General features: G+C 40.8%; 4 protein-coding genes across 5 annotated transcripts; 2 read left to right on the top strand and 2 right to left on the bottom strand.

Annotated features, from left to right (window-relative positions):
• Positions 1–59,129: 59,129 nt before the first annotated feature.
• Positions 59,130–67,193, top strand: BET1 (Bet1 golgi vesicular membrane trafficking protein). Its single transcript, XM_059818946.1, has 4 exons — positions 59,130–59,191; positions 62,382–62,497; positions 65,360–65,416; positions 65,950–67,193. The coding sequence occupies exons 1-4, from the start codon at positions 59,173–59,175 to the stop codon at positions 66,103–66,105; spliced, it is 348 nt and encodes a 115-aa protein (XP_059674929.1). The 5' UTR covers positions 59,130–59,172; the 3' UTR covers positions 66,106–67,193.
• A 1,735-nt stretch (positions 67,194–68,928) lies between these two features.
• On the bottom strand, positions 68,929–160,023 carry LOC104254824 (probable acyl-CoA dehydrogenase 6). 2 transcript variants are annotated; one of them, XR_009484038.1, is made up of 10 exons: positions 159,871–160,023; positions 143,296–143,416; positions 101,730–101,859; positions 97,247–97,353; positions 90,782–90,949; positions 84,312–84,485; positions 77,904–78,065; positions 77,597–77,747; positions 70,074–70,227; positions 68,929–69,708 (listed from the first exon to the last, which is right to left on the bottom strand). XR_009484038.1 is itself a non-coding variant. In XM_059818920.1 (9 exons), the coding sequence occupies exons 1-9, from the start codon at positions 160,021–160,023 to the stop codon at positions 70,137–70,139; spliced, it is 1,257 nt and encodes a 418-aa protein (XP_059674903.1). In that variant the 3' UTR covers positions 68,929–70,136. The 2 variants fall into 2 exon arrangements, 1 of the variants encoding a protein (XP_059674903.1); XM_059818920.1 differs by having other exon boundaries at positions 68,929–70,227.
• A 245-nt stretch (positions 160,024–160,268) lies between these two features.
• LOC104250643 (guanine nucleotide-binding protein G(I)/G(S)/G(O) subunit gamma-11) lies at positions 160,269–164,033 on the bottom strand. Its single transcript, XM_059818984.1, has 3 exons — positions 163,980–164,033; positions 163,724–163,838; positions 160,269–160,635 (listed from the first exon to the last, which is right to left on the bottom strand). The coding sequence occupies exons 2-3, from the start codon at positions 163,817–163,819 to the stop codon at positions 160,510–160,512; spliced, it is 222 nt and encodes a 73-aa protein (XP_059674967.1). The 5' UTR covers positions 163,820–163,838; positions 163,980–164,033; the 3' UTR covers positions 160,269–160,509.
• Positions 164,034–167,584: 3,551 nt separating this feature from the next.
• Positions 167,585–173,448, top strand: TFPI2 (tissue factor pathway inhibitor 2). Its single transcript, XM_059818921.1, has 5 exons — positions 167,585–167,666; positions 167,770–167,949; positions 168,428–168,607; positions 169,860–170,033; positions 172,362–173,448. Exons 1-5 carry the CDS (start codon positions 167,585–167,587, stop codon positions 172,463–172,465), a joined length of 720 nt encoding a protein of 239 aa, XP_059674904.1. The 3' UTR covers positions 172,466–173,448.
• The last annotated feature ends 114,910 nt before the right edge of the window (positions 173,449–288,358 follow it).

The raw sequence follows: 288,358 nt of genomic DNA, 5'->3' as shown, positions 1-288,358 counted from the left end.
AGATATCCCAGGTCTGCCTGGGTAGGATTCATCTCCACGCAGCCTCAAGTATCTACATCTGAACTACCCACCTTGGAATCCCTGTAAAGCCAACACAGACCAAACTGGTCTCATTGGAATCAAGTGTACAATGCTCCTCATCCTAGACTGCATATCCAAATTAGGTCAGATGAATCAAATTCTCATCTCTTTTCTAGTTCAGCCAGAAGTACCCACATGGTAAGCCCCTAAAGAAGGTGAGATTAATTCAGGCTCTGAAACTTTCCACTCTACTTATACGTGGTTGAGCTTGTGTAATCCTAATGCTCCCAGTAGGTACTGTGCCTATGGAAATGCTTGGCACTTGGGAAACACTTCTGTTGATATATAAGAAGTAACAAGTTCTGCTCATTCACCATTGTAAGAAGTGACTAAGAAGGAAGTAACTTTGAACTTACTAATGATCAAATCCGTTGAGTAACAAATTTTGGCATCTACATAATCACTTTTCATGAGACCTTGAACTGAAGGAACAGCAATAGAAAAAATCACTGGAAAAAGGATTGTGAATAATTTTTTTTTTAAATTCTTGTCCTTCTTTTTTTTTTTTCTTTGCAGCAATTATCAGGCTGATAAAGTGAATAAGAATTGCCATTCCAACAACTATAGCAAAAAGAAATTAGCACCAGATGAGACGTTTGACTTAGATTCTCCACAGATTCTGTCAAAACTGAACTAACAAAATATTGGAAGGATATCTAAACACAGGCTATGACCTCATTCTTCACAGAGATCGAGTGTTTTACTATTGCTTCCTTCATCTGGAGGTATACCAAATGCTGTACACACATGTGTGTCCAATAATTCAAGCATCAGCTTCTTTTAACACTGGCCAGCACTTAGCCAATCTGTGTAGCCAGCTGAGCAGGTTACTAGTGCAGAATTTTCCTGATTTCAGAGGACCAGCACAGATCCATGTGTCTGGTTCTAACATTTGCTGCTTTTCATTAGCATTTTGTTTCTCAGTGCAGTACTTTACATATATCTTTATTGAATTTCATCTAGCTGCTTTTGAGCCATGTTTTATCATGTGAATTTTAGGCCTGTTCTCCAAGCCTTTCTCAGGGCTTAGCGTCAGCTAAAATCTTTGTAAATCATACTCTGCATTCCATTATTCAAGTTGCTGATGAAAAGTTGTGACTTCAGTTTAGACCTTTGTAGAGCCTCTCATGAGACAGTCTTCCAGTTTCACATCAAATTCAGCTACAAACTGTTCTCTGTGCATCTGTTTTAAAACTGTTCAATTCAGACCCCTTTACTGCATCACCAGCACCTCTTCTTTGGTCCAAATGTATAATGTCTGTTACTGCCACCTTTCTGGCTAAGCTTTCTTTACCCTGTAAAGAAAGAAACTGGTTTGACAGTGTTTGTTTTTGACAAACACAATTAAGCTCTTGATTTACCATCTTATTATCCTCTAAGTGCTCGTAACTTCATTGTTTACCAATTCCATTTAATCAGATGACTAGCTGGCAGAGAATATTTTGCTCTCACAGGTTTTCAAGGTGGCATCTAATTATGCCAGAAAAATGCCATCATAAGTACATCACTGTCTGCATGGGTTGAAACACAAGGGCCCCCCAGGTCATGCTGGAACTAGACCAACTACTACTGAATAAGCTGCTCTGAAGTGGCCCCAATACAGAGCCACACAGTAACACGGCAGTTCTGACCTCACAGCAGCTGCTGATGCAGATATACCCCTTTTCTGGTAGCTAGTTCAGGGATCTCCAACATGGTTGTCATGTACCAGAGAATCTGCCACCCTGAGTCCAGCAAGAGCACTGGCCCACAGCCCTGACCAGGCAAGGAGGCCATGTCAAGAAGCACACACAAATCAGAAAATGAAAAAGACAATAGAATGATGTAGTGACAGGAGCTGACCAATGCAAGACCATTTGAATAAAAAGTACATGGTTGCATATGTTTTAGAGGAGAAACACATTTCAAAGATATCTGTAGAATCCATAAAGTATTGATTGTTTTGTATTGCAGACCTGCATGCAACTATTACGGTCTTGAGAATGGATCTCATGTGAACCTCTCTGTGTCATTAGGTGGCACTGTAGAGCAATGCTGAGAGTTTCAAGATTCCCTACAGCTCAAAAGAGACCTTTTTTATTATCTTATCTGACTTCCTGCATGCTGTAGGCTATAGAAATCCAACAAGGAGTTCATGCCTCACTCCAAAACTGTGCTTCAACAAAAGCATATTTTTAGATATAGGTTTTGGCCTCAAGGAAAATGAAAACAAACATATAATACTGCAAGTCCCTAATTTCCTTTTCTGATAACATAAAATAGTTTGCGTCCCAGATCTTAATATCTCTGTTAAATAATTTGGACCATTTAAACATAACTAAGATAAAATACCTGTTTAAATTCAGGGTAAGCAAAAGGTTGCATGTTCCTAGCAAGGCAGTAAAATGGACCAGCACTGAATTCAGCGTGACAGTGAATTCTCATTAAGTGTCTCCTTATGGCAGCACCAGACCCAGAAAGAAGTGTCTGCCTTTTATGAATGCTGGTACTCTGATGCCCTTACACTTCAATTCCATTTAAACTACTTTTACTTTTGACTGACTTTATCATCTCCAGCCTGTCCATTCTGCTAACAGCCTATTTTCTACTGGCTGCATAGAAGGTTGTGGCATGTCAATTTTTTAATTTAATTCCTCCAAGTGTGACTGTACACAATTTCCACTGTTCACAGTGGCATCAGGCAGTGACTTTGTGCTTTCCACTGAGAGCTCTGAAGCTTCATACTAAAGAGCAGATGAAGTTGTGTATATACTTTTATCAATTGCTGTTTAGTAACAGGGCCTGGACTGCATTACAAGAAGGAAAGGTGCATGCTAAACCCTCTTCAGTTTTGTCATAAATTCAGACCTTTCTGACTTTACTGCCACTCTCCAGCAAACACTTCTTGTGAAACCAGGTTAGGAGTGCTTATGGATACAATTATAGTAGGAGATCTGAAGAGCTGGTTCCTTGGGTACCAGACGACAAGCCAGTGGGAGACCACAGGCTCCAAAGCTCAGTAGCAGCCAGAACCACCTCCAGCCCCAGCCTCAGGTGACTGCCTGAGCCAGCCTTGGTGTCCAGACCTCAGAAATGCTTCAGAGAATGGCTTTTGGGTGGAATGGTGACCAAAAGGCATTTGCTGGGGTGAGCAGAAAAAAAGACTCTACTTTTACCAGTTCCTCCTGTACACAAGAAACAGAGATTTGGTATATATCTATAGATAAACAAGATCAGTTAGTGAAATCTGACTCTGTCATAAATCACTTCTTCCTAAATTGAGATAAGCTGTAAAACCGGTCAAAAGGAGTAGTAAATATTTTACAATATACATGTTTTAAAAAAAAAATTTAAAGCTGTTTCAAAGTGGAAAGATTAAGATGTTCCATTCTGGAATGGTAAACCCCAGAACATTTCAAGAGTATTTTTTTCTTTTTTCAACAAGAAATTAATTTTGTCAAAACTGACATGTTTCAAAACATTATTCTATTTTCCATTTTGAAGTGCTTTGTTAAGTTTCCCACCCAGTCTTATTTTTTTTCCTGAATATTTTAGAGCTTTCAGGCTGGGTTAACCAGCTTTTATGACCTTCTCACATACAAAGTGAAGAATTGTCTTTGATTCTTTATCCAGAAGAGATGAGAGGGGTTCCTCCCCCTGGAGATTAGCAAGTGAAATCAAAACACCTTGAGTTAGACTTTTCATATCTTCCTGTGCAATTTCCAGAGCCACAGTCTATTTTTGTATGAAGTCCCTGTGGGTATCTATGAGCTAAGCAAATACACATTCAGAGCTTGCTTATTGTCAGTAATGAAGTAAAGGTCAATCTTTGTATGAAGCCAGTGCTTGTGACTGTCAGAAAGAAAAAATGCTCGTATCATTTAGCATCAAAAGTAAGGGATGGCAAATAACGAGGTATGTTAGGAACAAACACACTTTCTTTCACTTGAATTAAAAGTGCAGAACTTGTGAGAGCCAAATCAGACTCTCAGTTTTGTTTCTGTGATATCTAGTTCTGGTAAAGCACCCTGACCAAGACTCTGGTACCTTCTGGCCAGTTCTGCTCACAAAAAGAAAATGCAGCTGGTGGACTGGAGGAAGTAGCTGTCAGCATTTCTCAAGGAATTAAGTCTAACAGCATACCAGGAGAGAGCATACATACGTAGGAGTTTCCTGCTGCAAGAACTAGATGACCCAGAGGGCAAAAATAATAGAAATTAAATGAAATTTAACAATGCTACATGCAATGCTATGCGTTTAAGAATAAACATGTTTTCTGTAAGTGGGAGAAGCTCGTTAGTTGGAAACAGCAAACAGAAAAAGATCAAGATACATGAGTTTATCACAAGATAATCAATGGTCATAAATGTGATGTGGTATGAAAAAAGCAAACATGATATTAGGATGTATCAAGAAAGGGCTTTCTAGTAGAGCCAGAGAAGTGATGGCATGTACAATTTCAAAAGCAGAGGACTGGATGGGAAAAAAGGCAGAGAAAATGTGAATATTGAAAATTGTAAGCTCACAATAAAGAAAACAGGTCTGCAAGGAATATAGAGTCAAAACTCACTGATGTAGATGGGACTCATTTTATTGAACTCCGTGGAGGATGAGTGGATCTCCAGACTCATGGATGTGGCCTGGAAGGAAAAAAACTCCATCTCATGTGTTTTAACCAAAACCACCTCTTTGTGTTATTTTAATCCAAAGGCCACTTAAGTCACAGTATTCCAATAGGACATATAGGCTGTTTGCTTAGTCTTTCTATTAATCTGACTCAAAAAGTTTATGAAAATTATGTCCTGGAATGCACCATAATATTTATAATGGCTCCTGTTGTTTGTTTTAGCACCTGTAATTCGTCAAGCAATAGAAAAGTGTAGAACGAAATATCACTGAAACTTCCCCAGCATATTGACTGACATTTATGCCTACTTTTGCTATTTATATTGGCAGTGAAATATGCAGAACAAAAGTAGGCAGGAAAACTTCTGATTTTTAGGAAAACCCTTTTAAAAATTGTGATTCTCTTGAAGTCACCTCTTCCCTTAGTTCTTCAACTTAAGATTTACCTGGCAATTTTCCATTTGTAAATATAGAAGTTGTTTGTTGGGTGGGTGGGTTTTATTTTGCTACATATTGCTGTATTGGTCAGGTAAACAGTTGCTAGGATAAAACAGAAAACCATTGGCAGTCTTACATTCCTGGGCCAGAACAGAGCACAGTACGTTCTTTTCAAGCAAAGAGTAATGGAGTAATCTATAAAAGTGTAAAGAAATTCATAATCATTATTCCATATTGCTATGCTCTACTTGCCCTCTACAGAGATATAAAGCAGAAAGTAAAAATCAGAAAAATCAGAAAGTCAGAAAGTTCATTATTCCACTCATGCTAATTAATAGTTGCTAGTACCACTAAACCTTTTAATTAATTTCTAGGTGACTGAGGCCATCATGACTTTTATCTAAATACCCTGTGTTTCAGTGCAAGTTTCAGCCAGTGATGCTAAGTAGCAACCGTGACTTCGTTAAAGAGAAATATCAGAGTGAGCATCACTATAAGTTTCATTTCCCCTTTTTGCTGTTTTAATATGCATCCCATCATTTTTAAGCTGTTGGTGTTTGCTTTTGAAAAAGGAGTTAGGTGGTATATATCTTTTCATATTTCCAGCTTCTTCCACAGCAGATCAGGCTCTTCATTGCAGTGAGCAATCTGAGCACTGCAGTTGGGAAACGGAGCCCTCTTAATTACTATTGCACTTCATGACTTCGGCTATATAGACAGTAAGGGAAAAGAAGTGCCCCCAGAGTGTGGAGACTCTAATTATGAGGTGAGTGTCAAAGGCAGACAGAAAAGCAAGTAAGCAGGGCAAAGGCTGACTGAATTACTTTGAGGAACATCTAGGTCAATAGGGAGTAATCTGATAGGCTATAAGGATGGATGATGAGGACAGAAAGAACAAAAGGAAATGACATCTCTTCATATCTAGCTTTAAGAAATGTCTTAGTCCTCTCTTGAAGTTATCTAGCCTTATGTAGAACTACTATAGATTTAACAGGGGTGGATAAAGAAAAGACTCCTACCTAGTCACATGGGAGAGGATGTTATACATAGAAGAGTCAGTTTTAGGCTGTAGCCTATGTGATGTACAAACTGAGAAACTCTGAAGTAAAACTTATTGCACTTTCAGCAAGCCAGTCTGTTCTTATTCCTACAGGGTGTTAACAGTTAGCCTTGAAATGTGTCTGAGTGGCTCATAGCTTAATTGCTCTAATTTGCACATTTAATTCTGAAAGAATTATTAATTGCAAATCTCTCTCTCTCTCTAGGGCTGTCAGTCCTGTTCTTCCATTTAATGAAGATACAATATTAATATTAGCTGCAACTTTCTCTGCTCTCACGAGATCTCAATAGATTATGTATTTTCATGTGAATTTCCTTTTATAAGCAGTTCCAAACCACTGTTTAGATCTGGGTGAATAATACCCAAGAAGTCATTTATTGTAGAATTTAATCTCCTTCTATACAAATAGGTAGTAGGCTGCAATTTTCTCAAGCATTCACTTTCAAAAACAGTCATGCAGTAGTTGATATGAATGTATACATTCTGGGCCTCTATCAGAAAGCCACAATGCTGGTTTGTGTCTAAGATACAAGCCATTCAAGCTTCTATTTTGTTCTGGATGTATGTCAAGTTTACAGTATGAATGTTTATAGGTTTGAAGCTCATTTTTCTTGTATACGCTCCAGACAGACCTTGTCAGTCGAATCCCTAAGAAATATTGCGGACAGGAGGTTATACTGGTAAGCGTGTTCAGAGAGAGTGCATAAAAGTAGTCAGAGCACAACAGAAAGCGCAGTCACTAGCCCACCCACCCGCACTCTCTCAGCTCCTCCTTTTACCTGTGTTGCTTTGATCAATAGCCAAACCATACACTGTGCAAAAGTTTAGAGGCTTAAGGTTTTCATTTTTTTCTTTCCTGAATTCTTCTCTAATTTACAGCACTGGAAGTCCAAAAGAATTTCAAAAGTTTCGGCACAGTTTTTTCATACCCACATCTGTGTAATACAGAAAAGCCAGAGATTCTTGTCTCTATGTGATAAAAGTTATGAGCTCGCATATAATGAAGGGAACCCCAAAAGCTATTGTAACCATTAATGAATATGACCTTGCTTAAAAATAACTTATTCTTTAAAATGTCAATGCACATTGTCACTAAAGCTGAATATGGAGAAAGGATTTTTTTTAAAAACAGCATACACTTCATAATGAATGTATTATTCAAGTTTTTTCTACATGTTGATTTGTCTGTTAGGATGCGTGTACTAAGACCACCATCTCTTAGAAATTTACAGTATACTGATTTTTTATGAGACAGCCTATGAAGGAGCTGAAGAGCCTCATTCAGATGCTGACTGTCTGATTCCAGGACTGGATCCTGCCTGTGTTTTAGCAGTCTTTTAAACATTATTTGTCACTTTGAAACAGGCTCTTTCCATCTTGTGTCTATAGACCTAGGCAGCTAGTGAAAAACTCAATGCATGTGGAAAAGTACTTAGAATAAGCCAGGTTTAAAACTATACACATTGTATTGTCATGATGTTCATTGTGTTCCCAGGTCCTTTGTTAATAGAAATATTTTTTAATAACTACATGAATACGTAAAATCTGGCAATTTTGTTACCTAAATGAAAAAACAGTGCTGAAGTCTCTTTTCAGTTGTTCTTGAGATGAAACACTTAAAATTTAACCAGCATTGTTGCCATCTTGTGGAAGGTTTCCATTCTTGCTCCAAGATCCCAGGTGGAAATGTAGAAAACCCAGCCCTGATGCTCTGTATCTGTCTAATTCCCTGTATCTTGTCATGTCATTGTTTAAGTGCCTGGACATTTCCTGGCTGGCTTAGCATGGTGTTTACAAGGCAGCTGCATATAACAGCAGCCCTCTCTTGGGGCTACATCTAAGCTGCCACAGAGATCCATTTTCATTATACTATTAAAAAAGTGCTTTGCCTACTTTGATGGCAAGGAATTTCGCAAGCTATCATCTCCTTTGCAATGTTTTTGTTCAAATTTTTGTGCTGCTGTTCTGAAACTTAGTATCATTCATGTTAGGCATGTTAGAGAATTTATTTTATTCTTTTTCTTTGTTTAAAATGATCTTTTTCTGGAACTCTGATGTCAAAATATATCAGTATAGCTAAAAATCGGTACTTTAAATGTAGAGGGAAGGCAGAGGTGTTCTCAGGTTAAGTGACTGCTGCAATTTCTTACACTGAGTCTTCAGTCATCTTGTTTCAATGCAGATACACCACAAAAATGCTTTATAAATTGAGTCTTCTGTATTCTTCCAAAAACATTATTTTGCTACAGCAGACCCAATAATATCTGCCAGAGGATATGGTGTGATTCATGTTGGCTGAACTGAATACAGAGGAGGTGGATTTTTAGTGATAAATGAGAATGAAATAGAGGCAGCATATAAACACATTCACAGGTGATATTGTAAGGACCAAATGAGATGAACTGGATTAGCAGAGATAGTAAAGGACAACAAACTTATCAAAATGTGAAAGGAGGCATAAATTAGTGTTCTCTAACAAATCTGTTCTATAGCATCCAACTACAGTACCAGAGAAACGTTTCAGCAGTAGGTTGGGCTGGCTCTCTGGGTTTGGGCCCAGCTCCCATGCTCCCTTACAGATCACCTTGTGGGGTCCTTCGGCTTCGGGACTCTACCAAGGGCACTTCTCACCTCTTTAGCCTCCTCCATGCCCAAAGCTAGAGACTGGCACGTGGCCTTTCTCTAGGGATACCTTGGCTCATGTTTGCTCCCCTTTCTATCTCTTCCTGTTCACTCCTAATATCTAGAAGCTACCAGTGAGACTGTAAGTGTTTAGCCAGCACTCAAATTCTTCCAGCGCACTCCATTTTCTGCCTAGCTAAACCCCCTGGAGCTAGCAGTGGTTATCTCAGTGCGCCCGTGGAATGGATGCATACACCGGGGACGTGTATGCAAAGCCATGGTCTGAACTGAAGCCAGTTAAGGAAGATGACGGAAGCAGGGATAAAGCTAGGAGAGCACATGGAATATCTTGGGACAAAAGTATCTCCAGTAAGGCAAAACTACACAGCAAAGCTGAAGAAAGTGACATCTACCATTGCTGTAGTGGGACAGCGGGTGAGGATGGGGCAGATGAGCATAACAGGGAGGATTTCTGGTTCGGATTATTCAGCTGCAGGCACACAGCTAATGCCACTTTATGTCCTCATCTCCTCGCAAGTGCCATCCAAAGTCTGGAACGTGAGTGAAGGAAGACTAACGTGAACGAGAATGAGTTGCATTTTTAAACTTGAACTGATGACTGAGGAAAAGAAGAAAGAGTCAGTAGGATTATAGCTTAGCAAACAAGCATGCATGTCTTGGAAAATGCTGTGCTTTGCAGCTGTTGCACTGAAGGGCAGTAAGGAAGGGTACAAATATTTGCATTTTGGCATTTTCCCCAGAAGCTTCTCCAAAAAATCTTGGAGCTGAATGAAAGGAAAGACTGCCAGAAGGATGGTGATATTCAGCATCTTGACAGCACATTCTTGGCACTAAGGTGCAGGTTGCAGGTGGCACTCTTTGCTGTGGGAAAGCTCGGTTTCCCTGAAGCCTCATTTGCTGAGGATCTTTTAACTGTTCCTGCTGGGGCTTCAACAACCAACATGCTGGTTAGGTTCCTGGGAAGAGCTATCTCCCCCCCCGCAGCTCACAGCCAGGCATTACAGCAGCCAACCTGCTCCCTGCAGATCTATATTTTGATTGTTTTAAGGTGTACTGAACCCCAAAGCATTTATTTGTTTGTTTATTTATTTTAAACAAGCTAAATGAGAGATCCCTCCTGTGCTGGATGGCTGTCACAAGTGAGCTAATACTAGTAGCTTCTCCCCAGGCAACTGGTCAGAAATGAAACTTAACTATACCAAATGTCACCTGGTGACCTGGTTATGACAGGAAGATGTGGAATGGAAAGTTGTTTTTTTCTTCACACAAACTATAATATGCTTTTTCTTTCTCTGAGCAGTTCTTTTGCTGGACTTAGATCTTAAAGGGTTGTGACCCAGCAAGGGGGCTATGAGAAAAGGAAAAGTTCAAGAAGGAATTGTTTGAAGTTCACTCACTTTAGCTTTAGATTTAGAAGCTAAAGGTACTAGAAAAAATAGGAGAAATGGAATAGGGAGAAAGCTATCAAAAACAAAGGAATTGTAATTCCACAAATGAAAAACTAAATTATAAGTCTCCATTTCTACTCCAAATTGAATCCATATGGTGACAAAGCTTGTTCTTAATAGTAAAAATAATCTGATATGACAAGAAGAGGAATTCTCCACTGCTGAATAAAGCATCCTGTTTATCAGTTGTCATCACAGCCTCCTGAACAAAACACTAAGAAAACATTTGCATTTGAGACCTGATGTTTAAAAGCTACATTATTGTGCTATTGGTATCAATGAACGAAAAGAAATGTGTATTTATTATTTTTGTCACTTTCTTCTCCCCAGTCACCCTGTGCACAATTGCAATGCACCCCTCCAAAATTCAGGTCCCTCTGAAGCAACCGGGGGTTGTCTGCCCCATTTCTTGTTCAGCTGCTGTTGACAGGTATGAGTGCCATTCATAATCTGCTGGCAAAGCGTATATGAATGAAGAGTATGAAACTTTTGTCGGATGCTGCATTTCCAGATGAGCTGAGTATTCCAGTATTTCACTAAGACCAACTTGTCTGCATAGCATCATCCATAGAAAAGAAAGTCTGGGCACATTCCAAGACTCAGCTCTGCAATGTGTTGAGGCTTGAAAAGTTAAGTTCTAAAAGGCAAAACCAGTAAGTGCCATGGTGCAGAGTCTGGACAGAAGAGGCAAGGACCAAGCTGTAGGCACAGCAGTGCACCAAGAGGCTGCCTCCTGTGCTGCAAGGAGCCAGCTGAGCGGAGACAGAGGTGGCAGCAGCTTTGCCATCTCTTGGGTTTGCTTCTATGCTAGGGGTGGCAGAAGCCATGGGGGGAAGGAGCTGGGTACACCTGGGACAGAAGTTCCTTGTGGGTTCAGGACGGCATATGGCTTCATCACGTGCTCTTGGCTCCAGGCCTGCACTTGGCAAAGTCTGTAGCAGGCAGAGCCGCAACCACCACTGATTCATTCACCAGATTTATACTACAGACATGACATCTGCCATCCTGGGCACCTTTTAATTGTTGGAGATCATATCAGAGTTTTTAAAACAGTTTCCCTAAAGAGTTTTCCAACTGTTTATACAGTGCCTGCTAAAAAGAACTGTGGGTACAACATCTTTCATATGTTGCTGATTTTTGTTGAATGTTCATTTTCTGTTTGCAGCAAAGGTATGCCTACCTGTTGTGCTGAACTGCATGGCATCCCCTAAATGAGCTGTCAGCTTGAGTACTACAACCATTGAAGTCAACTCAGCTATGTATGTTATCAAAATATTGAGCGCAGCACCATACTCCTTGTAGTACTTAAGATGTCTCACTTAAAAGCAGATTAGGCACCTCTATGCTGTTATGCCACATAGACAATATGTCAGTGTTAATGAAGTTTTGGAAAGTCTCAAATAATTTTATCTATGAAATACAGGCACTTCTTATATTTGTCTCTCTTTAGGGGTGACAAGGGCCCACAGCTAATGCTGTGCCATTAAATACAGAGATAGGAAGGTAGTTATTTTGTCATTCAGAATAATAATTATGTTACTCACTGCTGCTCCATAGAAGCCCGGCTGGCTGTGTACTCACTGCACTGGGATGATAGCTGGCTGCATGTGGTAGGCCAGAACAATGAAAGCTGTAAGGCAGAAATACTAATTGATAATATAAGTGGGAACTGCCCTCAGCTCTTCTGAAAATGAAATTAATTAGACCTGTGAGAATTTTGGCAGAAGATGACAATTGTTTGTAACCAAATTTTTTGTTATATAACTAGATTTAGTTCGCTAACATTTACCTTACAAAGTTTTCTCAGTTCTAGGATAAGGTTTGTGGTATAAGCCAGATACATGCACCTAAATATAGGCAGGATGTTGAGGCTGCTCTGCCCACAACACACACTCTGGCCCAAATGAGCAATTTGAAATGGGGTCTCTTCCAAATGAGCACACCGACCTTTGCTGATTTGGATAGGCTTGCTTCAATTCTTGCAGTTTCTAAAAGCTCTGACTTGAAATCTAATGTGAAGAGAGTACGGTTTTGTGTGTTTTAAATCTTGACATTTTTCATTAAAAGGAATTTCTTATCCAGACAATGTATATGAAATTTGATATTAAATATTTTTAAAGATTCTGTGAGGTTTTCCTGCCATCAAAGGTTCAGAAGTGTGCATGATTGTGTAATATCATCACAAAATCCTTTCAGGATCTCGGGTTCATTTCAGGAGATTAAATCACGTCCCTAGGTCTTAACTTTTGTATGAGACTATATTTATTTACAACAAAAGCATTCCCAGGAACTGTTTTATCACAACAGCTTTTTTTTCCCTGCACTTTCATTGCTTCTGGTATCTGACCTTGTGCAGCCTATTTCCAAAAAACCAAAACTCAGATTGACTGTTAAGCTCTAGTAATCAGAGATGGCAGATGACAAATTTAATTGTGTTGCAGTATTACTAGCATGGTTTTCTGTGTGAGAGATCGTACATACTGTAGCATACAAAGGAAGAAGGACGCTAAGCAAAATGAGGCGAAGTATTTTATTGTTCAGCACAGGTAAGAACTAATCTTGCCCCATGGAAATTAATAGAATTGTTGTTACAGACTAACAGATGTGAAGAGTCTGTCCTGATCTAAATAAAATGAAGTAAAATCATCTTTCCTAAGAGCGCTTGAGACTCTCATAAAAATTTTTCCATCCATGCTGGTGGTCATATGGACCCTCTCTTAATCCACTGACATACTGTGTTTTTTTCTTTTTAGTCTAAAAGAGATTAAGAGAGGCATAAACACTTGCATTAAAAGAAAAAAAGCAAAACCAAGTGGTAGCAGAACAATAGGAGTCGGAAGACAGCTAGCTCTACAGGCATATCAGTGTGTTGAAAGAGCCTGGTCATCATGGTCACAGTGACTTCTCTTGGCAAAAGCTTTACTTTGGACTTTTTTAGACTGGATATTAGGAAAAATTTCTTTACTGAGAGAGTGGTGAGACACTGGAATAAACTGCCCAGGGAAGTGGTAGAGTCACCATCACTGGAGGTGTTCAAGGAACGTGTGGACGAGGCATTGCGGGACATGGTTTAATGGGCATGGTGGTGTTGGTTGATGGTTGGACTTGATCATCTTACAGGTCTTTTCCAACCATAATGATTCTGTGATTCTGTGATTTTACTTTCTGCTGCATCTTGTCTCTTGTCCTTCTCATTCAATTACACATTAAAGAAAATCCAGCATTTTTAATACTGTTTGTTGATGTTATTCATACCTGAAGTCTTTGCTGTTCCCAGTCCTTGTACGGAAGGATGGGTGTTCCCTTTCTGTCCTTGCAGTACAGCCACAGGTTTAATCAGCAGCAGAGCTCCCAATTCAAATGTGTCTCTCACTGCTGGAGAGCCAGTCAGTCCCACTGATGTCTGCCAGACTGTCCACTTTGCTGTGCTGACAACAGGCCTACAACCATATAGTCCACTGTCCCCAGCAGACAGGGCAAGTCATATGTGCAAATGGTATTTATTTTCACCTCAGATCTGAATATATGTTATCTCCAGGAGCAACCTGTGATGCAGAAAGAAAAAGAAGTGCGGTTTTACATTCAAGGTGGTGTGCAAAATGAATTTTAAGGGAGCACTGCATCCTAGCTCCTGGAGAGATAGATACATGCCTATATTGATTAATATATCGCTACCTATCTATCCAAAACCCAGCATTTATCTAGTCATTCAGCAAATAACTCCTATCATAGGAGGCTATTGCTCCTGGTAGCTCTCAGGATCATATCAGCACTTCTATAATCATATTTGCACTCATTGTTATGGAAGAAATGAACTATTTATTCTGAAAAGGAGAAATATGTTTGGGCATGTCCAGTGAAAATTGAAGTTACATAACCTGTTACAATGCAGAAGCGAGACTTCCTTCAGGCACCAGTGAAACATGACCGGCAAATATGCAGCGAACATGCTGATAAGACTATCTATCATTATCAGGTATGCAGAAGCTGAAGAGAGAGTACAGACCATATTTAGTTCTGGTTTATTTTACTGTAGCTGTGTAAAAGCCAGAATCTTAATATTCTCCAGCATCTTTTAAAAAAGTAGATAAATATTTCATTGAGCTTGCTGGCCAGTTTTAATCAGAAGGGTAGAGATCTCAACAATAATTAAGTGCCTACAAAGATTATAAAGGGAGCAGAGGAAAGGTCATTGTGTGAACATTTGCAGATTCCACCACCACCTTTTAGGTATTAATACTGTTATTCTGCCGGCCAGTCTCTAGTGACTGCAGCAGCCTGTGCTCTGGGTGAAGATGCCACAGGAATACAGGGCTCAACAGAGAGCCTCTGACCAATGTTCCCACTGGATTTTACATCAAGGGACAAGCCATAGCCAGGCTCCACCAGGCTTCTGGTGCTTATGGAGCTAGTCGTTTCCAGACACATTTCTTCTTACTTCAGAGGTCTCGGAGCAAGTCAGGGCTGTAAGTGAACTTTGACAAAAAGGTCCTGCTATGGGATAAAGGGTCCACATAGCTGCTGGCTATTGCCTTGCCCTCACTGTCCCACAGAGATCCTTTGGACTACCTCAAAGTGTATTTTATCTGACATGACTATCCTATTTACCCCCGAAGTGCCTTTTCCTAATGACTACTTTCCATGTGTCTATAGATCATTATTTCCTACATTGGTAGTATGGTCCTCTTATTAACCAGGTTTTAGTGCTTTGCATGGACTTGAAACTTTTGGTAAACCAATCTTGCAAATAATGGGCCACTGTACAGTTACTAAAGGTCTTCTATTAAAAATACTTAAATAACCAGGAAGAGCAAAAAAGATATTTGTAAATGTTCACCATCTTCAAGTGAAAATAAAATGTATTTCTTATTATTGCATCTATGAAAAGACAGCTCTTCCTAGAAGCAGCACTGTGCTGGATTTGGCTGGGACAGAGTTAATTTTCTTCACAGTACCTAGTATGGGGCTGTGTTTTGTATTTGTGATGGAAACAGTGTTGATAATACAGAAATGTTTTAGTTACTACTAAGCAGCACTTACACCGAGTCAAGGCCTTTTCTGCTTCTCACACCACCCCACCAGCGAGTAGGCTGGGGGTGCACAAGAACCTGGGAGGGGACACAGCCGGGACAGCTGACCCCAACTGACCAAAGGGATATTCCATACCATATGATGTCATGCTCAGCATATAAAGCTGGGGGAAGAAGAAAGAAGCGGGGGACATTCAGTGTGATGGCGTTGGTCTTCCCAAGTAACCGTTATGTGTGATGGAGCCCTGCTTTCCTGGGGATGGCGGAACACCTGCCTGCCGATGGGAAGTGGCGAATGAATTCCTTGTTTTGCTTTGCTTGCATGCTTGGCTTTTGCTTTACCTATTAAACTGTGTTTATCTCAACCCACGAGTTTTCTCACTTTTACTCTTCCAATTCTCTCCTCCATCCTACCTGGGGGGAGTGAGTGAGCAGCTGTGTGGTGCTTAGTTGCTGGCTGGGGTTAAACCATGACAAGGACAAACTCCTTGACTAGTTTATAGTGAGAGACCACTGTGTCAATTTTTAACATAAATACACATTTTGAATTATTATCCTTGCCTATTCTTTTCTCTGGGCTTAATTTTACTCCTCCTCTTGCCACCCCCCATTTTTTTAATTCCTTAATTATTTGGATATTTCTATCATTGAGTGAATAAGAAAGTGCAGCTTGCTAAGATAAACTGGTACTTGCTTGGAATCATAGATGCAAAAGAAATTACGTTTTTTTGCATTTAATAGAACTTCAATATTTCCAGAACACCTGAGGTTTTAGTGTCCTCCTCAAAATTTACTGAGTTCATGGAGATAGTTGTGATCTCTTCAGACAATTTCTGCAACAGATATAAAAGTTGAATGATGTTCATAAAACTGCATAAAGAACAAGGAAGAAAAATCTGATGACTACAAAAAAATTCTTTTTTTTTTTTTAAAGGGTTTCAGTTGGTCCTAGAATTACCCTGTCATAGTTTTTCTTCTTTTTTTTTTAAGGGAAAAAACCCATTGATTTATTAAAGAATGAAGTCTTTCCATGGAAAGATAGATATCAATTTTGACTATTGAAATATTCAGAATATTCATGTTTGCATGACTAACACAAGAGATTATAAGAAACTGAGTGGAGAGTCAATCTACTTCTCCCTCACACCCTAGTTTTAGGAGGAGGGAGAAAAGCTTTTCTAGGGACACTGATTTAGCTTAGTGGTACAGTGGAATACTGTTCATTTAAGGGTAAAAATGAAAACAACATCATAGCAGGATCAAGAGGTTCTATAATGTATGGTTATCAATTGTGATGTCTGAGCAAAATAAAAACCACAGAAAATAAGAGCTTGACAAAACACTTAAAAATTTTGAATATTAACAAATTTGTCATAATTTATTTTGGTTAGAAATCTCTTGTATTTAAGAGTGACCAATTAACCATATTGCCCTTGCACCATGATTAATACTCTTTAGTGTTATCTCACTAGGAGAAATGATTGATGGGCTTTTTGATGTCTCGCTATACAGTTACAGCTTAATTGTTCTGTCTCACCTATTGAAACGTTTTTGGGTCTATTTCCTTCTGCCAGTCTGAGCACCTTAGAGGAAGCTGAGGAGAAAGGGATTGCTGGGAAGAGAAGAAAAATCCTCAGTAACAGGAATTCCCTACAAGAACTCGCAGCAGCCCTGCCACTTGCCTCACAAACAGCTTGACAGCCATAAAAATTATAAAACTTATTTGAAGGATGGCTGTAGTCAGCCACCCACAGATAAAACAGAGTAAAAAAACCAGCCGAAAACAACAAGCCCAAAACTGTGTATGTAGGTAGATCCTTGACGTGGCATCTTAATACATTATGTGTTTTTGCATGAAAAATAGACTTGCTTCTTGCATTTCAACTAAGAACCAAGTAAAGTATCATTTTTACTCAAGTTATTAAGAGTCGGGTCTAATTAATTATTAGCTATGGATATTTTATACGCTGATTTTTGGTCCTTTTCCCATTGATGGATAGATCCAGATTTTTCCCAACCTGTCACAGGTCTCTGAATGGTACATGCAGGCAATTTAAACCACTGGGTGGCTCTTGAACCTCAGCCACCTATTATTTCTATGAGCATGGCATAGTTTTTCCCCTGACAGAGCTATAAACGTTAATAAGCTGGAGGATAGCTATTGCCTAAATGGGAATATAAAGGATTTTCTACAGTCTGTTTATGACTTATCATCAGATGAAAATCCAAAGTTCATCAAATTTCTAGGATAGTTTTTTTTTTTTTTTAAATCTGAATGTTCATGCACATTTATGCATAAATCATGTGTTTTTATGAATACTACAGAAGCAGACTGAGCTTAGGGCAAGACTATAATCAAATTTCTCTCTGTTCTGTCTAATCTGCTCTAAAGAACAGCAATAAAAAATCAGTGGGCTCAAGGAGAAAGAGAATGTAACATTTCTCCATGCTAAGGAACCCAAATGTTCTACATAGGTGATTTAAAGGACTTTCCTAAGGGTAAAAGAAGTCTTTACAAGATAATCTGAGAATTCTGTAAGGTACTTTATGAATGCTTTTTACCTGCTTTTTGGGAACCGTTGTATAATTAGCCTTTTTTTTTAATTCATCACTGAATTTTCACCCATGCCTAGAATTTATTTACTGACAAAAGACAAAAAAATACTAGACAATGAATCATCACACAGAGGCAAAGATTAGTGATGACAACTTGTGCAAATAGCGCTGTAAACCTTCTGTAATGAGAAGCTGCTGAATGATAACATCATAGAAAAAAAGAAAATGGTTGATTTATAGCTTACATTAAGGTAACACCTATGAGCTGTAAAATCATGGCCCCACTGTGTTCAGCAAGTAGTAAAGACTACCAATCCTGTCCTAGAGTGCTTTGTATTCGTGAGATCTTATAAGGGCTATGATGCTGTCAATAAATCTTGTTTGTGTGCCCCCAGGTGTGTTACTGGAAAGGACACCTGCTAAGGAGACCTTTCTCTCCTCCCAGGCTAGTACTACCGTGGGCAGTACTGTCCCCCAGTCAGAACAGCACTGCATCTGCCCATGGACTCATCTGCAGGGAAGGAAGCAGTATAACATGTACACAATGAGCAGCTATCTGCCGTACGTTGTTTACTTTAGGCTGGACAGAGACTTGTCAGATGCAGTGAAAAGAGGATGCCTTGTCGTACCTTGGACTTGACCCAGTGCAGTGATCAGGTACCATATGCGTGCTCTGTGCCACTGCACTGTGGGCCAAGGAAGCTTGTGAGCAGGGAAAGGGAAGGGGTCTAGTCCCACCGCCCATTCCCTTTCTACAGCCTCACAGACTGCCCTTTTTCTTTAGCAATCATGCTTAAAGGGTTCAGTAATAGGTATCAGGTATCAATAATGCTCTAGGTATTACCTATATTTATATTACCTACAATATATGTAAATTACCTGTAATAGGTATTATAGGTATGAATAACACCCTAAAGAACAGGCACGTGACATGCGTCCTCACTCCATCAGTAATTTGCCATTAAAAAGTCAAGATAATGGAATGCATAAAATATATGAACGTCCTCATGTATGTAATATCCCTTCTGGATTCTGCCACTGCAGGGAACTGTAGAGTCATGGACTAAGATGGGTATTTACAACTGAGCTCTGAAGAGACAGCAAAAGCCCATTAGCTCTGACCCTATGACACTCCACAGGAAAAAAAAAACCAAAACCAAACAGAGCACTGTGTTAATGAAGAGCGGCTCTCAAATTAAAAGGTTTTTAAAACTGATTCTCAAAATCTCACCTAAGAGGCTGTTTTAGCTTGCTCTGAACAGAGGCCTCTCAGCTCAAATGGAGACAAACAGGAAGAGAACTGGGAAATATAAAATTAACTGGCCTGAAGCAGGCACTAGGGACCAGCTGCTATTTATTATTTGAGGAACAATCTGACATTCAGGATTCTTGCAGTAAGAAGTAAAGTTACTGACCTGCAAGACTACTGTGCCTGAAACTATCCATGAAGAAGTGAGGGAATGAGAAGCAGACAGCTAGAGAGCTGCAGTCACAGCTAGAGCACAAAGCAGCATTCAGCTTAAAATCAGATGTCAGAAAAAATAAAGCAAGGAGTACAACTTCAGAATGGAAAGACTTCCTAGAAAAGCCGAAAGAGAAAATCCAGTCTGGCATTAAAAGCGTTACTGCAAAATTGCGGAAGTTGAGCTGTCTGCAAGAGACACTTCACACGTTCAAGTGATGCAGTGAATGTGAAATGTAATGTGTTATGTCACCATTTCTCACTTCTTGGGCTTCATCGTAAAGCTAGCAGCCTGATGGAGGAATCGCATCATTTTCAACATAAGGTTTAATTATTAAAGAAAGCGAAAGAAATTACCTAGAGGGATACTGATTTTTTTTTTTTTTTCCATAATAAAAAATGAACAGGTGGAGCAGCAGTCAGGAAAACACAAATCTGCTACAGCTGGGAAAATCCCCATTTAGAGTTCTTATATAGTATCAATTCTAGAAGATGAGACTATTTTCAAGACACTCAAGACACAAATCCAAATTTCAGGCAATCAAGAGAATACTAGTGATAAGCCATTTAAAAATTCCCAGCAGAAGACGAAAGCAGCAAGAAGGAAAATGCAAGGGAAAAGACTACTCAACACATTGGCAAGGGGACAATTGCAAAGACTAGCAATGAATGTGGGTTTATTTGAGAAAAGCGTACTATTCAAGGTGGAATACATAAGACGTCTTTTTTCTCCAGAGAAATAGAAGAATAATAAGCAGGAGACCAATGTCAGTGCTAACAGAGATGGAAATAAATGGAAGAGAAAACCATCAATTCTTCCCAAGGCATCCCCAGTTATCAGAACTGTCCATCAAGGGAAGAATTAGATCTCCAAGATGGAGAATATACTTGTCTTGGACTGCAATATAATTAGCCCAAGCACTGACAGTGACAAATGTATACAAAAAAAATGTGCTATGGGAATTTACAGTGAGAAATCAAACTACATTCAATTGTGAATATGACACAATAGGAACCAAAAGGTATTTGTCACTGCAGTCAGACAAACCTGCTTCCAGACTGCCAAGGCACTTCATGACTTCCAACTGTTTGATTAAACTGAAAAGTTATCATCTGTGACTTTTGCCTTCAAAGTAGAGTTTACAGAACTAAAGGTGTGGTTCTCTCCAGCAATCAGAGAGTGAATGGTTGGTAATCTGAGGACACATAGCACTTGCTTCCCTATTTACTTTGTCTTTTAATTCAAATCTTTGCAATAAGCCTGCCCACCATTTTCCTGAACAGAATTTTTTCTGCCCAGCAAGCACTGACACATACAATAGAAATTCTGGAAATATGTCCTGTTTTTGACAGAAGCATACCTTAAACTCACTGTTATCAATAACCCAGAAACTGTACTCTCTGAAGATGAGAAGTGAGTTAGGCTACTAATCTGATAAAGTATGGCAGGTACTTCTCTTAGCTTGTTCCTAAATGGAGCTTAAAAAGCCTCTTGAAACCATTTTTAAAAGCTGTCATCTTCGCATCCTTTAAGTTCTTTGACATAAGGTAACGAGAGTGGCATTGCCATCCTATCCTTCCTTAATCCTTACAGGGGTTTTCTCTTTCAAGTAACAAAATTTAGCCCCTGATAAACAAAAATATTACTTATTTTGCATTACATATAGTTTCTTATGCACTCACATCAATATGTCTTGACATCCTGCAGTACTTAAATTAGCCTATATCAGGTGTTTGCCTTTCCATTCTCTTCTCGAGGGACAAACATTCATTTTTCTTTTTTCTTCTCAACTAATTATTCATGTTTTTATTTTGATAGAGAATGGAAATAAAAGTCTGTAATGGTCCCCAGTTGCCTGGGAACATCATTCAATCTTAAACGAGATCAATTCTGTCAGATACTTGTCCAGCAGAGGTGCCAGTATAATAAGGAGTTAACACTGATCAGTCCTATGACTGACGTTACACAGAAGGTCGCAGTGTTCTGCTGTGATCTTATAATAAAGCAAAGCTTTAAAGTGACATACCAAGATTGCCAGACAAAATAAAGACCATTGTGCACCTCATCACGTTCTATTCCAAGTTTTCTTCATTGTCTCATCGAATGCCCAACACTTGTGTATTTAAAACGAGCAAAAACTGTCCTCCTAATGAAAAGTAGCTGAAGCAGAAGTTCTTATCAGATACAGGTGATGACAAAGGAACCACAACAATACACAAAGAACAGCTATGTAATAAACTAAGGCCTTAATAGGCAGCAAAGTAAAATAAAACTGAATTAAATAATAATCAACGTGTGTCAAAACTGCCTAAGATGTCTCAGGGAAGGTGGAAGACAGCGTTTCAGAGCTTAAACATTTCAGCCAAGGGCACAGAAGTACACTTATAGCATGCATTTGACTGTTGTTAGGGCCTTCATCCTTGGTCCAATGAACCTCCTGACATCCTGTTGATGTGCTCAGACTACGACCTGCATATACGTCTCAGAAAGCTGGCAGAGTGCTATTTGTGTGTAGCTCATCAGTCTCACGGCAAACACCAGGGAGATCCAGACTGTCCCTCTCCCTCATCACCCCTCTCGCAGCAGGGTAGGCTGTTTGCTGATATCCTGTCCTCAGGAGACCAAGATTTTCAGGCATAGTCTTACAGGACTACAGAGGGCACTGGCCTGAGACAGGAGAGTCAGCTATTTCAATGACTCACTAATTAGGGCTTTAACTTGGACATGGGGACAGGCCTAACTGTACTTGGTGGCACAACTGAGGGTGTGATTCATCAGACTAGATGCATCTGAGCCAAACAGCCAACAGACATCAGGAGGTGGAGTACAGAGTGCAACCTCCTCACTAGAGTGGAAGGCTCAACTTTTCTCATCTCACAGTAGGTGCCAAAAGATTTCAGCTGAAACATGGCCCAGTTGTGCCCAATTGTCTTCCTTGGCTATAAACTGAGCTTAGCACGACTAGCTTAGATGGCAAGTGCCGTATCTGAAGTTAAGCAAGACAAAAGCCACTGCTAGTTTCAGAGCTCAAGGAGCTTGGCGGCTGATCCTATGCTTAAGACAATACTGTTTGATTCAAGCTCATGTGCCTTCCTCTTCTCTACAGCTGTGCACAGTCACATTGTTTACTGAGAGGAGATCCTTAACTCTACCCGAGCATCCAAACTACTCTGGTTACCTTTCATAATAAAAAACAACCAAAGACAAGACAGGGTGAAAATTCTGATCTCAGTGGCTCAAGAAGCAGAAAAAAAACCTTGGATGGTTCTAACAGCTATTAGAAACGTTAAAAGCAAAATAGACGAGGAGGTGCTTTCAGTTGTAAGAACAAACCCACAACTTTGCAGCTCTACACGTTGCACAAACAAAAGAAAGTATCAAAGACCCTACAGCCTGATAAAGCGATGTCTTCCAAACATCTAAACTGAATAAACTATTACGCAAAAAAATTCCCTCCTGAAAGCTTCTCAGTGAATAAACTGCAATTTACCTTGTTGCATTTTATAAGTGTCTCTGCATAAGCTTCCATTTAAGATGACTGAGAATGTCATTCTGGTAATTTACTACTCCTTCCTCTTATGTATCTTGCTCTTTAGCAGCCAATCATATTTTTTTAAGTTCATTTCACCTTTAAATCATCAGTCTAATGCTAATATATTCCTGTAGCAATGCTGCAGTCATTACTGCAAAGTATATTTTAATAAGAAAACCTGTTCACAAAATGCATGATGATATACTCCAACACCTTTTTTAAATTATTTATGCTGCTAAGCATGCTTTCCTCTTATGATTTCTTTTATTCACCATGCTTTGCTTCCACTGCAACTTCTTGAGCAGTTTCCAGAGCTCTGTGGAAACCTGAAACAAATGGGTATTCCATATCCCTACTGGTGGAGGACTTCTAACATTTTGTGCCATGTAATACTTGAAGCAGAAAGTTCCACCAGTGTTTCCTTTTCCATGTCTGGTTTTTGGAGAATTGGACTATGACTTTCTCTTACAGTACAAACAGTATGAAGAAGTTCGGAATTCCTTTGTTCATTCCAAACTCACTCTATGCACCACTTTTCATCCTGATCCGATTAATCTAGCTGCTTAAAATTCAGCATATATTTAAGCATGATTGCTACACTGGGGTTACTTTGACTATTGCCTCTATACTTCTATATCATACTGCCCACACTTGTAAAGTCCTTTCAATTTTTTTGCAAATCTTTTCTCAGATACAAGACAGTAAAAGTTTTCTTATGATAGCATAAAAGTCTTTAAAGAAAAGACAATGAAAAAGAGAATTCAGTCACAAAAATTTTGGTTCCTAAGTTATAAAAGAATTAAAGAAAATATGTTGCCTGTTTTAAAGATTGTTCAGGCAACTTCTCTTTCCAAAAGCAGCATTTTTTAAAAAAATAATTATTTCCAAGTACTGACTTTAGGTCAGCCTTATAGCATGCAATACATTTATGAGTCTACCTTATCATTTCAGCAGTAGGTTATGCTTCCATAGCTAGTTTTAAAAGCAGCAGTTCTCAAAGTCAGAATTCTTTCTTATTCTCTATTTATTTTGAATTTATGTCTATAAATAGGACTTGCTGCTCTGGTTCTTTATAATTATTGGAGCTGCTCCCAAACACCTGAAAATAGTCAACTATAACTTTGGTTTGCTGTAGGTCTTAAATAAAAGTATGATTATTAGTATTATTAAACTGACACATTAGTGAGATGCTGATGTTGAAAAATATTAATACAGAACATAATTAAAGTATGTCCAAGCACAGTGGCTTTCAAATGCATGAATGTTCCTTGCTTCTAGTAGAAAATAATGAGTTTATGGGTCATAATTAGTACTAATGCTATTAGTTACAGCAGAGTAGTACAACATACCCTGAGAGTTGATGTAAGGTCATGAATGACCCTACTGAAGCTGAAGAAAGCAAGAATTTCATGATGTCTCTTTGAAGAAGGAGCATAGCATGATTCCATACACCCAGGCTCTGGAGTTCTAAAAAAACCACATTTTTAGTCACCTATTAGCAAATTAAAAGTCCCCATTTCTACAATAAAGCCCAGCAGGAAAGAGTAAGTGGTTTGCTAGTCCAAAGGCAATTCAGTTCAAGAATCATTACTGGCTAATCTTATCCATTTATTAAAAGAAGATTTCTAAGCACATCACAGAAGGGAGGTAGCCTTGAGAATGTCAGGGGTTGTATTCTTATCGTAACAAAAAGCAGTGATAGCAGCTGCTCTGGTCTTTATTACTAGCTACATCCTATGTTTCCCAGGAGATTTTGGAAAAGCTAAAGACATTGGTAATGCCTCCACTCCTCTGTGTATGAGGAGAGGAGAAGGGTAGGCTGGAATAAACAAGTCTGAAATTTCAGAAGAAGAAAAAAAGAAGAGTTGTTCTTCATCAGAAAGACTGTTGCAATCTGTCATCACAGAATGAGAATTGCAAAAGATTTATTTCAGCCTTTCAAAATGTCAGCAATCTCTTTTTCCTAGAGACTGCCTTCAGGTTTCCTTCCACGCAGCCAAGAACACTTTCAGCCTTGGCAGTCTTGTTCAAGTCTTCTTGAGCTGCCATTTAAGACTTTCTGCTTTGGAGAAGGGCTGTCTCAAATGCTTAAGGTTGGCTCCACACCATGTGGCGGCCTTCTCCCTCAATGCTCCCTGGGCTCCTGGGGCGAAATAAGAGGAAACATTTTAACGTTGCAGAGTGTACATAATCCAATAGAAAATAATTCCATTGGAATATTTTTAATCAGCTTTAATTACAATAACTCACTAGCGTACATCATAGCAAGACCATAGAGCTAATTTTATGACAACCTTTGGTATTTCTAGGTGAAATGTGCTATTACAGGGTTATTCTAATTGAAGCTTGGGCAAAAGATCCTGGTACCGCTAAAGAAACATCCAGAGGAACATGTAATTCTTCTGTATGAGAGAGGTTTTAACCAGGCTCTTACCTAATCCCTTGGTGGCTTTTATTACTGAACCAAACCCACTGCAAAAATAGAGGACAGTGACACGTGAGACATATTAGGAACCCAGGTTCTCCCCAAAGCAGAGGGAATTCAGCCCTCCTCAGAGCATCTGCCCCAGCAAGAACAGAAGATCTATATTCTCCCTTCACCTCCAGTAACATCCCCAGTTAGTCTTCACACCTTTCGTGCTTGTAGAGGTGAGGAAATGCTAATTTGTTCACTCTTAATAATTGCTTTGTTCCTGAGGAGTTTCATTCATAGTGATCCCCTTCTCCTGCAACATGCCCAGCAGTGAAACCTGAAGACATACTTTGCTATTCAGGACTCTCTTGTTGCAGGGGGGTGTGGGGAGGCAGTAAAAATAGGCAATAGGAGCTAGTGCTGCTCTAAAAAAGCAGATTTGGAAAGAGAGATGGGTGCAAATTTCCACGGTATCAGATTCTGTCAATTTTGTTCCTCGCACTGTTTTCCCTTGTCTTCAGCTCAAAAAAGTTGCTCTCTGCCCTTTGCACCCTACCTGTAGGCAATCAGCAACACTTCTTTTCCTGAAAGAGGCAACTCTGGGCTTCTGTGAAAAGTATCCTAGGAAACAGCAGGAGAGTCCCCAGGGCATGAAAACTACCTTTTCTTGCGTGGGAAATGGAGCCACAGCATGGTGGTAAACATAGGAACTCATTGGCAATGGCAGAATTCCACTTGTGCTGGAGAATGGAAAGAAAACTGACAAATTGGACACTTCTAGTAACTATTGTTAGGAAACTAACAATTACAGCACATAAATGTGGAAATGAGACTTAACTGAACACCCACATGCTCTGCGGAGGTGCTCAGTACCACGCATGTCTCCTGCAGATGTTTCAAATAAAACTGAAGTCTTCAGTTAAAATAATCATTTGAATGTAGAAAGACCAGGTAGGAAGAAATGGTGCAAAGGAAGGTAAACCAGCAAAATGAGGTACCAGACCAGGCTGTCAGCTGTACAGAGAGAAAGAACCATTTCTTCATATTAAACTGGGTTGGTTTCTGGCTGCTAGGTTAGGGGGTCATACAGTACTATGGAGAGATGGGGAACCAAACTGTAGATGCAATGCATGTTTTAAGCCTGGTTCTTCTAGACCTACCTGAAAACACAGGGTCTGAGAATAGCCCTCTGTATTGATTTTGAGTCTTTGGCAGCAAGCTTATTTAGCCTCTAGGGAAGCAAAGAGATTGCATTAAATATAATTAAATGAAGCATAGCAGAGAGAGTACTGCAGCAAGGTCCTGATCCAGAGATAATGATAAACTAATTAAATTAAACCAATTAAGGTTGGAAACAATACTCATAATCGGATTATTGCATTTTAAACCCGAAAGGCAAGACTGCATCATGGGGCAGGGAGTATAGCGCCAGTACTGAATGCAGTAAGATTCAAGGCAAAACCACCATCTAGCCATATTACATCCAAACCTACCACCTGAGAGGCAATGGTACCTGCTAAATCATTGTATCTTGGATAACTCCGTACACAACACCCATATTTTCAATACTACAACAAGGCAATATTTGACAATATAGGCCAAGATCCAAAGGGCAGTGTTTGCGGGCAGCCTGAACACATGGAGAAAGCATTTTACTAATAAGAGAAAGAAGAAAAAGAGCAGGGCGATCTCCTTGCATGGACTACTTCCTCTCTGGACTTGCTGGCATCTCAGCCTACAGCCTTGAGAATGACAAAGCTGGGATTTTTCCCCACCCCCAGTGCTTTGTTGGGGAGATTCTCTATTTAACCACTTCTAGCTGGAACAGGCATACACTGCTGATCAGCTGGGTACTGAATTGAGTTACTCCATGTTATTGACCTTGAATTTACTTTGCAGCTGGTTTACATCTGTTTTGTTTCAGTGTAGAAGGGGTGGTGCTGTTTGTGAGGGGAGCTGCTCTTCATGTGGCTGATTGGTCTGGGGTAGGAGCTTAATTCACCACTGATTGAGTTTCCGCAAGCATACCCCAGAAATTATTCTTAAAACATGCATTTATAAGCTATGTAAAGGACAAGCTGATTGATGTTGTATGACCAGATTCAAAGCTGACAGAATTAGGTCTAGCTATTTATCAATTTTGAGTCACAATCTCCCGGGTCAGCAGTTACAGTAAGAAGTTGCTTTCTCTCACTTAGACTGACAGTAGCAGGCAACTCTTTCTACCCTCAAGTGCCTGAGAGGAGATCAGAGAAAGCCAGGTTGATGGCAAGATGGTAACTCTCTTGCTGGGAAAACAGTAGCAAAACTTATATTCCTAGCTGGGTCCCAGCTGGTAAAAAAGTGGAGAGCTAGTTAATTGCTGTGTACAACATTGCATCACATCTAACAAGGTGTCACCACAGCATGTTGGCATGTAATAACAATTAGGTAATAGATTGCTGTTGTAGCAGCTAGTATTCCAATTCTCATTACAGAAAGATTTTTGCAATGTCATTTGCCTAGTTTAAGAAAGCTCTGAGGTTAAACAGATGACTCGAAGATGAAAGCATCTGCCAGCTACTGGAAAAGTCAAAACTTTGCTATATAAAGACTAAACTAACACAGTATGTGGTGCTATTAACAGAAAGGAAAAATCAGATGCTACCTTCAGTTTTCATTACGAAGTAGATCATTCTCCTCAGTTAAACTTTAAATAAAAGCTGATGTCATCAGTCACACTTTGCAAAGGCCTAAGTGGGAGGTTTTCCTTGCAGTCAAGGTTTTCAGTAGTAGAATCCTATTTCAAATGAAACCAAGTACTCAAACAAAACTGAGGAGTGGAGGAAAAAAGATAAAAAACAACCAGAAAAACAGCACAGTTATTTACTATACATTTTATTACATAGTGCAAGGTTCAATGGAATTTATTTGTTTTTCCTCAACATTATAGAAAAATTCCTAAATTCAACTGTGTCCAAATTATATCTGTAGCAGATGTATCCCTGGCCAAAATATTAGAAGACAGATTTCAGTGTGCCTCCTCCCTTTCTCCAGCTAATTCTTTCTTTAATAAAATGAAACAAGGAATGTAGCAAGGTAGAACGAAGTTATATTGGGGTGGGGAAGTTGGTACTGGCTTGTTTGTGATGGTTCAACTCAATGAACGTTCAAGGAAATTAATAAAGAGTCTACTATTCAAGATATATTTTACTATTGTTACAACAAACTTATTTTAACACAGTATTTGTAAGTATTTCTTAAACTATCAAATTTTTTTGAAATTTTGAATTTTTTTGAAAGGTGCTGATGCGGTATGTCAAAATGTTTTTTTTTGTGTTCTGTTGAAACAGTGGCAACAGTGGCTCATTTCAAGGCTTTCTCAGCCCACATAAAGCCCCTTTCTCCCCCCTATGCGGAAAGCACTATCATTTTTTTCTTTTGCTGCTTAGAGGTAAGGAATCAAGAAAATTAAATCAAGCACAGGAACAATTCATTTTACTAGGATGCAAAAAACGAAGTGCCTGTCTCCAGGACTGAAGTAGTACTAATGTGGTGCATTGAAGTTGAGTGTTTGAGAGAGAGAGGGATTCTAGTCTCCCATTAATTACTTCGTCTCAAGTGCTCATACATTTGCAAGCAGAAAATTCAGAGAGCAGGCCCCAGGTTTCTGGTGTGCCTAGATCGCACTGATACAAAGTGGGCTGCTGAGAAGCCAGCAACAGCCTCCTGGGTTGCTCTTCCACCTCCGTACATTTCAGCATATGGCAGTGATGCTCACATTCCAGCTGTGCACTGATTCTAGGCTTGCTGTAATGATTTAGGATTTGATCTTGAATTGTTATAAGCAAATGTTTTCCACTGGATGGCGGCTTTCATCTGGCAGCAATGAAACATTAACATAAAGATTAAAAACGATGCTTAGAATTTTTTGTGCTGTTAACTTCATTTAAGGCTGAATAAACTTCACTAGCAAATGCAAACATCACTTAGGAAACGTTTAAAATAAGTGACAGTAACAAATGAAGTGCAGTGTCTAAAATACGGACAAGTTTATCTCAGATATTTTTCTCCATTAAATCCATGTTATTTCATCTCCTCACTTTGTCACTTTTACATCTTGGCATTGTAGAAAGGCCAACATTTTTGTATTCCCTAGAGCTGCACAGAATGTGGCTGGGTAAAGCAGAAGCTATACAGTTCAAAATGACAAACTCAAGCTTCCTAAGATGAATAGTATGAGACCTCTGTGGGAACATAAGCATTCATTTCTCTGGGATTTATTGTAAGCTGTCAGAAATAGTATCTCAAAGGCAAAGAAAACTTTCACTTACCCCAAGTCTTTATGTAAATAACTGCTACCAGGATCTAGTAGTAGTTTTCTTATCATTGTGAATGGAAAAAAATTGCATTTCAGAGATCCCAGAATTTTGAAAACATTAGGTAAATTAGGCAAAAGAAGAATCTGTCCTGTGAAAGGCAGGTATGTGTCGGAAGTTATTCCACTTCAGAGCAAACAGGAGCTCCTTTCAGAGTGTTCCTCCTCTCCCCCATGCAAAGTGACATAAAATATTCCTCAGGCCCCCAAAACAACCTTTCCATGTACCTCCTAAATAGCCCAGAAATTGGGTCACTTACCTAGGACTGATTCAAGTCACCAAGGCCTTTCAGATACAGAATTAAACCTGGATCTCCTACATGCCTACAAATGCCAAGTTGTTGGCTGTTACAGGAAGTAGGTTTTCAATCGAGGCTGTAAGATGCTACCTAGCCTCTAACGTAAAGGGAAAAACCTGTAATTTAATGATTACTACACTCATTTTGAAACATGAAGTTAAGAGATGCCTAATTAAAATGTAGCTGGCAATTACATTTGTAGGCATTACATAATTAATCACTCAATGTAGCAGTTCTTTTGGATAAATACTCCTAAAAATATTCCTGAGAACATAAAGATGTAACTGCTCCAGTTAAACATGTACAACATGAATACCACCGTGAGGTTTCTCTGGATAGCTAAAATGATAGATGTTGTAAAGTATTCTTTATTCTGAGGCTGTCCACGCTGCTGGCTGTACTATGAAGCACGTGGGAAGATACATTGCATCAGAGCCAGGTGCGTGGCCTTGGTTACCCTTCTCTGCAGACGTCAGCTGGAAGGAAGTGGTCCCTGCAGTGGAAGCAGCTGTCCCTTACTTGGGGAAGCACATCCTGAAATGCTCTAACAGACCAGAGAAGCCAACCTCCAACATTTCTTCATACTAATTAGTTTCCTGCCACATTCAGTTTTCTTAGAACAATGCAGTGGGAGGAAGAAGCCAGAGCAATTTCATACAGCTAAGGCCGTATTTTATACTTCATTGCGTTGCAACACAGCTTAAGGTACTGGCACTAAGCCACAGTCAACATTCAAATTAAAGAGATAGAAGAATCCCTTTTATGCAGACTCATTTCCTTCAGTTCAACTTCTACAGAAGCATTGTGATTCAAGATGGATTTGGAAACATTAATACTCCAGTGTAATTTCTGAATAAAAGCTCTTGTATACATGCTTTATAATGCTGTCTTCCTAGAAGTTATGCTGAACCACGGGAAGTGTTGCGAGAACATAGCAATACATGACCAGAAGGCACACTGGGTTCAGAGCTTTTTTAGAAAGCTTATAAGCACAGGGTTTAACAAAGACTTCTAAAAATAACACATTAAGAATGGTGATAATATCACTAAGACAAGAGAGAGCTAGGGGAGGGAAAGAGGGAGAGAGAGATTACCTCTATAGAGGTAAAAAACCAAGATAGACTACTGAAGAGTCTCAGGACCTACCTGGCTTGTTTATGTCTAAAATTAGATCCTTCATTAATTTGTAATAGTTCAAGGTGAGATGCAGTTTTCAAACTACAGCAGACTTTCCCCTAAGGATGGAAGAGTCCATTACCTGTTACAGTACAACTACCTAAGAAGTCAGTTAATTCTACTCTTTGAATGAAGGTTATGGCTTTGTACCATTATGAAAGAAGAGGTTTAAAAGGGTGGAAATTAGCACCTACTGCTCACCATTAGATGTTCCTTTACTGAATGAACAGCAGTCACCACTATACCCGTCACTCCTCACTTTTCTCCTGCTCTGCATGTGTTACTACATATTTGAAGGCTTGTTACTGGACTTCATTTCATTTGAAACTATATGTGTTGAGAAACATTAAAATTAACATTATTAAAGGTTTTTTCTTCAAATGAGAAAAACCGCAGTACAGATCAACTTTTGATCTGTTTCATGGCTAACAGCATTTTATTGTGTGCAAGAAAGACACTGCATGGACTAGTATTTTCCAGAACAACTAGGCAGTCCATGTGTAATGTAATGCTAGAGCAAGAGCTCCTCAAGCAAAATATACATTGAAGTTCTCATTGCCCAGAAACAATAGGTAGGCTGGAGAAGGGTATTTAATAAAGCACTAATACAATGTAGATGCAGACCTGGGATGGTAATGCTGTTCTGAGTGGAGACAGTAGGTCCTTACAGAGAGACCTGACTCCTCAGTGCTTTGTAGGACCTGCACCTCTGATTCTTCCTTCTCTGTTTATTCTAGTTCCTAATAAAATGGGAAATTAGCCTCTTTAAAAAAACTGCTACAGAAAGTATTAAAAATGGGAACTTCAGAAAATGCTGTTGAAAATCTAGTTTTTCAAGAACAGGCGAATTGAATCAAAAGGGCAAAAGCTGCAGAGGGCACCGAGCATGCGATGACATGAGCTGAATTAGCCTTCTCCCATGAGCTGAGAGAAGACAGGGGAAAAAGGCCCTAGGCAGAGGTTACACAAATACGTTCCTACACAAAAAGCACTTACGCATGCAAGATACATGATTTGGTAGATAAGAATTATATATGGTAATGTCTTGTTATCACTTGTATGCTCAAGTGCCTATTTGTTTAGGCAATCATTACATGCATGGAAATCATTTGCTTACGTGCAGCCGAAATCCTGTAATCTCTGCTCTCATTTGTGGAGCATTTCAGTTATTTATTTGCTTAAATTTCTGTGAGGAATCTTTAAATAAACATTCATTATTTTGTAAGAAGTGGAAGATTAAAATACCAATTTGCTTTTGAATGGTTGATTTCCCTTAAGACACTGAATTTTCTTTTTTGGCTTATAATTTCTGAGATGCCTCAGTTGGTATATGTCAGAAAGCATCAAACAAGATCACAAAAATCCACTATCCTGCCACCTGTAGCACATAACTGAAGAGCTGAATGAGCAAGACTTTATGATTAACTTCTCAGTCAAGAAACAACTTCTCCAGAATTTAACTGAAAGAGTATACAGGATCTTGGACTACAGCTGTCTATTTAATGTGTTCTGTTGAATTTACAAATATGGTAGCGCTCCAGTATAAACAAACTACTTTAGTTAGTCTTTAAAGTTGGCATCACAACTATTTCGTTGTTTCACAGTGCAGCTAGAAGAAAACAGTTGTTCAAGTACAAGAACAAGTTGAACCAGTAAAGCAAGGTGGGACTTAGACGTGTTTTTTAGCTGCTAGCTGAATGACAATGGATATATTTCTAGTTCCTGATGAGGATGAAGGTCCCACCCACTCACAAGAGAACCCACTGCATTTGTATAAGGTCCACAGCTCATGCTGCTCTTCCTCACATGATGGTGGGAATTGGTGTGTATTTATGTTTATAGCAGCTACAGAAAAAGACCACTCTCGTTAAATGGCCTCTGCCAGCCTTGCTTACCTTGCTAACATCCATATAAAGCAATTGCAGAATTAGAAAGAAATACTGTAATGACTTTTGTGGGCAGTTAACACATACAGTTAAAGAATTTGGTGAGGAAACAGCACTGCTTTTGTACACACAGGTCTGCAGTATGAATCCTCTTTATGGGGTGTTTGTCTTCCTGCATGACTGCACTGATCTTCCCTGTTGCCCATCCCCTTTTCATCTTTTGATTGATTTACTAGACTTGGAGTTTTTTAATGTTTTTGAAGAATCAAGTTTTGTGACTACCAGGACCACCTCTTCAAGTCCCATACTTTGCAACCACAATAGAACATATTTACATTAGTTAATGTTTACTTCAAAAAGTCATTTCACTATAAAATGGTGTTTGGTGACTCAAAATAAGCCATTAATGATTCTGTACACTTTTGGTGGGCCTGGCTTGCCAAGATGCTGAGCACCCAGCTCTTTTAGTTACACTTTCAGTGCTTTGCATTTTAAAAAAAGATCAGCCCAGGTGTTTGTACTCTAACTCGACATTAACAGCTTTGTCAGCCAGCAAAGAATCTCAAGGGTGCTTTAACCTGATGTTATTGGATTTTCCTCAATTGGCAGTAAAGTTGAAGATTTTCTGGCTTCTGAAATAGAGACTTGGGCAATTGTTTTGAAAGCTCATTAAAACAGACTGCCACAAAGGACTGTTTCCCAGGGACATTCAAATTCCTTATCTCGTACAGTACAGAGGAAACTATTAACCTCAGTAGCTTTTTTACAGTGCTGGCCACAGTGTGATCATGAACTCTGCAAATAATCAGTTTTAATTGCTTTTCAAACATATGTTTTGACATTTGAACTACTTCATTGCTTGAACTTCTCTCTTCTTTATCTCACAGCTGCTAGAATCAACCTGAGAGCAATCTCTGGGAAAGTGCAGTTCAGATGAAACAGCTGCTGAGAGCACAATCAACCCAACGCTTTAGGTTGAATTACACAAAACACAGAATAGTAAGCACAATGAAAAATCTTTCCTTCAGGCAGGTTTCGAGCAAGGCATCTTCAGAAAGCTAGAAAACCCAGATGATGACTTACAGCAATCCATGCTTCAGAATAGAAGGGGAAAGGGTAGGAAAAAGGGTAGGAAAAAACAGATTAGATCACAACCCATGCTGATAACCAAGCAAGAAGTTTTTTGCCCAAATAGAGGGTTATCTCCACTAGAGGTAATAAAGAGTAGATAAGTACAAACCACTGAAGCTCTGTTCTCACATGAGCCCGTGGGAAGTCTTGAATTTGGATTTGTAGGTTGTTTTTTGATCTGTCCAACTTACATTCAGAAAAAAACCCGCTATCTTCGATGCCCAAAAAGCATGCCTTCTAGCAGCAAACTAGTGCTGAAACTTCCCCATTGTTTTGAGCTGGTACTGCATCTGAAAGAAGCCCTCCTGCCTGGTGCTGAACAATCATTTCTGGCCCAGCACAAGTTTTCAGTGTGAGGCACTTTTTAAGCAGGCTAGTTAAAACACAATAGCTAAAATCAGAAGGAAGACGGTTTTAACTTAGATCCATTTGCCTGCCAGGTTCATTGCACAGCCAACACAAAGTTATGTAGTATCACTAAGAAAGCAGTAACAGGCTGAGAGCTGGCATAACTAGTTTGAAACAGTGGGGAGGGGGAAGCAGTAATGATGGCTTAACAGTCATGAAGCTATGCTGTGAAGGTAATTTCATTTAAGCAAAGGTAACCTGGACAAATGTAGAAAAGTAGATGTATCTTTAAGAGATACAGATGTGCTCTAGAGACTGTACACCAAATCCAAACAAGATTAGACTGGAAATAATGCATGACTAGCAGTGCCAAAAATACACTGAAATTACTTACAGACATTAAATACAAATGGGTTCACTTTCTAGAAGATGGGCTCAGGTTAAAAAAAAAGAAGTTGTCACAGACTTAACACATGTATATACCTGAAGCATGTTCCACAAAGTCCACCAGCCCGAGCCACCAAACCAGTCCCAGGCAGGGTGGCCAAGTTAGAGCTTCGCTTCTGAAGAGACATCAGAGCTCACCCTGAAAGGGCCGTGCCTACACAGTTCACGCTGCAATTGTGCGTCACTTCCAGAGCTTCAGAGCAAAAAAGCCTTACCTTTGAAGATAAAGGCGTTTCTCTTCAGTTTGTTTCTAGTGCAAGGAAAACATTTCTTTATGCTGAGCAGTTTGTATTGCATTAATATAGCATTGAAATTGATATCTGAATATGTTATTATTTATCTGACAGTGGCTGGACTGAACTGTAAATTGCAGATATAACTGTCTTAATTGTAAAAGTCTTCATGGTGAGACTTTTCCATTTTTGACAGAACACCGAATATTATGAAAATTAATACCTTTTGCAATAGGAAGTCTTAAATTATCACTTTCAGTTGATGCTTGCTGAGAAGAAGTTACAACAGAAGAAACAACAAAATCTTTTGCATTTACAATTGAGATAAATACCACTAAAGACTGGCTATGGAGACACAGAAAATTGCTTCCTTTATATGAACACAGTAGGCTAGTACATACCATTCTTCAGTCAAATAAAAACATTCCAGGTACCAGCTCCGCAAAGCCATCGACAGGCCATGCAGTCCAATACTGGTACACAAACCAGCTTTATACCTTCAAAAAAATTATAGTGAGGATGCTAGAACACAGTTAATTTTCAGCAGAGTACATAAGTCAGCTGATCTAAATGCATGCTGGTTTCAAGTAGTGCGATTTGAACACTATCATCTGTATACATACTCTTGATTTAAATAACAGAACACAAATATGTTCCTTTTAACTCTATAGCAAAAAAAGGCACATGGTCCTTCACATGTGAAACACGCAAAGGACATACTTAGACATATTTTAAAAAACTCTATTTATTTCTAATTTAAAGTATTTTTATAGTGGAAAATTTATCCATCAAAGCTGATGCACTTTGCAGAAAGTATTTGATTCCAGTAAAATAACAAAAACATTGAAGAAAAGGTTTTGAGGCCATCAAACATATAATTTTTGACATTTCCAAACCTCAAAATTCAGCTCCTTTCTGTTTCAAAGAGTTCTTTGTTTATAAGTCAGACTATAATTACAACTTAATGGCTACTTAGAAACAAGGTAGAAAGGTCAAGCATTACATAAGGTAACAGTTGTTTATTCCCAATTCTTTTTTCCTGCTTCTCAGTTCTGGAAAGACTTATGCATCTCTGCCCCCAAAATGAGAAAAGGGATTAAAAACGTCCCTCTTGATGATGAGCTATGTTCTGCTTCCTTAAATGTCACGGTGGGAATGCTTACCCTATGCTGGTCTGTATTGAAGGACAGTTTAAGAACCATTTTCTGCCCCAAGCAGTGGTTCCGCTCTCCTAACCCATCCCTTCCTCCACCCAGGCTCCCAGTCAAAACAAGCTTCTACCACACCTGCTGGACTTCCCCTAGCCTTAAGTTACCTTTGATTTAGTTCCTTCTGCCTTGCCAAATTATCCAATGCATTATAACTGCTCTTGGCTTTAACAAGAGTCAGAGCCTATGCGTTTTCTAGCTCACGGCTGGCTGGCAGGGCAAGCACAGAGCAGGTGTTGAAGGAGAAGATGATAGAGGTCAGTGAAAAACCTGCAGTCTACCAGGGACACCAAATCAAAGTAAGACCACATTTATTGCTCTGTCTTGACTAATGACAGAGGAAATCACTTTCCCCTTGAGTTTTCCCCGGAATAATTCATCAGCTTCTTGCTTTGCTAAGATCTTCCATAGAACTGAGTCAGCCGCAGTCCCACTGATGATCTTGAGGATTACTCATGGTTTTTGAGATCAGCAACAGAAGCTTCTCTTACATATCACTAACTTTTCCTTAACACATTAAGCAATTAACAATCACCTAATTAGGCCCCAAACCACAGTGGATTCACAGCTATTGTTGGTCAGAGCAAATGAAATCAGATCTCTTCAAGGGTAACTCCTCACTTGCTGAAAGCATGTCTGACTGCAAGCATGCCTCTGCACTCTTGAAATTTCATGGGGTGTATATTTCTAAGCCACATTTTATTTTTTATCAACATCTAGTCAAGGATGTTAAAGGAAGACTCTCAGTTAAGTGGTGACAAGAACAGAGGAAGACTTTGGGAAAAGCCAGGTAATTAAGCTTCATTAGCAAGCTTTCAGTTGAACTGCTCACCCCATATTCAGTATTCACCTCCACTATTTTTACTGAAATCTTAAGGTATGAAGGCACACACATCTTTCATTTTAATTAATGACAGCACACATAATGCTCAAGTAATCCAGAAAAAACATGTCTGTTTTGAGGGTCCTCTTTCTTCCTTAATCACAGAGGATTTAATTTATTTGATAAAAGATGGGACTTAGTATTTCTGGAATTGATTCTATTTTTCTCTGTGATATTTTTAAATGGGCCTGAACAAGTAATTTGAAGATTATGTGCCTTAGAACATAACAGAACACATACCAGGTACTGCCAATAATAACCCACCAACACACTACTTGGACATACTGTAGACATTAATCAGGCTATGAAGCCATAAACCAACCCTTCAGTTCAGGCTACAACAGAACTTTGTGAGCACTAAAAACATGGGTCCAGATTTTGTATGACTTTTGTTTACAATGGCCTCTAAAGCCAAAACTGACCACAGCTAGTATTCAGCTGAATCTAGTCCAGACTGCAAGTTATGAAATTTAGCAATAACTCATTTGACCTACACTGTTTTCTGCTAGTACAGAGGGAAGCAGTTCTCCCAGGAGAAAAAAAAAAGGGGGGGCAGAAAGAAGGGGCGGAAAAAAAAAAGCTGTGTATGGCCTTCTCCTCAGCCCTGAAAACCCCTATCTACAACGAGCTGTATCAGTCCTAGACACTAGGAAATGGTCTGGAGACTAACCACTTACCTTCACACGTGTTCCTGTTGCAAAAGAAACACAATCATAGCGCCGTCACCAGATAACCACAACATAGCTACCTATGATACATCACTATTCAGGGCTGTTGAGGAAGCCAAACAGAAGTTTAGCAACATAGCAGACTTAGTACTTCCAGCATTACACAAAACTACTTCTTGTTAGTGCTTCTTCAAGCCTTGCACCTTTCCCCTGAAGAGCTATTATTCTAAGCAAATGAGGAACCATGGGGCTCTTTACATCTATTTAATTTACTTGCTGCTAGCTCATAATGACTTGCTAATAGCCCCCACCTTGGAAGTGATTAGCACATTGATTAGAAAGTAAATAAGCTCAGTAATCATAAACATGGACCATAATACTCAAAGGAAAAGCACAGGCTATTTTATAGATTCAAAAAACAGACACACACACAAATCCCAAATTCCCAACAGCTAGAATATATTTTAATGGTTTCTCATTTGAATTACATGAAAAAACATTTTTTCCTTTAAAGATAAAAATCAGCTCATTTTCCCACCTGGTATTTCTACAACATTTTAGATCTACAGGAGGATGTTTCCGTAATAGTATCATCCACTTAGAGTCAGTCATCTGTCAGAAAACAAAAGCACAAAAACTCTAAAAGGTTTTCCAATACCTTTTCTTCTCTGTTTCTGAAACTTAAAGACATCTGTTCTGAAAATGAAGGCTACCCATATGGTAGCCTAAAAAGCAGATATTTTTAACATATAGCTACTGTAAATAGCCATGAAGAATGATTTTTAGTAGCTATTTTCCCTATTTTTTCTTCACAAATGTCATACCTTCAGAAACTCTCTTACCCAGAGACACAAACATTTATCAGAGAGAAAAAACTTCTGAGTAAGACTTGACTTAAAATTTATTATCTGCCAACAGATTTTTGGAGGGTGTTCAAGATCATAATATAGAAAGCTGTCAAATTTGAAATTAATTATTTGGTTAGAAGGAAGTGGAAAGAACTGGAAAATGGACAGATTCAGCCAAATTAGTGAAACATTGCTCTTCTTTAGTGTCTGACAGAAATATATATTAATTTTGTGGGGTCTAATATTTCTGACTTTGTGAGAAGATATATAGTCCTTGATTCTAATTAGGAATTTCTTTTTTTCATTAAAACTTTGGGGTATCATTATGTATACACTTCATAGCATCTATTTTTTGAAAAAATGAGCTCTCAAGCCCTTAGACATTCAAGACAGAAAGCCCAATTTTTTATCACAGTGTATACCCCAAATTGGAATGAAGTCTATACATGAGAGGACTTCTACATCTAGGGGACTTCTTCAGTGTAACTAAGATTTCACCCTTCTAGCAACTCAGTTATTCATCACTGAAATCTGCTGTCTCCATAAAGATTGCACCTGATTTTTTTATCCAGCTCATTGAGAGTCAGATTACCAAAAATTATGCCTCTAGTCCATGAGCAAAAGCTTTGTACATATCAGCAAGAATTGCTTAAAACAAAGTGGGAGGAAGGAGTCTTTTCGCAAGCTCATATATTAGCTAAAATTTTCAAACTATTGAAGAAGCAATGATATTTTAGTAAAGAAATCACAGTTACTGGTAAACATCTCCAGAAATCACTCCAAGGCAAAAAACACACAAAGGAGGGAAAAAAGTCAGTAATTAAATCAGATTTGCTATAAAAGGTATGAGTGGCAATATGAGATTAAGTATTCCATACAGCAATCAACACAACTAGCCAGGTCGGGGTATTGGCTGCTAGTCATCAGCATAAATAGGAAAACAAGTATGAAACATTAAAAAAAAAAATCCCATTGTGCAACGACAGTTAACGGGAGTCTACCAAATAATTGAGCTCATTCCGCTGCTTCACTGAAGGAAGGAAGAACCAAATTAATTATTCAGTGTCCTTTCTGTCTTTCAAAAGTCAGGATTTTGCAGGCCTTAGTATGTATCAGCCATCAATGCACACACACGTGCTAACTCACGTTCAGCTCCTGCACACAAATCTCATGGCCCATAAATGGATGTGCTTTTTTGCTCCATTTTTTTCATGGTCATAGACCAATGGAGAATTAATGATAGTGAGGCACCAGAAGTTCAGTTTCGTTTGAGTTAACCTCCTGAAGCTTGAAAAAGTATCAGAAAACGTATGCTTAAAACTTATGCTGGCCACAGCAGTGCTGATTTGTCCAAAGTGGATATGGAAAGAAGAGTCCAGAACTGCAAAGCCAGGCCAGTGAAATTTATACCAGCCGTATTATCCCAGTGTGGAATTATTGCTGGAGGTGACTTAGAAATTAAATCTATATTCACATTTTTAGGAAAGGTACAGCACTGAAGAAACTTTCAGGGTGGAGTATGGCGGTCATGCAAGGGTTCCATCCCACAGAAGTTCCCTAGGCAACTTTAGATGTTGGCAATGCCAGGGGAGCTTGGTGTGCTGACTCTAAGAGAAACTGTACGGAGGGTGGAGCGGAGTGGAGACACTGTGGCCAGGCTCTGTGATGAGACGGGAACTGGAAGGTACTATGGAACAATGAGATGGAGACTCACCCTGATAATTAGGATACATACCTGTTCAAAGACAACACTACTGTACAAAGATACAATAACCTATTCAGTGCGTGTTACAGTGTGTAGTGGAGTACCTGGGAATGGGCCCACAGTCTGTCACCTTTTGACAAAATACTCATTATAATCTCATTATAATACTAAAAAACACACCTCCATCCCAAAGCTACCCACCTCCAAGGTGTGACCACCCCTCACTGAGCCTGCACCCTGTATTTTTCTTGGTCTATACCTTTAAAAACAAAGCTTTATACCAATTACAACAAAGAAATATGTGACTAGAGTCACTCAAGCTCCACCTGTAAAGTAAAAATAGTATAAAAAGGCTTAAGAGAGGAGGGATGTTAGGGAAGATACCATTGCAGACCTGCTCTGACACCTGGGATCAGTCGACAGGCTGAACCTCTCTTCCCCCCCAGTAGGGACACCTTTGGGTAAGATTCGAACACTTGGTTATACCAAGTGTTCCCCCGGGAGATTTAGAAACCTCTATAGAGTTGCTTTCTGATTTAACGCATTTGTAGCCAAGCTATATTACTCATATTCTTGGTATTTGCACATGCTTTGTGGGCAGTAGTTCTATCACCGGCAATCCACAAGAACTTGTGCATCTGTTGCTTTAATAAACTACACTATTCATTAATCTAGCCATGAGAGTTCTCATTGAATGCGACCAAATCCCTTAAGGGTGGCCGTGCTAGTTCATGCAACGTGGCTAGACTGAAAGTGTATGGAGTTACAAGTGCACCCATAATTGTTGGGATTGAGTATATACATATGTATGTGTATATTTATGTATATCTTGAACATGATCGGACTTATAGACAGAAAATTGAGCATCACTCAGAATCTAAGCCTAGCCGCCCCCAGCCTCTCTGATATCTGAGGACAAGCTGGAATGCAAGGGGGTTTATTTTCTGTCAAATTGCTCAGCCCTTTAACGCGACACCCAGCCACATTTTTCTCTGGTTTTATTTGATAAGAGTTGGATCTTATTAAAAAAAAACCCAAACCAAACCACTTACTTATAAGAAAGAAGCACTGCTTCTGCGCTGGTCTACAGTCTTTGTGCACAGCCTAGGCAGGGCTGTATATCTGCATGCACCAAAAGTCTTACGTATCTGATCTTTAAATTGAAAGATGCTGAGCTGGTCAGCCTTGTCCAAGCAGAAATGCTTCTCGGTATGTGTAGGAGGACTGAAGAGTCTGGAGGACTGAGGGGCTTATGAGTGTAGGTGTGCGCATTATGGGATGGCAGCTGTGGAGAGATTCTTGGGATTACAGTTTGGGACTTGGAGGCTAAATATTGCCTAAAGCCCTCTTTCAGAGATACACATACCTTTTTTTTTAAATGCCCCTAATGAAACTTTAAGTTTTTTATTTTCCACCCACAAAGCAGAGATACCAGTGTTTCTTGCATCACTCAGACACTGTGAATGAAAAGGTTAAGGACTGCAAGATGATCCAGACACAGCTGCAACCTGGCCTACGCAAGTACTAAAGATAAACCGATTCACCCCATAGCAGCTCCAGCCTTCCAAGCATCTGAAGACTTGGACACTCACTTAATGCGTGATAATATATAAGCAATCCTGTGTGGAATAAACTTGATGATCACTCTGAACAGATATTTAACACTTTATAAAATAGTTGAAAAAGGCCTCAAAAGTGGTGAACCCTAGAGAAATAAGATATAATTTACATTTTCTCTTGAGAAAAGCAGTGGTCTTTCTGACAAAATAATTCCTAAACACTTATTTAGATATCCAAATATATATGAAATACGTATTTTCTTCTAGATTGTCTCAGAACAGATTAATTGCCCTTGCATGTGGAAGACTGACACTAAGAAGCATAATGCAATGACTGTAAACTACAGGAGAGAGATTTGCAGCCTGGGCCTTAAGCAGAAACAAGTAATAAATCAGCTATGATTCCTGAATCTACTGGACAGACACTGAATGAACATTTAAAAGGCAGACAAGGGAAATGAACACAGAAAACCAATATTTAGCTAACTCTAATAACGCATCTATTCATATCTCTGATATGTACAAGAGTATGATATTAAACATTAACAGAGAAAATTATATCTTTGCTTTTTGATCAAGTAGCAGTAAAAAATATCTTTATTTTTTTATAGATGGAGAGATTAACTTTTTCTTTCCTCTGCCTAGGCTGCTTCTTCCATCTAAGTTTCTAATTACTTCTGTCTGTAGTTTTTTAGCACTCCGTAGTATTTTTGTAGTTCCACATCCTTTCAACTGTCCAGTTTGGATTTGTCTCCATAGGCAAACATAACTTCTTTGACTGGCTCAATTTCATAAATACAATTAATATTGCCTTGTTCTTACAGAATACTGCCCTCAAAAAGATTTTTCATAGTTTTTGTTAATTCTCTCTTAATCATTTATAAAACTACAGCAGAATATTGGTAATAGAATCTAATTACTAGTTATGCAACTACCAGTTTGGGTTTTTTTCCTTTCTTTAAATGTAATTGCAGAACTAAATTATATCCGTTAGCTCGTTGTGAGTGACCTGACAATAGCCTCAGAAATACTTTCAAATTGCTGGACATAAAGCCATGCATATGCTGGCTTGTATACTGCTGAATGTATAGGGCATAGGTATGGGAATATAAGCAGCCCTATTATTCTATGCACAGAAATTGCTCCCAGAGCCTCTTTTGCAGTAACTGTGAAGTTGTTGCATTCCCACTGCTGATGCTGGGTCCAGTATTACTATCTTCTACTTTCTGTAAGTCAGACTGCAGCACTCAGCTATCAATCTCTAATTGTGTGTGATAGTACAAGGGAACACAGCATTATACTTGTGCAAATTCAAAGACCTGCATACTCATAACTTACTGAGAATGTAGCCCTTACTGAATGTGATTAGATGGTCAGTGCCAACACAACCACTGGATACTCCACCTCATCCCTTGAACTTTGGTCTGGGGTAGTGCAGCAGTTTTGCCAGTTTATTTAATAGAAGGCACACAAAAAAATGTGATTGTTAGTTTTCAGCATGTTTTTCACTCCTAACACTTCCACTGACCACATGGATCTTTGCAGTTAGCAAATAGCAATTAAACAATCGTTTACGTGAGGTATAAAAAGACACACCCCTGCTAGGATCCTATAGATAGTATAAAAGGTCCAAATCTGTCAACTGAAAGAAAAGGTGCTCTAATTTTGTGCTGTATAACAAATGAACAGGCTAACAGTCTGATTTTCCCTATTAATGTGCCATTATTCAATGATAAACCAAACTGATATAGTTTAATAAAAGCATAAAATAGAATTAACTGTATACAATAGAATTGTATATTAAGGGTTATTTATTTATCCACTTCAAAGATATCCTCTTCCCTAAAATCAGTGTTATTTCTGGATGCTATAAGAAACCACTGCTAAATAAGTTTTTCATTTGCAGATTTGTCTGGTGTAATAGATGTGTGCAAGCTTTTTATTTGTCACCATATTGACTAATATACACTCAGTACTAAGAAAGCTGCTTGGTATCTCAGATTAAACTTTTTGTAAAAGGCAGGGAAAGCATCCAGCAGAAACCAAGTGATAAGTGGAGTGTTTGAAATGAAGCAGTGAATGGTGTCAGCAAACTGTTGTGTGTTTGATAAAGAGGCTGGACTGGAAATATAATTTGAAAGCTCATAAAAACCTATAACTAATGATGAAACTCCTCAGCAGATTTCTCCCAGTGACACAAATGAAACACGGCAGGAGGCAAATATTAAAATTAAGACATAACTGGACCATTCCCCTGTGTTCAGGAAATCACGAATCTCAACCCAGACCCTCAGGTAACCCCTCTGTATAGCGAGCGGTGTAATCATCGTGTATTTCACAGCTCTGAAGTAGTCAAAATTGTCTTGGGGGCTTTCTCAAAAGCGCTAAGCCTGCTTCAGAATATTTTTGAGAAACAATGAGAGACAGAAGGTAGTCAATTCACAATCTCTATCCTTGGAGATATTCAAAAGCCGTCTGGACACTGTCTGGGGCAGCCTGACGGTGCTCACTATCAGCTTGAGCAGGGGGCTGGACCAGTTGATCTCCAGAGGTCCCTCCCAACCTCAACCCTTCTGTGATTCTCTGAATAATTTTTATAATGAACTTAGAAGTTCAAGATGAACTGATGCACTTTTAACAGCTCTACAAAACAGTCTATTTTTTCAGATTCATAAAGGCAAGCACAAAGGGAATTAAATGGTCATTGCACCGAAGCTACAGTAGCTATTTCATTAAGGCCCTAACTTCGATTTAAACTGTCAGGTAAAGCCATCTAATTCTGACCTTCAAGTCTCAACAACTTAATCTGTGCTGCTCAGTAAGTTGTGGTATTGAATGTCCTTTCCCCTAACAGTTGTACCTCGTCTAGTTTACACGGGTATAGCTTCAGTTTCCAGTCTGCTATTTGCCACATCTGCTAAAGGCCTACCAATCTCTAAAATCTTTTCCCAGAAAGTAAATGTAGACCACAGTCTGAAACACAGCTGGCACATCCCTTACTACAGTGGAATGATTTCCCCGTAGTTAAAATCATTAGTTGTTTCTGGTCTCCAGCAATGTAGAACAGGATAGCCATTGCCATAAAGCATGAAACACAAATAGAAACGTTACATTTTCTGTTGTCTCAATTCTGCTCAGGATCATCCCCGGATATGGAAAACAGCTACCTCAGAAGCTTCTAGTGTGGTACTTGATGCAATATCTCACTTTATCTGCGAGCTTTCAAGGTTGAAGATAAAGAATGCATCAACATGATATATTTGTAACAACAAGCTGTCAATTTAATTAAATTGCAAAGAATAAAGTTAGAAAAGAAACATATTTGTACAAATAATAATAGCTTATTAAGTGGCACTGGCCTTACATTTTCTTGGGGAAGCCATTGTAATTGCCAACTTCTAAAATCACCATAGTTTGCTATTTTCATTTATCTTGACAGAAACAATAATTCATTTAACAAAAGGTTATCAGCATTTTTGAATCAATAAATTTAAAAGAATCAGTAAAACCCTCATGAAAGCATCTAGGACAGGGTCACTATTTTTTACAGAAGAAAAATATGGCTGTTAGAATTGAGGGAGGTGTATTTTTTAATCTATACTATTATATATGTACAAGCTAAAACCTAACACCTGAATCTGTTTCACGTCAGACAGCTTTCTGGTCCTCTTTCAGCTATTCATTCTGATATCAGGATTGAAATTCTGCCTTCTTTAAGGTCAATACTGACACTTCCCTTAATACCTCTTGGGTCAGAAATTCAACCTGAGTTGTATGAACACAGGCAAAATAAAGACTGTGCAAGGAGCAGCAATTGCAGATTTTACTGAGTTAAACCTACTAAAGACATTGAGTAATAATGTCTCACATGACAGTATGTGAGACATTAATAATCAATGACTAAAGCAAATTCAGAGCAGGAGCTCACGATGAGTCTTTAATATAATGGATAAAATACCTAATATTAGCAAATATTTGGGACTTGTGAAAGAAGGAAACTGATTTATATTTCTTTTTGTCAGGCTGCCAGCTCTCAAATAATTCAAAGTGAATTGTTCCAAGGATTCTTATAGTTCTTTCCAAGCCTTTTTAAGAGCCAGCTACCAGTAAGGAGGGTGAAACATTAATCTCTTAATTTTAAATCTATTTCCGTTTGTAGTAGGGTTTTTCCAGGTGGTCAGCGTGTGTTTAAAATTATGCTTCTTTTTACATGACAGGATACACTCTAAGAATGAAAAAATACTTTTACACTGGAAAGGGGTCAGCGGGAGAGATGCCTTCCACCTACCCTAGCACTTCTGAAAACGTTAGCTAGCTGTCCTTCCCCCTCTCTGGTGGAACTCAGCTGATTCTCCAAGTGATGCTTTTCCGTTCTGGTGGAGTCCAATGATGCTTCCCAACACCACTGAGTGAATTCCATCATTTCTTACACTTCTCATCTTGCACACTGTGGTTCAGGTTAATTTACATAAACCATTTGCATTTTCAGGACACATTCAGGACTCATTTACATAGCTGACAACTGCATTTCAGTGAAAGACTCATAGCATGGCTTCTGGTCTCCTGCTAATTGAGGTTAGAAAGGCATTACTGATGTAAAAATAACAATGATATCCTGCAACTCAGTACAAACCTACTAATAATTCAGCCCTGGAAAGAAAAAAATCTTTTCATATTATCTTCTTAAATGTTATTTAAAATCCTCATTAGTATTCCATGAAATAAAATCTTAAACGTCAGTGTGTTATGGTCTCCGAGTAAGAGTTTCAATTGTTTCGCTGATGATTCACAGTATATGTAAACAATTTTATTTGACTTTAAGTTTATATTCTCCAGGGTTTTAGGAAAAATAAGCTCTTAAAAGATTGAAGATGACCAGTTGGACTATTTTTTAAATCTTCACTAGAATTTATTGCTATCAAAGTTCACATGGGATATTCCTGAAAACCAGTTTTACACAATACAGTTCAATTAAGCTGTAACAACTCATCTAATTAACCTCTTAGCTAATAGGTGGCAAAAGTGAACCACAAAGGATCATATTCTCATTTTCAGGTGCCTATGATATTCACATCCCTTATGCCACATGTGAGTGTCCAGCAAGGATTCGATGTCTTCTGAGAACGCTGCCAGGTAGGGACGGTTGAATATCTCAGCTCCCTTAGGACACCTCCTACACGGCATAACCTCCCTGCTTTTGTGACTGTACTGACCATACACGAGGCTTTAAGTAATTTCTGCGTCCTCACATATTTTCTTCCAGCCTAAGCAGGTCTCTCTCCCTTTTTTCCCCTCACTTCCCCAGCAGAGGAGTCTTGCCCAGCTATTGGGAGGGCATCTGCCTCCCAGTCAGACTGCCTTCCGTCCCCTGAATCCATTTGAACACAAGCACTGGCTATTGAATTTGAGAGGGGTTATGGCCTTAAAGATGTTAAATTCCCAAAAGTGCCCTGAAAATACCTGACTAGTAAAAAAAACCCCTAATAACACGCCGGTGGAGGGAAAGCTGTTATGCAAGTTCTTAAGCTTTTTAGGCAACAGAGGAAAAACAGAGGAGAAAGGCTTCATTACCTTCATCGCTCACGGTAAAGCTCGGAGCTGACCACACGCCGGGCAGCTCTCCAGGTCCTTCCTTGCCCCTTCCTTCCCTCCCCGCTCCTGGTTTCTCCGGGCACCAGCACCACGGCTGCCCGCTGATCTGGCCAACAGGGGGCAGTGGGCGCGCAGGTGCCGGGCCCGGCGCTTTGCGCGGGGCACCCGAGGAGCGGCGGGCGGGAGCGGCCCAGGCTGGTGCGGGAGAAGGTCCGCCTGAGGCAGCGGCGAGACGTGCCGCTCCTCTGCCCTCAGCCCTCCACCCGTAGAAACCCCCCCACCAGCTGCCATTTCGGGGTGCAGGGATCCTTCTGAATGTCACCGGCTGCTTCATTCCCCGCTGAAAGCCCAGACACTCCGGGCTGTCGGGGAGAGAAGAATTTCCCCTTTCTGACAACCTCTGTGTTTGGGAGACGCCGGCAAGGTCAGGAGAACACTTTGATGAAATCGATTGGTAGGATACAATACAGCACATCTGCCTATTTTTAATCCAAACTGTCTTTGTCGGAATTTTAAAAAATTCTTATTACGAATCTGTTAAAGGGTGATAGGTATCGAGTATTTCTTGGTAATTCTTAAAATGGACTTTTGCTCCATAAATATGTGATTCCTAGAATAGATTCTCATTACCAGCAGTGTAAGTGTACACACAGAGCTTGTATTTAGTCCATAATAAATCATGACCTTGAACAGCCTCACATGAAAGCTCTTTATATATAGCTGTTTGGTGATATGAGTGAACATGATTTTGCAAACTTGTCTGCACATTCTGTATTTTTTTCAGAAAACTGGAAAATCCAGTGCGGCACCATCAAAAAATATAGCTTCCTTTACCAAAATGTACATTATTTCTAACAAAAAGGTTTTCCACTTTATTCTAAAAGATTAAATATGTTAATATATTTTATGTATTATATTAACATATTGTTATTAAGTTTGTGCTCCTATTTATTTTTCCTTCAAATGGCTTTTTCATCACTAAAATGTGACAGAAAATGTAACACTCTCAATAACGTAATAGATACTACAAGAGTCATAAGTGTTTTAAGGTATCTGGGAGAGGTGTCGTGCCTTTGTACATAACTTACAAGATGGACCGTATCATCTCATTCTATTGTAATGCAAAAAATTATCATCCCTCTCCCACTGACTCTGAGGGAGTAATCATGTCTTCACAGAATCACAGAACCACAGAATGATAAGGGTTGGAAGGGACTTCTGGAGATCATCTAGTCCAACCCCCCTCGCCAGAGCAGGTTCACCCAGAGCAGGTTGCACAGGAATGCGTCCAGGCGAGTTTTGAATATCTCCAGAGAAGGAGACTCCACAACCTCTCTGGGCAGCCTGTTCCAGTGCTCTGCCACCCTCAAAGGAAAGAAGTTCCTCCTCATGTTTAGATGGAACTTCCTATGACCAAGTTTGTGCCCGTTACCTCTCGTCCTGTCACTGGCCACCACTGAGAAAAGACTGGCCCCATTCTCCTGGCACCCACCCCTTAAGTATTTGTAAGCATTGATAAGATCCCCCCTCAGTCTGCTCTTCTCCAGACTAAAAAGACCCAAGTTCCTCAGCCTTTCCTCATAAGAAAGATTTTCCAGTCCCCTAATCATCTTTGTAGCCCTTGGCTGTACCCTCTCCAGCAGCTCCCTGTCCTTCTTGAACCGGGAAGCCTAGAACCGGACACACTACTCCAGATGCGGCCTCACCAGGGCAGAGTAGAGGGGGAGATAACCTCCCTCGACCTGCTAGCCACACTCTTCTTGATGGACCCCAGGATGCCATTGGCCTTCTTGGCCCCAAGGGCACATTGCTGGCTCATGGTCATCCTGTTGTCCACCAGGACTCCCAGGTCCCTTTCCACAGAGCTGCCCTCCAGCAGGTCAGCCCCTAACCTGTACTGATGCATGAGGTTATTCCACCCCAGGTGCAGTACCCTGCACTTGCCATTGTTGAATTTCATAAAGTTCCTCTCTGCCCAACTCTCCAGCCTGTCCAGGTCACGCTGAATGGCAGCGCAGCCTTCCGGTGTGTCAGCCACTCCTCCCAGTTTTGTGTCATCTGCAAACCTGCTGAGGGCACACTCCATCCCTTCATCCAGGTCATTGATTGAACTGGACTGGACCCAGTACTGACCCCTGGGCAACACCACTTGTTCCTATATAATTGACATGTGTCTTCCTATATAATCTACATGATGGATTGGGTCATTTGATTCTGCTGTAATGCAAATAGTGGACATTCTTCTTCCATTGACTTTAAATAATACTTTTCTTTCCTAAGCCACATTTCAAGGCGTTAGAGGATATTAGTAAAAATTATTAAATAAGCTTGTTAGCATCCTTGGCAAGAAATTAACGTTTTAGTGACAACGAAACAGAGGAACAGAGATGTTAAAGATTTGGTCCATCTCAGAATTTATTTTGCAAGTTTAGAATCCAATTAACCTCACTCTCCATCCTGTGTATCACTTTCTAGCCACACTTTCCGAGCCAGCACCTATACTGTGTGCTGCAGGAGATATGGGGAAACACTGCGCTTTCTTCAGGCAGCAGTGTGTGAGCCTACACTGAATCTCACCTCTCATGTGCCACCATGTTAGGAGGCACAAACCTAGAATTAGAGCTAGACCTGCTCTCCTGGCAGGTCACCAAGATTTTTCCCTGGGACTTGGCCCAGGATCTTTTATGTTTCCTGTGATTCATAAAGATCATGAGTCAGATCCAAGAGTGGTAGATCCAGTGTCATGTACACAAGCATGTTGAACTTGCACACACACGGCACATGCTGGATACTTTAGACCTACATCAGATCAACTGCACTCCAGCAGTGGCTCCAGGGCCTCTCCAGTCTGAGCTTTGGCACAGGACGAGCTGATCTGCATGTGCCAAGCAAATGCCAGGCACCAGAGTCAGGTGCCTGAGACCTACCTTGGTTGCTATCTGGTTTTGCTCTCCTTTCCAGACTTTTTTCTATTATTATTTTCTTAAGAACTAGAATATCTAGAAAAAGCCCAAAGCAATACGCAGTCAGTCACATTGTAGTTGCCATGATTTGTCCAAATACAGAAAACTGCATTTCCTAAAACAGAATCATGTGGCCAGAATCATCCCTATCTTTACTGCGGTCAATGCTGATCCATGAAGGAGGAATGCGGTCTAAAGTTTATATCGCTGACTCTACTGTTGGTCTACACTGTTCAGCAGAAAGCCATTCGAGGAACTCTTGAAACCAGATCCATGACCATGTATCTCATCAGGAAATAGGGATGCTGAGTGGGGCACTAGGAGAATACTTCATTTAGCAATTACTAAAGCGTAGCCTTTAAATATATATGGAACACACATTTAAAAGACAGTCTTATTGAATAACAGTTTTTATTTTTAATAAATGAGGTTATCCTAATAATCTCATTTAAAGAAAAAATATCTTTATAAATGAAGATTCATGAATATGAAATTCAGGTATGCTGTCTACATTTTATTTTACGTCAGTGGGGTATAGGGACACTCAGCATTGCTGTAGTAAACTAACATTTGTATTTTGAGTTTCCAACTGAAGTGTAATTAATTAGAATGATCATGTAGCATATGGATTCAACACAGGAGCACCACTCTGAGTAGTTTGCTTGTGTATAGTGTCCTTTCCATCCTTCCCAAACCCTTCTGGGGAAAGTTACTCTCTAGAAACCATCAACCTGACCCTTTCCCCTCATTCAGGATCTCAGAAAAGAGATTTGGATAAGAGGATTCAGTTGAATAATTGGATTTCCTGGGTAAAAGGATTCAAAAATACCAACCCATCTCTACTCGGCTATGTAGAACTAAAGATAGCAATTATTCAAGGAGATGGTGGTCATCTGAGCAGCAGGGACATAAAATGGTGTTTTCTAGATGGATAAGCTGAATAAGGCCTCCTTAGCAAAGCATAAAAGGGAAGGCAAATGTGTTGGGTAAGGTAGCTGCTTAATTTGTCACAAGTCAAACAGTGGGGGCCAAGGCCAGCACTTACAGATAACAGACAGAAGAGCAGTCTGGCAGACTTTGAACTGTAAGCCAGGATCCAAACCACAACAAAGCACTAGCTGGTAGACCTTGAACGAAGGAGCAACCCGCCACTGGACACAGGCTGGTGGACCTCAAGGCATCCACAACAGGATGCAGGTTTGGTGGACTTGAACTGGGGCTAAATGGGGTAGAAACCTTTTTTATCGTGTAGGCAGTTCTCTGGACCTTTTGCCTAACACGATCTCTAAAGGGACAGTTACTGTCCAATTATGGGTTTACTAGTATGGCTTGTATCCACATAGTAGGTGTTTGCATGTGGTGACATAAATGTGTAGACTGTCATTTAATTCTAACTGATATATCATGTCCTTTTTGACCATACACGTGACAATGACTTTTCGTGTTATTTTCAAGTGAAGATTACTTCTGTTGGTGAATGGGCTGTAGGAGATGAAATCTTTCTTCATGGTATACCATAGAACATAAACGTAAGTTAGCTTTATCTACGTTTACAAAAAACCATGAAAAGAACCTACAACTTTCAATTCTGAAATATAATGATCCTTTCTGCACTATAATTAATGATCGTTTCCACACTACAATTACTTCAGTCTTTGATCCCATGCCATAAAAATTGATGAAATTTTGTTACTGACTTCATTAAAGGCTATATAAGCTGCTCAGATTTTCAGTAAGTTATAAGAGCTTTTTCTCAAAAGTGCATTGATGCATCTTTTTGGAGAACAATGTTACACTTTCTTCCCAGTTGCTACACTGCATCTGGCAAATAATAAGAATACAGAAATTAAATATATATTCTTGTGGCATAATGTAGTGCTATATAGAAACAGACAAGTAAATTCTGAGTGAGCCGCCACAGTACAGGAAGCCATGTCATCCCATTAGCACCATGTGCCAGTACAGGTAATTAGCCCCGCTGCTGCAAGAGCTTTTGCAGATTTGTGTTCAGGCATTAGCTTCTCTAATTAGTCATCAAACAAATTGTTTTGTGCATGATTTGTTGACCTATGAGAAAACTAAAGAGAATTAAAGAAGCACATGATGGTTTTGGGGTTTTTTAAAGTAACTTTGCAGTGGCCAAGCACAAAGCTAGCATGAAGCTAGCTCCAGCATCCAGGAATCTTGATTGACATTCTCAGTTTTGCCTTGCTAGACAAGGAAACAAGGATGATGTCTGTCCCATTTGTCTTGAGAAATGCGCTGTAGGAAAACGCTCTGCCTAGATACAGGTCTGCAAAATAGCTCTCTCCTCACTGAAATTCATTGTGCTTAAAGTTTCTGTTTTTCTTGAACTCTCTATTTTGGCTGGTGCAAGCCTTTCCCACATGTCTGAAAGGTCAAAATAAACAGAACGTAAATCATCAAATTACTGTTTAATTGCATCTTATGAAGCATTGGAACTGTATGCTCCATTCATCCCACACATTCGTTTTACTAAAATGAAAAATTACTTTGACTTCCACTTTTTATTTTAAATGTATTAGTCCTCCTCTTTAGACATTACAGTTATTAATGCTCAGGCTGCTGCAATAGCTCTGAATTCTTATCACTCATTCAGCTGATATTATTACCCAGTCAAAGCTGACATCAGAAATGGTACCTTAATATTAGAGAAAGAAATCATGACTGGAATTATTCATAGATTACACAGCATACACTACTTGGAAGACAAAGAATCACCAGAGCTGGTTTTTTAATAAAAATTTATAGCCTGATCCAAAGTCAATACAAAAATTCTCCATGACTTCAGTAAATTTTTATTCTAGCCCTACGTAATGAAATTTAGGAGGGAGACCAGCAGTTTGTCCATAGCCTTCCTTCTCTATTTTGATGTAATTTAACAGCACTGACAAGAAATCTATAAAAATACAGCAGAGATTTCTGGGTGTGTTCCCTGCAGAATCAAACAAGAGATGGAGCAGCTTATGCTGCTAAAAAGTAACTAAAGGAAAGAATAAGCAGAACCACAGTATTTAGCAAAAACAATTAAGTAAATAATTATTATATTTAAAGTATATTATCCATGAGCTAATATAAAGCTCAATACTTCCGAAACATAGCTTATATCAAAGTGAAGAGAACGATGCCTTCACTGTTAATAAATTTAAAAAAGTGTTGTAAAGTTGAAAAAAACTGTACTTTCTTACTAGATACTTTCTGCTGTTGCAGCCATACTTATTGCTTCTCCTTCCCTCAGCTGGTCCTTCGCTGCTGACGTGCGTCTGACCAACCAAGCTTCCTGAGGCCTCCCTCAGGATAACATTCACTATGACTGGAAAAACTGAGATGATACTGAAATCAGGAACAAGAAAATAACACAGAATGCATTACAGCCACAACTTTACATAAATACACACTGTAGATTTTGTTTTAAGCATAGTTACTGAGTTGTAAAATCTTATTCTGAGTTTAGATGGTTTTTCAACATGTAATCATATACATATGCAAAGCTATCAGATAGGAAGTCTTCATAGGTACAAAGTGTTAATGATCCTTTGAACCTGTGTATGGGAAGGCCTAGGACGACTAGGCATGCATGAGTACAATTCCGTATGTCCAAGGAAGCTCCCCTGGTTTCCAGCAACATGGTTTGATCAAACATAACAGGAGTTCCCAGAATCTTGTCCAAGTATCTTCTTGGTTATCTTCTAAAACCAATAAAAAGCTATTTTGGCACATACTTGGTAAGGGTTTTATAAAAAGAACACCGTAAAAAAATTACATAGTTTGAAAACGTAATGAGATGAGGTGACTCCAAACCTTATCCCAGAAAGAAGTTGCCATCTATGATGGAAGTGCATTAAGACCAGAAACAGCCATGGTTCTCTTTGACAGTATTTAATAAAGTTTTGAATCATTGCGATGAGTGAAACGGGTAGGTTTGCCAGTACTTGCAGTGATTTACATATATTCACATCATTAAAGAACTTGAATAACGACTGCACATACTATTCTACTTGTGACTTGCATGATTAATTCTTTGGTTGACAATCTAGGTGGCAACGAGCAGCAGCTGTGATCAGCCCCTTTCAGCCATTTAAAGTCTTATGGAAGGTGTGGTTTTACGTGGCATCTTCTGTTTTTCATGATGGCACCATATGGAGAATACAACCAGGAAGAACAAGGCGGATGATATCCTAAGTCCAGTGTCAGTTTTGTCAGCTTTCAGAATATGGGAGGAAACACCTGAGTGATCTGCCTGAGTTTGTTTTAATAGAAGCATTTTGAGGGCTCTCATTTGCTAAAGAGCATTAGAACAAACCAGGATATTAAGTATACCGATGAAAGATGCTGACAGTACTCCTTTTTGAAGATAGCGAATCCTAATTAGAAATATTCTGTGATCTGGCTCTGCTTCTATGTGGTTAATGTATTAGTTTTATTTAGAAATGTCTTGTCAGCTGTTACTTAATTGCACAATGGATCAAGCTGTAACTAGCAAACATTTTGTTTTAGTAATTGAAGCTTACTGCTTAACAAAACAGTGATTGAAATATTTGATACTAACATAGTATCATGCAATATCAGCTTTTCAACTCTAATGATGCCTGTGACTTGTTAGGTTGTTTTCACAGACTATAATTGCTGAAAGTAGCAAGTTAATCATGACAATTGTGAAAACCTGTTTATCAAACATGTAAGAACACTGACATGCTGGTTACTTATTGAATAATTCAATGATAATCGTGTCATTATCATAAGATTCCTGGGATTTCAGTTGTGTATTGGAAGTTTGATTATACGGGATCTTTTCAGACAGCTTCCTTGTTCTATTTGTTTCTTTTTATGGCTTTTGTGATGGAGTCATGGAGAAATCTACTAATAAAATATACAGGCTGTTTGCTATGTAAATGTATTCATGTAGTTTAATTGGAGACAGTAAAAAGAACCAAAAAATGGTAGCAGTGGTAGGACAGTTGGTAGGACATGTGGAACACCCCTTTTATAAAAGATCTCTTTTTTTTTTTTTTTAAAGAAGGAGTAATTGTTCATTAATATTTTGGGAAAAGGAGACTGACGTACTTATTGCCTAAGAAAGGTGTCTGACAATGACACACCTGTGTAGGCTACTATTAAAAGATTATAAAAATACAGTGAAGATAGATAAGCATGCAGACTGCATACATAGGTTTTTTAAGTGCTTTTTCTTCCTATATGTTGTCACTGATAAATAAAACATTGATGAGTCAGTCACTTAAAACCACTTGCTGACTACTCACTCATTTAGGCTTCCTGGCAGGAAGAACTGCCGATGCTAAGGAACAGCTGCAGCCACACCTGCTAACCACGCACAGCTGGTTCACAAAGCCCGGGAGTCTATAAGGGCATGGCCTCTGTGTGGGAGAGCTGCTAGGGAACGGGCCAGAAAGCCAACAGGTCTACAACTAATCATGTCAACAGAAAAATTATATTTGTTTCACAGATTCATTCTGTGAAATGATTAATATGAATAAAAACAATCAATGGAAAAAGAAGATAAACATAGTGAATATTAATGATACCCAGTTGACCTCTATGTCCAGCCTCTGTTGTGAGATGGAAAAGTGATTTCATTATTGTAATGTCAGGAGAACTATAAAATTATCTTTTCAACGAGGCACTTCCCGTGTATGAAAAAAACATAAATTCAATATGATAAAAATGGATTTGAAACATTAATCATGTCAGTATCATTTCCATGCTTTGCTGTAAGGAGCGGTGAAGAATTAAATGCGCTGTTTATAAATTGCATATGGACTCAATATGTTATTTCAAAACATCATAAGCAGATTACAGATATAAACACTATGAGTTGTGAACGCCTTACATGTGGCTAATTGGGATTTTATTTTACAGAAAATTTAAGTAAAAATGAAAAATGAGCCCCTTAACAATGATTTATAACTACAATCCTAGTGGGGAGATGTAATTTTTTTTAACTAGTTATGTATAAATCAATATTTATTGAAAAATGGAAGAAGAGTCATGGTGAGGAAAAAAGAAAGGTGACATAGAATATGCAAATACTGTAAAGAAAAATCTTTTCATATAGCAATGCCACCAAATGTAATCATTTTCTTGGACGGCGTATGAAGAAAAAAATGTAAATAAAATTATACATAACAATGAGAGACTCGTCCCAGCTGTTATTAAAAGACATTTTCCTACTGCCTCCTGGAGCCTCAGTTTTACTCTCTGGGTATTTAGCTACTGCATAGACTGTCACCCTAACCCTTCTTCAAAAATGGTGTTTGATGACGACATTACTCCTAACAGAGCCCTAATTCAAATCCAAAGCACTCATGAAGTAGGTTTTTCGGAATCTCTTCATTTTCTGTAAATTTTACAACACCTAAATTTTGCCAATTTAAGTGTGTAATCCTTTGTCCTGGCAAGGTAAGAAATGGGCCCAGCTGTGAACTTCAGATGGTTTTAGCATGAACAGCATCTTTAATTTCATGATAGTACTTTTCCCTTCTTTGAAACAACTGATGTATTTCCCTGAACTGATGTAACCGTAGTGATTCTGTGAAATCAAGTCTCAAGTCATCAGTGATGGCAGCTTGCAAACTCCTGTAAGAACTGCTGAGTTCCAGACAAAATCCCATGGAGATTAGCTTTACGGTGTACAGTATGGATGACAGTTCTGCAGTTCATTTTTTCTCCTTGGCCTTCTGTTTTGTATGTGCAACAAACGCCTTAGTTGAAATTTTGGATAAATTGCTTAAATTATCAAATACCAAAAAACCTAAAGGGCCAGTTTCTACATATACTCATTTTACTCTTTATAATGCTGTTTGAGATGTGGGCACCCAGATGTGACTGAGAAGTAAATAAATGAACAGAAGCTTCTCAATGTCTGTTCTGAAGTTGGGCTGATACAAGACTAATGTCTCAATTGAACTTTAACAAGTGGAGAGAAAAGAAATGCTGCAATTTGTGTTTTTATGCACTGCAAAAAGATACATGGGGTGTCTTACAGCAATTACACAGGATGTCAGCAGGAGAACACAGGCCTTCTTACTGACAAGAGTTATTTTATTCTTCCTTCTACAACTTTACCTGCCTAGATGAAGACTCCTGTTATACAGCAAGCTCATTGAAGCAGGAGCTTTGGTCTGCATTTATACAGCTTGTACGATACAAGTAGGTCTTGGTCCAATACTGTGTGTCTTAGTTGCTACCAGAACACAAATACCAAAGCAATTAATGATATGGCAGCATGTTGTAATTGGAAAAGCCAATGCAGCTTCTTTAGTCCAGTGGATACCACACCTGAAATAGCGAACTCTGAATGGGCTCCATGATGTTGTTTGCTTTACGCTGGAGTACTGATAAATCATTCTGGTATCATCCTGGGAAATAAATTCAATCCACTGCTATACAGAGTGAGTCACATCTTTAATAAAAGCAGGTAAAACCCATTTCTGATAAATCATTGCAAGGAGTTAAAGAATGAAGGAGAAATTACCCTTGCAAATGAAAGAGCAGAGCTTAAGCTTCAGTAATAATGAAATGTGCAGGTTTCCAGTTCGAGTCACTGTATGCTGCAGTAGCGTCTGTTGCTTCCAAATAAACTGTGGGGGGGAAGATGGTAAAGCTCTACTCAGCACTGCATTTTAATGTTTTCACTCTCTGTTGCAGGACAACCACTGAGAACCCTCCCTTTCCAAACAATAAGATGATAATGTACTGATGGCCTCCTGAAACGAAGGTCGAGATTTATTTTTCCTTTCAGGATCAATTCTTAAAAGTATAATGCAAGCTGAAATAGGTAATGTATTCAGTAAATTAATGTCTGGTTGTATCTAATAGAATTTGCTCTTCTCCTGATGCTGCGGAGAGGTGGCCGCACACGGAGGCTCTGCTCCGCCAGCGTCCGCTCCAGCTGGTGGCCGGGCTCCGCAGCGATGCTACCCTGCCACCTTCTTCTGCCCCCTGAAACCACTGCCTCACTCTCAGCCCCCTGAAATGTACACTTCAGTAAATCACGCCATTTTCGGGGCCTGTTGGGCACACGGACAGTGCGTGGGCCGAGCGGTCTGCCACACTGTCCCCTGAGAAAGGCCACGCTGGCTCAATGCCCTGGGGTGCTGCAGCGGAGCCCTGCAGGCACCGTGCTCCGGCCGCGGGGCACCGTGCCCCCCGGGCTGGAGGAGAGCGGAGGCTCTGGGCGGGACCGCCTCTGGACGGAAACGCCTCTGTCAGGGACCCGTCCCCAGCCCGCCCGCCGCACAGAGGCGCCGGGCCGGGGCCGGGCCGGGCCCCGTCTCCGCAGCGGCAGCGCTGCCGCCGCCCCGCTGTTGGCGCGGAACTACAGCACCCATCAGCCCCCGCAGCCCGGCCCGGCCCGGCCCTGCCCTGCCCAAGGCCCGCTGTACCCAGCGGGCCGCGCGGCGCGGTGCGGAGCGCTGTCGTGGCGCTCGCCGGGTGAATGAGCCGGGCGGCCGAGCCGGAGCTGGGCCGCCGCCGCCCCGCCGAGCCCCGTTTCCCTCAGGCGCTGTGGGCGCGGGAGCCGCTCCCATCCTCCTCCTCCCTCGGCAGCTCCGGGCACCGCGATGAGGCGCGCGGGGCTGGGTAAGCGCGGCGGTCCTCGGCGCGGGGCCTGCAGCCCTCCTGCGGGCCGGGCCGCACCGCGACACCCGCCCGGCCTGGCGGGGCAGCGGCCGTGGGCAGCGGCTGCCTGGCGCACCCGCGGCTGGTGCTGGAGGGTTAAATGGAGAGGGGGTGAAAAGATCGGCCGGGCGGGCCGCGGCAGCCCGTGCTCTTGTGTGGGCCGCGCTGTGTCCGGGTCTGTGGGAGCCGCTGCAGGAGCCGGCAGGGCAGGGCCTGACCCGACCCGACCCGGCCCGACCCGGCCCCGGGTAGAGGCTTCGCGGGGGGGGGTTGTCTCTGCGTGAGAGGGGCTGTGCCGATGGGTGTAGGCTTGCAGCAGAGCTCGGGAGCTTCGGGTGGGAAAGAGCCGTTACGCGTGCTTCCGTCTCTCTTCTCTTTTTAGCTCAGCTGGACTGATGGAGAAGGACTGGGATTTGTATTTGTGTTCATGAATGGTTCTAACGCAGTGCTAGTTTGAGCCATGTTTCCATGGATGGCCAAATTTGTCACTCTTCAGTCAAGTGCTTTCCAAATTCTCACTTGTTTTTTAATTTTAGCACTTACATATATTTTCTTGCTATGTTTGGAGAAAAAAAACCCCAACTGTTGTCAATTCATTACAAATACAATCTGATGCCAAGGCAGAAATCTCTGCAGAATTCCTGCTGAGTGTTTTGAGAAGCTTAGGCCCTAGCAGCCACGTTGATGGCTGTAAAGAAACTTTGAACTCCCATGTCATGTTCTAGAACCACGTAGGTGCTGTGACCTCACTGTAAAGCTTAGGTAATGTTTATGCCTCAGAAGTTTGTGACTGAGTTCTGGTACTTCTTTCTAGTAAGTGAATATTTAGGGGCTGCTAAATGCCATATGGCTAAACCGGGTGTGTTTGTAACACCACCCTAGATTTATTTCTACACTTCCGATTTGTTTTATCTTGTGAAAATAACTGTTACACGACACAAGTCTTGGATACGCTTCTTACTAGATCAAGAGAGGTGATGGGATGTTTATCATAAAAAGGTGGGCACTTGATAATGCTTAGGTCTTCAATCCTTTTCTTTGTCAGACTAACAGCTTGCTTTTGGGTATGAACTGAGAGGGGTTAGGCTGAAGGCTGTCCAGCTCAGTATGCTGCTTCTGAAACAGTGAAGTGATGGATGTTTATGGAAGGAGCGCAGGGGAAAGAGCATGCCTTCTTTTAGCATGTCTCTGACAAACAATGCCTTAAGGAACATCCTGAAACTACTGAAAAAATCTGCTGGAAGGTCAAGCAGAAGACTTAAATGTCTATTATGACTGTTACCAGCTGCAGTAGAATTTGCCGTTTTCCCTTGACTTTTCAACTGTCAGTCTAGAATTCCTTTTTATTTAGTAGGCTGGAAATAGAAGCTGGGCACCAGTACTTCTGCTGTGGGCACCAGCTACCTGGTACCTCTTTTTTAACCTGCCGTTATGTTATGGTCATGTCCATCTTACATGTCCTGTCCATGAACAGTGTTGCAAGACAGCCCATAGAACTGCCATGCTGACGTTTCTATCCTTTCTGTAAGCAGTAGTAGCCAGGCTTCTACATAGGGCTTTCTATTACATATATAGAAGTGGCTGTGCCTGTTTAAAAGCTTTGGGACAGATGTTCACGTCTGTTATGACACAGTCTATGTAATAATCATAGTTATGGTACTTTGGCCTGAAGCTATATGGTATATTAACTTATAAACATATTCAAAATTGTGCGTCACTTGGTAGGAAGCGTACTTGTACTTAGATGCATTTGTAAAACAAGACAAAGGGAACAATGCTGACTCTCTAAATGATGTCATTTTAGTCATCTTTCTATACTTGGTACTTTTGATTGGGGAGAGGGGGAACTTCTTGACTCTCACTGTGATGAAATGGAAACGTACATTTTACCCAGTCTTGTTGAGAATTTGTCGTTAGCTTAATTTATAGAATAACATTAAAACAGTTTGCAAGTACAAACTAAAAATTTGTCATTACTTACACTTAAAGAACAGCTTTGTGGGTTAATAATATAAAATTATACCTATTATGAAAGTAGCATTATAATTCTCTCTTTTAAAATCTTAATATTATGTATGCCAAGCACACAGTGGAACTGTTTGAGACGGAGCTTTATCTGTGAATGTGGTTGGTGTCTCTCTTCTCTCGCTTTTTCCTCAAAAAGAAAAAAGGCACCCAAACACAAAAATCTTTAAATTGCATTGAAGAGGAATCAACCAAAGGCATTCAGACAATTTTAGTGTGGCATTCTGACTAGCCATATAAATATTGATTAATGTTATAGCTGGATTGCTATTTGAATTAATCTAGTAGGATATTTATGATAAAGCTTTATAATAGTTCCTTTCTGTTTGCCTTTCTCAGTCTTGGTCTCTCTTCTTTGGTTTCAAATCTTTGATTTGAGGCCTAAGACTGATGTGTCTAGACAGGACACGGCTTTAACTCTCCTGTGCCCATGCTGCTGTCCAGCTGTTGCCCGTAGGAGATCTTTATTAGAGGCTGGAGGAAGGGCATGTGTGGAGCTGAGGAGCTTTCATTCCCTTCTGCTCTGCTTACTTTGCTGAGTCTGTTGTCTGGATAACAGTCCTGAAGCTCTATCACCCAAAAAGCAAAGGCAGGAGTGGGAATAGGACTGCAGAACGGTGACAGAAATGGCAGTGTTCTGCTCAGAGGCCTGGTTTCTCATCTGAGGTCTTGTTTGTAGAGAAGTACATGTAAGAATCGGAGTAAGCTCTATCCTTTAAATGCGGGTCACATGGTATTTGTCTTTGTAAGAAAATGATCTCAACTTTCCTATTCTGAGTTAGGCTTAGTGCTCTGTGTAGTGGCCTCAATGCTCCCTTCACATCTCCATGTAATGCCTAGGTTGATTTCTATAGAAGTAATCTGAAAACACTATGTGGGGAAAAATTTTGTAGTATTAAACTACAACCATTCCTCAGTTTTCCATCTTTGATTTGCATCTTGAAAGATAACTTACACATTTGAAAAAGGTTGAGTATCTGTCTTAGAAAGATGCGGCACCTCTTCCTGATTGCCAAGGGTGACATGAAAGAAATGTATTTTTAGATGAAAAGAGTGCTTTTCCACATGTGAAGAGCACTTGCTCCAGTGGTATTTTCTGTCTAACTACTGACTCTTGTGTTTATAGGCGATGGAGCACCTGCTGGTAACTATGGCTATACCAATAGTGGATACAGTGTTTATGAAGAAGAAAATGAAAGGTTAACAGAAAGTCTACGTACAAAAGTCAGTGCCATTAAATCAGTAAGTATTTAATTCTAGTGGTATCATCACTTTTATTGAATTAAATTATATGGACCAGTGAAGCAATAGACTTAGTTTAAAACATGAATTTAATACAAGAAAGAATTATTGCCAACCAAAATGCACAATCATTTATTTGTATAACTGATTCTTCCTTTAGATTTTTAGCTAGAGGTGTCCTTTTTTGCTAATCTTGAGGACAGCAGTGGTGGTATTTACAGCTTACTGTCCTATAGAATGACTTACTGTCCCTGCAGAAACTAGAAAATTTGAGTTTAGGTCAGTAAACTGGCTCAGGTTCATTTAAGAAAATGGACTACTTGTTTTTGGTGTTATCATTGTGGCTCATCAGCTTCTGCTGTATCCGCTGATAAATCTGTAATGTAAAAACAGCTGTTAGAAATAGCATGCTAATATACTCTGACAGAGAAATTTGTTGTTTTAATGATTCTGATTCCTTCCAGAGATTGAGGACTTCTTTCAAGCAAGTCTAACTGAAAGACAGCTCTGTAATTAAAATTGTGGGGGGTTTTTCTTCTTAACAACTTAAGATTTTTTTAAAATACATTCTTAGCAATAGGTGCTGTTTCTATGTATGTAGTACAAGCCAATGAATTCCTAGGCCTAAACTCATTCAAATTCCTATTGCTAATAATACCCTGTTGCTTAAAAGTAATTTGTTTAGTCTCAAATAGAAAATAAAACCTTAGGTTTAAGTTAAGAAATTATCCACCTAAATAATTTACAAAAAGTTAAGGAGGTAAAAAGAAAAGCTTTGACCTTTGTTACAGAATTCCATTTCTTGTCTCCTTCTCTGGTATGTTGTATGTCAAATCAGCGTCCCAGGGTATGTCTACAGTGTGGTTGGTAGTGCCCTGTGGAGTAGCATGTGTGCTCTTTCTGCAGTTGCATCTTTTAGTGCAATGTAATGATCTTGGAGTATGGAATAATCTTCACATAATCTTCCTAGAAGCCTCATGTTTCACTCTTGACTTGATGATAGATTGTGGTGAAATGCAGCAGTAAGAAATAATGCGATGTAGGTTGTGTCACAAAAAATATATGGTTTTTGGCTAATCCAAAGCATCGGGGCCTGGAGCACATTTCCCTCCTGTCTAGGAGTTAGGCTGGTTGTTCAAGGCCAGTGTGCTGCTAAGAGCTATTATGGAGGAAGAGCTGCTAAGAAGCCTCATTGGGAGTTCTCCCCTATTTCACTTGGGAGCTGCTTTTAAGCCGAGATTCTCCTGGCTGGCCCCTGCCTTTGCTACATTGCAGTTGGGTGGGAGTGTTGATCTGCTTGAGGGTCGGAAGGCTCTGCAGAGGGATCTGGACAGGCTGGATCCATGGGCCGAGGCCAATTGTATGAGGTTCAACAAGGCCAAGTGCCGGCTCCTGCACTTTGGTCACAACAACCCCATGCAACGCTACAGGCTTGGGGAAGAGTGGCTGGAAAGCTGCCCCACAGAAAAGGACCTGGGGTGTTGATTGACAGCCGGCTGAATATGAGCCAGCAGTGTGCCCAGGTGGCCAAGAAGGCCAACGGCATCCTGGCCTGTATCAGAAATGGTGTGGCCAGCAGGAGTAGGGAGGTGATCGTGCCCCTGTACTCGGCTCTGGTAAGGCCGCACCTCAAATCCTGTGTTCAGTTTTGGGCCCCTCACTACAAGAAGGACATCGAGGTGCTGGAGCGTGTCCAGAGAAGGGTGACGAAGCTGGTGAGGGGTCTGGAGCACAAGTCTTATGAGGAGCGGCTGAGGGAACTGGGGTTGTTCAGTCTGGAGAAGAGGAGGCTGAGGGGAGACCTCATCGCTCTCTACAATTACCTGAAAGGAGGTTGCAGAGAGGTGGGTGTTGGCCTCTTCTCCCAAGTGATGAGTGACAGGACAAGAGGAAATGGCCTCAAGTTGTGCCAGGGGAGTTTTAGGCTGGATATTAGGAAAAACATCTTTACTGAGAGAGTGGTGAGACACTGGAATAAGCTGCCCAGGGAAGTGGTGGAGTCACCATCCCTGGAGGTGTTCAAGGAATGTGTGGACGAGGCATTGTGGGACATGGTTTAATGGGCATGGTGGTATTAGTTGATGGTTGGACTTGATGATCTTACAGGTCTTTTCCCACCTTAGTGATTCTGTGTTGCTGCTCTGTCTGTGCCTGGTCTCTTACCTCCCTGATTCCAACCCTAACCTGCAGACTTGACTTTCTGGCTTGACCTTGAAAGTCTCATAGCTGTGGATGCGCTGGGTGATCACCAGGCTGTTGCTGACCCTGGTTACTATCTCTGGACTGACTCTCACTTGCATACTCAACTTGCCTCCTTGCCCTGCTGCACCCTTGCTGTTTAATGACACAAAGCAGAGAAGGAATAGACAAGTTCACAAAAGAAATTCCCATTTATAGTATAGAAACAACTTGTCAAAAGAGATGCGCTAGCAGGTTGCAGGTGTCAACTCCAGCAACACTGAGTCAAAAAGAGGGCTCATGGTCGTCTGTGCTGTGTGCCAGTAGCTTTAACAGTTGTTCCAGGAAATGGATAATTGCTTTGTAGACTTGACTAGATCTTGAATTTTTGAAAGTCCATGCAATAATTCCAATAAGGAATTCTCTGTTGAAGGAGAAGAGGGGAGGAGGAGCATTGAGTACTTTCTGTGACTCTCTAGACTAATCTAGTCAAATGATAAATATTTACTTTCCTAAAGGTTATTGACAGAATACTGTGCATGTTACTTCGTTTTTTCAAAATACCAGGTACTGTTTTCACATTTTACCCAGGGAAATGCTAGTCATGTCACGTATTTTAGACTGGATATCTAATCTACGTATAACTGATTACTTATATTTAATATTTTTTGGTTTTTTTAATAGCTTTCCATTGAAATTGGAACAGAAGTTAAAAACCAAAATAAAATGTTATCAGAAATGGTAAGTGTTTAGTCACTAACTTTCTTTAAATATGGGGCAGGATTAGTAAGTTAGTAATGTAAAGCATTCCTTCTTTCAGTATGAACATTTCTATTAAAATGTTGACAGCTTATTGCTGACTGTAAAATGTGACTAATTAGCAGCAATATTTCTGTTCAAAAAGACAGATGTGCAAATGCATTACTTCCAAGGCACAACCAAGGTTTTTATACTTTGGTTATGACTATTTGTTTTCAATTAGCAAATGTATAGTATTATTAAAAAGACAGTTCTACATTTAAATGTATTTAAGAATAGAAGAGGGAAGCAAAAAATAAGGAAGTCAGAAATGCCTTTTTTGCTTGCATCCATCTGGATAAATGGGTGAAAGTTTTTCCTGGTTAATTTTCAGAAACTGCCTCTGAAGTAATTTTAGTTTTGGAAAATTTGAAAACACAGGAAAAACTACACTTAGCAAGCTTTAGGGATAATCTTTTTTCCTCAGAGTAACATCTTTTTTGTTGTTTTGTTTGTTTGTTTGTTTTTAAATGTAGGATAATGATTTTGACTCTGCGGGTGGACTTCTAGGTGCAACTATGGGCAGACTGAGAACACTCTCCAGAGGAAGCCAGACAAAGCTATTATGCTACATGATGCTCTTTGCATTGTTTGTTTTTTTTGTAATATACTGGATTATTAAACTGAGGTGATGCATGTTACCTTTGGTTTAAATTGTGTAATTTCAACTATAAAGCAGGCTTAATTAATGAAGACATTGATCTAAAGTGGCATATTCTGTCGATAAAACACAGTGAAATTGTTGTAAATTGCATTAACTATTAATGCAGTGTTATATATCGTTTTCTTAATGTATCAGAATTTATGCCATCATCCCCTGTTTTGGGGGGATTATTTGTAAATATGTAGAAACTGCTAGCATAATAGGTTGCTTTTTTAGGGGAGAATAGTTTCTAGAATTGATTTAAAAATACAGAAAACAACGCTTGTTCAGATATGAAGTAATTGCAGAATTACAAGGCTTTCTCTTTAATTCTGCTTTTCATTCTGGGCCATGCTCTAAATTAGAGCTCCAGTTTCAGGCATATAGTAATTTCTAGGTTGCAAAAGCACGAAGAATACTTGGATCTTCCTAAATTGGTTTTATCTGTGGATTTTTAAAAGGCTGGCCTGAAGCTAACAAATGTAATAGTGGTACCCCCCAAAATTATTTTTTTTTATAGTTCTGATAGTGTACGTGTTTAGCTTAAACTGTGTTTTGGGGAGAAGTTACTTAAAACTGGATTTTTTTTTTTTTTTTTAAAGTGACAAATCATGCTTGCACATCTACTCTTTTAAGCAAATGCCTTGGATCATTGGGATCAACCAATATGGACACAGTACAAATGTTTTCTTTATATTTAAAGTATCTAAAATGTAATGATTCCATTGAATCACTAGAACTTTTACCATTAGTATGTTTACTTTTCATTCTGTGATGATCCCTAAATCTACACTGCATGATGTCTGAAATATGAGGTCAGATATTTTGAATTTTATATTAAAGTATATTATGATGCACCTGTTGGAGGTGCTGTCATATTAAGGTTTTTTATGTCGAAGACTTAGCTTTGGCTCACCAAATAGTTTCTAATAGTTGAAGCTATTACTTTGCTAAGTTTAACGTTCAAAAAATGAAGTTTCCTAGATACTGAAATTGTATCTACAATTTTTGAAAAACTTTTCTAGAAATACTGTATAACATGTTAATTGCAAACTGGCAAATAAAGTGTCCTGTAGTATTCTAGCTAGTGTTGTTTATATACATTCTTTTCTACTGTAGAATACCAATGTATTTTTTGGAAATAGTGCTGCATTTAAGGGGCTATACTTGTGTGGGGAGCACTATTAAAATAAGAAATAGAGGCATATGCTACTTTTCTTTCATGTTAGATTTCATATATAACAGAAGTGTGACATGTAAATCACTTATCTAATATAAAACGCTTACACAGAATGTGTAAAAGTAATTAAAGCTCAAGTATTTCTAGCCAATTTAATCTTTGACTGTTAAAAGGTCTACAACACTTCAACAAATAACAGACATCTAAGTACTAACACCATGATAATGCATTGTTTTTATATGAGAATTGCTAGTCTTGTTAAACAAGTATGGCATTCCCAAAGCTAGTCAATAGGATATAGTTTGCCATCCAAAATTGATGCACTTGTATAATTGTAATGAAACAGTGGAGCGCAAGGTACCTAACAATTGAGATGATAATTACTGACATGTCTGTTTGACAACCACACTCCCCTGATAGTTGATAATTTTCTAGAAATATATTTCTGGCTCTTAAATATGGTGTCTGAAGAATTTCTAGACTTTTTTTTTTTTTAAGCAATCGATCTGCCATGCTAATAAATGGGAAAAGTTTTTAACTACCTAATAAAAAGTAGAAAAATGGGTGGATACAGCTAGTTATATGGCGGATACATTTCCTGTCTTTGTTCTTAAAAATATGCTAGGGTGTCCCTTAAGTCTTGACAGAGCACATATTGGTAAAAGATTTTTTTACCAGTCCTTCATATCATGTATAAAACCAACAGGTTTTTCTTTTTAAATGTCAAACCAGATTAAAAGGTAATTTAACGTAGAATAAGAACTAGGTCTTCTCCCCCCCCCGCCCCCCGCCTCATTTCGTGGTGCAGAGGAGTGAGGGGAAATGAATTGGGGTGGGGTGATATCTTAAGCCTATGTTCTTCCTTTTTGTGTTTCTTCATTTAAGGAGGGTTGATAATTTTTTTGTAGTTGTCTAGATAGGGTAGGAAATGGGGAGAAAGCTTAAGCACAAGGAATACATGAAGCCTTCAAACAACCTTCTACATATCTGTATTAGAAAATGCACAAAGGCTTTTTTACTTAAGTGCTAAAACACAACTTGGTTAGGCTCTTTTGACATGAACTTTCTGAACTGAAAGGTAACTGAAAGTTACATAGTCAAAACTGACCTATTTCTGTATGTTTTTTATGTTATTTTACTTTTGGAGCAAGTACAGGATGTAGCATGTCCCTTTCTTCACTTCCAGTAAAAGGTCAATTTTCAGTTTAAAATCTGAACTGAAATCCTGCAAGTTTGCTTAGAATAGTTACGGCAACTTATGTAAAGGTGAAACTGCTTTAAGAATATTTCACTCAGGAAGGGGAATGGCAATTGGTGGGAACCATACATTGCAGCCTTAGAATTTTCCTCAGCATCTGCACTTGCTTTACTGGTTATTTTCTGGTAGAAAAGTATCAGTCTGACAGTCCTTAAAATTCACAAATAGTTAGCAAGATTTCAGGATGCTATAGAATGATTTTGTAGAATAAAATACACTATACAGTGGATATGATAGAAAAATACTAGTAGCATTTAACTGTACTTTTACAAAGTTGCACTTCATAACAGCTGCATAGGAATACTGCAGTTATGTTTATTCTTGGTTTTGAAATCTTGTACATAATTTTTACACAATATTTATACATTATGTTTCTCAATGTAATGTAACTTAGACTCTATCTGGCAACCATACAGATTATTTCCAGGTGAAAGAAAATATACTCTTTTAACTATCAAACTTAACCTTACAGTATCATAGAGATTCCTTAGAAAATGCTTAACAAACACATCCATTTGGTTACAAGGAAAATTCCACTGAAGCCTTTTTTCGCAATAAAGCAGGTTGTCTCTTCTGACTTAAATGGCTGCTTTAGGAGGAGTTGCTGATACTGGTTTTGAAGGTATGGCTGATAATGCAAGTAAATGTAAAGAATAAGGTTTAAAGAAGGTCACATTAAGACTTTATGCTTATCATAGCAGATGTATATTTCAGTGAGACTTTTTGTGTAACAAAACAGTAATTTTGAAAATACTTAGTATACATTTCTGCTTTAAGGTGACTGTGGCATATAACACAAATTGTACCATCTCACGTAATAACACAATTTTTATATTAACATGCTTTTTAAAAATATTTTTCTTTATTAATATTACACACAAAACATGATACCTTACTGCTGAAGTTCAGGCCTCCAAAAGCTTCAGATACAATTAAACAGTTTGTACAACTCTACAAATAGAAGTGAACCCCCACTCCCACCACCAAACATCCATGACAGAGTATAGTACAAGTTGATGTGAACATGGCAAAGATGACAGAGCTCATTTTGATGATTACTTGCTGAAATTGAAAGATAGGGAAGATACTTGTAATTGATCACTGTTCCAGTATTTGAATATGACAGGGAATAACTTGTGCCATAATTACCGATCCTGAAACCAAAGTTACACTGACATTAGATCAGGCTACTAGTGAAATCATCCACATGAGAGTTATGTTTCTTAATTGGTGGCTTAGATGCTCTAAAATGTAGACATACCTTGATTAAAGAAGACATTTTTTCTGGGTGCTTAGCATAGATCACTAGACCCCCCCAAAAAAGTAACCCACCGAAAAAAAGGAAAAAAATTTGCAGGAGACCACATGCTTTCAGACTGCTTCATATTAACAGAAATTTGATATTGGAGAACACATAGAATGATAATGGTCAAAGACCCTGGTAAGCAGTTCATCATTGGCAACAATTACTGTTACGTTTTCTACTTGTTTTACTCTTGAAACATTTACTGGCTGTTACCTTCAGTGTGCAGTACAAGCCAGGCTCTTGCTTGCTTAATTTTCAAGGAAGAGTGCAGGTGCGTCACTTGCTTGGAAGTGTTTCCATGTATTTGCATATGATGGAAAGCATGGTTTCATCTGTACCACCTCCTATTGACATTAATCTCAAGTCTCTGTAGAAATGTAAAGAGTAGATTTAAGCATTTGCATGCTATACTGATGGAACAAGTACAGAACTGTACATACCCATTCTATGCATTTATTATGGAGCTGCTTTTATTACATTGAAACCCCTTGTCCACAGAAGTACATACTTGGTGTGGACAAATGTGTTGTCAGCACCATAAATACCGTTTTGTGTACAGGGATGTGGCTAATTCAAAATCAAAAGGCCTAAGATAGAATGTGGCACATCCAATTTTCAGATTCTTTCAAAAATAACCTTAACTTGGCATAACACTTTTCATCTTGAATTAAGTTAAAACCTCTCCTAGCATACAACTGCCCCTGCTTAAGTCCAGCCAGACCTCCTGCAGCTGAACTCCATCCAGACTTCTGTTTAGGTCTGGTCACTTTGGACTGGCACATGAAGCACCACAGGCTCTTCCCAGGGTTTTCTGCTGGACTGCCTGCTCAAATGACCTACACGTTACATACTAATGCCAGTTGTCTGCAGAACACCTCATTCACTGCCTCCTCCTGGTGAGATGGTCTGCAATAGTCCCCGCAACATTCCTGCTGTTCCTTTGCCAAAGCTGTAGGTGCCTAAGCCTGCAGCCGAATTTAAGGAGGGGAGGGAGCTTTTGGAGGGCCAACAGCAAAAAGTGTTGCAGCACTTGACTTCGCTTAACTGTGTGGTAAAAAGAGTATTAGTCAGTCAGTATATGAGGTATTGGAGAATTGTACGGAGAAGTTACAATTTTCATTCAAGTTTTTAAACCAACAAGCATCCCGGTCTCCCTAATGGCTATGTGAGATCTGGCATAATCCGTATTAGTATTATATAGTACTGTAGTATAGTATTATATAGTACTATACTATAATATTAATATTATATAGTATAGCATTAGTATTATATAGTATTATATCCTATATAAAGCTTCTCTGCATTAAAAATAAATGGCTGCTGCAAGCTTATTTAGAAATATCAAATCAAAAGTAATTGTACTCATGTAAAAACTGCCATTAATATCACTAAGTCATCCCTAAGAGTATTGCCTAAAAGTTCCCTGTGCTAGCCAGATTGCAAACTACTGCAACCTTAAGCAATTTTCTTCACAAATTTCTTTTCTCCTTTCGGGAGAAGAAAAAAACCCAAAACACTGAAACAGTTCTGCTAAACTACCTCTACTTAATTTAATGACCTGAAGATTCCCCACCTTCCTATGGGCCTTGTTGAAGGCAGCAGAGCTGGAACAATTGTAGGTTACTTGTTCTTCGTGCTGCGGTGCTGTCTGGTTTTTCAAGCTGCAGAAAGCCCCTGCCAATGCTTAGCATCTTGCATCTTTGCAGCAGTAAGTAATTAATCCTCAGAACTCCTTTGTGATGCTGATAAAAGCCCTCCAATTTGCAGCAGGAATCCTGGACACATGTGGCTTGTTTATATGAAGTTATAAATAGGCAGTGGTAAGATCTGGCTTTGGTGGTGTGTGACAGACATGTCTGGTTATTACATAGCCATTACATAAATATATCTTTAAAAAAACCAAAACACCTTTCACATATGTTTGTGTGTCTTCACAAAATTGCTGGTGATAATATTTTTGTCTCTAGGGTTGAGAGAAGGAATATTTCCTCCAGAAGCTACAGGCAGGCCACTAATGCCCATCTCTTCCCCACAGAGACAGAACAGAAGGTTTCACCTAGTTTAGGAGGATCGAGATGACAAAGGACTTAAATGATGTTAATCTAGCAGTTTTCTTCTGGGAAAGAGACTTGCTTTCAGCATAAGAAAACAAAACCAGGACCAACTATCCTGCCAGGAAATCTGTGAGGAAGCTGGGGAAGATGGCATAGTAAAGTATGCTTGTATATCAGCTATTTATGGTAAGTTTAAGGTTTGGTAGTTTATATTATATCAATAATGCATTATTAATATAGCATAGAAATACTTTATATAAATACTAGAATTTTATTGCTTTCTGTAGGCTACCCCTGGAATGCTTTTGTTCTGGTGCAGCGACACGTTGCTTTCCGATCCCTCAGTCACCTTGTCGCTGCCCCCGTGACAGAGCAGCACATCATGCACTACCCGCAGCCCAGCTGAGGTGAGCACCCACCTCTGGTGGCTTCACCCTGATCAAGGACAGTGAGGAACCAGCCTGCAATGCACCAAACAGTTACGTAAAGGTGTAATTTTGAGGGACTGAACCTCTAGCCACTTGTTGAATGCTGTTTTCCTTGGAGAGTGGGAGTTTGCCTGAGGAAAGAGATAAATCCTAACTGTTGTGTTCTGGCCCCCCAAAACACTCCCTGCAAAGAGCTTCCTCTTATTCAGGAAATTCCATGCACCTGAAACATCAATTGTAGATGGTAAGACTTACTCTGCTCAACCAAATCAAGAGACATAAATGTTAAAAAGCAATCCATTTTTTGATGGATAAAAAAAAATATTCATTTCTTGAATGCTGAGTTAAAAAACTGTATTTATGAGGGTTATCCAGATTATCAGTAGTTTCTAGTTAGGTAGCAAAAGGGACAAAAAGGACCCTCCACATCATCAAAGTTTCCCATCTCCTTAGGTACCATATCATATAACTTCCTTCAAAAATGTTAATGCTAAATGCTTTAGTGAGAAAAAACAAGCTCCCTTTAATCTTGGACTATCCTAATTTGAAGGCTGTCACGTAACAAAGTTGTTCTAATGATTAGGAACCCTCTAATTTACAGCCTGAATGTGTTCCTGAGTAGCATAATCCAGTATAGTCCCCCAGTTTAACGTTCCTCTTTTGGCTGGTGTTGACCCCTCTGCATCCAGAGCATCATTCAGCCCTTGTTTACACAAGCCGAGCCATGTCCATCACTCTGCCTGTAAACCTTTTGGTCCCAGTTATCCTGAAAATCTAGGCTGGTCCTTCCTTCAGTTTGAGCTCTCCCTTCTGTGCGATTTCACTAGCCATGAAGTAGGGACAGGTACCTATCTCATAGTGAGTGCATGTAAAGCTTTTGACCTTGCAATGTGCTATACAGGCACTAAGGCTGCAGCTAAGAGCATGCTACATCTGTCTCTAGCCTCAAGCTGATAAAACGTGATGGCATTTGTGCATCCCACTACCATTTACTACCTGCAGCCAAGAAGCCATGCCTGCTCAGGGAGCCGCTCTAGGCTACATTTTCCTCTTGAAAGCCATATGGTGCTGGGATCTAAAAAGCCCCTTCTGTTCACAAACACCCTGAGAGGAGCCTGCTGCACTATCTATCTTCAGTGTAGATGTCTTCAGATAACTTTAAAGTCCTGAGAAAATAAACTAAGTCATTTTCTTTCCCTTTTCTGGCAGCGATCGGTGCCGATCAGACGTGGGGAAGAAAGCGAGTTTTGGTGACTCCAGCTCTGGTCCTCCCTAGCGGTCTGGCTTCATGGCAGCAGTCCCTCAGAGATGCTGCTCCCTGCCTCCCTGGTTAGGAGGCCATCAGTAAATCCTTCCCAAGGTTTATGTGGCTCAGAGTATCACTGCTTCCCAGAAGGCCATTTACACGCTGCTTCCTTTCAGCACAAACTGCACTTGATTACAAAATGTTTACCCTTTTTTCTCACCATTATTATTTTAATGTTGTATTACTGGCAAGATTTTTCTCCACAAAATGTATTGATGTACCCTCAAGTTTAATATTTTGTGACTTCTTCCATCTTCAGGCTCAGCTAGATTGCTTAATAGGCTGTCCAAATCAAGCAGCACCGAAAGGAGACTTTGGTTCAGAGGGAGAAGTTTGAGCTGACGCCACCCAGCATGGCAGACCTCTGGCCAGGCGGGCACAGCCCAGCCACCAGCGGCCATGCCTGCCAGTTCGTGTGGCCCTGCCTGTTTCCCCTAAGGGGCATCTTGAAGGGACAGCTGAGCAGGAGTGGGCATCGCCTTGGCCTGCTCTGGAGCATAGCTCCGCTTTAAAGTCATCACCATACAGTTACCTACTTTGATTTGCCATACAGAGCTAGATACCATGTGCTTCATCTCCTAAATTCCCTCTCAAGGTACTCATAAAAGTCAACCAAAGTGGTAGAACGGCATCTGTCTCAAAATCTCTGCAGAAAAAGGTTGAAACTACGGATTTGTTTTCACAGATGACTGAAGAATCATTATTAAGTCTTGTCCCAACAGTTAGCTACTGACTTCAAAGCAAATTGTTTTTGTCAGCAGACATTGATACGTTTCATTTCGTTTGGTACAACCATAAATTGTGATAATGACAAAGACTAATTAAAAAAAAGCAATTGTCTAAACTCATTCTAGTTTAGACATGCTTTGTAAAGAATGAAAGAATATAAGAAATGAAATAAAGAATGAAACTGAATAAAAAGTTTCAACTGACTTTTTAAACGTGATGAATACAAAAAATAATTTAGAAGGAAATGCATTACTTATTCAAAAACAGTCCACTTAAAACTGTATAGAAGTTTGATTTTTAACTCCTGAATTGCTAATAAAACTTCATATTGCAATACCCAGGAGACAGTTGAGGGAAAAAAAGAAATCTGTTTTTCCTCTGCAGCTATGTGCATCTGCAATGCTATTTACACTTTATCTACTTCACATGAGTAGTCAATCAGTATTTTTCACTACTGCTTTCTTGAGTCTTTCACAATGCAGCAAGTAAAGAAATGATAGCATTCTCCCCATCACATCCCACAGGAGCAAAACTTGTAAGAACTGGCAGCAGTTAGACACAGTGTTTAGTACTTGGAAACGATCTTAATTTTAAAAAAAAAAAAAATGAACTTTTTTAAGAAGACCAGACAAGTTCTTCTTGTAACAATTGAAGTGTACATAATTACTATTAAAATATATTTCACTATCTGAAATTTTTTAAAACTCATGAAGTCTGAAAAATTGCAATGTACTTGCTACAAAAAGTTTCCCTCCCTCTGATGTCTCACAACCTGGCATTTTCATACAGATTGTGGGTTTGTTCAAGAATTGATTTTTCCTAAGTCATGATGTCTTTGAGGCACTTCATACAGGGGAGAGAAAAATAAACAAACACAACTCCAGTCTGGCGCTCTCCTTCTCCAGAATCCTGCTAGTAGGGTAGAGTCCAGAAAGTCCACTCTTACTTTTTTTTATATTGTCTTGTATATTTCATTTAAACCCTTTGATATTTGGGCTCAAAACTTTTTTTTTCAAACCCATCCTCCTTCCCAGAATCCCTACAACTGAAAATGAGACATTTATGTATATAAAATCTGCCCAGTATAGGCACGTACATGGTGAAACAGCTATCTTTACACCTTCTAGAGAATACTGCACTTTAGAAACGTCAGTTGGTCTACAAAGTTTAAAAGACTAATGATTAAAATGACAGATGTGAATAAAGTAATTTGGCAGACAGTTTTGTGCCGGGTCTGTTTATTATCTCCCCACCAACACTTACAACTAAAATTCAAAGACTTCATGCACTAACCATGCATTATGCTGTGTGCTCTTTGAGGAGTAACAGCCCAACATGTGTCAAAGACTAACATTTCCTTGGAAACTTGGTAAGGATTATGCTACAAAAATCTTTGTACATTATGACTAGATGTCATGCTGTGCAGTTACGCTGCTTGCTACTTGACAAATATCACAGTGACGTGAATGGTTACTCAGACTGCTGTACAAAAAAGAATGGCTTTAGGAAAGTTGCTGCTTTGCTTGTTACAAATTAACAAGATTCTGACTTGAACCTGTAATTGTTTATTTAGGTAATACTCGACTTCTCTCTTCCTGAAGCTTACGGTTACTCAATGATGGAATTTCACTGATTCACAGAAAATTTTAGAGTATAGATATCACACCACCTTTAGCCTCACTTATAACAGTGTTTGTTTTAGAGGCAGAAAGCTATGTTTCTTTAGCCAGCTGACACAGTTTATACCAATAGGAAACACTCTGGATTTCTTCTAGGAAAAATGTGACTGTGCTGCTGTACTCAGAAACCACTCTGGAATTCACACAGAAAACCCCTGCCCACAGTTAGCAATAATATACTGGGCTAGGAAATCGAAAGACAAACCAGACCTATATAAAAGCACATACACAGTAATCTGTACACATTACTACATTGACAGTAAGCACTTCAAGACAAGGATTCATTTTATTCAGAGTGCCCACTAGAGTAGCTTTTAACATCTGCATCACCAGGGACCATTAGATGCTACTAAAGAGGCATTAAAAAAAATAAATAAGAGAACCCATCGTATTGACACCTGGCTTAAAACTACCACCATACAGCAGTCTGTACCTTCACCAGAACATTTCAGGAATCCACAAGTCAAAACAGGTTGAGCATCTCTCTGACTTACCACAATGGCATTCTTGTTCATAAAATGCTATTAAAAATAGAAAAAGCAACTCAACCTACTAAAAAGAAAAAAAAATAAATCTGTAAAAAGCTTGTTTAAGTGTTCTGCTCTCACTTTACACAGATACATTTACCAAAACTTTCAACTAACTGAACCACTAACTAATTTTGCTAACCTTTGATTAGATATCATATATATAAGGGCTGAATTGAAATCTGTTACTGCAAGAAAATGCAAGTTCCATTTTGGTCCTTCTACAGCATATAAGACACCAGGGCCAAAATTTTCCTAACAGCTGCCAAGAAAACTGTTTGCTTAGAGAGAATTTTGCTTTAAGTAGGTATATGGTAAAATGTGAAGGGACTTTAATTAATTTGCAAAAATGCCTCTGTACCGTTTTAATGATCTAACAACTTGCTGGAAGCAGCTGTATCTCTCATATGTCTCACACAGTATCTGGTGTGACTAATCAGGTGGAGACCACTATCAGAAAAGACCGCTGCAGGAGCCTAATGGTGAACTCCAGTTTCACATATATATTTGAGGGAAAAAGATAAAGCTGATTTTCTTTGGTTTTGGAAAAAAACCTTCAGTTTTATTTTAGTTCTGTTCTTGTAATCAAGACTACAAGCAAACAAAGAGCAAAGAGCAAAAAAAAAAAAATCACTTGTTGGTAGGCTTCCCCTTTTTTTTCTTGTCCTACTGTCTGGCAGGTACTAGCAGACCATCAGGGAAAACATGGAGTTTTCTTCTTTCACCTGACATTCAAGCTAACATGTGGGTAGTTCAAACTACACAGTTGTAATGCAAAGCCAAGATTTGGCAAAGGAATAGTCAGCCTACATTCTGACACTCACACATCACCCCAAAGTCAATGGGACTGTGGATGCCCTCGCATCCACAACATACATCAGTGACATGCCATTCAGTGGAAAAATACCATTCACACCGTCTAGGAGCTGGTGCCCTTTTCAAGTGGGTGATCTTTTAGCGGGACATTTAAGACGCTAAATTTCAGTTCCTATTTTCACCACTCACTTGCTTACCTGTAAAACCTGCTCACCAGAACCTCACTGGTGAATCCCATTCCTCCCCAAAACTGGAGACAGGTATCAGTCACTTCACGGGCCAGACGACCTCCCTTTAGCTTAGCCATGGAAGCAAATTTTGTCACATCGTTGCCTTCCACATAGAGAGCTAAAAAAAAAAAAAAAAAAAAAAAGCACAGATACACACATACAGTCACTGATCACAGCCTGCCTCTCTGGTAATCACCTCCCCATGTTCCTTTAGCCTGACAACATTCTTTGCATGAAGAGAAGCACATCTGGAAAGGCAGATGTGGAAGCTCACCAACGGTGCGGTACAGCAGTGAGCGAAGGAGCTCCACTTCAGTTGCCAGCTCGGCCAGGCGGAAGTGCACGGCTTGGTTGTGCAGGACTGACTGGTCAAACACTTTCCGCTGGCGAGTATAGTCAATAGTTTCTTGTATTACAGTTTCCAGCGGTGTCAGGACTTGAAGAAGCAAAACACAGAACAAGACATCATTTTAGCCAGATCTGTTCACAGAATCACAGAATCATTAAGTCTGGAAAAGACCTATAAGATCATCAAGTCCAACCATCAATCCAACACCACCATGCCCACTAAACCATGTCCTGCAGTGCCACATCTACACTTTTTTGAACATCTGCAGTGATGGTGACTCCACCACCTCCCTGGGAAGCCTGTTCCAGTGCTTGTTTTTCTTCTTGTTGAAAAAGATTTTTTTTTTTCACATTGTACAAAAAATACATTCGGTTTTCTAAAGCAAATTATTCCATGTGCTCAGTTTGGGGTGCACTTTCAATTCCAAAAACAATTCAAAAAAAAGTCTAGTATTTCCTTGTACCTTGAAGACCTCTTTATTTATTTCACCTGAGCCCCAAACACCAAAAAACTGCCAAAACTCAGGGGAGAGTGAAGGGGTGGGGGGGTGGGGAGAAGGGAAGGAAAGTCATAGAGAGCAGTATGTAATGATGAGTATGTGAACTTTATCCTTAATGCCTCATTTGGGGCCCCAGCAAAAGCTTGTGGCAACTGCTGCTTTCCATGCTACCTGTGTCCTGAAGGTCTGTTACAATCCCAAAAGAAAACCTGAAGGCAGACAGTATGCTCCTGGGAGGAATGCTGTAGAAATGTAAATTCAAGGAAGCTTTCAGGGAGAAGGCAGAAACCTATTCAGAGATCAAGGAACAGGAACAGACTGCATTCTGCGATCAGATCCCAGTACAGAAAGGAAGGGAAAACCATGAAGCCACTTTTAGTAAAGTGCTTCTGATAGAAACAGAATCAAAACAGGATACTGCTGGAAGAGAGGCACGAGAGATGGCAGACACTGCTTTAAAGCAAGAGAACTAGTTCACTGTGACTTTTTGAGCAAACTTAGAGATACCCTGTTTTAAACAAGAAGAAAAGGGAAAAGTTTCTTTTCCAAGGCAAACCAGCCTTGACATGAAGGGCTAGGCTATCAGTCTCTTGTAGCTTAGCTAGGATAACAGCAAGTGCTGAGTGGAGAATTTTGTTTGGCAAATGTGAACCCATGTCACTATGGCAAGCAGTAGAAAGAGGGAGAGAGTTCACAAAGCCATCTGTATGCAAAGGGTCACGTTTTCTCTTTTCAAAATATGCATATCCACATCCATTCACATTTAGAATCTAAACCACAAAACTCTGAATCTGAAATGCAAAATACAACCAAGCCCTGGACTACTACAAAATCCATTTTCCCACCTGCCAGTTACTCCTATGACAGTTCCTTACAGGAGCCTGGTGTGCTTCCATATTCCTTATTGCATTGCTTTCAAGATCACCTCTATTTAAACTTCATCCCTATAGTGCTCTCATATGCAGATTCTGCATCCCACCAATTGCCCCCTGCCATGATCATTCACCAGCTCTCCCACAGAGCACTATTTTTCACACACTGTCCCCACATTCCGTAAAGTGATCAGCTTTTCTCATTCCTTAAATATTTTCTCCTCCTTTCTCAAACAGCTAGTCTCAATGCTTATTTTTCAAAAGAGCATATACAATAACATCCTCATTTCTTCTGTGTTAACACACTATGCTGCCACCCTAATGCTGGTTTTCTGGATGGGAAAATAAATTGCTGTTTTCAGGGACATCTCTTGTACAGAGGAACATCCCTGTTTTTCCAAAGGACCATGTAACACAACACTGTAGCATGTATAACATGAACAGCTTCTTCACTTGCATGTCTACAGTCTCCAGCTTGAGAGATGCTAAAGAAAGAGCAAGAAGTGTCTAGGCACCTCTTGTCCCTTGCCCCCAAACTGATACCTGGGAAGCATACAGCCAAGTCTGAGCTGCTGGGAGGGAAACTAAACAGTACATGCCAGTGCTAGGAGAGCAGAAGGGAGGTAGGAGGGATAAGGACAAGGGATTAGTCTTGTGTTGGTCTGTCAGAGCAAGGTGCTCCAGCATGGCTCATGTAGTTCCCAGCATCCTGCACCAGGGAAAGAAGAGTTGGGAAACAGCAAAGAGGAGGCAGGAGCAGGACCGGGTGGGAAGGAACAGAACAGCACCTATTTAGGTCCTGCTTGCAAAAGGGCTGAAGATCCTGAAGGGGTTTTGCTCAGGCTGTCACCATGCATCAGGGCTGGGAGTGGGGGGGCCTGAGAAAACTGCTCTCATGGTGTCCACGTCTCCACTTCACTGCCTCCTTCCTGGCCCAGCTGATCCATCCTCCTGTTTCATTAGCTGCCATCACCGCTCTTCTGCTTATTCCTCGAACTGCCATTTGCACACAGAAATAAACAGAGGAAATCTTCTAAGGACAGTCCTGGGCTGCATCAAAAGAAGCATGACCAGGGAGGTGATTCTCGCCCTTTACTCCACACTGCTGAGACCCCACCTGGAGTACTGCATCCAGCTCTGGAGCCCACAGTACAAAAAAGACATGGACCCGCTGGAGAGGCTCCAGAGGAGGGCCACAAAAATGGTCAGAGGGCTGGAACACCTCTCCTATGAAGACAGGCTGAGAGAGTTGGGGTTGTTCAGCCTGGAGAAGAGAAGGCTCCAGGGAGACCTTGTTGCATCCTTTCAACATATAAAGGGGACTTAGAAGAAAGATGGAGAAAGGCTTTTTACCAAAGCCTGTAGTGACAGGACAAGGGGCACTGGTTTTAAACTGAAAGAGGGCAGATTTAGACTGAACATAAGGAAGGATGTTTTGGGGTTGCAACTAGGGGTTGCAACTTTAAGGTTCTTTCCAAGCCAAACCATTCTATGATTCTAAGAAATTCTTCACCACGAGGGTGCTGAGATCCTGGAACAGGTTGCCCAGAGAAGTTGTGGATGCCCCATCACTGGAAGTGTTCAAGGTCAGGTTGGACGAGGCTTTGAGCAACCTGATCTAGTGAAAGATGTCCCTGCCCATGGCAGGTGGATTGGACACGATGATCTTTAAAGGTCCCTTCCAACCCAAACCATTCTGTGATGCTATGACTACAGGTATTTAGAGCTATGAGCATAGCTCTAACATGGCAAAGCTTAACTGTGCAGCAAACAGCAATGAAATGCAGCACGTCGTGAATACAATGACTGCCAACAGCCTTGTGCAATGTAACAGCACACAATACTTTGCTGGTCATATAAGTACAGAGAAATGCTATTCTTAACAGTGAAACTCATTTTCTCTCTGAACTTTTTTTTTTTCCTGTATATTTGTTTCCTCTTTTGTTATACAATGCTGTCCACATCCTCAGACAAACTTGGCCCCATGGGTTTCAACTGAGAGCACATGCAGGAAATGTCACTCTAGGGCAGCCTAAGGAACGCATGGTCTACCACACAGCCCAGAATTGTGAAAGCACTTGAAGTTGCCAGATGCAGAATAATCTTTTCCTCGTACTTCCATCCAACTTACATTTTTCCACTTGAAACTTCTGCTCACTGTAAACACACTTTCCCTTGCTACGTCTCCTCTCAAAACAGAAGGAAATTAATATATTTTTCTTAGGCTGTGGCTGATCACTCTCTAGTGAGATGTACAGTGAGCTCCAAGCTGAGCGATCTGTCTCTTAAGGACGTGCATTGCCCATGCAAAAGGATCTGTCATCCTGCTTACAGGCCATGACTCAATGGTGCTCATAGAACTGAGACTACAGGAGCAGAGAGAAGTCACTGGAAAAGTGCCATTCTGCTCTCTCACACACACAACTCCGTCTTTGCCTCCAAGTTAAGCAATTCATAAAAAAACTGTTTGCTTTCTTGCCATAGCAACATTCTTTTCCTGTGATCAGTGCAACAGGTCCACAAACGGACGGTATTTACCGAGTGTCACAACACGGGAGAGATACGTGGCAGCTCTTCTCTTTCAATGAAGCAAGAAACACAGTGACTTTTACCAGTGCCTTTGATAACGTGTCACTTGGAAGAAAAGACAACACCTGTGACCAAATTTTGCAATTTCAGGAAATTAGTTTTCCATTTAAGTTTTAAATCTGTTTGACCAAAAATTCATTTTAAAAGGAAACAAAAAAAAAAAAAGGTGAAGAAGGAAGGAAACTCCCAACATGTTCTGAAATCTGGCCACAAAGAAGATAATTAATAAACAAAGAGAAGGCTAGAACACACGATACTTGATACTAAAAATACATAAGAACAAAAAACAAAACAAAAACGCCCAAACACAACAAAACAAAGCAATACCCAAAAAAGGGAAGAAAGAAAAGTATGGCAGTCAACTGCCTCTTCCAAATTTTAGGAAGCAGTGAATGCAAGGATGCCAGGACTGGTCCCTAAAGTGTTTAAAAGCAGACTGATGATTTTCAATGTCACATGAATAGTCACGAACTGGGAAGGAACAGAAATGTCCTTCTGAGGGCCAGAAGTGAGGACTAGGATTACACATGCAGACCTAATCACAAAATTACTGAAGGCATGTACATAGTTTTGCACATCTGAGCGTTCAGCAAAACACTTGTGGTTGAACATGTGTAAAACCATTTGCAGGACTGGAAGTTAACAGCTGGATGTCATGGTGTAACAAACCGCATCCATCAAGCACCTGGCTCCCTTCTGAACATCAGTTACTCTTTTTTCCTGTTTACCACAGCTGGTTACCTCTGAAGTTTGCAATGCGGCCCAAACCATGGGTCTTGGCCCTACTCCCAGTGTTCTCATGCATTTTATATCAGGCAGTGGATAAAAGCAAAACCAGGGGTCCAGCAAGGTATAACACACTGGCCACCGTGCTGCAGGAGGCAGCTCCCTCTCCCTGGCTGAGCTCCAAGGCTCTTCCTCCCTGATGGCCCCTGCCTGGCCATGGTGGAGGGAGCCAAGATGCCCTTCCCAGACTGCTCATCCAGGGCAAGGGTTCGCCTGCTCCCGCTATGTTTTTCGGGGCAAAAAGAAGAATTGAAACCTGGTGTCCCACTTCCTGGCAGAGCATGGTGACGGCCGGGCAGTTGTGCAAGGCTGGACAGTACCAAGCTGCCAGTGGTTTTAACAGGAGTGATCTAACCTGCCAGGCTTTGTGATTTGATGCTGTCAGTGTGTGTCACTTTTGCCTGGGTCATGACTAATGCTGCGGGTTACTCTGCTGCCTGGGGAGTACCACTGCATCCCAGAGTTTCTGATCGTTTCATTTAACTTAGACTTCAAACTGAGCATAAAAATGCACAATGCGCATCCTTGCAGTCTGCGTATGCCTCAATTAAAGCAGGACCAGCAATAGGACCATGTCTCCTCCTTGCCCGAGTCTGCAGTGGCATCCCTTGCAAGTCTAACCTCCTGTTTTTTGCTAAAACTACTCTCACATTTACTATTTATCTCAGGCTGAACTAAGAATTTTGGCCCAAACCAAAGATTTTTTAAAGCATTTGAACTCTGAAATATTTGGTCTGGGATCAACCCACAACAGGGTCACTGAATCAGAAAATCGCTTCTTAAGAGTTCCCGATTCCCCAGCCACACACAGACAGTAACTGACAGGGTATGCACAGAAGCACGAGTATGGTGAGATTATTTATATAACCCTGAAATTTAAAGAGGCACAATCTTCTTACAGTGAACCACATTATATTTAAGTTGAAGAAGCAAACACTGTGGGACCAGGGGGTGGTTGGGAGGCTGAAAATGGACAATTCAGACTTGGATCTGGTTACCTGGAATATCCAGAATCTGTATAACTCAAATATGTGGATTTGAGTATGGCCTGAGTTCAGAGTAACAGGAACCCTGTGACAGCATAACTTCAGGGAAAGGAATTTGGTGCTGTACTACTTATGTCCCAAGTGTACAGAGGTAAAACAGATCTGCAAAACAAAGCTCTTGCAACCTCTAAGAGCCACTGCTTTACACAGCCACTAAGTCAATTTTCTAAAATCCAGGATAAATATCATAGCTTACTGTACTACAGGAAAAGTCACCATCCCTCTATTTCATTCCAGTATTTTGGTAGCCTTTGTACTATCTTTGTAGCAGACATAACATGATGCCCTATTTTCTTATCAGCTGAAGACCACCAAGAAAAAGAAACAAGGCAAAACCAGGCTCTGTGATGCCTCACAAAATACTTTCTATTTCAAGTTTTCCTACAGAAAGGGAAGGTTGTCTGTATCCAGGCTATGACAGATTTCAAAAACAGGTCATAAGAGATCATTGCAATCTGCAATAAAAGGAAAGTGCTCTTAGTCACGGGAAGGGTGACCCCTATGTCCCTGCCCGGCCCCAGAAGCACAAATGATGACTTACCAGTGGCTACTCCCCACAGCCGCTCTTCTTGGAATTGCAACATCTGATATGTAAAACCCTTTCCTTCCTCACCGATGAGGTTTTTGCTGGGGACCCTTACGTCTTCAAAAAAAATCTGAGCTGTGTCCGATGACCTCATGCCCAGTTTGTCTATCTTTTTAGCAACATGAATGCCTGAAGAAAAAGGGGTATTAGAAAGGCCACAAAAAATAGAAGCACTATGTACAAGTACAGCATTTTAAGAAAGCGAAGACTGCAGATATGAAGGTATGTGCCAAGACTACAGTGAAACCTACCTCTAGGAAAAACACAATGGTATTCTGGAAATTAAGAGTAAAATGTCCCACATCCTATTTTTAAGAGTTTTTTCCATTCTATTTAACTAGCAAATCAGAAACTGCAATTGTAAAAGTCCCACTTTTCATTATGTCTCCAAATAATAATTGTTTGCTAGTAGTAATAATCTTACTTCATGCACATCTTGAAACAATGCAATACTTATTTGCTTATGTCTGATTTTCAGTGCACTATAGTAAAATGCTGGAATTCAGTTTAGCAGTATTTGCTGAGCGCCTGCACTGCTGTGAAACAGTAAAGAAATATTTAATAATGACAAAAACAGAGCTATGTTTTAAGCTGCAACTAGAGAATTTCTCCTCCTGGAAATCCTCTTCCTTGTCTGTCTTCCACATTTATCCTCCCCTTTCTAGCCTATCCTGATTTTTTCTGGTACCTGTAGAAGAGCGAGTTTATAATCACACCACACCACTTTTTCCTGATAATAAAAAGTTGGACTCAAATTCAAAACTGCTACAAACATGAAAAAATCCTGTATCAACTCCAAATTTTGTTAAAACTATGTATTTTGTGATGGCCTACAAAATACTGTTTAGTTCATCTAAGTAGTCATAGAAGGGTTCATAATGATCACAATTCATTCCTCTGAGTTTTCATGTGGACATGCTTGTGAAGAGGGTTTGCTCCCCCACAGACCTCCCTACACAGCACTGACTCGGACTCCACATGCAATGGTCTGTTGGACACGAACGCGGTTCCTTCAGGTTTGGCCACGTAAGACTTCAGCTACTTAGTCACACCAGGTAGGACTCCTTCCTGTTGTTTGTTTTTGTCTAGCTACAAGTTCTTTCTTGCTATTGTTCAGATGCAAGCATGGCTTACCACTGTGTCATGAGAGTTTAACAGACATCTACTGATTTTTTGTGGCAAATCCCTTGTCTCCAGTTGCTCTGGGGCTAATGCAAATATTCGGGATGGAAGTCAAGAATATCTCAGAGATAAACTGAGGCCAACAACCTGGTAGGAGGATTTGTGCAAAACATGCTGATTACATCTGCCAAGTCAATATATGTAGAAAAACAGTCCTCCAAATCAGCATACATGTCTTTGCAGAAAACCAAACATTTTACTACTCACATACATGGTATTCTAACCAGTTTTCTGATGAGGAGGTATTCTGGTAATATTTTCCTTTTTTTTCTATTTCTTTTTTTTCAATCCTCTACTACTCTCTAACACGGCTTAGTAGGAGTTGGTCACCACACAGATTGTTGTGGTCCCTCTCTGTACTTGTTTGTACCTTGCTATCCTTCACAGCTTTCAGTGAACATCTCTTTCTTAACTAACATAGACATCTCAACTTCTACTGACAGGAAACCTTCAGCCATGTGAAAATTACTTTGGTTTTGCAGGCAGAAAAATTTGGCAGTCATTCCCTTCAAATTCACTCTCTCGGGCTGCACAGAATAAGGTTATGGAAGGTTTCATCTCTCCGCAGAGATGAAATGTTGACACTATTTCCAGCTCCCAAGACTGCTCTCAGAATAAGGTCCACATAGACTTTCATGCCTTCCACTCAAGATTTTTCTCCACCAGCCAATCTATAAACAGATTAAGTGTTAGGAATGCTTGCTTTGATATGTGTTCAACACAGGAAGAAAATCAGGACAGCTGTATAAAAATTTTTGACTCTTGGATTGAAATTTATCCAGCAATTTGCACCCAGTCATGCCAAGAAAGCATTTGTGGTTTGTTTCTGTATTAAAATCAGAGCTAAACAAACACACACTGAACCATTTACAGGCCCAAATGATTTCTGGAACATCTTACCCCATTGGAATATTACTGCTTGGCTTCTTTGAGAGTCTCAGAGATCATGTCTTCAGTCTACTTCCAGCTGCTTTTATGCAATCACTGCTCCTCACCCATATGAAGATGCACTTACTGCTCTTGTTAGTGGGTGGTTTACTAAGAACTCTGCTGGAAAAAGTACAACTGCTGCCAGTTCTTTATATTGCTAAATCAATCCTGTTGTGTATTTCCCCAGATCCACATAAAACAACAGTTGAAAGCTCTTACAGGTTTGGTTAGAGGAGCTAATGATTTCTATCCATACTTCTTCCAGATAGGGCTGGGTGTTCAAGTTTCCTAAATCCAGCAGCATTCCCCCTTTGTTGTGCCTTACCAGTTTCACTTGCTCTTAGATTAATTCATATTTCTCATTCAGAAGGAGGCCGAACTGCATCAGCTTCATGTAGTGCCCCCTTTGTTGCTAGCAAATGCTTTACATTTTCTCTTTTTTAAAGACAATGATACATAATCATCTCTTTGGCTACAATATGGGCATCAAAATCTTCCTTTACTTAGTTCAATTATAGTACCTCTTATGACGAGAATGAAGATATACTAAAAACTACCAGCAGCAGCAGAAGTCATCTGCCCAGACAACTCCTGGAGTTTGTCTGTATTAAATAAATCACAAGCCATCCAATAACACACAAATCTCAATTTAGCAACGCCAAGTGCCTGACTTACTAAAATCACTCTAACAACAGAGCCGTTTGTGCTACTTGCAGCAGTATCACTGAGATGGATTGCTATATCTCTTCCTGGGCAGTTCTTCCCAGGCATCTTTGATTTTTCATTTTCTCCCACTCCTCCAGCCTTCTGACAATCTCTTTTATTTCCTATATTCTATCTTGAGAGAAAGGCAGTCTCTCTCTCCTGACACTGTGTAGTGCCATTACAAATGGAAAGAGACACATTTTAAATAGCAACCTGAGAAACATGCTCTTTCCCTTTTCCTGGATGCTCTTCTCTTTATTATCTCCTACTTGCAATCTACCCTAGTGCTATCTGAGGACTCAGAGGACAAACCAGCGCACAAATAGTTACCAGATTAGGGCTGCAAGACATTTGTCTATGTATCTTACACACAGACATTTTACGACTTGTTAGATTCTCTTTCATCATATGAGAAATTCAGCTTTTTTTTTTTTTAAGACATCATTAGTATGAGGAGTATTCACCTAATTTGGATATCTACTGTGAATCCACACTGCCGTTATCCAAATTCCCTTTATGAGAAATGTATTCAGCAGCATCTGTCAAATCAAGACCATGATTTGCTTCACCCCACAATAGACACTGTACACACCTAAAATTAGAAGAAGCAAATCCTACTTCCTATCTCCAATAAACTACCAGTTGTTGAAGTTAATAATTTGCTTTCCGACTTGGAACTTTTTTTTTCTTTTTTTTTATCACCACATTATACAAGTATGAAACAATTAAGATTTTCATGAAAAATGCTGGACTAGTCTCCCATGTCCTTCCAGCTGCTAGCAAGGAATGAGTTACCACTGCACCACGGATCCCTTCCTTACCCAGCCGTATATGCTGGTGACTGCAGCAATTAGTCAGACATAACACATGCATTCTCCATTGCACTCATTCTTGAGCTTTGACACACATACATCTACAGATGCTTGATAGTGCATCACTCGGTGGTGTCCTCCAGACACTTCCCGTACAGTCTTGGTCTGCTGCCCTCCAAGGAGCACAGTCTTTGGCAGAGAGAAATCCTTAGGATGTATCAAAACTGCTGGAGCTTCCTCCTCACATCTGTGTCAAACGGCAGCCTTTTTCATACTTCTCCTCTTTGTCTTCCTGAAAAATCTCACTTCTGATATGACCCACCCACAGAGCACAATCAATCGTCTTAATACTTCATTTCAAAAGGTCACCAATCTTGGTACAGTGACCCTTTTGGAGGTCAGTATCTGTATCACACAGAAGAATGAAAGCATATACACTTTGAGGAGCACAATTCTTGTTTCTAGGAAGACTTCTACACTTCTGTAGATCAGCTTCAAGCAACTCAGGCAATTTTTCTACTCAAAAATCTATTTAATGCAGGTAAAGAAGGTCTGTGTATAGGCTGTGTGACCTAACACCTTCCGCCCCCAAAGGTACAATGACTCACATGCCTTTTTGGAATAAGCAAAGTAACTGAAAACCTCCAAGTCAATTTCTGTATGTTTGATCTGCCTCTAACAGTGCGTTGGCTGCTTTGTTGTTTTTGGAAAACTGATCTCAGAGAAATAGTATTGCATTTGCACTCTGACCGTTTCATGAAAAATCTCAAGGAGGACTTCATGCAGATGGCTGGTAAGTGAGTTTACCTAGAAATTCAGGGAGATTCTGGCTCTGAGTTACATGTTTGGTCATCACTTACCAATAAGTACAAAGTCAACAACTAGTGAAGCAGCTCAGGTCCGTCTTCTGTGAGCTCCCATTCAAAGCCTGTCTTGCATGAGCAGAGGTTGTAGAAACTCACAACTCACTCAGAACTTGCTTAATTCCCAAGGCAACTCACTTACTTGCTTGACTTACTCCATACTGAAATACACTTACAAGACATTCTTTTAAGTAGCTCTCATCACCCTCTTTTGCAACATTGGAGACCTGGGTTTTGTTCTCAGTCTGATCCATTAAGTGAACATATGTACCTTCACTTCACTGCCATGGTGGTGTTCCTACATGTGAAATGCTGATCATGATATATATTTTGTACGTAAAATACTCTGAATTGAATGAACAAAAATGCCATAGATTTTAATATTTTATAGTAACATGTAAATACATTAATATACATTATTATGTATTAAATAGATATTATCTATTTAAAATATGTGTTAAACTATATTATATATATCATATATTATATAAATTAATGTTACATAATTTTTAAATATTAAAATGAGTGAAAGCCAGAAAGGTTTAAAAACTTTTGAACAGGTGTTAAAACTACAAAAGGTCCCACCAACATAACCTTAACTGTATCCTCTCTGAATGATGCCCTTTACACATATAGCGCATTATTGCTGTAAGGTCTGCAGACTACTCAGGAACAGACACCATGTGGATTGTACCACTGAAACTTGTACCCTTAGATCAGAATGTATTTCTTCAGTGTCTTCACCCAAATTACCAGTCTGTTAGTCTTCTCCAAAAACAAAACCCTGCTTCCAGGATCTTTGAAGCTTTCACTCCAGCCCACATTTAACTCACAGACTATTTTTGTAATTTAAACTGATAATGATAGTAGCACCCTGGCAAAAAGATCCCTTCACAGAGCACAGCCATGAAGCACCCTGGGTATGCCTGCACTTCTCTTCAGCAAGCCCACCAGGTTAGGTGGTGAAGGACGGTTATCAGAGGAAGATCAGGACCATCCACACAATACAATCACAGCACAGTATTGCATCCTTCTACTATTCAATACAGCTGGTCAGCAAACCCACCCTAACAGAGTGAGATACTTGCCCATGGGCTCCGGGGAGCAGGTGTTGGCATGTGGGATAAGATTGTTTTGGGAGGCAGTTCCCACATATTTCCCAAGTTTGAAATCTGTAAACTCTCTATCCTTTTATTTTCACGTTTGAGAATCACTTTCAATATTTTCTGAAGAAATACGACAGCAAGCTTAAAAATACTTCTTCATTCATTGAAAAAAGGAGTATATATTCTGTTCACCAGTCCTCATACAAAACAGGAGCGTTTAATGCTATTTTGGAAAGATAATTTAAGAATATTTTACATATAGTTCATATGTAGCAAAGATCTATGTAAATAAAGTAATTATTTATTTTGCGGACTGTTTGCATCTTCATGCCTTTTGGGGACAGAAAACCACGATAAAAGTTTTGTGGAACTTCTCCAAAACTAAAAGACACTGGATGTTGCAACTTTCAAAAAAAAAAAAAACAAAAAAAAAGAGTTGGCTCTACTTTTAATGATTTCTTTGAGGCATTTTGTCCTTGGCGTGACTTGTCTATTCATTCTCACAGAAGGTTATGAAATATTCCCATGCAAATGTATCTGAACAACTTGCTTTTGGCAAAAAGGGCTCTCCATATAAAATTATTTGGGAGTCACAAGCTGAAGTCTGCAAAATATTTAACTACTTCTCATTTCCTCTTCTCCCTTACTTTTTTGTGGAAGTGTGCAGATGCATTTCAGAACCAACTTCGTATGACAGTGAAACACCTAACTTAAAAGAGCATTTATGGGTGCAGTCTTTTCTGTCAAACACCTTTCCTTCTTGTATTGGGCATACACAAAACCACCAATAAAATCAAATTAGAAGAGAAAGAGTTCTGTGTTATTACCAGGTAGATTCATTGGCAGACATATAAGAGATTTATTTCGATGGGGAGGTCCTTCACTGGTGTTTGCCAGCAGGCACATCCAGTCCGCTTGGCACCCGGACGTAGTCCACATCTTACCACCATTTATGACATATTCATCACCTTTTCTCACAGCTGTCGTCTTGATACCTATTTCAAAATATAGGAAATGAAGGGTTATTCTTGTGAAGGAGGGATAAGCTGGCAGAGTCACTCCCTTGCTCTCAGACAGACAGCTAATATTTGGTTCTCCCTTCATATCCCCCAAGTCCTCTAACCCTTCCAGGCTGCACAAGGCAGACCCGTCTGGACAACTCTTACAAGGCAAGCCAGGGAAACCAGACCACTTCTCTCACCCTCCTTTAGGTGGAGTCTTCATCCCAGTGGATGAAAGCAGAAAAATTTCCCTAAATAAATTTGGTCGTCAAAAATTTGGGCCAGAAACATTTCAGTCTGTGGTGATCTATTACGCGTTTCTGTTACTGTGCTTGTTAGTCACTGAGGAGGCCATTAATTTCAGAGTCCTGACTTAAACAAACATAAGCCTCAATATCTGTGTATGCATAAAGATATACGTACACGCCCTTCCTGCATGTTCTTGGTCAGAATGGCGTAAAAAATTCAAAGCCAGTAAACTTTCAAAAGGCCAAGTCTAAATGATAAGAATGCCTGTGCATGAAGGAGTTCTAAACACCTGCTATTTATACCCCCGGCAAAAAGCAATCTTATTTTCATCCGTGAGTGTTCACATCACACTACAAGCAGCCCTAGTTGCAACAGACAGCCAGAGTGAATCATTAGTTACTATATACACTCCAGCAGAATTTCCAAAGGGCTGACTTCTTTCCCCTGCAACTGAACTTCTTCAACCAAAACCCCAACTGAGGAAGACTCTCCAACAGATATTTAGCTATAAGTAGGTGATGGTATAAGAGAACTCCACCACACCCCTAATAGCGCCTGTAAATCTAGTGAGACTATCAAGTCCATAAGAGCCCACCTACTGAGGGAGGCAGCAGACCTGGAGGGTAAGAGTCACACACCAAGTGGAGTGGGCAGGCACATTTAAGTCAGCTGGTTATACCTTCATACACACCCATGTCAATCTGCACATGAACCTTCTTCCCAAAGGCTCTAAACATAAAGCAAAACCAAGTATCTGATCTTCATTTACAAGATAAACTGGGACTGAGGTCAGCATGGCTGAAAAAAAGTCTTGTTAATGAAGGAACTGGGGAAAAATGATGTGAGAAAATTGTATAAGGTATAAGACAAGGGAATATCGGATATAGCTACTGCTAAAGGAACTTAGAAGCGGATAATGATGAACAGCAGGGGAAAGAGATAGGACTAATGTGGATAAAAACAGTAGCAATATCGCTATTCAGTCAATGAAAGGACTATGCCAAATCTGTCCAAGGGACTTGATATGAAATCTGTAAAATAATGAAGGCCAACAAACTGAAGGAATCTGAAGTACTGATGCTCATAATACTCGGACACAAACACTGGACAATCATACACCTGGAGACTAAATAATAAATGAAGGACACACAAGAGTCGGAATAAGAAATATGACATTGTATTGAAGTAGTGTGAAAAGGATGGGAGCATACACAGTGATTTACATCACACATCCCTTTGTTGTGGAACAGCTACTGAAGAGATTAGATAAAGGTCCGTGGAAGGTCTATAGAAGAACAATGAGCACTGTGATGTTATCAGAAATGTAAACAGTTCCTGCAAGCATGGCGTCACAGGGGACTAACCACCCAAATACAGATTAAAGAACAAATGCCTTACTAATGGGAATGTTCAAGTACTCCCAGATGTGACGGTTGACAGTTTGCTTCAAACACTCAAGAAATGACTATTTAAAATCAACTTATGATACAGCATAGCTCTGGGAAAAGGTTACTTCAGTGGGGTCTCCATAACTCATTTTTGGCAGGTCCACACCACTGGCCCTGTAGTGCCTCTCACTCAACAACTTACAGAGCATGCTGTGAGGGCCCCTTCTAGTAAAGAAGCAAGACATCATCAAAAGGCATATGATACAGCTACTGCCATATAAGCAACCAGGGCTGGTCACTTCACCATTCAAATCACAACATACTTGAGCCTCAAGTTTTCTTCTCCACTGTGTTCTTGAGTCCAGCCATGCATCTAAATAGATTTGACAAAAAGCAAGGTTGGCTTCAATTTTTAAGGTCAATATTATGATCAAAGATAGGCAATGCATATCCTTAGTTAAAAAAAAAAAAAAAAAAAAAAAACAAGAACACGTATCTGGCATTTACATCATCAGCACAAAACCCCAAAACTTGCATGAAATAGCTTCAAGTCTAACTGAATGAAAATCACTTCAGAAAACAGGAGATGGCCTACAAGGAAGGAAAGAGATTAATCATCAAAGTAAGCTACAGTTCGGATGTTAGACTGTAAGAACTGCCACAGGTCAAACTAAAGTTAAATCTTGCAGATGAAAACCAACAAAACTGAAGAAGATTGAGGAGGCAAACAAAAGTGTTTCACCCACAGAAATGAAAAGAGAATGAGAAAAAACATGAGGCATATAAAGGATGCTTCAAAACTAAAGATATATTTTACAAGAGATTACAAAAAGATTCACAATATAGCTGACAAAGCAAGACATCTACAGGAAAGACTGTACAGAAATTAAAATTTGTGAAAACAGAGGTTGTTGGTTTTGGCAATCTGCACAGCCTCAGAATGCATTTGGAAAGAAAAGATAATTCTGTTTACCAGTGATATCTTATTTAAAACCAACCTGATTTGTTTATTACAAAAATGGATTTTCTAGAGAAAAGCAGAACAGGAAAAATCCTGTTGGACCCAAGCAAACTAAAATTGATGCTACTAGGTAATTATGAGTTAAAATTTTGAAAATATAAGAATTAGGACAAAAGTAGAAATGTGGGTAAGGAACTTGGTAAAGGGGAAATTGCATCAGGTTGTATTAAAAGAGGAAGTGCTGATGTGCAGGGAGGGTACTATTGGAGCTCCTCTTGGATATCACCCTTTGGGCAAAACCTATTGAATGTTTCCATTAATGATCTTTATAGAAGAATAGGAATACACTAATGAAATTTGCTGGTGACACAAACTTGGGAGACATCACCAACACAGACAACTGAGGTATTGCCCAGCAAGAACGGAATGATCTTGAGTTTTCAAATTCAACACGGCAAGTACAAGTACTTAGGCACAAAGTAATAAGAATGATTGCTGTATCTTAGAATGCTTCAATAGCAAACCACTAATGAAGATGATCTGTATAGTTAATGACAAGATTCACAAGCCAGCAAACTGTTGTGTGACATGACATATTGCAAGGTAGTATTCTATTAGGATTGAGAAGTATTTGTGCCATTATAGACACCATGTGCAATATTGTTTTTTCAAGCTCAAAAAAGATGACCTAAATCCAGAAAAGCAGGAAGATTTAATTCCACTGAGACAAAACGGGGCAAGATATCAATGTTGAAGAGGTAGACACGACCGGGGTTACTTGGTGCAGTTGCCTGGAAGACATAACTTGAAGAAAGAGGAAGTGTCTTCCGTGATGTGTTCTTACATGTCGCTCACAAATTATCAGCAGAACTTTATATAAATTGCGGAATAGTAGTGAGATAGAATGAGACAAAATCATTAAAAACGATGCAAATGTGTATGCTTTGTGGTACCAAAAATCCTGAAATTAAAGACAGACACTTTCTATACCAACTGTTCTGTACTGTTCTGCTTCTCAAGTCACCTTTGAGCTAGTTTTGTTGTATATGGTCAATACTATGTTCAATATACAACTACAGTTGAAAGCAGACAGGTGCTCCTTCAAATTGATTTGAAATTTATATTAGACTAATATACACAGTCCTTTTTGTTCTGTTGAATTTGAATAAATTAATTCCAGGCACCTTTCACTTCTAATGTACAGAAACACTTTTTTTTCTTCTGTGTTTGCCTCACCTTCAGTAATTTTGGAACTGGCAGAAGAAAAAGCTAGAGATACGTTACTCCATCATTCTTCAGTTTAAAATATGGCAGAAGTATGTCCCCAACCATCACAGGTGAACAGTTGTTGTGCTTTGCTATCCCTTCACTTATCTAAGGGAGACAAACTTCCCAATAGCGTGAGAAACCAAAGGAAGTATCAAGCGCAGTTTCACGCAGTTCAGTCTACTTTAAAGCTGGGCCATCTGGAGGTGATATGTTCTCTCTGCCTCACACAAACGAGTGCTACTCAGAACATAAGCTAGTGCTGCTCATGCCCAAATTGTCCATTTAATTAACCTTTAGAAGCATCATAAGCTGGTTTCTGGATTTATACCAGGCATCAGATCATCCATGACAGGTAAAAAAGTACTGTCATTTCATCCCGCAGTCTGCCTCCCAGCTGCAGTCTGGGTTCATCAGATAATCCTAGTTGATGCCAAATTTCTCTTTAACTGCATTAATCCAAGAGTATCATACCAATTAAACTAGATTATAAACAACATGCAGCTAAAAGAATATTTATGTTACTTATTATCTGGAACACTGCATCAAAAAATTAAAATCATATTTAGAAAGTTCTGATAATCATCTAATTAAACTAGAGAGGCATTAATTAAAATAAATGATGTTGTATTTCCTACAATAGCAAAATTCAAATTTCAAATTATTTGAACGAAAAACAAGTCTATAAAAATTATGGAATTTTTCTTATGAAGAAAATCAATTAACTAGAAAGGAAAACAGCAATGGATCATACAGAAAGATTTAGTCCTATTATTTCATTATCCCCATTAAGTCTCTTGAAAACTACCTGCCGCGCCCTTGCTCTAACGCTGAATAATTATCTATTTGCCTTGAGAAAACAACATGAGTTTGGTCAAGGAGAAGGACATCGGACTCTGATGATCAAAAAACTTCTGTCAAACTCTGCAATTTTGCCTGCAGGAAGACGTTGTCTCAGTAATTTGTAAGAGCACAAGGTGTTCAACTTAGCCATCCTGTGTCCAACAACAAAACCTTTCAAAGTGGTTCCTTGTCATTCCCTTTTCCTTGAAGTCACAGAATCACAGAATCACAGGATGATAAGGGTTGGAAGGGACTTCTGGAGATCGTCTAGTCCAACCCCCCCGCCAGAGCAGGTTCACCCAGAGCAGATTGCACAGGAATGTGTCCAGGCGAGTTTTGAATATCTCCAGAGAAGGAAACTCCACAACCTCTCTGGGCAGCCTGTTCCAGTGCTCTGCCACGCTCAAAGGAACGAAGTTCCTCCTCATGTTTAGATGGAACTTCCTATGACCAAATTTGTGCCCGTTACCTCTTGTCCTGTCACTGGGCAACATTGAAAAAAGACTGGCCCCATCCTCCCGGCACCCACCCCTTAAGTATTTGTAAGCATTGATAAGATCCCCCCTCAGTCTACTCTTCTCCAGACTAGGAAGACCCAAGTCCCTCAGCCTTTCCTCATAAGAAAGATGTTCCAGTCCCCTAATCATCTTTGTAGCCCTTTGCTGTACCCTCTCCAGCAGTTCCCTGTCCTTCTTGAACTGGGGAGCCCAGAACTGGACACAGTACTCCAGATGCGAGTCCACAATTCACAGTCAGATGAGATATCTTTTACTTTTTCTACAATATCTGTTTTAATTAAATTGTTCAAATTATCTACTGCCTCAGGCACTTCAGAATAATAGATTCTTTTGTCCATGTTTTTAAACGTATTTTTGCACTAAACCAAGAAAAATAGTTGCATGCAAAGTAACTGAATCACAAAGGTAATAGATTTGACATGGCAAATTCATTAGCTCTAAAGAAAACAATCACCAGGTCCGAGACATTTTTGCTGCACAAGAATGACGGAAGGGGCTGAGGTGAGGTAAGAATGAGCAAGAGGAACCCATTGTGAAAGTGATGCCATCATTTTCAGAATGGACTAGCTCTGCAAGTTGCCCATGTTCAGTGGAGAGGTCTGTTTTAAGGAAGTGCAAGTTTTAGTACAGTTGAACAGGCCGCACCCCCTATCACGTACCTCTGCAGATTTGCACAACTGACGGTGGCTGTGCAACTACAGGAGGTGCTGGAGTGCTCCCCGCCAGTGGTGAGCTCGGACAGGACAGGGGAGACAGCAGCAGCAGGACAAACACTAGGAGAAATCCAGGGCCAGCATGACAGCTGCATATTAATCTGTTGTGCTCAGCCTGTACAGGGTTATAGCTATTAATTCACTGACAAATACATTCAATTTGATTGCTTTTGGATGCATCAGAGGCATGCGTTACTGCTCCTGGAATATTACTTTTTGCCCTCACCACACTAGACTTTCCTACCTTTGTATTCCTTACAAATTATAGTGCCAAAGGGAAGGGTCAGGGAAACCAGATTCTTTCCATTAAAATACCAGCTGTCTAAAACTGGCAATTTGCTAGATTAACTTACTTGCGACATCTGACCCAGCTCCAGTTTCACTGATTCCCAAGCAAGCCACAAAGTCTCCAGCTATAGTTGGTACGAGGAACTGTTTTTTCAACTCATCAGAACCAAACCTGCAACAATATAATGAAAAAGATAAGATATTAAAAGCTTTTGAAGGTAAACTTTATTTACAAGTTAGTTACATATTTTGTTCTACCCACATAATTTATCAATTTTCCTGTAACTAGGCAAAACCTGTCCAAGAGCCAAAAGACAGAACGGATACCCTCCAAAGCTATGATTCAGAGACTTCACCAGAAGTGCAGCAACAACCATTTTAAACAAGGTTTTTACAAGTATTCAGGCATCTTACTCCCACAGAAACATGTGGTCTAGATCTGATCTTTATGACTGTTGTTTTGAGAGCTATCACATCTAAACAAACATAGGCCTTGGGGTTTCCCCTCAATGCTCCTGCACCAGTCTGCAGTCAGCCAAGGTGGAAGACCTGTTCTGACTTTTGCACCATCTCTTTTTGCCAGGTTTTAGTTATGACATGTGATGGCCACCCTCTGCAAATAGCTGTATTCACATTATTAATATTTCACATCTGCATTTAGATCACCCAGTGAAATCCATTAGAGCTTCTTCCCAGCCGTTCTTTTAGTCCCCACAAAAATTAAAAGGGAAACAGCAAACTGTTGACAGCATTTTAACATAAAAAAATCACTTGGCCATATTTCAATTCAGTTAAGAGGCACTCTCTTTTTCCAACGTTTAGCAGCTTTCATCGATTCAAATATGGACCATCTCATTTCACGGTTGATTTTCTCCTAATTAACATTCACTGATTTGGTCTTGCAGCGTGAATAGTGAGGTCATGGTCTAGTTCTTGAACCTCTCTTGGGCTAGGCTGAAAAATTCCTTGGGTCATGAGATGTCTCTTCTGTGAGCAGAAATCCATAAAATTCAAGTTCCTCCTCAGCCTCCTCTTTGGTATGAGGCTTCTCAGGTCAGCATCTCCACTCATCTCCCTAGGCTTGCTGGCTGCCTAAGCAGGCTGCAGTTACCTGGGCCCTCCTTCTAAAATACTGTCCTAGTACTTCCAAAGGAGTGATGCCATTTTAGCTAAGACTCTGACTCTTCCCCTCCACTCCAACCCTGACAAAAAACAGTTAAAGGATACGAGATGGCCAGAGAACAGACTGGTTGCTGGCAGACACTTTCATTGTGTGCACACAGGGAGCTCCATTCCTAGTCCTGTCCCTGCTGATAATCACCGCAGCAATTCCAAATAAATACAAGAAGCGAGCTTGGAGTGTTTACTCCTTCCTCCAGTACACTGGGACAAAGTCGCCTGGTCTGCTATGCAGTGTACTTTTTACTTTTTTTTCCTTCTCCTTGAAAGATGATCAAGTACGGCCAGCTGTCGTTCATTAGACAAAAAAAACCCAACCAACAACATGAAAAATCAGATTATAAGAGGTGCTAGCAGGGATTTTTGGCAATGCTTTCTGATGCTTAAGACTTTGCCAACTTTTAGTTATTTCAACAGAGGATTTCCATGACAAGAACTTTTCTCAGAAAAATGTTTTTGGTTTGCTATCTTTGTTTGGTTTAAGTTCCAGAAAACAGTTCAACTCTTCCCACAAATGAGGCTACAGAAGTTATTTTGTAATTAAAAAATAAGCCTGGCAACACTATCTTCAGTAGATCATAGGCCTCTATGCCTTGCAGGAAGGACATGCAGCTCAGCAAGCAGCTAGCTATTGTGTTAAAAATACGTTGGTTCTGTAAAATTCTACCCATCTTAAAAGCATCCCAGAAAAATCTCAGGTTTACATAAATGCAATACCCACTCCTTTCCAGTTTAACAGCTCCAGAATTAGAAAACTCTGTTTGCAATGAGATCATGCTCTGGCTCAAGACAGACTAGACTATGTCTGCTTTCTGGGCCAGGGCCATACCCCAGAGCATAGTTTCCCATGCTATTAACTGTGCAGCCTTAGCATCGCTCTAAAATATATTTTCATGCATGCATGTATGTAAACACACACACGAGTCTACAGTCAATAAACTGGAGTTCCTTGTTGATGCTGGGTAACCCAGAAGGCCCAAGTGTAAGATTCCGACACATTAAGAGTTGCATGAAACTGATCCATCCTTTCTTGCTCCACACTTTATAAGTAACATTGGTGGAATGTCATGAATACAAACACAAAAATGACAGTAGTATACAATCTTGCAAATGGTGGGTAAAAGGAAAATAAAACCATGGCAAAATACAGATATAAGAACACTTTCTTGATCCACATAGTTCTGTTTATCTGCTCTGCCAATTAGAAATTTGAAGTCGCCTTTATTCATCTCAAATATGTATCAAAATCTGGTTTCTGACAGGTCAGATTGCTACATTGAATGAAAATATGTCTATCGCACATCACTATTCTGACTTAATTGGGCTGATAATCATATTGCTAGAACCGCCGATCTTATTCACTTTTGTTTTCTTCTGCTTCTGGAGAAAAAAGCTGAGCTGAAGTGAATTAATTAAATTAGTAAGGAAAGTTCTGAGTAGAACTGACAGATACACTAGTATGACACACTATTAAGTGCAAATAGAAATTCTGAGTATGAACAGCTGCAGGCAGTTCTAACATGGCTCTCAGCATTTGATCAACTCAAGCTTTTCTTGCACTGGAGCTCACACATTTGAGCACTATTCACCACCAAAGCAAAAATGAAGACAAAAAAAAAAAAAGTTTTCAGATGTTCTATGCATTATTCTACAGTATCTCAAAAGATGACACAATAGTTTATTCATGGACTTCCTAGGCATATAAAGAAGATTTCCTTTAGGCAAAGAAGAGGGTAACTCTGACCTACTGTCACTTTCCTTTTTACATACTAGCAAGAGGTGAATTTCTCCCAATTCTCTTCCTGTTCCACTCCTAGACTCAAACTATTAATAATCCAGTAGCCACGTGCCACACTTTTGCTTCAGTGTAGTCCTGCACAGGCATCCTACCATCTGATGTCCAGGTCCAGCTTAGCAGTACTCCCTGGATCTTCAAGATACAGGAAAAGAAGCAGGAAAAAACAAAAGGGAAGAGATGCTCTTTACATGCACAAAAAGGGTTAGAAATTCATGGTGAACAGCAACAAGCACCCTAGGGCAGTATGGAAGCCTCATTAAGTTCAGCAATTTACATAACCTGGATTTAAAAGAATCCACACTGCAATCAGCTTTCTCTCCTTGAGTCCCTATTTCAGTCAAGATAAGAAGACATACGAATTTTAAAAGACCTGCATTTAGAAAACATTTACTTTTTGTGAAGACAGCATAAGAAAAAAAGCAGTAAGAAAAGTACTCTGCCTCCCAGTTTTTATCAAGCCTTTAAGCTTCAGTTATTTGAAGATCTTATTAAATAAATTGCTCAGTTCGAGCTACTGCTACGTTCTGAAAAGAATACAGATGAGAAGCCTGTATGAGACTACCTGATGAGTATGACTACCTCATGCAGATGAGACTACCTGAAGGGTTTTCGTTAAGAATGATTATGTCAATCTTCTGTTTATTTAGGAATGTATTTTGCACTAAAATGCAGGTATTGTAAAAAAGGAGTCATATTAAAGATTACCCTCTTTGGATCATGCAATGCTTAATGATACTTCTTTTAATGATATGTTGAAATCTGCCACTCTAACAGTCTCTGCTCTGGCCCAGGACCAGCCTGTTGCCTCCCTCTAGTTTTGCAAACTGCTGTTTCGATGCAGAATGTCTGTGAAACTACTACATGAAGAAGTTGTTGGTAACTGCTGCTTTTATTGAGGGAGGAGGAAAAAAAAAAAACAAACTAAGACAGATTCAGAAAATGCAGTAGCCTGAATGATAGCAAGTGATAAAAGGGGAACGCTGACACAAGCAGATGACAAAAAGCAAAATGAGTAATTGCCTGGAATGGGTGTATTTAGGAAGTATGATACCTGTGCTACAACTTTAGGACTTAAACCAATATTGATCATTATTTCTGAAAAGTCACAGTCAGTGAGGAGCATCTTGTAAAGCTGAAAAAAAGCAAGTAAATTATAAAATAGAATTAGACTGATCCTAACCATTAGAACTAAATGCAACGTTAGTATGACTGCACTGGGATATGTGGCTAAGAAAAACCACAAATATGAATAGGGGGATTCTGGAATTAAAACTGTTTTATTAGTTGTGGCACCAAGGTCCTGTGCTTGTAAACATATCATCCACTATTAAACAAGGCCTGTGTTTTAATATATAATATTCTAACACTAAAAAAACCCTATGTATTTTCTCCCCTAAACCAAACTGTCCGAGAGAGGTAGAGAGTAGGTTCCTTCCTCAAGCATTACTGAAGAGCAACTAGACAGTAAATCTGCACAGTAATGTTTTTTTCTATTCTTATACAGATTGGGATTCAGGCCTAAACACACGACAATTTGGGGTTTAGGCTAAACCAAACTTTCTGAAAATTACCTTGTAAGAGCGGGAGTAGCCATACCAGCTTGCACGCCAATAGCCATAGGAATACCTCCACAGCGGATATTTCCCAGCTCTTCTGCCACTGCAATGTTATAGGAGAAGTCCAAGCCCATGCCGCCATATTCTGAGGAAAAAACAAATCTATGACACTCATGTTCTAGACTGGCACAAGCAACAAGAAAAAAAATAAAATATTGCTACTGCAAGGACTTGCCAACTGCAATTTCACTGCTAATTTTTAAATATTTGACAATTATCAGCTTTCCTTCAGAAAAACGATGCCACACTGTTCTTTACAAAACCTGAATTTAAAATTACACTTGCTCTAATTACCCATGTGCACATCAGGTCACATCTGAATATCCTAAGTAGCATCATTACTTTCACTGGAAACAGCAGGAAAAAGTGACGTGCTGCTGAAAATGACATTCTTTCTAACAGCAAGGTCATATGAACAAATCACAAGGTAAGAAGTGCTTTTATTTCTCCATGATAACGTCTGACACCCGCTCTCACCCCCCAAGGCACTCAAGCGGAGCTCATCTTTCTCACACACAGCAGTCAAGTCAGTACACAGCAAGACCACGTGTAGATCGTGTCTCTACGTTAAGTTACTGCCGTAGCTCAAAATCCATGTTAGACACAAGTACAGTACCAAACAAGCGTTATTTCATATCCTGGCACCTGGTCAGTGCAGTCATTAACGCATTTTTCATTAGCAGGAGGCTGATGACCCAGGGTGCTGGCCGGGCACCAGCACGGGCCGTTCCTCCTCCCCACATTCCAATGTGCAAATTCAATTAAAGAGGATATTATTCTTCACCTCCTTCCCATGCCCAGTGCTGATAAACCCACCACGTAGCGAAACACAGAAAACGGCTACACTGCTATGATGGATGAGGTAATTTCTAGCTGTATTAAATAGTTTATAGTCCACAGGAAACATGGGGAGAAAGAGAAGTTACTGCTTGATGTCATTAGTTGACTGAGAAGCTTCGATTAGATAATGTTTTCCTCCTTTTTTTTTTAAACTCATTTAAAGACCAACTAAGAAAATGTCAAATAAATAGATACAATCTCCCACCCCTCACATACACAGTAACGGGCAGACGACCCTCTTCCATTTTCACTTGCTGACATCAAACAATATCTGAGCTCACCCCTCTACTGACCTGCTTTGAAGTTTTCAAAAACACACCATTAATTAAAAATCAAAACACCACAGTGCACATAAACACAGGGCTTTGTGGGCTATCGTCTGTTTCCTAAACTGACAGAAACTATCTTTCTGCATCCTTTTTCTGCAGAAAGAAAGGAAAACACAAATGAAAAAGGCTAAGCGTGAAATTCAGTTTTCAAATAACATTTCTCCTTAGGCCATCCTGAATAGTCTGGATTGTCAAAATTAAAAAAATAGCTACATTTCCAAACTTTTACCTGAAAATAAAGAATGTTTCTTAAAAATAGACACAAAATTAAAATTCTTACTGGGAGCTTAAGCAGTACAGTGAAACAACAGTAATATGGGAATGTGTTTAGCATAATATATAATCCAATTCTCTTGCCTTTACAAAGCTCCCATCAATAAATAAATGCTCTGAGGAACAGTACGGAATGTATGCACATGCAAAGGCAAGGCTATTTAAAGATGTGTGGTATGAGAGAGTTTTTGCTAATTTTATATGAATCTACAGCAGAGTTATAATAGATAACCTCAGTTTTGGTACTGCACAAATGCTTTCCATTTGATTTTGGTTTTTTTAAATCAATCATTTTATTGCCAAACTACAGTTATTACTAATTTTGTCTTTGGTTTTGTCTACCAAGTAGTTATATTCCTGTCTCTCACTTAATTTCACAAATCAAAACCTTAGTTTCTTGATTTACCCAAAGCAACTTCACAGAAGGAATGCTATGCACGAAACTGACCCAAAGAAGGACCATCTTATGTAAGTGTATGGCTTACATACATTCTTTTTTTATATCACAATTCATTATATATTACTATATAACAGACTTGCCTTGTTCTCATTTGAGATTAGTTACTAAGTGGTACATTTTAAAAACAAAATGCAGCAAAAAGCCAGCTCTCAAAGTGATGACACTGAAGGAATTTCCTACCAAAGGGAGGAAATGATCAGATGAAGCCTCAGGAGCTGAGAAGGTGGAGGGGGGAAGCCCTACCAGGCAAACAGATGATGCATCCTCTGAAGATTTTATAATCTGGGGATAGATAATGCGAGACAACCACAGATGCAGACAGGCAGGAAGGGCAGAATCAAATGGTAAAAACATTAATCAGACAACACCTAATTTTTCATCAGTTCTGTTACACAAGCCAAGGAGAAAGAGTTTCATGGAGAAATGCGAGTGGTTTGACGGACAATTATAGGGAATGCCTCTTTTGAACCCAAAGTACTTGATCGAGACAGAGATTCACTTGTCAGTGCAGTCTGTGCAGCTATATTCCCAAGTAATTTGGGTAACTTATGTCATGGCTAAGGACAGTTGCGTCCCGTCTCTTTGGAGAACTGGATCTCAGCACTGAGACACGCTACCAGCAGCGTCACACAACAGCAACAGCAGGCAGCGCTGGCTCCAAGCACCAATGCAACTTTCTTTTTTCCCCAGCACATGGTGGCAGTTTGGCTTTCGCAGCCCCACTGCCGGCGCTCCAGCCAGCTATTTTGGGGTGGTCCGAGCACATCACCCTGCGTGCCACAGGACTCAGCTCTTTAACTGAGACAAAACCACCAGATCACTCATATTTCCACCTGCTGCAGCGATGACGATGAACATTTTATGGAATGAATGTTTAAATTTTAGTTGGAATAAGACTTACTTTTTCTGGAATAACTCTTATTTGCAATAAAGGAATAAGCTGGTGGTAGGAGGGTCATGTTCGCCAGTCTCATCAACCAACACCACCTCCTGGAATTATCTGTACAATGATGTAATGCTTTTCTGAATGAAAATTAAATTGACCTATTAGCAAACACCATGTCTAATACAATTTTTGGTGAAAAATCCATAATGAAAGGAACCAAATCAATTTCAGATTGGATGGAGTTTTTTTAAAAAGAATAACAAGCTACACATAAATATTCACATCTAAAACATTTTTAGGATAAATATTTCATTTAACTTTAAAATGAGATGAGTGACCCAGCAAATTGTTTGGCTACATTTCCACTTTTAATTTGCAAGAACGAAGCAAAGCAAAACTAGGCAGAAAGTCTAATGCATTAATGCTTTTATAATTAAAAACAGGTAGAAAAAGGCAACTCTGTTATATTAAAATTGTTACTGTTTTGCTGACAACAGCACAACTTCCAGCTGTTAAACAGCTTAATTTGATATCTTATCCATTGTTTGATTTCAGGTTCTTTTACAAAGAAACTAAATTATAAAGCCCAAAGCAAGAGCACACGAACATGCAAATAAATAGATTCTACACTGCAGACCAAGGGCAGGACCCACACTGGAGTAAGGGAAAAGTGCGAGGAGGAAGGAGCAGCAGAGAAGAGGTGCTACGGACTGACTGCAACCCCCCATCCCCATCCCCCTGCGACGAGGTAGATGACTCAGGAATGAAGGACTGAAGCTGAGCCTGGGAAGAAGGAAGAGAGGATGGGGGGAACATGATGTTTTAATTTGCCTTTGTTTCTCATGACACAAATCTATTTTAATTGGCAGCAAATTAAACTAATTTTCACCAAGCCAAGTCTGCTTTGCCCATGACGGTAACTGGTGATCAGTCTCCCTGACTTTATCCCGACAGCTGAGCCTTGCCATCATATTTTCTCCCCTGTCCTGTTGAGGAGGGGGACAGTGGCTGGCTGGGTGGCTGGCTGCTGGCCAAGGTGAACCCACCACATGATGGTCAGTACATTAACCTATTTTTCTTTTAAATTGGCTCTGTGCTTTTCTACTAATCACCACCACCACATTATTTTGATTTTTAAAAAAAAAGCTTCTTATTTTATACAGACCAGCTTATTTCTACATGTTAAGTTTGTGACACTGCCAGTGTAGTGGGAGTCCAAGAAAAAACAGCAAGTTTTAAAAAACATCATTTTTAAAAGATGCAGATGTACATTCTACTAAATCTGATAATTTAGGGTATCAGGACTTTTCATATATGAATACAGGCAGACAGCAAAGATGACGCCCAAAAATACAAATAAAAGAGCAAGACTATCTGATCTTTAGCTGCAACATGTCAAAACAGAAACACTGCTGAGAAGATCAGTTGGGAAAACAAAGGCAAAGAATGTCTATGAAAAAGGGCTTATAAAGGCAAAGGAGAAACACAGATCTTTCATATAATCATTTCATTTTTGTGAAGACCAACAGGTTTCTTGTCACTTGTTCAGCTACAGGCTCCCTGTTCAAACATGAGTCTGTTCAACGATGAGACAGGCTTGAAGTCCCTAGTCCAAATTTTGTAAGAGTTTAGAAGTGCCTCTATATGGAATTTGCTTCTGAACCCCATCTAGTAGCTGTCAGTGGGAATGACAACACCCGTGGTGAAAAAGGTCTGTAAGTGAGTTGAAGCAAGGTGAAATAGGGGGTCTTCAGAGTGTTTTAAGAATGTGAGTGAGCCTGGAAAAAGGAATGGTGAAAACACAATACAGCCGTATCAGTAACTCAATCTTAAATGCTTATATAATTTATCTTGTTTGTTTACATAGCTTCCAAAGTTCAAAGTGTATCTACACCCAAGGAAATCACACAGTATTATTTCAACTATTGACACCTAACTCAGTGCAAGAAAAAACAAACATGTGCTCTTATTTCTAGTGACTAGAAAGACAAATAAAACATGAATCAACTCCCATTTTGAAGATAGGTCTGAGAGACTCCTACATCTGACATTAGGATGACAGAGCTAATTGCCAGTTTTCATCATAGCCTACAATTTTAAATCAACAGAAGCAAAATTTAAGTGTTAAAACTTTACTCACCTGTCATAACTATAGTTCAAGAATTTCAACTCAATCAACTACAAAGAGCCCTGAAGTAACATAATTGCAAATGTCATCAGGTAGGACAGTACAGAAATCCTACCGTAATTCCTTTCCTCTTTTTTACATAAAAGGAATTTAAAGAATTACCAAAGGTGTATTCTCCGTGTTATGCAATTTCCCACGAACACATTCTGAAAAGTTGAGGCTGCTCAAGCTCAGAAAACACCTCCTACCTTCTTGGTTATTTGCTTCTTGCTGGGTGCAGTGGAAAAAACTCTCATTTTGTGTAACAGAAACACTGTGAGTCTACTTTAGTCTTGTTGAGATGAACACATATATATTTTTTGGCTATTTCCCCTGGATCGATTCACAGAAAAAAAAATGCAAAAGAAACAAATAAAACCCTTGTACCAGATGCAAAGTTCCCCTTAACAGGTTACCTTAGTCAGATGGAGCAAACTCCCTCTGTTTGACTGAAAGTTTGTCCCAAACCAGGAAAAATTATAACGCTTTATAATTTTGTTTGGTTGATCCCAGAAAGATCACAACCCCTTACGGTACTTGATCTCTCACAGATACTCACTAGTTCATCCAAAAAAATCCAATGCAGAGAAGGATCTCTTCTGCTATCCAAAGTTTTACTTATCACTCTTGTGATCCAGTATTCTTTGGAAAAGGAAAAATACAGATTAGCTGCTCATTCCTTTTCAAACTTATACAGTTAGCAGCACAAGCACAATCCTTGAGCCATTAACAGTGCAAATTGTGTGTTCCTGCAATACTCATTGCTATAGAAGTCATCACGGTTGCCACTTCAAAAACTAAATTTACTGAGATGAGTAAGATGATCAGATCTGTCTAGCACCATTTTAGATTAAGACAGAGCTACGCTGGAAAATACAGGAGAAACTTCCCCCCACAGTGCAAGGATTAAAAAACCCCTATGAAAACAACACAAATTGCTAAGTAGGAACTCGGCAGTGCCTGCCATTGAGCAGGATAAATGCACCACATAGACCTGGCCCTAGCTGGGGGCAGCATGGACACACTTAAAGACGATTCAAAGCTGTTCAGAACACTGCTTTAGAAAGCCAGAGCAGTATATTCTAAATCACGAGTTGACAACAGCTGCACTTGTTACCCTCTGACTTCCAAAAGCCTCCCTTACAAATTTGTAAGTTTTCTTTATTTTCTAAATGGTTATGCAGTGTCACCAAGTGTCATCTGAGTCAGCAATCACATCTGCATAAATCTTCAAACTCAGGATACCAGACCTCTTAAAAAAAAAAACTTTTTTTTTTTTTTTTTTTTTTAAAATCACACAACCCCCTGAAATTGTATACAAACAATGTTACAGAGATGGAAAAGCTAAGCTGCACAGTACAATAGAATAAAATGTCCACATGGCAACACAAGAAACATTAACAGTGTAAAAAGACGCATTAGCCAAAAAAAAAAAAGAAAGAAAAGTGAAAATCCAAGATTGCACACAGTCCCAAGCACCAGCTATTGCATCAGCTCCAACTCAGAGAAAAACTTTATGCAATCACTGTTCACAGATTCCCAAGTTGTCTTCTGCCTGCTTTTATACTGAGATTATTCTTCCCCCTCAGCTCTGACCCAACATCAATTCCACAGAAGCCTAGTTAAACCATCCTACAACTTTTTTTCTTTAAGGTTAAAAACTACAGATCTCAGTTACTGTAGGTTTGAAAATGCCAGTCAAACTAAATGCCACAGCATGAAGAAAACGAAAAAAAAAAACAAAACACATGGAAAAATGAAGTCAAGAACTGTATAGGCTGAATATAGGCTCACCTCCTGAGCTTCAGTGGCAAAGCTATGCTACTTCTCATGGGGTTTCTCTTTGGGCAAGCTCATAAAGAAACCATAGCCTAGATTTCAAGACCATCACCTCTGCAACCTCCTGGCTGCTTGATGTCAGTCAATCAGCAACAACTGCCAACCTCCCTCATACATTGAACACATACATTCCTACAACCTGTTGCACCTTCGTCTGGTTTAAGCTTTGCTTGTGGATGCTCAGTTTAATTCTCTGAGTCAGGCTTATCCAACAGGGAATACTGCTTCTCTCCAGCTTGAAGGTTGCCACCCTTCTGACAAACAGGCAAACATTGCATCAACATCATTCAACACGGTGCATGTCCACTATAGTCCTACTGACACCACTGTGAATCAGCACTCAGAGGCACTGAAATCTGCCTCAGGCTTGATGAGGCATCTGTCAGCCCCATGTAAAATGTGCTCTTCCTCCCAAGAAAACAACTGCAGAGCTGCTCAGATAGCTTCTTTTAAATGTGTTCATTCTTTTGAACAGGTAATAAATCAATTAATCTCACACCTGTACAAGAATGAAGTGGGTACATGATCTTTATGGGCTGCTGGTGCCCCTATTCAGGACTCTTCCTCTCACATGAACTCCCACAAACTACTGTAAAAAGTTCACGTTACTCTGCATCATGGCAAATTATTCACCAACAGGATCTGAAGTGTGAATACACAAGTAGATATTATAAGGAATCTACAGTAATGTACAGACATTCAACATCCCATAGGTGTAGAGGGAAAGGAAAATGGGAATAGACTTATCAATAGGGAACAGATAGAGCGCCCAAAGAACATTCTCCAGTTTAAGCACAACAGAGAGAAAAAGATGAGTAACAGGACTGAACACGTACATTTGTAAGGATTTTTTAAAAGCTGGATGAAACAGGGTCAAGATCTGAAATCAGAAGAAATTTTACTCGGTTTTGTAGAAAACCCTATGAGCAAAAAGTAGAATCATTACTTTCATTTGTTAAAGGCATCAGGATATAGAGTCCAGAGCTCAGTCTGACTCTTCTGAATTCCACATAAATCAATAATTACACTGGAAAGCAATACTACGTGATTCAGGGATTAAACAGATTTATTACATTTTTTACTTATTAAAATTTCTATGCTAAGATTTAATACAAAGGCTGACTATTTATCAGCTGAAAGCTGAAAACTTTCTTCCCTACAAGATCTTTCATTCCAGTCCAAGCTGATAAATAGCTTGTTGGAAATTCAGATTTGTCTGTCATGGAAAACTTTAGCCACTTAGCTCAAGATGTCACACCCAAAGACATAAATTTTACTAGATTACAAGTTCCAAAACTTGCAATCTCCAAATGGAGTTATAAACTGAGAATTGAAATTGTGGGTATGGGGGGAGAAACTTGACAAACTCTGGTTTTTAATAAATTCCAGAAAAAAAGGATTTCAGAATGTGTGCAGTGGATAATTAAATGAACTTCGGACATGCTCTGGAGCTAGCCTGGCTAGCACAGGGGTTTTAGTTCAGTAGCACTGAACTCAGAACAGAAGGACACGGCAGGAGCCTTCCACAGCAATTTCTGACCAGCACAGGCTTACAGGACCAAATGCTTTTCCAGTGCCTGACTCCTTAAGTCCTTGAGAAGCTGGGCCAGATACTGAAAAAAACATGCCATGCCATCCCAGAATACCTGCCACATTGCAGATCAACATATTCTTAGCACGGTCACAACGAACAAATTATTAAAGAGACATCTATCAACTAATGCTGCAGCTAGAAGCACACCCCTCTGTCATTAGGTAATTTCCTTGTTTATAAGTATTAACAGGCAAAATTCTCTTCAGCTGGTAACGTCTGCACCCACAGGCTGATGCAGCCATCAGCACGGGCAGGGCTGGGACTGCCAACTCCACAGCTCCTCAACCCCAGCAACTCCCAAGCCCTTGCCCTGCGGGACAGCCTGTTGCACTACTGGAGCCTCTCCAGATGTTTCAGTTCCCAAGTGCAGCAGAGACCGAAGGAGAGCATGTTCCATGTTTCGTGATTCTTTGTGAAATCTGATTGGTTTTGAAACTGCTTTGGGTTAGCAAAGGCAAAGCAATAAAAAAGCATCCCTATTTCTAAGCAATAGAGTGTGGTTAGCTGTTTAAGACAAAACCCAAATTTTCAGTTTTCCAGGAAGGGTCATGAGTTTCATCTCAGACTGGCATGCAAAAGTCTGAATATTTTTATGGCATGAAATTGCTTTTTTTGGTCAGTTTTTTTTTTGTGGTTTTTTTTTTTTTTTTTTTTTTTTTCCTTTTTTTCCTAAAAAGACATACAAAGGCAATTTCACAATAAAAGACCCTTCTGGAATGAAAGTGGAAGATTTTTCACAGTGTCAAAACAATACATTTCCCCTTACTTTTCTCCAACAAAATAGACATTTCAGTAAAGCTGATATGTTCCCATGCTTGCTCTATTCTTGATAATTTTAATGGAAAAACCATTTCATTGACAATTTCTATTTGGTTTAAGAACACTTTAAGCACTATTATAGAACTAAAAGTACCTGGTTTAGTTCTCCTTTTTGCCTATGATTTTGTGTGCATCCTCGCCCTTAAGATTTGTTAGCCATACATATCATAAAACAGATTATCCCTCTCTGTAAAAGACCTAACACAACAGGATTCTAATCTGAACTTCAATCTCCAATGTTAATACGCTACATTGCTATTTTTATTTACATTGAAATTGGAGGGCATGCCTTATATGTTGTACTCGCCACAAATGAAAGGATTTTCAGTATAGTGCAAAGCACGCTGGAAATCAAATTCCCCATTCAAGATTGTTTTCTTTGAAAGAACCTTCTACTCAAAGTATTATATTATTTCTATGAGCATTTCATCATTCCCTGTGCTACACTCCAAGAAACTATCATTGATCAGGATTATCTGTTTCTTCTTATTGATTTCATTCTGAAATCACTAAGAAATCAGCATTCAAAACTGTGAAAAGCAAGTTATTCTAAGGGGGAATGACAGAACCTGGCTGTAGAGCAGATAAAACTATAATATAGTTTACTACTAAAAAACACATCAAACTGCCTAATACACAATTGTCTGACACAATGAGGTCTGTAACATATATAGAGAATAACCTAGGGCAAAAGGGAACAATGGCATGGTTAAAGGTACCTGTAGAAGTGTGAGATGAGTTAAGAAAAGAAACTACAAAACCCCCCCGACAATTCTTTCCACCTTCCCTGACTCCCAATCTTACCTGAATTATAACTGATGACCCTAAGTGTTTATGCACCCAGTAGTATAACTACCCTTTTAATATACAGTTTAACCGTAATTTTTTACAACATAAATAGAAAACAGATTTAGCCATAGCAAATTAAAGTCTACAGTAAAAGTGCATTTGCACTACTGACTGTATAAACACTTGCAGCTAAGTCAGACCTCTCCCAATCACGACTACTGTCTCTGCTACTTACAGACCATTCAGGAACCCGAGCAGGGATGTTCATGCATTCAGCTACCACTCAGGAGCTCCAAGAACATCAGAGGCTGGCTATTCATCTCAATAATTTGTTTTTTTATAAGTAGCTATATAACAAATTATATCTCAAACTCTTGCTCTTAAAATACCACACTAGAGTTACATAGCAATAAATGTCTTCAGGAAAAGAATACCTTGAATATGTGGTCACATAGTAAATTTGCAAAGGAATTAAATTTTATTGCATATGCTGCGTAATTCTGAAAGGGAAAGTATATTAAATCAACATATATATTGTATTGTATATATTCATACTTATGGAATGGCTCTGAAACTGAGGTTTAAATATTCATATTGGAAAATAAAAGCAGCAAAATAAGTTCATATACATGGATGGGAAAAAAAAAATCCTTCTTCCCAGAAATTGATAAATTATTCCAAGAGATATTTTAAAAATAATCTTAGAAGTATTGCCAAATACCTGAGTTATTATCTTCATGGCTCAATAATCTAGCCAATAACATACCTTCCTTTCAAGTCAAAAGAAAAATACCAGTGAGGCTGGAGTCCTTTCCACCTTTCACCTCCCGAGGAGACAAATGTTCCAGAGTCATCGTGCTTCCCCCATCTCTCCCACACATCTACAAGTAGACTGAAAGTGGGGAGGATGGGGGAGGGAAAGGTAGCTTTTTCATGAAGGAAAGAGCACTTGTCAAAACTACATATTATTACTATTTTTTTAAAGTTGGTCTTGTACCGTGCACTTTCCATTAGATCCATCTAATTGCAAACAATTTTAAAAACATGATAGGCTTGGCAACCATCCATCAGATACTGGGGGTTTATTATAGTCTTGTATGTACTGTTTCTAAATGAGTAACTGAAACAACTGAAATAAAAAAGAAAATCCCAGTCAATTTATTGGTATGCAGGTGTAAGAATCTCCAGAAAGAAAACACACAATTATAAAATTATGTATTATTAAGGCTTTTTGGCATGTGTTTTGAGAGTTACATTCCTTTACATCTCATAAGAAATACCATTTTAGAAACATATCCAATAGTCACAAAAACATTATCTGATTTTCACATGCCCCCATCCATCCAGCTGTAGCACAACAGACTTCTGTGGCCATGAGACCCTGCTGAGTAGCACAGGGCTGTAAGAAAGGGAACTGAAGAGGATTTTATTACTACAGGCACCTTTTATCATGGTTAGATGGGTCACTGTGTAGCCACTTTACTAAGGTTGCTAATGCATCCTTTGTTTTCCCATGGTCTGCTGGACACTATTTCTGTTCAGAAATAAGTATTTTCCACAACCTCCTTGTTACTCTTAAGCCACAACTCCAAAGACCTGGCTGGTAAGTTTTCCAGCATTTCAGAGACGCCCTAAAGAGGTGCTGGACTGAACTTCTTTGCTCATTTATGGGCAGTGCATGACACGGGACATGGCAGGGATCATCCCTCCGAACCACACAAGGAGCCCATCGCTGGTGGACCTTTGGAGTTCACCTGCAGCTGAGATGCTGCAGGCTTTCCACATCGCTCAGCAGAGGCAGCAGACATGCAGATGTCTTCCCTGGAATGGCTCCAGCTTAAAGATGCATTTCCAGGACAAAGCTTGTATCTCACACCCATGGAAAAACATAGCATATTCAACATCCCTGCATACCCTTAGTCTGGTGGAGATACCAATCCCACACCGACTCCAGACTGTCTTCATAAACTGCCCGAGAGCCAGATCAGTTGGTCAAGTTTGTGAAGCAGCTTTTTCAGCAACGTTAGCATGATCAAAGTCCAGAGCTAGATGCCGAAGAAGCAAAGTGATATATAAGCAGCCACAGATTTTAAATCAGTGACCCATGCTGAAGCTTCTGCAATGTCTCACACAAAATTGTAATAAATGTATTAAAACTTGTAAGCTTCACAATGTTGAGCATACTGCATATACTTTCAGTACTGCATCATTATCATGTTTTCTCTCCTTTTAAGGACTACAACTATTTGCTAACTCATTATGTTTAACGAAAAATAGCATCTCTCAGCATTAGGTAGTCCCAAACTGAGCGATTCTGGCAACTCTAAATTAACAGTGAACAAAGCAGCAGTGACTGTGCCTCCTTTCTCGCAGCTACATCATTATACTGAACCATGAAGAATGAGAAAGCCCACATCAAAAACATCAATTTATGCTCAACTCTCGCTCTATGTTTAAAACAGCTCAGGAAAGAACAAAAGCATTGTTCATTGAATACTGAATGGCCTCAAAATTAGCAATAAGATTTAAGACCATACTATACTTCACTGAAACAATGAGAAGTTACATGAACTATTCCTCAAATGTAAAGCTGAAATTCTCTTTCCATTAAAAAAAAAAACTGAGGCAAGTTTTTCTATCTGGAAAAGATCACAGCATCTCCTAGGCTACAGCCTCACCACTTCAAGTCAAGGGACATAAAACAAGTCAAACATGAATTAATGTGTACCTTCTTCTTCCAAAAAAAAAAAAAAAACCCAAACCAAACCCAGAAACAAAGGAAAAAAACTGACTCATTTATTTTGCTCACATTTATGCAAACGTGGTAACTTTAATGGCTGAGCACAGATTTTCTGTTTTTCTTACAACACCAAGTGTTGGTGAAGAGTCTTTTCTTGTTTGAAATCCTTCTCACATTGTGACTGTAGCTACGGCTGTTTTCTAAATTTCAGAGTACCACTGAAAAAGTATGGACTAAACTGAGAGTGAGTAATTAAAGCAAGACATGAAAAATTGACCAAATACAAACTCTCCTAAATATCATGCTAAAACACAGACCTTAGCAATGTAACACTTTCAAACCAAACCAAGTCACTATTCTCTGCATTTTAAGGAGATTTACACAAAAGAATCAGATACATTTCCTTATTGCACAGGTTCTTATGTGTTAGAAGTACTGCCATGAAGAGGAAAAAAAACAAACAACCCAAAACACAAAAGAAACACCAACCTATTACCATTTTAGGGAAATTCCTGTGTTTGGGAGCTCTGCTGCTGCAGACTGAGGCTACCCTGGCTAATGTTTTACCACTAGAAAATGTCTCCCACTTGCAATTTAATTGCAATTCACTCTGCAAGGTTTGGCTTGCTCCTGATTTTTTGTTGGAGTGGTTGGTGTTGTTGGAGTCCTGTTTAATCCAGCCCTGCAAGCTGAAAAGATGTGTGCAGCCTGTCAGCTTTCAGAAAAATTAGTCTTAAGGCTAAATAACTTTGAGCAAAATAGAAAACTTTATTACATTGGAATGAAGAGCTTTAAGAAACTGGTTACTCTTATTTGAAGATGAGTATGGATAAAGCAAACACCACCTCTTCATGTGCTTTTTATTTTTCTTCAGTTGTTTTCCATCTCTCAGTGTGCCCTTCCACACTGACTCTCCAGAGCTAGGATGAGTCTTCAGACTAATCCTGTCCTCTGGTTTGTGTCCACAACCTGATCTGGGATGAAACTGCTTCCTAATTTCTCCCTTGTTAAAAGATCTTCATCAGTGTAAACCCAGCTTTGGGCACTGTGCATTACCCAGCCCTGTTCCTTATGCTAGTGAAGATTTATCTTCTACTTTGCCACATTCAGGATGCTTTTGGAGTATCCTAGCAAGATGAATGGTCATTGCTGATCTGATTGTTTTGTTGATTACAATCACAGAAAAGATGGAAAAAACCAAAACAAATTCATACAGATTTTACTGTATGGAGATCTGCTGGATCAGGAGACCTCTCTGTTTAGCCTGCCAGTGATGGAGAATGTGCAACAACAAGGTTATATAAAAACTAATCATATTGGAATTTCATGATCCCTAATGTTTCCCTGTTGACTCACTTTTTTTTTTTTTTAACCTAACCCCTAGCTAAGTTTCTCAACTGCGGCCAACAGCCACAGCACTGAGCTCTGCCAAACACTGACCAAAAAGCCCTCACCTCCCCACACTGCCTCACTGCTGTCCCATTTTCTTGATGGTCAGGTTTCACTTTGGAGATACAGGTATTCAGGTCTTCCTGCTGAGAAAACGTCATACGAGAGGCGCCAAACACCCGTACCTCTTATCCCTCATTTACCCACTCATCTACCTTCATTTTCTCATCTCCTTGCATAAGCACAGAATCATTTTGTATGCCTTCAAAATAAATGGCCAGCGAGGCAATAAAGCCGTGGTATTATATCACAGACTTTCTTTTAAAATGCCTTACTACTTAGTAAAAAGGCAAAAAATTCTTTCCCCTTAATGATGACAGCAGGATCCACAAAACTGGTAAAAGGCATGGAAGAAGATGGTGTGGAAGGACAAAGTAATTTAGAAAAAGATGCGTTACCTGCAATTTAATATTGCGTTGGTTACGGTCTCTACAGCAGAGTAGATGCTGCAAGATACCTAACAGAGGTGTAACGAGCAAGTCTCTTGATACACAAATTACAGGATTTTGCCACAATCTTGAAGAATTCAAAGGAGAAAAAAAAGCCTGAAGCTGGGAAGAGTGTAATTAATTAAGGAACACGATGGAGGAGTAATTTCAGGGAAGTGCATGGGGAAGGCAGGCAGACAGATGGGGAGAGTGATGCTCTCCATCACAGAAAACAAAGGGGAAAGAAGTTTAAGAATAAAAGTATTTTCTTTTTAAGCCTAATTCAATGAAGCAAGGGGTGGAAGGAAGCACAAATCCTCATAACTAACTTGGTATGTGCTCTAACTGGAGATTCCTCTTGGTAAAAGCAAACGCTAAGAGAAAGCTTCTTGAGAGGCAGGTGGAGACCCTGGAGAAACACAATCCAGCTCCACCGCTCAGAGCAACTCAGAGGCACTCCTCAAACACCAGCAGGGTAAGATGCAAGCTGCAGGCCTCCAGAGCAAACCAGCCCGCAGGTGGAGAGAAGTTGCCAGTGTCCACTGTCCAGAGCGGTGACATGGACACCACTGAGATCTTCTTGCTAAGTTAAATCCAGAATTTAAAATTAAATAAAATAAAAAACCTTTTCTGCATTTCCAATTTTGCAGCCAGACATCTATTTGCAAGCTTTAATAGATGGTTGGACTTGATGATCTTACAGGTCTTTTCCAGCCTTAGTGATTCTGTGATTTATTGCCATCCCATAACCTTGTCTGGTATAAGAGTGGCCTCCATGGAAATGGGCAGACACAGGACAAACCTAACCACAGGGTGAGGGCCCGCAGCCCCGCAGAGACTGCCACCCCAAACACGATTTGGGACTTTTACCATCTGGGACTGTCATTTTCCTCATCCCACTGTGAAGACTGGTTTAAAGACAACAGATTATCCCTAAGTAAGTATTAACCACTGCCCCTCCTGCAAGCAGAAATCAGCAGGAGGAACATTTTTGACTCCTGGAGCAGTGGTGATTGTCACACCATCCTGCTGTCAGCAGCACTGCTGTTATTTCAGCCTAAGCATAATTTGCCTCTGCCTGTTTCCCCATCCCTCAGCCATACAATCATAACTGCCCGAATGCAACAGAAAGAGTTAGGAAATAACTGGTGCTAAGAACTGGCAGATTGGTTTAAATTATACTACAGTATACTTCAGCGGTTACTCTGTCTCCCTGCACAACATAGTGGGTCCCTACTTTTAACTCTTAGAAGGATACTTTTCATTTCTTTCTTTTTTTTTAAATGAACTTGTAATATTTACATCATCTTTCAAAGAACCTTTGTGGTAAGAAGGTATGCTTCCACTTAAAAACTCCCTTTTTCTAATGCTAATAGACATGCTACACACTCTTCAATGAGTGTTATTAACCACAACAGAAGGACTGTCTGAATAATGCAAAATCAAACTAGATGTATATGAAAAGCCTCCTGTCCCATATCCAAACTCTATATAGGAAGTTTCAGGTTTGCCTGTTTAATACCCTACTTTGATCTTTTAGATGACAAAATAGCAAAAGACATGAACAAAAATCACCGTGATTTTGGTAGTTTATTCCACAAAATTTACTTCAAAAGTCTTTCCATTGCATATACTCTCTAACTTCCGTGTGACTTAACAAGCTGTCCAGAGGGAGTAACAAGAAAACTAAAGACTGATGTTTTTCTTGTTTATCTTTTTCTGTTTACAGCTGAGATTATTTCCTCATTAGCTTCATGATAAATGACTTCACATTTTTCACTACTTTCAATGATACCATGAGCCAGGTTTCTTTTCACAGAAGCAGAGCAAAAAAAAAAAATTAAAAAAACTAAATTAAAAAAATTCCCAAGAGCACTCTCTGCTGAGAATTACGTATGTGATTGAAATGTTCATAGAAAATAATTTGCAGTCAGAAATGGACGGTCTTTCTGCCTGTTTGCTAATAGAAAAACTTATAAAACATGTATTTGAAATGGTTTATTAAACACTTTCTCTGAATAAATTTATGAAGATTCTGAAGACAAACTGCCTGTTGTCAATACCTGATTCTCTTTTTATTATTCATACCATGATACTACCGTTCACTGAAAAGAGACTTATTTACATCTGTATTTTATCTATAAAGAAAGATGCTCTTACTGATAATTAAACAATGAAGACTTGAGGACATGAGAAATAAAACAAAGCAACTCTACATATATAATAAATGTAAAACTAGCTTGTATATAAATAATATTAATTTCTTTAATTCCTACTTACATATTTCATATATAAATTATTAATATTGACCATAGGACCGTCTCTGTTTTTAACTTGACTTACTGACATTCCTACACTAAGTTATGAAAACTAGATTTGAAATGCCTCATTGCACTGTTATTTCATTGTTATTTCAAATGCAAAACCTTTAAAGCATTTCCTGAGTTTAATGGAAAAAATATATGTAGAGAATTAATTTAAGTCAATGTTTTTTTAAAAAAATCTGAAAAAGAAATCATAAAAAATTTGATAGCATCATAACACAGGAAACATCATGGATAGCTGCACCATTGAAGATTAGTAGAAGCCAGGACTCCGCAGTCACTGATAATAGGCCAGTGCTTTAGCAGCTCTATCACAGTAAAAATTGAGCCTGGACCAGGCACAAGCACACTTCTGTCACATCAGGCAGAGCACACAGTATGAGGTCATCTGCTCTACACTGACTCCAAAAATGAAAGATCCTACCTGGTCTGGCCTGAAATCTGCTGGAGATGTTACCCCTTCAAATATTTGTAAGCAAACTTATATTGGTATGTTACTTTTTGATACCTCTGTGGTAGTTTTTGGTCTCCCTGCTGTTACCTTGACTCTATGACCAACGTAATGATTCAGGAGAAGGTAGGTACTACGTGATCCAACAGCCAGAAGCTGAAAATAGCAAAATTGAGTCTTGAAACATGACACAGATTTTCATCAGCGAGTAGAGCTAACCACTGTAACAATCTTGCCAAATAGTGTGCTGACATTCCTCTACAAAAATTAAAATCTGATGTCTTTTAAAGCATATATAGACATATGCAATATCTTTACTGCTTTCCTTTGTTCTGTTGGGTTTTTGCCCCCCTCCTTCAGGGACAATTTTTTTTACAGTAAATATTCAAGCCTACTGACAAGAAGTTTACTGTCCTCATTAAATTTTTATGTTCATCTTGGAAGTAACTTACAGCAATCCATAGGCCACAGGCTGAAACCTACTTCTCTAATTTATCCATAAATACTGGATTTGATCAGTTGATTACTGCATGGAACTTAACTACCCATATTAAGCCTGGTTAGCTGACATGCTCAAGCAGTCCCCTGCTTGCCACTAAATCTGAATTAAAGAATCAAAGAAATTAAAGAATTCCATGAGTTCCAGAAGAGCGAGTCCCAGCTGCATATCTTCTCCTGCCCATTTAATATAACTGGTGTGTCTCCAGCAGTAAGGTTTCCAACTTTTGGTGGTAAATGATAATCTCACCATTTTATTTGCTGGCAGTTTTTCTGGCTGCATTTCTCCTTTTCTTCCACTGTCCTCAACAGCTCCTCCTTTCCTTGTTAATGCCTGACACATACATTGTAATCACACACCTTTAATCACTCCCTAGCTCAACTACTGAGCTGTAATGCTCCTACAAACCAATCCTTTGATCTTTCCTCATTTCTTCCCTGAATGCTTTAGTTTGCCAAAAACTTTCAGCCCAAGATATATCCAGCTAACAGCTCCCATTCCAAATCCGTCTCAGTGTTGGTAAAATATGCAGTTAATTTTGGGTTTGAGCAAGGAGTTGTAGATCAAAATTTGCTGAAACACAGGAAAGGTCAATTCCCTCTTTTTTGAGCTCTCACTAGTAATTATGGTCATGACCCTTGCAACATGTGCAGTAAACAGATGCAGAAAGCAGCCTTCTAGCAAAAAGAAAAAAGAAATCAACTTCTTAAAATAAAGACAAGATCAAATTCTGCTCACACTTACATAAAGGATAACTCCAAACTTCTGACAGCAGAAAGCAGTTTGGTGCTACTTACTGAACTTAGGTCTTTTCCTGGCAGAAGCAGTCCAGCACCACAGCAAAAGTCATCCCAACAGTCAAACATGAATAGCTTTCAAAAATGTCTCTCTTGCTGATGGAAAAATGTTTTATAAAAAAGTTTGAAATCAAGATCACAGATCAAATAAGACTATAAATATATATATATATTTAAAAAACTTGACTCTGGCAGCATGTAAAAAAAAATAAAGTCATTTTTCTGTATTTTTTATTTGGGAAAAACAATAGCAGTATAAGAAATTAAGCTGAGTTGAAAACAGATGTAAGTTCATTTTATTGCCACTAGACGTGGCACATGCCAGGAAAAGGGCTCTGTTGTTTCTAAGCTCTTAATCAAATAAAACACAGCTTTCCTAGTCAATAATGTATACTGCATTAATTATAGATAATCAACTAAAAAACACCTCACTTAAGAATATCCTCAATTGCTACTTAGGACTTGGAGCAGCTGATGCATGGAGACCCAATAACCAATTTTACTGCAAGCAAGCAATCTTACTGTTCCTTTTTCTAAATATGAAGGGTGACAGAAACTGCAGTCACCCTTCTTACTACCTGCAGTCACCCTTCTTACTACAGACTCAAGTTGTTCAGCCTCCAGCACCTCCAAGAAACATAAAAGTAGCTACACTTGATCTCCTACATATTTCAGGAGACAGCTCTGCTTCCTTCATTCCCTCCTGAGATGGAAGGTTGGGAGACCAATGTGAAAGCAGCCACAGTTTTGATGTCAGTGTGAAGAACAACCACTCACACTGCATTACTGAGATTTACAGCAGCTGAGGGTCTCCAAAATGCAGGGCACCCCTCCAGATAGTAATTAATTTGGAAATACATGTTGCCACCACACCAGGAACAGTTGTAAACTTGCAGAAAAAAGTCTTGCTAGTATTTTCCCATCACAGTTACTACTGTATTGTTTTCAATCGGGCAAAAGGTGGGCTCATACTGCTATTTGAACAAAACGATACACAGAAAAGCCCAATCCCCATACCACTACGTGACCAGACCCCACAACAGTGGAGCAGTTTCTCAGACAGCAGGCTCTCTGCTCTGCCATCCATACCTTTTGCTGCCTGGCAGGGTTGCAGGTACATGGAAGAATGGCTAGCCAGCGGGATTTGCACAGCACACCGCAGCAACGCTTCCATGCCCACAAATCCACTGCTAACAAGTCACATCTGAACACTCAGTAAGATGTAAGACCTCGGACTAATGACACAGGTGAGAACCAAGTTATCAGCAGAAGAAATGGGCAGCATAGTTTTGGAAAATGTTAAAAAAAAAAAAATCCAAACAAAAACATTCACAGTTTTACTTTTTATTCTTCTAAAACTGAGAGATCTGAGCCTCCACCTCACATCGTTTCTGACCTAACAGGGAGACTCAGGTGTATGCTCTTCATGATCAATTGAGATTGCTTCAGAAATGCTTACACAAAACTTCAAGAGCTATGAAGCATAAGCAAGCTTCCTCACCTAAATCAAACTGGCAAGTTCTCAAATTTCAATACGACACATTTATTGCGAATTTAATGTCTGTCTACCCAGTAGTGAGAATGTAAAACTTAAGTTTGTAATGCTTCACTGAAATTTCACTTGCTGATTAACAAGACAAGCATCTCCAACTAGCAGTATATCTACTAGCCAGAGAAAAAGCACCCTGACCCTGAAAAAAAAAAAAAAAAAAAAGAAATAAGGCCTCCCCCACAGATCACCCATACCTGTAAACCCTCAGAAAAAAGATGATGTTCCACAAGCAATGTAATTTTTTGCCCTTTAAAATTCATAGCAAAATAAAAATTGTTCATTAATACTTCTTAAAGCCTGGAAAACATACATATGTCTGGATGACACTCTTAGTCATAGGGTTTAGTCATATGCCCCCCACGAGGAGCAGGGAGTTGGACTCTGTGATCCTTATGGGTCCCTTCCAACTTGAGACATTCTATGATGTGTCTTAACATGCATACACACACATATATAATAAGACACACGTGTGTATACGAAGTGTATGCATGTACGCATGCCAGCAACATGTCTTGCCACTATCACTCACATTATGGAGAACGTGACTGAAGACCACTGCTTAGGGCTTTCTTGGCTCTGCTTGGAGAACAAATGCCAAGCACAGCATCAAGGCTGTTATGCCACTCACCTCTTCCCCCTCTACAGGTGCCAAAAAGGGTAGAAAGCTGGCGAGATTTCCCTAAGTCTATTCAGCCACACCCGAGCTTCAGTCTTGACCTAGAACTGCACTGTGTCTTCATGGAAACTGACTTCCTGCAGTTCCTACATCTGCAGGTCTGTGTAATTAATAGTCACTGCATTTGTCCAATTAGTTTCAAATTAAATCTTTCAAAAACTCACTGAGAATTACAGCGACTAAGCCATGCTAATTAAATATTGAAGCAATAAGTGGCAATAAGCATCAAGAGAGGTTTTTTCGTGCCCCACTCCCAATGCACAAAGGATTTAAGGGCATTTACTAGAACTCATTAATTGGATCTGTGAGCTTCTGCTTGACCCTTAACTTTTCTTTAACATATTTAGGCTGTGTAAAATATGTATAAATGCATGAATATGTAAAGCACAGCTACCGAAAATGGCTTTATAAAGATTTCCTTAGAAAAAACAAACCAGGGAAGCCTTTTCTAAACAATCAAAAAAAGCTTCACTGCTGTGTAACTAATGTAGAAAAAAAAAATACATTTGACAATAGTAACATACCATCTCAAAGCAACACAGAAACACTCTATTACCAGTGTGCAGAATATATAGTGAAAAAGCACTCCTCCAAAAATAGCACAATAATTCTTCTCGCAATAACCTGAATATAGCCCTTGTGGGCAATATTACAGTAGCCCACAAGTGTAGAGTGAGGAGTATATATCATGAAAAATGAATCAGGTGGGTAATTTGACAATAAGCAGAGAAACAGTGAGGATAAAAAAACATCAGTGAAAGCAGAATATGGGATGTAATATTTTTTCCATAAATATTTATGGCATCAGAGATGATCATTACTCTGCCTGGCAACCCAGCAAAGGAAAAAGAATTCGATCATGGTATCTTTTGCCATTGTGTCAAGGGATATCCTGTCCGAAAAGCACAGCTCCAGGTGCTCTGCTCCCACCATCCTGTGCTCCTCAGGGCTCTGCACCACCAGCTGCCCCCTCCAGGCCCTCAGGCAGCGGCCAGGCAAGAGGCAGTGCATGGGGTAAGCAGCTCCACGCAATGGTGCCCGAGCCGGTGTCAAGGGAGGAGGTAAGACAGGTATTGGGCCAAGAGAGCGGACGACTTCAGCTCACACCACCATGTTTCTCTTCTTGGTGGCATTCATTCCTGTCTCGCTCCTCTCACCCATTAATGACTTTCTCAGACATGCAGCAACCAGTTATCTTTGAGACCTCGAATTATGCTGGCTAAGCTTGGTAACATCCAAAAGTATTAATTAAAGGAAACTAAGCACTTAATAACATAAGAGCCTTTCTTTAGGAAATCAAGCTAAAACACATCACAGCTTCATAACAACAGCTTTCAGTGCCCCCCTCCCTCCCAACAACCACCGCTGCAGCCCAGGTAGCATCAGTGCTATTCCATCACAGATAAACCTCTGTCCCAACTTTAAAAGCTGTTCTGGACAAGAAAGGGTGTATGGTGATATGTGCCCGTCCCCAGAGCTGGCACATCCATGGGTGGCCCAGGGAGCTTGCCTCAGTTACAGAGAAGTTGCAGGAGACATTTCCTGCCCTTTAGTCCAGGGCTCATTAAAGTCAGTGAGGATGCTGCCTTTAAAAATCACCAGGAGCAGAACTCACCACCTGTCTTGCTTCCCCTTACTCTGCATCGCGCCAGCGTAATCGTTCTGGGAGAGAGGAAAGAGTTGTGGCAGTTAAACACTTAAGGCAAACCAACTGATCTGGTTATGCGGTTCAAGGCAGCTTGAAGGCTTTGTTAGAAACCAACAAGGAAAGATGTGCTACGGAAGTAAACAAAGAGGAAGCATAATATGCATCACATCGCTTCCTTTTTCTCATTACAAGCTCAGTTTTCAACAAACTGGAATTGCAAATACGTGCCCAACTCTCACTAATGTTCAGTAGGAAAAAGACAATAACCAACACTCAGGCCTTTGAAAGTTTATCTTGCACAAGGGTTATTTAAAACAAAGGTGGTATTCAGCCCTAAGCAGATAAAAAGGCCCAGGTAAGCAACAGGGATGCTCTATTCCATTATCTAAGAGTCTCAGCCAGCAGCCTGAGCATTTAAAGCACTGCTGCAAGAACAAGATACAATGCTGACATATTGCCTTCACAGCGTATAGTCTTGGAAATGAGCTTAACTATAATCCCTTGAGTTTGTGTCCTTTGCAGGTTGCGACACACATCTCACAAAAAATAAAGCAATGCTTTGATTCTGCTTTTTATTGCCCATCTTCACAAACATCATGAGTTCAAAGCCTATGTTGAACATAGATATTTTCATCTGGTCCTGCATTTTAGAATGAGTTCATATCATTGAGCTATTTTTCACCCTAAATGATGCTCTGATTGGTTGCAATTTATTACTTATGAGTAAAATTGCAGCTGACCATTAAAAATGCATTTGTGGTATCCTTCAGATTCTCCAGGGTCAGATGAAATAAAAACACCCCTGCCAAGTGATTTCACAGCCTGCTGTTTGAGCAGCAAGAACGGTTTTTTTAATGTTTTAAAAACATTCCCTGTATTTCTGAAATTAACCACTCACAACAAAAATAACTTGACTGAAAAACATCACAGACAAATACAGGGAGGCAGAGGGCAAGCTGAGCGGGTCTGTAAGGAGATGCTGGAGGTAAGCACTTCTCTGCCTGGTTCATCTGCTGCGGCCTTTCAAGCCTTGGACTACAGTAATTCCCCCACGATTTTCTGAAAGCAAACACAAAAAATCCTCATCAGGAACTTCCCATCTCCCATGTTCACCACGGCTACCCAGCCTCCTAAAAGCAGGGTCCAGTTCCTGGCTCTGCTCCAGGCTGCCTTTGCCACCTCTGCATTTCAGCTCCCAGCTGTGAAGCCTCCTCCTGGGAGCTGCCGCAGGTCAGCGACGAGCTCTGCGTGGGCATCTACCGCCCACCCAGCATCGTGGGCCCTGCTTACAGTGGTGGCCTCCAGACACAAGCAAAAATAATTATGACCATATGAGAGTTCCCATCCCACTTTCATAACTCTGCAAGTGTAGCTCTTGGGTTGGGTTTTTTGCCTTTTCAAATAAGCCAGTGTTTCTCTGGCATGAACAGGGATAAGAAGGAATCATGTAAGGGCCTGTACAGCTCCAAAGCCAGGGATAATTGCAAAACATGAGCCTTACCTCACCAGTGTTTGCTTTACTTTGCATTTTGCAACTGCAGCCACAGACAAATTGGTGCCTGCTATCTACATGAAGGTTTGACTTCTCCTCTCATTCGCTATATTAATTTTCCTCTTTCTTTTTAAACAATACAGACATTAAATGTCAACCCTTTTTTTTTTGTTTGTTTACATTTGCATGTCCATGATGTTAACTACTTCACAGCTAGTAGATATTCGGGACTCTGAGAAGAATTTGGGTATTGTTCCATTTCACCTTTTCTCACCAAGCTATGTTATGACTAAAAATTACTGATTTCAATTAAGCCCTTCATTATTATTCAGCAGAACTTATATTTAAATTCCTTCCCCCCCCCCAAAAAAACTGTTAGTATGCTTCCATAACTAACTTTAAGGATATTCCCTTGCCAGAAATTAAACTGCAGAGCTTTGTGGTTATTTCTGAGTGTTGTCAGATTAAACTTAATATTAAATTAAAAGCTGTTTCACAATGTCAAAAAGAACGTTCTGTATAATAATCTACCTTCTGATGGTAATTTTGTATAATTAATGCCACCTTTTCATGCAATCTTTTATGTTCTGAAGTTTATTCTGTACTCCCACGTGGAAAATGAGATCATTCAGGATGTGGAGGCATTTACAGAATACAGCTCACTACTACCCATTGCATCAATAAAATACTGAGAGGAAGGGAAAATTATTTTAACATATCAATTAACTTTCCCCTTTAAGCACTATTAGTGTTTTCATTCAAAAGACAGCAAAGGGGATGATGGTAGCTAGCGTTAGAGATCACCACCCTTCACATGTGCTGCTCCATCTCTGCATCAGGACACCGAAAGTTTTTGCTGGAGGTCTTCTCCACCTTTCATTACAGACGAGCTCGTTACAGCACTTTCTGGACTGGCAGGCAAGGGGGCAGGTTCACCCCCCAAAACTACCAGCCATGTCCGCGTACCCACTCTCTATCCAGTCTCTCCTCACTAAATCCATCACTGGAAGACTATCCACACCACACCAAGGGACAAACACAAATCTACCCAAATCCAGGCAAAACATTTTAAAGCCATGCAGGGCAGCCGCATCCACAGTACTCAGCATGAGCCCCAGACAGCTCGGAAGTAGGACAGAAGACCTGATGCTGTCTCCTGATTCCTCATCAAGCAGGCACAAGGTACAACATAGCATGTGTGTCGTCCTGCCCCCCTCCCCCACTTTGCTCCACACTTTTCCTTCCAGAAACCACACTATGCTATAGATCTTAATAATGGTCACTGCAATGGTAAAAATTTCCAATGTTAATAATCTCATCTTTTTAGTTCTGGAATCTTAGATTATTTTAAAGTCGCTTGCCTTAAACCTGGGAGCAATTAAAACCCGTTAAAGCTTTAGCAAGACCAGAGGTGGAAGATTTTGGAATTCTCTACATTTGCATGTTTTATGTTTCAGACACATAGCTAAACTGCTTGTAAAAATACCCTCAGAGACAGTCCGATTCATTTTGTTCCACTCTGTTTCTCTTGTTTCCAAACAGAAAACTGGCATTTTCCCTCCTTTCCCTAATTTAGCAGCAGCACCATACAAATCGTGCAATGGCCAGATTCTGATCGATCACAGACAGGTGCAACTCTGAAATCCCTGGAGTCGCTTAGGGGTTACACAGTGCAGTGAGCCTATGGGCCAGGTCAGTCCTCATGCACATCAGTTTGCATGAGCATGTTCAGCGGGCATCTCCAAAACTGAGGGTTCCTTCAGTTTTAAAAGTGCCACCCAGCAGACCTCATAACACCTTTTTTGTACATTAAAGATCTGCTGGTGACTCAAAGTTGATGATCAGTAATAGCGAAGTTTTCAAAGACCAAAATACACATCTCTCTTCTAGGAGAGAAGAAAGTGGATTCTCAGTAGCAAGAAATAAATGCAAAACTGGAATAAAATGAAATTAGGATCTTGAAAACAGTTACAAAGCAAGTTTGCTGAAAGGAACAGAACATTTCCTGTTGAAATGATTCCTACTTAAAAGAATTTTCCCCCTGGTATTTGTTTCCTCTTATACTGCCCTCTCTCCACATCCTCCTCTGGGACTATGGGACTTGATGACATCCAGCTATGACTTAGGCACAGACAGAGGATGGGATTCCCAACACTGTGGTTGGAAGGAGATAAGGAGAAAGCGGAGGAAAGTGCTTTTAATCAAGACAATCTGATTTATCCAGACATCTCATTAGCGTGGTGAGTGGGAGTCCGTCCAGGAGAGACCTGTCCAAAGGTAGCAAATGCATCATACTTTCTTTTACAGGTCCACCAGCCCACAGGTTTTGTAAGCACAAACCAGGACGTATGGTTTACACAACTTTTCCCACACAGAGGCATGTAGATTGTATTGTTCTCTTTACAACGGGGTCAGAGGATGTGATCAGCTCAAATCCCCCACAAAGCGCAAAGATGCCAACATCTTCTCCTCCCCCTTTGAAATGCAGCACTGCTACAAGCATCAGCTGCCATAACTATTTTTTTAGCAATGCAGAACCTGACACATGCAGAATAGGAGTTAGTCAATTACTTCAAGGCGGACAGCATACAGGTGGCATGGGGAAGAAAGCAAAGGGAGGCTTTCAACAGCTAAAAAAAAAAGATTACATTTTACATGGTTCCTTTTTGTTCTTCCCAACAACCCCAAGCACAGTGACACTGTCCAACCAGCAAGGCTATCCTCTCTCCACGGTGCCAAAGAACCTGGCTAAATGCAAAATAAAAAGCAGTCTGAGTGTGATTTTTTTTTTTTTTTTTTTAAATCACGTGCCAAGTATGACACCAGCCTTGTGCACAGGAAGCATCTGGACACACTGGAAAGAATTTCCTGACTCGCTGCAAGTGACAAGCTGGGCTAACAGCTTCTTTCCAACAGCTACAGAAGAGCAAATTGCTCCCATGCTGCTTCCCTTAGAAGAAAGGGGAAAAAACTCTCAGTATTCGACCTAAAACAAACAAACAAAGCCCAAAAATCTAGTAAAATGGATTCAGAGGTTTTTTTTGTTTTGGTTTGTAAACACGGACTTCCATGATACCAGGATTTAGCCTGAACTGCTCAGCTATGAGAAGAGAGACTTGGAAAACAACCCCTATTAGGGTGTCAAAGGAGTAAGGTATTCTATTTATCTTCCAGAATAAAACTCCTGAAAAGGTTATTGAGCAAGAAAAAACAAAAGACCAGGTAAAGGAAACACAGCATGTTACTAGCTCAAGGAAAAAAAAATGCAATTTAATCTTTAATAAGCTTTCCCCACAAAGTCCCCAAAGTCCATATGTCTAAATTTCTCTTAAATGGCACTGGCTTTGAAGAATAAATCCACACCAAGTAGATGACAAAAAAAGCCTCAATTTTCTCAGCCTTCAGGACCTTAAGGTCTTTAGTAATGCCAAGAATATCTGACCATAAAATGTTTTTTTTCCCCCCTTACGCCCAGAGTTTCATTAGTTTTTTGCAATATTTTTATTACCCTCAGTTCTTCCAAAGTAAGTTAAAAAAGAAGAAACAGCAAATAGCAGTTCTTAGACAAGTAACACGAGGACCCACATGAATCCACTTAAGAGGGGAAAAAATGCAAGAAGAGATAAGAGACTTAGTGGGAAAACACAAGTAGACAGAGGTGGCTGAAAACAACTGGCAAGGTTTAGAAAACAAATACAGATAGTAATGACCTGTAAAAAATGTGATCATAACCATTCCAATATATGAAGAAGGAGGGAAGTGCAAAACTTAAAAGCTTCCTCTCTTGGGCTGGGGGAGGATCCTCAAAAGCTGAAATATCCATTGTAGTATATATTTTTTTTAATTAGTTGAGGTTTTCATTCCTGACAAAACTGAGCCTGGAGAGAATCTTTTCCTGCTAGAAGTAGTTCCCCAGTAGATGATTTTCTTTCCACACAAGCACCGGCTCTGCCATGCTCCACCTGAACCCCTAATAGCTCTGGACCAGCTGGCTGCAGCCTGATGTCATCTTCCCTCTGGTGCTCCACCAGCTCGTGAAGAGGGCTCTGATGGGGTGTCCACGTGAGCCTGGCCTCAGATGGGGCTCACCACATAGCTCTCAAGTGGGTAAGAGCACTCAACCCTTTCTATCATAGTCCTGCAGCTTCAAAGCTCCCCATGGGTCAACAGGTAGAGAGAAATGTTTCAGTCAAGAAAATTGGACCTTCTTCCAGAGCTCTTCAGGGCCATGTGCCATCCTCCCTGACTAACACAGTGGTACCCACGCTGTCCAACCAAAGCGCCAGGGCTGCGCCTTGCATCTCAGTGAAGCACTAAACTCCATCCAGAGGAGCACAAACCACCCTTGAGCAGCGTCTGCCACAACCAAAGGCTGAACTCTGTTCTCAAGCACATTGATGTGACCAACATCCTACACCACATCGCAGCCCAGAGGGTTACTAATGTCCTGAGATAAAGTCCAGATTTCCGGCGTAAAACTACAACCTCTTGCTGGGACTAAAGCCCTGATCCACCTACTTGCTACTATCCACCTACATGCTACTTTAACCATGCCAGACTTAGACCCCAGCACACCGAGCAGTGCTAAATGTGCTATTCAAGGCCGTATTAGTGACCCAGTAGAGGCCACAGAGTATAAGAAGCTGTGAAATGGTGTATCCACTGGCTCAGTGAGTAGCTGATGATCAGAAATGCAATTACTTTCCCTGAAATAACTGTGGATGGTGCCACCATCTATAAAAGTATGTAACAGCTTCTGGGTTCCTATTAAACTTTGCTCCTTGTGATTTCTGAGGGATGAGTTTCAGAGGTTATACATAATGTAAAACAAAAGAAAAAAAAATTCCTTTCAGCAGGATTATTACTCACTGATCTTCCACTCCACCAAGAGACCCCAGTTCTTGAATAATGCGAGGGTGAACGTAACAGTCTCATTCATTTCCTCTGACATACAGAATAGGAAGCAGAAGAAATGCTGACTAAAGTCACCTTCAGAGATTTTTAAACCATTTAACGCTGCCATAAAAAACTCAAATACCTGCCCCTGTGATACTCATTCAAGGAAATTCCATTAATTCTGTCCTTTGTCTCCCCGTTCAGCTGTACGAGTGAAGCCGATTTGTAAATGCTTGAGGTTCTGGACAAGTGCACATCTTCTGCCAGCTGCACAGGCTCAAGGAAAGTGCACATACACAAATCATGGTGTTTCAAAGGTCCTATGCAAGAAAAGTCCCTGCCCTCCTCCAGAGCTGTGCTGTGTTTCTGGCTCTGGCTTCCCAGCGCTGAAGACATTTCCTGGAGCAGACAAGACCACAGAGGGGGTTTGTGGTCTTATGGGAAACAATAGCTATTGCACTAGAGATGACTGAGAAACCTTTCCCAGGAAAGGCAGAAAGGTAAACAGGCATGTTCTTCAGGAAATACCACTGTCCTGCAAGAAATACTTTGTCTGTCCCAAATGGTGTGCCATGCATCTGCTTGAGAAACAAAACAAAACAAATAGAAAGCTGACACTGAAGTCTGATTTCAAAACTGATTCTGTAAAACAGAAAAGTATTAAATTTCAGTGTAGGTACAATTCTGGTGTTTAGAAGAACACTTTCCTTATCACACTGTCCTTCACAGTTGGCCAACACTTCAAATACTTAAACAGATACTTTTTAACAACTCTCTGCATTCCAAAAAGGCTTCAAGCTCTTTATGTTACTGAAAAAACCCTAGAAGATTAAGGTATTTAAAGGCTTTCTTGAGTGGACAGAAGGAAAATAATAATAATAATAAAAATAATAATAATTTTAATTCAGCCTTCCTTTTCATGATTTTTTTTTTTAACTGACACATACTTTTCCTATTCTTTGTTTTCTTCTCCTCAAACAGGGTGAAGCTGTATTGCCTCCAAATGATCATGACTTTGAAATGACAGCACAAAACCAAACACACCTGGAATAGAAGTGTTAAACAAATCTTCACACTGCTTTGCAGCTTCTTCCCCCTATTTCCTCCTGAAATCCATTATCCCATACCCACTCCCCAACCTCTGCTCCAATAAACTTCTGATGCGTCTCCTCCCAAGGACTCTGCCAACAAGGTCAACTGCAAAATAACTGAGACAGCTACTCGGATTTCAGTGGCACCACACTGCAGAGGCAAGACTGCAACAAACTCTGCTGAGCACACATAATCCACCAGTCCTGCTCACTGCTCCTTCCTCCCCTAAAGACCGGTATTGTTTCACAGAGCCTTGGGGTCGTGATCTTTTCCGATCCTTCATTTTTACATTGCATTCTGCACCCATTCCCCACACAGGTTGCAGTGACACCTGATCCACTTTGCCCTGAATGTTAACCGTGTGTGTTTCTACTTAAAGATCATCTCTGCACCATTCTTTTAAAACATGTAGGAGACCAGGTAAAAAAAACCCACTAAGACTACTACATTGAACTTCCAGCATGTTGATGCTAGTCTGCAGAGAGAGCATCTTACCTAAGCAGGACTTAAAAAAAAACCAAACCAAACCCCAAACAAACAAACAAACCCCCAAACCAAACAAGCCAATCCCTCAGCAGCTTCAAAAAGGCACATTTGCTCTTATTCTTTCTTGGTCCTATGAGGTGCACAAAAAAGGAAAATCTGAAAATCTCAAGCACAAATCAAATAATTTCTTCTGCTTTCATTCAAAATTCTAAGAAAAATAGCTATCAATTCATCATATCTTACCAACGTGCTCTCTATATTGGATTACAGTTTGCAGGAAACATCTGTGTTGTTCTTGGACATTATCAATTACGTCAGAAAAAACAGCTGAAGTGTGAGTACCTGACATCAAGTGGCAACCAGTTTACAACCATGTCCCTTAGGAACCAAAGCAGTAAGGCCACACATTTCATGCATTTAAGCATATATTTAAATAAAAGGGCTAAAGGTATCGTGTGCTGCATGATCAAAGGTTTGAGGAGTAGCTGACAGGCCAAGGAGCACCACCTTTTCTGGTTGACACTGTCAACTGCCAGCAATATGGTCTCCATGACAAAAAGTCCAAATATTTATTTTATGATAGATTTAAAAAGACTGGATAAACTTGCATTCCAGATTTACTTCTTTTAGCAAAGGGCACTATCAAATCTTTTCTTAAAGCACAACATTCAAGCATATATCTAAGTGCTTTGCTGAGAAGTTGTCTGCTTGGCAAACCATTTATGGTTTCTAGGAACAGGGTGATGAACCTAATTATAAAAACTCTCTGACCCATGAATATTCCTTATTTATGTGAAAATAAGCCAAAAATAATGATTACTCATTTAGTGGTGCACAGAAGACTCCAGACTAAATGATTTTATGTGTCAGGCAAGAACCCTGAGCACTGGCTGGGACAGAAAACTTGTAGGTCAGACAGACAGACAGACAACTCCCTTCTGGTAGGTCCAAGCTCCAGGCACAACTCAGGCTGGCCACCCCCTTGGAGACTGCCAGCCCTGAGGCACCGCTGAACTCCTCAGCTCCTGGGAAGTGTAATTGCCAACAAGTTTCAGAGCAATGCTGGGGAACGGGATGCTGCTTCTTGTAACAGCAGCACAGGAGAAGCAGAGCCCACGCTTCTCCTCTGCTGTATCTATGTATGGCTGTCAGAGGCTATAGGGAGATGGTATGGATAACAATCACAGTGGTGTGGTTTTGAACACCAATTTACAGCTCCTTTTTCATCCAACAGAGGCACAATGTGACACAATTCCTCTGGAGAGTATAAAAAATTATGAAAAAAAAACGAATCCAGGAAAGAATAAAAAATGTTGATCAGACCAGGTGAGTATTTGTGAATAATCAGCCCATACATTCTCGAGCTCTTAAAATATTACATTTATCATTTTGTTTATCCCCATGAACAAAACAGCAAGAGTCCTAAAAGAAGTCTGTTTAGCTAAAGAGTGGAGTGCCCTAAAAGATGACAAGCAGTCTGTATCCACCAAAGCTTTGGGGTCAGGAAGGTGCACTGGGGGGCATGGTGCTCCCCAGACCAAGCTTTATGGCTGGGTCACAAACTGACCACTGTCCGCTGCCCGAGGGAACCACACGTGTGGGGGAACTAACCTGAACCCCTTACTAACTCCAAATCTAGGTGCAGGTTTCCATGTATTCAGAAGTTTGAGGGATGTACACATGAGCGCCTCAAAGCAGCTTTCCCAGCAGCAAACCCCACAGCAGTGGCAATTTGACAGAAGTGGTGATGTCTTCACTGTAGAAAACCTCCCTATTGCAGCAAGTCTCCCAAGTAGCACTTATGGTGTCTCAGCACTGGGCTACAGCAGTGTTATTTTAACTAGTAAGATTTGAAATATGAACTTTGCACAGAAAACGGGGACAGGCCTTTGAAATATGTTAAAACCAAACAACTGGGCAGCATTTGGCCAAACTGACTAGATGAATATTTCTTTCTTTAAAGTTTTATAGAGGTTTAAAAGAACAAAAATCACCAAAAATTCCTTATATATATATAAATATATGTATAAAATGAAACATACTTTACTGCAATATAAGTACAAATTTATAATGTATATACAATCATGCTTATCATGATAAAGTACTATGCAGGACAGAATATTACTTTTCTGTACGGGGTATGCATTACATCTGGACAGAGCAGTCACACACACCTGAGCCTCCAGCTCAGTTTGCACACCCCACTCGGGAATTTACATAATCCTCAGAGTTGCAAAGCACACAGTAAATGATGCAATTCAAGTTATGATGGCACCAAATACCTGCTTGCCTCCCCACAAATGAGCCAGACAGCTGTCTTGCACCGGTCAGATCATCCAGTTGAAAGAACAAGTTTTGAAGTTTTAAAGCATCACTCACTCCTGCCTCCAACATATCTTCACTTCAAAAACAATTCACATATTTTTAACATTTACTAATCAACTGAGAAACTGAGGGTACATGGATTGATTGTTTGGACTGACCACAAATCTACAAATCAGTGCATTATTTAGACTAAGCCTGTAAAAGACTTTCAACATGGTTGTGTCAACACACCAGAGTGCAGGCTCCAAATATTTCTCAGACAAGTTTAATAGACTTCACAAGTATTTTGGAATAAACCCAATTTTTTCATTTCCTACTTCACTTACTAGAGGATATCATGCAGTCTCTGATGTGAGTATCAATATTACATGAGGGTAAACAATGAAATCAAAGTAGACCTAAAAGTAGTATAAACATGAGCCCCATGTCACATAACTACATAAGGTTAACTTTCAGGTTTGTTGCAAAATGGTGGTATCTCTTCCACACAATACAGCATCATTAAAAACACTGCAATTTCAGTTCTCTGCTTCTTTACCTCAAAACTCGCTTGTTCCAGTCCATGAAATGAGACAGCCGCAAATGGCCAGCTCTAACCTTATCTAAGTATTGAGCTCTAAGGAGCTAAATTCCTTATATTGCCATCCTTCCCTGACATCTTTTTATTACCATGTAGCATACAAAGTTATTAAGCATTAAGTAAGCTATTACTTACCCTGTAAGCAAGTTGCCTGTCACACACAGATTCACAAATACTGGGTCCATGCCTTTGCCTGTCCTCCTTTCTGGGATAAATGCCAAAAAGGATTAGCGCTATCCCCAGGAGTCCAGTTTACAGCAGGGGAAGCCCTACAGTTCTGTCGAAAGTGTAACGACAAGATTTACAAAGATGGCTGATTCACAGGTTAGCCACCTGTCAGAAAGGGAGAAAGATACTGCCAAGACCTGTTTTTCACTTGTATGAAAAGGCACTTCACTGGTATGGGGACCTCCAAACTTCCTTATAGATGTTGGAGTGACTAAGGGTTTATGCAAGATCTACAGGGATTAGATTATGATTTTGCATGAACTGGGTCACTAGGGATTAGAAACATTAGATCAGAATAGAAGAACCAAAACTAAACACATTTCATGTCTTTTTTTTTTTCCCCTTTTATTTCTTCTTATTCAGCTACACATGTTCAGGTTTGCACAGCCTGGAGACCAGCTTCTTATCTTGCTCAAATGTTGGGGACAGAAACACTTACCTAGGAACAACACAGTTTTACTGCAATCTTGTTAATTCTCTTTTCAAGCCAGATGTCATTCACAGTTTGTGATTTAGTTATTGACCTATGGGATCTGCAAGTGGTGACAAGTCAACAGCTCTTCAGAGATTCTCCATGTCAACCTCAGAATGACTGTTTCACAATATTTTTCCCCATTTCAGCCCGAGGAAAGAAATCAGCCTTCACTCCCAGCAGTTAATAATGAAAAAGTGAGTGGGTAAAAGTGAATCAAGCCTGTTTCACAAAGATAATTTTCCCACGCTCACCACACTCAGTGTACTGACATGTCTCAAAGCGTAAAAGGTGCATTTATACCTTTCAGAAAACTTTCCGATTATGCCATCTGGGTATATGACAGATGTCAAGAATCTAGCATCAAACTTTTGAGACTGGGAAAAGAGAGTTATGTGTAAATTAGAGAGCCTTATAATACCAAAGTTATTTTAGTATAAGCTCGTTCATTGGCCCATGCTTTGTCAAGAGGCAGTATTGCCATTCGATCCACAGAAGTAAAGGATAAACTCAAGTCCTCTAATGGAAACTCCCAAACAGTATATCTTACTTGATAATGTCTCAATCCCTATATTCTTTTCAGGTGTTATAATATTTCATATTTCTTTAATTTATTCAGCTGCTCTCTTTAGTGTGCACTCTCTTCCTATTCACAATTATAAAATTAAGAACACCAGATTTTTAGCAGATTTGCCTCTTCAAAAACTCTCAAACCCAACATTTTTCTATAAAACTGCAGGAAATTCAAACCAAAGTTATATACAGAGACCTTCAGAAGCATAGGAACAGGAGGAAAACAAAAACAAGAACACCCCACACAAGGATAAAACAAAGTCGTCACAAAAGTTAACTGAAGTATTCAACTCAATCTAACAGTGTTTAGTGCCCAGCTTCTGAAACAGGTCAACCTCCAAATAAATGCTCACAAGATACTACTAAGAGTCTTGATTGCTTCTTCCAGTGTTTTATCATGATGTTATGTTGAGAAACACCATCTGGCTTTTGGTCCAGTTCAGTGCCAACTAATCAAATTAGTTCTCTCCCACAGGTTAGATCTGGCTCCTGATTCAGCACCTGGACCTCAGAGCAGTATGCAGGTCCTCCTCTCATGTTTTTATAGAAGTAAGGAAACTATTACTGTTGCAACTTCAGCGTTAGGGAGAACCGAAGACTCTAGCTAGTGATGAGATTTGTCTGTCCTGAAGCTTGAGATGTTAGTACATAAAAAAGTCAGAACCAGCTAGGCAGTAGATAGGACCACAGTTTGGATTCTGGAAACAGAGGTTCTCACTCACACCTTCCAACAACATCACAGCTGTACCTTTACTTTTCCCCCCCGGCTTTTCCATCTGCATTTCTGGACTGTGTTCCCCTAAAGATACATACTTGGTATGTGAATCCATACAGTGCAACCTTGAAACCTCATTAACAAGCCTCATACAAAGCACTCATGTTGGTGCATGCTTAACCTAAAGTCAAGTACAAGAGAGAAGGACGGACTCTACTGCACCACTCGGAGCACAACCTCACACGTCGTGCAGAACAGGGATGGAACACCGACAGCTGCTTCTGTCTCTTATCTACAAATGGAGACTAAGTGCTCCTAGTCAGCTTCAAGACACCACATGGATCTGCCAGTTTGTGCACAGCCTGTGATATGCAGAAGTGAATTTGGCATGACAGGTATGTCATGAGGGAACTGTGTGTAAAGAGCTCAAGCGCTTAACTGCACATACGTAGCTGAGTATTTGTTCCCAGTTAGGTACTTCTAACTTCTTCCAGGAAAGAGGCTTTTTTAATTTCTTTCTCCATACCATTTTGACATAGCCTGTAACTACCAGTGGTACATGTACCAGATTTCAAAAATTCCTAATCTGCCCCTAAGGTACTGGTATATGCATACCTGAACTAGATGAGTTACTGCTGTGTCCTGCATTACAAGTAACAGGTGTGAGGATTTGCCTTATCTCAAATACAAAAGCATAATCCCAGGAACTAATCCAATCCCTCAATCAAGAACACATTTAAAAGAAGATTCTCTTCCACAAAGACTCCCTGTCCTTCAGTAAGTCTGTTCTCTGCTGGATGTTCTACAAAACTGCTGTTGATAGCTGAACAAGCTATTCCCAGAGGTACTGCTGTACTTCCTAACCAGCCACGAAGAATGAAGCACTCGTGTTTCCAAGTTGCAGAGTCAAGAAAAAACAAAGATGAACTCAAGCACTCATTTCCTTGTCTGATAAGGAACTTCTCATAGTCTGTGAAGTTCAGAAAACAGTCTCCCCCTTACTATTTTCAATTCCATTTCATCCTGCATTTGCAAGATGCTAGACAGGACTTGAATTGTCCGCATTTCACAAGAGGGGAGGGAAAGAAAAGTCTCACCCACACAGAACTTGTATCTACACATGCAAAACCCTGTTTTCCTGAGATTTCAATCCAATCCACCAAATTAAGAAGGTGAGATAAGCACCTGAAGTTTCTTATACTTATCTGATCAAGGTCTCCAAACCATTGCCATCCATCACTAACTTTGTCATTAATTCAAATAAAGCAGTGACTAATTTTGGTCTATTGTTTTTTAGAGGCTTATCAAGATTATTTCTTGGTTGCGAACCAGGTATATCTCATAGCTGGTAAACATTTCAGAGTTCTGATTTACCAGCATTGGGATGTGAAAATGTGTCACAATAGCTTCTCTCTCAAACTTATAGAGCACAACTATTAACTAACTACTACTGCACTCCTTTGTAAGCAAGAAAGGGATCAACCAATTAGTTCAGCTGGCTATGCTTAAATCTACTAAACCAAGCACAAGCATTGCAGCTGGTCCACTCCTGCCATACAGAAATGGTTTGGGGCAAATGAATTCTCTTCTGCCAAATATATCCCTTTTAGCTTCTATCCATAGAAACACCTGAAGAAGTTTGTTTCAGTTACTCTCTTAGAGGCCATAAAACCCTGTTTCACCTGAACTATTAAGTCCCTTTCTAGTGACAGAATTCACTGCTCCTCCCAGGTCCTTCTTTTACTCATTCCATATAATAGTAAGGCTTAGTATTACAGAAAGGGAAAAAGAAAAAAAGAAAGAACAAACCTCACACACTCTTTCCAAGTGACTCTCCACTACCAAACTCTGATAAGGTCTCATCTTACAAGAGAAACATATACTTGTGAAGAAAACAACAAAATTAACCTTAGAGAATAGTCTAGATCTATATTCCCACATTCAACACACAGACACTTACAATAAACAGGCTTTCTTAAGGAAAACTGCAGTGCAATCAATCATTTGAAACATTGGTTTTGTTTCATCAGATGCTTATCTGTCTCAAGTGACAAGAACGTACTGCTTATTACTTTCTCGAGTCCCGTATCCCGTATATACCCTAGCAGTTGGGGAAGGAGATGGTGTAAAACTATAGTTTCCCAACCGCGTACAAGTCTCACCACATAGTTTCCTGATTTTCCTGATATACTTAAGAACACATTTCTGCAAGTGCACTGCAAAGTGTTTCACAGGAATAAATGAAGGCTACTATTTGGACATACCTGTCATAATTATTTCTACATGCTAATGCATTCTGCTAAATATTCCTACAGGACTGCCAGTGAAAACACTAATGAAATACCCAGAGCAGGCATCATTATCGCTCATGTCTCACAGTTATGCTATGTGAATATGCAGGACAGCAGATGCTGCCCTCTTACAAACCCTTCTCTCCCCTCCTCTTTGCTTTCCCTGAGCCTTTACAGGATTCCTGTCCTTTTGCATCAGCTGATAAAACCAACTTTTAATCATCTGCGTCGGCATACACGGGCACATAACAGTACGTTTTGAGCCTGTGTCTTTGGCAACACATCCTAAAATTTAGCAACAGCCAAGGCTTTGATCCATAAACCATAAGATCACAAATGACCACATAGTTCTTTCCAGCTTTTACTCCAATATCTCATCTAATCTGCACATAAAACACTCCAAAGAATATGTCTTCCCCACTTCCCTTCGAAAAACAGACAATGGCCAACTACCAAGACTGTTTAGAATATTTTTGCTGCCTACCCTAATATTTTCTGCCCTTAGTTTTGAGACTGTCAGTACCTCAGTAGCCCAGAAACTTTATAATTTGAGGAGAAACACACAGTAAACATAAATGAAGACTAGTAAGTATATAGAGATGTTGGGGTTTTTCCCCCCCCCCAAACTAAATACTTCAGGCTGAACTAAGCGATTCTGCAAAATGGAGCATAGAGCAAAAAGACACTTTTTATGCATAAATAATGTTCAATTATTCAGCGTATGTTTTACTAGTAGGAAGAATTTCCTAATATGACAGGACAACACACACTTTTTTCCCCAAGGAAAACCAGCGTATGCACTATTTTTGAGTCGTGTGAAGAATACCAGAGCAGAGAAACGGTTCAAAGAGAAAAAACCTTCTCTGGCAGAGAACTGACCAGACAGTGTAGCAAGTTAAATCCACTGATCATCTTCAGGATTCTCCAATTATAGGTGCATGGCTGGGCCTTGCCCACCGTGTTTACATGACCCCTCCAACTAACATCCTGAACTACTGTACTACAGCCAATATTCACTACAAGCATAAGCAACTGTGAAAAAATACACGGGAAAAACCTTGACAAGTTTGTAACCCACAACTACATATGGTAGGAGTTGATGGAGCCCTTGCAATACAAATAGTGCCCCATATCAGTTCTCCACACAAAGAAAGTTTCCAACGATAAGGGACACATGTAAGGCATGTTCTTTTAAAAACCTGACTCCCGTTAAGCAGCACAATGTTCATAAAGGGAATGGTGTTTACACAGGAAGAAGTCCAGTTTCAACAAATCTGAAATCCAACAGCTGTTTCCTTCTATCTAAGCAAAACAAGTTTGTGACCTGTTTCTGCCCAATCAGAAAGCTTCAAAATTAATTCTACAGGGAAAAAACCCAAAACTGTACTCGACAGAATGACCCTGAGAAACAAAATCAGAAAAACTTATATTTCAAAATTGCAGTTGCTACTAAAGTGAATTCACTTGAAAAATTTAGTCTTCTTTAAACAGAATGCTATATGATCTGGGTTTGAAGGGATACAACATGATAATTATAATTTTGGTTTGTGCTGGAAAGTAGGGCAGGTTGTTGCTCACATGGCTCCACGTCGTGAATGCTCTCCTCAAGTCAATTAACCTCTCTTCTCCAGACCTCTCCCGACATTCCCCCTGAAACTCCTAGCTGCTCTTGGCTTCCTCAGATCTCTTAAGATCTCTCTTTTTCTGCACGCAGCAGTTAAATAATGGAAGTGGCTGAGCAGAGTATAAGAGGTATATCTCTTAATTTATTTTTTTTTTTTTAATATTACTACTACCAGTACACACTAATCAGAATCACAGCAAGCATAAGCTATTTGTAGAAGGATGAAGAATTTCAGGCTTTGCCAAAGTCCTGCTGCTGAGACTGCGCTGTTATGCACCCAACTGTTTACTTACCATCATGAGAAAGTTTCAGTACTTTCAGGATGTGTCTGGTGGTTTACATTACAGAGCGAAGCTGGATCTAGTGACATTCTGTTGCACAACTGAATGCTGCAAAGGCAGCATCTTACAGGGAGTTGGTGCATTTTCTGTACCCAACAATACCTTGCTCCAGAAGATGAACTGAGATGGACCATGTGTCACTGAGAATTTTATACATTTTTTTATAGCTTTTATAAAAAGCAGCTGCAGGGGCCCAACAAATTAGATTAACAGCTAGATAATGGTGTCAAAGCCAAGGCTAAAACATTCTTACTCATGAGTATAACAAGTGTAGTCCATGCATGCAACCTTCTGTGCCCATCTTTGCCTCTGCAAGTCCCTTCTTCACTAGATTTCACTCACATCATTTCTTGTCCTAGCTATTTTGTGCACGTTGTACAAATTTCCCACCTCCACAATATTTTATGTGCAGTACGCACAGCACTGAGCTTCCTTACCTCAGATGAAGCCTCTGCATGCCCCGAGATGCATGTAACAAGACAGGGCTGTAATCTGGCAGCAATGCAACGCACCATTTTTACAACCAACATGAATATTAGCAGTGCTAAGGAGATCCCACTGAGACAGATTTCAAATCTGCCTATCAAAGAATTATAGCAGAAGGTAGAGGTGGTTTTCTCCTTCCCCCAGTAATCCTATTTGTCCTTTGAATAGATCTTAAGTGTATTCTTAAACTGTCAGCATTTTTGTAAAGAAATACCAGCTGAGACCTAACTGGATTTGTCAGACAACCACAGCTAAACAGTTCTGTGAGCTTCAACAGCTGAACAGCTAGAGAAAAAACCTTCCACGCTGGAATGTATAAGAATATGGAAGTTCATTTCATGAGGAAAAATTTCGTCTGAAAGTAAGTGGTAAAAAGACATAATTTGCTCCACAGTTCAAACCCTGTCCCTTAGCAACATAATGATTTGGTGTGGCGTGGCATGGCATGGCATAGCGAAGGTTTTTTGAGCTGCTCCATATAGATGAGTCCCTGCAGTTGTCACTTTGGGCTGCTCTGAACTCACCATGATTGCCAAAGGTGTGCCTAAGCAAACTTGCATTTGTTTTATACTTTTTAACCACGAATAAGAAAATGGGGAAAAAAAACCCCAGAGAATTCTGACAGGAACACATAGTAGCATTTGAAAAGAAAACAAGAATGTATTACATGCATACAAACAAAAAAACAAGGGGAATATGGATTTTAGCTGAAGAGCAGAAATACCTTCTATTCCTCTGGACTTCTTGACTTTTTTCCTCACCAACATATATATGTACACATGAAACTTGCTCTGTCCTTGCTGTGTGTATCACCAGCTTCTTGTTCTGTACATGCTTCTGTGGGCTGGACTAGTGCATTTTAAAGACAGTCTAGTATATAATGCCCTAAAACCCACACAAACCTCATCCTCTGAATGGTGAGACAGAATACATTACAATGATGTAGAGGTTACAGGTTAAGGAATTATAATAGGCAAAATCTTACAACACTTTTCAATGCCTTCAAATTGTGGTTTCTTTAATGAAGATTGAGATTATTCCATATGCATCTGGATCCAGAATAAAAGTAATTATACAGATTGTAAGTGAAAATTGAAGTGACGTTCATTTCACCGACTTTAAAATAACAGTCACACGGGTTTTTAACATTTATATTTAGGAGAATATCAACTTGAGCACTCAGCAACATTATTTTCTGTATTTGCACAATTGGTAACCAGCGTGCCTGTGACTAAGGAATGTAAGTAAACTTTGCATGGAATTCCGAACCATGTTTTGAACTGGGGCAAAAGCGATTTGAGATAATGCAATGAGTCTATCACTGTCAACATGAACACTCAGGAGTTATACACTCTCCTACCTGTTGGCTTATCCACACCAAGGAATCCAGCCTGTCCCAGGGTTTTAAATACTTTATGTGCTGGGAACTGTCCTTCTTCCTCCCACTTGTCCACAAAGGGATTAATCTCCTTGTCAATGATCTAGATTTCAAAAAATAAATTTTAAAGGTCATTAACACAGACATTCCTACAGAAACACCTTTGACTACTTTCATCTAAAAACTTTAAATTAAAAAGAAAAAAAAATATAGGGAAAATTTTAAAACCATATTAATTTTCTAACTTCCTGTTGGATGTCCTTATTCTCCACCCACCCACAACTATTACAACAGATGCAATGAGGCAAATATAAATAATTCTTTTAGCAATTACAACTACTACAACAGGAAGTCATCAGGGCTGGTTTAAGCCTCGCCAAGACTTATGAAAGTGGCAGTTCCCCCTCACCATTTGTTACCTTTCTGGGTATAGTTTCTAGAAAGTGACAGGAAAGGAAACCTGGATTGTCCTCAGAGGGACCTTGCCAAAGAAGGTTGATGATCTGTTCAGGATGACCACACATGGTACACAAGACAGGCAAGCAAGAGAGTCCTCATTTCCCCTCCCTTTGCCTGAAATGCTCTCAAAGACATCAGTGCTGTTCAGGGCACTTGTGTCCAGTCTGCATTTAGAATTCCTTAGGGTCTGACAACACACATACTGGAAAAATCTGGTCTTCATCCAGACTTTATAGCATTTCCAAGCCTAGTAACTGGGCAACTCTCAACTGGGCTATTGTTGCACACCTTCCAAAAGTCAATATCCTAAGCTGCCTGGCTACTGCCCTTGCTCTATTCAGGCTGCTGTCTTCCCTTCCAGCTGTTGCAAGCAAAGTCTGAAGTACAGCCACTACATTCAGTAACACTTTCAGGTTTCAGAGCACAAGGGTTGGACATCTCGCCCACAAAGTCCCAGATTTCCATGGCCATGGGAAGGGAGCAAAATGGGCAACCTGCAGTTTTGCAGCCGACCTTTAAGCCTGGGAGTAACTCCCAAACAGAGCCAGCTCCGTGCCAAACAGCCCCACAGCGTGGGGTGCACCGGGCATTCGCGCTTCTGCCACCTCATTCTTGCTCCCCTCAACTACCAACCTGGCACGAGGCAGACGCGGTTTCAATAGCTCTCAAAAGCAGTCCGTTTTATAGTGCCCACCTCTGTCTATATCCACAAGCTAAACCAGGGGTTGGCAGAGGCTGCTTCTGCCTTGCCACCAACTGCACCACGCACCGGGATCAGCACGCACAAGGGGGTCCAAACGTGAAACAAAAAGCCACCATTCTTGCCTCAAACCTTACCAAAACAAACACCAATTCCCAAAAGAAAGTTAATGCCTTTAATCAGTGACCACAATTTTACTGCTACACTGTTTCATGAAGAGAGGATTTATTATTTTAAGAACTTACTCCTCTTAGTCTTTTCTCCACACTAAGTAAACAAGTCCTGTGGTGCTAACTATTTCTTGAGCTGGAAATAGACTCCTCTCCCTCCCAAACTGCTGTGCTCATGAGACCCTGCGGAGCCTTCTTCTGAACTATCTATTTATTGCACATTCTTCGGAGAATTTCAGCCCATATATGGCTGCTTTCTGCTTCCCAGTCGGCCACAGAAGTAAGGCTACTTCATTGTCAGTAACAGAATAACCACTTTTTCACTTCTCTCACCAAAGTCTGAGGAATGTATATACTGAATGCTCAACTCATTCAGTAACTATCATCTCTCTCCCTCTCTTACACTGAATAATGTAAGCCTCATGATCAATAGTAACAAAATACTCACCAGGACACTATCTAGAAAAGCCCGCATTTAACTTCTATATTGCCATATCCTAGATGCTCAGATTCTAGGACGCTGACCCTGAATGTTGAGTTACAGGTGGTTAAACACCGTTTTGATTGTTTGTAGTAACATCCAGTAATGCTCATCGCATAACATCCAGGGAAATGCCTCAAAGAGGTTATGAAGTACGTACAGAAAGTTATCCCAGTGTTTTGATGGATCTTGGCAAAAGTATGAAGTGAATGTACTAACAGAGTCTTGTGCTTGTTATGGCTGGTACTGGGCCAAATGGTTCACAGCCTACATACAAAGCTACCTTTGAAGTTAAATGGAGTCAGAAGAATGACTAAGGCATTAGAGAAGTGGTTTTACATAATTTCTGCAGATTATAACCTCCTTGCTCCCGTGCCTTTCAGTAAAGCTCAAAAAGTTTAACAGAGACGAAATTTAATTATTACCAGGTATAGTTTGCCACGTCGAGTAAAGCAAAATCTCCCTTGCATGACACAACAAAAAAAAAAAAAAAATGAAGAGGCAGCCTTGTTGCACAAACCAAACTGTGCATGCCTCTAAGTTCAAGAAAAATAAATTAATATCAGAGTCCAGACACAGATATCCACAGCTGTTTCTCAGCCACTGGACCATCCACTTTAAACTGTATTTTTGCAAAGAAATTAAATAGGTTCTGTTAAAAGCTTTTATGCTTTAGACACAAATTGTTTGCAAAAAAATCACACATGCTATTTACAATCATAAATAACTCTAAACAAACTAACCTACTTTCAGGCATGCAATCTCATTCCTTAAAAGTATCATTCCCTTAAAATACACCTTCAGAAACCACACATCCTCGGATAATTTGCACAGAGTCAGAGGGGAGGAGTAGGCTGCGGGGCTATCAGAGGGCACACAACTTGGATGGGAGAGGGGATTTGGGGGAAACGCCTCCTCTTGTACTATCATAAACACAAGCCTTATTGCTGGAGAAATGCAGCGCTGGTCAGCTGGCTGATGCTTCAGTACTGATTATTGGATACTATCATCCCTTCATATAAAAGCAAACTAAAACAGAGATTTTCAAAAGGGCCAGGCCAGCAATGACCAAAGGAACACAAGCAATTACACAACATGCGCTTAAAACATTGCTAAAGACAGGTTTATGTGGATGGAGGTCAAATAATGCTGCCTACCTAACCATTTGATTTGCCCCTTCCGTTGGCTTTGGCCAGTTCCTCACATCTGTGCCCCCAGAGAAATATCTCACACTTGAATTAGTTTAAATCTCGACTAATTAACCCTGACTTAATTTTTTTTTGAATGCACACAGCTTTAAGAAGCAAACACTAAGAGCTGCAGGCACAAATTATGCAGGTACCTTAACCTAAATCATGAGGTATACATGCAGTGTTTGACAAATACACAGACGCAAGCTTTTGGCAGTAGGTGAGCAGCTGGACTGTTTATTTTTATATGCTTTATCATGAGAAATGTAGAAGTTGTGGGTGATAGCTTTTAGAGTTACATCACTAGGATACTGACAATTACAAGATCTAAAACTCCTCTCAGAAGTATTTTAACATTGCATACTACAGATGCTATCTGTATTCCCAGCCACAAAGGAAATCTTTTCACCTGATCTAGCTGGACAAACCTCAGTGGCATTTGGGATGTAAAGTCAATTTAGGAGCCACATATCTTTCCCACCTGCTGATAAAGTACCAGTAAACCACAACAGAAACTCTGTTATTTCCCTGACAGTGAAGGCACAAGAAGTCTCATGTACAGGACCAGTGTTTTTCTCAGGCTGCTTCATCCAAACCATAAAGATGCAAACCTGAAGGACTCAGCTCTGGAGGCAGCCTTGGTTTAACCTGCATCCCAGCGAGAGCTCAGGCTGCTCTCTGGTGAGCCTCCGAAAGAACAGCTTCAGGGCTGGTTATCAGCCATGAACAATTTCAAAAACCGCTGTGGATATTTGCCCAGTCGGAAACTGATCGAGCCAACAAGCTCACTTCACTTTGAATGACGGTAAGAAAAATAGAAATGTTTTTATTTAAAGTAGTTTTGACAAAGTTTTGTGTAAAGGGCACCTGTAGCTTCCTGCTCAGGAAAGGGGAAATGTGGTGGCAGGGTTGGGGAAGGTATAGAGACAGAAATTCAGATTTTTTTGTTATAGATTATTCTAATTTCTCTCTAGAACAGAGCAATGAAAATATCTCCCCAACTGCCAGATAGTTGCATGTTTTGATTATTTTCCACTGGAAGTTAGTACACTATTTAAATGAAAAAAGAAGAAACAAAAATGCACATTCGGGGATTTTCCTTCACATGATGCTCAGTATTTTGTGCTGATACTGTACCAGCACCTACCCAGAAACATTAGCAATTGCCATTTAATTCTCACTGTATTCTAAAATAAATACGCTATTTCTACAATAGCAGAAACTGTAATTGAATTAATTTGGGTACTGAGAGTGTGTACAGATCTCCTTTACAGCAATTCAATTCCCTTATTCACCAGCAAGTTTACCTTCTATCAAGCAATTCAAATCAGAAATTAAAAGGCCATACCACTTCTACACACAATACCTCTTATATCTATCCCATATAATACTGTACAGTGGTAGTATATCTCAGCACACAATCAGCAAGATGATGAATCTTGAAAATAAACTGAATTCTTACAAAACTACAGAAATTTTTACTAAAGCTTCCTGCAAGTTATGCCTAAACTGAGATTAGACTTAACTAGAAAAGCAAGAGAAATGTCTGAGAAAAGGGTACTTTGTATTAAGAAGATTAAATGGATTTAGTGGTGTCACATAACTACCATATTACGTTATGAGGAGCATTTTTTTCTCCTTGAAATCAAGTTACAGTAATTGAACTTAGCTCTATTAATATAATAACCAAAGATGACACAATTAATGGGTTCTTTAATGTAACCAAAAAAGCAAATAAATAAGCAACAAACCACTAATGACAGTCTCCTTCAGTGGTTACATACAGAAATTAGCATAACACTGACTTGAAAGGAAGGAGCTAACAGACCAGAGAGCCCTTTGCCTTTGACACCAGCAATAACTAAGGAAAATAATTACGAGCCCACAAAACAACATTTCTCCTAGTTTTTTTCCCAACCTCCGGCAGCAACAACTGCACTGCGAGACAACTCAGCACTGTAAGGACACCAGTGCTGAAGACGATGCAGTGCTTTAGCAAGACGTAAGGCAGAGTCAAGGTGGCCAAACCCATGGGCCACCCATGGGTGCTACCAAACCTGGCCACCAAAACCCAGCCCATGGGTGTGTTTGCAGCCAGGGCGCTGCCCGCAAGCTCCCGGCAGCCGCCATGCCGCAGCCTGGGCAGGTCCTCTCAGCTGCTGCTCCGAGCGGCCTGGCTTTCTGCTGACCCCGCACAGGAGCTGAGGAGGGCTTCATACGCCCAGACAGCAGCTGTTCACTTCCCACACGCTGGTTTCTGTTTGGGTCCCCCCGTGCGATGCATCCCAAGCACACCAGAATGAGTTTTCCAGCATATATCCCGTTTCTTCTCGTTCCTGGGCTTGGAGGCCACGGCCCTCCTTGACTCCCTCACAACTCCTCCAAAGCCCTAAACAAAGTTTGGCGGCCAATCCTTTCCCAGTAATACTCTTCAGAAAGGTAGGGAAAGAGCGCAGGGAAGGTGACTGGGACATTCAGGACAGAGCAGGCACAAATCCAAGTGGGTGAGAGAAGGAGGCTGGCTCCTCGTAGCTGCCACCTACTCGAGGGGCTGTGGAGAGACTGATGCTTCTGCCATGGCACCCTGCTGATGAGGGTGTCTACTGGCATATGGTGGCCTGCCGTCCCTCCTGCACTCGTGAGGTCCCTCCGGCGCTGGTAGGATGGCAGCTGTGCCTGTGCTTCCCGTCCCCGTGATACACGCTAGGAGACCCCAGCAGAAGCCATGAGCTGCCCGAGTGCCCAGGTCTCCCAGCCCGGTGGTGGTGAGCCCGGGCCTGCAGCAGGCGGTACCCCAGCAGAAGAGGCAATCGTTCCGTCTCCAATGACATCATGTGCAGAAGCAGAGGCAGTATGTGACTTAGAAGACAACAACAGGTTTAAAATAACCACATCGCACAAAGATGATTTAACCACACAGCAGGCAGAAAATGTTCCCTGCAGTGCTAACCTTGCCTGCTCATACAAAGTTATTTCGTGCACTTTCTTCCGGCAACCAAAATCCAGTATTTATTACCAGCTTGCCTGAGGTCTGAAGTGATCTAGAGAGCAAAACTGCAACCTACCACTTCCTCTTTCGGGATGCATCACCACCACAGGGTGAAGGTTTTCAGGAAGTTTTCCAGGACCTTTTTCTGGGGATTATTTGTTTTCTAATACTAACTGAAATAAGGGGGATAGCCACTCAAAACTATGGGGTTTATGTCTCAGCCTCTGGCCCTCACCCCTTGTCTTATAAAAACATACACACCCTTCTCGGTCAGGACTCACCTAGAAGACCTACATAAAAAATGACCCGCTGCTACACAAGGGGTCCTGTCGAGGTAGCAAATGTCCTAGATGCTGCCAAAACACTTCCCACCTTTGCAATAGGAAGGCAGGACTCCCTCTTGTCCACAACGTGGAAGATTCGTCATCCAGATACAATCTGTGCCTCTTACTCTGTATTCACACTTGACCACCCAGCCAAATTCACAATGCGACACCTGGGCAAATGACTATCCATAAGAGTTGTCACTGAAGAATTTGCCTTATGTGAGTACGGGATTTGGGACTGAGCCTCAATGATTATATGGAAACTTCTGTACTCTGAACTGTCATCAGACTGTTGCTGGGAACAAGCCAAGAAAATGTTTTCCACAATGACACAGGGTTGAACTGAAAAAGTTCCATTTAAGCATAGATACCTGTTTCATGACCCTGTGAAAAACACTCGGCAGAAAAAAAAAAAAAGTCCTAAAAGCAGAATATCCACATAATTAAAATAAAGAACAAAAATGAAGTAATTCTGACTTAAGGTTTTTAAAGCAGCATGATTCATTTTACAGACCTTAAACCAACAAGTTCTAAAATTATAATCTAGATGGCAGTTCCTTGTAAAGTCTCAATATTTTCAAGGCCTCATCAAGATACTAAATAATAACGTGAGTGCAGCAGGTAGAATACAGAGGAAACAGCAGGAAAAAACCCACAGTATTTAAGTATCCATCATTGCTAGTAGCAATGAAACTACAGAGTGTGGTCTAAACTTTCACATAAAGATTTGAAATAGAACACCTTTGATTTCTTTCCACATTTTTCTATGATTACTGGAAACATTTTTTTCTACACATTTTGTTACTGTACTTAGAATTTTCAATCTTGTTTACCCCCCGTGAAAACCTAAAATGAATGAGGAATTACCACACATATCCATGCCTTTTTTAAAAGCCTTTACTGCATTTGAAGGAAAAAATGCCCCCCAAGTTGTATCGCTGGTTTACTCTCATTCTCTTTTTTACATTTTTCCCTATTATAACTGAGGACTAACAGGTCTAATCTGAAATGTGATTGATTTAGGCCTTATAAACAAGCTCACTGATATCATCCCAGGCACATCCCAGAGAGGAGAGATGAACAAACTGAAATTCATGGACTAAAAAGCAATCGCATAGAAGCCCTGGGTAAATAAACGGTATTAAACAGTGGGTTGGACTGTTCTTATCAGCATCTTTTTGAACACTAACCAAACATTTCTGAGCAAGAAATGAGTGGTTGTGGGATTACTTAAAAAGGGAATATAGGAAAGTCGCTCTCGAAACTTTGTCCTTCATTCACGAACTTTGAAAAATGTGCCAGACATTCATACACCAGGCAGGACGGCTGCCAACACCCACCCCTTGAAACGGTGCAGAAGACCACACTCTGCTGTCTTTGCCCTTCAATTCATTTTGGTCTCCCCAACTTTTCTTGCATTTCATGTGCAAAACCCAACCGCTCTGAATGGTGCCTGCAGGACAAGATGTGACCAGCCCGGTGAAAAAAACTGCTGGATAAAAAGGATCCTTCAAGCCAGCCAGAAGATACACATTTCTGTTTTTTTTCTTTTTTAATTCCATACCTAAAAACCTTACACAGATGTTGAAAAGCAAAATAATGGTACCACGTACCCTATTTAAACTCATTGCTAGTCCCCTTGCATTGGTGGGATTACACAGAGATAAGGTTAGGACCACACTGAAGTACCTGGGTGAGCACAGACTCTGTGGCAGGCACTTAACACTCACCACCCTCTTTCTCCATGGACTGCATTGCTGATCTTTTATTTTGCTTGTAAATGTACTAACTACGTGACAGAGTAAAGAAAGAGACACATCAACCACCCAGGTATGTTACATATAACCTCTCCTGAATCTACTCTGTGCATGTGCGTGCATTTATACATAAAAACACACAGATTTCAGGTTGTTTAGCTTTCCCCTTTTCCAACGGGCAGTATGTAAGCTTGAGACATTAAGAACTAAGGGAAAGAAGTCATTCCAGCTTAGCGCTACAAAGCTGGTTCACAGTGGCAGACAACACGTCATCGCTAGGACTTCGGGTATCTTTCGGATACTTCCACTTCTCTGTTCATTGCTGCAAAGCAAGGGTAAACAGGCCTGGCTCACATCTGGGTTTCTCCACTGCCATTGCACGTAGCTGTAGCCAGAGCCGAGCTTCCAGAGAAGCTTCCGGTGGATTTAAAACCAATATTCAGTAGGCTCATATAAGAGAAAACCAGAAAATTTTCCTGAGTGCTGGAAAATATATGGCTGAAATGGGAAGACATGTATTTAAAATTGATTAATTATAGCACAATTCCTTTTGTACCTTCAATTAAGCTGTGCCACAGGCAGCAAAGGAATCATGCAATCTGCTACAGCACTGGATACCAAAGACTGTAGCGATCAGCAAATACAGGAACAAACTGTTACAAAATGAAAATTTCCCTTTCTCAAAGGGAAAAAAAAAATCAGCAGAGAGAAAACCCCTATAACATTAGAGTTGGCAGCATCTCATTATATAATAAAACATACCTGTCCTCATCTATTTTTACAAAATCTGATTATCAGAAAAAAAGCACGCACTTTATGAGTATTCGGCAATTTTGCCTAGTCTATTCATTTGGCAGTAACTGGACACGCTTCTGTTTAAATCACTGCAACATAGTTCCTCACAACATACCTAATACATAAAGCAAAGCTGATTATTAGTTCAGAAATTTGAATACTGCAAATCTTTTCGTCCCATATATCTGGCTACAATTTTTCCTTCAGGAAACAAAAAACCCAACCCCTGAATCAGACACAAAGTTTTTGCGAACACTTACCAAAAACTTTAAAACCTACAAGTCCACCAGGGGCAGCTGCTTGCACATCTGGGAGCCCCACCACACACATCATCACCATACTAAGAAAATAAAAGGTCCAGTCCAGGACCTGGGAGCTGAGCCCAGCTTAACCCTTTCCTGAGGAATGAGATGCTGGAAGACCAGCTCCAGCTGGGGAGGGACCTACATGTTCCTAGTCAACCCCTCCTCCCTCCCTATGTCCTTCTTCCCAGGACAGTTGCATAGGCAAATCCATCCTGCACAGACCTGAGTGTCTTGACAATCCCTGCACACTCCAAACCACAACCCGTTCAACTGCCCTGTCCAAGAATATGGCAGAAAAGGGAGGATCCCAAAATCGCTTCCCACTCTGGACTCCAAGAACTACAGCTATCATATTGAAATCTGTTCTCCAGCAGAGGATAGGAACATATTTGCAAAGCTTCCCGAGATCAGGCAATCAGTTCTGTGTTTAGTTCCACGTAATTTCTCATCTTCTCTCCTTTGAGCACACGCAGATAGTATTTTACTTAAGTCACCTCTCCGTCGGTAGTATCTACTGCATCTTCCATTCAATCACACCACCAGGGGCAAAGCAATATGCCATGGAAAGAGCATTTCTCACTCGATACTCAACACCACGGGTTTTAAGCCATGTAGGGCCCTGTGTTCTTCTTGGACAAGAACCACATGTGCATGTGGTGTCACCGTGGGGAAAAAATAGATCAAAGAAATCCCCTTTTCCACCTCCAACCAGCCATCAATTGACTGGGTTCAGACTCATCCACAGCAACCACAAATTCTGTTCATAAGAAGCCTGATTCTTTGTATTTGGTAACGAAGCACCCTCTCCAGGTGCCCTGTGAGGCTGTCCACAGCACCAACTCCCAGAATACGCGATTTCAGTTTTAATCTTACACTAATCTTCCCCTGCACACAAATTATGACATATCTAAAAACTCCTACATGGGACTGTCCCCATCAACTTGACCTTCAACTGCAGGGCTCATCCCTGAACGAACCAGAATGAGCACAAACCACACACTTTCACAACGTACCGGGCAAAGACTTTTTTTTTTTCCTGGCCTGGCATACAAGGAACCCAAAATTAGTAAGAACAAGTGAGTGCTGAGGACTCCCCTAGGTTATTCCTAGGATCTGAGGGCAGATGCATTCAAAACTGGTCAGTCCTACAAGAGCAAAAACGTGTGCCATGTCAGTCTAGGTGCTGATCTCAGATAGGCCTTTAGGAAGGCTGAGAGCTCCGGCTACTTGTATCCAGTCTTGTATCCAGTTGTGAAAGCAATGCAGAACTGAGCAAGTGAAGCTTTTTTTTCTTTTTTTGGCCACTGCAACTCACACCTTCCAACACAGAGATGCTGAGCTGACATATAGTGTAATGCTCACCAGAGGCTGGAATGTTGGGGTTTGGATCCTGCTTTTGACTCTGGGTTACATCCCTGCAGGAATAAAACAAGTTATCTCACTGTGGCCCACACCATCCCAGGCCACCTCTCTGCTGCAAGGTCCCAGGACATTGTGGAATTTTAAGATGGGATCCAACTCAAAGGCATGTGCCTCTGGAGTTTATCCATCTTTGCCACCCACACGCTGCTCCCCATCAAAGGGCACTTAACTAGGCAGAAGTGCAAACTGAAATTTGGGTAACAGTTGGAGAGACTGGCTGTGTTAAGCAATGTTGCATCCAGTGCTGGCTGGGCTATACCATTTGCCTGGACTGATGGATTTCCTTCATGAAGAGATCTCCATTAGCAGAGCTTCCAACTGTTCATGATGCTTTTTCACCAACCAGAACCATAAGTGGCAGCCAGGGTCTCCTGTTGTACTTCTAGGACTTCCCAGTACATCAGTGGGCCATGTTCAAACAGGGATATCTGTGCCATCACACCTGTACCCAGAGAAGATGTCCTGGACATAAAACATGGTTTACTGACTGCATCCAAGAGGCTCACATCATGACTCAATCCTTTAGATAAAACAGAAAATAGTCCTAGGAACTGATCCTAACTCTATTGTTGTGAAACATTTTTATTCAGCATGCTCTAGTTAGTTCCTTCTATTTTCCATTTATCTTTTTTGTGTGTGTGTGTGTGTGGCTGGGAGAAAGCTAAACTGAAATAAAATGTTCCACATTTCTCTCCAGACAAGGTGATTTTCCTCCAGGATTTTATCAGTTTCCCCTGGGAAAGGTTGGTTTCTTCTCAAGAATAAGAGAGGAGTTTCTAATTTCCTTTTCTGCCTTGGAAAATGCAATCACAACATACACTGTTGTGCTTATCCCGCTGCACACTTTTAACAGCAATACTTGTGACAACCCATCTGAGAGAACCCACTCTCAAGAAACCCTCCCAAATCTGCCTGAAGAGCAGTTCCGCTCTCAAACCCAAGTCTCCCATCCACAGCAGGTTCAGGGGATGTCGACACAGTAGAAAGAGAACTCCTGATGAGAGACAAAATCCTGCGGGTTCTGCAGCAGTACTGGAGACCAGACACCAGCAGGCACGGTCAAGAGCACACCACAGCATGCTCCAGCCTTTCAGTCCTTTAGCTTTCACAGAGCACATACTCCCCAGGTGCCCAGGCACAGACAGGGAGCAGAACATCCAGCACCAAAGAGCTGCTTCGAGTGTGACAATTTGGCTACCCCACTACTCCCTTCTCCTTAGGATCTCTGCACCTCACTGTCCCAGACATTTCTGGCACTTTCAGGAACGCAACATGCCACCCGTACCAGTTTGCCCAACCTCAAGTTTACATGTCGTATTTTGAAGGCTGCCATATATAAAATGGCAGATTGCACATACAATGGCATTTCTGGAAGCACTTAAAATTATTAAGTTTGCCCTGACTTACTCCTACAGAGAAACTAATGCTCTAGTATCCTGGAGCTCCTCATGTAATCTATCAGTGTTCACCTACCAAACTTCATCTTCAAGGACTGGAGCTGGATGTAGGCTTTCATGCTCCCTCTGAGCCCAAACAGGGGAGAAAAAAAAATCTCCAAGAAAGTCAAAGTGCAGAGCAAGGGGAGCTGAAACACAGACCAGCTTTCAGAGCACCCTGATGCCTGGCTGAGAGATGTCACATTCATTAGCATGGGTACAAGGGCAGGGGGAGAGATTTAATTGCACGTTTCCAAGCAAACGTGATCTAAAAAGGTTTAAGCAAAGTTACATTTTCTGAACAGTCATGGCAAAACCTATATAAACCCCAGACGTTCGCTCAGTCATAAACTGCTTATTAAGACACAATTTTAGTAGTCGGAAGTGCGTAACTGTACTGCCTAACCCAATCAGGTGTGACAATGATAAAACAATATAATAGCTAGACCTGAACCACAAAAATATCCCTTCAGCCCAGTTCTCCTACTGCAATATGCTCATTGAGAAGTCTAACTAGATGCAGTGGCAATTTGTTCTAACATGAACATGAGGCAGAAAAAAATCCAATGTTTGGACACAGCAACTGCAATCTCAGATGTAGGCACTACTCTGACACGGAGTAACACATAAGAGCATTGCTCATAAAATTGCCTTTACTGCATTTTTGCTACACAATGAAGCATTTGCACATTAAGTGACATTTTTCTGAATATCAGGAAAAGCTTTTTACAGAGCTTGCTTGATTGTGCTGAAGCTTATTTTTTTTCTCTCATACTCTCCTAAACTGATTTAAAAGCAACTCTTGGTAGGGCACTAGTGAACGTATTGGATGTTTCCTCTTATTACAGTGGTATATCCCACCTGCCCCTCCCAATAACAACAAAAATCAATTATGAAAATTTCCTGTCTGTTATACTACCACCAAAAATTCTTGGCAGTAGTAAAGGATATTGCTGTGTTTATCTATACCAGCAAGAGAACTAGCCCCTAAACATCTATATAATGTTTCTGTCAGACACAAGATGACAAAGGCTATTGCAAATACCCCAGAATCTGGGAATACATTTTGCTTCCCTCAGCCAGAAGGGCACTCAGTGCAAAATCTGTGAGCCTTACTAATACACATTTTTAAACTGTCTCTTTCCTGAAACTTTTTACCTCGGGTACGTGATAAATAAGGTTTTAAAATTACAGATGCAAGTCGTGTATTTTGCAGATTTAGCTGTGTATTTTCTCCCAATTTAGTGAGAAAACAACTTTTAAGTGATTTATTTGAATACCAGTAATCTACTACTTTGCTGTTCTGTTACTCGTTTTTATGATTTGCTACAAAGATAAATAAACCAGCTCCATCCAAGGTGCTCCAGTGGCAGTCACCCTTCAGTATTCTGCAGAAGGTCAAAAAGAGCCATATTCTTTTGACAGAGAATTTACAGTAGTTTTACTGGAAAATTAAAGTGAATGGCAATCTTTAATTCAGATCCTGAATACTCTAATACGAAGGGGCTTCAATTCTTGTAAAAACACATACATTAATAAACAGAAACTCCTGACATACAAGCCAAGAGTGGCAAATAAGGTAGCGATGTCCTTGGTGGAGTCTCACTGTCACAGGGGAAATCCCCCTTATCCTACAGAGATGTAACACAGCATAACTAGACCAAGTCACCACTGGATAGAAAATTAAATCTCATTTATATTACATGCAACTCCAGCAAAATATATGCCAATTCTTTTCAAACCTATTTCCCAAAGTTTCTTACTACTGATCCCAGACAAAAAGGAAAATGGACAGCATGTATATACCCTATATGTATGTGCACACTGTTATGCATACACACACACAGAGTAGGTTTAATCTTTTTCCTTCAAGCCAGTTATACTCTAATTTAATTACTGCAGCAAGCTGTAGGATACCACTGCACTGCAAGCATTGTTCAACAAGTTAAGAAAAAGTTACGTTTTCCATTTCCAAGAGGAAGGGTGGTAACCTATAAAGTTGTAAAGGAAACCACTCAGAAGCTTATTTCAATACCCTTGCTAAAAACAGCCCCCTGGAATTATAAAAGTCTCTTCCTCATCCTGCTCAGAACAATTGGAAAATTACAGACCGTTTAAAGTACGTTAATTTAATAGATTAAAAAATAAAATGAATGGAGACAAAAAAATAACAGTTCTCACTTGTGGAATTGCACTGCTCCTTTCTCCAATTTCTTTAGTAGTTGCATCTGGATTTAGCTAGAGGAAAGAGTGCCCCGAATTACATAACAGGTACACTTAAATGAGTTACAGAACCTGAGTGGTCATTCCCTCCCAAAGACTTTACTTCTCAGTTTATCCTGAAGTCATTGGGGACAGGTTTAACTTAAGCCAAAATAAACACTGATTGCTAGAAGCTTTGGGGTGAACATCATCAGACTGGATTTGACATAAACTGGTGATTTATTTTTTTTTCCTATATGATCAGATAAATCTAAAATAAACTCTATATAAGCATTTTGTAAAATACAAGACAATGATAAAATTGGGTTTATGTTGCTTACTGTAATTTATTCTGCAATGTATTCATCACAGAGATTTATGTGATAAATGTAGCATCACATTCCCTCTTAGCTCATGATGCAATTATCTGCACTAAACCTAGCAAGGTAGGGAGGGCGTACTGCTAGCTGCACTTCAACAGGCACGGGGAGAATGAAAACAAGGGGGGGAAGTATTTGTAAAAAAATTTATTGTGTCACACAGGACAGCAGCAAACACTGCACCAGCAGACACTAATACAGGCACTTCCCCCCCTCCCTTTTCATCTGATCCCTCAGTAACTACACAGCTGCAAACACCTGAGATACAAAACAATGTGTGTCTTAACCTATCCCTGACAAAGCAGGGCTTTTAAAGTCTTCCAGATCCAGTTTACTGCCTTCACAAGGTCTGGCCTTGTCCTCTGTATTTCAGAAGGACATTGATTTTTCACTCATGCAGCTGTAGTGGCCGGGCAGGTAACGGGGAGCAGTGTGCCAGGGAACAAGTTCATCGGGCAGATGACTCTGAAGATACACAGAGTGAAGTCTCGCTCCAGGCGGGATCAGCACAAATTTGACCCTGTGGTATTAGCTACAAAATCCTGCACTATTAATCCAGGTGAGAGAAGAAGAATAATTTCCAACTTTTACTGATTCTTAATCTGGCAGTTTATTTCTGCTTTGCAGAAGGTCCCGGAATTTAGACTAATGAAACTCATTTCTTAGGAAACAGACCGATGCATCTCTCTTCCTTATTGCTCAGGTTTCTTTTTTATAACACAGTAGATGAACCCACAACTGCTAAAGCTCAGTGATAACAGGCCTCATCTTACTGATAGAAAACTTGATTAATTAAATGGCCTTTGGAATATCTTGTTTTGATACTGGAAGTATGAAAGTTAATTCCTAAAAAAAAACCAACTTAAGGAAAGTAAAAATCACATGAATCAAAAGTAACTCAACTATCTTTTGCCTACAGCGAACTGGGAAAGATGTGAAATTTGGAAAAGGTTAAGTCTATCCATGAAAATGTAAGATTCCTCACGTAATGCTACAAAGCATCTGTAAAAGATATGATAGCACAGCTCCAAAGTCACATAAATGAGTTAGTATCTGGCAATCCAGTGCATACTGTTTTTAAAAAGCTGCAGCGAAGCACTGCAGCATCAGCTAGTATTTGTAAACTTACCTATAGGCAAATGAGGGACAGGTCCTCACACTCCATAAGGCCTACCTCTGAATACACATCCTGCTCGTTCATATGTGGCTGCCACGAGAATGCTGTTCACTCCCTGTAGCAGGTACCAAACTTCAGCGCTTTTCTCATCAGGCCACAGTTTAAAGGCAGACTTCTCTCACAGACAGCCTGCTCCGCACCCAGTGTGCTCCACAGCAGGGCCTTCTGCCTCCAAACCACCTCATTCTCTTAACTTTGACAGGTGTGCTTGATTATACCACAGCCTTCTACAGGTGACACTGACCTCACTGTTGGGAGCACACAGAGTTCACCAACACCACCGTTACTTGCAGACTGTCATTTGGCATTCAACGTACACGTTACCTTACCAGAAGTGCCTCCTTTCCTCTTGATTTACGGTTCCGTTTTAGAGGAACCTCCACTTACTCCCCTTCTAGCAACTGCGCAACGACAAAGGGGCTTTGTTCTGCCTTTTCTTGCGCTCTGCATCCACAAAGAGGCCTTAACCTCGCATTTCGCAGCTGCTGGGAGGGAGCTGCGGACTCCTGCGCACGCCCAGGGCCGCAGCACGGGTCCGGTCGTGGCACACGGTGCCCGCCCGCCACCGGTCACCCCGCAGGACGAAACCCACCCGCTCAGCCCGCGGCAGCACACGGCAGGAAGCGTTTTGCTGTTCCGCGTGTTGTACGCTGGGGACACATGGCTTCGTTTCTGACCCTGGCAGGGGGAAGTTTACTTCTTTAAACACGTCCCGAGCCGTCCCGCCCGCCACGGGGAAGCGCTGCCGCCCGCCCCCCCCGCCGGTACCTTCCTGAGGGCCGCCCGCAAGTCGCGGTGCTGCGGCGCGTCAGCCACGCGCCCCCCGTCCCGCTGCCCCGAGCTGCCGCCGCGCCCCGGGACCGCGCCGCCGCGCAAGGCCGAGGCCAAGCGCGCCCAGTGCCTGCCGCTGCGCAGCGCCATGGCCGCCGCCGCCTGCCCCGCTCCGCTCCGCCCCGCTCCGGCAAGGGCAAGGGCAAGGGCCGTGGTCTGGCCCGGCGAGCTTCAGCGGCGGGTCCGGGTCGCGCCGGCGGCCCCTGCACCGCCTCGTCCCGGCCCTCCTCCAGCTCCTCTCCCCCGCAGCAAGCCACAGCAGGCTCTCGGGTTACAGACAGGTTTTCTTTAATGCCAACGAACAGCCATGAAGCAACCGATAAACGGTGGCGAAAGCGGGCGCCGCGGAGCGAAAGGAGCCGTCCCAGCCGCGGGAGGAGGGACGGCCGTCCCTGCCGAGCGACCGACGCGGCTCTCGGCTGCTTTCGGGTTGGTTTCTTTATTTTTGTAAGGAAAAAAAGAAAAAGAAATCCGCTCCTGTGCTCGTTCAACAAGGACGGGCGGCGGTGGGGACACGCTGGTGACTCCCTACGGGTACAAGTGTCTGCTCCGGTGGCAGGCGCTGGGTTCGTTTTCCTAAGCGATGACACAGCCTCCCTTCTCCTTGAAGGGGTTCTTGTCCTCGGGAACCCCCTTCACCAGCGGGTCCTCGCCCGACCGCTCCTCGATGTAGTTCTTGATCTCTTCGGAGCACTTGGACACCTCGAGTGAAAGAACAGAGCAAGTGGCAGCGTTACGGCCGGAGCTCACCGTGCAGATCAGAACAGCAAACCAGTGAATTCACCTTCTTTCTCTTATTTACCTTCCCATCAAATAGAAAAGATCTCACCACAGAGCCAGCACTAAGCATGTGCAAACTCAGCTTCCTTCCACTTTTTCACAGCCCGATATTCACATAACATGTAAGTATCCCTGGGAATGTAGATGCCACTCGGAACAGCAGTTGCTGCATAGTTAAACTTGCATTGGTTTTAATTAGCCAATACAGTTTTATTAAGCTGCGGATCACACTCTCCCTCGGCATCAGCATGACTTACGGTCAATGGGTTCAGGATCAGTAACTTTCAAGTCAATTTCAAAGTCTTTATGACCCGCTTTTCCCAAACAAAATACTCAGCAGTGATTTTTCAGCGGTAATACAAATTCTCACCTTGCGGTTCTGTAATAGCAACCATGCGTCTTGAATGGGACTAAAGACCTGACTAGGAAAGAATTTACTTACAGGTTACCTGGGGTTATTTTGAACAACGGTTAAAAAAACAGCCTATTGTGTTATGAGAGAACATAATATGCATGGCACTTTGCATGACATTCATCGCAAACTAGCACTGAAGTAGGTAAACCTGCACAGAACCCGCCTGTGAAGAAGAAATGGGTTTAGTTTGTTTTCACTGAGGCAGGAGCCCATGCAGCACATGTAGTAACAGTGTCTGCGGAGCCTGAGGGGCCACAAGCAGGCCCCACCAGCTCCAGAGGATCCTTGTTTCCGCACATCTCTCACTTCCCTTCCCTATGTCAGCAGCAACTGTCTTTAGGTGCTCAAATACCTGAGATGTCTGAGGACAAGTTCCCGGCTCTGTCCCCACCTCCTCCCTTTCTACCTGCAATCCCGGCGGAGGCACAGCAGTGCAGAGTCAGCAGCAGGAACCAGCTGTTGGCCAGACGACTAGATGACTAGTATTTTTAATTTAAGGCCCCTTGCCTTCTTTGTTAATTATATTTTACTCCATAGGTAAAAAGTTATGACAAGAGAACCAATGACTGTACCTGCTGTATCACAGACCAACAGACCATGGCCTGTGCAAAATTAAGCTTTAAGCCATCAGAAAGAACTCAGAGTTAATTCCCAATTGAACAGTGCATAAAATAAAGTCTAACTACCTCTAGATGCCTTACAGCAAGGAAGAATTTGGACCTACAAATCCCATTACACGTGCCTTGCTCTTCTGTGCCTTGCAAACCCGGTTCATTCAAATTGGGGCACCTTATGCCATAGTAAAGTTGTGCTCCAAAGTCTATGGAGGACCGGGGTTTGTTTTACTTGTCAGCACTGTCAGGATCTTTTTCACATATAAGAAAAAAATGTCTGCTTAAATACACATTCAAACATTGTTATTCATTCAAAAATTATTCAAAAGGATATTCCCTCTTTGTGCTGTAAAGGTATAGGAAGGGGTCAAGAAAACTTTGGCTAAACATTTTTACTTTTGGTGGCAACGGAAGTGTGGCTTCTGCATTTCCCTGTCCCTGCAACACCCATACAGGTACCAGGGGACTGTGACAACTACAACACAGATTTATTTCTCACAGTGAAACTTCCGTTATAATGTACTGGTAAAATTGAGGATGTTGTCTGTGCCTTACTACAGGTAATTTGAAAATATCCATTTCCTTAAAGTGATCAGGCTTTTGGTTTATTCCGAAAATTTAGGCAAGAATTTTAAATTATTATTATGAAAATCAAAATCTGTACATCCTATAGAGTATATTTCAGTTGCTTGGGAACTCTCTGAGGGATGATATAGATATCTGTAGTACTTGGATGTGAAGCCCTCAATACTGCCGGACTTTTAGACTACACCATAACATCTACAATCACTGATCCCTAACCGACAGCTAAAACATAACTGTGACTTTCTTATTTTCGGGCTAAACACCTAGACCGGCAATGTCATTAGCGTGACTAATGCCACGGATTCCCACATAAAAACCTTTTTTTAGCCCTAACTAGAAGCGTTTATTTAGATGTAGTTTGCTTCTGCTGGCATGCAGAATAAAAAAGAAAAGAAAAAGATTATTAGTTTTATCACGGAGCAAGATCAGTGCTGCTTGTCTTTCATCTACAGAAAATGTGCAAGAATACAAAAATTTCACTGGAAACTGCTTCACCTGCGGAAAGGAACAATCATTGTAGATGACTAAAAGCACAATGCTCCTCTCGGACAAGGCTGGACGGATCATGGCTCCGCACCAGCAGTCCTTCGGCTGCTGCCCTCTGCCCGGGCACCGCACAGCGAGTGAAGCGGGGGAGCGGCGGCGGGGGGGAGGGCGGCCGTGGCCGCGCAGCTTCTCCCGCAGCCCGGCCGGCTGCCGTGCGGTCCCGGCCGGGCCGGGACAGGGAGCGGTGCGGCACGAGGGCTTTCCGCCGGCACACCACCCCCTCACCCGGCACCGGCAGATCCCAACGCTTTTTACAGGGGAGGGGAGCGGAGCTCGACGCGCTCCTCCCTCGCCAGGCAAGGCTGCCGTGTGCTGGCACTGGGCTCCAGGGACCCGCAAGGGAGGGGAAGCCAAGGGGTGCCAAATGCAACGGGAACAGCCGCAGCCGGCGGGCCCGGCCCGGCCCCTCGGGGCGCCCTATGCCGGGGGCGGCGTGCCCCTTCCCCCCTCGCTCCACAGCCATCCCCGTGAAGGACCGGCGCTCCTACACGGTGCTAGCGGCGGTATGTCGCCTGCGCCGTCACCGGTCCCTGCCCCAAACAAAGCGGGTGGCTGGATCCGTCGGTGCGAACTGCGGTGGTCCCAGAAGAGCCGGGGCTCTCCCGGAGAGCGGCTCCCGAAGCCCTGCTGCCCCTGCCTTCGCCGGGCCCGCCGCGGCGGGACGGGACGCTCCCGCCCCGCGCTGGGCTGCCGCGCCCGGCCCCGCCGCCCGCCCGACGTGCCTCCGGGCGCCGCTTGAGCCCCCGCACCCCCGCCCGGGGAGTAACGGACTTCTCCCCGCTCCGGCCCCGGCCCCGCCGCCCACCCCGGCGGCCGGGCAGCCCCGGGCCCCTTCGCCGCGGCCACTCACCGGCTGCCTCTCCAGCTTCACTTCTTTCCGGAGCTGCTCCACTTCCATTTTCAGTTTGTCCTTCTCGCTCAGGTCCTCGATGTTGATGGCTGGCATCGTCCTCACTGCCAAAGCGCTGAGGGAGGGAGGGAGAGAGGATAAAAGGTTACCCCTGGGCAGTGAAGGCGCCGGGGCCGGGGCCCCCGGGCGGGCGCGGGGCGGTGGGGCGGTGGGGCGGTGGGACGGCCGCCCCCGGCCCGCCCCCGGGCTCACTCACAGGGTGCCGTCCGGGCTGCCCCGCTGCTCGGCGGCGGCCGCTTCCTCTCCGGCGCTCCTGGCACCCCTTCCCCGCGCCGCTCCGGCCTTTAAACCGGCATGCTAATCCCCCCTAACCGGATTGAAGCCCGCCGCCCGACCTGGCCCCGCTGCCGGGGCGTTGACACGGGCCTGCCTGCCCAGGGAGCGTCCGGCCGCCCCGGCGCGGCCCCCGGGCAGAGCGCTCGGCCCCGCCGCTGCATCGCCCCGGCCCCCCGCGGGGCAGCCGGCGGCAGGAGCGGGGAGCTGCAGCGGCCGTCCCGTGCTGGCTTCTCCCCTCCTCTCCCACTTCACCACCGCTGTGGGGCAAACTGCAGTGAGGTCGGCCGGGTGTTTTGGCCCAGCGGTGAGGTCTTTCTCCCCTGACACCTCCTTCTGCTCCTCCTGGCCCATTCCTCGATACTTGTGCATTGAAACTACGAACGGACTGGACTAAAGGTAGGGGAAGGAACCGCTCTCAGGTTAAGTGTCCCAGCAGGCGGCAAGGCCGTCAATGGCAGACACAGCAACTTTTGTTGGTAGGTATGTCTGCAAAGCAGAGTTGCAGCTCTGTGTGAGAGGGATGTCATGCCCGACCTGCACAGAGCATCTCTGGAGTCACGGAGTTACGATGGGCATTGAGGATGGGGCACTGTCTGTAAGAGAAATGATGGGTTAAAAGAAGGAACTAGGCCATCCTTCTCCTCTGGTTGCATGTATTTTCGAGGTCTAGATTCCAAATGGGGCACTGTGCTCTTTGGAACAGCTTGTTCCCTCCATGCATGTTTGTACAGCACCTAGCATCCCTGCTCCCAGCAGCTGCTTTCCTACAAAACCAGTGGCGGTAGAACCCATGAACCGTTACACTGAACAAAGCTGCAGGCCATTAAAATGGGCCTGTATGAGTCCTTCTGTTATCTGGCAGTTCAAAGGTCCCTATAGGCAGTCGCTCCTCCCTCTTTCCACCTCTGGCTTTTGCCTTTAAAGACACTCCTTTCTCCTACTCTTCCTACTCACCAGATGTAAGCAGCTGTCAGCAGTATGTAAGATTTACATCTTTCTTCTCCAGTGCTGCTCCTATAGTGCTCTTGGGGTTTGTATTTGTTTTATTTTAGCCAGTTCACGAAAATCAGTTCCTCTTCCTCTCCTTCTGGCTATTATCCTCCCCTTCCCAGCTGTTGGTATGCGATTTCTACACCCCTGTAATCTACACTGGCAGCTGCATACCCAAACCCCACCAGCTGCTGGTCCCTGGGCCCGTCAAAACAGGTGGAAGGAGCTGGCCGGCCAGCATCTCAGGGGAGCCAGAGCTGTTGGTGGGAGCAGAAACATTGCTGTGCGGAGAGGTAGAGAGCGTGTGGTGTGGTGGTGGCAGGTGCAGGGTGCAGGAGTGAGCTGAGGGTGGGCTCTGGCACACGGTTAACATGGTTACGATGGGAAGGACAGTTGCAGCTTGGCACTGATAACCCTGTAATGGAAAGCTTGCAGTGAGCTGTCTGCTGATATGACTAGCTCTGCTGACTGCAGTTTGTAAAGGACTTTCTGCCACTTGCTATGTTAACTTTTACTCTAGTTCATATATTTTTAAAGATACTTACCTAATCTAAGTGAACTTCTTTGCTGTTACAGCAAAGGACAGCTGAATAAATACTGCACTGTGCTGCAGCATTGATGGATAAGTGGGTTTAGCTCAAACTTTGATTTGTGTGTATGCATGCGCAGAGGAAATGGAAAATACGGAAAATGGTACTTGCATGACAGCATTCATTTTGCTGCTATTGTTTAAAGTGGTATTTCAATGACTTTCTTTGCAATTCCAACACAATCTGATGAAAACTAAAGGACATCAGTCTAGTCATATTAAAATCACTTGAGAGTTTCCTAATATTAGAAAGATGGCCTTTTGATTTTTTCTGGAAATAGAAAATGTATGTTTGTTTGCTCCCCCCCCCCCCCCCCCACCAGAGGGACCTAAGCTTTGTTATAGTTGCTATGCTTAATAAGGTTAATTAAAAAAAAAAAACACACCTAAAAATGAGGACACCTGTTACTAACAGTTGCATCTATAAGATTGCAAACATGGCAGATGTGTCCCATGGTGATGTCTCAAACTGTATCAGGGTTTATGTTTTGGTTTTTTTTTTTGTCAATAAAGCACCCACTTGTCCTTTGGCAACTGGAAATTCTGAAAAAAGGAAGAGTGCTGAAAAAGGAGGAAGGGACCTGCCATTCATATACTCCCAGAAGCCACCTAGGTGGGGTGGGAGTTGAATTTGCTCCTCTTTCTTGCCTTTATGAAAAATAAAATTATGTCAGAAAACTAGGCTGTAATCCTCCATGAGATAAGAAAAGCAGAGAAGCCATGGAGAGAAAGTCAGTTCCTGAAATAATCAGGGTGCTATGAAGTTGCTCCTCCTTACTGCTCGTACGGACTGCGGCTTCTTTCCTGCAGGCCACAGACTTCCAGGGCCCTGTATCGCAATCCCATGGGCGGCAGCGCCTGCCTGAAGGACTGAGGCCCAACAGGGTTGCTGTGAAGGGAGTGGAGAAGAACAATAGGAGATCAGATTGGCTTATTGTTATCTATAGAGAGCACGCCTAATTTGCAGCCACTGTTATCTCTCTTACTGTATTAAATCTGGAGTAAACACTAATTAATGTAATGGCTCTAATAGATTAGAAAGGGAAAGTATGCTGTTTGCTGCTCACCCCCTCCTCCCCCAGAGCACGACAGATTGCCTGGTGGGGTTAAAATCCACAGAGTAAGACAAGTCCTGGTATTTTCTGAAATCCAGCTCTCTTTGAACTAGCCAAAGGTTTCATCCATTCAGCCCCTCGGGTTTCCCGGGAGTCCACGTCCGCTGACGGTGCCTCAGTTTTCTCAAGTTCATTAGCGTCACACGCAACGGTATTAACCCAGTAACCCGGGCTGATTGGTGTTATCTCTAGTGGCACTCGCTAAGCGGCCTGTGCTTGACCCGGCTGGATCAGGGCCTTGGCGGAGGCTCCCGTGTTTGGTTTTCAGCATCCCTCTGCCGGAGCCTCCAAATGGGGAGCGGCCGCCACGGGCCACGGGGGAGAGAGGACTTTCGCTGAGTGACCCGGCCCGGATTTCACCGTGATTAACAGGAAATGCTCTTTGAGCATCATCCCGTAATGTGAGGGGGGCGGGGGGGGGGGGGGGAGGCACGGGACGGGACAGCCGTGGGCCGCGGCCAGCTCCCCGCAGCCCCGCGGCGGTGGCCCCTCCGCCGGGGACGGCGCAGCCTGACGGCGAGCCAGCCCCGCCGGCGCGCCCCAGCTGGCCCCGGCTGCTCCCCCCGACGCTCGGGGTCGGCCCGCGCCCCCCGGCGCTCGGGCTCACGCAGGCGCGCAGCCTGCCGCGCCCCGGTGACGGCCCGGTCGGCGGGGACCTGCTGCCCCGCTGAATCAGACCTTCCCCTCCCACCACATGCGCAAGGAGGGAGGCGGCCCGGGGAAGCCGTCTCGGCGCATATAAAGGGCTGCCGTCGGGCCGGGCAGCGCCGCTCGCTCCCGGGACCCCGCTGCCAGCTGCCCGTCCTCCCTCCCGCCCGCCGCCGCCGCGACATGGCCGCCGGCCGCCGCCTCCCGCTGCCCGCGCTGCTGCTGCCGCTGGCCTGCGCGGCGCTGGCCCCGCGGCCCCTCACAGGTAGGAGCGGGCGCTCGGCGGGACCCCGCGGGCGGCTACGCGGGGCCGGGGCCGCCTCCGCCGCCGAGGTGGCTTCAGCCCCGGTCGCTGGTGTCTCCCGCAGAGAAGCAGCGCGCCTGCCTGCTGCCCCCCGACGACGGCCCCTGCCGCGCCCTGGTGCCGCGCTGGTACTACGACAGGTACACGCAGAGCTGCCAGGAGTTCACCTACGGGGGCTGCCACGGCAACGCCAACAACTTCCTCACCCTCGACGACTGCGAGAAGAGCTGCTGGACCATCAAGAGTGAGTCCGGGGACCGGCCCCGCCGCCCTCTCAGCCCCGGGAGTCTACCCGACGGGGCCCAGTTCCCCGGAGTCAGCCCGGGCTGGCGGGGGGCTGGAGGGGGCCTGTGGGAGCGCCGGGGAGGCTGCGCTGCTTGCGGGGCGCTTTGTACCCACCCCGTCTGTCCCTCCTGCTTGTTGCAACTGTCTCACAGATGCCAATTTTATGCAGAGAAACCGGAGCGAGTTGTCTCAGAGGCGACATGCGGAATTTAACTATTAATATTTTGAATGTAATTTAATATTCCAACTAGTTGCTAATTAATGCATCAGATTCCTCCTGTAAAGCTTATCCCACTTCATTAAAGAATGCAGGTAGCGGGACAAGCTGTGACTTGCCTGTGACCGGAGTAGTAGCGTTTTGTCTACACTACCATGTTGTTCAGTACAGGGAGCACGAAGGGTTGATTTTACAGAGGATGAAATTATTTTTGTTGCAGAAGTGCCCAAATTATGCCGGATGGAGGCTGATGGAGGACCTTGCAGGAGTCATCTAAAAAGATATGCCTTTAACTTGAGCTCGATGAGGTGTGAGGAGTTCATCTACGGTGGCTGTTACGGAAATGGCAACAACTTCAGAGATTTGCAGTCTTGCGTGGACCACTGTCTGCCAGAGAAAAGTAACGGTTGTTCCAAGTTTTTAATAAAATAGATGGTTTGAAAGCAATATGAAGATGATATTTTATTTGGTATTTTCCTCTGGATACCCATACAGTGGTATTTTTGAAGACTTTTGTGAAGTGGATGTTTATATTGTCTGCAGACTTTCATGTGTCACTTGTCTCAGCTGTTACTGAAAGAGCAAAAATGCTGTGTTAGTTTAATATTGTGACCTTAAATATACCCACAGCCGCACCCAACCGATCTCTTGACTTCTAGAGAGCTGTACATGTGTTATCTGAAGGGAACTAAGGTTGGAGTTCTGTGTTGAGGCAGATGTATGAGACGTTGTGGCAGTTGTGTTCAGGGCGGTGATATCCTATTATAAAGTGGAAGTGTCTTTCTAAAATTCAGGCCTGAGAGGTAGTATTAGGTGGCTTGGGTTTTTCGCACTCGCCAGCTCAACTGATAAATTTTTTTGCCTGACGTGGCTCTTCTTTCTCTCAAGAAGAGAGGTGGTAATTATGAGCAGGTCACCATAGCTAAGCGTTGTCATAAACACCAGGTTAATATCCAGTGCGAGATAGGATCTTTGAAGAAGAGAGATCTACCAGAATGTATAAAAGCTATCCCTGCCTAAGCTTTATTAGTGCTTGATGAGACAGTTATTTTTGGCTGATGACAGATTGTCAGTGTTTTCTTAGGTGAATGCTGAATTATTTTTAATTTCTTTGTTGCACATCCAAGAAATTGATAAAAGGTCTCCAGCAAGAAAAGTAAAATTTTCTTGATGCAAAATGAAATGATTCTTGTGAGGAAAGTGGTGGGTTTTGTACTTTTTGCTGCAAGCGGGCAGGATTTGTTGGCAAAATCACAGCAAGGATAAACAAAACAGTGCCTTTTTCCACTGGAATTATTGTTTTGTTCCTCTATATATGGAATAAGACTTCTGGCCAGACTATGTAAATATCTCAGCTGTTGTATGTATGGCACCACAAATGGGGAAGGCTGATGAATTTCACTTGTGGGATAGTAATCCTATTTTCTGGGACTGTCTGTTGCTTTCTCAAATACATAACTCACAGGAATAAGATGTAGTAAGTCTCTGAAGTCATCAGTAACAGTCGTGTTATAGTCAGTTCAATAGGAACAAGAGCTGTTTAGCCACAGAATTTATTGCAGGGTAAGTTTTAAGCAGCCAGCCATGGAGATTACAGTTATGTAATTTTTCTTGCTCTCTCTTTCCCCCCCCCCCCTTTTTTTTTTTTCAAGCTGGTCCCTTGCTGTGCTATAGCCCAAAGGATGAAGGACTGTGTTCTTCTTCTGTACCTCGCTATTACTATGACACCAAGACCAAATCGTGTAAGGAGTTCAAATATACCGGCTGTGGTGGAAATGCCAATAACTTTGTTACTGAAACGGATTGTTACAACGTCTGCAGAAAAGGTAAGATTTTTTTGTATTTTGTCAGTCACAAGCAGATAAAGCAATCCAAATACTCATCTTGGCTTGTTACAAGTGTATGCTTTTTGCATTTTGGACTCAGTGTTTTCAAAGGCAAGGAAAACTGAGATGCAACACTAAATCCTTCTGACAAGAACAGTGCGATGCAAGGTGGTTACACAATTTTTGAATGAAATGTAGAGAAGGGCACACAAAAAGACTCATTAACTTACTAGAGCCCAGAAAGAATCAGTCTTCAAACTGTTCAGTACCAGCATGAACACTAATTAAGGTCTCATTTTCTTCCAGATATTTTAAAGTAGGATTAAAGTAAGTTGTGAAATCAATTTACTTTTTTCCTTTGCATTTTCAGCAGTTACCATCTTCCCTTGATTCCCTGCTGCCTGTTCCCATTTCACATTCCCATTACTAAAGATTTCTGCCTCATCAGTTCTGCTGAGTCAACTGTTTCTGTGGCCGTGAGGGGACGGGCTGGGAATGATAACTGATTTTTTCATAATAATTTTATTCAAATCAGCTACTGGCTGTACTTGTAAGTCAAAACAGTTGAGCTTTTACCTGCAGTCCTGTGTTCATACCAACTCTGCCAAGTTTTAATACTCTACTTTAATTCATTTGATATGTAAATCAATGAGAGAGAGAAAAGCATAATTATATGTTGATCCCCAGAGCACTCAGGAAGCAGATACAGCACAATATTCAAAAATTTTATATTAACAGTCAAAAAAAAAATTAAGGCTGTGTCTAACTTGTACATTGACTTTGGGAAAAATAAAAAAGCCAAAAAGTAGCTCCGTTTTAAACATGAGATATGCACGAAGTCCAAGTACTTCAGTATTTAAGATGTGTAGTCAGAAGGCTTAAATCAGGAGATGATTCTTCAGTTCTGGGCTGGAAATCCAGGGCTGGGGCAAGGATTGCACCCCAAGGACAGTCCTCAGAAGTAAAAATATTGTCTGCCAGTGAGTCATGGCAGTAATATTTCTGTGGGTGACAAGTCTGAGTGTGTCTCTGCCATTCTAGTATTATAAGAGAGTCTTTAATAGCATGCTAAGTCTATCTGAGATGCTTGTGATTATCTAATTTGAGTCTATTACTACCTGGGAAATGGTAGGGCCAGGCTCCAGCCTAAGTGTGCAAAGAGAGAGGAGGAACGAAACTGCCTCTTCAGCGTCTCGCCTCTGTGCTCTGCCCCTGCCCACACCCAGCCAGAACCACCTGGGGCTTCTCCCTTCCTCACTCTTTTTGTGGAAGAAAAAAGTAAGGAAATGCTGTCTGTCTTGCAACTAGAAGACCAGATAGCCAAACATAAAGGATCGGTTATAAGCTTTTTCACTAATTTGTGGATTTCACAATTTGGTAAGGCTTGGTTCAACTGAAGCCCATAGTTAAGGGCATAATTAGTGCTAATTAATGTTGTGCTATACATATTCATTTCTATAGCTTGGGAGTGTACAGTAACATTAAGCAAATCTTTAAGGCAACTTAAACCACTCCTCTCCTGCTCCCATAATTCCCTCCCCAGCATCTTTCCTGTTACCTTTTCGAGTCTCAGGTTGAATTCAGTTGACCTTCCCTGTGCAAATATGCAACTGCTGTTTCAATTGATCTATAGGTTTTGGAGTGAAAAGGTTTATGATTCATCTGATTAAATAAGTTCATATTGGAAAAGAAAATAAATACATTGGGGTGACAGCGAAAGGATTGGGAACTGGCCACAGGGTCTCCGTGTGCAGGTAAACAGGTAGTGTAAAGACAAAAGATTTTCAGTCAGGTTTGCAAAGTACTTGTTTCCTGAACTGCATTCACACATTTCATGCAGCCTTCGTAAGCATTCCTGGAGATAATACCGACTGTCTTTAGCTACTCTGCAGGTTCTGTGTGAAACCCAGTTCTGTGCAGAAACCCAAATTATTTTACATTTTCATCTCCCACAAGCACTGGTTATATTTTAGACATTGCCACAGTGTTGTTGAGAGGAATGTAGTACTAGTTCTTTTTTTTTGCAGATAGAGCAGTGTGTTTCCTTCCATTCTGCTGTCACTGCAGGACAGCTGGAAAAGACTTTGATGCTTGCTCAGGAAAAGAGCAGCAAAGTAGGACTGCAGTGCCAAAGGTGGACATATTGAAGAGCTTACAGTGTATGAGAATAGGGAGTCCAGAACACATTTTACAGTTTCTGATATGTTTGTTGTTATTGGATCAACTGCTTAAACAGCATAATATGAACCCCCTCCCCCCCCCCAAACAACAAAGAGTAGTAACAGTTTTGTCATGCTGTTTCCCTAACTGCTTCCTTTGTTTTCTTAGCAGGGACTCAGAAGCCAAGAATTGACAAGCCAACCAATGTATTCCGCAGAAAAATGATGAGAAAACTGATTAAAAAACCTCAGACATATAACCCGAAGTCTTAAAGCTGATGTGCACTTGGATGTTTGAAACAGCTTCTTTTGATTCCACTTTCTTCTTTTGTAAGATAGTTTCCACACAGTTTTATACACCGACATAGTTCTGTCTTTCAGAACTGCTTTTTATTTCCACCTTACTTTTTATAAAAATCTGCATTTAATAGAGGAATAATGAACCTAAGTTTGGTTCTTTTGCTCTGCTGTCTTTGCAGTAATACTTTGGCAAAGACAGCTGTTTAGATTTCCATGTTTTTATGGGGGAATGTTGCTACTGCTTTGGGAGAATATTTCAGTTATTACAAATCAATTAAGATTTGAAAAATCAGTCATCTCTTAGTGTAACTAAGGAGAGTACAAAGCTAAATCTCTACCATGGATTTTTTTGGCATCCTCTGCTTGCTAAAGAAAAGAACCTTTCAAAAGTTCAGAGGTTTATTGCCCTGCCATTTTACATACTTTGGCACTATCATTTAAGTAGACTGTCCTTTACAGTTACGTTCATAGTCAAGGCTTTCAGAAGCCTTCATAACAGTAAAAGAAATATAAACTTAAATCTGGCTCATCCCACAAGAGAAAATTAGGAATAGGTATACTTTGATAAACACTCTGACAAAGACAATGAATAAGCTACTTGACTATTAAAATGAAAATGTAGCCATTACTTTTTCATGACATTTGAATTTTCTGCTAAGTTACACTCCAGATCCTTGTATGGCATAAATCAGCATATTTTTATTGATTTTAATGGAGCTACACTGATTACATGTGCTGAGGATCTTGATATTTGTGTCAAAGCAGAAAGGCAGAAGCTTCTGCAAATCTCACTTGAAGCACTATTGTATTTCTTATGGTAGATTATGCCTATGGTGATATTATTGCACCTTCTTGTATGTTTTGTATTTGAGCCATGTCTGAATTTCTATTAATTTCACCTACAATATTTTCTAAATATGAATTCATGAGTAATGTTAATAAAATGTTTTTGGGAAAAAAAGGTGAGCTTGTTCTGTCATATGCGTCTGTTAATTATCCTGAATTATTTGTATACACCAATATGTGTGATGGAACCTATTATTTACTAATTATGACTCTAGCAGAGTTCAGTTGTCTCAAGTAATTTCTGTACACTGGGGTCTTTATTTGAAGAAAGCCAGTAAATTGCATTGATGTCATTCATCCCCAGCAGTTTTTATGGCTCAGCTGGTTCTCCCTGAAGTGCTGCTCTCAAAGGGGTGCTTAGTCAAGCTGATTGTCTGCTGCTGGGTCTCCTGTTTGAAGTTCCACAGTCTGAAGAGCTTTTGTGTGGGTAGTGGGCTATTTGCTTGAAATGACATTGGCTTTCAGTTAGAAAATTTCAGGTGCGTGCTTTATCCCCATTTTGGAGAGGGAACATGATGGGAAAACCAGTCAAGATTTGTTTTTCTTACTAATTTTTCTCTCACTGCTGGATTTTCAATTAAAGCAGTTGGCTGTGCCTGCCAGAGTCTTTCTACCCCTCCATTTCTGGTTCTTGATCTCAAAAAAACTTATTTCAATTAATCTATCGCTTAGTGCAGATGAATGAGTACACTCTGTGACAGAAAATTGCAGGTAACTAGTGACAGAGTTTTGAGTGTTTGTCCCATATGAAACCTCTTCTCTTCTCTGGTAAGCAGCCTTCAAATAGAAACGGGGCCAGTCTAACCTCCTTAGGGGAGACAGGGCATGCTACCTATGGATGCTGCCCATGTCCCTTCCCTCGGGCTGTGAGTTTTGGCCATACTCCTTAGAGCAGCAGCCCAGAGTGTTCCTCTGAATATTTTTTTTTCATACGTAGCACTATCATTTGGGGCACCCCAGCTGCATTTTTTGCAGATTTCTGACCATGGCTTAAAAAAACACTAGCCCATCTTGGAAGCCAAAGTTTAATTTAAACACTGTTTTTAACTGTAGAGGATGGCCATCTCTGTGGGGCATCACTGTGGGGTATAATCTCTCGTAACATGTTTGAGAAATGGACTCTTGCTCCTTACCTCTCTGGGTCACTTTTATAGGAGTACCTTGGGGTGGGATATAAAAGTGGACCTGGGATTTAAAGGGAGCCCAAAGTCTGGGAGCAGATCCATCTCATTTAGTTTTTGGTCTCAGAATTGGGTGCCTGGTCACACATCACGACATATCCTGGGCAATGTGATACCCAGATAGTGCCCTGGAAGGGATCCAAGAGTTTGATATCTTCTGCTCATGCCCCCTCAGGGGCTCAGCAAGAGCTTTCTTGATGGACCAGGGTCCATCCAGGATGCAGGAGTGGCCACTGCAGCCCTTTGTAATGTGGCTGCTCCACGTGCTCGCTCTTTTCTTGCCTAAAAACATAATTCACAGTCCGAGGGCCTACTGCTAGGATACTCGGTGAAATATCAGAGGCTTGGCTTTTAATCCCTTATCTACCTGATGTCACAGAGCAATTTAATGTAAATCATCCATAATTCTTGCAGGGTTTCCTAGTGAGCAGGCTGTAGAGTATTCTGGAGGACTGGGGGGGGGGAAGAGGAAGTGCGGACACCATGGAATTTTCTTTCAGTCCCTTAGTGAAGCTATTCCATTTTGTATAAATTGTACCTTCTTTCCAGGTAAATGCCTTAATCTCCTTTTTTTTTAGCTACAAAGAATTTCAGCTGCCACTGTGCTGCTTTGCTTCATGTTCTTATGCTACTCTAATATCCCTCCAGACTCCTGTGGCTTTGACTAATCTAAATAATTCTCTATCATCTACAGCATTTTATATGACTCATGACTTACTTCCTTTTTCAGTTTGCTGATGAAACAACACTGGCCCAAGGTTGGGTCAACTGTTAGCATTTTGTCGCGTTGAAAATTAACACAGCCCATACCATCCTGCAAATTAACTTTTATTATAGTAGCCAGTGTCCAGCAGCTGGTATTGTGTGTCACAGCGCCAATTTCTACTGCAGAGGAGGGAAGCAGTGATTATAATCGGTTGGATTCATCTTGTCTTGCATAGGCAAACTGCCACTGAAACTCATGACTAGTGATTTGCATGCGACAGTCATACCTGCTGCTGAACAGTGGTTGCTGAAATAAGCAGATTTGACTAAACTCCATTGCAAATAACATCACTGCTCTTTAACTTCCCATTGCAACCCATAATTCCAGTTCTTTTCTTAGTGGTATCTTGTGAAGAACTGTATCAAAGACTATAAAAATGAAAATCTGCACTGATGCTTCATCCTCAGTCTGTGGCAACACTCAGGGAATTGCTTTGTAAAGTATTTCAAGAGTTGGAGAGTGTCTTCATCTTTGTATTTCAGTGGAATTTTAACTATCAAAAAGAGAAAAGAAAAAAATGCATGTGGAAACACATAATTTTTTTTACTGATAATCTAAATGATGGCAAGCAAAGTTTCACCACATTTGTTTTAACAGTGATTGGCCCCAATAAAAGACTTTCTCACAATTTCGTGCTTCAGGAGCAAAATGACAATGACTTCGGCTTGTATCCCCAGAGTCGGATTTCTGACTGCCAGAAGTGTCCCTGGTTCTCTATTGATTCTTGTCATCTGAGGAAGTGAAAAACGTGGAATATTTCTTTTAAAAAAAAAATAATTATTAGACACAATGGGCCACATCATTACAAAAAAAAACAAACACTGAAGTTGTGTCTCAGAACGCAGGTGAAAGACTGTCCCCCCAAGCTTGAGGTCAGCTATACTGCTGCGGGCAGCAGTTTTGGAGCCAGGCAGTCACAAGAAATCCGTTCTGCTGGATAAACGCAGTCCAGCTATGGTTATGTAAATCTGGAAGAACCACATTGCAGATGTGCCAGAATTATTATGCATTTACATTAGTGTTATTGGAAGCAAAATCTGCCTCGTTATCTTTCTAGAAAGCTCTTTATTATTATGCATAGCTATCACTAGTGATAATTAGTGCAGAGACGGTTGCTTCTGTTGAAGTGAGACGAATTTTTCAGTGCATGGTGGTCCTGTACAGTATTGTCTATCATCTGATAATTTACTTAATTGCTGAGAAGGGGTATTAATCATAGTATATAAAGCCTAATGAACAGCAATGTTATTAAAAAAATATATAAGTAAACAAGGTACATAAAAGAATGCTGTTTGAGGTTTTAGCAACTGATATGATCATGAGCTGTGATTTCCAAATAAATGCCAGAGAAATGAGCATTCCCGGCTCATGTCTGAACTATTCATAAGGGAGAGGTAGTTCAGGCAAGTTAAAGACTAATTTATGAAATGTGAAACATTGTATCTATTATGGGGGAATAAAAGAAGTCCCTTTTAATGGAGGTTCCCTTTGTACCAGCAGTGCTGACCATGATTTCAGATCAATATGGACAACATGGATGCTCTTCCAGACACAGCTGGTTAGGTGCCTAACTGCTTTTGTGTGAAGGGTTTTAAATCCAGTTTGAACTCAAAGTACATCACATTGTCTCGCTTGGTGGGGCTGAACTTCAAGCTGGTGAGCATACAGTAATATTAAGTCTTATTTTTTCTTGTGCAAGATCCTCATTAAAGGCCTTAATATATTAACTACACGTTAAATTATTTCATATAACTGCCAGCTGAATTACAACGTTTTTGCTCAGTGAGCTTTCTTGGAGGCTTACTACTCACTAAGCAAGTGTGCAGCTTCTTTTATAAGAGGACAATGCATGATTAAAATTTTCAAAGCTTAGTATGAAATGCAGTAATAAAACTCATAGTAACTAATAAATGCATATGAACACTATTCTCTACGGGATATTTTTCTCTGTGTGTGGGAAGGAAGATAAAGAGGATAGATTATACTAATAAAAGCTATTTAAAGAGTCAAGAGAGTAAAGAGTGAAAAATATGCCTCATTATCAAACTAGGAAAAAGCTTTCTATCATCACAGTAGCTTTCAACAATGAGAAATCTTGAGTTCTACTGATGTTAAAAAAGAATCCTTTATAAAAATGCCTCCAGTAGAAAGTAGCAAGACTAGCAAGACTTTTTCTCCAATTTTTTTCCCTCTAAAAGTGGGAGGGAAGTCTGCTGAGAAAAACAGTGATGGCAAATGGTATTACTGCTCTCTCATGGGTCCAGGCTGCTGCCCTGGAGCACAAGGAGCCTGTACAGTTCGCGCTGTGCCAGCTGGAGGGACTCTATCATGAGTCCAACAAGACCTGCAGTCAGTCCAAACACTTCGATAACCTCTTCTAAGCGCAGAAACGTGATCTCACATAGAGCAGCGTTCTCCTTCAGCAGTACTTGTGTGTGCTTTACCTGAGCCCTTCTTTGTCAATTTTCACCAGTGGGTGCAAGCAAATAAACAAACGCTAAGCAAAAAATTTCTGACCTTTATTTCAGTGCCCACACAGCTGCTGGATCTACGATGTGAGTGATTACGCACTCTGGTGGGGCAATAGGTTCCTTTCAGGTAGGAAAGGAAACTAACTAATTTCTTTACTCCAGTAGGTCTTCAAATAGAATTAGGACCAAAACTGCCACGAAGCCTGTAATGCAAAAATGCTGGAAAATATCTGTTTTAATATTAAAGGCATTTCCTTGATTAGGTTTTATCAGGGTTTGTTCCTTCCAACTTTTTCAAGGCTCTTCTTTTAAAATCTAAAGCAATATTCAGATAAAGAGTTCAGTTTATATTGAAGGAGGAATTTTTAAATCTCCTTAGTTTGGTTTAAAGTCATCAGATGATAGCTTGGATATTCTTCCTTCTGATATATTATACGTTAGTAGACACTTATTTTAAGTGTCACTTTTGTACTGGCAATTAAACTGGGTTCCTTAACTGATCTCATAATAGCAACTTTGCATCCATCTAGTGTGAACTAATCTAAGCAGCACTAAAATAAAGCTGTACAGTGTGAACCACAATAAGTTCTAATTCTCATAAAACTATTTAAAGCTACAAATACCTGAAAAAAGTAAATGTGTCACTGAAGTACAGCTCACCTCACTTTGTTTTTAAATTTTCTATTTTCTTTTTAAAATGGAGGCTGAAAAAAGATTACAGACTGTACTCTGCAGTTATGCTGGTGGAAAGCTGCTCTTCATGTCCAGGTATACAATAAAGAAGCTCTTTCCAAACCTATTGCAATGGAGTTGACAGAGAATCATCCAACTCTCTATTGCCTCATTTTTGAATAGACACCTGTAGTTAATATTTCTATCCCCTACAGACGGAATTATGCCTTTGAATGTGATAGTGAGCGCTCAGTAGCATTTAGGATTGAGGTTTTCGTCTTTAAAAAGCTCATTTTATTTTATTTTTTCACAGTTTATCACTGAAGCCTCTGAAGGTTTTCTCATTTCAGCCTGAAAGGTGCTAGGGATGACCATGCTGAGTCTCGGCTCCAGAGGGTGAGGCTCCGGACCTCAGATCCACAGAACGCCCTTGAACTATTTATTGCCGAAACTCTCAGCCCTGTGAAGAAACCACTGAGAAACAGCTCAGGTGGCTCCGTGGCGAGAAAAGAGGTAGGACATATCTTAAGCACTTGAGAAAGCTAAAGAAGGGGAAAATAAAATAGTCACAGCTCTTGCAGGCTCGCTCCTGGCCACGAGAGATATTTTTTACAAGTTGTGGAGCAATGTTCATTCCCTGGCTAGGGAAGCCTAGGCTGGAAGGAGGAGGGGAGAGCCTTGTCCGACCCATTGCACTTCCTCCTGCTCTGCCCTCATGAACAGCCTTTGCCCGCACCATGTTTGTGCAACAGCCAGGAAACGCGGGACCTGACTGTTCTCTTGGTGTTTATCAGCCGGAGCTGGGCCAGATGACCTCCGAGCTCCTTTTAGCCCAAATCTTCCTATGAGTATGAGTGACTATCTTAAGTGAAGAGTAACGTAATGTTGGAAATGCAAATAAGTTTTCTGAGGACATCAGAGTAAAACTAAGGATCTGAATGAGTCCGTCCTCCTGGGCACCTGGGGCAATTCCCATTGCCATTACCTGGGGAAATCCCTATTCCCAGTGCAAGTCACAGCCTCTGCTGGGAGCTTCACTTTGAGTTGGGGATGATGTCTGTTCCAGTGCTCTGCTGAGCTACAGGCAACTTGGTGCTGGGGACATGGGCTGAGAGTTACATAGCAAGAGGACCAGGGCACCGGGTGGGACACATCACGGGGTGCCTCACTCTGAGTGGGAATGGGGAGGTGGCTATGGGGAGAGGGAAAGCAGGAGTGAGCAGGGGGGCTCCCACCATGCGACCTGGCCTGCCAGCATGCTGAGGCTAGTGATGGAGCCATCCTTTCCTGCCCCTTCCAGCAAATCCATTCCACTGCCTTTTCTGTACACTACACTCTACGGTCAAAGCAGCATATTTTATTCTAAGGACCGATATTGATTTACAACCTTTGAGTACTACGTGATAAACTTGTTGGCCACATGTCATATTACAGCACTGTCATACACTAGCTAATGTACAAAAAGCAAAAGAAATGAAATATTCAGCTATATAGCCTCTCAGGTGGGAGCATACAGTATTAATAGAGCTTTGAAATGCATCACTGTACTTGGCAAAAGCCTAAAAGTGGTATTTTTCTCCTTCAGACATCCAAAACCATAAAATAGTGACTATTTTGTTTTCCAGCTGATGCAATAAATCTCAGCAGCACTGGAGTGAATGCTCCATAAAGCACACCAAAACATGACTTCGAAATTTTTACAACTGCTGAATGACTGTGACAACTCTTCCTCTATTTTATTGCATTCAAACTAAGCAGGTGTGAAGAGAAATTGTGATACATAACTAAATACATACCTAGCAATGGTATGCATTATTGGTAACATTCATTCACCATTGTCAAACCTATTCCTATTCTCTTACAGACACTTGTATAGTCACGCTCTGAAACATGACTAGGACTCAATCTTTCTGTGTGTTTTGTCTGCTAATTTCCATTTAACAGTCAGTCAACATTCAAGAAGAATGGCTATTTTCCTAATCAATAGGTATGGGAACTCTGTCTTGTCTCAGAGAGACCTTATTGGAGATGTTTGGTCTGTACAATGTCCCCTTTACCAGTAAAGCAGATCTTGCAATCTGAACTTTGGTCTCTGTCATTTCCTCAGTTTTAGTAACAAAGGAGAACCAAAAGGAGGTTGTTGGGGAAGGAACTGCACATACTGTATCTGTACAGAGAATGTTTGTACAGCTGAAGGTGAAAACAGAAGGGACCAGGAAACAAAGACCACATTTACAAAGGTGTTTGATTTGTGGGATTTTAAGAAGTGTCTAGCTGCCTAACTCTTATTGATAGAGTGGGAATTTCCCAGGCATTTTTTAAAAGTGTCTTGGGCACCTTATCTCTGTCCTTGGACATTTATCTCTATCTTTATTTATTGAGGTAAATACCTTTAAAAATCTGGCTTCACCTCTCATTTTCAAAATGACTGAAGACAAGATGGTTCATGGTTCACGCAGATTGTCCTGCTGAGAATCGCGCACTTTGGCATTGCCTAATGTTGAGACCCTTTCCCTTCTTGTGTACAGAAGTGCCAGGATCCCACCATGCAGTGCTCAGTGGGCTAGGTGACAAGAAAAGGATGTGCAGAATTTGGCCCATTACATGGGCAGCTGTCTAGAACAGGAAAAGTGAAAAACAGGAAAATAAGTGAAAAGGCACGTTCACATATAAATGCCTGACTTGGTGCAGCTGTTGAATTGGCCAGAAATGAGTGACTCCTTCTCTGCAGGATCCAGGGCCCAATCCCAGTCCATGCTGCCTTCTGCCTTCGAGTCAATAAGTTTGGGTCAGTGCATTTTGTAATATTAGGAGTTGCCCAAAATTTAATTGATTTCACTAAAGACAAAAAAATAGTAGAATTTCCGTAAATGCTGCAGTAAGAGAAGATACCAAGATGTGAACCAACCCTGGTTTCAGTTTTGCAAACCAGAAACCTGTCTGGCATTTTGCGCAACTAAAACCGCACCCTTTTCCATTCAGCTCTGATTTATTAACTAGAAAGCTCTCATATCATTCCCTCTTTCCACGGTTGCTGGTACTATCTACAGTTTCAGATAATGTAAAAGAAAGCTTGCTGTGCCAAAGATGGCAGTGATTATAATTTTCATTTTTTAACACAGTTATAATTTTCACTTTTCTACTTTCTGTGTTTTCCAGTTCTGAAATGAATCACACATATAAAAAAATAAAAACCTTCATATTAAATTGGTCTCAGAACATTAAGAAAAAACATCCACCGCACCCTGTGATTAATTCATTAATCCATCTTTCAAAACAAGTAATCTAATTAGCTTGCAAACAAGAACATGACGCACACGTGGCTCTTCAAATAGTGTTGACATACTGAATAGTTCAGATTCCTGTGATATCCAGCCTTTCACTTGCTGCTTCCAGTTCCAGTAAGACCCAAGACCAGAATGTTTTTGGTCTCGAAGGTTACTTGATGTACAATATAGAATGAGCTCATGGTCCAAGGCTGGGGTGCAAAGAACAGATCTCTTTCTTTGAAGAAAGCTGAAATTTCAAGTGCCTTTAACTGACAGCCCTAAGCACAGTTGACTAAAAAATATGCAGATTTTAAAAGACCTGAGAGCTGTCATTTGGCCTCTTCACAAGCACTAAAACTCTATCAAAAGTTCAACAGCTCATGCCATATATATGTATTTGTATAGATGAAAGAGAAGGAGAACTCAGGGAAGCAGATTGCCTGGTGAAGAATGCAAGGAGAGATAGGTCAGTCAACTCAGTTAAGAGAGCTACACCATGTCAAGAGGCCACAAAGCAGTGTAAAGTAAGGGTGGTAGGTTTTTTTGGGGCGCGGCCAGGACTGAAGCTGAATTTCATATATGCCTATCATCCAATTGAAAGGCAATCCAGAAAAAAAGTACCCAATAAAACCATTACCATTCTATTCATAATGATACAATTAGCTTTAAATATTTAAGAAACATCAACCAGGGTAAACAGGCTGGTTTTAATCTGTTATTGTAATATATTTTTTCCTTTAGTTTTTTTTTTTTTTCCCCTTTTTATGTCAGACTCTCCTGTCATGTCACACAATCTCAGAAATGGGACTGAGGTGAGCGTTTGGTAACTGTCAAGGTCTCTGTCATTGCACCCACATTCTCAGTCCTTTCAGCTAATGGAGGTGCTGCTGCACTGAATTGTGGGATGTAGCTTGATGGACATGGTGCTGTGTGGTGTTGGGTGGGTTGTGGCTTGTTATTGTTGTTGTGTGGCGTGGGTTTTGTGGTTTTTTTTTTTTGTGGGTTTTTTGATGTTGTGTGTGGGTTGTGTTTTTTTTTTTTTTTTTTTTTTTTTTTTTCCCCCCAGGTTGGACTCGATGATCTTACAGGTCTTTTCCAACCGTACTGATTCTGTGATTCTGTGAATCCTTGTCACCATCCAACAGGGAGGACTTTATTTTCTGGTATTGACTTCTTGGCTTTTTGCTAACATTTTTTGGCACAGACTGTGATATAACTAGAAATTATTTCTCAATTTTTTTTCAAAGTTCAACCCAAAAGAGAATTTAGGTGTTAGCTATGTGTAGGGAATACAATCAGTCTCTGAGAATTAAATTATTCCATTGACTGCTAAAAAAAGAGGAAAGATATAAATGCTACAGCGAAGACAAGGAAGCTGAATGATCTATCAGATTTACCCATGACTGACAAGATGTCTTCTGTCACACCTGATACTTGGTTAGTGGCTGGGATGGGTGGAGATTAGCATGGGAAAATACATATACACCTTATGTGTTGTGTAATGGTTTTTGCATTGGTTCCCTGCACATGAGCTGAATCAGAAAGCTCTTACGGGCTGACCTTGTAGCAGATTATGGGAAAGGCCAGAGACGTGGGTTCATGTCGATCCACTCATGCTAGGAAAACAGCAGGGAGGATCATGAGTGCATTGATGGTTGAGAATGACCAACACAAGGGTAAGTAACAAACTGACGGAATTTGTCCTATAGAAGCTGCCCAGGAAGGAACTTCCTGAACTTCCAAGAAGACGGTCTGGAAGCAATCAGAGCACTCAGTATGTGTGAAATGCAGGCCTGGTAAGCAGCATTGCTTGTCAAAAACCAAAATTCCTGTCTTTTGGGTAATCCTGAAGTTCCAAATATTTTCTTCCACTGCTGGTCTGGAACAAAAAAAAAAAGTAGAAATACCAGGTTTTTAATGAAAGACTAGTTTTGTAAGACTGAATTGCATTTCAGATGTATCACTTTGACTAAAAGAAGTACAAGAGTAATCAAGTCCAACCAAAGTGTATGGAATGTAAGGAAGTAAAATGCTTCGTTCTTTTCTTCCCTGTGAAGTGCAGGGAGAAATATGTTCTCTAAAGTAAGTTCCTTAAACAGTTTCTCTCACTTAGACTGATATTTCTCAACAGAATGGTTGTTCCTTTTGTAATGGTGTGACAAAACCTTGTTGGAGATTTCATGTATACCCTGTTTGTACATACTTATCATATCAATGAGAAATATTGGAAGCCTAGCAGATGAAAATTCAGTATGGTCATTTGACTGAGGATACCATGAAGAAATATGGGCAAAAAACTGTATTACATCATTTGAAGATCTACAAGGACTAGGAGTCCTTTCAGGATGCTTGTATGTCCAGCATTAGTGCAGTTATTAGGGATGTTTAATCTACAAACAGTTTCCTTTTATCTGGGCATTGGGTCTGAGGTTGAGTGGATAAGTGAACAATAAACAAAGTGTTTCAGCTTCTGCAGGCACAAAAATTCCTGCAGACGCAGCTCATCTGTCTCTGCATTTTGCCCTCAGGGCTTTCAGCCTGGACTCAGCAGTTACCAGCTCAGTCTCAGCCTTGCCTGAAAACACCAAGGCTGCTGCTGGCCTGAACTGACTTTGGAAACATAGTAAAGCTGCATTTGCTTGACATTGCACACCAGCTAAGAAATCCTATCATCAACAGGAAAACTGGAGACATCTCCACACTCAGCACATGGCTAAGCCTCACGATGGTATGTTGTTGTTTCTACTTATGCTCCCTTGTTTCATGATCGTTTTGCAGAGCAGGAAAGATGAGCCATCTCCTGAAGGACAGTTAGACATGTACCTTTCACAAAGTTAAGGGAAATTTTTTACAAGTTAGATCATAGAAGAGCTAACTGTTTGCCTAAAACAGCACAGAAAGGCTGTGGTAGAAGACAAAGTTCACTTTGGGTAATTCTGGTACCTAATGCCAAGAAAACCAGCCTCTCAAATAGGTTATCAGTTTTAGCACTGATACAGTCAGGTCCAGCCAGATCACAGCACAAGCAAGGCAAAGTTGTTCTGCCTACAGAAAGCAAGATGGACATACTCTCAGTTTATTTAGCCAAGTGTTTTCTATTTCCAGCTTCTATATTAATGGAATTTTACTTTATATTTAGTCTTCTTACATACTTTTTTCTGCTCCTCATTGAATATTTGGATTCTTTTCCTTTAAACACATAGCTTTGGAATCTGGTATAATGGAAAGAGCAGACACTGCAGCAATATTTGACATAGGCACACACAGGTGGAAGTTCCCTCACATATCATTGACCCATTCCCATACCTCAAAAGTGTTTAAAAAAATAAAATCCCACTGATTTTTACAAGCTGCAGAAATAGCCATACAATTTTTCCAAAGTTAAATCTGCTCAGCAGTTCCACTTTTTGCACAAGACTATCCTTTTTTACTTAGATTAACAACTTATTTGATGGTTTGCAAAAGACCCGATCCCTAAAGGTTTGTCATCTAAAAGACAGATGTATAGAACACAAATTATACTGAGAAATGCATAAGTATAGTAAGCTCACTTGGGTTCCTTTTTCTAATCATAAAAGTGGGCCTGGAAAACTAAATGTGGGTAATAGGCTATTCCTGTAAAGTCATAGCCTTAGGAGCAAGCATTTATTTTTTGAACTAAGGGTTATTAATGTACTGAAACTTGAAAGAGTGTATTGTCTCCCACTTAGTTTACTACATAAAATACTGGCTAGTTAGAGGTATTTGGAAGAAACATAGATGGTTCCTTCACTTCCTAAGTCACATTTTCCCCCAGAGTTAAAATAGAAAGATTGGTTTATAGAGTGTTTGCAGCTTGCTTTTATTATGCACCTCTGGTTTTATAGCCCACTATTTTATGATTTTCCATAAAACTAACCCAGAAGCATCCCACCATGTTGTTCTTCTTATCCAAAAGTCTAACTCTCCAGCCTTTTTCCAGGCAATACTCTCACTGAAATTTTGGGGAATTGAAGTTGAGTAAAGACTAACTTTGTGCCATGGGATTTGGCTTTAAAACCTTCTTAGCTAGTTTGACTTTTCCTGTTGCTTCAGCAGTTTTAACTTCAGGCATGCCCTACCACAGCCAAATATGATGACAACATCTTTCAGAAAATCATACTAGCTTTTCTCCATTATTTTGCTTCCCCTAAATTCCTGCTTTGCACTGTTGCACCCCATGTAACTCAGCTCATACTTTACTGACTCTTACTATTGATATAGACTACTTAACAACTCTTCCCACAGATGTTTAGTAAAAAATGAAAATGAGGTAGCAATGCCAATTAAACCAGGAAATGTTCTTAAAAAGTAACAACCAGGAAAAATGCTAAAATAACTCTTCTCGTATTGTAACAAGGTTTTCTTTCCGAGTTCAAAAAGTCCTTTGAATTGTCCTGATGACTGTCCATTTTCTTTTTTTCTTTTAATTGTTATGACTTAAAAAGATGTAATGTACGGTCTCCAAACCACAACTTTTCCTTCTGTAAAATCATTCTTTCTCATTAATGTTTTTGAGAAACCTTTTTTATGGCTCAGAAGGGGGATAAATTCACTTTTAGAAACAGATCTCCATCAGATTTCCCAGGTCCTGCTGTCACAGCGCCGTGAAGCTCAGCCTTTGTGGTCCCATTTTCGTTCCACTGGGGTTTGGCAGCAGGCTGGGCTGAGGAAGTGATCACCTTATGTATTAGTAGAAACAGGGTTTGGATCATGCTGGGCTGGATTTGGACAGACCAGTCACATGGCACTGCGGGACAACCACACGATCTGAGTTTTCACTATGGAGCAGACCTTACGCTGTCCCTGATATAATTCCTCCTTTTATTCCATTCTGGTTCCAATTCCACACAGAGCTGACATACTCCATAATGAAATGAAATACCATTTCACTAATTACTGGAAAACAGAATGGGAAGTTATGCTCAATAAGCTTGACTGAGAAGTTTCTAAAAGTACAAAATTGAACCCAATTGGAAAATCATTAAAGAAACAGATTTATCTCGTTATTATTCTTGATAAATGCTGAACTACTGCAAAGCACAAATTCCCTCATCTTCCAGGACAGCCAGTTTTCTGTGAGACCCAACCTGCACATTTTAATACAGCAAGAACCTCAGAAGTATTTAGCTGTCCAGTTCCCCGTTACAAACAGACACCTTCTTGTACCTCCCAAGCAGTGTGCAGGCACTTGGAAACCTTCCAGAAGTGCTGTGCTGGGCTGTTTTCTTCTCCAGAGTAGGAACTCCGTGAGACATGCTGCTTCCCAAACAAGCATGGTGGGCACTGGCCCCAGCTGCTGCAGTGTCCCCCCCATCCTGATCCTGCTTTGCACTCTCCAAAATCTGAGGAGAAGACACCTTCCCTACATGCTCTGCAGGCTCCCTCCTTGCACACAGGCGTGTGTGCCATGCGACCAAAACCCACATTTACTGGGTTCTGAGGCACAGCAGTTTGAAAAGGGGATTAAAAAAGACAAGACTCGAATTATACCAAGGCAGAATTTTTTTCCTCCTCTCCTTCCAGCCTGTTAGAAATACCAGGGAGTTTATCATCAGAGCTCCCAGAGCCTTTGAGGTTATTTTTGTACAGACAAATGAAATCTGAATTTTCATGAGGGATATTTGACTCATATGCAGGTACTCTGAAGAAATTTATATTTCATACTCATGAAAATTTATAATAAGCCTTGATCATGACCTGTTAATGCCATATAGCGGGTGACTAATTTTGCCTATCACTTAGCAAGGTAGAGCACTGTTAGGCTGCAATGAATGCACCCAACAAGGTTTAGTTGTTTAACAATCACAGTGAAGTGTTTGTGACATCTCGCATTGACTGCTATCATGTTATGGCTGTGAAAAGATCCTTACCTGCTACAAATTGGCCCTGGTCAGCTGGCTGGTTCAGCTGAAGACCTGTGCCATATCCTTAGTGAAACAGTAGTACTGATCTATTTTTCAGCAAATTTTCTGAGTTCATTGCTGTCTTTTACGTAGGAACTGCTTTCCTGCTGACAAGGAAATCAGTGACTCAGTGGCTTAATAACGCAAGGAACTGTTTAATAAGGCAGGAACTGTTTTAAACCATTTTGAACTCTTCTGAATTGGATGGCTTAAATATTTGGAATAGTACTTGAGTTTCTGTCTGAGTCTTTTCCCAGGTGTAAGCTACATTTTCTTTGTTTCACGAGCTGTCGATTTTCTGAGTAACTGCATCTAGTATCTCAAGAAATAACTCAAGGATGGACAGGTAACAGAACATTTCTTTGCTCCCCCTTCACTTCAACCTCTTGCGTGCTTGTTTCAGATGAATTACAAGGAAAGGGAGGGAAATGCGTCAGTAAGCTAGGCTAAAATTGTTCTTTTATCTAATTTTATCTGTAAATAACCTACCTGAAGAAAATCTGCCTGTACAGTGAAAAGCCTCTGCCTAGCTACAGAGTCACTAAGAACGAGCAGGATAGGGAGAATATCAGGTTAGAAAGGAACAGTGAATGATTGGGAAGGCACGAGAGAAATGACATTCTTCCTGTTAATGCCATTTCACCCAGAGTCCTATAAACATGGCATTTACTTAGAGGTATTAGCTGCATCTCTGTGCATGTTAGTTCAATCTCCTTTTTATCTGTAGCATTTAACCCCAGATCTCATTGTTGTACTGAACAGATAAATAAACATTTAAAAGGATGTTCTACCTGGACTGGTAGAAAACATTATTTCAAGCTGCAAAAAGCCCACATAAAGCCTTAAGACAAACAAGCAAGAAATATTTCTGGCTGAAGGGCCCCGTGGCAGGCTGACGTACAGCATCCCATGGGAGGCTTGCATTTCAGAGCCACTGTCAGATTTCTGCTCCCCAGGCAAAAGAATTCGGGAACGTTTAGAAGCTGATTTAGATAGTTTCTAGAGAGATAACACAAACACATTCCAACCACTGGCCAAGCAAGTGGTGGAGCACTCTGAGTGTTGCCATTGGGGGAGTCTGCATGCCCCAACCTCCTGTCTGGGGGGGCAGATACCATGATGTGCCCTCGTCTGGGTGCCAGCAGTAGATTTGAAGTATACAGGAAAGCTTCAGCTATGTTCAAAATCCTCATTATTAGTTAGAAGATGATTCACCAAACAAAAGAAAAAATAAATTCAAGCACACTTATTCAGCCTCATCACAGTCCAAATGTAGGAACCATAACCTCCAATGACATTCTTAAGGCCCCTAAATTGTACATAGGGAGGCTTAACTGCCATCAAATAGGATCCATCAAAGCTGATATTTAAGACAGCCAGTAGAAAAGGGGCTGTAAGTGGGACAGTGGGACTTGATTCAGTCTCATCAGAGTACTGGCCTATCATTCCAGTCAGGACTCACCACCCTGAACCCTTCCTTGGAGGGAAGTCTGCACTAAATAATATTACTCCTACTGTTTCATCCATCAGCTCAATGGTTACAGCCCTTACCTAGATGTGAAGACCCACGGTCAGTTCCTTCCTCTCTTAAGAGATTATGAATCCACATATCCTTCATAAATACTCTAGCCTCACAATACAGCCTATTTTTAGTTGGGTGTCTCCCAATCTCTCCTGTTGAAATTATTCCACAATTCAGCATTGATTGAAAGAGAAGGATGTCATTAAACATAACTAAATTCCAATGGAATATACCAAAAAGAGAGGCCTGGATTCCAGAAACTTGCTTCAGGGAACATTTCATATGAAAAACTTAAGTATCTGCCATCTGAATCTCTGCCTCTCCAGAAAAAAAAGAGCTTTACAGTTAGACTCCAGCATCCAGTTCATCTCCTGCGGGCCCTGTACATGCAAGGTTTTTCTCATGTATGTGTTCTAAAAATGCCAACATCTAGGTGATTATGAGACATGAAAGAATGACCACTTGGTAAATCTCACCAGGGTGGTTATGAGTGAGATGGTGGTTTACTTTTGACCATAGCTGAAAGATCTTTATTCACTTGAGGTCTTTGGAGAAAAAAATGTGGGTATCTACAGAATTTAGAATCTCCAAAGTTCGCTGGAAATCTGAAGACCTAAGTTTTGAACGCAGACAGCTGTAGAGCAGCCACTGACACACAAATTTTCTTGTATGCGTCCTTTAATCTTGCCCTTAATAACAATTTCCTGGGCTAGTTCTCCACTCTACTACTCCTCTGAAGCCAGTGCTGTTATACCAGCATACTCTGCCCATAGGGTCTGTCACATCTGTTTCAGATGTGCTTCTGCAGTGAAAGCATTCAACACCAGCCTCTTTTCAGCACCAGCTTCTTTTTAACATTTTCAGGTTTTTATTCTATATTGCTAATCAAATAAAATAATCCCTAAAATTGCCTGTGAAAGGAAGTTCAGTTACAGGTCAAGGACTAAATTACAGAGATGATGTTCACGATGCCAGATGAATTACTTCACCCTAAATATTTCACACATATTTCTAAGTAACTGCATGTTCCCTCCAGAGAGTATCATCTGCCTGACTTCAGTTTTCAAATGCAACAAATCCTCTATGTTAAATAATTGCAGCTGTTGAGCAACTCTGTTTTATCTATTCTAACTAAACATTGCACAATGCAGAGAAATAGCCAAGGAAGTTGTTCAGCTAATCAGTTCCCAGTGGTAAGGACACCTATGCTAAAGTGAGGACTCATCATGCTCTAAAGACCTGTTTTTACAGCAATATGTCCAGACCAATTGCTAGACCAATCCCCTTTCCCATGGAAAGTAAAACGTTTTCTTGGGTTGTGATTTCAATTACCTTATGCCATCACAGCGAACTCCCCCTTAGGCTGTGCCTCTGCCTGCTGTGAGAAGGGAGAGAGGTTTAAATGAATCAGTTTAGAAGACAGTGAGGTTAGATGAGTGCGGATCCCTTTATGGAGATTGGTACTTTTTTTAACCATTGAATACAATATCTTTGTAAAAAAGATTCTTGGTTTTGAGGCGTAAAATTATTTGATTGCATGTAAAATGCTGCTTTTTCAGTGATTTCTTAAATTACATTGAAGTCCCAGCTGTATTCCCTGGACAAATAATCTTTGAACTAGGCAGAGAAATTACAAAATACCTAAGAAAAGAATTCTGGCAAATGAAATACTGCCATGATGAGTTCATTCCTGAGTACCTCAATAAAAATAGCACAAATAATGGCCCGGTTACATTTTTTTCTCAGATGACTTTTAAAATAAAGTTTAGAAAAGTAACGAATGCATTTATTGCTGCAGAAATAAGGTCACGGATGAAATGTTGTTCCTATTGAAATCAGTCGGTGGATATAATCTACCCAGTCTCGGTCTAGTGCTTCACCTTATTTCTTCATGCTTCTAGGAAAGTTAACCACCTTATCTGCCCAGTAGGCTCCAGATATCTTCTTCTAAACTAAATCCATTTTCATGTTGAAATGATTAACTGAACACAACATGAATAAAATCCCCAGTGATGATTGATCTACATTAAAATACTGATTGATTCCTACATTTAGTCTTAAAAGCAGATGATCATGAATGTGTGTAAAATGGTTGTGAATTTGATAGCCAAAAGGAGGTTCAGTGCTAATCACAGAAGCTGAGGGGTGTCAGAAATTGAAATACCTTGCTAATCACAGGCATAGTGACTTTTTTGCACCTCCAAATCCTGCTCTGTTTTGCTCCATATCTTAAGCACCATAAGTTGCCTGAAATAGAGAGTGTGCAGGACTCTCAATAATATCCTACCATTGCTGTGTACATTACTATGGACTACCCTAGAGTGGAGAAGGAAATAATCTTCTCTACCCTTTCCGTCTTGTTTTATACACATTTATGCTATTATGTTTTTAGTCCAGCTGGGACAGCTGTCAAAGATTGAGGAGACAGAAATGGAAGAGGAAATGGCTTGCTAACTCTAGATTTGTATCTGCCAACCGGGCAGGATAAACATCTAATGAGAGTTAACATGTGGATGCAAACCTTTTGTGAAACCTTCAAGAAAACTTGCACTCAGCCACTAATAGACCTGTGCATATAGGAAACCTTTCTCAACTTTTCTTTTTCACACAAAAAACCTAAGTAGAGTAGAACATCCTCACTTATACAAACAGGTAAAAAAAAGAAACAGGGTAAAAAAAGCCTAAGAAAGGTGCTGTTTCTACTGAAAACTTCCTCTGACTCTAAATGGAGAGGAACTTCTCTCTTTTGCTGGACAAGAAAGCTCTTAGCATTCACTTCCAGCTCTGGGTCTCAAGTAGGTAAGTGGCAATCCACACCGAACCAGACCAAGCTCTTTAAATACTTGGCATTGTACCTTACCTGGAATCTCTAATATTGTTTGCCAAATATACGTGACATTCATTTCCCACCATTATTACTGCTGGATAGGCAGGAAACCACAGCCTCCAACAGTCGTAGCTGCTAGCCAAGGTATCACATTTGTCCTGTAAGGAGACACGATGGCAATGCCCACACCTAAGCAGCTATTTTTTTATCCTCAGTCTTATGGTTTTTTCCACAGCAGTGCTGCCCTTCTATCCCACTTATTTTCTTGCAGTTGATTTGGGGTTTTTTTTTGTTAATGTCATCTTGATAGCAATTGCAAAAATACAAACAGAAATTGTTGAATTTCACGGTTCAGGCTGGACTATGAGGAGCCACATATTTTGTCTAGTGAGTTCATGCCCAGTACTATGAGAGACTACGCCTCTCTGGCATGGGGCCTCTGTATCGGCTTGCCTTTTATTTTGACAAAATCAGACAAAACCATGAGTGCTGTTACTCCAGCAATTATATCTATGCAGATTGCAAGTGGTTTACTGCATGACCTGGCTTTTGGGGTGCTGTTTTTTTCTTTACACTTTTCTTGTACTGTGCCTCCCACAGCAGTGGCTTGCTCTGGTGAGAGCTCCCAGGCACTCCAGAGTCTTGGCAAACAAAACTAGTCACAGTAATGTTGAATACTGAATTAATTCCCATTTGGTAACAAATGGTGATGAATCCTTAGGCAGTTCTTTCTAACACTTACTAAATCTGGGATCACTTTTCTACTGCAGTTTTATAGGTCTCCTGAAAAAATGCTTCAAGCAAACTGAGTTAAATGTGGAAGATGTTCAATGTGTTGTTTGATGATGTCCTAACGGTTTAAGGAATGAGTAAGATGGGAATAGTGATATGAAATTGAAGCACTTTGCAAAAGAAAAAGAAAGAAATAATTAATATCAACAGAGCAGGTGCAAAAAATTGGTTTCCTTCCATTTTATAAAACTGAATAAATTTCATGGCCACTGTCGAAGTAGTGGGGAATGACTTAACATTTTACAGACTGGTTGGATATTATAGCAATATGAGCATAGGAAGGAGAGTACAGAAAGGAGCTTCGGTACAAGCTGAGTTGTTTTGCAGAAGCATATTTATCAGTCAAATCACCTGGAGAGCACCCAAAGAAGCCAGAGGAGCAACATGGTTCGCTAAGGTCAGCAAGAATTGTTATTTGGAGAGCACACATGCTACAAGGATCCAGCGATCAGGGGAGGTATGAGGGGCAATTACGTATTTAGATGTGGGGAACAGCTAGCAGAGATAAGAGAAGTATCTGTTCTGTTGAGGAACCCAGGAGGGGGAGGGAAACAGTTGGCAAAGGAAGAGGAGGAGAGAGAGTGAGAGCTGCTACTGCAAAGCTGACCCAGAGGATATTGACATTATTCACAGCAAGGTTAAGAGGGAAGATGATAATTTTATTTTTTCCCTTTCATTCTGCAAATATCAAAATGTTTTCTGATATGTCAAACTTTAACTTTATTGCACAGTTTCATTTTAACTTTCATTCTATGCTTATTTCAGTATCACATTTATTATGTCTAAATAATTAATACTGAGTTATGCAGGATGTTTGAAAGTTCAATAAAAAAGGGAAGTTCATCTTTCAAAAATGGCATTTTATCTTTCATAAGGGCATTTCAGTGGGAATTCCCTTCAGGTTCCTTAAAAAGATTTGAACTGATACAAGGAAAATAAAACCTAAACTGGGAATTTTATGTGAAGATTAGACAGTTGAGTCTCTATCGCCACTGTCAGGTTATAGAGACTGTGAATTATGTTAAATAGAGATAAATGATTTTCAGCATTAAATGAGATTAAATGAGGCAGAAGTAAACCTTCAGGCAACCTCTGAAAATAAGTAAGAGGAGAAGGAGAGCTGCAGAGATCAGATGGGAAGCTGTTGGTGTACCTGCACCTGCCAGAAAAGCCTTGGCAGCGATTTCTCCTCTGGGCAGCACTTACCTTCCAGATCCATGCTCCATTCCCATAACCCAAAGGCAAGGAAAGCTACTCCTCTGCTTTAACCCCATAAAATCGAGGAGAATTTCACTAAGTGATTCAAGACAGAGGTGATGAAAGTCCATGCTTAACTTTCTCTTTAAAAGAAAAAAAGAAAGAAACAAAAAGCTCTAAACCTTTGAACTTGCAGGATATTGTCACTAGTCCTGATCACTGTTTCATTGTTTTGGGGCACTGGTACACTGTCAATGCCATATGGTCTCTGCATGTAGAGGAAGTGGTGTTGGCCTACTGCGTGTGTTACCAATAAACTACTGGAAAGATCAGCCTTTCGCCTTCTGGGGCAGAGGATGCTGCGTTACAGACCTTGGAAGAGAGCAAGCTCCCACCTGTGTGGGCAGGACCTGCAGTACCACTCCTGAACTCATTTACAAGGGTTTGTTGGAGAGCAGTATCTGGGTGTTGCATTTCAATTCTGTTTCCTTGGATTCACAAGCAGATGTTTGTGAGCAAGCATCAGTGGTGCAGACAAACAGGCCCTACAGGGCAAGAATCGCCAATGGAGCAACTCCAGATGTTAAGCCTGTTATAGTAAAGGGATTGTATCTCAGAATGCAGACTTTGCAGATGTACAGGAAACCTGAGAAAAATACCGCAAATGAAATTATAACCAATGCAAGGAAAATCTGGAAAGAAACACACTTCAAGACTTTTAAGTAAGAAAAAGTAGGACATTTTAAAAGCATTCAATTTCTAGAAAATTCTGAATTCCAGCCCTTTTGGAAATCAAGCCTTTTTATTGTGTAGCAGATTTTCAAAATCAGACAAAATGGTTCTTTAACCCCAGCTTGTTTGGATGCTGCAGCAAACTAAGCAAAAGCAGAATTTATTAAGCAACTTCACTATTTCTGCATAGTTATGGGGGAAATACTTATCTGTCCAGCTTTCTAAATGTTTTATCAAGCTAAGATGGGGCTTATGAGTGATAATTTCAATTTGTTCTTGAAATGACAGTTTAGTGATTAAAAGATTGCTTCCCATTGCATAAATGCACCTCCTGCTGGGAAATGGTAGGTCAACGATAGGTTGAGAAGCCTTAGTAGTGTCAAAATAAAACAAAAATAGGTTCATGAAGTGAGTAATATGACACAGTTGGCTGGAATAGCTGGAATCTGGAACATGGTCTATAACCTTAACTTGAGTTTTGACTGTCAGATGCAATGGCATTATCACTGCTCCTCTCATGCCAATGTTTTAGGTTTTCAGAGAAGGGATCAGATTTAGAAGAGACTCATCATTTAAACCAGTCATGTGGCAGTAAGTGGGGTGTCACCTTCGAGAATGAAAAATCCAATGTTGGGCGAATGTGCTGCTGCTAAAAAATACAGCTGTCCTGGGAGCTGTGAGTGCTGAACTTGAATTCCCTTCTGTGTGGGAAAGCAGGCAAGGAGAGAAAGAAATTGTAGCATTGTTATGATGAGTCATTATTTCTCCAGCTCTCACCCATCTTGGGGCATCTCCTGGTGATTCTTCTCCCTCCCATGATTCTTCCCACACAAGACCTTCTGAAAAATCACTTCTAACAGTTTATAGCGCTGACGTCAACACAGCTTTTATGTTTGGCAGCTACTTGGAGTCTTCTCTGTTAACTGGGACCTACAAGGAACCATCAGTTTGTATTAAGTTAGGAGAGAGGAAGTGGACTGTGTGAGCATTTTACACCATCAGCTTGAACTACATCATCAGTCCCACCAGTTATTTAGGAAAGGTTCTTCTAATGAGCTAAGCTGTCTGGGTTTATTTTGGCTGTTGAAATTCTCTTATAGGTACAGAGCAAAAGATTTGTGAGCGGAGAGTGACAGTCTCCCTGGAAAAAGCACTCTGAAAAGAAAAACAACCTTTTGACCTTAAAGAAAATGTAAAGCTGCAGCAATTCTGTCATCTAACAAAAAAACTATGACAAGGCTAGGGCTCAAGAGGTGATCAGGAAGATTCATTCACCTCCTTAGATGCAGCTAAACCTGCTAACAGTATAGCTGATCTGTTGAAGGACAAGCCTGGATGGTACATAGAGGACGCAGAATAACATAACACAATTCTTTTACATGGTGGCGTAAGTGCATTAAAAAAAAAAATCTTTCATGAAGAAAAAAATACTTGGACCAAACCAGTGGCATATCCTGGTATTTACTAGCTGTACCAACAGGAGCTGCTGCTGGCCGCGTGGACCACGCTTTGGCAGAGGTTCTGCACCCTACAGTCAGTCGACTCCCCATGAGGTGCTGCAGCTACCTGGAGAGATTTGGAAGAATGTATTGACTTATGCGGCAGGGGAGCATCACAAGTTTGATGGTTGGGAGGAAACACAGAGCCGGCAATCTCACAGGGATGTTTTAGACTCTCTTCCCTGTGCCTATGGTGTTTATGTACTTAAGCTTACCAGTTATCAGTGAGCACCTGAGAATGCATAAATAAAATATAACCTGCTCTTCATTTCCACCTCAAAACTTAATTTTTCATTTTGCACACAGTATTACCCATGACCACGGGTCTGTGGGGCTTTCTCTGCTTAGCAGATGACTGACAGCACATGTTTTTTTCTCTACACATATATTTTTCATACCATTCCAGCTGTAGAAAAGTCACTTTCTGCTGCAAACATAGAGGATTATACTGTTAACTTGAAAGATTGCCGTAGACAGTTTTTCATCTGTACAACAGCGGGATAAAATGTTTTCAAGAATCCAATCAAACAATGACAGAAAACGAGGTCCAAATGTTGTCTAAAAGGAGATCAAACATTTTATTTAGTTATAGCAGGAGCAGAAAGGAAATGAGAAATTCAGAGCTATTCCACTGGGCACATGATATTCATGTGAGCAAGTTTTCATTATATTAGTGATTTCAGCAGAAGACAGGGAAGATGATGTGTAAATGATTTTTCAGTTTGCTATGAAGGGAAAGTAATTTTACTGGGCCAGGCCTGTACTATGCTATTTAAAAAACAGGGTCAAGGACTCTGAGAAAGATCTGTTTCATTCAACCACAACAACATATTTAAACTGTGCCCACACAGCCGGTGAAACAGCTGCACTGCCCAGCATCCCTGACTGTCCTGGCTGGAGGCTGCCTAGGGTGCACCATGGCTCCCACCTATGCAGTAAAGTTTGTGTTTCATGAAAACAGGGGATGGAGAAGGAAAGAGGGTGAAGGTCAAGATGCAGTGAGCTTGTGTACCCAGACCGAGGAGATGAGAATTTTTTTGAGAACCCATTGTTTCTATGTAGTATAAACCCACAGTGTTAGTCATGTCCTGACCAATGCTGGGACCAGTATAAAGCCAAAAAGAGTCCTGGTTTCTGATGCTGGATATAGTGCTACAAGTCTCAAAAGAGATTATTTTTTTGTTGTTCTGCTCCAAGGACAGTGAGAGGTCTGACCTCAGTTTCTTCATCCTTTAGGAAAGCCTCAGTGCCAACGAAGTCCATTATGGAAGACAGTTTCCATCCTCACCGGAGTTTGCTATGTGGGATGTGCACTTATGTTATTAGACACACAAAAATACAGGAAAGATATCTACTCATCACACCCCAAATAAAGTCTAGAGAAATCAACTCTGGTTCCTGCTAGAGACTGAACCTCTGCATTTTGAGTTAAATCCTATTGCTGAGAACCTTCTGTGGATGAGGAAGATCACACTGAGAAGCGATTTGTTATTAAACTGGTCTACCCTTCAGATGAGAAAAGATCTCACTTTCATGCCCTTCTTTCTAGGCCCAGTTATTATCACAGAATTATAGAATAGTTTGAGTTGGAAGGGACCTTTAAAGGTCACCTAGTCCAACCCCCCCTGCAATGAGCAGGGACATCTTCAACTAGATCAGGTTGCTCAGAGCCCCATCCAACCTGACCTTGAATGTTTCCAGGGATGGAGTGTTTCCCCCTCTCTGGGCAGCCTGTTCCAGGGTTTCACCATCCTCATTGTAAAAAATTTCTTCCTTATGTCCAATCTAAATCTACCCTCTTTTAGTTTAAAACTTTTACCCCTTTTCCTATTGCAACAGGCCCTACTAAAATGTCTGTACCTATCTTTCTTATAAGCCCCCTTTAAGTATTGAAAGGCCACAATAAGGTCTCCCTGAAGCCTTCTCTTCTCCAGACTGAGCAACACCAACTCTCTCAGCCTTTCTTCACAGGAGAGGTGCTCCATCCCTCTGATCGTTTTTGTGGCCCCCCTCTGGATCCGCTCCGACATGTCCATGTCCTTCCTGTGCTGAGGACTCCAGAGCGGGATGCAGTACTCCAGGTGGGGTCTCACCACAGCGGAGCAGAAGGGCAGAATCACATCCCTCGACCTGCTGGCCACACTTCTTTAAAAACAAGTCATTCTGTTTCGCTTTTCTGAGGCATTTGTGTGGGTCTCACTGTTCATTGCTAACATTAATTGGATGTTAGAAATGTAGTGTCAGCAGTGATGCTGAACAGCTCTGGGACAAAGTCTAAGATTACTACTGTTCTTGGACCACAGTCCTTGACCACTGTGCCAGATATGCAAATAGGGATCAAACAGTTAACCCAGTGCGCATTTGCCTTTCACACTACAACTGGCTTAAAGGAGCAGAATATGAAAATATTAAAGCCACTCAAACTGTTATCTGTGCTGGCACCAGTGTAAAAGTCTCTAGGAATAATCTATACATAAGAAGGTATTCTGTGTTGAACGTGGAGACTCTGATCGAGTGCAGCATTAAGCTACTGTTGGCTGTGTCTAAAGTGCTCTGAGAGTCAGAGACTCACTAAAGCACATAGTGCCCGAGAATATGCACTTTAGCAGCCCATTTCTTATGAAACATACAGTTCCTGGCAGGACGTGATGCCAGGCACATTGAGGAGGAAGCTTTACTTAGTTACCTTACAGAGTTTTTGCCCGAACATCTTTATTTGTTAAAGGATGGAATGATTTTAAGTTTTCCTTCCCATCAGGATCCAGTGCTTGGCCAACTTCCAACCCTGTGGGCTAGAGTCCAGCTCAGACTGTATTTGCATCCAAGCAAGACAGGCCTATGACTGAAATACAGATAGGTACTTGCATCGAGTCACCAAGTAGTTATCCAAACATCTAAGTTCTTCCTTGGAATATTATGGTACTTAACTGTGGCAACTCATTCTTCAGCTGCCAATCTACAAACTGCATTTCACAGGAATTGTTTTGCTGATATTTTATCTTGGAGGCATTATTTGATGTTACGATTACGGTAGGTCAGCCCAGTTCTCTCCTCTGCCTTTTCAGTTTTCCAAATGGTTGTGTTAAAAACAAATTGCTCCAAACCTCCACTTAAAGATGTATTTCCTGGTGAAATAAGTTCTGTAGCAATGGACATGTATTATTTCATGCGAAATGGTAAATAAAGAAAAAAATGCTGTATTTTGTACTTTCCCACAACAGGTAAGAGTATGGCTTTGCAATTTTAACTCAGTTTAATGTACAAATTACTTAAGAATTATCGTATTCCCCTCTCATTCGCAAGGAACTGGAAGCACACAGAAAGGGTAAGAACAAGCAGTAAGGAAGTGGAATTTGAGCTTCCTGACTTGCCATCCTGGACCCGAGTGACTTGCGGTCCTGGTCCTCAGCCCCTGGAGATGATCTGAATGCACTCTGCCTGTTGCCGGAGTCATGCAGGTTCAGTCTGTGACAGTTCTTGAACAATGATTTGAGAAATGAGCCAAAGCTGGTTGCACAAACCTCACCGTATTTCATGCAGACAGCTGCCAGTCTCTGCACTGCTTGCTCATTTGTCATTTGTGTTTTCTGTCACCTAGATAAGACATCACCGAAAATAAATAGCCAAATCCATTAACAGAAAAAATGTGATGACTCTGCAAAACTTGCTGTGTTTTTTTTCTCTGCAAAGATTGCTGTGTTTTTTCTCTCCATGTATACATATTGTGTTATTCTTTCCCTAAGCTTTAAAGGAAAAGAAAAAAACCACAGATGTACTCTCCTTTTAAACAGCCTATATGAAAAATATTATTAGGTACTTTTAGTTCAAATACACACATAGTCACGTTTTTAAGTTAAAGGTGAAGTTTCAGTTTGGAGAGAGGTTTTAAAAATCCAGGTTCTGTAACATTAATCCTGTGTCTTTTGAATAACATTTTCACTGCATTAGCAATGGTCTTAGATCTACAGGGCCATGTGTTCAGAGAAATCAGGCTGCTCTACGTGGGGTTCACTGCTGAGTAAAAGTCGCCTCGTTTTCTCAATCATCAACTGACTGCAGCCCTCTCTGAAGAAGTGAGAGCTCTGTGTCTGAGCCTGTATTTATTCGGGTATCTATATTTAGATTTAGGAATGCATTTTTAGCAGCCAAGTGTGAACGTTTTGGAAATGTAAAAATTGCTGCTGGCAAGAGGTAGAGATGAGGAGAAAATATGAGTTTCATCAGAGTCATCAGTGAGATGTAATTGACAGACTGACCTTATTATTTCATGGAAAATCATGTAGTAAGGGACTGATTCTGCCTGGGTCTTGTAGCAATGCAGGTAGTGTGAGACAGAAAAACCCTATCCACCGGGTAAGGCCAAGGGTCATGGGAACACAGCATTTCTTCCTTGCTGATTTCTCCCTGGGTGTTACGTGATCATGAGGGAATATGAAGCAGAGTTAGAGGCAGGGCAGAACTGCCTTTTTTTCTCTGTCCTAATTTGTGTTTGTCAATAATGATGGCCAGTCACTGACAGGGAGCCATGCTGCATCTTTCCCAAAAATCACAGAGCTACTGCTCTGGATGTGCATATTGGATCAAATTCCTGCCAACAAGTCCTCTACTGGATTTCAGCCACAGCACAGGGACCGCTGCTGGCTCCTCTTGTCCCAGTGTCTCGGGGAAGCCCAGAATAACCACAGCCCAAATTCAGTCTTAATTTGTTATTTACCTCATAATATCCTCCAGGAAGAACTGAATGTCCTCAGAAGTACTATCATCACTCTGCTGCTTAGCAGGGCTCTTCAACTCAGTGATGTGGCTGCATCAGTCCTATTTCGTCAAGCCAGCTTCTTCAAGCATTAGCGTAGGGATCATTATGCCATGCATAGCTCTGAAAGCATGATGGATGCTTGTCTTCCTCAGATGAAGAGCAAAACAAAGCCTTAGATGGGATGTTGCTCCTCTCTGCCCATGGTAACTGAATGACAATGTTGGCACAAGAACAAATGGAATAAACAAATAGCGGCCAGTTTAGGATAGAAATTCAAAAGTGGTGTGGATCATGAGAGAAGTGAGGTTTTGGAACAGCTGCCCAGAAAAAAAGGGAGCAAAAAGTCCTTATTACTTTGAAGAGGGACTTTAGCCTTTTTTCTATAAAAGAGATTTTAAGATGTGGTTTTCTGAGCAGGCAAAGACTCAGCCCCTTCCAGTCATATGTGCTGTGTTGAGAGATCTCCCTTCCCTCCCAGTCCCCACATTTACGTGGCCATCTTCCAGATGCAAGTTTGCCTGGTGCTCCGATAAAGCCTGTGTTTACATGCACAAATGACACATTCTCCCAAGAGCCAAGGCTGGCACAGGCCTGATCACTATATACATCTGTCATGCTGCTCACTTCTTGCACAGCTTCAGCATCCCTTGGAGGAGCTCTACTGTTTAATTAAATGTAAATCTGCAGGCAGGACTTGGCTATTATTTTGTGCTTGCATCTCTGTTACCTCTTTTATCTGGGTCAAAGTAAACCCATTACCCTGTATATTCGGTACATGGTAGAACATCTACTTAACAGAAACTGTAACTCTTTAATGTTTTTTAAATGATGTATTGATTTGCCTAACCTTGGGGTCAGTCTCATTTCTAGCCGTGTAGATGAACCCTGCAACACTTCTTGTATATTTTGATAGCAGTGTTTCAGGACCAAAAAAGAGATGCTCTGTTGTGCAAAAACCATGCTTGGGACTTTCCCTAAGTTCAAGAGTTGCACAGCAGTGCTATACGGGTGCCAGGCCATACTACCCTTCCGATGCAGGACAGGCAAGGGCTATTTCTCTGAGCAGATTCAGGAACCGTCGCAGGCTCACCTCCATCCAGAGCGTTCCCAATAGGAGCTGGCCTTGCACAGGCAGTCTGCTGGGACTCGCTCATATGCAAAGTTCACTGCTGGGCAGTGTGAAATTAAACTTTACATAGGAAAAGGCAGTTGGCTGTCTTCCTCAGGGACTTGGCAACTGCAGATTGTGCAGCCTATTTTGCAAATGATACTAGACATACTTATGATTTGCAAGTTTGTCCTAAAATCTAAAATGTGTCTTCTCTGCTTCTATTTAAACTGATTTTTTGTCTTGCTCTACCCCCACAGGCTGCCTAGAAAACCACCCCAAACTCTTTTATACTGTTCAATTATGTCCTCATTTAGATGTCTTATTTCTATATCAAATTAATCTAATTTTCTTATTTTTTAGGTTTATATTTTCTAAATTTCAAGTAATTTCTACTGTTCTTTGAATGCAATTTCTTCTAGAGTCTTCCTGGGTACCAAAACTAAGCTGCCCAAGTTGTAATACTCTAGATCACAGTTTCTTCCATTTCAAAAAAAATTCTTTCTCTTTATAATATTTGTCCTTCTCCAGTCTTCTGGGACTTCATTATTTTTTGCAAATGCATTTTTTTGTTAAAAATCATAATTTTTCAAGCACATACAGTTTGACCAGTTCCATAAGGAATCAAGGGTATGTTCATCTTCTGCTTTCAGTATGAATATATCCCACTCACCTAAACAGTCTTTAATCTACTGTTTCCCTCTCCTGATGTGGACTTGCCTCCGCAATATTCATTAGCTGTTTAAACAACAATCACTACTAATATTTTTGTCCTAAACAGTCTAATCCTCTTCCTGATGATTATTTTCTCTCCCTTTCTCATAAGAGATATATGGGTGAAAATGTAGTATATTACTTAACTTCTTATGCATCTAGCCAACACTGGGTTTAGCTGCAATTTTTGCTCCTTTCTCTTTGAAAATAATTTTATCCCTCTGCTTGTGGCAATCAACTATAGATATCTACAGTTCCTAGCACTGTTTTCACTTTTTATTTCTCTCTGATTTTCTGGTTCTCCAGGTATGCCTCATCCAGCCTGATGAGCCACTATGCTATTTTCCTATTTTTGTTCCACAGGAGGACAGAATGGTGTTGTGTCCTTGATATTGCTTTGTAAAGGAATTGCCATCTCTCCTGAACTATTTTTTACCCTTGGGATTCTTCTCCATGGGCACCTTTCCTCCCAAGCTGGAGGCTGTTACATTGGCCCTTTTGAAGCACATTGCTAGCGGTCATCATCTGCTCAGATTCATTCCTTCATCTTAGAACTATGAACTCTATCAGGACAAGATCATTTTCACTCAGATTGCTTTTTGTAGGTTTTTAAAAAAGTCCCGATCGAATACAGTAAAAAAACAAGCCAACCAGGGACACTTAAAGCCTCTGAGCTCTAGGTCAGAGAGAGTTGTGCCCCAAGCAGTCCAAGGTATCATTGTGCTGTCTGAGTTGTGCCATATTGCTTTTTCTATGATTATCCAGAAGAGGAAACGTGCCAAGAAAACAACAGTAGATGCTCTTTTTTTGCAGCTGTAAGTGCGACAAAAGGAATACAAAGCAAATATGCTGACTATATAGAGGAATATGTATAACATGAGTCCCATTCTCAGAAGGGCTAAGGAATGCAGGACATTTGTGTTGATGAAGGGAAGGGGTGGCACAATGGTTTTAGCAGCAGCAGCTTTATGGGCAACACTATCTCCCTTGCAGAATTGTCCTCCCTGTCATGCATGAAACCTCGGCTCCCCATGGCAAAGCCAGGCAATTTTCCGATTGAATGGTGTTCAGATCAGCTACCCTCTCTTTTCTTCCTTCGGTCCCCTTTTCTACCCATCAACACTGTTGAAGTAAGGGGCTGCTTATTTCCCTGCGGTCTTTAAATGCACAGGGTGCTGGCAACCAAGCAAGACCAGCTTGTTCCTTGTGGAGCTCTGGGAGAAGAAATCTTCATCAGATGCTTTTTTTTTGCTCTGGTAAGCACTCATCTGTTACTGAAAGAACTATCCTTCACTTGACTGAATTGAGTCACCATCCATCAGCAATTGCAAAGACATAAGGAAAAACTACATTCAGGAAGTGTTGCAAACAACAAACAGATAAATTTGGAATAAACAGTACCAACTATTTTGCATCTTTCTTCTTCCACAGATATCATCTCCTTTCTATTTTTCTTCCTCCGCTTCCACCACCATATCTTACTTGTTGGTCACTGAAGTGTTTCATGCCCCCAGGTAGCAGGGCAGTTCATTGATAACATGACGTGAACTCTCTCCTGTTCAAGTTTGTACATAGCTGTAATCGTGTGGTATCTGAGTATAGCCAGCAACATTGAACAACAATGCTGGTGCTCCAGGAAGTTATATAAAGAGCCTTCCCTAAAAGAGGTAGCAGGTGGAAAAGTGTAGAAATGAGATGACTGTTTTTCTGTTTTCAATTGTAAAAACTGTCTCAGAAAAAAACCTGTTTTCAGAGGATCCCTATGCAGGGGTGCACAAGCAGGCCATTAGCACCCGTTCTTGGGAACAAGATACCATCAGGTCTCCTCTGGTTGAATTATGGCTGTTTACAGAAATGTCAGCACTGGTGACAGCGCCAGCTACAGCTGATCAGAAGGTATAATGAAAACTGCTGAAAACCTTGTGTGAGCTTTCTTTCCAGTGAGTGCTGGCTGGCAAAGGCACAAGGTCCCTAGCATCAGGGCAGACCCTTCCCACCTGCCCACAGTCTGAAGTGCTTGAAACCCCTGCATTTATCTCTATTCTTTATACTATCAATTGATATGGGATAATTTTACATTCTTAATAGAGCTACAGAAACCTATGATTTAGCTCTTTTATAGCTTTTCTGGAAACAAAACAGGTAGATGGAGGCCTGCCATGCCTTGCCAAGGCAGGGTGGTGTCCACAAGTATCCTCTCAGCTTTTATTTTTATAGCTGTGTAAGATAAGCAGACTGTCCCAGTGAAACCTGCTATTGCCATGGCGCTTCTCAACATGAATATAACCCAGGTATTTTTATTTGGTTGGATAAAGAATTTGTATAAGCATGTATGTGTGTATGCCTATGGTGTATTTATTGAAGTCGTTGTTGCTAGTGTTTGTTCAGCTAAATACTATTTATGCTTTGGCATAAGAGATCATTTTATGCCCATTACAATCTCCAGCTCCGAACCTATTAGAATAAGCATCCTGACATTTAGAAGAAGAATAAGCATATCTGTGAATATAATATCGTCATAGACCTTACAGTAAGCTGAAAATATTTAAAAGAAAGATGAACAGCTGCTTTAAACTGGAAAGGTGGGAATTAGTTCTTTTTTACATGATTTTCTTACACAATAGTTTCTGACTTTGTGTCTGCATTGTATCTGCACTAGACAATAGATCTTAACACTCAGTGTTAGATCCCAAGTGGATCTTGAGCATTGCTTATAATTCTTATGTACAGAATAGTTTCACAACCTGAATATTTTTGCATCTGTAAACTTCTTTCTTTAGATGTGTCTCTCTCTCTTAATGTCTATTTCTTACTAATAAATGAAAGCAGCAGCAGAAGCACAAACACACTGCCCTGAGAGGTCTAGTAAAAACTGCTTCAAACTATTTCAGCACACACCCTGAAATAAAGCCTACAATGGCCCAGTCTCTGATTCAGCACTCGTAAGTACTTTAGCCCTCTAAGCACTGGATATATGTGGGAAAAATCAGGAGCAGTCCAAGTGCAGTGAAGCACAATAAGAACCCAACCCCAATTCCTTTTTTTTCCCAAGTTCTCCCTTAAATTAAAGACACAATGGAAGTGTAAAGTGCTGGAAACCAACAGGGTATTGCAACAAATATGCCACAGAATAGTCCCTTTTTAGGAGGGGGGAAAGCTTAGCAAAATTTTCATACCACAGAGATAATTATTTGCATGAAGGAAAGTAAGTTTCAACCATGGTAAAGTGAAACACTTAAAAGAAAAAAAAAAAAAAAAGAAAAAAAGGGAAAATATTCCAAATGCCCATACTGAATATTTACCTTTAAAAAGTAAAATATATCTCAAAGCATTCCCTGATTCAGAGGAGAAAGAACCATGCCACTAAAGTAAACTCTTTCCTGGCTACTGTAGCTGCATAAACTCTAGTTTATATCCAGATGACAAGATGAAGGGCTTACTGGTTTCCAGATGGATTCAAACTGGGCTCAATAGCAAAAAATCATAAACTCTGTCAAGTTTCAAAACCAAAATAGTGAATTTTAAAATCAGGTGTCTGCCTGCATCTCACCGAACCTTGAGGAGATCTGGGCTCCTCAAGGTCATCTTCCTAATGGCGCCTACTGCAGGTTCCTGTCTCTCAAAGGACATCTATATGGTGGCGTTTTCAGATGTACCTTCCAGGCAGAGGTCCACACAGATTGCTGAATTCTCTCACCAGCTTGCAGGCCATACTGTGATGGGTAAGGCTATTCTCTTCCAGTGTCTGATATTCCCATCACAAAAGCATTGATGTATCCAGTGTCAATATTTGCACAGGCCCTCTTCCATTTTACCAAGAAGTCCCCTGTTTTTCCCCTTCAGCAATGCCTTTCACGTGCATATTTTTTTCTTTTCACATCCTCTACTGAGTACTTTTGCTCTAGTCTGCTTTACAAATGCAAATTCTTGGCAATGATATTAGTTGATACCTGAAAGTGTATTTTCCTTTGACTATATAACATCCACTGAACCTTGGGGAAAAATAAGCAAATAATTTTATCTCCTTAGCTGTCTAGACCATAGAATCATAGAATCATAGAATTGTTTAGGTTGGAAAAGACCTTTAAGATCATCAAGTCCACCTGTTAACCTAACACTGCCAAGTCCACCACTAAACCATGTCCCTAAGCACCACATCTACAGGTCTTTTAAATACCTCCAGGGATGGTGACTCAACCACCTCCTGGGGCAGCCTGTTCCAATGCCTGACAACCCTTTCAGTGAAGACGCTTTTCCTAATATCCAGCCTAAACCTCCTCTGGCGCACCTTGAGGCTATTTCCTCTTGTCCTATTGCTTGTTACTTGGGAGAAGAGACCAACACCCACCTCGCTACAACCTCCTATCAGGTAGTTGTAGAGAGCGGTAAGGTCTCTCCTCAGCCTCCTCTTCTCCAGGCTGAACAACCCCACTTCCCTCAGCCGCTCCTCTTAAGACTTGTGCTCCAGACCCCTCACCAGCTTCGTCGCCCTTCTCTGGACACGCTCCAGCACCTCAATGTCCTTCTTGTAGTGAGGGGCCCAAAACTGAACACAGGATTCAAAGTGCAGCCTCACCAGTGCCAAAGGTACAATCACCTCCCTACTCCTGCTGGCCACGCTCTTTCTGATACAGGCCAGGATGCCGTTGGCCTTCTTGGCCACCTGGGCACACTGCTGGCTCATATTGAGCCGGCTGTTGACCAACATCCCCAGGTCCTTTTCTGTGGGGCAGCTTTCCAGCCACTTGTCCCCAAGCCTGTAGCATTGCATGGGGTTGTTGTGACTGACGTGTAGGACTTGGCACTTGGCCTTGTTGAACCTCATACAACTGGCCTGGGCCCATCAATCCAGCCTGTACAGATCCCTCTGCAGAGCCTTCCGACCCTCGAGCAGATCAGCACTCCACCCAACTTGGTGTCGTCTGCAAACTTGCTGAGGAAGTACTCAATCCCCTTGTCCAGATCATTGATAAAGGTATTAAACAGAACTGGCCCCAATACTGAGCCCTGGGGAACACCACTTGTGACTGGCTGCCAAGTGGATTTCACCCCATTCACCATAACCCTTTAGGGCCAGCCATCCAGCCAGTTTTTTACCCAGCAAAGAGTACACCCATCCAAGCCATAAGCAGCCAGCTTCTCCAGGAGAATGCTGTGAGAAACAGTGTCAAAAGCTTTACTAAAGTCTAGGTAGACTACATCTGCAGCCTTTCCCTCATCCACTAAGCGGGTCACCTTGTCACAGAACCAGATCAGGTTAGTCAAGCAGGACTTGCCTTTCATAAACCAATGCTGAATGGGCCTGATCGCCTGGTTGTTCTGTACATGCTGCATGATGGCACTCAAGATGATCCGCTCCTTAACCTTCTCCAGCACCAAGGCCACATTGACAGGCCTGTAGTTCCCCAGATCCTCCTTCCAGCCCTTCTTGTAGATGGACATCACATTTGCTAACTCACAGTCTGCTGGGACCTCCCCGGTTAGCCAGGACTGCTGGTAGATAATAGAAAGTGGCTTGTTGAGCACTTCTGCCAGCTCCCTCAGTACCCTGGGGTGGATCCCATCTGGCTCCATAGACCTGTGGGTGTCTAAGTGGTGTAGCAGGTCGCTAACCATTTCGCCTTGGATTGTGGGGGCTTCGTTCTGCTCCCAGCCACTATTTACCATCACAGGGGGCTGGGTACCCAGATAACAACTGGTCTTACTATTACAGAATGAGGCAAAGAAAGCCTTAAGTACCTCAGCCTCTTCCTCGTCCTTTGTCACTATGTTTCCCCCCGTGTCCAGTAAAGGATGAAGATTCTCCTTAGCTCTCCTTTTGTTGCTAATGTATTTATAGAAACATTTTTTATTGCCTTTTACGGCAGAGGCCAGATTAATTTCTAGTTGGGCTTTGGCCCTTGTAATTTTCTCCCTGTAAAACCTTACAACATCCTTGTAGTCCTCCTGAGTTGCCTGCACCTTCTTCCAAAGGTCATAAACTCTCCTTTTTTTCCTGAGTTCCAGCCAAAGCTCTCTGTTCAGCCAGGCCGGTCTTCTTCCCCGCCAGCTCATCTTCTGGCACATGGGGATGGCCTGCTCCTCACAGAATCACAGAATCACTAAGGTTGGAAAAGACCTGCAAGATCATCAAGTCCAACCATCAACTAACACCACCATGCCCATTAAACCATGTCCCACAATGCCTCGTCCACACGTTCCTTGAACACCTCCAGGGATGGTGACTCCACCGCTTCCCTGGGCAGCCTATTCCAGTGTCTCACCACTCTCTCAGTAAAGACATTTTTCCTAATATCCAGTCTAAACCTCCCCTGGCGCAACTTGAGGCCATTTCCTCTCGTTCTATCACTAGTCACTTAGGAGAAGAGACCAACATCCATCTCTCTGCTACCCCCTTTCAGGTAATTGTAGAGAGCGATGAGGTCCTTCTTGAAGAATGTCCAGCCTTCCTGGACTCCTTTGCTCTTCAGGACTGCCTCCGAAGGGACTCTGTCCACCAGGCTCCTAAACAAGCCAAAAGCAGCCCTCTGGAAGCCCAAGGTAGCAGTTCTGCTGACCCGCTCCTTACTTCTCCAAGAATCAAAAGCTCTGTCATTTTGTGATCGCTATGCCTGAGACAGCCTCCATCCGCCACATCCACCACAATTCCTCCTGCGCTCACAAACAACAGGTCCAGTGGGGCGCCTTCCCTAGTTGGCTCACCCACCAGCTCTGTCAGGAAGTTATCTTCCACACACTCTAGGAACCTCCGAGACTGTTTCCTCTCTGCTGCATTGTATCTCCAGCAGACATCTGGTGAGTTGAAGTCCCCCACGAGAACAAGGGCTAGTGATTTTGAGACTTCTCCCAGCTGCTTACAGAACATTTTGTCTGTCTCCTCATCCTGGCTGGGTGGTCTATAACAGACTCCCACCATGATATCTGCCTTGTTGGCCTTCCCCCTGATTCTTACCCATAAACACTCAACCCTATCGTCACCATCATTAACCTCTAGACAATCAAAACACTCCCTGACATACAGGGCTACCCCACCACCTTTCCTTCCTTGCCTGTCCCTTCTGAAGAGTTTATAGCCATCCAGTGAAGTACTCCAGTTGTGTGAGTCATCCCACCATGTTTCTGTGGTGGTAACTCTATCATAGTTTTCCTGCTGCACAATGGCTTCCAGCTCCTCCTGTTTGTTGCCCATGCTGCGTGCATTGGTATAGATGCACTTTAGTTGGGCTATTCATCCTGCCACCTTTATGAGGGGGGAGAAGCCCTAATTCCCACATGACCATTCTCAGGCGCTTGCATGGTTTCTAACACATCAATAAGTCTTGCGTCTTTGCTGCCGCATTGATCTTCATCCCCTACCTCCACTGAGATGGCAGACTGAAGGACCTTGCTAGTACACCGTCCCTCAAACATTCATGTGCTATGCCCCGGCTTATCTCTAGCAAGCCTGGTTTTATCCTTTCTCCCTTCAAATCTAGTTTAAAGCTTCTTCAATGAGCCCTGCTAACACCTGTGCAAAGATCCTTTTCGCCCTTTGATACAGGTGTACCCCATCTGTCGCCAGCAGGCCTGGTGTTGTGTAGACTGACCCACGATCAAAAAACCCAACATTCTGCCAGTGAATCCATTCTTGGAGCCAAATATTGATCAGCTGGCTCCTCCTGTTTCTTCCCTCATCATTCCCTGCAACTGGAAGGATAGAGGAGAACACCACTTGTGCTCCTGATCCTTTAACCAGTTATCCCAAGGCCCCAACGCCTCTCTTGATTGCCCTTGGACTTCTTGTTCCAACTTCATCGCTGTCTACCTGAAAAATCAATAATGGGTAATAATCTGAGAGCTGTACCAGGGCAGGAAGCTTTCTCTTCACATCTTTAACCCAGGCCCCAGGGATGCAGCAGAATTCCCTAAGAAGTGGGTCTGGTCTGCATATTGGGCCTTCTGTTCCCTTCAGAAGGGAGTCTCCTATGACAATGACCCGTCTTTTTTTTCCTTCAATTTGTGCAAAACACAGATAACAAGGTTATTTATACATGCATTTGGCAGGACAAAGGATTCCTATTTTTAAAGCATGGGAGAGATAGGAAAACATGCTACTTCCTTCATTTTATGAACTATGTGCTGGTAACATGTTGCCTGCCACTTCCTCCCCACGACTGTGCACGGAGCCCGGCCCGGCAAAGCCTAAAGAATTGACTCAGGATGCTTCATTCCTGCAGGTTATGGCTGAGCTTTTGGGCCCAGGAGACTGACTCAGTCTTGTCAGGGGAGGAAAAAGCCAACCCAGAAAGCAACTACTATTACTGCGTGTCAAAAAATGAAAAGCCTGACACGTTACTGTACACAAAGTAGACTGTGAGATAAGACACCCAGTCTTCAGCACAGGTCCTTCACTCACTTATGTGACAACCTGTGATAGGAGAAAGTTGACATCAGAGGTATAAATTCAGCCCACAGAAACAGCAGACTTGAGACCAGCTGTCAAAAAAGCTTCTTTACTTCGTATGCAGCAGAGTCTAGATTCCACATTTGGGATTTATTTTGATATTCTCACGCCTAGCTGAAGTTTGAAGTAACTTGCATGCTTTACCAGATAAATGACTCCTGAAAGCTACGTTTATTTCTAAGACATTACCTTAAAAAGACATTATTCATTTTATTGATTATTCATTTTGTAAGCTGCTTGGAGTAGACCATAGAATAAGTGCCATTTTTTTCCTCCTTACATCACACACATAAGAAGGGAAGTTTTTTTCCTTCTTTTAAATAGCAAAACAAACACTGATAAACTCATCCACCTATGGTTTTATAACAAATCTGGCATTTTGCCCAATTACACTGCAAATTTTCCCCAGTCTGCAGAATTCTTAAATATACTCACACCAAAGTTGAGAAGTTCAACTAATCACCTATCCAATAACCTGCACCTTGAACACAAACACTTTTTATGGGGTCCTTTTACTTCACAAGGAGGTAGTACAGGCAGTCCTGATTTGCCTGTTCTATGGTGTATTGTTTCAGTTGGGCTGCTGGAGATGCCTGTGGCTGTGTGGTCACTCCCACAGTCTTCTGTGCAATATTTACAGCTGCCAAAATAGTCCTCATACCCTTGAGTTAGCCTATTCTCCCTCCCTCCCTATTTTTTTCTGATACCCATAGCCTGACCCAACCTCTCTGTTTTCACATGGCTTTGAACTACCAGCCTGAGGCAAGCTGGAAGAAGCAGAGGAAGGAAGGGAGTAGACCAGGAAGCCACTAAGCCAATTACCCATTAGCCAACTGAGCAGAGTCCTGTAAATTTTCCACCTTCTCTGAAGCCTGTTTGAGGTGAGGAAGACTGAGATGTGACCCATAGCCTTCTGTACGTCACTCAGCAATTCATGGCTTATTGAGGCTTCCAGACAGTGTCCGATACTGATTTTTACTAGCAGGGCCATGTCTCAAGCTGCTCGTTTTCAGCCCTGGACTATGTGTATAGCAGAAGGGAGAGGCACAGCATGGTCCCAGCCTGAGGTCCACTGGGCTCTGCTTTCTTCCCTTTGCCTATTCAAGTGATCCATGTCTGGCCAAATGTCAGGGTCCCTGTAACCCCACCATGTGCCCCATTAAAAGCCTGGTGTGTACCACAGCACGTATCCATCTGCTCGAGGCACCATGAAGTTAATTGAGTTGTGACCTATAAGTTGAATTAAATGTCCATTCTTTTTTCCACACTGCCCTGCATGATTGAGCGGAGCAGAGTGCCTCCACTAGAAAGATCAGATGATTTCTTCCCCATGTAATTCAAAGTTTTCCTTCTTAGCTGTATTAATTTGTATTTACTGTAGCTCTCTTATTTTTGAACTCATGTGATTCCTTTTTCTTCCTTAATTAGACCTTGTTCTAAAGTAGGCCACATACATACAAGACTATCATCTGATAAAATGAACAAATTGCCTCTTTAAAAGGAAGATGATCTGCAGGATAAAGGAAACAGAGAGCTAATGAAAGCAAGCTGCAAATGTGATAAAGGCAGGCTGATATCTACTGCCTTGTTCCAGTAATATCATGACAGACAGGCTTATAAAAAATTAATTCTTCTATGTAAAGTCAGCTGTCAATCTCCAGCAACATTGTTCTAAACAATGTACTAGTGTTGTTTTTTTTAGGAAAAGGAAGCTAAAAGGAACATCCTCTAGCTTTAAAATAAAATGCTTCCATTTCTATTTGGAATTCATGCAGAATTTGAGAGCTGAACCTATTTCATAAACAGATTAAATTTATTTTAGAAAGCAATTTTTTTCTGGACTTAAGCATAGATCTACACTTTTTTTGCAGAGACCAAGGAAATAACAGAACAAAGATATCACTCCTCAAGTTAATTTTTGCCATGTTTTGAATTTTGCACTTCACAGGTGAAAACAACAAGACTTTTGTGGGAAGCTGGTGCTGAGTGTCAAAATCTAAACAGAATTTATTGTTCAGGATGGACACAAAGGAGCTCTGTGGAACTTGTAGGCAGACAAAGAGTTGCTCAGCAGTTTCATGTCACATAATGATGTATGTGTATATATATACACTTATGTATGATTCATCCCCATTTCCTAGAAAGATGAAATAACGTAGTAAATCCACATTGCTGGATGAAAGGTTATACTTTTCATTAGTATGTAGTATAACCTCATAGAAAATTATCACCATTAAAAGGAAGTAATTCTAAGAGAATCTGTGTAAAATACTGTTTTTCTTGGACAAACAGAAACTATTCCTCACTAGAAGCTCTTGAAATATTCCTGGGAAAAAAAAGGTCACCTCATTCCCTCATCCTGAGCAAGATTTGTTAAAAAATGATCCAAAATGTCCTTCCTAGTCCCTCTTCCATGTCAGAGATATTTGGCTGTGGGTTATACATCCTCTGAAATGTAGCAGTTCATTCATTATATAGGCAGCTCCAGGTTCTTGGATTTCTGAAAGCAAAAACTAATTGTTCTCCGTCAATCCATGCACAAACCCCAAATTTTCCTCTTCAACTTTTGCACCTGGTGGCAAAGTCAGTTTAAGAAGTTCTTGGCCCTTTTCTTCCTTGGGTGCTCCCATTTCTTCCCTGGTCCTTCATTCCTGCTGCCGTACCACATTGCCCCTTCATCTGCACTGGTATTGCTGCTGGAGGGACGTGTGCTGGGAACCAAGTTAGGCACTAGAGCTAGTGCCTATTGTTATTTGAAAAATAACAATATTTAAATATTTTAACCCATATCAGTCCCGGTCTGTTTCCCAGCAAGGTCCCTGGCAAAAAAGCAGCATTATAAAGGTCATATCCTACAACAGAAAGGCAGGAATGAGGGGCTAATGTGGAAAGAAATCTTGAAAGTGGCTGAGAAGCTGAATGTCTGAGTGCTGGGTTGTCCCTGGCGGAAGTGGAAGGACAAATCAGGGAATGAAGACAAAAGACAAGTACATTTTTTAAAAGTCAGGTCACAGAGTAATGCTCAATGAACCAGATTTGTTAAGTGCTATCATTTCTTTGTTGTGCTTCATCTTTAATGGACTGTGGGAACCTGACTTGTTAAAAGAATACACTCATTAAACAGGAAGGTGTGAAATTGCAGCATTCCTAAAATAACAGTATGATGCCATTTGTATCCCAGGGGCTACAAATTATGGATGAATTTCCATGGTGATCTTTGTGGTCAAATTTACTTGCAACGTTAAGATTTTGGGTAAAAGGGAAATTCTTCCTCCCATCCCCTGGGTACAAGGATGATCATCCACTGTATAACAAGTTTCAGAGCTTTATAAAAGTTTCAATATGTAAATTGACTTTACTCGCTAGTCTGCTCAGCTGTATCTGTTTGGGAGATGCATCAGGAGATGCCTTGAATTTGATTCAGGAGGCATAGCAAAAAGCATTGGCTGAACAGACTGACTCACTTTAAGGAGGTGAAAGAGTTTATGAAGGGAGGAAGGTAAATTAGACCTCACATGTATTACAGTAAATGCTCAGCACATGCAATGGACTATATGGGAGAAATATTCCAAGTACAGGTTTACATGAGTGATTATATTTTACCAGCTGACTGATCAGCACAACCCCAAGGGTTTTCTGTGCCTTCAATATGTCCTACTTGTGATTAGATACAGCGTCATTCAAATTGAGAATAATTGGGTTCTTATTCTCTTCCCTCTTACATCAACGCACAACAGGAGCCAATGGAGTCAGAGGGGTGTGAGAGTACTAGCTCTAATTCCCAGGCTTTCATATGAGTAGCCTGTTTCTGAAACTTTACAACAAAATAGATTATTTTCAAGTTTTATCCCCAGGATTATTTCCTCAGCTGCTCCCCTATGTCTCAAAGAAATAGCAGTACCCAGCATAGATTCAAACAGGAAAGGGTAGGTTTAAGCAGCCACCTGATGGTCTCTGAAGAGATCACTGTCTGGATAGATATAGAAAATCCATTGTTTTTTTCAAACTGCAGTCAATAATTTTCACATCGAAGGTGAATCTCTAAGAGCTACTGGTGGGCATAGTAAAACTGAAGGTTGTTAGTTTGCTTATAAGCAGGAGTCAAAGGCTAGTAACTTTCTTCATGCTGGGAAGGACTTTCTGCTGCAGGAATAGACTGAGCTCTGCCTGAAGACGGTGTTTTGTTTCAAAAGCTACGAGTGCTCCTGTTCCTCTTGTTCCACTTCATGTCTGTTGGGTGTGTCAAATCACACAGCTGCCACGATGAATAAGTTTGTAAACAATCTACTCCTGGAGACTCCAAAAAACCAGCAAAGTAACACCTCATAAGGAGGGAGAGAGTGAGCAAGAGCAAGAGCTCTGAAAGGGAATGCAGTTAGAGAAGTACTTGCAGTGATCTGCGAGGGAGGAAACGATTGCAAGACGCATTGAGATGCACAGGAGGAGGTAGGTGCCGAGCTTAGGCATGGCAGAGCTGGTCCTGGGGCAGAGGAGGGACATTCATCGTCCTCCAAATGGGCTGCAGGCATCTGCACTGAGCACCTGGGTGGCCCCATGCTCAGCAGGCAAAGGTATCTCACCCAAGGAAGTGCACACATTCCCCCCAAGACCCCAGCCTCAGGGTGATGGCATTTGCCACCATGGGCAGTGGTTCTGGTCTGACACCCTACCCTGCTCGAGAGGGATGAATTCACCTCTAGAGCATTGGGCTTTCGCAGGGGAGTGACTCGCTGGGTTTCAGCCAACCTGCTGCTCAGTTGGCTGAGCAATGCGCACCCATGCACCAGGGCCAGACCCGGCACCCTTGTGGGGGAGATGCTGGATGAGAGAGCTTCTTGATAGAGAGGGAACCTGCATCCCATCCCTGCTTCTTCTCAAGGGGACCTAACCTCTGTTTTTCTGAGGAAATCTGAGAAGACGTATCAAACCTCAGAGAAGAGTGACATGCCAGATTTAACTCTTCTGCCGAGCTTTCTTCATGGACAACTTCAGGTCCCATCCTTAGGAGCATCAACCTCATGGAGCGCCCCAGCGCTCTACGTGGCACTCCGGGGGCTGCTGGCCATACATTGCTTTCAGCTCAGCAGCCCGTTTGCTGCTATTCAAGACATTGGTCAAGTGACGGGCCAAATAGTCTTCTTATACTTAGATTTACTCAATGGAAGATTCAATATCTGCACATACAGAGCCCTTGCTCAGCTGTTTCAGTGATCCACACAGCTATAAAGGGAATCAGAAAGCCTTCTTTTTTGGCCTAGGATGACCTGACTCATCCACAGCTGGGGTATGTCAAAACACAGATTCTTTGAGGAAAGAGAGATGTTTGCAACTGATTCAATAGGAATTTTCCATCAGCAGCATTTCCCTGTCAGAGTGAGCCCTGAGGGCACTTTCCAGCTGCATTCTTGACACTGAGAATCTCCTAAGCTTCTGGGGACACCAGGTTTATCCTCCAGGACATAGGGACAGCTCTCAGCTGGACTCATCATTTCACTGCTGGTGTCAGAGAAACTGATAGCAGCTGAGAAGTGTCTTTTTTCTCTCAGCTCATGAAATGCAGATACAGAGTTGTGAAGTACAAGCCCACTAAAAGGGCTAACCAGCACTGCTTTGGAGTCACAGATCTGATAAAAATGTTCTCTTCGTGTCAAAGGAAGTCTCCCTGAAGCACATTTAATTCTCAGTTTTATCTTATAAGTATTGTGATATTAGCCTCGCTTTGTTATAAAAAAACACTGAAACACTAAACCAGAGTATAGAAGATTGGGAGATTCTCTTTATAAGAAAAATATCTATGCTAGTTCTCTGAATAATGTCTAGGGGATTATTTTTTAAATGACCTTGTGGATTTTTCTCTCAGCTTTTGTTACATCGTGTTAACGTGTTCAGAGTTATTTCTAGAATTCAAAAAGGCAGGAAAAATCCCTCATTTTCTTATAAAAGCAGACATTTTCTCAACAATTGCCAGTAACTGGGTGTTAATAGAAACATTGATACTGCAGGCCTCCTGACAACACCAGTAAAACACTGAATTTTGTGTACTTACAGACTCATGAAGAACATATGTATATATATGTGTGTGTATATATATACACAGATCATATATGTTATAAAATAGAAAATTCTTTGAAATATACAGCCAAAATTGTTGCTACTGTCCATAATAAACAGAAATTTAAAGAGAGGACAAGACTGACACTCCTATACCAGCAGCTTTATGAAGGGCACAGGAGCACAGCGCTGTGAAAGTCTCCTCACAGGTGCATGATGTTGAAAGATGCAGAGCACAGGAAATAAAGAGTTAAATGCACAGAGTCTGTGTTTAAAGCCTTCTGTTGTAATAATAATGAAAAAAGAGGATAATCGGAGAACCATTATTATAAACTCTTTGCTGAATTAGTAAATGACCACTTAGTAAAGGACCAGTGGAAAACGTACAAAAATGTTTGTATCAAGTGAATCCAAAATAGATAGTCGAAAGTCTCCAGTCTTTGCTCTAATAAAACTTTTTAACTTGATGCTGGACACAACACTCTCAATGGGTTAAAAGCCTGGGCCTCTTAGATGTCCTACCCCCATGAGATTTGTCTAGACAAACCAACCACTTCCTTTCCTAAAGGATGTTCATACCACAACCGGAAAAGCCACAAGGCCTCTCGGTCATCTCCTCTTGTGTAAAATCCCACGGCAGGAGAGGGGGTGGGGGAGACCCCCTGCAGTTTTCCCCACCACCAGGTAAATACTGATGCTGGAGCTGGCCTCTCTGCCCCAGCTATGGAGTCCCGCTCCACGTATGGCAATCAATCAGCCCAGTCCATCCTTACAGCTCTCTATCAGCCATGGTCCTTTCAAGATACCACATCAAAAAAATCTGAGCTACATTAAGCCAACATTTGCTGTAGCATAGTCCCCAGGGAAATCTTAATAAAGCTCCAGTTTTTGTAATGTTTCCTCCATAAAAGGCAAGAATGGGGTTTATGGCTTTTTCCATCCTTTTCACTTTCCAGCTCCTCTTTCCCTTATATACTATGCACAGTTTGTTCATTCAGGTGAAGAGATGGGGCCTGAACTTTAATAGTCTTCTGCATTCATTAGCTGTTTCTTTTTCCATGCCCTGTTAAGATTAAGGCTTTTTTTTATTATATAAGAAATTAATTTCCATAGTTTTGAGTGTTGCCACTACCCTCTATTAGCTATATCACTTGATAGTCAATGGAGACCAATACGTGAGCTGCAGAAATAGGTAAATTATAAAAGATACTAAGTACATCATGTAGCAAGGGTTGAGTATGACAGCAAATAAGCAAGTAGTTTTTGCTGTAAAAAGCGATGTCATGAAACAGCGTCGCTGTTATGAATGTTGTTATGAGTGGTTTTGCACTCATTGCCTCTCATAGATAAACCTTTTCCTGATCGGGGCACGGTAAAACTCCATGTCACACTCAGTGCCTCTGTAGAGGCTCTCAGCACTGCAGGCACCAAGGTGAACCCTCCCCACTGCTTGCAGCACCTCCTCCGAGGATGCAGAGGCTGCAGAGCCTGTTACTGCTCCAGCTGCTTGTCTGCTGCCCCTCAGCTGTAGCATCCCCCATACCTGCAAAAATCACTGATGGAGAAAAGGCACTGGGGTTTATAAATAGGATTGAAAACATTAGCTGGAAACCACTGGGAAGCACAGATACAACTGAGGTTATAACTGAGCTTGATGATTCCTAATGACCAGGAAGCATGTTGCTGAATGGAGAAAAGACAGAATGTCAAAGCCTCAGAAAATCTGCTAAAATAACCCAAATAGGAAACAAAAGACAGCACCTTCATCAACATGGCCCAAATAGGACAGGTCTGCCTTCAGACAAGTTTTCTGCTTACACATTCTTCTCCTCTAAGAAGTAAGTAGTCTCCACCTTTGACTAATTCAAAGTAACTGTGGCCTCAGCAGATCTAGGGTATCAGCTCTTGCTCTGCTTGGTGGTTCCTCAACACTTTCAGAGCAAAGTGTCTGCTTCCCTGTTCCCTTCCTCTGCCACACTGACTCTCAGTAAACTGCTAAAAAATTCACATTTATTTAAAATTAAATCAACAAGGAAAAACAAGGATTAAAAGCCCATGAATGACCAATTCGGCTTCACGATGCTACTTCAGGCGCACAAAACTATCACTTAACTTAATTGATAAACAATTTAACATGCCAGGAAAATCATTAGGTAGCAAATCCAAACAAATGGGCTCCCCTACCATGAACAACTGAGAGGCTGAAGTTATCTGGCTCACCAGACGGATGGCTTTGCTGTTCTTTCTGATTAACTTTTGTGCTTGTGCCAAGGCTGAGTTGCGAGTTACACTGTACCCTTGTTTTGTGAATGGATTTAAGAGCCAAAGAGAGACAGTTCAAAGGCAGTCCAGCTGTTGCATGAATGCACACAGCTCTGAGCATGGCACAGACCTCAGGACAACACCTCTTATGAGTCTCTCCTTCCAAAATATTAGGTGATCATACAGCTGATTGCTGCAGCTTTCAGAATTGCAGATGTGAATGTAAAACCACCTTTGCAAGCTTACAGGTCCCGCTGGTCACCACGCAAGAGAGGGAAACTTTTTGCAGCAGTCCCCAGTTCTCTTAATGGTTGTAAAGGGGTTTCTTACTCGTGCTGTACTGGTTGCTTTCGCTGCACGGCTCTTTTGAGCTTGTCCATTATCTGAACACTGTAATTAGTAGCCAGTTTTGGGGCTGACTGAAGCCTTTGGGGTCGGTGAAGAAAGGGACTTCTATCAGCTTTTGGGCAGCTTCTCCAGCGTCAGTGAGCTGAATAAACACTAGCACTTGACGTCTACCTTGGAGTGACACGTGGGAGGAAAGGCCTCTTGTGGAGGAACATGCTTTTCAGACTCACAGAGGGGGATGAACAGGTCTGATTTCTTGCCTTTTCTTCTTGTAGCTGCTTATAATCAGAACTACTCATGGAGACAATAAATATGATGATTATATTTTCTTCTATTAATTAAAAATAAGAAACAGCAGTGAGTCATCTTCAGTCACAGGGAGTAAAAACTGAATCAATTGTTATTAAAACCAAAACCAGTGCTTCTCACACCAACACCATTTGCATTTATCTCCTGCTTTCTTTCCAAAGCACTTTGCTGGTTTCCTTGAAGACCTGCAGGACTATAACCTCATTGAAAGCCAAGGAAACAGCAAGAACTGATGAACCTCTATGCAGAAAAGACGATGTTTTCATGAAAGAGGTCAGAGAAACAAAGCAGCTTTCAAGTCAGGAGATGTAAATGTTGATTGGCCACAAAGGGAGCTAGATTCATACTGAATGCACAGGTACTGCAAGCTCTAAGCCGGAGTCACTCTCCGTGGGTGACAGCCAGAGATTTGCTGAATCCAAAGGTGTGTTGGGAGAGGCAGCATGGACCCACCCTGTCCTTCACCTGGGCACCAGGTGGCCACTCTCTACCTCATCGGTGCTTCTGGTGACAGTGCGTGGCCAATGTCAAGCAGAGAACATTACCTACGAATGGGCAACCAAGGCTTCGAGGCAGCCAGATCTTGGGCCACACAGACAGAGCTACGGATGTCCCATCATCCAGACCTCCATGTCTGGCAGCAGCTCAGGGAGGGCAAAGGACTGGTTGTATCTTGTCTTGCTCAACACCAGAGCAAGGGACCATTCAAGCAAGGCAGAATATGTAAGATTCACACATATGGAAAAGGGCTTAATGCTTTTTAAACCATTAGCACTCATTGTTGCAAGGTATTAGCAAAGACAAGAACTAAATATAATTCAGACTGGAACTGCAAATCTAGAAGCCATTGGATTTTTTGGTTGCATTAAACTTTGGAAACTTTGGAAATGCTGTAAATTTCATGCTCTATCTCTGTGCAGGTGAATGTAGGAGAGGGTGGAGGAACTGGGAAAAAAATCTGTGGGCAGATGATTTGGTAATTATTGACATGAGGGCTCTTGTGCTTCCCCTAAGAAAGGAGCTAATCCTCTGCAGAAATAAGATATGAACATACATTGAATACTAAATTGTTCCAGTAGGTCAATTTTCTTGCTCCTAAGCATCCCCAATAATATAAAGGAAAGAATAATACCAAAGTTGCAGTCTAGCAACAAAATTTCCCTCAAATCTTCTTCGTTTTTCCACTTGGGTTTTTAATGCCTCTTTAATGCCTAAAATTGCCCTGAGGAGTAGATCGCAAAAATAGTTTTCTGGCTGCTGTATGGCCAGCTTTTCATAAAAGGACAAAGTAGTTTAGAAGAAAAATACTTACTTCCCTACCTGTCAGTTGTTTTTTCGGCTGTTAGGGTTTTTTTTCTTTTTTCATTTGTTTGTTCATTCTTTTTTGGTTTTGTTTTGTTTTGTTTTTAAAAGCATGCTGGCTTCTTTATGTTTTGTGCTCCGTCCACAGAAATAAAAATTCTTATGCTGAGTTTTGACCTCAGAGATATTTTTATTGATCTCATGAGCATCTGAACACCTCCACACTCTCCCCAACAGACTCTCAGAAGCAGTCTGCCCTAAACGTCGAGAAGTAATAAGCACCGCTAGTTCTCATTGCTTTCCACTGACCACTTCTTGAATGACAGTGATTATATTTTCTCTTTGAACTGATAGTCTCCATAATCTGCTTTAGTTTTAATGACATGAGCTGTTATTATATGTATGTGTCAGCCATGATCACTTCGAGGTATCGTGGTTATTTTTTTCCAATTGTCTCCTTAGAATAACAGTATAAAACACCAACTACCATTTGGATGGCCTAGATGGCCAATCATCAAAGCAGAGTGGGCTCAGAAGGTTGCATTTTAAGAATATCTTAATAAGTCTAAAGCGCTCATCATCTGCACATGGTGAGATAAGAAAACAAAATGTTGGGGTTTTACTGTAATTAATAATAGTAATCATAATAATAACTGTACTAATAATAATATATGGCTGTATATTCTGTTTTTCCCCATCAGTCTCAAAGTACTTCTACGAAGGCAGGTGAGATGTTTCAAGCCCAGTAAAAGGTAGAGAGAAGGAAGTGCATAATTGGCAACCAAATATCTGCTTTTCCCTGTCTAGTTAGGGTCACACCGTATCTGTCTCTCATTTTATTTGGATATCTGTTGTTTTTGTCCAGTCCCACAATATGTGTAGCGTTAAAAAATAAATAGTTGTTAGGGACGCTACATAAGATTTGAAGCTGCTTAAACCACGAAGCCATGGGAGGAAATACCTTGCAGCAGAGCTGAGCTGTATTAACAATTTTCCAACTAAAATGTTGAGAATGCGTGAGAGCTAACAAATGCTAGGTGTGCATATTATAACGAAAGGCAGCATCAGTACTGGAGACATTTGGCCTACCTCGTCTCATTAGGATTTAATGGCTGGTTTGTGTATAACATTCTGGTCTTACGAGGTCACCACTCAGTGCCCTTGCTGACACTGCCGAGGAGACAAGCTCATGGCAAGCTGATGGGAATAACCGTCTTTTCCCTCATATAGTAAGTTCAAGGGAACCTGGCAGTTTCAGAGAAATGGGGATAGGTGTGAGGCCATATTTTGGGCAAAATTCCTGATACGCTAATCTAAAAGGGGCATATACGTGCCATGCTTATCTTTGGTCAAAGCATTAATGACCTGAAACATGGGCTGTAAATCCTGGGGCAGGCAGACCCTCCTCTTGCTCCAATACAGGTGAGGGGAGATGGTCATGCTGGTGAGGATACGGCATGGGTGAGACACCAGCCCTGTTGTGTCAGAACCACAATCAACTGAAACTATGACACTTCTGTTCATCTGTTGCAGAGGAGCCACAGGCGCCAAGGAGAGTCCAGGTACTGATTTAATATCTGGAAAAATCGTTGTAGCGGCATTTATTATTATTGGTGTTATAGCAGCACCTAGAGACCCATCATGGGACTGGGAATCCTTTGCCCTGGCAATTAGCAAAGAGGGGGTGAAGGAGGGTCCCTGCAGCAAAGGGGTTGCAGTCTAAACGGAAAAGAGAGATAAAAGCTGGAGAGGGATGGAGGTGAGGAGCAAAACAGAGGGTTGGCACCCGCCAGCAGATAGCCTGGGCTATACTTGGATTTAACGTCACCTAAACACAACCTAAACGTCACCTCCTGGTGAGCTGGCTGTGTTGACATGCAGTGTTTTAGCCTGAAGCTTCATATATAGGGTTACATTTGGGCTTAACTTGTCAGGAAAGGCATTGTTAGAATTTGCCCCTACTCAGAAGTATTGTTAGTAGAGGGAAAAAACCTAATGTTACTATGAATTTTTTAATTTCTATGCACCAAAACAAGTTTCTTGTTCATTGAGATAATTCCATTACTGAAAGAACTACAGATGAGGCTTTAAGGAAAATAAACATTAAGATACCAGTGTTTATCAAAATCAGCTGGACTTTCTGAGTGTTCTTACAGTGAGCTGGAAACCTGCCATTCTGGATTTTATCGAAGCAACTGTAAGAATAAATCACTTTTTCTGCCTGTTGCCTGAAATGAACAAAAATTAATCAGAATATTTCATTTTTGCTTAATTCAGGAAATGGACAGAAAACCCAAACAATGCTCATTTTCTAATACTGAGGTATTTTGATTCATAATAAAGACACAGACTGTGTTTTGTTTAACGTATTTCCAATGCCAGGATCCTAAAGTCTCATGTTTGGAAAACTAAACACAGAATGAGAAGCTTAATTACAGACATCTATGGAAATACTGGCCTTATTTCCCTTCTGATCTTATAATACATTTTTGAAAATTAAGTTGTGTATCCCACCACTAACAATAAAGCTTTCTGTGTGTTTATAGAAAAGAGAGGAAGAACATTTGGCACAGTGTCTGTCAATTTTCATTGGGAAGAATATTTTTCCAATTTTCACAAGTATGGCTTTATATGAATTAGGAAGCTAATGGGACTTAATGGAAAGTGAATATTTCCTGTATCTTGCAGGCAACCCTTTCAGGAATCAGCATTTCTAGAGAAATTTTTTTTTTTAATTTTTTTTTTCTGACCTTCTTTATTTGTAATTAATGCTATCTTAAGGAAAGCATTTACTTTTTAGTGCCTGTGCATGGATAGGAGTGATACATAGCAAAATATAAGCCTTACTAAAAATAAATAAATCCAGGGATGCTTCTGTGTTTATTTTCTGGTGGCTTCCCCAAAGTAGTGTAAAATGAGATAAATCTGCAGAGCCTTCTCTGATGCTGTGGAGTAAAGGATATCCTCTGCTTTGGGAGAGAGGGTCTCCAGCATGCAATCTCTCTGGTACAGTCCCTTAAAATAGGTATATTAGCAGAAATTCTCAAAATCTGGTTCCCATTTTTAGATGATTTCACTAGGAGAGAAAAAAAAAAGACGACTATTTTGTAATTTTTCATCTCCTAAACACAACTTTCCCGTCCTCAACTTGAAGCACCACCCTCAAAGCACACTAGAATAAGATAACTGTATAGTTTCACCACACTAACAATTCCCCAACCAAACGGCATTCCCAGGAAGCCACATCAGCTAAACCTGATGCTCAAATAAACCACTGAGAAAAGTCCTCTGCGCAGAAACGGGCTCAACGGGTCCACAAACTCTTTTTGAGAGAGTATATTCCTCCTCTAACTACTCTTTCTTCGGGGTCGCATGAGCTGGTTCTAGTTAGAAAAATAAGAAGGGCCTTTCAGGGGGAAGGAAGTGCCGCCCTGCAGTTTTGCCGCGCTTTTTTCGCCGCGCAGCCTCCTGCGCGCGCACGCAACCGCCGCGGTAGCGCCGTCGGCTGGAAGAGCCCGCGGCCGCCGCCAGGTGTCAGCACAGAAGAGAGCTCCGGGGGCGACGCGCCTCCAGAGCGCGGCCGGTCCTGCCAGGCCGGCGGCTCCGAGAGCTTCTCGGTCTGCCTTCACCGCTCTTTGCCGAGCTGAAGGCTCAGCTGAAGACGGTTTGGGTATTTCAAAGATCCTGCAGCCGAGCTGCGTCCCACAGGAAGCTCGGAAAACTTGCGTGGCTCGCAGGACTGCGAGAGAAGACCTGTTTGGTAGGCCAGTCCCTTTGCAAGCGACTGCCTCACCCTCTGCTGTTCTCTGGCCAGAAACATATCTGGCTTTTGGTCTTTCTTTCTTGAATAGGTTTCAAATGTAAGCCTTTGGTTTTTTACTGGCTATTTACTGTCATACCTTGCACATTTAGAAGGCTGCTCGGAAGAGCTCTCAAAGAGAGCATGCAGCCTCGCTTCCCATGGCGTCTCACCGTCAGGACACAAAATGAGGCAGGTGAGGCAACATGCCTGTCTTTCCGCAGTGCTGGTGGGAGCTGTGGAGGAATCAGCAGGACCACTCAACAGTCGTCAAAGACCACGTGCTCATAGGTGCAGAGATCACTGACTCCCCTCTGCCATGGTCCACTGAACTCCCTTTCCTTGGAAGGCTGCCACTGAAGCCCCACTTTGTGCAAGTGTGCAGGATACTTGCTTAGATCATCACTCTGTTAGTGTTGAACATAATTTTTAATAAACTCAGTATGGAAACTTCCATTAACTTCAAGACACCTAAGCTCTAGGTTCAGCTTCCTAGGTGGACATAGTTCTTTCAGTCAATATGAATTAGTCATGGAGGTACCTTGTACTCTTTACACCATCTGACTTTAAATATGGTCCCAAGTGATGAAGTTTCAATTAAATTTTGTTTTCACAAATTTAATAAATGTGAGGTTTTCTCATTATTTGCTTTAAATCTGCTTGCCCCTCCTCTTTCGGCTGTCTTAGTTGTTTTCCTATTTACATTTTCCTGACTTGCATATGTTTAGAATTTTAACACTTATTGTGTTACAGAGTGAATCAGTTCTTCAGTTAGTAAATAGCACGAAGTATTGTGCAAAAGCATGTGCTAGCCTATGTTTGAAGTAGTCCTTAGACTTTTGGTTACCAATACCTACTCCCTATTCTTTGTATTGCAGCAGGTATGCCCAAAGTTAGCCCCGTCAGACATGTAGAAGAATAATGATTAGTCCAAGGAAATCATTCCTGCAAACTGGCTGTTGTGCACATTTTTGGTCCCTTCACCAGTAAAAACTGCAATTGGAAAAAAATGAAAGCTTCAGGTAGCCACATAATCTTTTGTACTGAATAACCTGAGCTGTGGAAATAATACTGGGGAATGGAAACATCTAGCATTTTGACTTTACATAAACCAGGAACATCTTAACTGTTTGATTATCACAGTCATGAAACAATCAAGAGGACTAGGGAACAAATCTTTTGAAGCTGGGAATCACAGAATCACAGATTCACTAATGTTGGAAAAGACCTGTAAGATCATCAAGTCCAACCATCAACTAACACCACCATGCTCATTAAACCATGTCCCACCATGCCTTGTCCACATGTTCCTTGAACACCTCCAGTGATGGTGACTCCACCACTTCCCTGGGCAGCTTATTCCAGTGTTTCACTACTGACACTATTTTGGAATGGAGGAGTAATTGCAGAGCATGAAATGGGACCTGGTTCACTGGTGATACTATGCTGTCAGCAGCAACTGGGTTTGCAGTCCTCTCTGCACTCCTGTCTGTGGTTTAAAGGGAGGTACCAGGAAAAGACTTTTCTCATTCTGATGAAGCTCGCTGAACATAAAATAGAAGATAGGTTCTCTGAAAAACTAAAGGTAAGATGATTTCAGTTGCTAGTATTTTCCTGGATGATTGATATCCTAAGGAAGGGAAGGAAGATGCATGGGATACAGATGAGAGCATTAAAGACAGAATTAATAATCAAATGCCACTTGCCCACTTCAAAGGTGTGGTTGTGAAGGTCACGGTCTTTGCTCGTGAGAAAATTCAAAAGCATATGCGAGTACCTCAAAATAGTTCGGTATCAATCAGATTGCACAATGTACTAGTTTATTCAAGGCGTAGAAGCGACACCCAGAACAGTGGAAAGCGAATGGGAGCTGGCCGCAGGTGAGCTCTCTGCATTGTAGGAAAATGATTTGCTACAACCAAGAACTGAGCAAAATGGAATAAAGCAGATGAGACACAGACAAAATGAAAAATTTTTGGGGAATCCAGAATATGGACAGGAATATTGGTCAGTAGTTACAAGTGCTTGGAGTCTTCAAAGGATTTTGTGATGTTTATGAGAAAACTGATACCAGGTGGGACACCTGCAGAGAGATGGTAAAGAAAGTGTTAGAACAGATTGTAGGAATAGATCCGAAAATAGCAGAAAAAGAATGGTTTGAAAAAGATTGCGGGAAAGCAACTGAGATCGACATACAGCAAGGCTGTAGCCCTCAGAGTCAGAATTGAACTCCAGATGAGAAACACTCTAAAGCCAGAGGGAAAGTCATGAGGCCAGCAGTATAAGGAGAAAGCCAATACTTTCATGGCTTGGGGAAAAAGATGAAACAGGACAGCACGATTAGTGAAATAAACAGATTTTATAAGCGTATCGATGCACGAAAGAGAGGATATTAACTACATCTATGTCTGATAAAGAACAAATAAGGAAACCTTTTTATTATAATAAACTCAATTACAGAAGGGCAAGGAGGAGTACTTTTATGTGTACACTACAAGGAGATGGTTAATAGTGAATAAAAAACTGTGTCCCAGACACATGAGCTATTTGTGGAAGAATTAAATTTTGAAGTGATTTGAGAGGTAATCAGGAGCTCAGGAACAACAAAACACCAGGTGCTGATAATGTTGCCACTGAATTATTAGAAATGGGAAAGAATATGACAATTCTTTTTCATGATTTAAAGGTTTGAAAAAGAATTCCAAGAGAATGAAAGCAGGCAGTCAGATTGCTATTTGGAAAAAAAGGGAACAAATCAGAAAGAACACGACCCTCATTTTCTCACTTATTATGGCCAACAGCATCCTGTTGCTGGTATTTTTCCATCATCACATTCCTTTTACTGAGGATATGTATGAAATATATGTTCTGGAAAAGTGTATCTTCTATTCATCAGCTGTTTTCATTTTGTCATTACTGGAGAAGAAAAAATATTAAGATTATTAGAATACCTGTGTAATTTTCTTACACTTTTAAGATGGTGGCTGAGCTGAAATGGAAGCATGTGAAAAACTGGTGCAATTATCAGAATGGTGTAACTGTGTGTTTGGAGTGCAAAATATAGTGTAGAAAATATGGAATTGCATCTGTCCCATTTTGGATACTTAGGGCAATACACTAATGCTGTTGCTGGTTTATGTCTTTCTGGAGGGGTAGTACAGTCACAGCACAACTCCCAAAATACCCAGGTTTTGCAAATGTAGGCGCTGCTTTGGTAATCCTATGAAGGGTAAGTGAAGACTTGAAGAAAATTATGAGAAAATTGGGACCAAAGTGCAATGAATATAAAATCAAATACACAGTTGTATTTGGTTCAAATAAACGGGACAGGGAGAAATATACCTTTAACAGAAAAGAAAGTACAAAATTTATGGGAGATGCAAAGAATCCCTACAGCCTTTGATACTATGATTTTATGGTAGAAGTTTTTTTAACTTTTAACCATGATACAACTTTAAGTCATGCCATTCACTGGACAGAATCATAGATCACATGTATATACCTTAAGAATATTTCTTCATAACATAATTTCATTTAACCATATTAAAATGCTACAAACCATCTATTTGTATGGAATTACACTATATTTCCAGCCATGTGTTATGCCAAGAATAAACAACTTTTTGCACTCCTTGGTCTTGCATTCAGTTTTAAGTCAATGCAGAGATGTCCTTGTATAATGTTCAAGTAGCATCAGAAAGTGTCATTTATTTAAAACTCACCCTGCAACCAGTCTTATAGCTAACTTTAAGGATGTGAAGTTTCCCTTTTCTGCTCATACTCCTGATGGCAGTCCAGGGTCCAAGTGTAATGGTGCAGTACAAGGTTGGCAGCTCTGGCTTAACAGAATAATCAAGTCAGTATTATTAGGAGTGCAAATACATTTATTTTTACAGGCTATAGGACTGATCCCACAAACTGCACTGAAGATTATTATCCTGCCTTTTTAATGTGATTACAGTACATGCAGCATAAAACTATTAGGAAACACCGTGTGCTGGAGCACTAAGGTCCCACCTGCACCTGTGAAAAGGATGATCATTTGGATGTACTTAATATCCCCAGCTTGGCTGAGAGTTCGGAGCAGCTTTCCATTAGAGGAAACAAGGGATGACAACAACAGACATGGAGGAGACTCTTTGATGAGCAAATGCCTAGAAAAAAAGCCCAAGATGGAAAATACTACTTTTTCTAAAAAATGCAACTCAGTTTCTCAAAAAAAAAGTGAAATTGGATGTCATATGCCTTAATCCTTCCTGAGGAAGCAGCTGCTTTATTCTCACAATATGCACCCAGATCTATGGGGAGGCACTTTGGTTTCCAAGACAAACCCTGTACCTCTGCAGGACCAGGCTCTGCCTGCTGCTGACCTGGCAAAGAAGGGAGAAGCAACCACCAGCACCAGCCATTGCCTGCAATGCCATCTCCTGCTGTCTGGCAGCCTAAAGGCGCTGCAGAGATCTCCTACTTTCTTCTTTTTATACACTCCCTGGCGCTGGCTGAAGCAGCAGCTGGTGGGCAGGAAATGAAAATGGGAAGGGGCAATAACTACCGGTGAAAGTTACCCAGCACAGGTTGTAGAGTGGTGCTTAAATGACGTGGAAGGGTTTGAGGCTGGTGTGAATTTACATTACCAGCCTCCAGAGAAAGTGTTCCCATGGAGGGACCACACCTGTTTAAGGATCTCTCCCAGAGCTGATGCAGGTATGAACGGCACCAAAAGGAAAGTCCGGACAAAGCACATAATCTGCCCTTGCTGTGCCAGAGAGGGAAAGTTAATTCCCAGGGTCTCACTTGGTGTTCACGCTGGGCAGTTTCTGCAGGACCTTTCTTTCCATCAAAGGGCTGTTTGTCAGTGTATTTTGCTTGTGCCACATTTGTGGCATTTTTCATTAATATGCTGGAGTTTTATTTATTTTTTAATCCCCTCCAGAATGCTGTATCAGAGGCAGTGTGGGGTTTGCTGACTCCTGCTTTTGCTGTCGCATTTCTATTTTCTCAGATGTTGTAATTACAAAATATAGAAAACATATCAAAGAGTATCACACTGCTTTGCCACCCCCAGATAGGAAGCCAGAGAAGATAGTTCTCTTTGGTTAGAAAGGCCTGTTCCTGCTGGCTTTTTTCCCAAAGGCAATTCCAGGTTGAGATCAAAGAGTCATCGTGTGTAAATTGAGGCTGCTAGCACAGACAGTAGGATTTTAGACTTTTGGGGTGGGGGATCTGGGGAGTACTTAGTTGGGGAGTGCTAGAGGGAGGATCCCAGGATTGCATTTAAGACTGGAAGGATTCATCTAGTCTGTCCTTTTCCCTGAATCAGGTTTGCACATGTATTTCACAGACTGACTGTGTAGGAGCAACATTTCTGCCCTGTTGTGGTAAAATGTTGTATTTCTGTCCGATTTCCTATGTGGAAAAATGTGAGCTCTTGCTGTGTTTCTCCCTTGGCTGTGTAGTTAGGGGCTTGCTGCTGCCTGGAGTCCTCCATGATGAGGGAGGGAGGGAAAAGTTTATGAAGGCATTAGGAGGTGGGTGGAAAAGCAGCGCTATCAAAAAATGCATCATGGGGCGGTGATGAGGTGGGAGGGGGTGAAAGATAAGAAAAAATGCAGTAAGTATGGAAAAAGTGGGTGAAATGCTTCTAAAGTATGGAAGACCTGATCTCGGCTGATCTCCCTATAGCTCTGTTGTTGAAGATCAAAATCGCTGCGGCACTCTCAGAGTGCTCTGAGCCTTGATAACGCGCAGGCAATGGCCTGGCTAGCAGCATCTCTACACCTTGCTGTCCATGGAAATCCACTCCTGCTTTGTGGATGAAGGACTTCAAGCCTCCTGGGTCTCCTGATAGTAAAAACGTCACAAATTTAAAAATAATGTATATTTAGACAGTGAGAGAAAGCAGACCAGAATCTGATGGGTTCATTTTCTATATATGGAAAAGTTTAGGGCAGAAAACTGCAGTCATTCTATCCGGCAACTAAATAACTTCTTCTGAAAAGAAAAGACACAGTGTAATCCACTTGTCTAAAGGTCAAGGGGAAGTGTGAAGTGTATTACCGAGAAAAATGATCCAAACCTTTAGTGGTAACACGGTGGCTGGCAGTATCATTGCATTTGATAGAATCTAAGGAAGAGTTTTTTCTTGCAGAGTTACTGCCTTATTTGTAAGTAAGGTAAACTCTATTTCTCCTGTTTTGCATTGATTTTAATTTTGCTTATACAGTCCTTGAAAAGCAAAAAAAGTACTTACTAACAGGGGATGGCATTTTGGGAAGGATGTTCCTAGAGGTTAAGTCTTCTGAAGACAGCTGTGGATCCACAGGATAAATTACACCCTCAATCCTCCCCTGCACAAGGATTGCAGGTTGAGCACCGCACGTTCCTCAACAGCTTTCCACCATTTTTTCAGCTGAACATTTTTGTTTAAGCACCAGCTGAAACCACAGTGAGTCTCAGCTGCTCAGCACTTCTGTCATCACTGGGCATTAGGAGGAATCAGTCCTGGAGCTTGTCTTCTCCATCCTTCAGTCATTTCACTCTATTTTGGTCTTCCAGTGCCTGCATCCTATAGACAAAGGTCAATATAATGGTTTAAGAGCTGCTTTAGAAATGTGTAAAACAATTAAGCAATAAACCTTAGACTGGAAAAGTAATGGAGTTTGACATGGAATAGTCATGCCTTAAAACCCTAAAAGTGATAGGAAGATTTGCTGGCCGGTAAGGTGGCTCACGTTGTTGTGTGACCGATAAACACAGTAGAGGAGATAGTTGGTTAAAGTCAGGTCTATTCTTCTGTCCACATCTGACTTCACCTTCTCATCTCCCTGTTGGCACAGAGATTTTACTACAGGATCACCAGCAGGTATTAGTCACCCTGATGTGAGAAAAATAGAAGAGAAACCAAAAGACAACCCCAAAAAGCACAAATAAAAGGCCAGCTCCATTTTTTCCTCTCAGAAAGAATGGACTCCCCGCAGTCATTTACAGTACAGAACAAATGTCACGAAGATTTATATCGCTACATTGGCTTGAAGAATCCTTCACAGGTTTCTGGCAGTCTCCTTGGAAAATATTATGTCAGAGCTTTTCAGACATTACCTCTGAACGACAGATCTGTCTGCATCCCTCACTACCCAGTCAGGATGTTCAAGGTTTCTGAGGAGGCTTGCTTATCTGAAACCCTCTGCTTTCTTTCTAGGTCTCAGTGTTGGACAGCAATCACTTCTGGGTAGTTTTACAGCTGAGAGAAAGGATTGCTTTGGTCATGATGCAATGACTTTTGAATAAACAACCACCAAAACAAACCAGACCACTGCAGTCTGTTCCTTGGGCTCAGCTCCATGAACGAGGAAGATTTCATTCTCCTCTTCAGTGATGGTTTCTGGCTTGACAAGCGTGTTGCAGAATTGCTTCATAAATGTGAGACTACTTTGACAGAGCAATAAATGTTTTGCTAAAAACGCAATGATTTTCAAAGACTGACCTCTGAGACCATCTTTATCAAGAACTAACACAAAAATATTATTTTCAAGTTGTTTTTAAAGTTAGAAATGACAGTGTACATGGAAAATACAGAGTACAGACTGAAGTACATTGGAAGTATGACAAACCTTAAAAAGAAATTATCAGATGGGTAATAGAATATGGAAGAGCTGCTGTAATTTCCTTTTCCCTTGACCTTTCTCACATTGATGCACCATCCAATTATGCATTTATCGCATCGAGTTATTGAAGAGGATCAGTTCTGAAAAGTCTTCTCATTGATGTTTGTACCAGAAAATTGTTGTTTCTTTTGCAACAACAAAAAACCCTTTTGGGGGTCAGCTATAATGAAGGGATGAAATGTAGCATGGAAAATCCCCAAGCAAAACCACAGTCAAATGCACCTGCATTTTAGCCAGCAGTTTGAGGGTATATTTTGGGGACTATGTTGGTGTCATGGTTTAACCCCAGCTGGCAACTAAGCACCACATAGCTGCTCGCTCACTCCCCCCCGGCCCAGTGGGATGGGGGAGAGAATCGGAAAAGTAAAAGTGAGAAAACTCTTGGGTTGAGATAAAGACAGTTTAATAGGTAAAGCAAAAGCTGAGCATGCAAGCAAAGCAAAACAAGGAATTCATTCACCACTTCCCATCGGCAGGCAGGTGTTCCGCCATCCCCAGGAAAGCAGGGCTCCATCATGCGTAATGGTTACTTGGGAAGACAAAACACTGTAACTCCGAATGTCCCCCTGCTTCCTTCTTCTTCCTCCAGCTTTATATGCTGAGCATGACGTCATATGGTATGGAATATCCCTTTGGTCAGTTGGGGTCAGCTGTCCCGGCTGTGTCCCCTCCCAACTTCTTGTGCACTCCCAGCCTACTCACTGGTGGGGCAGTGTGAGAAGCAGAAAAGGCCTTGACTCGGTGTAAGAACTGCTCAGCAATAACGAAAACATCCCTGTATTATCAACATTGTTTTCAGCACAAATCCAAAACACAGCCCCATGCTAGGTACTGTGAAGAAAATTAACTCTATCCAGCCAAACCAGAACAGTTGGAAAGTCAGTTGTCAGCTCACCTCAGAAAAAAGCAGAAACAACTTAATCATTAAAGTTGGCAGGCAATGCTGACTATTTAGAAGAATCAGAGACTTCTCAAACTCCTCTGCTTTGTTGGTTTACTGCTATACCATGTACCTTAATTAAAAAAAAATAATGGCTGAGCTGCTTTGGGAGGGGGCGTTGGGGGCTCCTTCCAGACTCAGCTATTCCTCAGAGCAATTGATGCTTTATTAGATAGTAGGTTATTTGTGCCAGATGGCTTCTCTATCTACTGTAAAGTTTGAAAGGAATAAAAAAAAGGTGTGATTGACAAAACTGGCAGTTCTGTTGGTAGTGCAGATTAGCAGTGCTGAAGAAAAAATACAACGAATTTTGAGATTTAGATCTGAGGTTCCCAAAACAAATGATACCCAGGCTGGTCAAAAATTTCAGAACGTTGCTGATTGAAAAGCAGAGCCCAAGACTATACTGAAGAGCCCAGGATCTCACCTGAGGACTCTGTACTCGTGTGATTCCCTCTTGACCACCCCCCAAACACCCTTCCCCTTTGATAGCACCCATGCCCTAGGCAGGCTCAGGTCTCTGCCCATATACCTCCTGCTGCAGGACCAGGACCTTAAGGACTTATTTTATGCAGTGTAACAGTACTACTGAGCTCAAAAAATATGCTCATGCTAAGGTAAATATATGTTTTTGTTTCATAGAAAGCACTGAATTAGCTTCTCTACCATCGTTATTCATAACTCAAGCTTTGCATAATATTACAGTAGTTTTAGAATAGGCTCATCTGCCTGCTGGCAACAGTGAGTGGATTGCCATGCTGAGTGCCTGAGAAAGGGACATGAATTAGAAGGACTGCCTTCGGAGGACTGGGACGTGCTACTTGGCTTCCCTTGTTAACTCATTTGTGGTAATGAATGAAAAAGGTAGTCCTCAAAATAGAAAAAATGTAAAAATCACCCATAAACCTGTGGCATACTAAAAGGTTGATTTACTAGCTTGGGTTGCTGTTTCTGAAAAAGAGCTAGATTTAATAATAAGACTTTTGGTTTCCATGCATTTATCCAAGCTTGTGAAGCCTTCCAGATATTGATCTTTCTGATGTTGTGTATATAGAAACACGGAACAAGCCTCTGCTCCTGGACAGTTTGAATTTTTAAGCTTTTCCTAAATGAGGAACAAATAAGATACATTACCAGCGATGTGACTGTGCAATATTTTTATTCATAAATCTGTATATACAATCTAAAGCAAGTTTCCATGCTGGTCTTCGTAACCTCCTCATCATGAGGCCTGACAAGCTTAAAAAGAGTACTAAAACCAGTGCTCTGAGTGCTCTGCAGTGAACAAAGCCGTATTTGAGCCTGGGATGATCTGGTCGTGTTGGTACCTGTCTTGGCTGCTGTATGGTAGGAGGCATGACACGCACACACATACCACTGCAGGACAACAATTAAAAGTCCTTTCAGTTTTTTACCTTGTTCCCCCACTGCCTTCACTTCCACTCCAACTTTTTTCACAGAAAGCATAACCTTGATATGTTTTCTTGACAGACAGGGAGGATTTTCCCTGTAGGAACCTGGCTGTAATATGAAATGCAGGCAGGCAGTGCAGGGAGCATCATGCTGTGTGCATGGTTTGAGGGCAGTGAGGGGCCACACAGCAAATATCGCTGGCTTGAAAGTGGTGTTTTAAGAGGTTAGAGGTTCCAAGAGAAGATTTTTGCACATTTCTAAAACAGATGGGAAAAGTTAGAGGAATGGAGTCTGAAAACTCCTCCTTATGATCATGCTCTGCAAATACACACACAGCTGTGAGCTGAGCTAAGGAGTTAGGGTCACTAGATAGTGTAAGGCATTGTTGTAATGGCATTTTTCAACTAATTCTGTCATTACTTTTGCTGAGAATTCACCTACATTTTTAGAGGGGAGTACAGAGAAGGTAAAAGAGAAATGTTTCTCTCAGTGCTTACCATAAAGAATACAAATATTTGCCTTCACTCTGGATGGGTAAATGTCCTTTGACAATTGATGGCATTATCGATCTTCACTGCATGAATATAGCTAAACAGGAACCATGGGATCTACGTGTAACAAACAGAACAGGCAAACAGGCATGAAAAATGACAGGATTTTTTTTTTTTTCAATTGATTTCTTAATAATCTATTTGTGCTGGGGAAGGAGGGGGTGAGACTATGTTTAAAAGTACCAAGATGTTGTAATTCCGCTCATTTAAAAAAATTCAGACTTCAAGATGAACTAACATGTTATGCCTACAAACTATGTCTGTAAACATGGCTGACTTTGAGTCTCACCCCTTCTGCTTGTACAGCAGTGTTGTGTGCTCATTCACTTATTTCTTGGGCAGGTCAGTCAAGATGAATGAGGTAACCAGAGGGATAAAACAGTATTCAGCCTGAGTAAGGATAACCAAATGTGGTCAATAGTCTTTTCCTCATACTGGCATTTTTTGATAGAAGGTGAGATTAGGCTGAATGAGTAAATAAAAACTGCTTCCAGTCTATACAAAAAGTTAATATTTGTATTTCAAAAATACAAGACCTCTATTGGATGTAGCTGAACTCATCAAGCCTGTTGGACAGCTCTTTCACACCAGATATATTGCTGTATATTTTTTACTTCAACTGTTTCTGAAGCTTGTGCAATTCTTGCCAGACTACTGGCCCTATAGGATGTGCTGGTAATGTGTCTTGCTACAGGCGTGGTATGACAACAAAGTTAGGACAGAGGATGGAGATACATACATCAAGCAATTACTAGGAATAGTTGTATTCTCCTCTCAGTCCCATGTGCCAGAAATATGTTCCAAATTAGATTTTGTGGAATTCTAGGACAAATGAGACAGCTGGAGATGTAACTGCATTCTTCTGTATTATCTTGGGTACACTTAAGCCTAATTGGCAACTATCGAATTTACTAGCTTGGAACATATACAACACATCTTTAAGTTTTTCTGGTTTATATTTATAAATGTTCTTATCCTGTCAATGTTTTTTTTTCCGAAATAAACTCATATTTAATTTGAGTGAAGCCGATACCTGTGTAGCAGAAATTTGGCAGTCTGAAACACTGTATGAAGAAGTAATATGACACAATTCCAGCTCCCTATTCAAAGAGACATTAACCTTTCATTATAAGCTGTAATTCCTGCTGTGAATTCAGTGCATACTTAAAAGGAGTTTCTTATATGAAACGATCACTCTAGTTGACCTCATAGATTAAGATCTTTGTGCAAAAGCAGCAGAGGTTATGACTGATCACCAGCTTAAGTACTCTCATTTATTAAAGGACAGTGGAAAAGGTCCAAGAACTGCTCCAGTTGAAGTACTAAATTCCCTTGTTAACAATAGTGTTTCACTGAAATTGCACCTGTTAAACTGCCTTGCCTTTATGTTACAGAAAAATAGGCTGTGGTTTTACCTTCAGGAGCCTCAGACAGTATGCAAAAAGGAACTGTGGCATGCCAGAACAGGATGGGCAGGAGAGCGACGTGACTTGGAGATTCCACCTCCACCCCAGGTGACCACTGCTTGGGGGTCCTGGAGCATGTGGACATTTTCTTTCCCTTTGGAGAGAATGCTCTGGGGCTGATGGGGACCCCTTGGTGGCCACCTGAATGCAGCTCTGGGACTGTGTGTCATGACTGAAGAGAGTAGCACATGTAAGCATGACAGCTGCATCTAAACCTTTCAAGAAACTGTAATTATGGACTAATTTGCAACACAAGTATACCTGTTCACCTCCTCTCTTTTAAGGGTTTGGTGCTCAAGAAATGACAGCTCCAGCAGTATCATCAGTGCTCTAGGAGCAGGACAGGTGCATCAGAAAAGACTCAGAAATGCAGGGCTCCTTCCTCAAACACCACCATAATGTATATGCTGAGCTGTCTCTACTGGGATCCTCATTCAGAGTGCCCAGGGAATCTCAGGATATCCTTAATAAGCAAGAGAGGGCTGAAGAAATTAGGAGTGCTTGTAGGCTACCGGGATGACCGTACATAGCTCTGCTGTAGCCTGCAAAACCATCATGAACAGCTAGCAGCCTTGAGAACCAGAATGCAAGTGAAGATAATAGGAAAAATGAAAACTTTCATTGACATTTTACTTCTCCATTAGTAAAAGTTATGTACGTAAGGTGAAATAGCATGTTACATGGTTCATTTGCAGCTGCTTAGTAGTCACATGAATCATAGAATAGAATTGTTTAGGTTGGAAAAGACCTTTAAGATCATCAAGTCCAATCGTAACTAGTTCAGTACTAGATCTTTGAATCTAGATTTTCCAAAGGAGTCAAATGGATTTGATTGAAAGCAGAAAGTGTGACGGAAGCTGAGAGTTATGCATTGACTCCACTTGTTAAGTGTTATATGTCTGTGATAATTAGTGACAAGTTCTGTGCCCAGTGACATGGAAAATGAGAAAAATTATAGCATTAATCATAATATAGTGGTGTCAGTTTTCTGGAGAGTTTAAACTTAGATATGCAATAGATTTTTGAATTTTACAGTGTAATTCAATTAAATTTTTTGCTAAATGTGTATTAAATTAATATTTATTAATCTTTTGTGAAGAGACATTAGAGTAGATCTGAGAGTAACAATAGCATTATTTCATCTCCTCACACAGAAAAAAAAAGAAAAATATGATATAAACTGACACCATGACATAAACAGCCATAAACATAAGAATATAAGAACTCCCCCAGCAGCATCACACCAAAGGTCATTTTACTCAACTTTTAGGTCCTCAGCAGTGAGCAGCAGTGGTAGCTTACAGACAATATGTATAGAGGTATGCCCAGCCAGTGGATTAGAAGCTTCTGAGCTAGAAGTGGAATGTGAGCTATTGTGTTTAGTAAGTGCCAAAGGACCCATATACTAGTAATTTCAGCCATTGAAATATCCTGCAAAAATAAGTCCCATAATTTAATTGTACAGTTTACAGGTAAACAATTCCTTCTTTTGGTTTTAAATCTGCTGTTAACATCACTGAATACTGAACTAACTCTCATATTGCAAGAAATAATGGTTAAACATTGCTTAATGATCTTCACTTTACTATTCATGATCCTACAGCTCAGTATTGTAACGTTCACTGCCTTCCCTTTTCCAAGCTGAAGAATTGTGATCTATTTAATCTTTATTGCAAAACCAAAAGGAAAAGAAAGAGACAAAGTGAGTACTTCAGGAAGCCTCTGAATTTATCTCTGTTTAAAACACTTCAGAAGAGGATGAAGCAAGAAACTTAACAACCTAACCCAACAAATAAGTCCAGATTATTAATTGTAGCATTTTTATTTGCAAACAGAGCTTATGAATACTGGCAGGACAGAAAAAGCATTTTAAGCATCTACACAAGCTTTCCACAACTTCCTTTCCTTCTGACTTTGAGGAACTTGTGAGAATTTATTCACAAACACAATGCTGTTAAGGTCATAAGGTCTCAAATGATATTAGGGATTAGAGATAGAGGCCAAACAGGACCCTTGCCCACTCAGCATCCATGTGACAACTGAGATCAGTTGCATAATGCTTCCTTATAAACATCAATAGATACTAAAGATTAAAGTGATCACCTGAATCAACAAACTAACCCATCACTAAACTTCTTTGTCAATAATACTGACATGACTTTAAAATGCAGTGATGGATGAAAAAGCGAAATGAGTAAAAAAGAATACTCCGAGATGTTTGCCTCAATTTTATGCCAGGTATGTCTCTCTGGGGGAAGAAGAGGCTTTGGAGCTCTCTCAAGCACGAGAATCCAAGAGAAAGGGTCTTTACAAGGCAATGAGTTGTCATAGGGGGATAATATTGCTTAGGTAAATACTGGAGGGTACCATAGGATTGCACTCACATGGCCTCTTTAGGCTATGGATTGGATTAGGAGACAATTAAAGTTTGGTATTTTTTAAACAGAAAGATGAAATATTGTTTCATGCTTCAAGAAAAAAACATTATTTACCATTCTTCAAAGTTTAAATTAATCCTAGAAAGCTGAATGGCTTTTGCTATTCCCAGTCCGAATCCTTTATTTTAAATAGATGTAATTAATTTTCAGTTGAATTGAAAAGTTATTTTGAAGACAACTCATCTCCTTTTGCAGAAAATATTGCATTTGCTTGCCATTTTTCCTCCTTTTGAAAGTCCTATTCAAATATAAAGACAAAGATGAAGCTACAGGCTTTGCTCTTAAAAGTGCTGCTCTGTCACTACCTTTTTGATGCATGAACATGATAAAACTCTTTGATGTAGCCCTGATGAGCTCCAAATGTTCTTGGACTCATGCAAGCAAAATGGATATAGCTTCAAAGCAGAAATTCTTCCAGCTCTTTTTGCCTATAACAGATGAGCACCACTTAAAAAGAAAGAAAACAGCAGAATTTATACTTGAAAAAAAAGTATAGGGTTTGAAGATATATTTCATTGTTTACTAGTGTGTGAAGCAAATTCTACAATGATCTATTTGTAAGAAATAAAACTCTTCTATTCCAGTGGTATTTGGTTGCAAGCATATATTTGTATGAATCTTACTTATGTTTTAAAAATCAAATATATTTTTTTACTGCTCCATGGAAGTCCCCAGTTGGGGACCATGCGTCTGTCTGTGCAGGAAGAGAAACATCCAGTAGTTTGAACATGAAAGTGCAAATCAGAATCTGCGGTTATATCACCGGCTACTGATTTGCTCTTGACCTATTTTGTAAATGAGTTCACACCCGTAAATATAAACATCAAGAAAACATGTGGCTGGACTTTCAATCTGTATTCACACCCAACAATGCTATTGACATCTACAGACAGTGGACAACCTCAGATAACATTGTTATTAAAACACATCACTCAAAATGAATCAGTTGGGATTTTAGCTTGTTTCTACAGCTGAAGCACTCCAATCATCTATATAACTTCTGAAGCCCTGAAAGACCAAGGATTCTGGCATTACAACTTCTGTGGAAAAAAGGAACAAAAATGAGATTCTATTTTCCTTGATGAGTTGCCTGAATACATTTGAAGGACATTTGTTTGACAAATGTCAAGACAGAAAAGATTTTAAATCAACAGTGAAGATGAAACAATCTGCTATATACAATGAGATGTTTAATAACGGACATCCTTCAGTTAAGACAACCTAATCAGTGGGAGGAAACTGGGGGGTTAATATAGGAGAAATTCCTCTCAACCTCCCATTACTTGTCTCACCTGTAACTATTCACTGTAATGAAATCACCCATTATTCACTATAATGAAATCAACAGCAGATTATGCCATGAATCAAACTTACCGCTTTGCTTCCTCTACCCACTGGCTGAAATATAGCACTTAACTGAAATTGTACCTGCATTAAACTGACATATCTCTGGACAGTTTTGGTTGGTGAGTGAATAGCTGGGTGAGTGCTTTAGAGATGGTCCCTGACAAGTGAGAAGGAGACCAAAAGTAGATGGAAATTTTTCAGTGGAACTTTTTTCCTCCAGCTCACACCAATTTGGTGAAAATTAAACATTCTTTTGGAAAAAAAATGTGTTCAACAAAAGTTTATACAAAAGTTTATATAAAAAGAAAAACTGGAGGAGCATAGAACATTTTGAAATGGTGTGCTTCAGTCTTTCTTCATTGGAGTATTATTTAATTTTCCATTACCCCTTTCAACATTGTTTGACCAAAAAGCAGGAAAATCCTGAATATCCCATCACAGTTTGGTACAACAGTACTTGGAAATATCTTGACTGATTCAAAGTCTCATTTGTTCTCCAAGACTTCTTTCTATGGGATGAAATAAAGTTTGAGATTATACAGTTTCCCTTGAAAGAAAAAAAATGGAGCTGGACTGAGGTTTCATTAGAAAGAGGGTGTCCAGAGTTGCTCAGTTTTGCTGGCAGGGGGCTAAATCATTAAGGTATCAGCAAGATCATCAATGTAGCATCCTTGAGTGACCTGAAACCAGCTCACATATTAGGAATTTTCTACATAGTGCCGGGCCAATGTCTTCCCACTTCCACAAAGTAGCCAGTGCTGCTATCCCTCTCTGTGTGTTGGGCTGGAGGCTTCCAGAGAAAGGATTCACATGATTTTGTGCTCCCTAGACATGGTGTTCTCATCTTGTTTTACTATGTGAAACACACAGCCCAGGAAAGGAGGGGAAAATCTAAACTGCTCTTACAAAGTCATGATATTCAGGACAAAACTAGTCAATGCAGAGCTTGACGTTTTTGCTAACGCAGCCAGTAGCTACCATTTTCAAAGGCACAAAGCAAAACTGCCATGTAACACACTGAGACATGAAAAGGAAAGTTAGGGCAGTGGAAAACATTGTCAACAGATGAATGTCTAAGAAGAATATCCTCACAGCAAGGCGACACAGACCTCCTTGTCAACAGCCATTGAGATGATCTCTGGAGCCCAGCAGCGTGCCAAATCCATTACCCCCACTAAAAGGCATGCAATAATATTCAGTCCTGCAAGAACTTTCTCAAAATTGAAACAATCCACACATTTCAGTTCCTGCTAAGCACTGCTGGCATCATCCTCCATGCTGAACAAATAACACTGTAAAGAAGGTCCTGCCAGTATCCTTCTAAAACTAAGAAAACTCAGTAGGTTTTTCGGAGGTTTATAGTGAAGTTCTAACTTGTTTTCCATTGGGGATGTAGGGCCAATTTCAGATGATGGAAATGAATGTGGCAAATAAAAAAAAAAAACCAGTTTGCATAAGCCACTAGAAAGTGAGTTATGCTGTTTTCCACAACTGTCACGAGCTGGAGACAAATGCTTTTCTTTCTTAAACGCAACAGGAAATCCAGGATGCTGGAAGCCAATTTGCAATTCACCTGCCATTGCCATGGCTGTGATTCAGACAAGGAATTTTTGGGTCTCTCTCAGAGCTGTACATGGTGCCCCAGAGCTGGCTGATCTTGCAAGTTTTCTACCAAGCCTGTGGATGCTTGTAAAGTTACTCTCAACCTGCAGCTGCTAAAAAGCAGAGCTCTGCTTACAGCATAAAAAGTAAAAGAAATCTTTCCTTCCTACAAGAGTAAAGAGGTATTCTAAGTGCTTGAAGAGATGCTGGTAGCCTACAACCCAGAGAAAAAATGGAGCCCTTTCCTGTCCTATTTTTGAAGAAAAAATATTTGGGGTCCTCTTAAAACATGTGCAATTTTTTTCAGACCTTTTTTCTTGGCTCCGTTGTGTAGCTGAAAGTCTCAACATTGCTGGTGAGCATCCTCTGTCTGTCTAGAAAGAGTCACAGGAGAAGGCTGCTGACTGCCTGGTTTGAAACACAGGCAGGTTGTTCTGGCTAATCCCACCAGAAGCATCATTGTACATATTATTAACTGTTTTTTTTCATACCTGGCAAAGAAAGCCAGCAGCTGATAAATGATTCTTCTCTTACCTGCTGGCTACATTTGAATGAACAGAGTTGCAAGCAGATGTTTCAACAGCCTTACCCAAAAGTGCTCTTACTCAGCGCTAAAGACTTTTCCAAATGACATAGTAAAAATATGTGAATACTTTTTCACTCAGCATCATGCTGGAGAACTGCTACAGTTCCCCAGGTCACACCAGCCGTAGTAATTTTTGCAACTTAGTGGAGAACAGAAACTGGCTGAAGTCTTTCAGCTACATCAGTTTCTGGTTACTGTTCCCGTGTTTGTACAGGGTTTCTCTGTGCCTTTTGGGACTGTGAACACATGAGCTCAACAGTCTGTCACTGCTGTCCTAGGAAAATGGGGTATTTTAATACTTCCCGCCTGCAGAACCTTGTCTCCTGGGTTCAGCATCTGCAGGCAGTGGCCAAAGGCTATTACTATTATTTCCTGTATTGTTACAGTGCCTGAAAACTCGAGGCAAGAATCAGGCCTGATTGCAATGGGAGTTGAACAAGCACAGCTGGAAAGTCCTGCTCTGGAGGATTTATGGACCTTTATAGCAGTAATCCTGATTATAATCGTTTACAGACTTACACTAGCAGAGCCTGTGGCAATTTAGCCTGTGGAACATATAAGCATGGTGTGGAGCAACTTAAGAAAACGGCACAAAGGGATATTCACATGAAACATTTAATTCATGTGCCAAGGTTTAGGAGACTAATCTCACTTTATAGCCACTGGATGGTGGAGAGGATCCAAGAAGGAATTCAGAACACTTAAACTAGGCTCCCGCACCGAATCACAACCTGAAAAAGCTCTTGCCCCATCTCTCCTGAAAAAAAAGAGCATGTCCAAGTTGGACACAAATGGTAGGCACCAAGTTTAGGCAGTTTTAAGACCTCCAGAAGCACAGTTTCACAAAAGGTGGACCCTGATAATAAGTCTGATCCAAAGCACATCCACACTAAGTGATTCTGATGAAAAATGCATTTTTATCAAAATTTAAATGTTGTGCAAGTAAGTTAGTTGTAATGAAAGGGTTGAAATAACAGTTGGAAGTTTTCATTTCTACTTTGTGATCTTGATCCTTTATTTTTACCTTATTACTGTATTAAATACTGATTTTAACAAAATACCTAATATTATGGGCATACAATCTAATGTATTTGAATGTGAGTTTAAGTAAAATTAATGGAAGCTCCTTAAAATGAAAGAAATAAAATGCCTCTGTGTTCCTACAGCATTTTTAGAAATCATTATTATTCACCTATATAGATGCTCTTTGCCTATAAAAGATAACCTAACCTGTATATGATATATAGAGACTTTTATATAAAAAATAAGATTTCTCTATATAAGAGAGACATCATATCATACTTTAACTTGTTGGAAATTTTGCAATGTCAGCCTTTTCACAGAATCACAGAATCACTAAGGTTGGAAAAGACCTGTAAGATCATCAAGTCCAACCATCAACTAACACCACCATGCCCATTAAACCATGTCCCACAGTGCCACATCTACATGTTCCTTGAATACCTCCAGGGAGGGTGACTCCACCACTTCCCTGGGCAGCTTATTCCAGTGTCTCACCACTCTCTCAGTAAAGAAATTTTTCCTAATATCCAGCCTGAACCTCCCCTGGCGCAACTTGAGGCCATTTCCTCTTGTCCTGTCGCTTGTCACTTGGGAGAAGAGACCAACACCCACCTCTCTGCAACCTCCTTTCAGGTAGTTGTAGAGAGCGATAAGGTCTCCCCTCAGCCTCCTCTTCTCCAGACAGAACAACATAAGACTCGTGCTCCAGACCCCTCACCAGCTTCGTTGCCCTTCTCTGGACACGCTCCAGCACCTCAATGTCCTTCTTGTAGTGAGGGGCCCAAAACTGAACACAGGATTTGAGGTGCGGCCTCACCAGTGCCGAGTACAGGGGCACGATCACCTCCCTGCTCCTGCTGGCCACACTGTTTCTGATACAGGCCAGGATGCCGTTGGCCTTCTTGGCCACCTGGGCACACTGCTGGCTCATATTCAGCTGGCTGTCAATCAACACCCCCAGGTCCTTTTCTGCAGGGCAGCTTTCCAGCCACTCGTCCCCAGGCCTGTAGCGTTGCATGGGGTTGTTGTGACCCAAGTGCAGGACCCGGCACTTGGCCTTGTTGAACCTCATACAATTGGCCTGGGCCCATGGATCCAGCCTGTCCAGATCCCTCTGCAGAGCCTTCCGACCCTCAAGCAGATCAACACTCCACCCAACTTGGTGTCATCTGCAAACTTGCTGAGGGAGCACTCAATCCCCTCATCCAGATCATTGATAAATATGTTAAACAAGACCGGCCCCAAAACTGATCCCTGGGGGACTCCGCTTGTGACCGGCCTCCAACTGGATTTCGCTCCATTCACCACAACTCTCTGGGCTCGGCCGTCCAGCCAGTTTTTTACCCAGCGAAGAGTGCACCTGTCTAAGCCACGAGTTGCCAGCTTCTCCAGGAGAATCCTGTGGGAGACAGTGTTTTCACCACAATTTGGAATTAATAGAAGGAAGAATGATAGGTCACAGCAGATCAGACTGAAAGTCTGTACAGCTCAATATCCTCTCTCTGATTGTGTCACAGAGCAAGTGACTGAAGGAGAATATAGACTTAGGTGAGCATGTGAGTGTGCTGAATAGGCCCAGCAGTCACAGGTCTCAGGTTTTACAAGCCCAGTGTGGTTTCTGTGTATTCAGTAACCCTTAATGGGTTGCTGTTTCCTATACTTGTCCCCTCTCCTGTGAGTCCATGTAAACTTTTAGCATCACAGCACTCTGCAGGCAGACCATCCACATCCCAAGCTTTCAGAATTGGGTTTTGAATCTGTCTCCGTTCGGTTTTCTTTCACACCCCCTGTTCTTTTACTGGGAGAGACAAGAAATGAACAGTCCCCGATTCACTTTCTCCCTGTGCCACTCATGATTTTATGGACTTTGTGATTTTGGGAACACTGGAATTTCTGTTCTACAGAAATTTCTGTGGAGCAGACTTCCAGTTCTCAATCACTTAAATAGAGGATTGTAATTAGCAATAATGTCAGCCACTTAACAGATCAGCCTCTAGTGGCTTTGGACACAGTCTTATGGGTAGCATATGAAGACATACTTTTTTCTAGGTATCAGGTTTTTAGAATTTATTTTTGCCTAGTGAACTGCAGAAAAGCACACGCACACATACACAGAAAAAGACTGTTATTTGATTTCTCTGTTAAAATCAGCAGAGGAAAATCCAACGCTTGCCAGTTTCATACTTTTCACATGATTCCTAAACATGATGGAGGGCTGTGAAAATTCCCACTAACTGCAGGCAAAAAAAATCTTTGACTTGTGTTTATCAAGACTACATTGTACCATGAAAGACAGAAGATTTGCAACTTTTGAGGGTATTTTGGAGTCCAGACACTTAGTGTTATAAAAAATAAAGTAAGGGCTTTCTAGAGTAAAACAACCTGAATTGATTAACTCTACTTTTAGCTGGAAAAAGTGGTGTATATTCTAATAGTGCACAGGCCATGTTTCAGCAAAATACCTTTCTGTCATCTCAGATGGTTTGCTATAATGAGTCTCACAAAGTCTGAATATACATTGAAAATATTTTCAAATGTTATTCACCAAATTCCCCAAAATTATGGCAGCTCCAAAGGCTTGCTGATATTTTTGAAGCTACTGTGGCTAACACAGAGGTGTCTATGTATCTGATTCACCTGCTGGGTAAAGCAGGTGAGGTGACTGAACACAGAAATGTTTCATTTGACTGTCGCCCCTCAGAAATACAATGCAGAAATGGAGGGCATTATGAAAAAGAACAGAGCAGGTCAGTTTGGGAAAATTTTGTAATTTATAATGCACAGAATCACTACTGAGAATTCAGTCTTTTGTACTTCTTAGGGATATCATCTCTTATTGGCAAGGCTTCGAAGAATTACTACATCATTATTTGCTGTTGTACCAATTTTGTGTGTATCATCATCCACCAGGATTTTGCATTTCCTTCTTATTAATCAACAAATCTAGAGTGCAATGAATAAGCAGCAAATTTCTGCTGAGGAGCACTGGAAGAGCTTCACTGGATAAAGATGCTCAGGCTTTGGATAACCTGTCAGGTAACAACAGCTGTGTTGCTGCTGGCTGCGGTTGGAGATGGAGGGCAGGGAATGGACCTGGAGCTGAATTGTTTGTACGAGAGGTGCTGCTGGCTTTGTTTGGCTCCCAAGAAGCCACATACTGCTCTGTGGGAGCCTCAGGAGAGCAAAAACAGTGTGAAGTTTTAGTTGAAGTGGCTTTGTCTCATTCTTTCAGAAGTCTGTGATGTACTATGTTGTTGTTATTATTATTAATAGCAATGTGTGCTGCATCCAGCACACTTATTATGCTTGTTATTAATAACGGATGCTGCAGGATGATAATACTAATGCAAAAGGAGAAATAAAGCAACAAGTGCAAATGTTCATTGTTCTCCAATACTCCATTAATCCCAAAGTAATTATAAAACTCACTGCTGGATATTGGCTGTGAACCAATGTGACAGATGGTGAATAAAAATAAGTGTTTTTTAAAAACCACCCACAACAATTTATTTCACTTTTACATTTTAGGCCTGCATCTCTGCTCCCAGCCATGAGGTAACACAGCGAAAATACATATCTCTGTGAATAACTGTAAAGAAAGGAGGTCCAAATGATATTTAAAATAAAATGTATGGACATTGCTTAGAAATAAGTAGACTCATTTTAGAATTTATTTTCCAAAGCATTATAAAATTTATGTTATTTTATCTGATAGGACTAATATGAAATTTAAGTAATTGTGTACTGGAAGTTGAAATGGAAATAAAAAATTGTCATTGAGAGACTGATGTTGACATGATCCAGAAAGTCATACCCTTCCTACAGAAGATGTAGTGCAAGGAAGTGGTGTTATAGTACTTGCAGAAAGGAAGAAATGGGCATCAAAGACTAATTCTTCTGCCCTGCACCCACTCTTCACTACTGTTATCGTTCTGCAATCATTGTATTAATGATGCTTCTACTGTCAAGCCCACTGTTGACATAAGGGTGAACTGGATTGCTCTTCTCCTCTTTCAGTAATTTTCAACATTTTCTAATTTTGTGGCATTACAAAATATTCTACTGTTAATGTGTGGATCCCTTTAGAATTTTCACATACTTATGTCTACAGAGACTGTGTTTATTTTAAAAATAATAAAATAAAAAACATTGTTCTAGCTTCAACCAAAACTATTCAGGAATTCCAGAAGAATGCACTTAAATATTTTTGGATAAAAAGCAAAAAAATTTCAAAACCTGAAATGTTCTGTTTAGACACTTTTTAAAAAATGTCTCTGATTTCCATTTCTACATGATGTTTTTCATATTTCTAGACTACACAAAGAAGTTGCCCCATGTCATGCTGTCAGGTGTAGACAACAAAAACGTACCTGTGGAAAAATTCCCACTCTCTCATGAAACAGCCACTGACTGCTTTACATCTAGTTTGCTCCTTTCCATTTTGTTATTCAACTCCGTGATATCTGAGATCTTTGCTTTTAATTAGTGAACTCCTTTAAGCATGTCCCTTATCTGCTTCTCCGAGAATCTGCCTCTTTTCAAAGATATACTAATCTAATGTGACACTTACGATGCCTATTTATGTATCTTTAGGTTAAATAGGGAATGTGAGTGCAGTGATTTATGACAAAGAAAAACCTATTGCTGGAAAAATGATGGGCCTGGATTCCACCAGGATGAAATATGATGGATGCAGGATTCCACCACATCTCTCAGTTTACAACCATCTGGGCAGAAAGCAAATAACCAGTGACAGCTCTTCAGATGGTTTACATGAAATATATGTGCAGGCTGAAGCAGAAATGTATGCGGATACCTAGAAAACATGGCATTACAACTTGAACAACAAAGCAACAGACGTAGGACAAAAGCCAGGAGTAAACTCGCTCCAGCTGGCTGTCCCACATGCGAGCCCCGGCTGGCCTCGGAGGTGACCCCACAAGCGCAGTGCAGGGCTGGGGGCAGGCAGGTTTGCGCTGCTCTTGCATGTGCCACATGTGCTGGGTGGATGAAGGAGAGCACAGCGGCAGAACGGTGATGCCAGCCCTGAACAGTTTAAAAGTGCCAACATCACGTGGAGAACTGCAAAAGGTCAAATGAAGATCTTTGGTATTTTCTTTTTTTTTTTTCTTTAATAGCTAGATATATTAACAAGACAAAATCCTGATGTCAGGTTTGATTGGCTGAGTGTAGTTACGGGCATGTAGCCCACGCTGCCCTGCTCCTGCCAATCTAAGTTTTAGACCCAGCTTTTTTGATTGCTCCTGGTACTGCTGTAGGATTTTTTCTACCAGATATTTTACTGCTAATGGGTTACTTTATATTTCTTTGTTGTTGGGTTGTTTTTTTTTTTTCCTGCACCACTTTCTTAGCAGTACTCCTAAAAGAATAAGCCAGTAGCTGCACAGCAGTACTGATGAATCTTCTGGCATCCAAAGCATCTGCAATTGAAGTTCATTAATACAGTTTGCTTTACAAGATAATACATTTTTTAAAATCGTACCACAGGTTAAGCACCAAAGTGCTAATTAAAAACAAATTAAACATCTTTACATGTGTAAAATCTGTGAGAACTTTATATTGTGACTGAACTGTCGACAATAACCTTTTATTAGCAGCTCTGCGCACTGTAAAACTGCCACTCACATAGGAAAGGGAGCAGAAGCAGTACATCTCCAGCATATGGAAAACAGTGTCACAAGTTATAAAAGCAGAAAATCTGAATATGTTTTCATTAAATGCTTTGATAGTCATGAACTGACTGTAAACAAAACATCAAACATGAGGATAAAATCTATAGCCTATTAAATATCCCAAACATAGTTCGTTCCAAGTAGGTGTATGAAACAAGGACCCACATCATAGTGTTGAAGACTGTACTTTTTAAAAAATTACGGCATAAAACAGGTGTTTTACTAACAGAAACCACAGATGGTCCCAGTTGAGAACAGTGGATCCAAGCACGACATCTGGTCCAAAAGTTAACATCAGTGCTCTGATTATTTACATTAGGCAACATGAACAAAGCTGAGTGAAATTTCTGCATCCTTTGCAGATTTTGCAAATCTGCCCATTCTTTAATTGTATGACCTTTTAAATGCATCCGTCTGACTACCTAGATGGAAGTCATCAAACCTGAGGATGAATGGCATCACTGCAATTATTTCTTGGGAAAACAAGATGACATGGGAGAACGACCTGCTACAGCTGAAATCTTCTACTCCTCTGCATCTATTTATGCTGGAAAAGAACTTGGTATAAATCACCACCTGGAAGACAGAAGGCAGCAGCCCACTCACCCTCTCTCCGCCTGCCTTATGAAGTCCTGCTCCTGCAGGTCTGCAGTTATTCATACCAGCAGGTTATGCCGGCATGTGCTCCCACAGCAGCGCATGCAATCCCTTGAGAAGATGCTTCAGCACTGCCACTGGGGCTTTATGCAAGTAAGGCCACAACGAAGTGGAGGGAGCAGGGCACCAGGACGCCACTGGAGACCTGGAGAACAAGGAGCAAACAACTGAAACAACACCATCTATATTGCACGCAAAGACAAGACTTAAGTGTGTATTTTTTTCTGTACTCAACGGCCCTTAGCAAAGGAAGCTTTTACTTCCATGTCAAAACAGATGTAAAACGAACACGATCACATAGACAACATGAGCAGCGGGGGATTAAGACCCAAGTGCAAAATCAGAGGCATGTGAATATGGGCATACAGATACACCTGCATGTCTCTAATTTGTCAAACACCACTTACTCATTGTACCAGAGCATCATGATCCCCTTATCACAAACAGATATATATTGGAGGGATGGCAAACCTAAGGTAAGTCTGAATCCTTTCTGGATTATGTAGTTCAGGTAAAAGTAGAACTCAGTTACCAAGTAAATCTGATCTTACAAAACTGAGCTTTTGTTTACTACAGAGCTAAGACAAAAATGTAGCCTTCTGGCCAGACAAAATTATTCAGGCTTTAATGACACAGCTAAAATGATCCTAGGTCTGCACCATTACTGCAGTTTTGCAAAAAGCCTACAAGACTTTGCAAAGTCTTTGTGGAGATAAACCTAATATGCAGGGTAAACAATTCTGCTTCAGAGGAAGGAAAATGTATCTTTTATATTCCTGATACTGGAGCCTGTAATGAAACAGAGCACATGTTTTTTATCCCATTTGCTTTCAGCTATATCTGTAATTCTTTCTTCTCTTCTGCTGGTGGTTGGCAACAAAAGAATTTCTTTTCTCCCTCCATGCTGACTGAAGTGACGTGGTCCCTCCCTTCCTTGCCCTCAACACTGCTTGAACACCTCTGTATATTAGCAGAGCAGAAGACAAGCCATTAGGCATTAACTGAACTTCACAGAGTGAATCAGTGGCTATTTTACAAAGTACAGGTATGGGAAGAGTGAAGATGAATCATACTCCCTGACCTGCAAGTAGTCTAAAGCAGAGAGCCATCACAAAATGAAGTAGGCAACTTCTGTAAAACTTCTTTAATTCTCTTTACTAGCTTCAGCTTTCTGAAGACACATGTTGCTCATCACATGGCTGTTACCCAAGTGCCTGTTCTGCTGATTAACCAGTGATTTTGACCTCCAGTGTAGTTGATAAACCATTTCAAACCCATCTTTATAAAGTATGCTCATTAAACAAAATCAACATGCAATCAGTCTCTTCTAAAACAGGTAATGTAGTTCTCTAGAGCCTTATTTAGTCACCTTTTTTTATTCTGAAAATAATTAGATCCTCAGAGTGAAGTGCCATGCAACTTTGGTAAGGACAGCAGAATGACTCCTTTTCTGCTTCATTAGGTGACTATTGCAGCAGCATGTGGGTTCATAACAGAAGGTAATGAAATGAGACATTACACCAAGTGTTCTCCAGAGGCAACTTAAAAAGCCTTCTCCTTGCACCACTGCAGCCAGCTCCAGCTAGATCATTCACAATCAACCATTTGATTAAAAGTGTGTATCCAACATGAATCCATTGACGCATGTCAGTAAACAAGAATTCAGAAGCTTTAGAAAGAAGCTTCCCTTCTCTGAACCCAGGTCTACTGAAGTCAATGGATTTGCATTAATTTCAACAGACTCAGGCAGTCACATCGAGAACCTGCCAGGAGAATCACCCCTACGGCCTGAAGAACTGAACTTCTCTTCAACTTCCCAAAATTGCTATCCTGGATAAAAACTGCAATCTTATCTTTTTAGACAGGGAGGGCCAGGAGCTTCTTTGCATGTAAAACATATGTTTTACATTTTACAGATGTAATTTGAGTCCTGTTCTCACAACAGGATAGTTCCTTTCCTTCTGTGTGTCTGTGGCAGGGAGTATAGGGACAGATGTTATTATTCCCAAAATAAAAAGGGAGAATTTAGGGACAGAGAGATTAAAGGTAAATATTTATTAATGTGACTGTCCTGTTTGAAGTAATAGGGTCTGAATTTCCAGAGAGTTTTGTGTGATTGAGAAATATACGTGTTCAAAATAATACAAATTGCAGAGACTCCAGCTGCAGCTGTGATTCCTCTGTGCTTTTATAAACCAGAGCTCCCAAGTCAGACAGCTGGGAAATGGGTATCACAGAGACTGCCTGTGAAACGTTTGGTTTACCTGGTCTGTTCAGGGCCACACAAGAACTCAGTGGGGAAATAACAAATATTCTCCAGTTTCTGGGGCAGTGCTCACTGTCATATGGTGACACCTCTTCCTTTAGCACCCTGCCTAATCCTCTGCTCAACGTCCATGTTCTAGAGCTAATTAAGCAGGATTCATTCAAACAGACCCTGATTCATTCCCAAACCAGCTCCACACCAGGCAGCACATGAGGCAGGAGTCCTGAGGTTAAAAACCACAACGACCATGCACAATTAAATTTCTAAAATTGTAATTTTCTCCACTTTTCTCTATACTTTTTTAAAATGCTTTCTCACTATAAAAAAAAATAAAATATCACAGTAGTTGTTTAATATAAAGGAGTCGCAGGATATGGGCATGTCATCTTTTGCTTTTTTGTTGGAGCAAACTGAAGAAAATCCCAAAATTTCATCATATTGATGAATATTGGTCCCAGCAGGGACTTCCTGCTTCACTGCTGTTTGAGCTAATGAACCCTCAGTAACACATTATTGTCCTCCTTGAGGACCAGCCTGTCCTGGTTTTGGCTGGGATGGAGTTAATTTTCTTCCTAGTAGCTGGCTTAGTACTGTGTTTTGGATTTAGAATGAGAATAATGTTGATAACACACTGATTTTTTAATTGTTGCTGAGCAGTGCTTATGCTAAGTCAAGGACTTTTCAGCTCCCTACACTGCCCTGCCAGGTGCACAAGAAGTTGGGAGGGGACACAGCCAGGACGGCTGACCCAAACTGGCCAAAGGGATATTCCATACCATATGACATCATGCTGAACAAAAATGGGGTGCGGGGCCACTGCTCGGTAACTGGCTGGGCATTGGTCAGCGGGTGGTGCGAAATTGCATTGTGCACCACTTGTTCTGTATATTCCTTTATCATTATTATTATTATTTTCTTCCTTTTCTGTCCTATTAAACTTTTTATCTCAACCCATGAATTTTACTTTTTCTCCGATTCTCTCCCCCATCCCATTGCAGGGGGGAGTGAGCGAGCTGCTGTGTGGTGCTTAATTGCCGGCTGGGGTTAAACCACGACACAGCCCTAGAGAAGGAAAGAGATATTCTGTGAACAAGTTACGTAGAAGTTGGCTAGCAGGAAGAAATGATGAGCCTGGGAAACTCCGGGGTTTCTCCCAAGGAAAAGCAAACTTACTGGCACTATAGAGCCATATCTCTTCCCTCTACCCACCCCTTCCCAGCTCTGGCTTTTGCCCCTGCTTTATTACGCAGTTCTTCTGCACTAGCTGAGCTTTGGATGCTGAGATTGGCAGGTGAATGAGGATAGAAAGGCCCCCCTTAATCCTGCATCCAAACAAAGTGCAGCTGGCACTGTGCTCCCCTAGGGAAGATCTTGCTTAGCTTTATTTACTTATTTATTTTTCCTTCAGGGAAATCTATCTGGCAAACTTCAGCAACTACCTAGCCTGTACAAAATATGTCAGCAGTGATAACAAAAGGTCTATCCCCAGTGTCTTCTTTTCCGTGTTTCAATTCTTTGCTCCAAAACAAGCAAACCAAACAAAAACAAAACTTAAAACATAATGCCAACATTTTTTTTGTGTAATCAGGATAGTGCACTTTACACCACCCTGCATCTTAAAAAACGGGTAGATTATGCTGTCAGAAATGAAATTAAAATGTTCAGTCTCTGGTAGATGCTTAAAAGGAGAATTTCAATTAAAGTGCTTAAATTCTAGCAAAGTTGTTTAGCTGAAAAAAAGGGACTAGTAGTGAGAAATATTGAGTAGGTTTAAAATAAAGCTGGATCTGGAAGTAAAAATTGTATTCAACTATTTTTTTTCAAACGTAATGCAGATACAGGTTTATGAAAATGATTCGTAAATCCATGCTATATTTTGATCTTTTGTCACACAAAAAATAGCTTTACAAAGAAACTAAGGAGCATTTTTTAACACTTTTAATGAAATATTTCTTTTTTTTCTCTTGATGTGGCATTTTGACAAGCAATGTGCCTAACTTTGAAAGTTAAGAAAAGAAGCATATGTAGGAGAAAGTTTACCTTTCCATTTCAGGAGTGAAAGTGTAGAAGTTTATTTTCAGGTCAGATCTTCAGGAATTATTCTTTTGCCTGGTTACAAAATCAGAAAAAAATTACCCATACACCTCTAAATAAGTGTCATGCCTGATCATTCCCTCAATTCTCTGCTTTCATTTAAAAATTTGGAAGTAAACAGATTCACTCTTTGGCCGTGACCCAATGAATGTTTAAACATACGTATAATTACACCTGTATTCACAAAGTATCTACATGGTTTTACCACATGACTAGGTCCTCCTGGCATTTGAATCTGAATGTTGATGAGGCAGACAAAGTGCCCCAGAACAGTTGTCTCAAAGCAGTGGCCTCCCATTGCTATCCTAAAAATCAAAACATTTCCTAAGTCAGAAAATGAACACTTAGTCAAAGGCAGGATTTATTTCCAGGATAGCTGATGAACCTGTGACAATTTAGTATGGCACTGATTTCATTCCTATTAAGTCAAAAAGAAAAAGGCTGAGTCCATGATGTATTTGGCAGATGTTTCTGCACTGAAGGAACAGCTGTTCTTGGAAAGGTTTCTGTCCCTCTGGAGCCCGACTTATAGGAGTGGCTTCATGTCAATTTATTCTACTGGAGAGGGAAAGAGACTCAACAATAAAATAAAAAGGCACTTTAATTGCTGGGTGAACTTTGTACCTTTGAATTGTCTTTTACCACATGGTAGAGATCAGCCAATGAAATATTTGACTGGCTGCCACCAGTCCCATTTGGTCAATGGGACCAAATAATCACAATGATCCCATCAAAACAAATCACATCAAAATCTTATCTTTCGCCAAAACTCTGACTTCCTCAGCAGCAAACTACTTGAGTGGATTAGAACAGCAATGTCAGGGGTTAATAATACGTAGGCAGGCACCCGTACCCTTAACACAGTCTAGGCTGTGTTACAGGAAGAAGGTACAAAACCCCACATGAGAAGAGGCAATTGACCTGTTGTGTCAATGTATTCATTAGACCAACAGTCCCTGGAAAAGCTTCTTCCCCAAAGCACTGGCTTCAGCTGCTGCTTGCTGCTTCAGGGAATTCTGGCAGCCTATTTCATTTTTATCAATTAGCAATTAATTAGCAGTTTCTTACAGAAAACATCTGATAAACAAATATAAAATAAGCTCATACAGAATTCCCTGAAGATGACCTCCTCTTCAAAATGCACTTGAAAAGAAAAGCCAACATAAGATCTTTTAAAAAAAGGAAACCAAAGAAAACACTCTTTAGTTTCAAGTGATTTGTACAGAGTAGAAGATGGATGGTCTTTGCACCTTTGTCAATTGTTAGTTTATACTTGACAAATACAAGGACCTTTGAAAGGCAAAGACAGAACTAGAATGGACTGCGTTCCCTCCTTGCACAAGTTTGTCAAAACCCTTTCAAACAACAGGGAGACCACCAGGGCTAGGAACAGGGCAGGGGAAAGCTGGCTATTTTAAAAAAAGCCTAAAAGACACTTTTGTGTGAACTGTTTTAACGGCTGCTTGAAAGATAAATGTAAAATGCTTATTAAGGTTACTTATTAATCATGTCCCATTCATTTTCACCCCTGGGTCTTGCCTGAGCTTCAGCGGAAATTAAGTTCCTTGAGGTATAAGGAAAGCACAATACTACAAGTTTCATCTCTCCCTCACTCTCATACATATGACTTGTAACCCACAATATCTTGTCACCCTGCTAAAGAACACATGCACAACAAGAAACATAATGCTTGCACAAGAAATATAAAGCTGTAAGGTTTACCTCTTCAAAGCAAAGGACTCTGCCTGCAACCTCAGCTGCGTGATCCTTCATTTCTGATGCAGCGGTAAAGTTACAGGATACCAAATTTGTTTGAAAGGCAAAGAAGAAATGTTGGGACCAAGTGCAGTGTTTTACCATATTTCATGGATGTAAGTGGAGCTATAAGGGGAGCTATAAGAACTGTGACCAGTCCTCACCATTCTATTTTCTGAGCAGATGCAGAAGCCTGGAGAACTCATTCTTCCTGTTGAAAACTCCCTTTTCACTGAGAGGGGATGGAGCGGATCTAATTCACTCACACATTCATTGTTGTTACCCTGATGGAGTAAGAGCTGGGGGAGACCAGCTCCAGCTGTATATTCAGCAGTGGAAGGATGGCCTGCCACACCAGTGGCTTTGAAGTCAGATGTTGGAAAGTCTCTCAGAGGGTCCTTTGTTCTATGAGGTCTGCACATCATCCTGGAGACTTTGTCTGCATACAGCAGCTGTTACCCCCTTGGGTGCAGGCTGAGTTATACAAGTCACTGTCAAAACTAATGTGCGCCAGTGGCCTTGTGCAGATTCAGCAGTTTCTTGGTGTTGTGAGCTTATCGGTTCCTGCAGACTCAAGAGCCTCTGAAGCTTATCGCTTTGGGGAGATTTTCACACACCGCTTTCTCACACTTTTCCCCTCTTTGACCTGCTGTTTTCTGGTGGCTTTTCCTTCACCCAGACTTATAGTCATGCACAGAAAAAGGGACTTCTAGGACATCCCTTTCTAGCTTGCTGGAGATGACTTTAGCCATCCCCAGAGTTTGCTTTTCTATAAACACAACATTACAATATCTGCAGAACTCAATGGTGCTGTTTGAGGACAGCATGGTGTGCTGCAGGTGTGCTCTTGTACAGCTGGGAGCAAATCCCATCGAAGCACGGGGCTGCTGCTGGAGGCAGAGGGAGCTCCCAGCAAAGACAATGGCAATCACTCACAGAGAGAGGAGGGCAGGGTCCTGCCAGCCCTAGAAGAACATGTTATCTCTTACCTGATGCATATGTTGATGTTGCTGAAGTGCTCCTTTGACTGAAATCTCGGTGTCCCAGCTCAAGCAGTAATGCTGGCCCATAGCCGGAAGAGCACGCCAAACCCACAACAATTAGACATCTCATGCAGCCAAGCCACTGGGCTTTATATCATGAACCATAAGGCAGCTGCTGCTTTGAAGGATCGTTTTGGACTGCCATTTATGCCTGTGCATTTTATCAGCTTAACCTAGTGTTGCTGAATTCATCGTTTCTGCCTTTTTGAAGGAATGGCTGTTAAAAGGCAGCACAGCTGTGAGCGCTCTGGAGGATCTAGCCATGCCAATACCAAGAGGGGAGTTTCAGAATAGTAGCTTTAAAATCCTCCTGCCACAGCAGAGTGAGGAATGATCCAATTTACCCGGGTGGATGATCAGGCTGTACATACAAAAGTCATTATCTGCATTCCAGGTGTCTGGGGAGATTAGCAATTCACTCAAGTGTGTCTCTGGTGGCTGAGGAGCACATCTGAATTCCCTGCTTTGTCTCATGACTGCACAGTTGGGAATGCAATCAGAAATATTAAGCAAAAGCTTCTGGTTGATAGTGGCAAGTATTTGTCAGTCTCGACTTCATGATGTGATGCTGAAACCTTAAGACACACAAGCCTCAGGTTTAGATTCCACACCAGTGCCTGGAACAGGGTAGAAGGGGAATTTAAGGCACCTGAAAAATAAATTGCCATCCCAAACTGACACCACGCAGTTAAGAAATTAACTCCCTGGATACCTGCCTGACTAAGGCTCTCCAGGTGCCTAGGTCTACTCTCCATGTACCCAAAACATCCCCAGTCAGACCATCTTGCAGCCTGCCCCTAAGCACAGCTAATGTCGTACCATCTAAGTCCTCTGTGAGATCAGATCTAGAAGGCATTGCCAGATTGCACCTCACACACAGCCATCAGATCAGCCTCCTCTGAAACTGTAGTAATGTATTTGCTGCAAGGTAGTGTGTCTGAGTAGCTAGATAACTCGCTTGTCTAGAGGGGGGAAATGGAGAGCCCTCTTCTCAGAACAGTGTATATTATACAAGCACCTGTCTTATACATTTTCTTTTTAATGTAGCGCTCTTGCTTCACTTCCTAATCATTAATCTCCGGTGCTAAGTTCCCTGTTGTATGTTCTCATGTTGGCCCAATGGACCTTACATTTTCTGCACTGCAGGTGAGATCCAGTGGAAAGGGAAGGAGTGCCCCATCGGGGACAGCCTGCTGACCCGTACGCTGTCCTGCAGGGTGAAAAAGCTAAGTCTGAACTGCCTCACGCTGAAGTATAATTGAACCCACATCACCCATACAGTGGCTGGCTATTGTAAAGCAGAGGCAGCAGTAGTATATGACTCATCCTTAATATTTAGGATCAGCTCATTCAATGGGGGATGGATGCTCTGCTCCCATCCTAAGGCATCAGTCTTTTCCCGTGTATTTTACAGGGAACCACAGTGTTTCTTCCAGTACTCTGTATTTCATCTAAATCCTTCACTGAATCTTGCCTATGCTTGTTTATGTTTTTCTGCAAAGAACAACCACAGCCCTGAAATACAGAGTGAAATAGTGGATAAATATCATCGTTTGAAAAGGTCATCCTGTTAGTAAAATTGCAGTCTATGAACAAAACATGCCTGAAGACAAAGTGATCTTCAGTCACTTTCTAGTAATGAGAAGCACAAGTTAGCTGGGCTTTTTCATAGCAGTAGCTCAACTTTGCTCTCAAATCTGTGTGACAACAGTTCTGAGTATGGTGACCTCCTACGTTAGTTGAGGAACAGCAGTTCTCCTCAGGGCCAACATTGCTGTCAATATATGTAATACTTTTCAAGATTCAAGCTTTAATTTCACAACCTCTTCATCAGAAAGAAAGCACAGTCAATACCTATCTCATACAGGAATCCCTGGCAGCAGTTATATTGATTGTGATCTCTCAGATTTGGAAAACCCAGTCCATGCAATAAGATGATATTGTAAAGAAATAAAAAACAAACTCCCTTATAAATTGCTCTCACTTCCTTGCCTGAGTGAATGCTTCTAGCACATCTGGAGCCTTTGAGTTTATCTGATAATTATATGACGTTCTTAAAACATTTGTAGTTGACTGTTCTAACTACTAGAAATTCACTTTTAGGGAAGAAGTTCACCAGTTAAATAAACCTGGAATCAGATGTTTTCCTTCCAAGCTCCAGTCTTAGCATCTGAAGCAGTGATCATGCTACTACCACTGCTTTGGTTGTAGAGCTTAACTATGTGCACTTGTATCACAGTTCTTCTCTCCCCTCTGGATGCCATCCTGCCACAAGTTCTGTTTGAATGGATGCTTCCATCTCTACTGAGTCTTGCTGAAATCATGATGGTGACTGAGGATGAGAGATGACAAAACTTCCTCATTTTAATATTTTATTAATAAAATTGTTATTGGATGAATAGCCAATAACTTTGGATGATGACTTTTAATACCCATCAATGAATAGTAATGAATAGGGGAATATTAATTTGTTTGAAATTTTTTCAACTAGGGCTGATAAAAAAGTTTTCAAACTTTTTTTAGCAAGAAGGAAAAAAAGACAATCTATGAGGATGTTTTTTCACTTCAAAATGTGTCCAAAGGTATCTAGAAAGATCAACATTGAAAAGAGCAACTTCCTTTTGTTTTGGTTCCTTTACAAGCAAATCCTCAAATCTGTACTCAGAAAACTGTGACTGTTTTCACAAATCCCTTTGCAGAATAAACTCCTGTGAAAAAGCTATGTATGCAACTAAATATTTGAATATCTATACATATATACATAGCACACATTTATTTGTCTTTTCCTAATTTAAATAGGAGCAATCAAAAGGGTCCCAAAGGTTCTTAGCTTCACTGTATTTTAGGCTGGATATATAAATAAATGAAATTTGGTAAAGAATTCTGAACAGTGCCCATTCATTATTAACTTTTTCCCATTTATAACTGTGTGTAGAGCTCAGTTTCAATTTTCTTTCATTATGGGAAAACCCATTTCTTTTTTTTCCCCCTTTTGCTATTACTTTAGGGAAATTATTACTTTAAAATACAATATTCTTTCCCAGTTCCCATTATGAAAGTAACAAAAGAAATACATATCATACATGCTCTCTGGAAAGTACAGATTTGTCTTTCCTTTTATTGAGGATATATTTTAGATTTTGTTGTGGTTTTCAAAAAAGCCAGTGCATCAGTTTGTTCAGCAGACCATTTTCACAGAACTCTTCTTTATCCTCAGCCCGCAATTTCTGACTGATATGACTATACACATCTACTACTCAGGGCTCCAGAGAAGCTCTTCATATTGCTGTATTTTATTAGTCTGTTATATTATATTAGCCTCCAGGCATCTGAAGTAATTAAAGGAAGAGGCTGCGTTTGGAACAGCTGTTTTGGGGTGTTGTGACTGTGGGTGGCTTGGCAAAGACACTGCTGCACCTTTATCACGGTCTAAACAGCCACAGCCACAGAAGTCACACTTTTCCTACTCTAACAAAGGAAAGCACCGTGGAAAGAAAACCTTATAAAGGGGGCTGTGAAGGTTAAAACAGTGAGAAATGAGTTTGCATTTATCAAAAAGAATGGATGAGGATGAGGGTAAAGGGAACTCTGGGCATGGTGGTCTATGAAACAAGCTCCTAACTTGGTATCACAAGAAGAAATAAGCATCTGAGGGGACCCACAAGTGAATATGCAGTCCTTCCATCCCATGAGATATTTGACATGTCACTGCCATTTGGAGTCTTCTTTCTGGAAGATTTCTTGTAGTAAAACCCTTGTCTGAGGGACGGACAAGTTTTGAAGGTGGGTAACGATTGTGTACAGAGAAAAGCAACTTACAGTAATGTAGAACAGTTACCTATTCATTATCCTGTTGGTTTTTCTTGCTTTTTTTTCCCCCAGAAAGCTACAGATTTGTCCATAGTGTAGAAAGACATCCCCAAGTTACAGATAAACACATACAAAGAGTAGTATTGGTAGCATCTCAAGAACTTATATATATTCCTAAAAACTCTGACACATATTCAAAAATTTACGATTAAAGCTGGTCAGAAAGTGGGCTTTTTTTCCCCTGTAAATTTTTGTCAAAAATCTGAAATCCAAGTATGTTCTTGTTTTCATTAACCCTGCAGAGAGTGGTCAGTATGCTTCTGGCCTGAACATAGATCAGGAAGGTGCAAATAGTTGCATGTGATGGAGACTATGACATTATCAAAAACTATCAGCTAGAGCTGATCAAGGAGGATGACTTCGAATAAAAAAAGCAGATTAGCCCTCAGAAAGCCTGATAATATTATGTATCAAGAAAACACGATTGACTTGATCTGAATGAACTTCACACATCGGTTAATGAAACTGTCCATTTATTGCTGTCGTGGCCAGCTCAGATGTAGCTTCAGAGACTGGAGACCCACAAGATACATCAGTGCTAATGTTAATGGGTTGTTACAGAAACACTTACCAGCTTTGTATTTGCAATACGTATTTTTCACTTGGAATTATCTATGTTAAGCGCACAAATGTATAGCTAGTTTGCACACTGGCCTATCTGTGCAGAATTTAATATTAATATTTGAAAACTGATCCTGTACCCTGTTCATGCCAGGAAATGGATTTTATATATATACATATATGCTGCTGAAAAGGTTCTATTTGTTACAGCTAAGGAAAGAAGCAGTAACAATATAATGTCAGTAACAATATAATGGCTAGCTACAATAAACTGCTGCCAGTGGGCTTTAGCATTTTTTAAGTCTCCAGTGTCGAAAGCTTGTAGTGATTTGAATCAGTTCCCATAGTGTAGGACACAAGAAATTGACTGGAGTCTTTCAACTACAGTACTTGTCAAAGTATTCTGTTTCATTTTCTGCCAATTTTACAGCTAGCAACTCATTAAATGACCTGATAAAAAAAGAAAAGCCATCAATTTTCATTGCATACATTTAAATGGAGCAGGGACTTTTCATGCTTTGGTCCATGACTTCCTGTATGGAGGAAAAAAGTTGCCATGCTTTTACATTTCCCAGTAGTTTCCTAGAAGCTGGCTATCACTTGGTCAGTGACTCTTAACACCTTTATCAGAAACAATAAGATATGATTGTGGGCTTCTTTGATAAATGGGAGCAATTTTTATGGTAAATCTATAAAGTGCCTTTCGTTGCCAAACCTAATAAAAGCTCAAAAGGAAAAATATTTCTTCTAGCTGTAGGCAACCAGCCATAAACATCTGAGATGAAGACGAAATATGTCCAGATAAAAAAATGTTTTATACACTTCCAGTGAGCTCAGTCTCAACTTGATCATTGCTAATCGAATCTTTAGTCAGGAATAGAACTTCTTGCCTTATCAGCAGGTACAGCAAAAGGTCAACCAATTAATACTAGCCTGAGTTTCATTTCTTAGTCAAAAGTCATAAAGCATATAGGTGGTGTTTTTCAGATTTATCTTCCATATTTTCAATCAGATTCTAGACACTGGATATGAAGCTCCTGACTGTTAATGAAGCAAGCAATGAGCAGTAAGAATATGACCAGTGGAAAATGCAGTGTTTGAAGGTTAAGGATCTCTAGAAGACAAAGAAACTGATATTAGGTAAGTTCTGCTAACAATATGAAGGGGGTTGTTAAATCATCTGAAATCAAAACACACTTATATGCTTCTAGATGTCTACTAATGCCTTTATACATTACGATAACCTACAGATGTGGTTATATAATATCATGCGTCAAAATACAAGGATTGGAAAACCCAAACTGAGTTCCCTGCCAACAGATCCTACAGTGAGAAGAATATGAGTGACACTTGGAAAAGAGCTTACAGCTCAAAAGAAGGCATACAGTTTTCAGATGCTGAAGCTGGCACCAAAAGTCATAAAAGTTTGTCCTTGCTGGTAACCTTGTGCACAGATGACGATCTTGCTCAGAATCATCTTTAATTCAGATAAAGATGAAATGGATTACAAAGCACAAAGTGGGATCTGCTAAACTGCTCAAGCTGAATTAAGCCCTTGCAGTAAAGTTTTCTACAGTATGCCTGGGAATGGTCAGAAGAGGTATGAGACCTTATCAAAATGGAACAATTCTCTCACTCCATTTGGGGAGTGAGGTTAATCTAACAAAAAAATATTGTATAAACTCATTAACTGTAAGAACATCTGACTCACTGGATGCTCACCCAGAGAAATAAGTCTCTGATCAGCTATTTACAGCTTGCAAGCAGAAGCTGGCAGACATGCTTATCTGTAATCTCTTTTTTATTGAATTTCCATATTGACTGTAATGTGTATATACATCCCCATAACTCACTGAAACGAAGGCTCAGACCTCACAACTTACTTTAACGCCAGTGTAATCAGCAAGCAACACAGGGGAGCACACAAGAGCACGACAAACTAGCATACAAAAAATTACAATCAGCATTTGAATACTTCTTCTCACAAACAAAATTCTTTAGGATTGCCTTTGGGACAAACTGTAACTTTTCCAGACACACTCCAATTACAACGCAAACCTGCAGTTAACTTGCTTTTTTTTTCCTCTGCTGTAGAAGTATGAGACTGAAACACCTCCTGAGATATCAAAATCCTCAACATGTAACAAAAGTTCACACGTTATACTCACTCATTATATGAAAGAGTAAAGATATTAAAAAGCTCCTTCCAGCCCAGTCTATCACAAAGCACACAAACCAGAACAAAGGCTGCATTGCGCTAAAATAAGAACTACAGCAGAAAACACCAATATAAATCACAGCATCCTATTCTGCACTGCACATGCATCCTATTTGATTCAAAGACACATAACCATTCTTCCTTCTCTTAATTAGGATACAGAATTATTGCAGAATAGAAACTTGAGACGTGTAGGAAATAAAGAGACCATTCAGAAATAGATGGTTCAAGGACCATATATTTCCAGAATTTCTTAATATTTTCATTACTTTCCTGTCCCAATACTCCATGAATCTCTAGATAATTTCTTTGAACACAGATGGCTATCTGCCATAACAAATTCAGTCAGCACAGGAAAGCATAACCTTCTATTCCTCTCTTTTTTTTTTACTTTCCGTGCCTTTCCTTCATACTTAGGTAGTTACTATCATGATATTGTTGAGGCAGCTATGGGTATAAAATACACTATCTTGCTTTCACACAATCTAAGAAGTTCAGGCCTCTTGCATTTTAACAACTTCTTTACCTGTGGCAATTTGAATTAATTTATTCTCTCATTAGTCAAACTAGAGGCTGCATTTTTGCCACACCCATTTCCTCCTACAGGAGTTCTTTGCAAGGTTACATTGACAAGGAAGGCACTTCTGACACTGACAGACATTGCCTTGCAGTTCAGAGGAGCTACACAGCAAATCTTTCTGTAAGGTGCCTTTCCCCAACAATTTCAGTGACTTTATGTTTATTTTCCATATCACTCAATTTGTTTTAACTTTGCAAATCATAGTAGCACTTACACTAGTAGTAGTACTGACACATAGCAGTACTGACACTAGGTAGCCTGTTATCAGCGGTTTTTTAAGTTGACATTTTTTAAAATTCATAGTTGTTTGTGGAAGATGCTGGATTTGTAACTTCAGAGGTTACCTTTGATTTCTCCATTTAACACATGCACAATAATAAATAGATGAATAATATAGCAGTAATACTACATTTTTGTATATAGCCTGAGATATCTTAACATCAGTTATGTACCCAGATACCCCAGTTTTTCTGCAGTTACAGGATATACATGCACATAATAAATCCATATAATTGTGCATGTGCAACTGCATGCCTTTTGAAAGATTGCCTGTAGTTTGAGAATAAAATGCTCAAGAAGTGAAGCATACAGGCACCCTGTCTTTTACAATTGACTTCAGGCAATTATTTAGAATGTTTTTGAAAGTCTAGAGGAAAATGGGAACAAAATTCATCCCACCTGGACTCTGAGTAAAAAACTTCTCTTACAGATACTAAAGAATTATGCTGGAACCTGTTAAAAACAGGTACAAATGCATCCAGAATGAATGGTGTTGAATCTAATTCAACATAGAGAGACTTAGCTGGTATCTTGCTATACCTAATTTCTGCTTCTTGCTCTATTTCCTCAATGGTAACAATCTCTTCTAAAACTGCAGTATGAATGGAGGAGCTGCTGTGTTATATCAGACCCTTCTTTGTAGCATTTTTAACAGCGCATATAATGTTTCTCACAGAAATTGCTACGGCTGCTCTCAGATCTACTTGATGTTTTGCAGAGTATCTTGATTATACAAGTATAGTCCAAGCACACTTATATTTCTGTGGGTCTGATCTCCATGTGTCTAATCATAGCCTATACTGCTTGCATTCTTGATTGGTAATCAACTTCGTTAAAGAAAAATTTGAGAAATTAAAGGAAGCCTAGTTGTTGTATCAAGGAGAAGAGATACAAAACCACTGCCAATACCTGATGAATGGAAGAGCCGGTGGGACAAGACAGACACACGAAGAGATAATTTACCCTCAGCAGGAAATCATGAGGAGCAAAGTAATTGTGTCGAGGCCAGAAATGAGATCAAGAAACCAGAAAGGAGAATACTTTGTAAGACATCAAAGCAGGAGTTAAAGTATTTGTGGTTCCTTAATAAGTTTGGAGCATAAAGTTCTTTGAAAGGTAAAACAAAAACTTCAGTTAAAATGTCTAATTACTGCAGAATCTTTGGAGGCAGAGACCTTACATTAGTCTGTGATATATGGTCCTTAGCACCGCTGGTCTATAATCTGGCCAGTCTCAAGTCTGAGCAGCAATAATCATGTTAGGCAATAATAACAACTCTATACATAGTATCAATTGGAGGGCAGGCTGTGCTACGCTAAAAAGAGGCCAAGAGACAATGAGTCTGTCTTTCTGAAGATTGCAACCACTGTGACAGGTAAAATATTCATGTTTTATTAGGAGCAATGTGCATCTACATGAGCTGTGATGAAAACCAGCAATTTTGAAAGTATCCCACAGCCTTACCATAAAATACGCATTTCATTTTAACAACTAGAGGAAAAGAAAAAGCAAATTAAATTACTCGTCACCCCATAGAAAGACAAGCAGCAAATTCATCCATATTAAACCCACCCCAAGTATGTCTGGGACTTTTAAAGAGAGCAAGCATTGCTCCTGCAGCATCACCTGCTCAGCAGGCAGACACCATCAAGCTGCCCTGCAGCCCCCCCAGGACCAACCTGCCTCCCCCGGGCAGCAGGACAAACACGTGCCGGAGGAGACTCCGAGCTTCCAGAGTTCAGAGAGGCTCTCACTTCTTGGGTATTAGTGTCAGGTTGCAGCATCTGAAGACTCCTTCCATGGAAATGCAGTCAAAAGCTGAGCAAGAGACACCGTGACATTGTGTCCCAGTACTACTGTGGTCTGCTGGTTTGCACGGGAGTTCCCTGTGACAATGTCAGTGGTCGCCAGGCAGGATTTTAGAGCTGTGGAGGGATCAAATCTGAACCAAACCACACTGAATTTTTAAGTAGTCGTTTTAAAAAGAATGCATTGCGGAGTGACATTCTTCTATGTATATCAGCCCGTGAGTCATAGCCTTTATTTTCACCTTGTTTTATTGATTTCTCCAAAGACAGACCAGAGCAACTTGATATAATGTGAAAATTGCTCCACTGTATCTTTTATAGTAAAACAAAGCAAATACCCCTGAGAGATAAAATCGGTTAAAAATGACTAAACCAATGCGTAAGGAACAAACAAGTAATAAAGTATTTGTTCTTAGTTAATGCATACAAAAACTCATGAATCAACAAAATAAAATAATAAAATCCCCTGACCCCTGAAATAAAATACTTCCTCCTCTGCAATAAATGTTCAGGCATTTGCATGTCATTAAACAAGTAGCTTAGAAAACTGCAAAGAGAACAGGCAGGAAGAAAAACATGGTCTAGATACAGCTCTACCGCAGCAGAGGACTACCAGTCAGTCCATTTTCAGATAGTATTGCTGTCCAACACAGTAACTGCTATTTGAAGACATAGTAGCAACAAAACATGCTAAGTAAAAAAGAAGCAAATCGCTGTTTGCACCAGTTCAAGGTTGATATTCTTATAAATTTCTATATTTTGAGATTAGTTTCTTTATGATCAATTTTACTATTTGCATTAGGGAGCAAGATTTGTCCCTTCATTGATTAAAGTATGTCAAGAGAATAAGCAGAGGGCGGTACCTCTGAAAAGTTGTGTTGCTCTTTATGATTTAAACAGAAGCTTGAGAAATCAGTCTTTTTTCCATTGCAGTTGATGAGGCTGTTCAGATTTACAGCTCTTTGACGATCTGATCCTGAAAGCCAAAAGGAAATAGTTGAACACTGAGAAGCGTAAGAATGTAAGGAAATTCTGTGGTGCCTTGCAGCACAGTTTCATCCATTTCAAACTATTGATAAAATGTGACCAGATCTGCAGAAACAGAATCTGCATGTGGTCCTTTGGTCAATGCCCTCAAATCTGCACCTAGTTAATAGGGTCAGCTGGCAGGGGGATGCCCACACAAGAGACACATGAGAGAAGTGACGCACTGCAACTGAGTATGGCAAATGGAAGCTGAAAATGTTTGATTTAAAATTAACGTAACATGACAAACAAGGCATTGCAAAGACATGCCTTTTTGATGGCTCACCTGCTTTTTTCTTCATCAAATTGATCACTCGATAACATGAGCAGTATGATGCCATCATGGCATTGGATTTCCCAACAAAGTGAAATGTACTGAAGCTAAATAGTACATAGACATAAATATGTTGTGCTTTTTCTAAATAAAGTTAGAAAGCCTGTATTTAGAGAGTGACATCAATATTCAAGCAGCATTTAAATCTGAGATTTTACAGCTGCCAAGGTAGTGTTGCCAGAAACATCAAAGTTAATTAAATTGAAAGAGGGTACCTTAAAAAGTTGTTCTAAAAGTAAAAGAGTCATTATTCTGGCGTTCCTTCTCAAAGTGGTCACCTGCTTCCTGGTCTGTGCTGAGAGTGGAAATCCATACTAGAAGCTGCAGACTAGTTTGCATACTTGGAAAAGCACATTATAATTAATACACTAAATATGTGACAACAGGTATGCATCAGCAGTGTGTATTATAAGCTAGATCCTCAGTGTCTATGATTAGAGAGACAAATGGGAGTGAGGGGAGCAGTCTGTAAAGGTTTGTTTCTCATATTATTGTTTACAAAATGCATCACTTACTTACTTATAAAAGGACAGGGGCTAAATAAAGCATTACTTATTGTCCAGTCATTTAAAAGTTTATAAACATGTAGTGAAAATGGAAGCAAAAATTGATAATAGTTATTAAAATGCTTAAATAGACAACCCTTTTAAGGCAACACTTGTAAACTGTATTTTATAGTAGACCAGATGACACAGTTAGAAAAGGGAGGAATGTTTTTCTACGTTCAAAGAGAATCACATGCCTTCTGCAAGAGAAGCTACATGTTTTGAGCAAAGCACAATTTTTTCTGAGTTGAATGAATGATGTTAATCAAATTAAGACAGCTTAACAGAGAAGGATAACTAGCGTTTGTGGAGATGGAGTAGATCTGGTTTACAGAAAAAAATCAGAATGGCAGACCTAATTTGTAGCTTTTACATAGTAAGCTGGGTGGGACCACAGGATGTAGTAATTTATGTATAATATTTTTCCAGAGCTGAACTCCCAAACTGTATATCTCACAGACAAAGCCACTTCTGCATAATTCTATTATGGTACTCTCCATGAAAGTATATAATAACTATTGTTATTATATATATATAAAATATATTTTATATATATAAAATAACTATTGTTATTTTATATATATAAAATATATTTTATATATATAAAATAACTATTGTTATTATATCCCAAGAGAATAAACCCATTGAGCAACATTGTACGACCTCACTTACCTGAAGTCTGTGAAGTCAGCTTTAGCCTGAAGTAAAAACAAAGTGGCATTCTGACATTTTAATTTTTGGGCAACATTCACAAATTACTTGTTGAAAAGAAATCATAGGATCTAGTTTCATTGAGTTGTATGAAAGCAAAACTCTCAAACAAAACTCTAAATTCAGCTTGCGAGAAAAAAAGTGGTTTTTTCTCTCTTTTTTTTTTGCTTTAATGAATTCTGAAAACAATTGCAAAACTGAATTACTGCATGTAGCATTTTTGCTGCACAAAAGTGTGGCTTATATAAACCTGTGACAGATTAGATAAACTCATGTTGCAAAAACTATGCTGCAAATTATCAAATCCCTTTCAGATCTGCTCTATGTATTTAAAAATTTGGGTGGATGGGAAGAGTTTCCAGTCCTTTGAAAGTGTATCCTACCATATACATTTCAGACTGTCCAGAACAGAGCATCTCATGATACATTTATTACAAAACTTTGAATATTTTATACCATAAAAATTTACAGATCTGCTTAACTCATATAGCTGAATAGGATTTGATTCCACATTAAGATCCATATGGGCAGAATTCAGTGGTATGAGCTGATTGAATTCCAGATCTCATTCTTAAAGGTTTTATTTGAAAAACTACAGAGAAGGTTGCTTAGAGTTACCACAATAAAAACAGTAGTAACAACAATAAAATTAAAGACAACATTGTGTTTACTATATTTCTCCTTTAAAGGATTTATCCTTAAATGTTCCAGGGCTGAACAATTGAAAACACAACACCAGTTGTCTACAGGCAGTGGTAGCAACAGATCCCAGCTCCTACTGACTCCATGTCCTGCCTCTCCTGTGCATCTCCACCCACACACAATACCACTAAATCTTTTCTGTGTCCTGTATCCCAGGGTGCCTCCAGCTCCTTCACATGCTCCACGCCTACTGAGCTGAGTAAGTGGCAGGATAGTTAGGACTGTTAGGTTAACAATTGGAGTTGATGATCTTAAAGGTCTTTTCCAACCTAAACAATTCTATGATTCTATGACTAGTTTAAAGCTAGAGCTGCTAAATGGTCTGCTGCTCCTCTTCAGCGTGTATATTGGGCAGAACTAAAACATCCTTTTCTTCAGGGGTATGACCAATTTGGATCTTGCCTGTCTACCCAGTCATTGATCTTCATCATAGTTTTTAGAGTTTAACGATTTGGAATATCATACCCACTGTCAATTTTGGTCAAAATTAGCTAATTACTTTAAATGCTATATAAGGTGGATAAACAGACTAACAAAGTGAGAGTACAATCACTGAAGCCTTGTTCTCTTAGGGAACCAGGCAGAGAAGTTGTACAAAAAATGCTAGGACATCTCTCACTCTTTCCTGTTACAATTCTTTTCCTCTGGTTTTAACTGCAGCTCACCATCAGCACAAAGCATCCTTTGCTGCCCACCTGAGCAGCTCATGCATCAACAGCTTCCCCATCTTTATCCCATATACAATACTTTTAGCTTTCAAAGTAATTTTTGGTTGCTAAGGCAAGGACAGAGGCTGACAGCTGGACAGCATTAGTTGTTATTTATACATTGCTGATCTTGCAAAGCACTGCATTACTGACTGAATATCTAAGATGTGATAAATCCCAAAGTTGACTGAGGGCCAAACTCTTAAACACTTTCTGGGATCAAGGTTCAGATGTACAAGATGATTTTCTGACAGAGCAAAGATGGGCCCTGTCCTCTCAGGGCACTCTAATAGAGAAAATGAAGAGAGAGCACCAGCTGGAGGTAAAATTTCCAAAGCAAAAGAAAATACAGTGACATTTACAGATTTGTATAGGGGTCTTTTTTCTTAATATTTTCTTGATTATGCTGGTTTTTTTATTAATCTGAGATAGTAGCATGTCCTGAACATAAAAAATAAGTGATAAATGGGGTTTGATGACAGCATTTTGAAGGACGGAATGGAAACTAATGACAGAGGGCTCATTAGAGGGCAGTAGCATGGAGAAAAGCTCAGAAGTACTTGTGGGAAAAGGAAGGGTGAAATGTGTGAAATAAAATGATGAGAAATGAACAGAAGGTGACTGAAAGTACCTAGATGGAGCCAGGGCCATGAAAAGATCTCTGACCACAAAGCTATGTGCTCTGAATGTCTCCTTTAGTATCACAAGTATCAATGGGTCAGATTGCATGCCTTGTGCCACTGGTGACACTAAGGAGTAGTGGGATTTCTATGTAGCACACCACCACCAGATGTGTATTTTACTGCTTAACGTGAGGTATGAATTCCTGTAATGCGCTAAAGAGAATTCTTTTTGTTAGGAGAAGGGGACTTTTGCTGCCAGAACAGTTACATCCCTGTCAATACATCTAAACATTTTAGTGAAAAGCCAGTCTGTAGAAACGTGACTCTGGGCCATGTTGTGCAATTCTGCAGATGCCTTCAGGATCCTGCCACAGCTCAAGTACTGTTGCTTTCTTACTGAAGCCACACGAAGCTGAAATCAATCAAAATCTTTTAGTTAAGCCTTTTAGTCTGCTCTTCAGGCTGGAGATGCTAAGAGGTGAATCAGCTCATAAAGCAGAGAAGAGAGAGAACACGTACAGTAAAGTGAGGAACACTGAGCAACAGCTCAAAGTCTTAAATCAGCTCTGAAAAAAAGACCATAAGCCTAAATGAGCCTCTCGTCAAAGGGGCGCCACAGTTCAGCAAACTTTATGCAAAGAACACTGACTTCCTACATCTCCATTAATCAGAGTGGGCCCTGTTTATTGTTAACCAAGAGCTTGTCAGGAGGCTCTTGTGAGCAACTTATTTAATTGGAAAGTAGGTCTAAAATGGGTCAGATCATAGCTTTGAAGTATATATATTTACCTTCATAAACCATAAGAGAAACTATACTAATTTTCTAGGATGCATATTAGGAGCAAGCATTTAAAATCAGGCTAGAGGTGTCCTATCCATGATGTTCTGACTTGGACAATCACTGTCAAATCCATTTGTTCAGAAAAATGCCTTATATACTCAGATATATTTCAATCTGACAGGTCTGACTCATGCAACTCTTATGAGAAATGAGATCCAGTCATGTTGAATTAACTTGAGTAATACCCAAATAATCAATGTAATCCCAGTTTTATGCTCAGCTTGGTTGTGTTGGGGGTTGCAATACAAAACCTGCAGAAACGTTACCCCCACACATCCCCTGCATGCTGTTCTCTGCCTCTCCATGCAGGTGCAAGCATTTCCCAGAGCAGCTCTAGAGCACGATTCTGCTGCAAAGGGGGACCAGCCCTCAGAAAAGCTACGCAGGAGCCTCTACAGCCCTTACAGAGCTGCACTCATAGAAATACCCTGAACAGTACTTAGGAGACGCAAGGGAAGATGTGTGACAGAGTTGTGTTCTCATTAAACACATTATCTACCTTTTGTGGAGTGTAATAGGTTACGACCCAATTGCCTGAAACTCTCAGGCAAACACAGCTCGGTTTTCCAGTCGCTTCATGTCCTGGCTATAAACCAGAGGGGGAGGATTCTTTCAGTCACAGTTGCTAACATTAAAAAGAGACTTCAAAGAAAAGAAGAGGTGACATACATTTATCTGACAAACATAGATCCTGGTGTTTAAAGAATATGCACACTTCATATACACTCTTACTTTCCGTACAGTGTTATTTTCTGTTCAACACCATTTCTGTATTGTTTAAAAAGGCATTTCGACATACGTGCTGCATATTAGACTCTGGAGACCACTGAGCTGATGGTAAGTACGTGCCTGTTACTGAGGGCAAAGGAACAAATTACACATTTCAAATATAGTGATATAAATAAGAGACATTCTTATAGAGAAAGGGGTTGATCAGCATTAGTTTTAAAATAAACAGGAAAATGAAGTGAGCAAGAAGGTGGGCAATGGATTCAAAATTAGCTGAAAGTTGAGTTTATGAAAGATTGGTTAGTACTCCTGGGAGCATAACAAAATTAGATACTATGATGCCATTTAATGCAATGGCAAAACCAAAAAAATGAGGACAAAACTGTAATATTTAAGATTCAGAATATATGCTTTTTTTTCAGAAGCATGTTCTTTTTAGGTTCATCCTAAATGTCGAGATCTAACAATCTTCAGGCAATACAACAATGGATTTCTGGTAATTAACTTCCTAGAATATCAGTAAGTCAGGTATAATATATTTGATATATATTCTTACTTCTTTTACAAAAACAGAGATAGGGAACTACAGCCATGAAATCATTTCATATGTTCTGCAGTCATATCCTTTTTTTCAGCATTAATATTGGAAAAGTTTAATACAGGGGCTGCCAAAGGTGTTTGAAATACGTATCCATTCTCTAGCAACCCCTGCTTTAGATTATGCAATGCTATGATTTGAAATGCTCAACTATTTCCATTTCCTTCAACTCAGCCATAAGAAATATTGTGTGTTCAGTCTTACCCTCTGGCTGCCAGGCATTGTCACAGCATTGCAATGTAAAGGTTGCAAAGTACTTCAAGCAGCTGATTCAATCCAGTCAAAATATACAGTTCATTTGAATATTTTTTTCATCTCTTTGGGAAGCACTGTAATAGACTGTCTGGGGAGATAGTGGAGTCTCCATCATAAGAAATCTTTAAAAACAAACTAGACAGACTCATAGAATTGTGGAATAATTTAATTTGGTAGGAATGTCATCTAGCTCAAGCCCCTGATCACAGGAGATGTAATTTCCACTTTAGACCTGATTGTGCGTGGTCTTGACTAGTTGAGTTTTGAAGATCTCCAAGGTCAGAGACTTCACAGCTTCTTTGGGCAACCTGCTCCAGCATTTAATCACTTCCACTGTGAAAAATTCTTCCTTATAGCCAGTGACAATTTCTCTTATTGCAGCCTGTGACTGTTGCCTCTTCTCCTCCTGCTGTGCCAGTCTGAGAAAAGTCTGGTTTTGCCTTCTCTGTAATTCACCTTTAGGTAGCTGAAGACAGATACTAGGTCCTCCATATTCTTCTCTTCTCCAGGCTGAGCAAAACCCGTTCACTCAGCTTGTCCTCATAAATCATGTGCTCTAAGACCCCAGAACATTTTAGTGGTCCTCTGCTGGACTCTCCAATTTGTCATTCCCCCTCTTGTCAGCCCCACCCTACAAGAGGAAGGTCTGGATACAGCACTCCCATTATGGCCTCAGAAGTGCCTCCCAGCAGCCAGCCCATTCTTTGACCTGCTGGTTATGGTTTTGCTAATGCAGCTCAGTAGGTAGTTTCACTGGTCGCAAGGGCACACTACCGACTGGTGTTAAACTTGTTGTCCACCAAGGTGCCCGGGCCTGGCTGCTTTCTGTGCAGTTTGTACCCAGATGCATTATTCTGTCTAGTATGGAATAGTCTTTACATATATATTTATTTAATAGTTTATATATAGAAAGAGTATGAAATAGTCTTTATATATACTTATTTCTTAATTTACATATATATATATATATAAAAATATACATATATATAAACACACACACTCTGATTTTGACCAAATCTTTTTTTCTGTAGTTTTTTTATTGCTTTAGTCAGTTTCCATTCTTGCTTTACTCTTTGGTGTAACACTGAACACAAAAGCAGATAAACTGCTTTGTATACAGAAGTGGGTAAAACTTTTATAGCCTTAAGTGAATAAACTTTACACCTGTTTTTATCCTTGACTTGAGTGCTGTTGTGCTTTACAGTAGAATAAGATCAAAAATGGGCCATTTATTATGTACATGGACCTAAGCCTCTTTAACTATATTTTAAACTTTATCAATCTTTCCTTGAAAACCATGTTTTCCAGTAAGAGGTGCCCTTCTTAGCATTCACTCCTTAACAGTCCTCAGACCTTTGGAAGACCTCAGAGGGTTTCAAATTCAGTAATCAACAGTAAGTAGCAAAATGACTTGCTCTCACGCAAAGCATAGCTGAGTCACAGCAGGTTTTTACCAGTGGCAGCTCTGTCTGTGTTGAAGGTCTTTAAAGTCATCAGCTTTTCTAAGTGCACAATACACTGGGAGCTCTTTTTAAAAGGATAGCTAGGGAACGAGAAAATGATTCTGAGTCTTCTGAGTGTTTCTTCAGTGCCTCATTTTTAACCTATGGAGTGGTTCTGGAGAGGTCTCCAACAGCAGATACTGATACCAGTTCTGAAGATAGCATTTTACTGCTGTGGCACAAGTTTTTCAATTTAGATTCCCAAGAATTTGCTAGGTTTGGAGAAAACTCTTGAAGTAAAGCGGACAATGAAGGAGAAAGTCCTTGGAGACGTTCCCAAGGGCCTTAGGGGACTAAGGCCATTGCTGAAGTACCCAAACATGTTATATGTTCTCCCCTCTAAGCTGGAGGGCAGGCATGAGTTTACCAAGGGGAAGAAAGGGAGCAGAGAGGAAAAGGGTTAAGCATCTCAATGCATATCTTCCCATCTCCACTGGAACTGTCAAAACGAATTCATTTCACACTCAAGAGGCAGAGCTGGAGCAGGAGAATCTGAAATGGTTTTTACTGAGTGTCTCCTTACTCAGGCAAGCACCTGCAAAACTTCAGAGAGCTACCTGCTTTCCGTTCCTATCACACAATCCCCAGGGCTGTCACAGCCTCACATAATATTTTGCCTTCTGGACTGGTGGGTGTTGTGGTTTAGTCCCAGTCGGCAACTAAGCACCACACAGCCACTCGCTCACTCCCCTTCCTCAGCTGGACAGGAGAGAGAAAATGTGACGAAAGGCTTGTAGGTCGAGACAAGGACATAGGGAGATCACTCACCAATTGCCATCATGGGCAAAACAGACTTGACCTGGGGAAATTAGTTTAATTTATCACCAATCAAAATCAGAGTAGGATAATGAGAAATAAAACCAAATCTTAAAAACACCTTCCCCCCACCTCTCCCTTCTTCCCCGGCTCAACTTCACTCCCGATTTTCTCTACCTCTTCCCCCCGAGTGGCACAGGGGGATGGGGAATGGGGGTTGCGGTCAGTTCATCACACGTCGTTTCTGCCACTCCTTCCTCCTCACACTCTTCCCCTGCTCCAGTGTGGGGTCCCTCCCACGGGAGACAGTTCTCCATAAACTTCTCCAACGTGGGTCCTTCCCATGGGCTACAGTTCTTCACAAACTGCTCCAGTGTGGGTCCTTTCCACATGGTGCAGTCCTTCAGGAACAGACTGCTCCACCGTGCGTCCCCCGCGGGGTCACAAGTCCTGCCAGCAAACCTGCTCCAGCGTGGGCTCCTCTCTCCACAGGTCCTGCCAGGAGCCTGCTCCAGTGTGGGCTTCCCACAGGGTCACAGCCTCCTTTGGGCATCCACCTGCTCCTGCATGGGGTCCTCCGTGGTCTGCAGGTGGATATCTGCTCCACCATGGACCGCCATAGGCTGCAGGGGCACAGCCTGCCTCACCATGGTCTTCACCACGGGCTACAGGGGAATCTCTGCTCCGGTGCCTGGAGCACCTCCTCCCCCTCCTTCTTCACTGACCTTGGTGTCTGCAGAGCTGTTTCTCTCACATATTCCCACTCCTCTCTTCCCCAGCTGCCCTTTCCCAGTTTTTTCCCCCCCTTCTTAAATACATTATCCCAGAGGTGCTACCACTGTCGCTGATGGGCAGGGGAAGTTTCTAGCAGCTTCTCACAGAAGCCACCCCTGTAGCCTCCCCGCCACCAAAACATTGCCACGCAAACCCAATACAGTGGGTCAGAATGATGTGCCGTCCCTGTGGTACCAGGTCTCTAATCCTACAACTGACAGTAAGTTGTCACCTCCACACAGTTACATTATGGGGTACAGATGTTTTGCTAGGATGTGGGCTTTTCCACTCTTAGTCTGTATGAAAGAGAGTGACTAGATGACCAACCAGTTTAGCTGCCATCTCAGACCTGTCTCTGATTATTTTCTGCAGCAGATCACCAAAAAATAAGACTGAAAGGAATCTGGAAAGAAGCCAGCCAGTTCATCTCTCTGCCTAATCCATGATGGTGGCTATCAAATAGCTGCAATTCGTGATAAAATTTCACATTCATACCCCCCAATATCAACCGGACCAGGGATCTGTTGGAAGTAATTTTATCTCCTTTGTGGCCTACATGCTTCATTTTGCTTGGCCTGGAAAACAGGGCAGGGAAAAGGAAGGAGATGATGATTATTTTGCTCTGAGATAGTCAGGGCACAGCAAGGGCTCACCCAGACCTAGGAGCTGAGTGTCCTGCAGTACAAACCATTTTGGACTGTATAACCAGTTCTTCAGATCTTCCAATGAGAAAGGTGTGACACCTCCACAGGTAATCTATTCCACTGCTTCACCTTGCTTACCATCAAAAAATACTTCCTGATACCCATCCCTAAACCTTGGTTACTTAAAGTTAAGGCCATAACATCTTACTTCTTACCCGCAGCAAGTAAGTGATCATAATCTGCTTTCCTTTTTGATGATCTCTTAGGTCTTCTCTCAGTATCTTTTAGACTGAACAAATTTCCTTAAATCTTCTTAACCCATCCTTGTTTGGCTGCTGATCACTCTCACAGCTCTTTGCTGGTCTGTTTGTATCCAGCTGCTGTTTAATGGTTGAACACAGTTCTTCAAAAAGAAGCAGCTGTCTCACTAAAAGCCACAGCCATGGTCCTCCTTGCTTTCTGTCTGGGTATGACGTTTGAAAGCTAAATGAACATGGAAACAGCATAATTCCTTGCTACAGTTAGCTTCTAAAAAGGGCTAAGCAGTCTCTTCTCATTGTTGCAGAAAGGTGTGAATAATCTTTTTCGTAATAAAACTTGCTGTAAATTAAAACAAATATTACAAATTTTAGGGTTCTCATTCAAAAGTTTGATACTCCCACCCAAATCCATTCACCAAGAAAAAACCCTACTTTAAAACATAGTTAACAACCAAAATTGTAAGCCAGGAAATCCTTTGATTTATTTTTCACTAAAATGAAAAATGGCCATATGCCTCTGAATATTTTAATGGAAAATTTAAAAAAAACAGGACATTGCTAGCCACAAAACTAGCTCTTAAACAAGTTTCAAATTTCATTCTTTAAAACATGCAATACATACATTTCTAGAAGAATATTATATTATTTTAAAGATTTATCATATGTATGATGCATCTTTTCTAATGACTTGGGAATTCATTTTCTTCATAGCACATTGCACCCTATGAAAAACACTATTGCCTCAAAATCTCTGATAATTTTCCACTGAATCAGAATAGCTATTTAGAAACAGTATTTTCCCACTCCTCTACACAATCATTAGTTAACCAAATCTCTCTTCAGCCCTGGACTCTAGACATCAGACACCAGCTGGGGTACAACAGCATTACTGTATGTTCGAGATACTGTATGTTCCTGTTTTCCTCCAATTTTTCACAAAAAGCTTTTCCTGTGAAGGTTGCTCCCCTAGCTAACTGCGCTTTACGTTTACTCTTCCACATTTTTTTGTATTGCCTGTATGCCTCGGGGTCTGCTTTTTTAAATAATGCTGGCCATTTTAACCTTTTATATTTGGTGTTTAAAATTCCAGAGTGAGCAGAAACCCCTTTCCCAGGGTGCAAGGTGCGTGAGAGATACTAGCTGCTGCCAGGTTGCTGGCTGAGGGCCAGGACCCGCTGCCCTTCCTCAGGGCAGGACCGACAGCATCCCGCTGGTGCGAGAGGAAGCAATCCAAACCAAGCAGCTCCACAGCACCTGCAGGAAGCACCTGATTGCCTCTATCTTGTGCCTGAGAGGCAGCAGCTCCTGCTGAGTTCCTGCTGGCATTCTGAATGCAGCCACTTTCTCCTCCCCCAGAGTGGGAAAATAGGTCTAAATTCACATTGAAAGGGGTGGTATAGTGTGCCACCCTATTCTGCTTCAGTCTGCATGTGGATCACGCTAACAGGAAAGTGTTATACTGTACTGATTCAGTGATATCTTCTCACTATACTGATGCAAATTAGACAAAACCACTTTGAAGTCACGACACCTAAATAAAACAACAATATGAAGCAGGCTCACTAACCCCAGCGAAATAACTCCTGAATCCCATCTGCAAAAGCTGGGACAGTCAGGCACCCATCAGCACTGAGGAAGACAGAAACCTGGCAGAGATGCTTTTCCAGCTGACACATTCCGAGATGCTACAAGGAGTGGAGCAAGACCATTATACAAATGTTTGTGGAGATTCCATTTTTCTGCAGACAAATACTGCAAAGACAGTTCAAATTCACTCAGTTTTGCATATGCTTTGCTCGAAAACGTGCTTATGGAGTACGTCAATTAAATGTTCATTTCCAGCACTAGATTTACCCATTATGACACAAACTGTCTGCATTACCCAGTATTTTTCCCAAAAATAGCTCCTATATGTGTAACAGCAATCTTCCTGCACGAGCTGTATTAAGGTCAGCTGACAGGTTACCATAATGTTAGATAGCAACAAGAAAGAATTGTATTTGTGAACCATAACCCACAAATGCTACACAGCTAATATTGAGGGCCAGGGCATGAGGGGAGGGCCACGAAGGGTGAGAGCGCATGCTGAAGACAGCTGACAGAGGTGCCAAGTGCGTACATTTGGGTTTTCAAATGTAAGAAGAGTTGGGAGACCTCTAGAGGCAAATGCAGGCTGACTGAAGCATCCCTTGGGTTCTCCTCGATTTAGGTGTGCCCTCCCTGATGGCTTCCATACTAACTTTGCCCACAGAGTAGTTGTGGGTCAGGAATCACAAATCGTGATGTGGGGAAAAAAGACTTGAGCCATGAACAAGTAAGCTTGTCTCTCTTAATTCCTAACTTTCCCAAGAGCTTCTGTTACATTCCTAGCACACTGTTTCTGTCTATCTCAAGTAGCTCCAAAGGACATTAGGGGAAGAAAAGTGCATAAAGACAATTAAGAACAAAAGAATTCAAATACAATGAAAAAGAGATGCTAAAGGCATCTTATAAAAAAATGAAAGGTGATCGGTTTCCAATCTATGAGTGCCAAATTGGAAAAAAAAACCAACTTTTTTTTTTTTTAAATTTCACCAAAATCTACAACATAGGTGCTGAAACTAGAACCAGTAAAGGACTTTTAGTGTCCTGGAGCAGGACTCATCCAGGATCCCTTATTGCATGTCCAGATGAGGAACTTCAGAATGGTGAGCCAAAGCAGATGAGGAGTTAAACAGGGAGCCACCATATTCACTCTCTTCAGTGTGAAACAGCCTTTAACTGGCTAGTGGGAAAATACAAACAACTGGGATGATTTCTAAAGCATTGCCTGTCGGGAATCTTTTTATGAGTTGCAGGGAAATGCACCCATGTATTCAGATTCCACATCTGAGCCTTCTGCTTAAAGGAGTGGTACTGCCTTTGCTTCCAAGAGCATAAAACCTTTTGGAGGAAGAAGCAGATCCAAGATGTCAGGTTCCTAGGTTAGGTTCATACATCTTCCTGAGAACTTTAAAACCTGTATCTGGCATCACTTTTATTCTCTGCTCAATCATTGAATCAGGAAGCAACCAAATTCCTAGAACACCAGGCACTGGATGGGAAAATCTGCATTCTTGTCAATGCTCTAAGCAATAAATGGTATTTTAAAATGTAGCAGTTATTTACCCAGTTTCCAAGCAATAATAAATACAGGAAGCAGAACATAGAAAAAACCTGATTTTTCAAGCAATTTGCTTTTTAGAGCTCTTGATGCATTTACCGTTCAGCTACAGTCTGCTATAACTGCAGACAGCACTGAAATTAATGCTCAGACTTTGTGCTATTCAGATCCCAGCTGTTTAATGAAAACATGGAACAGACCATTAGTGGACCACGTGCAAAATGCTGTTTAAATAGATTGCTAAGCATTACCTAGAAACTCCCTGACAGCAGCAAGGAGTATATGTCATTCTCCAGAGGCAGCAGAAAACATCTTTAATAGCGATTTACGTGCTGCAGAAATTTGGCAGTGTGGAGTGAAAGAGACTGGTTTTATAAACAGAAAAAGGATGTTTTCCCAAATCTGGCAACAAACGAGGTAAAGCGAAAGGGGGAAAAAAATAAATAGTTGCAATAAATTAATTTAGTTGTAAAAAGTACATCCAGTGGTCTAAAATTAAAGTTGTGTGGAGAACTTTGGCGTACATCACCATGTGCAATAATGTCATAATATTTGACTCCAATTTGCTGTATAAATACTTTACATCTTATGTCCTGCCAGAGAGGCAGTAACAATGAGGATCAGTGAGGAAGACTTACAGTTATTCTGAGTCCAGCATAATGTCCTCGGAGAGCAGAGGAGTCCCCAGAATAGACTGAGCAGGCTGAGCTTGGGCAGCCTTCTGGGCTGAGGCAGCCAGAGGGGAGAAAAGACTGGAAGCAGAAGGCCTGTAGCATATCTGCACAAAGATGCCAAAGTGACACAAAGAAGGAGATTTCCTCTGGGCTCAGAAAGGACTGGGTGCAGTTTGTTGAACCTGTGAACTATGAAGAAGGACTGGAAGAAAGGACTCACCCTTGAGGACACAAGTGGCAGTGAGAAGATTAATTTTCAACCTTTTTGTTTATTATCTCACTCAGCACATCAATATTTGCCCTACCTGAAGAGGAGGCTTTCCCTACTTATTCTACTCAAGTCTTTTGTGACTAGCAAAACACAGCTGTAGGGACTGGAAGCCTCTTGGGATCATTTGGTGATCTGTAACGCAAGAAGAAGGAGGACAGTTTTATCTCAAGGTGCTGGAAAAGTCATGTTCTGCCACACTCTGAAACACATGAGTCTAAGATATAGGTGAAAGTCATCTCCTGCTGTTGAAAAATCAGGACAGTAAATCAGAAATAACATTATCTGGAATTTTACAGAACTGCTGGGTAAGAAAATAACTAAGCAACATGATACACAGACTTTCTGTTCTGAATTTCAGCATCACTACAGCCATGAGCGTTGATAGACAAAGGGTGAGGAAGCAGCATGAAAAAGGGAGAGCAGAAAAAGTTTATGTACATCCAGGATGCAGCACACACCTGTAAACATGTCCTGTTTGGTCAGCATGCAGGCAGTGAGAATGGGTAGAATACACTTGCTTCAGGTGATATCTTTAATGAATTTATTGCTAACTTATCAGAATCCTCTCTGTAGCATGAGAGAAGGTTTCCATTCCCCCATGGAGATTTATAGTTCATTGCAATTTGATTCTTTTTTTCAAAAGCACAAGTATATCTCTGACATCTGTGCAGACCATATACTAACTTCCAATGCCTGTCTCCACATCTTAACGACAGGAGTTCTCATCAGTGAAGTAGTCATGATAGCTGGACACCACCGAATCAATGTGCTCTTCCCAGGCACAAAATTTTAACTGAAATTCTTTCACAACTCCCTAGAAAACTCAGCCTAAGGCATGGGTGAACAGGTAGGTACTCACCTAGCAAGGAAAAGTTGCAACACAAATATTTAAGGAAGAGCAAAGGAATTGGGATCTAAAAGCATGGTTTGGATATGGATTGAGCTATTAGCTCTATCTACAAAAACTTCTTAAATGCCATTAATGTGAAAAGCAAAATTGCACTCTTACTTGGGAGAGTACTAATACAGCATGATAAACTGGCTTTTAAAAATCTATGAGGTACCTTGGCTTGCAGGAAGAATGTGCTAAAAGAATGCCAGGGGTTTTGTTCAGAATTTGTCTCTGCTGTTCAAGAGGGAATTTAGAAGTATAACATGTGCCATCAAAATGGAGAAAAGGAGGAAGAAAGTAAGACTCACCAAAAGGGGAAAAAGGCTATAAATAAGCAAAGAATAACACTCCATAGCTAGAGATCCTACTACGAAAAGCAAGAAAAAAAACCCAGATGGATTCTTTATTCTGAAGCTGCTCTAACTCGAACAGCTTGTACACAAGCATAGATGGTAGTAATAGAATAGAAATGATGTGCCCTATCACTGAAGCCAACAGGATGCCTACAAAGAGAAACTAGCAGACAGGAAGCTAAGGCAAAATTTACCACGCAATCACTCCTCCAAGCTAGTGTCTCAGTGACACTTTCAGTGTGTGCAAAGAATGCCTTTGTGCCAGGTAACGTATTGTGCTTTGAAAACAGAGGGAACTGTCTTGCCTTCTGCGTAGCCTAAATGAGTCTTGGAGGAAATCATTGTGTCTAAACTAAAAGAAGTGAATATTCAGCACAATAGCTACTTCAGATGGACTCCCCTGCATGATGGGCCCAAAAAAGTCAAATTCCAGGCAGCATCACACATCATCATGTCTCTTAGAAGTTATGAAAAAAAGTGTTCTGATTTCATGCCAAAGTTATGAAGAATCAAAATGGTGACTGATGAATATATTCTGTTCCCAGTGAACTCAGTGTTATGAACCCAGTAGCCATGGGCTTCAAGGGAATCAGGACTGGAGAGACTGGCTGTATAACCTTAGTTTGAGATTTGGTAATAAGTTACAAGAAACATCGCTGATACGATCCCCAGTCCTATTATTTTAAGAAAAAAAAAGAACATAATTTAATTCAACTACATGAATTTTCATCCTGCACTAGCTCTATAAGAAGCTTCAAAAATGTTAATTCATTTTGGAATATACACTTCTGAAGCAATATTGTATTGTAAAATGTTTTGGAAATCTTTGAATACTGTTAAAGTGGGCTGGCTGAGGCACTGGGAAGTGTGTTTTTCTTGCATTTTGGGGTTGGGGTATTTTGTTTGTTTGGTTGGTTTGGCTTTTTTTCACAAATACATACACCTGAAATACTCAGTAAGTTCCAAAAACTTGAAAAGAAAACAAGTCCTAGTGGACTTTGTACTACAAAATTACTAAATTCCATTAACCTAGAGTGCGGAGCAGGGTGAGGAGAACAAGATTTCTCCCCTCCCCAGTCTTCCTTCTCAATGTTCTGTTTTGTCCAGTTCCTCATCTACTTTTCATATTCCTCACAAATTATGAAACAAGCAACTTCAATATTTGTTTGCTACAAGTCTTCTTTCAGTTACATAGCTAACTACCTAAATAGTTAGCCAGTAAAGCACGTATGCAGTTAGTCTGAACGCTCACCAACAAGTTGGTAAGAGATATTCAGTTTCATATTAAAAACTTCAACCAACTTTGTCATCTGTTTCCTAGAAATAGCAGTATCAATACTCAAACGTATAGCAAACTTCTGCTCAGCATTTCTGTATTCCTCTCTTTATTCTTCTCTACAGATATAAAGGAATTGCAGAAGTTATGTTCTTGAGCAAACATTCTCAGTAGGGTACTCAAATCTATTTGTACGCAACTAAATAAGTGTCCTGTTTTTCAGAGGTTATCTAGCCTTGATGTCAAAGTAAGTTTCACTGTCATCTTTTACTAAGGTACCCCAGTTAGAGGTTTTTCATTTTGCTCCACTAGGCTATATCCTTCTGGGGCACTTTGTATTTGAAGAAGATCGTTCTTGTAATGGCTGCTGAATCAAAAGATAATCTCCTGCCCTAAATGTTGTGAACTCAGAGGAAAAAATCCGTTCCAATAGACCATAGACATGGTCCCACTATACAAACCTCCACTATTTGGATTTCTTTATAAATCAAACAAAATCTGTAGTCCCCTCTCCTAAACATTTCTGCATCCTCAACCTTGTCCTGAAAAAAATCAAAATATCTCATGAACAATTTGTAGGCTGTACTGGAAAGTAAAATGAACTTAGAGCAACAAGTTCAGCCCAGTGAATGTCATGTGCATATTGCCATTAAATGACATATATGATACTGGTGATGTGTGACTGAAGTTATTTTGGGAAGAAGGGAATTATATCCTGTCTGACTTTCCTTAGAAGGGATTGGAAACACCTTTAAATTCATTTGCTAGACTTTTAATAAAAATTGTGTCATCTGAAACATATTTCATACCACACACCATCTGATACTCTTGCAGGGCACTGTAAACAGCAACACTGTTAGAAAGAATGAAAATCACAAATGCTTCAGTTTTCATTATGGTTTAATAAAGATGGAAATAATATTAATGTTAAACACTTTATTTGGGTATTAAAAGTTACTGACCATCTGTTTCCAACTCAGCTTCTAAGGACCAGACCTTGTAGAGGCATGCGGTGAGCCAGTTTCCATGCCTCACCAAAATTCATTAATCATCACCCAATACTGACATCTGGATGAGTAAATCACTATGGAAAATAGTCTCTGAGCCTGCAACCAGACACAAGCGAAGCGAGTTCAGTGATGTTACATTCAGACAGATGATGTCGACCTGCACAAAGGATCAGGATTTGCATTGGACTGACATGCATTCAAACCTAGCACTACATCCCAAATGCTGTCCTTGGAATTCACCCTCTTTAGAGAGTGTATGGAAATTACAACTATTGAATTCATACTGTGTGCTCAAACTGGGACCAGAAATTTTAAGCACGTCTCTCAAATTTTCTTCTGTGATTTGCAGCCTCCTTTGAGTATCCAGGTATCACTGATCACATTCAGCCTGTGTTCACAGTTCAGTTGGTGAGATTTAACTGGACAACAAATGGATCAATAATACTGCTAAAATAAAGACGTAGTTGTGTACATGTGTATGCCTGAGTGGTGTGGACAGAGGTGAGAGCCCCTGGTATACTTGCTGCTTGAATTTGAATGATTTTCACACTCCTTTGTAAAACTGCAAGTTAAGTGGTAGAAATCAGGCTACGACGAATTTGAAAAGATGAACATTGTTAAACCTCTGTGAGGTGAAGCACAACTAAGAACATAACAGTACTGAAAACCATGCCATATTTTTATTAGTAGTACATGGCAGCAAAAAATAACAGTTTAAAAGAGATTCCAGTTTTAAAAAATGCATTAAAAACATATCACACAGGAAGTTATGGCAGAATATTTATTTTCCGATTGCAATTTATTGGCTGAGACATTTATTATTTATGTATAAATTTGAGATTTTTCACGTATTGGTATCTGAAAAAAACCCTTTAATCTTTTTCCGAATTTCTTCTACAGCCAAGGTCCAGAACTCAAATAGAAAAGATGTTGTGGGCCAAGACTGAAATGCATTGGCAGCCCTCTGATTGAAAACTTCCAAGACTCTTGCTTCTCAATATATGGCAATAGCTAAAATTACTATTTTGGACTTACAAAGGTGACAGTGCCTGCACCTCCTCCCTTTCCAACTTCTTTTTTTTCCCTTTGGAATAACAGTGTGTTCAAAAACAGAACACAGAGAAGTATTTTAGACATGACTACCTGCAAAGACTTCATGATGATAAGAATAACTAAGGAAAGGTTTGTGCCTCAAAGCCCTAAAATATATCTAGAATGGGAATCAAAAAGTGCCAGAGAAAATGAGGTTCCTCTGGGAGATCTTGTTACATTTTAATGTCTGGAAGCTCTAGAGCCAGACACCTCTCCGCACCGTGTCTCTGTCTGTTTTAATTGGCTGAAGAAGGACCAGCCTTACAGTGCTTTTTCAGAAATACAGGACCCATCCAGGAGCTCTGCATGTGATTTCACCTATGTATCAGGAGAAAAGGACATGTGGTTAAAGTAGACCTCAGAGGCACAGCTAGGACTGCCATACAAAGTGTATCATCAGGTTCAGATGAAAGTGAGCAAGATTTTTATGCTCAGACATTTCCCTCAAGACTTGTGTTCTGTGATTTGCAGCTCACTCTGAGCATCTGATCCTCAGTGACTACGTTTAGTTTCTGCTAAAAGTTTGGCTGGCGAGATTTAAATGGGCACCTGTTAGAGGAAAACCCGTGTCAAAGATAGTCAATCGGTAACTGCTGGAATAAATGTGTACTTGTGCTTGTGTGCATGTGCAAAGAGAAATGAGAGGAGAGTAACACTGAAAATGAGAAGGTGAAAGTTTGTTACATGCATCAACATGATAAGCATACATCTTGTCTCCTTAGTGCTTTCCTGCTAGTTCCCTTTTCCAGGCTAGCGTTCATCCACAATGCATGCAATCTCTGACTTGTTTGTCATCAAAACCTAAATTTAAGTCTCATTCTACTGTCTTTAATGTGTGCTGCATATTTACAAATCTACTCATAATTATGCTCCACATTTCTTACAGAAAGGTTAGCTATAAAAGTAGTAGCTGATCTTCTCATGCTAATCAAACTCTCTAGACTAACATGCGTTATAATTATGATGCTGGATGAAATGCTGAAAATTAGTCCCTACTCCACAGATTCCTTACAGACTGCAGAGTCAAGAAGCAGCAAAGACTACAAGGGAATACAGACCTATCTGCTCAAAACCACCTGAACTTTTGCCTCTTCAACTCAGCGGCCCTGTCTCTCAATATTGAATAAAGGTGGTTACCAATTTGAAATGCATTCTGCCAATTTAATCTTTACTTAAAGAGCTAAGAAAAAATCCATTAAATTTCTTCTCTAATGTGTCTTTGTGATACCGATAATCAACCATAAAAGCAGCTGAAACATTCCCCAGCTTTCCTATACTATATGATATTATGGCAAACTATGTATAAGGCATCTCCCTTCACATTGCTCAAGTATATGCATGCATATATAGTACTAAGACTCTGGTAGGCATTTTATTGATCAGAGACAGTAGCGTCTCCCCCTAAAGATTACGGTTAACGCCTCCATCCTGCAAACATTTCTGTGCCCAAGTAACTCCACGTCAGTCACTCCTCCTGCTGCTGTGGGAGAACTTTCACAGCCAAG

Source organism: Gavia stellata, chromosome 6 (assembly GCF_030936135.1).
Source record: "Gavia stellata isolate bGavSte3 chromosome 6, bGavSte3.hap2, whole genome shotgun sequence".
Lineage (NCBI taxonomy): Eukaryota > Metazoa > Chordata > Aves > Gaviiformes > Gaviidae > Gavia > Gavia stellata.
This window is presented reverse-complemented; position numbering and strand designations above follow the sequence as displayed.

Coding starts and splice junctions, on each gene's coding strand:
- LOC104250643 (XM_059818984.1), bottom strand. CDS start 163,819: ATGCCAGCCATCAACATCGAGGACCTGAGCGAGAAGGACAAACTGAAA. Junction 160,636..163,723: donor TGAAGCTGGAGAGGCAGCCG/GTGAGTGGCCGC, acceptor CTTTCACTCGAG/GTGTCCAAGTGCTCCGAAGA.
- TFPI2 (XM_059818921.1), top strand. CDS start 167,585: ATGGCCGCCGGCCGCCGCCTCCCGCTGCCCGCGCTGCTGCTGCCGCTG. Junction 167,950..168,427: donor GAGCTGCTGGACCATCAAGA/GTGAGTCCGGGG, acceptor TTTTTGTTGCAG/AAGTGCCCAAATTATGCCGG. Junction 170,034..172,361: donor TTACAACGTCTGCAGAAAAG/GTAAGATTTTTT, acceptor TTGTTTTCTTAG/CAGGGACTCAGAAGCCAAGA.
- LOC104254824 (XM_059818920.1), bottom strand. CDS start 160,023: ATGGCGCTGCGCAGCGGCAGGCACTGGGCGCGCTTGGCCTCGGCCTTG. Junction 77,748..77,903: donor ACTGCTGTACCGCACCGTTG/GTGAGCTTCCAC, acceptor TTTTTTTTTTAG/CTCTCTATGTGGAAGGCAAC. Junction 70,228..77,596: donor CTGGTGAGCAGGTTTTACAG/GTAAGCAAGTGA, acceptor ACATTTCTACAG/AGACTTGAGATTAATGTCAA.
- BET1 (XM_059818946.1), top strand. Junction 62,498..65,359: donor AAGTCAGTGCCATTAAATCA/GTAAGTATTTAA, acceptor TTTTTTTAATAG/CTTTCCATTGAAATTGGAAC. Junction 65,417..65,949: donor ATAAAATGTTATCAGAAATG/GTAAGTGTTTAG, acceptor TTTTAAATGTAG/GATAATGATTTTGACTCTGC.